Here is a 276851-nt window from a genome sequence, read left to right as displayed (position 1 = left end):
TCTGCAGGATGATTTTATTTTCTCCAACAGACACTCTATCAATAAATCAACCTTACTAATGCTGGGAGCATCAATACTGTTCCTCATGTCACGGGGACCCCAAACATACAATTATTTTGTCGCTACTTCATAACTGTAATTTTACTACTGTTAGGAATCATAAATATCTGAGATGCGGGGTATCCATTATCCATCCAACATGTAACTGCCAAAGGGGTGGAGACCCATGGATCGAGAGCCAGGGCATTGCATAATAACCTCTTACTTCTCCCACCCACTCCACTCCTGTGTCCCTGCCTTTGTCTTCTTCTTCTTCTTCTTCTTCTTCTTCTTCTTCTTCTTCTTCTTCTTCTTCTTCTTCTTCTTCTTCTTCTTCTTCTTCTTCTTCTTCTTCTTCTTCTTCTTCTTCCTCTTCTTCTTCTTCTTCTTCTTCTTCTTCTTCTTCTTCTTCCTTCTTCTTCTTCTTCCTTCTTCTTCTTCTTCCTTCTTCTTCTTCTTCTTCCTCCTCCTCCTCCTCCTCCTCCTCCTTCTCCTCCTCCTCCTCCTCCTCCTTCTTCTTCTTCTTCTTCTTCTTCTTCTTCTTCTTCTTCTTCTAGATTTAATTTATGAGTCCACTGTAGCTGTCTTCAGACACACCAGAAGAGGGCATTAGATCCCATTACAGGTGGTTGTGAGCCACCATGCGCTTGCTGGGAATTGAACTCAGGACCTCTGGAAGAGCAGTCAGTGCTCTTAACCACTGGGCTAGAGAGAAGACTCAGCGGTGTACTCATATATAATAAATAAATAAATCTTAAAAAAAAAAAAAGAACCTCATATAAGTTGAACCACGGTGTTTGCTGTTTGGAGGCCAGCTTGCCTCACTAAGCTTTGTGACCTCGAGGTTCATCTGTGTAGCAGAACTCCTTTGGATGGGGAGAGGGTGAAATAGGTTTTCACGCTGTAGCTCAGGCCAACTTTGAACTTGCAACAATCCTTTTTGCCCAAGCCCCTCAAGGCCTGCATCTTTATGCCCTGACAGAATTTCCCCCCTTTTTATGGGTGAAGACCGTCTCATTGAATGGAGACAGCCCATTTTGCTCATCCATTAATGGATCCAGGGATCCCCTCTAATTCGATTTAACATGGCTGAAGTTTCTTTCTTGAGTCTTGTGTCTTGTTTCTTGAGAGAAATCATTAAAGCACTAGACTAATGTGACAGTTCTGCAACATGACAGCCTTGGATCTTGGCTCTGTGACTTAGATTAGCTCTCGAGGATATGGGCAGTTAATCTCCACAGCCCTTGGAACAAGTGGGCAAACAGAAGGTAGCACTCTATCAGGGAGAGTATCAGGGATTAAAAGCAGGATCAAATGAGGTGATGGGATAAGAAGAGGGGAAATATTCTGTGAGGAGCAGATGACAAAGACACCCAAATTAATGGAAGGGCGACATCGAAGTTCTGAACCATCTGTCTCAGAAGTTTTGTGTTTCGTGGTTGAAACAGGCTAGAAGAATTCTTTGGGGGGGGGGGGTGTTGGGGATTTAGCTCAGTGGTAGAGCGCTTGCCTAGGAAGCGCAAGGCCCTGGGTTCGGTCCCCAGCTCAAAAAAAAAAAAAAAAAAAAAAGAGTTTGTCAGGGGCTCAGGCACCCTCAGCGCTGGCTGTTACCATCCTCTACCTGCTTTAGGAACTCTGGTCCTAGAAGATCCACATCATGCTGCTTCCTTTCTAGATACTGTTTTTGTTTGTTTGTTTCTGTCTTTTGTTTATGTGTTTGGTTGTTTTGTTTTTGAGCCAGTGTCCCATGGTCCCATGTGACCCATACTGGCTTAGAACTTGCTATACAGCTGAAGGTAATTTTGAACTTCTGATCTTCCTGCCTCTGATCTGTATTTGGAGGCGCCACTCTTGGTTTCCATGTGGGGTTAAGGACACCGAACCAAAGGCTTCAGGCTGTCTAGTCAAGCCATCTTCCCCTAGCAGTGATAGCCCAACCTTAGACAATGTTTTTATTATGTATATAGTGTATATAGTTAGGGAAGTGTTTGTTTACTAGAAAGAATAAATAACAAAACAACTTCCTTCCTAAAACCTTCCTTCTAAAACCAGGCAAGATAACACCTCATACTTTAATAACTGATAGTTCTTTGGTATTAGAAAAACTGGGTATGGGGGAGCACACCTTTGATTCCCATACTTGGGAGACAGAGGCAGGTGGATCTCTGAGTACAAGGCCTAGGAGAGGGCCTCATTATGTTGGTCTGTCTGTCTTCTCTTTACTTCTTTGGTTTTATGAGACAAGATCTGATTTTTTTTTTTTTAAGATTTATTTATTTCGGGCTGCAGAGATGGCTCAGCGGTTAAGAGCACTGACTGCTCTTCCAGAGGTCCTGAGTTCAAATCCCAGCAACTACATGGTGGCTCACAACCATCCATAATGGGATCCTATTTCCCCTTCAGGTGTGTCTGAAGACAGCAATAGTGTACTTACATACATGGAATAAATAAATAAAATAAATGTTAAAAAAAAAGATTTATTTATTTCATTTATGTGGGCACACTGTCGCTAACTTCAGACACACCAGAAGAGGGCATCAGATCCCACTACAGATGGTTGTGAGCCACCATGTGGTTGCTGAGAATTGAACTCAGAACCTCTGGAAGAGCAGTCAGTGCTCTTAACCGCTGAACCATCTCTCCAGCCCGAGATCAGACTCTATAGCTCAGGCTGACTTTAAGACCTCCGTCTTCTGGAGTGAGGAGTGAGTGACTAATCCCAGCTGCGAATCACCAAGCCCAGCAGCTCACTAGACTTAAGCTACCCTTCTTCATCAGCTACAGTCCTAGTGAGTGGTAACATTGTTTCCCTGCTCCCCCTCACAAAGCTCGGGATCTCACACATGCCACCCACAGACTCAGTCACCAAGGTCACCTCAGCATGTACACATATGCCATATACAGACTTTATTCAGTGACCTGTTGTACATTTGGTGGTGGATCTATTCTACTACACTGCAAGTGACCTAGTCCTTTCAGGTTAGGTAGGTGTGCTCTGTGGCGTTTGTACAACCAGGACATCTCAAAATAAGTTTTCAGAATGTATCTGTTCATTTTTTTGCCTCTCTCTCTCTCTCTCTCTCTCTCTCTCTCTCTCTCTCTCTCTCTGTGTGTGTGTGTGTGTGTGTGTGTGTGTGTGTGTGTGTGTGTGTTTAATTACTTATTACCAGAAAGGCCCCCACATATCATTGCACATAAGTGGAGAACAGAGAAAAAAAACTCCTGGAAGTTGTTTTTTTCCATCCACCATGAGCCCCAGAGCCATCAGTCTTGGCAGCGAGTGGACCCGTGGCCCATCTTGCCAGCCTGTATCTGGTACTTTTCAACTTTTATCTTATGTGTATAGGTGTATTACCTGCATGCATGTCTGAGAACCATTTGCATGTAGTGCCCACAGAGGCCTGAAGACGCATGGAATTCTCTTGGAACTGAAGTTACAGAAAGATGGGAGCTAACATTGTGGGTGCTGAGAATTGAACCCAGTCCTTTGGAAGAGTAGCCAGCATTCTTACCACGGAGCCACCTCTCCAACCCCTGTATCTGGTTCTTTTTTTTTTTTTTTTAAGTTTAAAGATTTATTTATTTATTATATATAAGTACACTGTAGCTGTTCAGACACACCAGAAGAGGGCATCAGATCTCATTACAGATGGTTGTAAGCCACCATGTGGTTGCTGGGATTTGAACTCAGGACCTTTGGAAGAGCAGTCACTGCTCTTAACCACTGAGCCATCTCTCCAGCCCCCATGTATCTGGTTCTTAATCGACAGCAATCAGATTGTCATACATTTTCTCTCATTATTAACACAAGCATTTGTCTGCTTGTATACATTAACTGTAAGCCTCATGAAGTAAATGCTGCAAACCAGGCTCAATGGTCCCCACCTGGAACTCCAGTACCCAAAAAGCAGGTGTTGGGGTCGGGGGAGAAACTGGGGGTGGTGCACACTTTAATCCCAGCTCTCTGGGGGCAGAGGCAGATGGAGGGGCAAACTCTCTGTGAGTTTGAGGCCAGCCTGGTCTACCTATCGAGTTCCAGAAGAGCCAGGATTACACAGAGAGACTCTGTCTCAAAAAGCAACAACAGAAACAAAACAAAACAAACAGTACAGAGGCAGGAATATGATAATTTCCAGACCAACTTGGGCTGGACTACATAGAGCCTTTTTTTTTTTCTTCCTCTTTTTCTTCTATTGTTGTTGTTGTTTTCCAAGACAGGATTTCTCTGTGTGACAAGGTCTGACTGTCCTGGAATTTACTATGTAGACCAGGCTGACATCAAACTCAGGGATCCACCTGCCTCTGCCTCCAGGGTCCTGTGACTAAAGGCTTCTGTGGGGGAGATGAGGTGGGGGCGTGGAGCACACCATTGTTTTGAGTGTAGTCTCCTGGCTAATCCCTGGGTAATCACAGTGGAACAGCCCATGGGCCCTGAACTCACTTCCTGTGTTTCATCACGTGACCTCATGCACTGTCTCCTCTCCCCCTAGGGAGCCCTCAATGTGCCTCTCATTCTTCGGTTTTCAGCCCCTCACTGTGGCCTCAGTTTATCGCTGGTGAGGGGACACAGCCCTGTGCTGTCACTCTCACCAGCCTGGGTCGTTCCTCTAGAATTTTAGGGACCTCAACTCAGGTCAGCCTGGAATCTGTGGCTTCGATGCTGAAAAGAAATTTCAGGACGGCGGGTGTAGCACAGTTGGGGTCTTTAATAAAGGCGTAAGCATGAGTGATAGAGGGGCTCAGGGGACACACCAGGGGACACACCGTGTGAAGAGAGAGTAGGGGAACATTGTTCTTAAGTGTGGGTCTGGACAATCAGTGATCTTAGCCATAGCCATACTGAGGTTTTGATGACTCTCAAGTTGCATCTCAGAAAGGTGATAAGAAACCTTTTTGTCCTCCTTCTGATGAGACACACAAGATGGACTCTAGACATCCTTGGATGGAGAAAGTGAGACCAGAAGCTACTAGGGCTACGCAAGGAGGTTAGTTCATATCTTTTTCCTGTAAATGGAGTTTGTAGTGAGATTCCTAGAAACTGCAGGTTGATGGCCAGATTGAGGAAAAAACCTTAAACAGTTGCTAATTGTACTGGAAGTCTTGGTCTGCTGAGGTAAGAGGCTCCTTTTCCTCCTGAGGAAAGCTCAGGATCTTCCTGTCTTTCTTTACTGCCTCAAACTGACAGGGTCCAACAGTTGGCACAGCCAAGGTATGCTTCCAAATCTCTGGAAACCCTTCAGGCAAGAGGGCAGTATGTGTGAGGCAAAACAAGTCCTGCTTAATGCTTCCAGGGAGAATGAATGGCTGGACATCGCCGTGGTGCATGCCTGTAATTGCAGTACCCTGGAGGCTGAGGCAGGAAGATTCTAAATTTGAAGCCAGCCTGGTCTGTATATGTATAGTATGACTGTCTCAAAAAGAAAGAAAGAAAAGGGGCTGGGGATTTAGCTCAGTGGTAGAGCACTTACCTAGGAAGCGCAAGGCCCTGGGTTCGGTCCCCAGCTCCGAAAAAAAGAACAAAAAAAAAAAAAAAAAAAAAAAAAAGAAAGAAAGAAAAAATCCAGGTGTGATGCATACATCAGGAATTCTGGAAAAGTCGAAACAGGAGGATCACCATGAGTATGAGGTGAGCCTGTCCCAAAGAACAATAACACAGTAACGACAAAGTGGAAAGAAGAAAAAAGGAGAAAGATTTTCAACTGAGCTCCTAGCTGTCCTTGGCCTTCCTCCCAACTGGCATCCCATACCAACAGCCCTCATCCTTCCTGACTGAGGTACAGTGTACAGATGAGGAAGAGAAGGGAGAAGAGACAGAGTCCTCACAGCCGAGCTCCTAAAGAACACTTGGAACACATTCAGGCCACTGACAAGGTCATGGCCATGTTTGAGCCTTAAGGTTTGTGCTGCCTTGAGTCTCTGCCCTCAAGCCTTGTCAAGCCCTCCCTCTCCAAGCCAGACACCAGCAGCGCATGGTGTCAGAGACAAACTCTTGGTCTTGCTGTCTGCCCTTGGCCTGACATTCTGACCATTGCCTTAAGAGAGTTCTGGGGTGATGGACCGGGTCCTCCAGTTGATGCAGTCTTCCTAGAGACTAGCTCCAATTGGCTCACAGCATAGGCCACTTTGCTCCTGAGTCCACAGAGTTGTGAAAGTGAGATGGGACCTCTGAAGGTGTTACCAGTTGGCCACCAAGCTGTCCTTGGATCCAGGTGTCCCTTGTTCGTTCTTCTGACGTTACCTTGAATGCTGCATTTGAATGCTGTCCACACCCCCAACCCCCAAATATCTCATCCTGATTTTCAGAACCTATCAACGTCACCCGCAGCCAAAGATGGGATTGAGAGAAGGAATGAGGAGGGAGATGGGAGGCCATCTGAAGGCAGGACAGAGGTGTGGCTATGATCAAGGGATAATAATGGAGCCGGCAGCAGCTACAAAGGCAGGAAGGCAACCCCCAGGGCCTGCTAACACACCATCTCAGCCTCTGGTGCTCTGGACCATGGGAACTGACTGTTAGAGCTCTTTGATCTATGGTCATTTGTTACGGTGGCCTCAGAACACTGGAACATCCCTGCAGCTCTGGTGCCCAGTTCCTGTGGCATCTGATGCATCCCGCAGACACCATCTGTTATCCACCTCTTTCTGCTTGGCTACTTCCTCCTTTCTCTGACCCCCAGGGGCTTTCCTGTCCTTTCAGTAAACCTGCTTCTCTTGGACGGGCCTCTAAGCTCATAGTTGAAGAGGAAGTCACCAGACGCTGTGGCCACCTGATGTCACCTTCCTGAGAGCTGGGACGAGCTTTCTCCCATGTTCTTCCTCCTTCCCTTCTCCCTGGAGACTCCTGAGAGCTCACGGTCTGAGCCTCAGAGCTTCCTCCTTCCCCTTCCCTCCAGGGACTTACGTGCTTTGACACTTCAGGCACTTCTTTGTAGAAGGACTCCCATACTCACATGGCCGGCTGTCCACACCCTTCCTGATTTATTTAATTGCTTGCTGCCTTGCCAACCTCTTCACTTCCGATGTGGATCCTATTTGCTTGCTTGCTTGCTTGCTTGCTTGCAGAGACAGGGCTTCTCTGTGTAGTCCTGGCTGTCCTCGAACTTACAGAGATGCACCTGCCTCTGCCTCCCAAGTGCTGGCATTAAAGGCTTGAGCCACCACATCTGGCTTCATTCCTTCTTGTAGCAAAGGTTTCATCTCATGAATAAGACACATTTGCTGCTCTGTCACTTGGTTGGTGCTTGGTGGCTGTTTGGGGCATTCTTCATATATACTAAACATGAGTCTCTCACACACACAACACACATACAGCACACACACACACACAATACACATACAACACAGAGAGAGAGAGAGAGAGAGAGAGAGAGAGAGAGAGAGAGAGAGAACTCTAGTTCCCTCTTCTGACATTGGCACCAGACACATGTGAGACACATACATACATACATACATACATACATACATACATACATACATACAGGCAAAACAGTCATACACATAAAATAAGTATATTAAAAGAAAGGATGAAGTCATGTTATTCATAGGAATGGATGCAACCGGAGATAATCATAAGTGGATTAAGACAGGATCAGAAAGACAAACATTAAAGGTTATCAAATATTTGCAGCTTCCAGATTGTTCTGTCACATAAAATCATGTACACACACATAATATAATGAAGTGACAGTAGAGACAAATAAGATTAAAGGCAGGTGCTAAGGAAAGGCTGAGTGGAAGGCTGAGGGAGGCGTGTCCAGCACACAGGGTAATACCGAGTAATAGCGTCTCAATATGTAGCCCTGGTTAGCCTAGAACTCATGATGTAGAGCAGGCTGGCCAGGAACTCACAGAACTCTACCATCTCTGCTTCTCAAATGCTAGGATTAAAGGCATGCGCCACCACACCCAACCAAAAGAGACTGCCTCTTCCTTTGCTGGTGGGGATGGGAAGAGATTACACTCTCCGTCTTTACCTGCACACCCACAGCGAGGGAGCCCTCTCAGAACCCCCTTTCTCTCAGTGAGGTGAGGGGTCTGATTTGCTGGCTTCTGACTTCATCCCTGTCACCTTGAGCTTTCCCATTTCTCCTTTGGCAGCTCCCCCTACTGTAAAAAGTCAATTTGGGCTGGAGAGATGGCTCAGTGGTTAAAAAATTTGAATTTATTTTTTTAAAGAGATTTCTTTTATTTATTATATATGATTTATTTATTTATTATATACGAGTACACTGCAGCTGTCTTCAGACACACCAGAAGAGGGCATCAGATCTCATTACAGATGGTTGTGAGCCACCATGTGGTTGCTGGGAATTGAACTTAGGACCTCTGGAAGAGCAGTCAGTGCTCTTTTTTTTTTGGAGCTGGGGACCAAACCCAGGGCCTTGCGCTTGCTAGGCAAGCGCTCTACCACTGAGCTAAATCCCCAACTCCTCTTTTTTTTTTTTTTTTTTAAAGATTTTTTTTTTTTATTTATTTTACGTATGTGAGTACACTGTGGAGTGAGTACACTGTAGCTGTCTTCACACACACCAGAAGAAGGTTTCGGATCCCATTACAGATGGTTGTGAGCCACCATGTGGTTGCTGGGAATTGAACTCAGGACCTCTGAAAGAACAGTCGGAACTCTTAACCACTGAGCCATCTCCCCAGCCCGCAGCCAGTGCTCTTAACCGCTGAGCCATCTCTCCAGCCATGTTTTAGTTTTCTGGAAATCAGAGGTGCTTTGGGCCATGCATGAGACAGATTCAGAAGTCGGGGGAAATGGCAGGCCCATGACTTGACTGGGGTTTTACAGGGGTACAGACTCTGGCTTTTGTTGTCTGGAACCTGGTCCTTGGTTGGCTTAGAGCAGGGGGAGTATTTGTTTGGTGTGTTTGGTGTTTGAGAGGAAATGGTTGGGGATGGGGATGGGGTCTGGGATGGATGGTTTGCATGTAATGGCCATGTTCTTGGAGGTGAACTTTACTATCCGCTAGAGTTGACAGTCCCGGGAAGGGTTTTCCCAGACAGCAGCACCATGCGTAGCAAAGCATCTAGAACTCAAAGAGGGAGAAAACGCAGTTCATACAACTGACTGACGCCAACTGGACATGCTCCCAGACTAAGAAAAAGAGCCCCCTCTTCCTTCCCTCTTGGGTCAGTGGTGTCTTCTCTCTCTCCCTCTCTCCCTCTCTCCCTCTTCCTCTCCAGCCTTGTACTTTCAGAAACTTTGAGGGAACAAGGTGTGTATGTCTATAGACATAATCTATAATCTTAGGATGGGGAAACAGGAATGGGGACCAGGAGTTTCCTGTCATCCTCAGCTAGAAAGCAAGTTTGGGACTAGCATGGGCTACAGGAAAACCTGCTTCAAAAAACAAAATGATTAGCTAACCTTCTGTTTCCAGGAAGACAGAATAGGTAGAATTCTCTGTATTTCTTAATAAAAACAAAGTACCTGCACATCGCTATTTAAAACTACACAAGAAGACTCTGATGGACAGGGGATGGGAGAACGCTGAGCAGAAACACTGGAATCCGAGGAGAGCCCTCTACCTTTGCCTTCTCCCTCAGCTATTTCAGGCTCTGAGCTACAGACGTTGGCAACCTGGAACATAACAGGTGGAAACCAAAAAGGCCTGTTTTCTCTAGCCAGAGGACCCCGAAATGGCAGCTTAGAAAAGATAGAAATTTTAGCAAAAATTGCACCATCCCAGCCCAATGATGCAGAAAAGGCTATGGAACCTGGACTTCCCACCCCTGCCAACCCCACCCCCACCCCCTGTGTGCAGAGCCAGCCTCTGCTGCTATGGTTTCAAAGCCAGGACAGTGACTGGCCCTGAGGTAATCTCTCTCTCTCTCTCTCTCTCTCTCTCTCTCTCTCTCTCTCTCTCTCTCTCTATCTCTCTCTCTCTCTCACACACACACACACACACACACACACACACACGGAGACCTGTACAGTATAGTACAGTAAGAGGCTCAGGCACAGTTAGGGAGATGAGGAGCCTTGAGCAGCAACCACTCCTGTCCCAGCAGCAGAGACCCAGCCCTGAGTGGGGAACAGGCCTGGCAGTGCTGGGCTCCCGTCCCCACCTCCTGCTGAACTGGAGCCAAACACCTTAAAAGCAAGGTTTAGGCAAGTTCCAGTCTTCTTTTGCTTCTTAAGTTATTTATGTGAGGGGTTGGGGATTTAGCTCAGTGGTAGAGCGCTTGCCTAGGAAGTGCAAGGCCCTGGGTTCGATCCCCAGCTCCGAAAAAAAGAACCAAAAAAAAAAAAAGTTATTTATGTGTATAAAGTCCTTTCCACATCTCTGCACTGTGGTGTGTGTGTGTGTGTGTGTGTGTGTGTGTGTGTGTGTGTGTGAGTGTGTGAGTGTGTGAGTGTGTGTGTGTGTGGTGTGGTGTGTGTGTGTGGTGTGGTGTGTGGTGTGGTGTGTGGTGTGGTGTGGTGTGTGGTGTGTGGTGTGGTGTGTGGTGTGGTCTGTGTGTGAGTGTGTGTGGTGTGTGGTGTGGTGTGTGAGTGTGGTGTGTGTGTGTGTGTGTGTGTGGTGTGTGTGTGTGGTGTGTGTGTGTGGTGTGTGGTGTGGTGTGTGAGTGTGGTGTGTGTGTGTGGTGTGTGTGTGTGGTGTGTGTGTGTGGTGTGTGTGTGTGTGGTGTGTGTGTGTGGTGTGTGTGTGTGGTGTGTGTGTGTGGTGTGTGTGTGTGGTGTGTGGTGTGGTGTGGGTGTGAGTGTGTGTGTGTGAGTGTGTGTGGTGTGTGGTGTGGTGTGTGAGTGTGTGTGTGAGTGTGTGTGGTGTGTGAGTGTGTGTGTGTGTGGTGTGTGTGTGGTGTGTGTGTGAGTGTGTGTGGTGTGTGGTGTGGTGTGTGAGTGTGTGTGTGAGTGTGTGTGTGTGAGTGTGTGTGTGTACTGCCTCAGGAAGTCAGAGTTGCTATAGATGGTTGTGAGTTGCAATGTGGTCATTGGGAATGGGACTCTGGTCCTCCACAAAGATTGGTCCATGCTCCTAGCCAGCAAGAGATCTCTCCAGCCTCAGAATCCCATTAAACAAAAACATTTAGTTTCCTTCCTTCCTTCCCCTCTCCACCCCACCCCCCTCTGGGACAGGATCTTACTATACAGTCTTAGTGACCTGGAATTCACTATGTAAACCAGGATGGCCTTGAACTCACAAAGATCTGCCTGTCTCTGGTTCATGAACGCTGGGATAAAAACTGTGCTACCTGCCAAGCCTAAAAAAGTCCAGTTTTTATTGTTGTTCTTTGCCCTTCAAGACAGGATTTCTCTGTGTAGCCCTGGCTGTCCTGGAACTTTCTCTGCAGACCAAGCTTGTCTGGAACTCAGAGATCTGCTTGTCTCTGCCCCTCCAAATATCTGTCTGTCTGACCGTCTGTCTGTCTGAGACAGGATTTCTTTGTGTAGCTATGCTATCCTAACACTCACTTTGCAGACCAGGTTGGCCTTGAACTCACAGAAATTCATCTGCTTCTGCCTCCCGGGTCCTGGGATTAGAGGCATTCTCTACCACACCTGGCTAATTTTCAACCAAAGATCATTTATCATACCAAGACTCAGGAAGATCTCAAATTAAATTTGGGAAGATAATTTAATAGATACCACCAACAATGTGACAGTTTTTTTAGAATATCTGAAAAGATTTTTTTTTCTTTTTTTCAGAGCTGGGGACCGAACCCAGGGCCTTGTTACTTTTCTTTTTTCTTTTTTCTATTTTTCAGAGCTGGGGACCAAACCCAGGGCCTTGAGTTTGCTAGGCAAGTGCTCTATCACTGAGCTAAATCCCCAACCCTGCCTTGTGCTTGCTAAGCAAGCGCTCTACCACTGAGCTAAATCCACAACCCCATCTGAGAAGATTTTAAATGGACTTCAACAACGGGGCTGGTGAGATGCTTCAGCAGGTAAGAATGCTCACTGCTCTTCCAGCTGGGTTCACACCAGCACCCATGCCGGGTGGCTCACAACTGCCTGTCAGTTCAGCTCCAGGAAGTGGTGGCTCACACCTTTAGTCCTACCACTTGGGAGGCAGAGACAGGTAGATTTCTGGGTTGAAGGCTAGTCTGGTCTACAGAGTTAGTTCCAGGACAGCCAAGGCTGCACAAAGAAACCCTGTCTGGAAAGAAAGAAAGAAAGAAAGAAAGAAAGAAAGAAAGAAAGAAAGAAAGAAAGAAAGAAAGAAAGAAAGAAAGAGCGAGCGAGCCTTGATATTTAAATAGAAGATCTAGACAGATATGGTGCCAATACCTATAATCCTAACACATGGTTATCCAAAGGGAGGTAGTTCAAGGGTAACACATACACATACACACACTGAGGAGGGGGGAGGAGGAGGGGAGAGGGGGATGGGAGAGGGAGAGGGAGAGGGAAGAGGAGAGAGGGAGAGGGAGAGGGAGAGAAAGGGAGAGGGAGAGGGAGAGGGAAGAGGAGAGAGGGAGAGGGAGAGGGAGAGGAAGGGAGAGGGAGAGGGAGAGGAAGGGAGAGGGAGAGGGAGAGGGAGAGGGAGAGGGAGAGGGAGAGGGAGAGGGCTAGAAGAGCCAAAGAACTAGATCAGACTAGCCTTGAACTTGTGAGACTTTGATAGTAGCATTAAAAACCTTTAGAACCTGATAGCTTTAGAACTAAGAAACAAAGTACCAAAAACCTTAAAACTCATGGACACATTCAAAGGCAGAATGGAAGGAACCTCAGACAGAATCAGGAGGATAGAACATAGAACAGCAGAAATTTCTCAATCTAAAAAGAGAGAAACTATTAGCAACTTCAGCCCGTGGTTGCTGGGTCCATCCTTTCTGGAACTTTGGTGAGGGGATGTGCCAAGGAAGAAGAGCATGACAGAGCAAAGCTAATTCCTGGCCAGGAAACAGGGTCAAGATCCACTGTTCAAAGTCACGCCTGCGGAAACCCCCTGCTTCAAACTAGACCCCACCCTCTCTAGCTCTACCTCTGTCTGAATCTATGATAAAGTCAACCTGTGGTTAGGTCAGAATCTAATCCGCTCTGGAAAAACCCTCTGAGATACCCTCCGAGGTATGCTTCATTAATCTCCTAGGTGTTTCTTAATCCCATCAAGCTGACAGGGAAGACTAGCCCCCGTGGAGTTTTGGAAGAGGAGGAGAAAGAGGGCACTGAGTACAACTCCAGTGAGCATGGAGAGACCAAACCACATCAATGCCAAGAAACCCCACAAGCACACACCTGAAACTAAATATTCAAGCCAGATGTGGGCGTGAGGCCTGCAATCCCAGGGCTCAGGAGGTGGAGGCAGGAGGATTAGGAGCTCAGGGTCATCCTTAGATACTTAGAAAGTTCAAGGCCAGTCCAGAGCATATAAGACCTTGTCTTAAAAACAACAGAACTGAGGGGCTGATGGGAACTCATTCTTCTCATATAGAAGACCCAGGTTCAGTTACTAGCACAAATACCAGAAGCTCACAGCTGCCTGTAACTCCAGCTCCAGATCAGAAACCACAGGCTTGGGTTGGGGATTTAGCTCAGTGGTAGAGCGCTTGCCTAGCAAGCACAAGGCCCTGGGTTCGATCCCCAGATCTGAAAAAAAAGAAAAGAAAGGAAAAAAAAAAAAGAAACCACAGGCTTCTGCAGGTTCCCACTTCCGTGTGCTCACCCACCACACAGACACATAATTAAAAATAGTAAAGGTTGGGGATTTAGCTCAGCGGTAGAGCGCTTGCCTAGCAGGCGCAAGGCCCTGGGTTCGATCCCCAGCTCCGGAAAAAAAATAAATAAAAAAATAAAATAAAATAAAATAAAAATAAATCACCAAAGAATTTAAAAAAAAAATAGTAAAAATACGGGCTGGAGAGATGGCTCAGCGGTTAAGAGCACCGACTGCTCTTCCAGAGGTCCTGAGTTCAATTCCCAGCAACCACATGGTGGCTCACAACCATCTGTAATGGGATTGAATGCCCTCTTCTGGTGTGTCTGAAGACAGCGACAGTGTGTGTGTGTGTGTGTGTGTATTAAAAAATAGCCAGAAGTGGTGGAGCGTGACTTTAATCCCAGCACTCAGGAGGCAGAAGCAGTGCATCTCTATGAGTTCAAAGCCAGCCTGGAGCTCAATATAGAGTTCTACATCCATACACAGCCCTACATCCAGAGCTAAATGGAGAGACCATGTCTAAAAAACAACAACAAAATAATAAAATAAAATAGCTGGTCATGGAGGTTCACTCTTTAATCCCAGCAACAGGGAAGCAGAGGCAGGTAAATCCCGATGAGTTTGAGGCCAGTGTGGTCTTCATAGTGAGTTTCAGGACAACTAGGGCTATGTAGAAAGCTGTGTTTCAAAATAACAAAGAAATGAAACAGGGCTGGAGGGATGACTCAACGGTTGACAGCACCGACTGCTCTTCCAGAGGTCCTGAGTTCAATTCCCAGCAACCACATGGTGGCTCACAACCATCTGTAATGGGATCTGATACATTCTTCTAGTGTGTCTGAAGACTGCAGTGTACTCATATAAATAAAATAAATGTGAAAAAAAGAAATGAAACAAAAAATAAATAGATAAATAAATAAATATAATTTTTACAAAAAACTAAAACTACTGAATGGTCTGGCAAGATGATCTCTGGGTGTCTGAGTTAGGGTTTACTGCTGTGAGCAGATACCATGACCAAGAAAAGTCTTATAAAGATGACATTTAATTGGGGCTGGCTTACAGGTTCAGAGGTTCAGCCCATTATCATTAAGGCGGGAGCATGGCTGCATGCAGGCAAATGTGGGGCCGGAGGAACAGAGATTTCCACCTCTTGTTCCGAAGGTAGTTAGCAGAAGGCTGGCTTCCGGGTATTAATGCCCACACCTACAGTGACACAACTACTCCAACAAGGCCACATCTCCTAATAGTGCCACTCCCTGGGCCAAGCATATACAAACCATCCCAGTGGGTAAAGTCTCTTGCAGGCCCAGTGGCCTGAGGTTTATACACAGGACAAGGGTGGAGGGAGGAGAGAACTGACTCCCGAAATTTTTTTCTTTATTGGATATATTTCTTTATTTACATTTCAACCGAAATTTTATTTTGACCTCCACACACATGCTATGACATGTACACATGTATGTGTGCATAGGCATACACACATGTACACATGTATGTGTGCATAGGCATACACACACAGTAATAAATAAGTTTCTCTTGTGTCACAAAACTAGCCCTTCACACTTTGAGAAGTGCGTAATTTTATTACTGTGTAGTTTTACTGTGTTTGAATACCCATAGCCCCTTGTTCATCGATTTTTGTCTGACCACTGATCACCATTATTTAAATCTTCAGATGTTTGCTGATTTTTTTTTAGATGACCAAAGAGTTGGAGTCATGCATTATGGGTCCTATTCAGATTATTTTTCATTTATTAATATATGTTTAAGGTTTCTAAATCTCATTTTGTGTGGTGTAATGGCTTCTTTTATTTTTTTGTTTTTACCACTGTGAAAATTCTACTGTATAGTTGATCCATTCACCTATGGAAGGTCATTTTTTTTGGGGGGGGGGGCAAGGTTTTGCAAGTATGAGCAAAGCTGCTACAAGCATTATTTTCTCTCTCTCTCTCTCTCTCTTTTTTTTTTTTCTTTTTTCTTTTTTTTTGGAGCTGGGGACCGAACCCAGGGCCTTATGCTTGCTAGGCAAGCGCTCTACCACTGAGCTAAATCCCCAACCCCAAGCATTATTTTCAGGTTACTTTGCGGATGGGGATGTCTTTTGCTCGGCTGGTTTGATTCCTAGGGGGGTGTAACCACTGGAATTAGCATTGCCTGAGAATTTTAGTTTTTATCGGGGGCACATAAGTTCTTGAACCCACAGATCACTAGAGAAACCAGGAATGTTAATTACACAGGGACATCTTTTTTTTTTTTAAAGATTTATTCATTTATTATATATAAGTACACTGTAGCTGTCCTCAGATACACCAGAAGAGGGCATTGGATCTCTTTACAGATGGTTGTGAGCCACCATGTGGTTGCTGGGAATTGAACTCAGGACCTCTGGAAGAGTAATCGGGTGCTCTGAACCGCTGAGCCATCTCTCCAGCCCCGGACATCTTTTTTTTTTTTTTTTTTTTTTTTTTTTTTTGGTTCTTTTTTTTCGGAGCTGGGGACCGAACCCAGGGCCTTGCGCTTCCTAGGCAAGCGCTCTACCACTGAGCTAAATCCCCAACCCCTCGGGACATCTTCTTAAAGGAGGAATTACCCATTTTCTACCCAGAAGACTGGGGGTGGATACTTTTAACGACCTCGTGACCTTTTGCTGTCTGTTCAGGCAGACCTTACCCAAATCCCCCAGAATGTTTATTCCAGACTCTCCTTCCCTATACCTTTCTCGTTAGCTTCCCAGATCATAGAACCTTTGCTGGTGATAACCACCCGGCATCAGACTCTACAAGTTCATCCAACCTGGTAGACTAAGTCAGGCTGAACTGAGTTTCCATTTTCACCTCTTTGAGGTTCATTTTCCTGCTCACCGTGCCTCCTACAGGGACCCGCTCAAGTTTTGAAAGAAAGCATCCTTCTCGTTTCCAAATCGCACGCTCGCTCCATCATCTTGCGTTCCCCTGAGCTGTAGATGAGCTCTTGTTCTACATTCTTGTCCGCATTTGATGACGTCACTATATGGCGTCTGCCCATGCTACTCAGTGTGTAGTGAGATGTCATTGCTGTCAAGCCGCACACTTTCTGAAAAGGATACAGGATCAGTCTTGCTGGTCTCAAAATCTGTCACTGTGACCAAATACTAGAGAAAACAGTTTCAAGGGAGAATTGACGTTGAAGCCTGAGCCCAGGTGTCTGGGTTTATGGTTGTTTGGCTCCTGGGTTCAGGAATTCATGGCTGGCTGCATCCACTGGCGTGGGCCCACAGTGAGGAGAACATGGCAGACAGGAAAGGACTGGGGACCAGAATAACTCTCAATGCAATACTCCAGTTCTCCTACCTTCAGATAGACTCTTCAAACTTTGAATCCATCTGTGGATCAGTCCATTCTTGAGGACCAAGCCCTTATGATGGAGTCACATCTCCCAAGCCCCATCTCTGAACACTGCTTGTACTAGGGACCAAGCTTTCAATACAAGAGCCTTTGGGGGCAAAGGTTCCATATCCAAACCATGGCATCAATCTAATCAATGCGGTGTAGTGTTGGAGAGAGGACAGAGATCAATGGGCAGGATAGTAAACCTAGAAATAGATGCTAACGAATAATGCCCAGCCGATGTAGTTTAGGGGTGTTTGTAGCTCAGGCTGGCCCATAATTCACTATATAGATTAAATTAATCTTGAACTTGTGACAAACCTTGCGTTTCTGCCTTCTGAGTGGTGGAATTACCGGTGTGGACTCACACTCCCGACTCCCCAGTTGATTTTTTTTTTAAACAAACATAAAAAATAAGTTCAAGGGCTTGGGAAATTAGGTCAATGGTTATAGTGTGACTTTCAGGACCCGCCAGCAGCTAAATAATGACACAGAGACCTATTAATATTTATTCTAGCTTAGGCCTTTAGCTGAGCTGACTGTCAGCTAGCTCAATCTGAATCAACCTTGCTATTCTAGCCCATGACCCACTGTGTGACTAGTTCTCTATGCTCCTGGTCACATCGGAACACCTCTGTGTCCCTCTGGTGGGAGGCGTGGGGGGCTGGGGGGAATGGGGTGACGACACCCCTTCTGATTTCTCCCCACAGAGCCCCTTTCTCTGCCCGGAAGTCCCGCCCTCTACTTCCTGTCTGGCTATTGTCCTTCAGATCTTTACTAAAGGCAATCAGCAAGTGAGGAAGGTGAATGTTTACAGAATAGAAAACCCGGTGAGGGGCCACAGCTCTACACTGGTACAGAATTAACAACAGGACACGAAGAGACACACCTTCACACAGTGCGCTTCAACAAGTGGTAGTTGCAAGGTTTTGAATTTGGTTTTCAGTCCCAGGGACAACACAAAACAAGAAACAAATCAATACAGAAGCCTTGGTTTTTGTCAAATGGTACTGGAACTGCTAGACACACGTGGCCAAAAAAAGAACCCTGACCTTAACTCCACTTCTTATACGATTATTCAAGATGAGTCACTGGCAGAATTAGAAACAAAACAAAACAAAACAAAAAGCCAACCACAAGTGTGGGAGGGAACTGGGTCAGTGTCTCAGCTCAGCAGGTAAAGAAGGGACAGTGTGAGCTTGACAACTTGAGCCTTGGAACTGATTCCACAGAGCTGACCTTTGAACTCCACGGGTGTGCCACGGCATGGGTGCCAACATATACATGGCCTGTGCGCACGTACACACACACACACACACACACACACACACACACACACTTATTTTTAAGTAGAGAGGAGCCTACTTGGCGGGGGTTGGGGTTGGACACTGGCAGGAAGTGAGGGGGCACATAAAGAGGGTGGTTGCCTGGTGACGGTAAATGATTGAAAGGCATTGCACACACACACGTGAAAAGAGCTTGAGGGAACTCATTCTTTATACAGGCCCAGTGGTATGGGTCTGCTGTTATAGTTAATGTTGAATGTCAATTGAACAAGATCCAGAATCATCCAGGAGACAACCTTGGGGTATGCCTATTGCTGGAGCTTCCGGCAAATGTACCCTATGTATAAGGAAGACACGAAGGGAGCTGGAGAGATGGCTCAGTGGTTAAGAGCACTGACTGCTCTTCCAGAGGTCCTGAGTTCAAATCCCAGCAACCACATGGTGGCTCACAACCATCTGTAATGAGATCTTCTGGTGCGTCTGAAGACAACTACAGTGTACTTATATAGAATAAATAAATAAATCTTTAAAAAAAAAAAGGAAGACTAATACTGTTTAAAGCCTTAGGCCTTTTGCTGGAGCTGACTCCCAGCTAATGTTTAAACCTAACCTAACTATTTTAGCCTATGACTCTCCACGTCAACAGTTCTATACCTCCCTGCTCAGGTCCAGTTCACGTCTGACTCCTTCCATCTGCATTCTCAATTCTCTTGAGTCTCCCTGCCTCACATCTGCTCGGAAGTTCTGCCCCTGTACCTCCTGCCCCAGCTATTGGCATCAGATCTTTATTACAGCCTATCAGCAGCGAGACAACACCTGATACCTAATACATCACTTAGATTGCCTTTCGGTAGGTGAGGAAGGACAGAAATATACAAAATAGAGAACTTAGAGATGGGCGCAGACATGACAGTACCAGGATCCTGCCAGCACTTAGCTCTCTGCAGATACAGAATCAACAACTGAAAATTCAGAGACATTGGGGTTGGGGATTTAGCTCAGTGGTAGAGCACTTGCCTAGCAAGCGTAAGGCCCTGGGTTCGGTCCTCAGCTCCGAAAAAAAAGAAAGGAAACCCCCCCCCCCAAAAAAAAAAGAAAATTCAGAGACACACCTTCATACATTGTGGGGACAGTCACCCCAACATTTGCCTGTAAGGGAGTTTCTATATTGAGTTGATTCAGGTAGAAAAACAACCCTAAAGCTGGGCTGGGGAGATGGCTCAGTGTTAAAGACTTACCAGGAATTCAGATCCTAAAACTGAGCTAAATCCCCAACCCAAACTTCCCTTCTTTAAGATGTTTTGGGGGGCTGGGGATTTAGCTCAGTGGTAGAGCGCTTACCTAGGAAGCACAAGGCCCTGGGTTCGGTCCCCAGCTCCGCTCCGAAAAAAAAGAACCAAAAAAAAAAAAAAAAAGATGTTTTGGTAACAGTGATGAGAAAAAGGGATGATACCATTACAATCCTAGCTACTCAAAACCTTGGGGTGCACTTAAGACCAGTCCGGAAACTTAGTGCAACTATGTTTCAAAGCTTTAAAAAAAAAAAAAAGGGAAAGTTTTGCTGGGTCTGGTGGCTTTAATCCCAGGACTCCAGAGGCAGAGAAAGGTAGAACCCTGAGTTCCGGGCTAGTCTAGTTTAAGGCCAGCCAGAGTTACAGAGGAAGACCTAGCTTAAAAAAATCAAAACAATAAACAAACAAGAACAACAAACAAACAATAAATTTAAGGGATCTTAAAGAAATGTCAAATATACTTTTTTTGTTTTTCCAAATGTTGTAAAACGTATGTTAACAAGGAATGTATATTCTTTTATTTTTTATTTTTTTGGTTTATTTGAGACAGGGTCTGCCTACTCAGTCCAGCTGTCCTGGAACTCACTGCAGAGACCAGGTTGGCCTCAAATTCACAGAGGTCCAACTGCCTCAGTCCCCACCCCCACCCCCCACCCCCGAGTGCTAGGATTAAAAGTGTTCATCACCATGCCTGGTGCCCGAGCCCCTTGGTACTGGGGTTACAGGTGGTGGTGAACTGATGTAGGGGTCTGGGAATCAAACCCTGGTCCTCTGGAAGAGCAGTCAGTGCTGTTAACTATGGGGCCATCTCTCTAGCCCTAAACTCAAACCTTTTATCTCTCCTACCCAGTAAAACTTTTTTTTTTTTTTTTTTTGGAGCTGAGGACTGAACCCAGGGGCTTGCGCGTGCTAGGCAAGCGCCACTGAGCTAAATCCCCAACCCACCAGTAAAACTTTTATGCAAATATTTTTTTTTTTTTTTTTTTGGTTCTTTTTTTCGGAGCTGGGGATCGAACCCAGGGCCTTGCGCTTCCTAGGTAAGCGCTCTACCACTGAGCTAAATCCCCAGCCCCTTATGCAAATATTTTAATCCAGTAAAACCTGTGCTTATTGCCAACTGTCCAAGAGGAGAGTGAAGAAGAGGAGGTTGATGAAACGGGTGTAGAAGTTAAGGACATAGAATTGGTCATGTCACAAGCAAATGTATCAAGAGCAAAAGCTGTCTGAGCCTGAAAAACAACAGTAACGATATCGTAAATGCTACTATGGAATTAACAATGTAACTATTTGACAGCAAGGTCACCTCCCTCCCCCTTTTCCCCCTTTTAGTGTTTGAAAAGTGAAACTACAACTTGGTTTAAAATTTGTACTGTTTCTATCATTAATAAAGTTGTGGCTTCTTATTGGATGGAAAAAAAACAAAAACAAAACAAAAAACCTGTGTTTATACAAAGGCCCGATGGATTAAAGTGGTTGACCCCACCCCTTCTTCTTCTTCTTTTTTTTTTTTTTTTTGCATGGATTCTTTTAAAACTAGCCAATCTCAAAATACTGTGAGGTTGGATTGTAGCCAATGGGGAAAAGACCTTCACTACCTGAGTAGAAAAGAAAAACTGCACTTCCTGTCTCTGTGTATTTGCTTTTCTCGGCACACACCCTCTTGATCAAGAGCAAAGTTTTGTCTTGTGGAGACACTTTTAAAAAAGTTAGTTGAGCTGGGGAGTCCGAAAGCACTTGGAACAGTTGAGAGTTATATTAACAGTCACAGACTGCCTTACATTTTAAATGGATCTACAGATGCATGATTTTGGGCACTGGCCATCTGTGTATTGCTTTGTTGAGTTACAAAAATCTCCCAATTTTAACACATTTTAAGATGTGATGTTAAAATTTGTAAAGCAGGGCTGGAGAGATGGCTCAGCTCACTGGCTGTTCTTCCAGAGGTCCTGAGTTCAAGTCCCAACAACCACATGGTGGCTCACAATCATTTATAATATGATTTGATGACCTCTTCTGTACACTATGCAAGTGTACATGCAGATAGAGTACTCACATAAAATAAATAAATCTTTATATCTATATATTATCTTTAAATATATTATATATTATATATCTTTAAATATATAATATATATTATCATGAAGCTCATCAATCAAAATTTCCATATTCTTTTTTCCTCATAAAACCTTGAATCTGCATGATAGAAACTCCCAGTTGTTTTCCTTGAAGTAGCCACCTCTACTACTTCATCGTCTTGTTCTTCTTTCTCCTCCTCCTATTCCAGACAGGTGTAGCCCTGGCTGTCATTCTGTAGACTAGGCTGGTTTCCAGCTCAGAAATCCCCCACCTCTGCCTCCCAAGTGCCAGAATTAAAGGCATACACCACCACAGCCAGGCCCATCAGTTCTTTTTAAATGTTTGCTAGACATCTGAGTTTGTAAGTCAGTTGTCTTTTCACATAGAAGTGACTTGGTGTGAACCAGGAACTGCACAAGTATATTTCTTATTTCTCAAAATGACTTGCCTAGACTGGCCCACTTTTTAGACCTAGTCTCCTTAACTGCCAATTTGAAATCTGTCACGGAATCAGCCTAACCTTTTCAGTACAAAGGCGCAGACTGTGGTGGGCTGCACGGACTTCTGGGGTTACCACATTAACACAGACCATATTCATGAGTGGCCAGGAGCATTCTAACAGGCCCAGCCAGTTAGACCCTTTCAGTCTCTGAGGTCGGGGGTCAATAAGGTCAAGTCAGTTTTCAGAACAAGACTTTACTTGTATTTTGTGTGTGAACTATTTGCTGGGAATAGTAGGGCCTTCCCTTGGTTACAGGCCCTAAACGAGAATGGCACATCACAGTGTGGCTCCACGTTTCCTCAGATGGCTTAAACCAGTTAGCACAAACCTCAAAGTTTACTTCAGAATTCCCTTGATAAAGCAACTGAACTTAATTTGTTAAATTTAACCACTTGATGCATGTATGAGAGGGAAAGGGAAACCCAGGTAGCTCAGGCAGGACAATTACTAAAAGAAAAACCCCCAGGCTTCAGCCTTCCTATCCAGGTAATGGAATGTCCCAGCCACCTGGCTTGTGGCAAGGACAATGGGTCAGCAGCAGTTTCCAGACTTCCTCAGCTACTTCCTCAGCAACAGTTTCAAGACCTCCCCAGCAAGTTTCCAGCTCCCACACCCTGGTAACAGAATGTCCATAGAGACGGACCCAACAGATTAATATAGAGGTCACCTACCCTGGAATTCCCTAATGTGCTTTTAAATCAGGCCTGCAGGCTCACTTGGAGTCTCTGTCTTGGTAATGGGAGACCCCAGCATGCTGGATTTCTGCGAAATAAAACACTCTTTGCGCTTATACACTATTTGAGGCCGGGTGTCATTCTTTGGCGAATCATGGACCCTTACAGCATCAGTCTCCTCACCTTCCCAGAACTTGCCAGTCACTATTTCTCCAAGCCTGTCGTTAATGCCTCTCTTATTCCCTCAGGGCCTGTGGGCAAGGCTGACTGAGAGCTCAGCCCTGGCCTGCATCCTTCCTGGCTGCTGTAGTGGAGGGGCCTGACCTGGACATATGGAACAGTAGTCACCTGTTTTCTCTACAGGCCACCTTTGACTGTGTTCCTTTCATCCTGTTAATCTTTATTTTAATATTTACTGACCGTTACAATTTATTTTATAGGTGTGTGTCTTTGTGCCTGAGTTTATGTGTACTGTGTTGTGTGTGCTGTGTTCATGGAAGCCAGAGGGCACGGGGATTCCTGGGGCTGGAGTTACATGAAATTGTGAGGTACCATGTGGATAAACTGAACCCAACCTGGGTCCTCTGCAAGAATACTTAGTATTCTTAACCCCTGAGCCATTTCTTCACCTCCGTTTTGTTCTCTCATGCTGACTGTCCTGGCTTCAATTACCTTTGGTGGTCATGTGTCTAACCACAAACTCCTGCTAATGTCCCGAATTTTCTTATCGCATTGCCTTGATTCCTGTTAACTCCTGGCCCACACTCTTCAGTGGCATTGTTCTCAGTGCTGCCCTCTGCTGCTGGAAACGATGAATGAAAAACTCATTTTATTAGGAGAGCTCGACACCTCCCCCAGGCTGTTCACTGTTCCAAGTCTTACCAATTGCCTGTCCAGCAAGCACAGTCTGTCTGCAGTACACACGCGTGTAGATGTACACATGCACTGTTTCATTTAACTTCACTGTAAGGCTCTCTCTTTTTAAAATAATTACTCAATTATTTATTTTTATTTCATGCACATGTATTTATTTATTTTATATGTATTCCCTGCTTGTATGCCAGTGTAGCATGTGTGTGCAGAATCCAGATCCCCAGGAACTGGAGTTACAGGCAGTTGTGAGCTGCCACGTGGGTGCTAGGAATTGAACCAGGGTCCTCTGGAAGAGCAGCCAGTGCTCTTAACCACTGAGCCATCCCTCCAGCCCCTCCCCCACAAAGGTTCCCAAAGGCAAAGATGGACAAGCAATGTCACCATCTTTCTGAGAAAGGAAGTGTGGTGGTGGGTGAGGAAAACGCAGCAAGACCACTGACAAATACTGATGTGGTCCTAGGTGAGGGTCGTGAAGTAGGAAGATGGGGGACTTCAGGCCACTGTAATAGTTTGAAAATGGCCCATAGGGACTGGCACTATTGAGACATGTGGCCTTGTTGGGGGAAGCCTAGTGTGGCTCACTCTCTTTCTGCTGCCTGTGGCTCCAGAGGTAGAACTCTCTGATACCCCTCAGCATCACCTCGGCCTGCGTGCCGCCATGCTTTCCTCCATGATGATAATGGACTGAACCAGCCCCAGTGAGATAGTTTCCTTTGTAAGAGTCGCTAAGCTCATGATGTCTCTTCACAGTAAGGAAACTAACTCAGATAGCCATCCCTGAGTACAGAGCAAGTTCCACCATCTCCGTGAGGGAGAGAGGGAATTTGGGGAGGTAGAGGCTAACCTCTTTGGTGGTTTGAATGAGAATGGCCCCATAGGCTCACGTACACAAATGTTTAGTCACCAGGGAGTGGCACTATTTGAAAGGATTAAAGGGATTAGGAGGTGTGCCCTGGGGCTGTGCTTTGAGGGTTTTTTTTTTTTAAAGCCCATACCAATTCCAGAGTCTCTCTGTTGCTATTTAAAAATATCTATTTCCCTAAGCAAGAGTTGAATCTAAGTTACATATATGAGAGTTGAATTATGTAGTAAACCTTTAGTTATAAGTTTTTTTTCCACATTTTTTTTCCCCAGGAGCTAAGGACCGAACCCAGGGCCTTGTGCTTGCTAGGCAAGCGCTCTACCACTGAGCTAAATCCCCAACCCCTAGTTATAAGTTTTAAGCCGTTTTGTTACAGATTTTATAAATCATATCTAGTGAACTTAAAAATCCGGAAATAGAGTTTATAGCATAGTATTAAGAGGTTTTTGTTTGTTTGTTTGTTTTTTGTTGTTGTTTTTTTGAGAGCAGAGTGCAGAGACTGATAGCTCAGTGGTTAAGAGCACTGACTGCTCTTCTAGAGGTCCTGAGTTCAATTCCCAGCAACCACATGGTGGCTCACAACCATCTGTAATGAGATCTGACACCCTCTTCTGGTGTGCACAAAGACAGCAACAGTGTACTCATATATAATAAATAAATCTTTAAAAAAAAAAGAGTTGGAAATTGAACCTCAGAGATAAGAGGTTCTGGGATCATTTGCTTGTGGGAGAAGTTGTTACAATCTGCAAGAATTTGGAAATCAAGTGTGCCAATTGTTGGCCATTGATCTGTACTAAGTCCAAGCTGTAGTAATAAAAGCTGAGTCTGTGGAAGAAGAGAGAGGCTGGCAAAGGGAACACCACATGAAGGGGGAGGGGGTCACCACATGAAGGGGGAGGGGAACACCACATGAAGGGGGAGGGGGTCACCACATGAAGGGCGAGGGGAACACCACATGAAGGGGGAGGGAGACACCACATGAAGGGGGAGGGGAACACTACATGAACTGAGAGGGGGCGTTCAAGCTGGGAGACTTCAGGCTGAATGGAGAGACAGCTAGGAGAACACTGGGGAAAGGGAGCCAGTGAGTGTCTTTAGCAGAGAGATGGTGTGGGTGTGGGTCACATGGTGGGTGACCCAAGAGAATAGCAGGCTCCAGGAACCAGAGGGACACTTATGGCACAGACTAGGAGAGGAGACCAGGTCCCAGGAGGACTTAAAAAAGCTGCTTAGCGGGCTGGAGAGATGGCTCAGCGGTTAAGAGCACCCGACTGCTCTTCCAGAGATCCTGAGTTCAATTCCCAGCAACCACATGGTGGCTCACAACCATCTGTAAAGAGATCCAATGCCCTCTTCTGGTGTATCTGAGGACAGCTACAGTGTGCTTATATATAATAAATGAATAAATCTTTTTAAAAAAAAGAAAAAGCTGCTTAGCAGGCAGCTCCTGGTGGGGAAACTCTCAAGGTACAGGCCCAGGAGGGCACAAAGAAAGAAGAGCAGGGTAGGCAAATGGTTAGAAGTAGGTAAAGCAGCTGCTGTAGAATCGGACTTTAGAATTTGGGATCGATTTTTGTGGTTGGCAGAAGCCAGCAGAAACAAATGATGTTGTTATTAAACCCTAACAAACGGTCCATACATACCTCAGGAGAGCCAAAAACCCTAACTTGAAGAAAAAGGGGGGGGGGGATAAAAGGACCTGACTGGACAGGTAGAGGAGTTTATTGTAGATGTGTGAGCGAGCAGAGCCAGAGGCAGCAATATCTGAGAGAGTCCAGGGTGGACATGTCCCTGAGCCAAGTGGAGAGAGAGGAGAGAGAAAGAGAGGGAATAGAGGGGAACCAAGGTGCAGGAGTCTCAAAATAGAGAAGTCAAAAAGGCGAGGTCACCAAAATGGTTGGATTGTATAGGGAAGGGTGGGGTGGAGGGGCAGTTAAGGGGCAGCTGAGGTGCCAGTGAGGAGGGCCCAGTGACAAGTGAGAGAACCTGGAGGCTTCGATATGTTAAATAGCCTTTTGTCCCAGGTTTGAAACCTAACACCTAGGAATCATGACCTAGCTCTCAGCTACTGCCCCAGGCCTGTCTGCTCACTGCCATGGTGATAACGGAGTAAACAGAAACTGTAAGCAAGTTCCCAAAGAAACAGAACTTTCTTTTATAAGAGCTGCCTCGGTCATGGTGTCTCTTCACAGCAAGAGAAGAGTGACTAAGACTCTCTCCAAACAAAACAAGCCATGCATCCTACCACACCCCTAAAGTGGGAACTTAAGGGCTCTTTAGAAATCCAGTTGGATGCTGTTTTGCCGGGGCAAACTCGGGAAGGAACATTTTGTTCAAGTGGACAAGGGAGTGAAAGGCTAAGGCGGACTCATAAAGCAACGTTTCACTGAGGCAGACTCAGGAGAGAGGATGTTCTGCTAAAGCAAGCACACGAAAGAGCACGTGATGAAAGATTCTTCGCTAACAACATGCATGTGTCGGTCCACCTAACATTGCGTAGGTGAGCTGCGTTTGCCGGACTCCATAGAGAGAAATGGAGTCTGCTGGTGTGCTCCAGTTTATTGTCGCTTCTGGAGACTCAGGGCTGATTGGTTGCATGGGATGAGTGAGGCAAGGCATGAGCTGAGGCACAGCCAAGAACTTCTCCCTCCTCTAGCTGCCTGGAGCTGAGGCTGAGGCATGGCTGTTTCTGCTAGGTCGTGTCACAGCTGTTGCTAATCTGACTCTACCAAGCTCTTCTGGTGTGTTCATGAAGTGTCTGTGGATCGGGAGGCTGCTGCCTGCTGTCCTGTGAACTGAACTGCCGATTTCCAGACAACCAGACGGGAGTTGCTCCTAAGAACTTTTCTAAAGAGGTGCAACTCTTTCTTTCCCACTACCTCTGGTGGGTGGTGTGGGCTACAAGGGAGGTTAAAGCGTTTAAGAAACACCATTAAATAAGGTTTGAAAAGACTGAACACCAAACACCAAACAAAAACTAACAATAATAACCCAAACCCTAAGGGGCTGGGGAGATATTCTAATCAGCCTGCAAACATGAGGTTGTGGTCTAGCTCTGGAACCTGGGCTAAAAAGCTGTGATTGACTGTATAGGCGTATAATGTCAGAGCTAGGGAGGTAGCCAGGTAGAGTCCTGGAGCAGCCACCAGGCAAGAGGTTCCACCGAAAAGGAGAAAACCTTTACATTTGAGAGGATTAGTTTCTAGAATATATAATGAACTAAAAAAAATTAAACACTAAGAAAACATACAATTTGAAAATGGGTTACAGAATGAAATATAATGTTCTCAAAAGAAGAGAGAAAAAAGGCTAGGGACATTTTTAAAATGTTCAGTATCCTTAGGCATTTTGGAAATGCAGACTAAAACCACTTTAAAATTCCGTCTGGGGCTGGAGAGATGGCTCGGTTAAGAACACTTGCTGCTCTTTTTTTTTTTTTCTTTCCTTTTTTTTTTTTTTCCGGAGCTGGGGACCGAACCCAGGGCCTTGCGCTTGCTAGGCAAGCACTCTACCACTGAGCTAAATCCCCAACCCCCACTTGCTGCTCTTACACAGAGGACCTGGGTTCGATTCCCACATGGTGGCTCACAACCATCTTTCCTATTCCAGGGGATCCTATACTCCCGACTCCCACAGGCACCAGGCATGGGACACAGACATACAGGCAAAACACTCCTAAACATAAAATCTAATTAGCTGGACCGTGGTGGTGCATGCCTTTAATCCCAGCACTTGAGAGGCAGAGGTTGGAGGATCTCTGAGTTTGAGGCCAGCCTGGTCTACATGATGAGTTCCAGGACAGCCAGGAACACAGAGAAACTCTGACTTAAAAAACAAAATAGAAAACCAAAAAAATCCCATCTGACCCCAGTCTGAATGGTTTTTAATGTCCCTTTTGCTCCCAAGTAACCGCAGAGTGTTTCTACAGCTCCTGGTCAGTTTTAGTTCCCGAGCAATGGCACAGAGACCTTTATTTTTTACTAAAAAGCTGTTGGCACCATTGGCTGTTAGAACTGCTCACTGGGCAAGTTCTGAGCTATTCTTTATATTATTATTATTATTATTATTATTTTATATGAGTATTATTAATTTATATGAGTACACTGTAGCTGTCTTCAGAGACACCAGAATCTCAACACTTCAATCTCATCACAGATGGTTGTGAGCCACCATGTGGTTGCTGGGAATTGAACTCAGGACCTCTGGAAGAACAGTCAGTGCTTTTAACTCTCCAGCCCAGTTCTGGGTTACTCTAACCCTTTAAGGCTGCTAATACCCAGACAAATGCCCCATTACTTGACAATCTGGTCTTGTCCCTGCTTGCTCTAATGCGTGTGTGTCCTCATGGTGACTCCTTTACCTCCTGTTCCTACCACACAGTCTCTCCACATCTTCTCTCCAATTGGGACCCCTGGCTAGGACAGGAAGTCAAGCCTTTCTATCTCCTCTGCTCAGCTAATTGGCTGATCAGCTCTTTATTGACCAATCTGAAGATGATGGAGGAGAATATTTACAAAACACACCAAGGCTGGTGTCACTTCATAAAAATAACAATACCAAAGTCCAGTCCGGCCTGGACTCAATTCTGCTGAAATGCAGAGAACTCGGCATTTGTACAGAGAAAATCCTTACACAGTGCACAAGAAGATAACAGTGTCCATCACCAAACCACCAGTAACAGAAAACCCTGCCATCCTGTGGGGATGGAGAACCCTTCTACATAGTTGATAGGAACATAACAGTATAGTCACTTTGGAAACCAGTTTGGAGGTTTCCCAAAGTTAAAAATAAAAGTACTGGGCCAGCAGTGAAGAACTCTGGTCTTCCAGAGGAACTGAGTTCAATTCCTAGCAACCACATGGTGGCTCACAACCATAAAGGGTCCTCTCTTCTGCCATGTAGATATGCAGATAGAGCACTGTTACACTTAATATATGAACAAACAAACAGATAAATCTGTCATATGCCTCAGACATTCTACTCCTAGGCACATACCCAAAGGACCTTCTACCCTACAACAAGGATACCTGCACGTCCACATTCCTTGCTGCTCTATCTGCAAAGGCTAGGAAGTGGAGGCAGCCTTGATGCCCAACAGTCGGTGAGTGGATAATGGAAAGGTGGCATATATGCGAAGTACAATATTACTGTGTCCTACTTAGCAAACTGTCAATGTGACAGTATAGCATCTCAGGTGCGGAACTGTCATTTTTAGGTTGGTGTGCTGGATACTTGTGTGTCAACTTGACACGAACTAGTCATCTGGGAGGAGGGAACCTCAGTGAAGTAAATACCTCCAAACAGGCAACCTTGCAGGCGTTTCTTAATTACTCATTGATGAAGGCAGGCCCATCACATTGTGGGTGGTACCATCCCTGGGCTGGTGGGCCTGAGTTCTACAAGCAAACAAGCCATGAGAAGCAAGCCAGGGAGCAGCATTTCTCCACGGTTTCTGCATGGAGACTTCCTGCCCTCCAGGTTCCAGCCGTGTTTGAGTTCTTGTCTTGTCTTACTTCGATGATGAATAATGGACAGTAATATGAAAGTATAAGCCAAATAAATCCTTTCCTTCCTAAGCTGCTTTGGTCATGGTGCTTCATCACAGTAACAGAAACCCTAACTAAGACGGTTTGTGTCACGTCTGAAAGGGATTATCTTGATCATTACTTGATATAGGAGGGTCCAGTCCGCTGCAGCCAGCACCTCCTTGGCAGACGGTCTTGGTCTAGCTGCATATGAGCCCAGCCCACCAGTGAGCCAGCAAGCAGCATTCATCCATGGGTTCTGCTTCGATTATTACTTTAAGGGTTTAAGTATACGTGTGCTTTTGTCTGCCTGTCTGCACACCAGAAGAGGTCATTGGATACCACAGCCCTACAATAATGGACAGTTGTGAGCCCCAATTTGGTAGGTGCTAGGAATTGAACTCAAAGGAAGATCAGACAAGGTTCTTAATTGCTGAGCCGTTTCTACAATCTCCAAATTGTTTATCTTTTAATGATTTATACTTATTTTACATGCATTGTTTTGCTTGCATGTGGGCTGTAACTGGCATTACACACAGTTATGAGCTGCCACGTGGGTGACCTCTGGAAGAGCAGCCGGTGCTCTTAACCACTGAGCCATCTCTCCAGCCCAACAGCCAGTGCTCTTAACTGCTGATCCTTCTCTCTGGCCCCCAAATTACGTTTTTTAAAAGATTTATTTTTATGAGTACAAGTGTTGTGCCTGCTTATATGCATGGATACCAAGGCCAAAGGAGGTTAGAAGGTGGTATTGCCTCCTCTGGAACTGGAATTACAGATTGCTGTGAGCCACTGTATGGATGCTGGGAATTGAATCTGGGGCCTCTACAAGGACAACACATGCTCTAAACTGCTAAGCCATTTCTCCAGCCCCCTGCTTCAAATTCTTTTTTTAAAATTAATTTATTCCCTTTACATCCCAACATTGGCCCTTCCTCTCTTCCCAGAACCCTCTCACACAAGTCTTCCCCAATTCCCCTTTCTTCTCTTTTGTTCTGAGGTAACCGAGGCCCCAAAGGGACAAACTGCATGTTCTCTCTCATGTAACTCTTAGGATGGAGTGTCTTAACATGGGGAACCTATGCAAGCTGGGCACCAGGGAAAGGCACTCCTGAAAGGCACTTTCCTGAAAGAAAGTAGGAGACAGGCACAAAGGAAGGAAGGAAGGGGAGAATGCCGTAGGTGGGAAATGTAGTCGGGTGAGATGGAGGAATAACCAGGATAAAAGGAGTACAAAGAAACCAATTGGAACGCAAGATACACGCATGTGTGCAATAGTGTCTTGATTTGTGTGTGGGGGCTTAGGGGCACAGATGCACGTTGAATGGATTCAAGACTCCTCCATGGGGGTGTGGAGGACCAGTGGCTGATTGTAAGCTTGGCTAACAAGCCAGGTCTGTGGAGGTAGACGCCGCTGTGGGATTAACTAAACTGTGCAGTAGCACAGTTGCTCTCTAAATACTGTTCAAATCCTTAGACAAAAGAGGTGCCCAGCTTTCATCAGGAAAGCATCTTCTTACAGTGAATGATGTGAATGAACACGGAAGGCAGATGTTTAGCAGCCCAAGATGCAGAAAATGAGTCACCGATGTGGCCAGCCCCGAACAACGTACTCATGCCACTGTCTGGAAGGCTCAGAACACTGCAGGAGGGGAAGCATGTAATAGCTGCCCTTCCTTGGACATGACACCCCCATTGCCGTTGACCGTAGTTACCTGACCCACACAAGACCAGTCAAGGAAGAGAGAGCCTCCAAGGACCCTGCCCGTCATACAGTTCTACCCTGTTTATTACTAAGTATATGAATAAGAAAAGCCAGTTTGATTCTAGAAAAACAAAACTCTCAAGGGTCTATGGCCACATAAACCTTGCCCCAGAGATCTTGGCCACCTCCCTAGGGGGCATAAATAGCTCCTCCCAACCCCCCACCCCCAAATAAATGCACTAGTTCTCCTGCAGCTGTTCCCAGGTGTACTTACTGCCAGCCCTCTTACTGCTTACGGACAGCCTGTGCTGCACTCACCCACACCTGCCTAAGCTTCTCTCTCTCTAGTCCAGTTCTGTGTGCAAAACATTGGCTGTTCCAAGGGAGAAGGGGACACCAGGTGGCAAACAAGTATACGCTGACCACAGGCAGAAACAACTACTCCTGTCCTCCCACCTCTGAGAGTAAGGGGCACTGTTCCTATCCTAGCACACTCTCTCCTGGTGCTGACTGTAGTTATTAGGCCTGCCTAAAATCAAGATACACAGGGTAGCAGGAGGAATGAGCCATTGAAGGCTCAGGCTTGGGTTGGTACAGCCTAGAAAATGAGGACCTGTGTTGATCAAGGCTCATAGTCAGGCTGGGTGTCCAGGCCTCAGATTTGCAGTCTAAAAGACTGCCATTAAGATAAGCCCACGTAGAATGCAGACTCAACTATCAAATGCACAGGCCAGAGTGCAGAGTACGGTCCAGGCAGAGTTGCTAACCTGCGTCTCATCCAGTACCTACCTACAATGGCTGCTGCCCGTGAGGGAGTACAGCAAACTGTGCGGTACACATCCAGTTGGCAAACGCAGCTAGCAGCCCCACCCCAATGAGGAGTCTGTTCTCAGGCAGGTGGGGGAAGGCGGAGCACAGAATGACAGCAGACAGGCTGGCCATGATAACTTAGTTTATGGGTCAAGCCGATGCAATGCAAAGTTGGTTGTTCTTTTTTTCATTTCCTTTTTTTTTAAACCAAAATAAATAAATCAGGTCTGTCCCTGTGGAGGTCTAAAGAGGGAGGAAGGACAGCTGGCTCCTCGGGACACCTTGCCCTTATCCATTGATCTGCTTCTGACCTGCCTTGGCACAGCAAAGAAAAGGATTCATCAACAGCTTCCGTGTGTTCGAGGGAACAACAGAGAAAATTAAGTGGCTGGGGTTAGGAGAGAAGAGTCAGCAGGACCAAGAGGCAGCCAGTGCCTGGGGTTTGGGACCCAAGGGAGCTTCTGGGCCTTACTCAGAGCCAATCACTCCTGACTCGGTAGTTAGGGCAAATTTCCCACATGTAGCCCGAAATCCAAGAAGGGTAGCAGAGCTGACCTAACACCACTGCTAAAGCCTCTCCAAAAACCCCACGCCATTCTCCACGCACTTAACGTCTAGATGACACCCAAACCCTGCCAGCTACAGCTCCTCCAGGAGCTCTCAGCTTGGCCCTAGCAAGACAAAACTACTCCTAGTCTTGAATCTGTGACTTGATGGGTGACAAGGACTGAGTGCTAGTACTGTGGGAAGCCACATAGGATTTCTGTTCCTACCCTGGAGGATTACACAGTGAGGATGGGGGGGCCAGGTCTGCCTTCCCTAGGATGTCCTGAGAGGGCTCCCTTTCCTCATCCTGCTCCTTATGGTCTTCGTGAAAGGTGTGCAGCCTGAGAGAAGTCAGCCAGGCTGGGCTGTGGCCGGGGAGCAGCTGGGCACTGGAGTGGACAACTTAATTCCTATGAGAACAGGGGCGGTGTGTGGCACAGCGAAGGGCAGACGTGTGGACAGTGCAGAGGCACTATTCTTTAGTTGAGAAGCAAAGAGCGTCATGGACACAGGGGGGCCATGGCCGGATCAACTCCAGGAGCATCTAAGAGAATTTCTTGAAGGCGTCCAGGTCAAAGGCTGTGTCCAGAAAGCGCTGCAGCTCTGTCAGGTGGGTCTTCTTGTTGCCAGTGGCTGGAGCGGCTGCTGGGTCTCGGCCAGCATACCTGAGAGAAACAGAAAGGGAGCAACAAGGATAAAGTCGGAGGTGGCTCCTGCCTCTTCTCTATCTTGCCTTACAGGCCTCCCCATCGGGGACTTGGGTCTTACCAGACAGGCTTAGCACGGTCAATGGTGGTCCGAAGTCTTGGCTTGACATAGTCATAGTAGCCTTGATTCTTGTGCTCTTCCTGGCACCAGGCCAGCTCAGCATTGGGATACTTCTGTGCCTCTTTCAGCAGGAGGTCGAAGGGGAATGGTGACAGCTGGAGAAAGCAGGGTGAGATCAACCAGGGGACACAGAGGACCGGTAGGGTAAGCAAAGGGAGGCTGGGATTCCAGAAGGGAAAGCCTTGCAACTACTGTAGATGGGAAAGGTTAGGAATCCGTTAATGATGTTCTGCCAGAGCACCGTGTGCAAAGACCCCACGGTGGGACTGATACCTGGCTGCTGAGCCACACGGCTCACCTGCTCAATCCTTGTAATAGCCACCTCCTCTGCCATGTCCCTGGCTTTGCGCTCTCGGGTGAGGTCATAGTACACCTTGCCAGTGCAGAAGAGAAGCCTCTTGACTTTGTCTGGGTTCTGAGCTGCAGGTCCATCTTCTGGGATCACACGCTGGAAGTGGGTTCCTGTAAGAAAATTTCCATATCTGGACTGGACTGGTTCTGTCTCCAGGCCTATTCCACAGTGGTTATGAATGATCTGAGGGCTGTCACACAGTGGCTGGAACCTATGGTTTCTGAGGGTTAGAGATAGTTCTCTCTCACAAGCTTCTGCTATCTGTGCCATTTGCTCAGACTAAGAGTGATGCAAAACCAGGCCTGGGGATACACTCCTTTAACCCTAGTACGCAGGAGAAAGAGGCAGGGGGTGGGGGTCAGGTCTCTGGGAGTTTGAGGCTGGCCTCCTACATAGCAATTTCCAGGCCAGCTAGCCAGCTAGGGCTACAGAGACAACAGCACCAAAAAAAAAAAAAAAAAAAAAAAAAAAAAAAAAAAAAAAAAGCAAGACGCTGTACGGATGTGATGTAATGTGAACAGAACAGCCTAGCATGGCATAGCAGGTTCCTTTTAAAAGGCCCACTTATTTACACTTTAAGAACAGATAAATCAAATCATCTGATGGAGGGGACCTGGAGAGGTGCTCAGCAGTTAGGAGTCCTGGCTTGTCTTCATAGGACCCAGGTTCAATTCTCAGCACCTACACGGCAGCACACAGCTGACTAACTCCAAGGAGTTAGGAGTTCCAGGTGATCTGATGCCTCAAATAAATATAAAAACAGGCAAAATACCAATGCACAGAAAAGAAAAAAAATTAAACAAACCACCTCCAGCCGCAAATCTGACAGAGGGCTGAAGAACTGGCTCGGGTTAAGAGTCCTTGCTGCTCTCGCAGAGGACCTGCTCGGACTCCAGCACATGCATGGCAGCTCCCGTGGATGCTCTTCTGACCTCCTCAGGCATCCACACGGTACACATACATATGAACATCCAGGCAAAATATTCATATTCATCTTTGAAAAGATTTATTTATTATATATAAGCACACTGTTGCTGTCTTCAGACACACCAGAAGAGGGCATCAGATCTCGTTACAGATGGTTGTGAGCCACCATGTGGTTGCTGGGAATTGAACTCAAGACCTCTGGAAGAGCAGTCAGTGCTCTTAACCGCTGAGCCACCTCTCCAGCCCAATAAAATATATATTAAAAATAAATAAATAAATAAATAAATAAATAAATAAATAAATAAAAAAAACAGGCCTAACAGCACGTGCCTTTAATCCCAGCACTTGGAAGGTAGAGGCAAGTGGCTCTCTGTGAGTTTAAGGCCAGCCTATTCTATATACCAAGTTTCAAGACAGCCAGCACTATCTATATACTAGAGAGACTGTGTCTTAAACTACCTAATGGCTACTTACACAAATACCGCATAAGTTTACAAATAAAAAAAGTTAGTATGTTCAAGGGGGTGTATCCAAACAACTGTTGCAAGAACTAGTGTTCACAAAACAGAAGACTGTTTTCACAATTAAACATTCAACTCGAGATGACAGAGGGTACAGATGGAAATCCATGGCAGAAATCATATTCAATGGTGAAAGACTACAAACTGTTCTTCTTCTTTTTTTTTTTTTTTTTGGTTCTTTTTTTCGGAGCTGGGGACCGAACCCATGGCCTTGCGCTTCCTAGGTAAGCGCTCTACCACTGAGCTAAATCCCCAGCCCCTACAAACTGTTCTTCTAAGGTGAAGAAAGAAGCTCTCGGGCCCACGCTCACCACTTCTGTCCCACACACTCCTGGAGCCCTAGACAGAACATTGGGCAGCAAAGAAAATACAAGTGACGTCAGTTGCAGAGTGGAGAGTGAGGGCGAGTGAGCTGTTTAGAGAGCAAAGCACTTGTCCTGCAAACCTTGCATGGGTTTGGTCCCTGGAATCTACATAAAAGCAGAAGACCCAAGTCCTGAAAAACATACGCCCTCCTTTCAGACAGACAGACACACACAAATAAATAAAAATAAGATCCAAATGATAACACTGTAGGAGAGAACATTTCTCTCTAAAATTCACATAGCAATTCAAGGAACAACGATTAACCAAATAAAAATTTTAAGACAGAGGGGTTGGGGATTTAGCTCAGCGGAAGAGCGCTTGCTTAGCGAGCGCAAGGCCCTGGGTTCAGTCCCCTGCTCCAAAAGAAAAGAAAAAAGAAAAAAAATTTAAGACAGAAAAAAAAATTTGGAAGAGACAGTTTCTGCTTTGAAAACACTGTAGAAGCTACAGTACACAGTGTGGCACTGTCACTAAGACAGCCCAATAGAGTGAACAGAATAGAGCACAGGAACACGGCCTCACACACGATCAGATACCTTTCACCACAGGTGTCAAGGCCATTCCATAGTAAAGAATAGTCTTGTCTAATGGAGCTCAAAAACTGGAAATCCACAAGCAAAAGAATGTCAGGATCTTTTTTTTTTTTCAGGAGCTGGGGACCGAACCCGGGCCTTGAAGCTTGCTAGGCAAGCGCTCTACCACTGAGCTAAATCCCCAACCCCAGAATGTCAGGATCTTGAAGGGTTATTTGAATCCCCATGTTCAAAACAGTGTTACTCGCAGGAGCTAAAACCTAATGCAGCAGATCTATAAAACAGGTCGTCTCTTGGATAAGATCAAGTGTGCAGAGTGGATACTGTTCATCTTAATGAGACAGGAAATGATGGCATACACTGTGTCACACATGAACCCTGGGGATGTCACACTAACTGAAACAAGTCAGTTATAAAAAGAACTGCATAGACTGAGCACTCCTATTCTTTAGATCCAAAATCTGAAAACGTTCTGAATGCCAACATTACATCTCAAGTGGACTCTTCATTTGCGACGTGACAGGCTACAACCAATTCACGGTGTGCTGGAGACAGGGTGTTGCATGTACACAGGCTACACATAAAGTAAGGACAGTCCGCATTTGGACCAAAATCGAGAAAACTCCCAAGTCCAATCATCTCTGATCCTAAGCATTTTGGAGAAGGGTTGCTCCTGTCCTCTGATTCGAGTAGAACGCGGTTGCCAGAGCGAAAGCAGGGAGGTGTGGGAGTGCTTACTGGGCAGAGTCTCAGTTCTACCTGACGTAAGTTCTAGGACAGATGGTGAGATGGCTGTACAGCACTAGGAATGTTCTCTAGTGACACTCAACACTTAAAAATGGCTGATGGTAGATTCCACATTATGTAATTTTACCACACACAAAAAATAGAAACCAACAAACAAGAGGTTCACTGTATAAGGCTCTTGGGGCTTGGTGGTTGAGAGGAGACAGCCTTCCCGGCTTCATGAGCATTTGGGTGGCTACAGGCTGTATGAATTAGCACCTGCTCCTCACTTTCCATGTAGAAAGCTCAAGCCATAGACTCCCATCTCAGCAGCGCAGCTGACCCGCTCCCTCCCCCCTCCCTCCCTCTCCCATATCTTCTCTTTGCAAAGGACTTACTAAAGCTTGCACTCCTGAGCTGCAGTGAGCTGTCACAGGCGCCTATTTTCTGGCCCTAGACCCTAGACTCACTGACTGTTTTTTTTTGAGACAGGGTCTCACCATGTCATTCTGGCTGACTTGAACTTGCTCTCTAGAGGAGGCTGGCCCGGAATTCAGTCAGAGATGGGCTTGCCTCTGCCTCCATAGTGCTGGGACTAGAGGCATGAGCTACCAAGCCCTGCTATTTTAATGCAGTTCTAGGGGAACTCAGTCAGAGGTCTTTATATCATGACTAAAAATCCAGAAAGTCACAGGAGATCGCTAAGTACAACCCATAAGCCCCACAGGACAGCAAAGCAGCCCCAGCACTAACACCCTCCCAGGAAACACCTATGCCTCACACCTACCTGGCAGCATCTCATCAAAGCTAGTTCTTGCCTCAGGGTGGCGCAGGAGGGATTTGGGAGTGAAGACGATTAACTGAAAGACAAAATATGCTCACAGTAGACTATGTCTTAAAGATTTTAGAATGACGGCCCGAGATAAAGAACATCTCAGCGGAGCCAGGACTCCCTGTCTTCCAGACCTAAATGGGAGACTCACTCGCAAAATGCAGGAAGAAAAAGAATTAATTTCTCTGCTCTTTACCTTCTCTGGTGGTTGTTTACTCTCCAGGGCCATCTTCCTGGCCTGTAGCCTCTCCCAGGTGAGCTGAGCAGCTCACAGGTGGCCTCAGAGCTAACACACCTGGTCTACAGCTGTGACCAGGCCTACCACCGGCCTACCACCAGGGCTGCTCTGTCTTGCGGACCTGCAGGCTACTAGGGACATAGTAGTCCTGAGCCAGCCTTGCACCACCTCCTTGTAGTATCTCGGGGCAGCAAGGCCCTCCCCGTATTCTTTTTTTTTTTTTTGGAGCTGGGGACCGAACCCAGGGCCTTACGCTTGCTAGGCAAGCGCTCTACCACTGAGCTAAATCCCCAACCCCTCTCCCTGTATTCTTTTTTTTTTAAGATTTATTTATTTATTATATATGAGTACCCTGTCACTGTCTTCAAACGCACCAGAAGAGGGCATCGGATCCCATTTACAGATGGTTGTGAGCCACCATGTGGTTGCTGGGAATTGAACTCAGCACCTCTGGAAGAGCAGTCGGGTGCTCTTAACCGCTGAGCCATCTCTCCAGCCCCTCTCCCTGTATTCTTATCCCAGGTACCCTTTCTGATGCTTCAACACTCAGCTCGAGAGCTACTTTCTGGGGCTCCTGGGACTCCTTTGCCACCTCTTTCCCAGCCCTCAGCATAACTACATGACGACCTGTCTTATTTCTCAGTGTACTATGACTATTGTCTTCCTTTTGGACTGAGGATTGTATCTTGTCTGACTCTCTTACGTGCTGTGCTCATAAGCACATGAGGGCTCAGTTGGGCGTGAGAATGTTTCGTTCCCTGGCATTCACAGCAATAGAACCTGGCTTTGGAGACCACACATCATTCATGTGGCATCACTCAACCAACCTAAAGCAAAAGACACCAGAGCAGTCCTTCCTTGTGCTAACACACGAAGGCGCCTGGCACCCTGTCATTCTGGAGACCCCAGCACTGACCGGCTTCCGGAAGGGCAGCAAGATCTGTCGTCGCAGCACGTGGAAGAAGTTGCCAGGGGTGGAGCAGTTGACGACAATCCAGTTGCAGTCGTAGAGCTGACTGATGTCAAAGTTTTCCTCCTGCAGGTTCTAGAGCATGGCAGGAAATGGCCAGAGGTCAACAGCAGTTGTGAGCATTCTGCCTGGGACAAGAGACAGCGTGGGGCGGGGGGTCTCCGGAAGTCTCATGGGGGACTAGAGGACTCACTGGAGATAATGAGGCACAGGTTCTCTGGGTCTGAGCCCCATTTAACCCTTGGCAGCTTCTGAAGGCTACTGTTTAACAGAGGGTGCATGCATGGGACATAGGAGACACGGGTGCTGGCCCAGTCAAGTCTACTTTTCCTTAGAAACTGATGCTCTAGTGGTCCGAGTTCTTTTAAAACTGACCTTAAGCAATGGCCCTGTCACCTAAGAGTTCAGTCTGAGGACTGTTGACTTTCTGTAACAGTAGGATACAAATGAAGTAGCCTATTTCAGTGAGGTCATAGGGCATGGGGCCACTCTGGTCCACCCACTCTAATTCCTAAGGCAGAGAACAGTGAGCTGAGATCTGACCCCTCAGGACTTCCAAATGGAATTCTTTCCTAGATGCCTACGCAGCTGAGTACCCGGGCCCACTCTACTCACAGGCAGGACATCTGGGTCATCATTGCACATCTGCAGAAACCTCTCTGGACGGGCAGAGGAATGCTCGGGACCCTGAAACCAGACACACGAGTTACTTCTCAAGTTTTCACATGCTGACATCTGCTGTCCTTGCCGTTTCTTTTCCTTGATGTCAGGACTCATTTGATTCCCCTTCTTCTCACTAGCAAAGCACAGGGCAGCAGGGATGAGGGAACTGAGTACTTGAAAGACAGCATCAGTACAATTTGTTGTTTGCCCAGAGATGGCCATGCAGGGTGCATCAGACGGGCCATCCTTGCCTTCCAAAGTGTTACCACCCAGTCTTACCATCTAAAATGCCACCCAAGCACCAACAGAACCCTCTGGTCTCCTCAGGGATGGGGTCCTGGACAGGCTGTTCCCAAGATGTGAGTGTTGTGGACAAGGGAAGTTCTCACCATGCCTTCCATGCCGTGAGGTAGCAGGAGCACGATGCCATTCTGCCGCACCCACTTTGCCTGTCCTGGGCAGATGAACTGGTCAATGATGCACTGTGCCATGTTGTTGAAATCACCAAACTGGGCCTCCCAGAGAACCAGAGCATTAGGGCTAGCCATGGCAAAGCCCAGTTCAAAGCCTTTAATGCACAGAAAGGAAGAAAGGCAAGTTCAGGACCACCACGCAAGGAATGCAGAAGACTGAGGTGGGGCTGGGGCTGGCCTTACCCAGGACACCATACTCAGACAACGAGCTGTTGCACACGGTGTAAGGGGCCTGGTTAGGCCAAAGGTGGTTCATGGGGATGCAGGTTCTTTTGTCCACATTCTGGTCATGGAGCACATGGTGGCGATGGCTGGGGCAGAATGACAAGATTAATAAGCAAGAGTACAGATATCTGAGCCAACCATTTGAGCCTTGAAGAACTAACAGACCCATTGTGACAGCCTGGCTTTCTGCCAGGTACTGCAGGGCAGAGTCCTCCCGGCATATAAAAGGAACATCCACAACAAAACAAGGAAGGTGAGGCAGCGTACACATTGAAATGATTCCTCATCCCTGGAATATAGATCCCAAAGCCCTTCCTTCCCTTCCTTTTCCAACTGCAGGATAAACATTTTTGTTTACCTGAAGGTACCCCGCTCCACGTCCTGGCCACTCAGCCGGACATGGATGCCTTCCTTCAGGAGTGATCCGAACGCCATGTACTCTGCCAGGGCCCAGTCCACAGTCCGGTTTGTCACAAGCTCTCTGCGAGTCTTCAAGATCCGGCTCAGCCCTGCAGAAAGTGAGCATTCACAGTACTGTAGCCCAGCTCCTGTGGGCAGCTTACTCCCTGTGCTCCAATGACACAAGCACAGCCTTTGTCCCCAGTGTTAGGAGAGCAGAGTGGTAGCCTCTTAGCTGCTTCTCTGCCTCTTTCCATGTGAAGGAACTCAAGTGGGAGCTGAGTCTATCAACCCACCCATGGGCTCTGGACGGGGCATCTCTAAAGGGCATGGCTGGGGACACTGTCTTCAAGAGGTGCTGATCTAGGCCAGTGTTTCCACATGCAAGTATGGGGTTGGTTACCTCCATGGATGGTAAAGTTCTCCACAGGTACAGAACTGGCCACATTCCCAATGTGGGTCAAGATGTCCTCCTCCAGGCCAGTGGAGGGGCAGGTCATGCTCCTGGGCTGTCCATCCAGGGTGAAAAAGCCTAGGAGAACAAACATATGCTCTAAGGAACATCTATAGAGCAGACCAGGGCAATAGCTCTGCCTTTCTAGAAACTTCAGTACAGAACCACATGGCTTTGGGCAAGTAGAAGGTAGGAGACAATAAAGCCTGGATGGGAGACCACGGAGGCTCTGCTGAAATAGAACAATCACTATGTGTTATCACTAGAGTGGAGCGACAGGGGAGTGAGAGCTTTCTCTGGGAAGGGGGTTTATGGTTACATCCACTTCACAAGGAGTCTGTGTGTTGTGATGATCCCTTGTTTACCAGGCCAGGGGGAATCCAGCCAGTGCTTGATGTGCAAGATCTTCTCATCTTTGGATCTGGTAAATGCTTCCTCACAGATCTTATCGTACTTGGAGATTTCCTCCTGGAAGAGTGGGTACATACAGCTGACTGAGCACGGCATACTCATGTTGTGCAGGCCTATTGAGCCCTAGCCCTCCAGTCTCTCCATACTTTTTTTTTTCTTTCTTTTTTTCAGAGCTGGGGACCGAATCCAGGGCCTTTGAGCTAAATCCCCAACCCCCCCCTCCATACTTCTGCACACCCAACAACATCTGTCTTTATTCAGACTTGCCAGTCTCCAGCACACACAGCCTCTTTAACATCTAAAAGAAGCCTGTAAATTCTGCTCCTCGTTCCGACGTCACTGGCTGGAGACTCTCTTTAGTCTGAGCCCTGAACATTTTTCATAGGAGCTCAGGTTTTATGGCTTTATGTGTTTTTAGAAGCCTGGGCTTTAGAGCTGTACCTTCAGCAGCTGTCCAATCTGGGCCTGGATACCACCCCATGTTTCTAGAACTGCTGCTCATACTGTCTGCATGGGACAGATCTGCTGCTCTGTGCAGATCATATAGGATCTTTATCAAGCTGGATGGATCCTTGTTCATACATCTCTCAACCCAAATGGTGTCAACAGAGAGAACCTATGGAGTAGCCCCTCATCACTAGAATACCTTTCCCCGCCTCTACTAAATCTACCTTCCTTAAAAAGCATTTGATACCCCAGATCCCCACTGAAGTTGGAATGCTAAAATGCTGTGGTTGCTGGGACTTCACATGTTTTCACTTGGGTCCTAATAATAAGACTGGTCTGGAAAAATCTCTAGCTTGCCACACAGCTAAGGACGCACCTCATATTCGGGCTGGTTGACGACCCCCTGGGATACCAGCAATTCTGCATACTTCTGCAGTACCGGCTTCTGCTTACGGATCTGCTTGTACATGAGTGGCTGTGTGAACATAGGTTCATCCATCTCGTTGTGGCCATTTCGTCGATAACACACCTAATCAGAGTGGCAAGAGAGGTCCGTGAGAGAGTGTGACCAGTCTGCGCGCGCGCGTGCGCGTGTGTGTGTGTATGTGTGTGTGTGTGACATGTAGTCTGTGTGATACAACATGTTGTCGCTGCTTTGCCTTAATTTACTTCCTCTATAGCTAAGATTTTTCTCTTTTTCTTTTTTCTTTTTTTTTTTCCGAAGCTGGGGACCGAACCCAGGGCCTTACGCTTGCTAGGCAAGCGCTCTACCACTGAGCTAAATCCCCAACCCTAAGATTTTTCTCTTTTACACAGTGGATTTGCTCTATCAAATGAGACAAGAGAGCGACTTGGGAATACAAATCCTCGATTTGTAAAGCAGTCATAGATAGGACCAGATGGGTTATAGAGCACTCACTGATGGGTATTCAGAGGAGAGCCTGGCTTTGAACATTCTGGTACTAGAAGGACTCTACCTTAAGTATGACATAAAGCCCCTCGTGACTTAGCAAGTGTGAGAGGACAGGCCAGTGTCGCTCTGGCACACTTACCCTGGCATCACTTACCAGATCAACAACAACATCCTTGTGGAAGGTGTTTCTCCACTCAGCTGCCACCTTGCATACATACATGACAGCTTCAGGGTCATCTGAGTTGACATGGAAAATGGGGGCGTTCACCACTCGGGCCACATCAGTGGGGTAGGGAGAAGAGCGGGCCATCCGAGGGTCTGTGGTGAAGCCAATCTGTAATTATGGAACAGAAGGTCTGGCAACAGGGTATGGAGGGTGGTAGGCACTGTTGGGCAGAGCCCGCACTTCCTGCTGCTGTACTACGAGTATGTGCCCTAAGTGGTGTCTTTGCTGAAATTTTGCTTGTTTCCCTACTCTGACGACAAAATTCATATATGTTTCACATAGGGACTAGGTCGTAATATGAGCATTTTTATGTTTTCCAGATTATTTTTTCTGGAGGCATATTTATGGAAATACACCTAAGTGTACATTTAAGATCTCACTTCACTAATGTGTAACTCTTCTATTCCTCTGCTATGGTAGAGTAGGGGAGTGGGAGCATGCTTCCCCAGTGTGCAGAAAGCCAATCTGTAATTATGGAATAGAAGGTCTCGCTAGGGGGCAGAAGCAGTATCCCCGTGAGTTCTATGCCAGTCTGGGCTACAGAGTGAGTTCTTGACCAGCCTGGGCTATATAGTGAGACTGTGCTAGAAAGAAAGAAAGAAAAAAAGAAAGAAAGAAAGAAAGAAAGAAAGAATAAATGAAAAAACAAAAGAAAAACCGCTAATGCTAATTCCACCCCCAGTGTGTGGGTAGCAACCCAGGGATTAAGTTAATGCATGTGAGGTGCCGAATTTAAATCATGGCTGGTCAATCATATCACTCAGTCAGTGGCCGCTTTGCCACGTTGTGTGGTATCTCTTTGTCACTCACCAGTCCTGCCCAAACCTCACAATGCATCTGGACTGCAGCTTTCTTTGTAGATGCATGCATGTGTGCACTGGTATGTGTATATGTGCATGTGGTGGGCAGAGGACAACCTCAGGTATTACGCTCAGGACTGCCGTCCATTTGGTTTGAGAGAGGTCTGCATTGATCTTGAGTTCACTAATTAGGCTAGAGATCCTCTTGTCTCCACCTCTGGAATTATAAGTGTGTGTGATTGTATGTACCTTTTTTATAAATTAATCTGTGTATGAATATTTATCTATCTATATCTATCTATCTATCTATCTATCTATCTATCTATCTATCTATCTATCTATCTATCTATGCATCATGTGTGTGTCCACAGAAGCCAAAAGATTTGAGGCTCACGGAACTAGAGTTACATACAACTGGAGCTGCCAGGTAGACACTGGGAATTGAACTTGGGTCCTCTAGAAGAACAGCCAGTGCTCAGTAATTGTTGAGCCATCTCTCCAGCCCTCAAACACAGCTTCTTGTATGTTAGGTGGGGACTGAGCTTGGGTCTACAGGCAAGTGCTTCGCAGTCTGAGCTATCCATCTCCCTGCAGCTTTCTCTGGGCACTAGCTGATGCAGTTCAGGCTCACTGAACATCTGGGATGAACAGATTCCCTCAAGACATAAAGACTTCCTTCCTCTCTGCCTGTCCCACTGCTGCCATTTGTCTACTCGACCTTTAGGTTTCCACTTAGGCATCAAGTTCTCAGGGACTTCATTGCTAACTCTGGCCTCCTTATCCTTAGGGACACTCTGAGTCTCCGCCCCTCAATAAATTATAAGCTCTGTGTTAGGGGCACAGGAGCCCTTGCTCTGTTTGATGTCTAAATGATATTTATATTGACATACATATATGACACCACATATTCATACGCACACACACACGAACACACATACATACACACACACACACACACGCACATGATACCACATATATATGGTCAGGAAGAGTTACACGTATTGGGTGAGATGTCCCAATGGGTAATAGATAACAAGTGTCAACACTGGGCAGAATTAAAACAGTGAGAACTAGAAGAATACTAGTAATTGAAGCATTACTAGAACAAAAAACCCTAAGATTAGAAGTCTGTTTTATCGGAGGTTAAGAGCACTGACTGCTCTTCCAGAGGTCCTGAGTTCAATTCCCAGCAACCACATGGTGGCTCACAGCCATCTATCAGGTCTGGTGCCCTCTTCTGGTCCGCAGGTGCATACATGCAGGCAGAAAGCTGTATGATGTATACATAATAAATAAATAAATGTTTAAAAAAAAAGTCTGTTTTATCAAACAAGACTTCTGTAATGACAGCTGCAAATAATGTGGTAAATAAAGAGTGGATAGTAAGATGTGTATATAGGATTCCAGTTTCTTTCTTTCTTTCTTTTTTTTTTGGGGGGGGGGGGGGGGCTGAGGACAGAACCCAGAGCCTTGCGCTTGCTAGGCCTGAGCTAAATCCCCAACCCCTAGGATTCCAGTTTCTTAAAGAGAAAACTACCTATAACTGTGGCTCTAGACAGAAAAAACTCTAAAACTGTAATGCCCCTTCCTTAACTAATGTAATTAAAATCTGTCCACTATAAAAAGTGGCTATGTTATTCAAAGAATTTTTTAAAATCATTTGTTTATTTTGTGTGTAGAGGTGTTTTGCATACACACCGAAGAGGGCATCATATTGTAAGGACTATAGTTATAGACGGTTGTAAGCAGGCATGTAGGTACCGGGAATTGAACTCAGACATCTGGAAGAACAACCGATGCTCTCAACTGCTGAGCCAGCTCTGGAATCCCATGTGTTACCCAAATGTAATAAAAACCCATTTCTGTATATAATCATACAGCAGTGAAGGTTTTTTTTTTTTTTTTAAGATTTATTTTATTTATTATATATATAAGTACACTGTAGCTGTCTTCAGATACACCAGAAGGGGGCATCAGATCTCTTTACAGATGGTTGTGAGCCACCATGCGGTTGCTGGGAATTGAACTCATGAACTCTGGAAGAGCAGTCGGGTGCTGTTAACCACTGAGTCATCTCTCCAGCCCAGCAGTGAAGGTTTTAAATGACCAGGAGGACATAGCAGGGGCTCATTGGACATCCGGGCTTACCTGGTTGTTGACAACCACGTGAACGGTGCCGTGGGTTGTATAGGATGGCAGGTCGCTGAGATGGAAGGTCTCATACACGATACCCTGGCCAGCAAAGGCAGCATCCCCATGCAGCAGGATAGACATCACCTGCAGAGACCCCCAAGGTAACACATCTGGACTGTTCAATCCGAAAAACAAACGTTTCCCCCCCAACTTGTTTCCTGTGTGTTTGAATGTAGGATACGGGAAGAAGGGCGCACAGCACACTGCAAGTGTGCAGGTCAGAAGACAGCCTTTCAGAGTTGGGTTCTCCCAAATTTCTGTAGGTTTTGGGGATCAAGGGAGTTCCTTTACCTCCTGAGCTATTCCATGCAATAGTTCATAACTCAGACGGTTCCCATCCTTACTAGCCCCTAACTCGTCACCATATATGCCACCATTTGCCAGCCAGCACTTGCTCTGAATACAGAGAAAGCCACATACCTATTGTGTCACCCCTTCTGCATCCTATAAGAATCCTCCTACACCTTACAAAACCTCTTATCCAAGAAGCAACTCCAGCCGCAGCCACTCAGCTACCCCAGGAAATAGGTTTCTTCATCTGTCATGACTCTGGCTGCTCCAACATCCAGCCTGGTCTGGTTACGTGGCCTGGTCACCGCCTGCCAACTTCCCTTCAAATCATCTTCTTGGCAATGAGTACAGCAGTGATTTCGGAGGGAAGAACTGTATCTTACTCCTTCTCACACCTTCGTCTAGCCTCAGCCTCAGCAACACGGGGACCCACCTCAGCTAGTTCCCTGAGTGGCTAATGGACGATTGTAATGGTTTGTATGTGCTCCGCCCAGGAAGTGGCACCATTAGAAGGTGTGGCCCTGTTGGAGTAGGTGTGTCACCGTGGGTGTGGGCTAGAAGTGAATCTTCCACTAGCAGCCTTCAGATGAAGATGTAGAACTCTCAGCTCTGCCTGCACCATGCCTGCCTGGTTCCTGACTTGATGACAATGGACTGAATCTCTGAACCTGTAAGCCAATCCCAAATGTTGTCCTTATAAGAGCTGCCTTGGTCATGGTGTCTGTTCACAGCAGAAAATCACCAAGACAACGATGATCCTGATTTGTGACTCCTGCATCTCTCAGCTGGCATCCTCTCCCTTCTCCCCAGTTTATGATCATTCCCATCTTGCCCTACAGGTGCACATAAGAAACCCTTAATACCATCTGTTACTCTGATATTTCTATATATTATAAATAAAATATTTATAAAAATAACAGGTTATTTCTGTGTCCTTGTGTACCACACCTCACACCTATCACAATCTCCTCCGGCAGCCCAGTGTTTACCTATTGGCTTAGGCATCCCTAGGAGGAACCATCTTTGGCTACACAGCCCATGCTCTCTCTATCCCTAATACTAGTCAGGGTTCTCCAGAAACACAGAACCAATAAGGCAAAGACCGGTATAGGATTGCTTAACTGATTTTAAGGAAGTGAGCTGGCCTGTTTAAGCATGAAGCAGGGCAGGCCAAAGATATAGGGAAGAGTTGAGGATGCAGTGAGTGTGAAACTATTTAAGAGGCAGAATTACTTCTCCTCTTGGTACCCCAACATTTAAAAGACAGGATTTCATGATCTAAGGCTAGTCTAAAATTTGCTATAGACAAGAATATCCTTGTGTGAATTTTCAGCCAACTAGGGGCTAGCTAACTCCCTTGACTAAGATCCTAAAAAAGACCAATAATGTTGTATACTTCTCTGCCACCTTTCCCATTATTTTATTCCGTGTCATTTAACATTTTTATCTTTATTTTTTATTTCATTTTATTTTTTTTATCTTTATTAACTTGAGTATTTCTTATTTACATTTCGATTGTTATTCCCCTTCCCGGTTTCCAGGCCAACAACCCCCTAGTCCCTCCCCCTCCCCTTCTATATGGGCTTCCCCTCCCCATCCTCCCCCCATTACCACCCTCCCCCCAACAATCATGTTCACTGGGGGTTCAGTCTTGGCAGTACCAAGGGATTCCCCTTCCACTGGTGCTCTTACTAGGCTATTCATTGCTACCTATGAGGTTGGAGCCCAGGGTCAGTCCATGTATAGTCTTTGGGTAGTGGCTTAGTCCCTGGAAGCTCTGGTTGGTTGGCTTTGTTGTTCATATGGGGTCTCGAGCCCCTTCAAGCTCTTCCAGTCTTTTCTCTGATTCCTTCAACGGGGGTCCCATTCTCAGTTCAGTGGTTTGCTGCTGGCATTCGCCTGTGCATTTGCTGTATTCTGGCTGTGTCTCTCAGGAGCGATCTACATCCGGCTCCTGTCGGCCTGTACTTCTTTGCTTCATCCATCTTATCTAGTTTGGTGGCTGTATATGTATGGGCCACATGTGGGGCAGGCTCTGAATGGGTGTTCCTTCTGCCTCTGTTCTAAACATTGCCTCCCTATTCCCTGTCAAGGGTATTCTTGTCCCCCCCCCCCCTTTTTTTTGGTTCTTTTTTTCGGAGCTGGGGACTGAACTCAGGGCCTTGCGCTTCCTAGGCAAGCGATCTACCACTGAGCTAAATCCCCAACCCCATCTTGTTCCCCTTTTAAAGAAGGAGTCCATTCCTCTGTTGAAGGGCATCTGGGTTCTTTCCAGCTTCTGGCTATTATAAATAAGGCTGCGATGAACATAGTGGAGCATGTGTCTTTGTTATATGTTGGAGCATCTTTTGGGTATATGCCCAAGAGAGATATAGCTGGATTCTCAGGTAGTGCAATGTCCAATTTTCTGAGGAACCTCCAGACTGATTTCCAGAATGGTTGTACCAATCTACAATCCCACCAACAATGGAGGAGTGTTCCTCTTTCTCCGCATCCTCGCCAGCATCTGCTGTCACCTGAGTTCTTGATCTTAGCCATTCTCACTGGTGTGAGGTGAAATCTCAGGGTTGTTTTGATTTGCATTTCCCTTATGACTAAAGATGTTGAACATTTCTTTAGGTGTTTCTCAGCCATTCGACATTCCTCAGCTGTGAATTCTTTGTTTAGCTCTGAACCCCATTTTTAATAGGGTTATTTGTCTCCCTGCGGTCTAACTTCTTGAGTTCTTTGTATATTTTGGATATAAGGCTTCTATCTGTTGTAGGATTGGTAAAGATCTTTTCCCAATCTGTTCGTTGTCGTTTTGTCCTAACAACAGTGTCCTTTGCCTTACAGAAGCTTTGCAGTTTTAGGAGGTCCCATTTGTCAATTCTTGATCTTAGAGCATAAGTCATTGATGTTTTGTTCAGGAAACTTTCTCCAGTGCCCATGTGTTTGAGATGCTTCCCCACTTTTTCTTCTATTAGTTTGAGTGTATCTGGTTTGATGTGGAGGTCCTTGATCCACTTGGACTTAAGCTTTGTACAGGGTGATAAGCATGGATCGATCTGCATTCTTCTACATGTTGACCTCCAGTTGAACCAGCACCATTTGCTGAAAATGCTATCTTTTTTCCATTGGATGGTTTTGGCTCCTTTGTCAAAAATCAAGTGACCATAGGTATGTGGGTTCATTTCTGGGTCTTCAATTCTATTCCACTGGTCTATCTGTCTGTCTCTGTACCAATACCATGCAGTTTTTATCACTATTGCTCTGTAATACTGCTTGAGTTCAGGGATAGTGATTCCCCCAGAAGTCCTTTTATTGTTGAGGATAGTTTTAGCTATCCTGGGTTTTTTGTTATTCCAGATGAATTTGCAAATTGTTCTAACTCTCTGAAGAATTGGATTGGTATTTTGATGGGGATTGCATTGAATCTGTAGATTGCTTTTGGTAAAATGGCCATGTTTACTATATTAATCCTGCCAATCCATGAGCATGGGAGATCTTCCCATCTTCTGAGGTCTTCTTCAATTTCTTTCTTCAGAGGCTTGAAGTTCTTATCACACAGATCTTTCACTTGCTTAATTAAAAATCACACCGAGGTATTTTATATTACGGGACTATTATGAAGGGTGTCGTTTCCCTAATTTCTTTCTCGGCTTGTTTCTCTTTTGTGTAGAGAAAGGCTACTGATTTATTTGAGTTCATTTTATGCCCAGCCACTTTGCTGAAGTTGTTTATCAGCTTTAGTAGTTCTCTGGTGGAACTTTTGGGATCACTTAAATATACTATCATATAATCTGCAAATAGTGATATTTTGACTTCTTCTTTTCCGATCTGTATCCCCTTGACCTCCTTTTGTTGTCTGATTGCTCTGGCTAGAACTTCAAGAACTATATTGAATAAGTAGGGAGAGAGTGGGCAGCCTTGTGTAGTCCCTGATTTTAGTGGGATTGCTTCAAGTTTCTCTCCATTTAGTTTAATGTTAGCAACTGGTTTGCTGTATATGGCTTTTACTATGTTTAGGTATGGGCCTTGAATTCCTATTCTTTCCAGGACTTTTATCATGTTGAATTTTGTCAAATGCTTTCTCAGCATCTAATGAAATGATCATGTGGTTCTGTTCTTTCAGTTTGTTTATATAATGGATCACGTTGATGGTTTTTCGTATATTAAACCATCCCTGCATGCCTGGGATGAAGCCTACTTGATCATGGTGGATGATTGTTTTGATGTGCTCTTGGATTCGGTTTGCCAGAATTTTATTGAGTATCTTTGCGTCGATATTCATAAGGGAAATTGGTCTGAAGTTCTCTTTCTTTGTTGGGTCTTTGTGTGGTTTAGGTATAAGAGTAATTGTGGCTTCATAGAAGGAATTCGGTAGTGCTCCATCTGTTTCAATTTTGTGGAATAGTTTGGATAATATTGGTATGAGGTCTTCTATGAAGGTCTGATAGAATTCTGCACTAAACCCGTCTGGACCTGGGCTCTTTTTGGTTGGGAGACCTTTAATGACTGCTTCTATTTCCTTAGTAGTTATGGGGTTGTTTAAATGGTTTATCTGTTCCTGATTTAACTTTAGTACCTGGTATCTGTCTAGGAAATTGTTTGTTTCCTGCAGATTTTCAAGTTTTGGTGAATATAGGCTTCTGTAGTAGGATCTGATGATTTTTTGAATTTCCTCTGATTCTGTAGTTATGTCTCCCTTTTCATTTCTGATTTTGTTAATTTGTACACACTCTCTGTGTCCTCTCCTTAGTCTGGCTAAGGGTTTATCTATCTTGTTGATTTTCTCAAAGAACCAACTTTTGGTTCTGTTGATTCTTTCTATGGTCCTTTTTGTTTCTACTTGGTTGATTTCAGCTCTGAGTTTGATTATTTCCTGCCTTCTACTCCTCCTGGGTGTATTTGCTTCTTTTTGTTCTAGAGCTTTTAGGTGTGCTGTCAAGCTGCTAATATATGCTCTCTGTTTCTTTCTGCAGGCACTCAGAGCTATGAGTTTTCCTCTTAGCACAGCTTTCATTGTGTCCCATAAGTTTGGGTATGTTGTACCTTCATTTTCTTTTCTTTCTTTCTTTTTTTTTTTTTAAAGATTCATTTATTTTATTTATATGAGTACACTGTAGGTATCTTCAGACACACCCAAAGAGGGCATCGGATCCCATTACAGATGGTTGTGAGCCACCATGTGGTTGCTGGGAATTGAACTCTGGACCTCTGGAAGAGCATTTGGTGCTCTTAACCACTGAGCCAGCTCTCCAGCCCTGTACCTTCATTTTCATTAAATTCTTATTTTTTTTTAAAAATAATTTAAGATTCAGATCTGATAATTTTGCTATATCTTTTTTTTAAAATTAATTTATTTATTATGTATACATCATACAGCTTTCTGCCTGCATGTATGCAACTACAGGCCAGAAGAGGGCACCAGACCTGATTATAGGTGGTTGTGAGCCACCGTGTGGTTGCTGGGAATTGAACTCAGGACCTCTGGAAGAGCAGACAGTGCTCTGAACCTCTGAGCCATCTCTCTAGCCCCATTTTCATTAAATTCTAAAAAGTCTTTAATTTCTTTCTTTATTTCTTCCTTGACCAGGTTATCATTGAGTAGAGCATTGTTCAACTCCATGTATATGTGGGCATTCTTCCCTTATTGTTATTGAAGACCAGCTTTAGCCCATGGTGGTCTGATAGGACGCATGGGATTATTTCTACCTTTCTGTATCTGTTGAGGCCTGTTTTATGACCAATTATATGGTCAATTTTGGAGAAAGTACCATGAGGTGGTGAGAAGAAGGTATATCCTTTTCTTTTAGGATAGAATGTTCTATAAATATCTGTTAAGTCCATTTGGTTCATGACTTCTCTTAGTCTGTCTATGTCATCATCTAACTTTCGAAACAATGTCTGCCTGAGTGGCTTGTTGTCCACATTTTCAAATGCAGACATCATCCAAACCTACTTACAACTTCATTTTATTACCCAGGACTAAATATCTGGGCCAGCCCCATCACAAAACCCTAGTGTTCTAAGTGGGTGAGAGGCTACATTTAAGACAAGGAGCCTCACTGTAGACATTCTGTATCTACTTAAAAGATTTTCTGTTCAGGCACCACCCAGCCCCTGAACTGGAACCCAGTAAGTATCCTTTATGTGTCCGTGACAGTGATCATCATAAATGAGAAACTGCTTTCAACTCCCAAAGCTATCCCAGCCCAGCTCTGTCACCTTCCTCTAAGTGGCTAAGCCTGATAATGTGATTTACAGGGCTTTTAAACTTATGTGTAGGTGTTTTACCTCCTATGTACCACACATCTTCAAGAGCAACAAGTGCTCTTAATGGCTACAACATCTCTCCAGCCCCGAATTAGATTATTTTAAGTATAAAAACCAGGTATGGTGGCTCACATATACAATCCTAACTCTCAGGCTGGGCAGACTCTCTTAGATGAGACCAGCCTGTTCTAAACTGAGTCTTTATCTTTAAATTAAAAAAAAAAAAAAAAAAGTATTGCAGACCCCAGTAAGAGGATTGATTCTTCCTACTAAAACTGAGAGGTTTGGCTTGCTGCTATGGTCCAAAACCTCTCTTCTTAATATATCTGTACAGAACATTCATTTCTTCCCATCTCCCTAAATCATATTGTTTCTTCAATTAAATATTTTAATTTTTGTGTGTTTTAATCATGTGTGCGTGCATGTGCACTAGTGAAGGGTGTGCTGAGGCAGAAAGCGTTAGATTCCCTGAAGCTGGAGTTGCAGACAGTCACTGAGAGGTCTGACGTGAGTGTTGGGAATTGAGTGGCAGGAGTATCATGTATTCTTAACCACAAGTCAGTTCTCCAGCCCTGATATATCCGTCTGTCTGCCTTAGTCCTCATCCACTACAACACATCTATGAATGCTTATTCTACAGTGCTATGCCTCACTTTGCAGATCTGCTTCCCTTACACATGTTCCCTGACTTCCTGACATTTGCCTCCTTTCATTTACCCCTATTTCTTCAAACAGAATAAAGTTGCTTGAAAGGTTAACAGTGCCTTTTTAACTTGTCAATCAATGTACCATGTAAACTGAGCTTTTCTCCTTTCACTTCTGTATCACTATTAGTAAGAACTATACAATTTACTATACAGATACAAAATTTGTTACAATTAAGAATTACATCCTGAGGTTAAATAATAATAAGACTACAGTCAGGTAAGGGTTTTTATATTTGAGCAAGCCAGCCAACCATTACCCAGTATTCTGTCACACAAAGGAAACACCATGGCAGTTTGGGGCTGTCTATTACACACTTCTGGCCTCACCAGTGACAAATCTCTCCTGACCATCTGCGCCCCACACCTTTTCTTTGCAGTCCCCTTTTCTGTCCATAACCAAAACTGGCTTCTACATCAGTACTTTGAAGACACAAGGTAAAGCCTTCCGTGGTTTTGGTGATTATAAGTGTAGGAAGCCATGGGACGACACCTGTGCTCATAGACCTCTTAGGGCCTCACCTTTTTCCCTTCAGTGTCTCCACAGTAGAACTGTTCAGCTTTGGTCTTTCCCATCACTACAGGGTCAGCAGCCTCTAAGTGGGAAGGGTTAGCCACCAAGGACAGAGTGATGTTTCTGTCGGTCACACGGTTGATCCTTCGGTGATACATGCCCAGGTGGTACTTCATGTCCCCGGAACCCTGAAGATAAAAATGAGAAGTGATGCCAGGCAGTGGTGCACACGCCTTTAGGCCCAGTGCTTGGGAGGCAGAGACAGATGGATCTTTGAGTTTGAGGTCAGCCTGGTCTACATGTTCCAAGACAGCCAGGACAAACAGAAAATAAAAAGACAAGTGATATTGGTTGGAGAGGTTCATTCTCAATGGCAGTACCCATGGGACTTTGACTCCTAGGACCTAACTGTGGAAGGATGGGGAGGCTCTCCCCAATATTATACCTCCCATGCACAAATATAGAGTTACTTGGGCAGAAGGAATATTGTTGCCCCAGCAGGAGGAATATAAGGCTTCACGGTAGAGGAGGTTGGCCAATTCTGATAAGGAAGGCAAACTGTAAATGGTGTGTAAGAGCAAAGCTTCAATTAAGACATTCTGAGAAACCTGGGAGTCTCAAGCAGGCTGAGACGACTGTAGCGGACATTCCTCCTCACAGAAGCTCACCTCATCAGCTGCCTCCAGCTTCGAGTCAAACTGACAGAATATCTGCTCCAGCTCCTTCCTGATGACATTGGCTAGCACGTTCAGTCGTCCTCTGGGACACAGGGAACACTGAGTAAGTTCCAGGGGAAAGCTGCTCCACCCTGCCCCTACCCAGGACACAGCAGCATCTCCTTGGTTTATAGCCCAAGAATGTTGTGATTCAAAGTTGATGTGGACACCAACTCTCTGGCTGTTGGGCATGCAGAGCCATAGCACACAGACAAGAGAAAGGCAGAAAGTACAGAACTACGAGCCCAGCTCCCCGTCTCTCCCAGATCTCAGAGAGCAGTCATTGTTACAAGTGAGACAGCAGCAATGGCACTGGGTTTACTTATGAGACATACTTTTATTCTGTAGTAAAAGCTAGTTTAGAACTTACTGTAGCCCAACATGGACTTCAAATTTGTGATTTTCCTGCCCTAGCCTCTCAAGAACTGAGATTATAGGCACATACTACCATGCCCACCTGGATTTAATTTTAACAAAACTCCTATAGAATGAAATACAAGTGTAATTATATTTGGCTCTGAGACTGACTTTGTAGTCATCCCGACGTGGGAGTGTAAGGGCCTTGGAAAGCAACACATCCTAATACACTCAGGCATTCTCAGATCTCTAGCTGCCACTCCATGCAGGAGCAACAGGGCCTTCTGTCCCTTCCAGGCTCTAAGGGTCTGAAGTACCTGTGTGGCATCCCCATGATCACATAGTCCACTCCATTTGCACTTGACATGTCAATGATTGTCTTGAGGGCAGGGATCAGCACCTCACAGCCTTCCAGACCAAAACGCTTCTCAGAGGACCACTTTCGCTGCAGGAACTCCTCAAACCTGGATGGAGAATCAGTCAACTTGAAGAGCGATGCCTACAGGCCCAGCCTCAGTATAAGCATTCTCCAATGACAAGAGGGTACAATGGAGGCCAACTTTATTCGCCTGGCCAAACCTATCACATACTTGTCGATACAGCCATTCCCATGCCTGGAGGACAGGCGACCAACACCCCATAAGTGGGCCTGGGAGCCCATGGCCCGACCACATGCTTTACCTGGTGGACCGTACAAGCCTGGCCAGCAGGGTCCGCTTCTCCTCATTGGTGAACTGCATGATCCCAGGGGTCTCAAACTTCTGCCGGATCCACTGGCATTGCTCCAAATCGTTAATGAACATGAACTCCACACCAATGTGCTGGCAGTAGGCCATCTGTCCACATATATACAGGGACACAAGAGTCAATGATGAACATAAACTATTCCAGTGTGTCAGCAATAAGCCATCTACCTGTCCACTGCCCTCCATACTGGCAAGGGTATGTTTAACCCAGCCACACTGTGTGAAGATTACCACTGCCCTTTTATTCAGGCCAGGGAGAAGCAAACTTCCTTTTTCCAGCCAAGGTGCTCTGACAGAAGGCAGAAATCAAGTTGTAATCCTCCTGCCGTGGCCTCCCTCGTGCCAGGATAAGCCACACTTAGCTTCTGAGGTCCTTCTAACATAGCCATAACCTTTTCTTAGGACTGGGAACCTGAGGGGTAAGAGGCCAGGCTAATGAACAACAGGTTCATTATTTTCACAGAGGTAGTGAAGACCATGCCAGCTTTTGGACTGGATCCTTTTCTAAGAAAGGTAGGCTGACTTTACAGTATGTCCACCATCCATGAAAAGAAAAGCTAGTGAGCTTGGTGGTTACTTAAAGACTTAAAACCTTTTAACCTCAACTTTCTAATAACGGACTCCTCTGGAAACTTCAGGTCTGAAGAACGGGACAGCTCAGGGAAAAGGACATGACTTCTTTTCTGAGACTGTATAGCTTGGGCTAGCTTCAAACTCACTACGTAGACCAATTTGGCTTCGAACTCACAGAGACTCACTTATCTCTGCCTACCAAATGCTTGGATTAAAGGTATTCATCCCAATAATTTAATAATAATAATGATAATGATGGTGGTGGCATGTGACACCATGCCTGGGTAAAAGCACAGGTCTTGAATAGACCCAATAAGTCTTGAATCACACCTGAGGAAGGAGGTAGCGGTCAGTTCTGCAAAGGTGGAGACCAGCAATAGAGCTGGCTCTTATGGAAAGGAAGTTAAGAAGAGAAGAGAAATAGCCTATACAACTGGAGGGATCTTGTAAGTTCCCCTCAGGGATGCCTAACTCCGGTATTCTCGCACACTCACGCTCCTTGCTGAGCCTTTACCACTTACACAACTAGATTGGAGGCCCAGACCACAGGTGCGCAAGCCAGGAGCGCACTGAACTAGCAAAGGCAACAGCAGACCCTCCACCCCAGCCGTCTTCAGAGCCAGAATCCGAACACAAGCCCAGGGACTCCATCTGGTTTAGACAATGAGGTCAGCTGGCACTGGTAGTTAAAGGCTTGTTGAATTTATGGTCAGGTGTCTGTCCTTTGAACAATAAAACAGACTTTTCCTGAACTTCTGTTCACAATATACTACAGCTTTTGTAGCCAAAAGAAAAATCAAATTGCTGGAAAGACTTTTGAAATTAAAGGTGTTTTTTTTTAATATTTATTTATTTAATGTACACAAGTACACTATATCTGTCTTCAGACACACCAGAAGAGGGCATTAGATCCCATTACAGATGGTTGTGAGCCATCATGTGGTTGCTGGGAATTGAACTCACGACCTCGGGAAGAGCAGTCAGTGCTCTTAACCACTGAGCCAATTCTCCAGCCCCGAAATTAAAGGTTTTAATCAATCTACATGACATTTCTTTTTCCTTTTAGTTTTTCTGAGACAGGGTCTCACTATGTAGGCTTGGTACTTTGCTATTAGACCAAGCTGGCCTCAAGCAGAGATTGTTCTGCTTCTACCTCCCCAGAACTGATGATGTAGCATCTAAGATAATAAGCCTTAGAACTGCTAAGTCAGATTGAGCTACCCTTAGCTTCACAGCTTCACCAATCTATTGTCATGTCTCAGTTCTGCACATGACCAGCAAAATAAGGTGTGCTTCTGTATAACTCAGCCCCAGAGAGGCTATTAACACCAAGTGTCCCACAGGTTCTTCCTGCTACACCAACAACGGGCTTCTCTGCCTCTCACTGCCATGTGGCCTGCTGCTGGGGTAATGCTGAGGACAGAAGACTTCCCTTGGTCACTACTGAGCTGACCCCTGCACAGTCGTCTGTTGCCCAGAGCCATCCATTATGCCCTTTAAGTCCACTAGGCAGAACTTCCATCACTGAACAACTAAAAGCTCAGAGAAAACTACTGAGTCAAAGCCTCCAAACATCAACATTCTCCCTAATTTGTCAGCATTACTTCAGAAATGCAGTTAGACATCTTGTACCGGCTGGTTTTGTGTGTCAACTTGACACAAGCTGAAGTTATCACAGAGAAACGACCTTCAGTTGAGGAAATGCCTCCATGAGACCCAGTTGTAAGGCATTGTCTCAATTAGTGATCCAGTGGGGAGGACCCAGCCCATTGTGGGTGGTGCTGTCCCTGGGCTGGTGGTCTTGGGTTCTATAAGAGAGCAAGCTGAGCAAGCCAGGGGAAGCAAGCCAGTGAGTAACATCCCTCCACGGCCTCTGCATCAGCTCCTGCTTCCTGCCCCGTGGGAGTTCCAGTCCTGACTTCCTTTGGTGAGGAACAGCAATGTGGAAGTGTAAGCTGAATAAACCCTTTCCTCCCCAACTTCTTGGTCATGATGTTTGTGCAGGAATAGAAACCCTGACTAAGACAGATCTGGACAGTAGATAACGTTTTTGTTCCCTCTGTCCTTGGCTCAGTTCTCAGGAGAACTCAATTTGTTTTGGAAAGTTGTGTAAGTTTTGGGAAGTTATGTGAGTTTTGGGAGCTCTTAGCTTTCTGCTCTAATGAAACTAGTTTAAGGAGGTTGAGAAGTGCTACTTCTAATGTTTTTCAAGAGCTACCAGATGTGACAAACAGAGGGAAAAAGGGGAGGGCCCTTGAGCATGCTATGGGCTGTTTACTCCTTCACACCAGTATCAAGATTATTCAGGACTCATAATCTTGGGAAATGAACAGGAGACATGAGCCACTCTTCCTTTCCCAGTGGAGGAAATGGAGGTGCCAAAGGACCTGGGAAAAAAGGCAATAGATTTTTTGTTTTGCATGAAGTGGTGTGTGCACATCCTCACCAGACTCCTAGAAAGTGACACAGGTTCTTGGTATAAATGGCTCTCATCTGACTGCTGTCCTGACAGCACTAGAATAAATAAGATAAAGGTTGGGACACACAGAAAAGCCAAGTCACTTGGGACATGGCTTCTTGTGGGAGAACCGGCTTATCTGGGCCATTATCTGTGTGGTTTGGATGATAGAGCTTCTATGTCCAAGAGCCAGGAGAAATACACAAGACCCCAGAAAGCCTAAGCCCTAACTGTTGTCCAAGAGCAATCCCAACTCAAAATAAGGAATGCACATAAACCTCTCATTATCATAACATGTAGTGTGTGCATGTGTTGTGATACAATTAAACAGAGCTTAGCAAATATATCTTTAGTAAGCTCAATTTTCCAAGTAGAAACAGGTGAGATTAATTGTCCTATTTTATTTGAGCCAATATATTAAACACATCATTTTGACAGTTAAAAGTTGTCCAGGCATTTTGCCCACTTCAAGTTCTGTGGGCCAGGTTAGCCTCAAACTCAAAGATCTGCCTGCCTCTGCCTCCTGATGGTGTGCACCACCACCATCCAGCCAATAGTTAGCGCTCAATAGTTAATAATGGGCCAGGGCCTCTCAGCAAATCTACTCCCTTCTGAAACAGGCACCACAATTACCCTTATATACAGAACAGAGGCAATAACTTGTCCAAGAGAGATGGGCGGCACATAGCAGCCCAAGGCCAGGCTCTCAGCTGCTGCTTGTAGTACATGTAAGCGGGTCCCCTGAATACTGATAAGTTCAGGAAGGAAGAAAAAACAGAGGGACGGAGAACTGAAAGGAAGGAGTGGTACTCCAGGCCTGTACAAAGGTAGAAGAAATTTCCAGGCTGACAACTTGCACCTGAAAAAAAAATCTAGGGAATCTGAAAACAGGTTTTTAATGTTTTTTAACCAAAAAGTAGGTTTCTAGCTATAAAACAGAAAAACAAAAAAGGTTATCTTTCAGTTTCTAAAAACATAGGACCAAAACCAAACACATAGCCAGGTCTAACATCTGTTAGACTTTTTCCTAATAACTGCTCTTACCTCCAGCCGACGGATGATCTCCCGAAGAGGAAGTGCTGGCTCCTGTCCCCCGATGAAAGTGGTGGTGGGTAAGTGGAAGACCTTGTCAAGGTCAGACTCGTGTAGGCCATAGAACCCTACAGATGATGAGGGATAAGGCATAGCCATGCAGGGGTCACAGTTTATAGGAAGGGATGCCCCAATGAGCAAAAAAAAAAAAAAAAAAAAAGAAAGAAAGAAAAGAAATATCACATACCCCTGATGTATATGAAAACAAACAATATTTACCATCAGAAGCAGAAACCTTAATAACTACACACGAAGATTATTACTCGGTAAACCAGAATAAAGCGATTATGCACATATTAGTCTAGTATTTGGCAATTATTTACAATTTAGAGTTAAATTTATTTCAAAGTCCAAAGATAAAAGCCAATTTGGAGAGGTGGAAGGAGTCAAAGAAATCAATCAAAAAGTAAATAAAAAGTTAAGAGAGTAGAAAATGGGGAACTGATAGAGAATAGCAGACCATATACATGAGTCATTTAACAGTAATGTGAGTACATATTACACAGTGAGTGACCAAGCTGGGTCTCCAATGTGAGGGAGAAATAGTCACTGGGAACCAAGCGGCTGGTGGGAGACCTGTTCTTCAGGATACAACTAGGGCAGCAGAGAAAGGGAAACAGTCTTGGATTAAGGGCAAGCCTCTTCTCCTGGAACATCCAAACTGCTAGACATTCCAGGGATATTCTGCAGTGCTATTACAGAGCTAACCCTCACTTTGACTATCTATGCTCCCTGAAGCAGTCTCTACAGGGGAGAGGCCTCTTCATCTGAAAGCTGTTTCAAACTGGAAAGAACAGTAGGAGGCTCTTTTCTTGAGCATCATGCTTGTTTCATCTTGAAATCATTAAAGGAGCAAACTATCAAATGATACCATTAGTTTGTTTCCAGTTTGGCACTTACTCTGAAATAATGTATCAATTCAAGAAGAGCAAAGAGCACAGTGTAAGTCACTAGCACTTGAATACCTGCTGCCAGCACTTTCTCAGGCTCCAGAATGAAAGCTGAACCAGCAGACAACATGCAGAGCCTGGCATTGGATGGCCTGAGATAAAAGCAGTCTCGTTTCTGCCTGAGTTAAGTGTAACTAAGGCTGCTGTGAGACCTATGAATCAGGGAACCAGAATGATGCCAGAAGCCTGCAAGCATAAGCAGGGACACAAATCTCCAGGTGACTTTGTGGCTCTGCTCCCTGACAGTTGTTATTTAGCTCTCAACTTGCCTTGCTATGTAGACCAGGATGGCTTTGAATGTTCTGTAGTCTTTCTGCCTCTGGAGTGGAATTACAGTGTGCACCACCATGGCTGCTTCTCAGGGGGGATTTATAAAAACTCCTTGTCAGTCTTTAACATCAGTGGCCCAGGAATCAATCTCTTCATGTTTCTTTCAAGCTAGGTTGGGAAATTATGTTCTTTCCCTCTTTTTTTGAGGCAGGGTCTTTGTGCATAGCCCTAGATGTCCTCAAACTCAGAGATAAGCCTATTTCTGTCTCCTGAGTGCTGGGATTAAAGACGCACACCACTATGCAGCTGGGGTAGTATTATATCCTTAAGTCTTCAAAAACAAGGTATATTTTTCCCTAAGCCCCTTTAATTTCATTAAAGCAAAAGACAAAAAACAAACAAACCCCCAAAACAAACAAACAAAACCCCCCAACTCCCCTCCCCACAACACCAAGCCTGAAGGAAGAAGGTGGTGAAAGTGGTTTACTTAGGCTCACTCACTCACTTCCATTATATATCATCAATAAAGGACCAGCAGCTATGGGCATCTGGAAGCACAAAGCTCTTGCCTCTTATAACCCAGCTTGTAAGCCACAACTCCATGGTATTTATGGAGAAAAACTAAGTTTTTTTCTGTAGTTTTGTTTTTTAAGGTGGGCTCATGTTATACAGATTAAACCAGCTTTGATCCAGCAGCAGCAGCCTCCAGCAGCAGCCTCCTAAATGCTTGGTTTATACAATTATTTTGAGAAACATCTTAGGTTTACAAAACTCAGCCCAGGCTGGGCATGGTTACTGTAATCCCAACACTTCAGAGATGAAGGCAAGAGGATCAGGAACTCAAGATCAGTGTTGGTTTCAGGAAGACTGTATTTCAAACAAACCAGCAACAACCACCAAGTAAAACAAGACAAAACACCGGAAATGTCCAGATCAGTGGACGATCAGTGGACCAGAGTGTCAAACAGTACACTATTCAGTGCAGAGTATCCAGGTGTGACTGATGTTAACCAGGCACACATTCACCTGCAGATGACAACTGTGCTGCTGCACCACCAGCATGAAGATCTGATGGAGGAGGCATGAGCTTTTTTTTTTTTTTTTTGGTTCTTTTTTTCGGAGCTGGGGACCGAACCCAGGGCCTTGGGCTTCCTAGGCAAGCGCTCTACCACTGAGCTAAATCCCCAACCCCAAGGGATGAGCTCTTGATGCTCCCTCCTTCAGGTATATGTAAAACCTTCCGTGCTAACTCACAGCTCTTGTGCCTCCCTGATCAGCATCATAAGTGCTGGACCCACTTCTAGATCTTCAGTCATTTGAGAAATGACACCCGTACACCTGCTTTGGGGAGGTGGGAAAAAAAAATCACCTTTCTTTCTGTTTCTTTACTAATTCTTTTTTTTTTTATTTTGGTTCTTTTTTTCGGAGCTGGGGACCGAACCCAGGGCCCCGCGCTTGCCAGGCAAGCGCTCTACCACTGAGCTAAATCCCCAGCCCCCTACTAATTCTAACTACAAACTTTAGACTTTAAAAAAAGAAAAACAAGCTTTGCGCAGTGGCAGTATCGTAGCCAATGAGGTTTATCTGAGGCGCGATTATTGCTAGTGGAAAAAAGGAGAAACAAACAAACAAAGGTAAAGGAGCCCTGTTGAAAGGGCGAAGGAAGGCAAAGACAGCCAGGGACGTCCTGGGGTCTCTTCTGCTCCCACATCCCAGACAGGGAGTAGAGAACGAGTAGCAGAGGAATCTCAGGAAGTACAGACAGCAAAGCCCCACAAATGCTGCTCTATGTGAAGATCAGGGGGGGGGGGCTTCACAGGACCAGAAAACGTGAGGCGATCCCTGCTGCACGCTGTCCCACTGTTTCTCTCTACTTGTTACAACCTGAGCATCCACACTGAGTCTTTAGGGAAGACCCAAGCCTGAGTCTAAAACATCCTCCTCTCCAAGGATAAAACAGGAACAAGGCAGTGCTCCTGACAGAAGCCTGTCCAGAGGGCTGTTATGACAGACCTATATAAGATTCCAAAATCCACAATACCAAAATGTCTTTGTTTCTATTAAAAAAATGTTAAAACACAACAGAGCTGGTAAGATGGCTCAGTGGGTGAAGGTGGTTGCCACCAAGCCATATGAATGAGTTGATCACCTAGTCCCGTGAAGTGGAAGAGGACGGATTCCTTCAAGCTGTCCCCGCATCCCTACACACTACACACTACACTTGGTGACCGACATGGCAGTGTATTCCAGCACTTGGGAGGTGAGGAGGAGGTGAGTAAGGGGTCAAGGTCAGCCTCGGGTACACAACGAATTTGAGGTTAGCCTGGGCTACATGAAAAAGCCGAAAAAATATAAATAGCGATCATCACTATCAAGCCTACTGTATAAAAAATAGAAATGGAGCCCTTAAAAGGTAGGCATAAAACCCCTGCACGACAAGAAGTAAAAGGAAAGAAGGAGAATGAAGTGAAGTGGTGCACACTTTTAATTCCACATCTGGAGGCAAAAGGAGGGCCTGTGAGTCTGACATACAGCCTGGTCTATGTGACAAGATCCTGTCTCAAACAATAAAACAAAACAAAACCCAAACAAAAACTAAAAGCAAAACTAAGCAAGAATATTTCAGAATGAGTGAGACGCAATAGCCAACACTCATCCCAGATACAGATGTTAGAATTACCTAAGAACCAAATAAAGCCAGCACAAAACTATCTCAATGAGTAATTATAAATACAGTGACAAAAAAGCTGACTTACAAATTGAAATTCCTGGCAAAAACTGAAAACATATTAAAACACCAGATGGAGGGGCCAGTGTGATGGCTCAATAGGAAAAAGTGTCCGCCACCAAAACCTTATGATCGGAGACTAGTCCCCAGACGGTGGAGAGAATCGACTTCTGCAAAGGGGCCTCTGACCTCCACAGATGTACTGTAGCATCTCATGTACAGAAATATGACTAAATACATTTTTAAAAAGGCAATAAAAACCCCACAAAAAATTTCACCAGACAGGCTCAATGGCACGGGTAAAGAGACTTACGGGTCTGAAGAAGGAAAGACAGATGCCCACCGACTGGATGAAAGCTAACGTTAAAAAGCACTGAGGACATGTGATAATGTAATTAAAGATTTTCCATTCATGTGGGGCAAATTTCTGAAAGAAAGTACCTGAAAAGGTGCTTAGAAAATGGCTGGAAACTTCCTTAAATATATCAAAAGAGTTAAATTTCCAGATTGAGAAAGCTGGTTGAATCCACAGGATAAGGCACAGATGCCAAAATGTGTAACTTGAGAAAATTAAAAACCAAGGAAAGTCTCCACTTACAGAGAGAAATGATACAAAACAAAACTGAAAGGGATTTAGAGGTTTTCTCAACATAAGTCCTGAAAGTTAGAAAAAAGTAGTACACTGCTCCATAGCTGAAAGATATCACATCTCTCTACTCAGAATCCTACAAACAAAGCAAGGGGAAATGAAAAGATTCTCAGGAAAGAAAAACAAAACAATCCCTCTGCCCCTGAGAATCAGCTAGGAGCACAAAGAATGGCCCTAAAAGAATGGGCAAAGGAAATGAATTCTTCAGACAGAGGAGACAAGAAAAAGAAGCAATCTTACAAAGAAGCAGCACGCAAAGCAGGAGTAACGTAACAGACTCTCCTGATCACTCCTGATCGTGGGTCCGCTAAATAGTGGTGGTTGAGGCGACTGTCTGACACTGTCTACTGTGGCTCCATTTCAAATGTATGTAGAAAAAGTTTCTACGACTGACACTTTATAAATGGAGATGAAAGGAGGTAAGTGTTCTACTCTGGCTGAGTTCTGTCTACATAATGTAATACACAGAGCAGCTAAAGGAGCTACATGACAACCGCTCATAAAGACAGGGTTTAAAATAAGAGTTTAGAAATCCAGGGGCTTGTTCAGTGGGTACTTGCCACACCGGACTGACAACCTGGGTTTACCTCTCGGAAGGCATGGAAAGGTGGGTGGAGAGAAGTAAATCCTAAGTTGTCCTTGGGTCTCCATATCTGTACCATGGCTTGCACATGCCCCTCTCCTGCCTGCCTCTCATAACATTTCTCTAAAGATCTATAGTTGACGAGAAGGTAAAAGCCAGAATTCTTTTAACTGCTTTGCAAGAATAAAGATACTCTGTAATGATACTTATAACCCTCCTTTGGTTATACAAGATAACTGGAATTTCCCAGGAGTTCTTCCTGAGAAAGGAAAAGCTGGAGCCTGGTGCTTGGGCAGTGACTTGTCACCTGGAGACTGACAGCCTGTCAGAGAGCAGGTCTGAGATGATGATGGACACAGCTTGACCAGGCCTCTGAGTTATGCATAGCGCTCACCCTCCTACTTAAACCTAGACTGACTTTATGTTAGGATCCCAGAGATGGTCTCAGGAGGGCCACCGGGCCACCACTTTACTCCTCTTCCCAGTGTGACCACATTGAATAAATCGTTTTCTGTTTTTCACCATTACTTTCTTTAATTGGCCTTTTTGAGGATGAGTTCTGCACCTACCTTGTTATGGCTTCCAGGGCCCTGGCTGACACTAACAATGCCAATAACAAAATGAAAAACACAAAAAACAGGAAAGAATAAAATAGTACACTTCTAGGGGAGGGGGAGGGATTAGGGGGATGTTTGCCCGGAAACCGGGAAAGGGAATATCATTCGAAATGTAAATAAGAAATACTCAAGTTAATAAAAAATAATAATAAAAAATAAAATAAAACAAAACAAAAAGAAAAAAAATAGTATACTTCTACTCTTAATATATCAGTAGCCACACTAAATATAATAACATTAAATAAAAAGAATTGGCAGAGTAGATTTTTAAAAACTAACAAAATAAATGTCCATAGAAAAACTAGGACCTACGCATATGACTGTTTATAAGAAACTTACTTATAATACTGTGACATGAATAGATGGAAAATATCAGAAAAATATATTATGTAACATCAAGCCAGTACAAAGTTGGGAATACAGTGTCAGATAAAGTAGGCTTCAGAGTAAAACATTATTAGAAGCACAGAAAGATATATTATGACAAAAGAGTCAATATATATACTGAGAAGACAACAACTCTAAATGCACAAGCAGCAGATTTTATATACATTTAATATATTAAAAGCTTGGCTTCACAACACTGAGGACAAGGCAGGAGGATTGCTACAAGTTTAGAGGCTAGCCTAAGTTCAAAGCCAACCTGGGCTACACAGTGAAACCATGTCTTGAGGGAAAAAAAAAAAGCTACAAACTATCTAAACTAAAAATGAATAAGAAAGTCAAAGGAGAAATGGACAAATTTAGCTAGGTAAAATTGGAAGATTTCAAAATCCTTCTGTCTCTGGAGTACTTAGAAAAAAAAATCAAAAGATTACTAGCTCTAGGAGAACAAACTTCAAACAAGACCAAACTGATGTTTACAGAACACTCCATTGAATAACAAACAACACTCTTTCCAAATGACCATGGGCCACACGTGAAGACAGGTGACAGACTAGGCCATTAACACTAACAAACGTATGTAGAAGGACTGCGATCCTAACAGAATCAAATTAGAAACCAGTAATACCTAGATACTAAACAATAAATACTTCTAAATAAACTAAAGGTATTCAAAACTACACAAAACACCAAGTGTGGGAGTGGGCACTGAATTTATCAAAGCTTGCGGGAAATATAAAGGGGTACTTAAAGTAGAAAAATATATACATCAGAAAAAACAAAAACAAAAAAGGGCTTTAATCAATAATCTGTTTCTAACCCCGGCCCTAGGACTAAGAGGGAAAAACAAACAGAACCCAACAGACAGGCATAAAAACTAAAAGAACAGAAATTGATAGGGTTGAAGAGCACAAAACAGCGAAAACCCAGGGAAACGAAGGACTGCTTCTCTAAGATCTGTACACAGACAAGGGCAACACAAGTCAGGTTGTGAATGAACCATGCTGTCACTAAAGACCCTCGAGATATCAAACAGATAAAAAGGGAATGTCGTAAATTCTCCAGGTAATTTACAGCTTAGAAGAAATGAACCATGGAGGGACACTTCTCAATTTCCCTGTAACTTTAACCTAATTCCTAACAACATAAGGCTTCATGTAGACAGAAACACTTATTCTAAAAGACTCTAAAATTGTCAGAATAATGGTAAAAATAAAGCGTAATAATCATAATAATCTAAATGTGAAATTGGTGGGAGGATATGAACAACTAAAAAAAAAAATCTGAAGTCTAAAGTAGATCCACACAGATAAGACCGGATGACTTTTAAAATAATTTTTTTTTTTTTGGTTCTTTTTTTCGGAGCTGGGGACAGAACCCAGGGCCTTGTGCTTCCTAGGTAAGCGCTCTACCACTGAGCTAAATCCCCAGCCCCTTAAAATAACTTTATTATGCATAGTCATGTGTGTGTGAGGCACACATGTTCCAAGGCCCGCGTGTGGAGGCAAAGGCTCTCTTCCTCCACCATTTGAGTCCCAAGAATGAAATCGGCTTCGTCAGGCTTGGCTGCAGGTGCCCTAACCCACCAGCCAGAGTCTACTAAATCTCACTCAAGACAGACTTTCCAGCTAACAATGTCAAAACAATTAGCGACTACAGGCAGAGTAAATATTTAAATAAATCTCAATTTAAACGTTGATCTTATATATAAACACATTTGAAATGTATTCTAGACTCATTTAACATAGTGTAATAAAAGAAAAAAAAATTTATAGCCCAGGCTGGTCTCAAACTTAAAGCAACGCTCCTGCCTTGCTCTCCCAGTGGTATGATTATGGGTGCAGTCCACTGAGCCAATCGGAATATATGAGGGAAGAACTCTGGGATCCTAAGGCTAAGGGAAAAGTTAAAATTGACAACAAAAGCACAACAGGATGAAAAGTTTAATAAAGTGTACATCACAAAAATAAAATCTTTGTGCTTTGTAGAAGATCAGAAGTCTTTACCATGTAGATCCTTTAAAATAACTGCATTTCCATACCATGTGATAGCATTCATCATTAAGACACTAACAACTTGGGGTGTCTCTACATAGCCAATCTCAAAATGTGAATACTGAAGTCCCATTTCTATAGCAGTCATAACTGACAACATCACAGAAATGAAGAAGACAAGAGCAGCTCCCAGGCGTCAAGCTTTGTGGCAGGGTGAGGCTTGACCCTGGTGTGATGTGTGCTACAGTCATGATACTGCTGGGAATACTATTAAAGGTTATGAAAGTCATTAATTCTTACAGCTGCACGAGTCTTCATTTGTCTCAAAATGCAAGTTTAATAATTCATAGATATTATGAATAAGACAAAGGGAAAGAAAAATGTCTTAAGAGAAGACTGAAGAGAAAGAAACTGGCCGTGAGAGTGAGGCAAAGGTAGAGAAGATAGCAGGCAGATGGCCCCAGCACCTCAACTCTGGATTCCTCAAGGGCATTCTCCACAGAAACAAGGGTCACAAAGTACCCCTAGAAAGTTTTTACTAATACTCTGGTTTTCTTTTAATCAGAGGACAGTTTAGAAACCTTGTTCAAAAGGCCCGGAAGCTGAATCTGAAGGAATCCAGAGTCTAGCAAACCCACAAACAACAGAGAGGAGAGGACAAGCCACCATGCAGAGCTAATGCGGTCTCAGGCTCCCAGCTGGCTCCTGCAGGAGCTAAGGGTGAATAATGCTGCAGATGGACGTTTACAGCACAGTGGAGGTAAAGCACGTGGATATACGATGGAAATGCTCTTCAGAACACAAAATGAGCAGAAACAAGCCTACACCAGGGCACAGTTCTACTAGGTTAATAACTAAGTGAAAGGGAAAAAAATATTTTAAAACAGAAAACACTGATAGATGTTGTGTCAACTTTCCCAAAATCACATGCTAGGAAAAGTTGCACATACTAATCAAATGAAGTCCTCAACTCCAGAAAGGTCAAAGGCTCATTATTTTCATACCTCCTACTGTTAGCATTCGAAGTCGCTCCTTGAAAACTGCAAGATCTGAGAGGCAGAGTGGGGTAGCATGGGTGAGCGCAGAAGGAAAAAGACAGATGAGAGTTAGTTTCAAACCTCAACACCAAAATTCTATCCCATCACCATAGAGATAGGCAACACAGACACCGTAATACCAATGGAGGGATGATGGACAGATGGGTAGACATGGAGATACACACACACAGACACACAGACACACAGACACACAGACACACACACACACAAAAGGATACAAGGATGAGTTTTGTGATCTGGGGTTCAATTGCGGAGACCTGTTCTGATAAATGTGGACATGTTTACAGAAGAGCTGGCATAAGGGAAACCAAGGGACAGGAAGGCCACTTTCCTGACACTGGAAAGCCACCAGGCAGCATCATTTGATCCTAACCTCTAAGAAGCCACTGTCATTTATGCGCTTCTAGAGCACTATGTGGTTGAAGACGGAGAGAAAGTGAAGAGAGCTGATGTGAAGTGGCGGCCTTTAGAACTGGATTCAGGGAAGTCGGCTGGAAGAGTAAGAGGATCTTTAGTCTCCCTGTGCAAGGTGGCAGAACTGGAACAGAAGAATCCAACACCCTATGATCCTTAACAACACACAGCTATGTACACCTTACACTGCATTCTACCTCTGAGCTTTTAGGTGTTTCTACCCCAACTTTCCTGGCCACTAGGGAAGCTCAAAACATTTACCAGGTATATAAAACTCTCCACCCAGAACGTGGCCAGGGTGTGCCTACGAGGGCAGCCAGGTACTTACTTCCCTTCAAGCAGAGGTTCAAACTGAATAGGTCCCAGTGAGCAGCGGCATGCATCTAAGACCTGAGCACCAAGCTCTTTGCAAAAGCAGCAATGCTCTGCTTAAGGTGAGGGTGACCATTTTAAGTTTAGAATCCAGACAGACCAGGTCAGCAACTTGATCCTGAAGAGCTCAGACACAGGGGAAGGTCTCAAAGGGAACTGAAATTGCCCATCTTGTTAAAAATATCTGAATACCATATGGGATACTGCTTGCTCTCTAGGCACTGGGTACATTGATACTTTTATCTCTTTTGTAATTTGAAAACAAAGACAAAGGACACAGCCAAAGAGTGATGCTGTCATTTATAGAGAGCACAACTGTGTCCCAGTGTACCTGAGTGCTTTCAGGTCTTCTCAGCAATGACGTTTAGTGTAGACCTGTCACTGGAGAAGGTAAGGACACGTATGGGGTGAATGTGATAGATTTACCAGTTCTTAGGCATACACAGGAAATCCCTGTTGAACACTAGCGGCTTTGATGGCCTTTGAATACAGACAGCTTCAGGAGACCTGACTGTAGTCACCTAAGGAAGCTTTCGGCTGCTACTCTCCAGCTACCTGAGGTTACACAGCAGGCAATGCTAAACAAGCTGGTAAAATCCAAAACTGTGATGAGAAAGCAACTGCAGAACCAGGAGGTGTGGCAAACAGGTGTAGTTGCAGCCACCTGAAATGATGGAGGAGGTCGTCTGAGTACATGGTTTTGAGACCAGTCTGAGCGGTAAGAATGACTGCACCACCAAATAAACTCTAGACAAACTGAGGGTTCACACTGAGTTTCCAGCTCATCCTTCTCAAGGCCGCAAGGAAGTCAGGAGGATACAGAAACACTGGTATACTGTGTGCAATGCCACACAGGCAAATGCACATTCATTTAAGTAGCTGAAATTCTGACATAATTTTGAAATTAAAATTGACTTTTAAACTAAATGTAAGCTCATATCTTAATACTATTAAGAATTTACAAACACTAAACGTACAGTATGTTTGAGAATTTTCACATTTTCCTTATATTTGTTGACAAAATGTTCATTTGAATTCTTTAATTATACCTAAGGAAGATTAGGAAAAATAGTCATTATGTCCGTGTGAGAAGTTACCATGGAATACGTAACACAAGTCACATCCGATGGCAGTTTTAAGCAGGAATTTAGTTTGGATACAATACTTGAAAGGAAAAACTGAGGTCGAAAGATAATGAGAACAAGATGTCACCCCCCCACCCCCCCATGGCAAACTGAGCAAGAAAGAAGTGACTAGCACAGAATGCAAAGCCCGAAACAACAGGGCCACAGTGCAGCCAGCCCTGCTGCAGCCAGCCCTGCGGGCTGACGGCTTCTGGCTAAGCTGTCTATCTCCAAAGGACGACAATGATGGAGGCGCACTGTCTAGACCTGTCCACTCATAACAACTCAGTCATTTTGTAATACACACTCGTTTCTACCTTGGTACCTCAACCCATGAGCCTTCTTTAGAGTCATCTAGGGAAAGCCTCAAAGATCTTCCTGCCAGGAGGCCATGGGATGCCTTACCTGCACTACAACAGAAGCAGAAAACACATGGAGCAAACCATGGCTGTGGAGGACAGGAAATGTGTCCTAAAGGGAAGTCCACAACCCTGCACACATGAAAAATGTATCCCTAGTCCAGACACCATGAGTACAACCATGGAATATAACCCAAAATTCTTAATGAAAAGCCCAGTCCTAGTTATTCAGGAGGATGAGGCAGCAGGGCCCTCTGAGCCCAGCCTAGTTGAGGGGTCAGGGGAGAAGTGGAAGGCATGGAGACAGACAGGAAGGAGAGAGGTACCAGGTATGCTGGCTCACAAACAAAAGCCCGGGCGGGATCCCAGAGACAGGAGGATCACCCTGGCTTACACAGAGAGCTCGTGATACAGGCATGCTCCTCTATACACAGCTTAACTCTTAGCCTTAGGTGAGATCGGCACATCTGCCTTAAAGATGAGGAGACTTGAGACACAGAGGTTAAGTATCTAGCTTAAGGTCATCCAGTCAGGGATTACAAAGTTAGTATTTCAAGAAAAAGGAGATGCTGGGATTTGTGTGCTGTCTAAATTTCTATCAGACCTATGTACATCAAAGGTGGTTGTTCAAACTACTTTTCCTACAGTTTCACACATCTAACAACTGACACCTTTTTAACTTACAAATATCTTTATGTCACATTATTTAAAATTCAGAGTATCAGAGATGGGATGTAGCTAAATGGTAGAGTATCTGCCCTGCTTACTAGAGGCCCTGAATTTGATGGATGGACTTTAGGAGGAAGGTGATCATGGTGGCAAAGGGCTGCATTAACCCAACACTTGCAAAACCCAGGCAGGAAAACCGTAAGTTTCAGACCAGCCATGACTATACAGAGAGTGTAAGATCTGCTTAGGGGTTTATAATTTTACTCATTAAAATAAATAAAACTTACAGGATCAGGTGGTACATCTCTGTAATTTCAGAACCTGGGAGATGAAAACAAGAAAACTCAGGAGTTCGATGCCAGCCTGGACTACAGAGCAAGTCCTATGCCTGCTTGGGTGATATGAGACCCTATCTTAAAAACAAACACACCACACAACATCAAATGTCCTTTTCTCACCCCTGAATCTTAGCTTATCCACATGCTCCTGTCACAGGGAGTTGTGAAGAGGATCTCAGAGAGCGCTGAGCTATTTCTATGCACTTGAGCTTTATGATTTATAAAGTCTTCAACTATGATCCTCACAGAAGCACAACAACACTGAGGACATGAAAAAGTGGATATGAAGCTAAGCCCCAAGGAGGGTGTTGGGGTGCGGGGGGAGGGGAGAAAGGCAGGGCAGACTACTAGAATAGAGACTTAGGAGCTGGACTCTATTGGAATTCCTTTAGGTTTTTAACTCTTCAAGGACTGCTAAGCTTGCCTTGACCTAGAAGTCTGAGGGGGGGGTAGCCTGAAGGCCCCCAATTATTTAATGCACAGATAGAGCTACGTTTTAATGCAGGTTCCAAGGGTAGAGAGAAGGGCCAGTTTTTCCTCTGCTTCTCTCTAGTACAATTTTTTATTATCAATGGAAAACTAGCCCTTGTGGTCTCTAGCCTGACTGCTATGGGGGGTGCTCCTCAGAGGAGGCTCCTAGAGTGCTTCTGTTTACAAGTGGGGTAAGAAGTCCACAGTCAGTGGCTCACTCTGAACCAAGCTCATGAAGAGGACCCTACAGGAGAAGGTTCAGAGTAGTCACTGAACTGATAGGATACAAACAGAAGAGTGAAGAGTCTTGGGATTCCCACTTAGTGGAAGGATGACACAGAGGGAGAAGGTACTAAGAACACCTAGAAACCATGCAAAGAGACCAGTCGTATGAGCACAAAATTTTCATCACTGAATCCCAGAGCAAGGGTGAACTCAAACCCAAGTCTACATCCAGAATTTGGCCCTATTTGGTCAGATTCAGAGGAGTTCCTCTACTTTCCTCCCATGATATTTTATATTTATGTTTTTGTCCATGGTTCCTGACTCATAACTTTCTGCCCAAGTTAAGCCACAGATACAGAGTTCCTCTTTCTCAAGGTAGAAGAACATAAAGATCCTTAATCTTCCCCAGTCTTCCTATCACAATTGACCATAACATCTTTGATCTACCCTCTGATCGCAGTTCAGGCCTCATTTCAGAAGGTTCCTGCCCTATGCCTGAGAGGAAGAAATGCCAAGAAAATGTAAGCATTAAGTCCCTGGTATCCAACTGCATTTTAGCATGCCGGTCCTTGCTTTGATCACACCCGTGCAATAAAGTCTACACAGAAACCCACAAGGATAGTGTACTGCAGGCTATGTACTGTGAAACATGTGACAGCTGAACAGAATCTTGTCTACATGCCAAGATGGTGGTGTACTCCAAATCCATGCTACAGAGTACCTGAGACACTTCCAGACTTGCCCTCAGCTTCTCTTCACCTGACTGATTATTTACATTCTTAAAATAGCCTTTATAATAAGGTGGTAAATACATGTAAGTGTTTTGCTGGGTTCTGAAAACTATTTGAACATCCAGAGCACAGTGACATAAACCTTTAATGCCAGCACTTGGAAGGAGACAGACTTTGGAAGTACACCCCGATCCTGAATCTGATTCCAACACTAGGTAGACAGAAGTTAGACTGTCTTTACATTTACTTGTCTGTCTGTCTGTCATCTAAATGCCAGCATGGGTGTCCGTCTGTCTGTCTGTCTGTCTGTGTGTACACACTACGAGGTCAGAGCAGTACTCGAAGTAGTAGTGCTTCTTCCACCACGCGGGCTCCAGAGACCAGACTCAGGCTGTCAGGCTTGGCACAAAGCACCTGCCAAGCCATCTGGCTAGCCTCAAGTAGTTGGTCTTTGTCCATGGTTCCTGGCTCATAATTTCTTCCTTAACGCAAGCCATTGAAGTTAGAATTCCTCTTATCCAATAAGGATAACTTTCTGTTTTGGAGTTTACCATAAACAAGTTCTTCTCATGCTTGTTTGCTGGTGGGAGAGGTCTCTCCACCCCCTCCCTCGTTCACTCAATGTGTGTGTGTGTGTACACAGTAGGTCATTGGGTATCTCTGCCTTATTTCCTCGAGATGGGGTCTTTCACTTAACCTGCAGCTAGGCTAACAACAAAACCCCAGTAATCTCTTTACAGTGCTGGCATCGCATGCTCATGTGGCCTTGCATGTGGCTTTACACAGAGCTGTACTTAGGTCCTCATGCTTGTACTGCAAGCGTTCTTAGTCACTGAGTGACTGGCCCAATACCACCTTATACCTTTTGAGAATACAAGTTTTTTGTGTAGATTACCAAGAAAAAGAAAATGTTTATTTTTCTACATATTTCCCAAGTCTGCTAAAAGGGTATATAATATAGAGGAAATCCTGTAATATCTATGAGTGTTTTTGAAAATGAAAGAACAATTTATAAGCTGTAAATGCCAATTCCAACATCAATAATGTCCACTGTCTAACTGTAGCTGATTAATATCCAAATCCTTGGTTACAACTCACCAATGCCTGGAAGACCACAGGGTGTGCGCAACGCCCCAGAAACTATTCCTCAAAGTGCCTTCAAGGACACTAATTTTACCTTCTTCCCAAGAGTATTAGCAAGTTGGTGATCATCGATTCATTAGCATGCAAGGTGCCTGCTGTGAGCACTCTGGTCATTTCGTAATTAGTCACATCGTTGTTTCTTTAGTACAGGTTAGCAGCATGGTGACATAGCAAATTAACTTGAAGCAGCTTCAGTGAGCACTGCAATGCCGATTCACCTCACAGGGAGGAGCAGGTACAGGGTGGCATATCTTCTGGCAACAGTGACAAAACCCCAATTCTCCACACATGCACCTCCCCAAGGCCCTGGTCTCCTGACGCTGTAGGGAACGTCTCCCAAAGTTTCCTCAGTGTGATCACCAGCTTTTACAAATCAGGAGACCCAGATAGCACACCTTGCTCTGGAACTGGTTCCTTTGGAATATGAACACCCTCTAGCCCCACCAGGCCCCACCAAACTCCAGAACAGGACAGTCTCGACAACAGCAGCCTTGCAAGGCTCATCAGTGGCCTTGTGAAAGGCAGTGTTGTGCAGGATGTGAAAAGCTGGAGTCAGAAGAGCTACTGTCTGAAGCAGTTGGCCAGGTTTTCTCGGTACCACAGAACCTTCCTTTGAAAAAAAATTGTCCAGATTGAGACTTAAAACAATCTGGCTGAAAATTGAGATAAATATTATCTTTAAATATACTAAGACTATATTACTGCTGAATTTCAAGTGATCAGAACAAAGGAAACTTAAGAGTCTTTCCCTCCTGTCTGGATGTCCTGGCTAGCACAGGCTGTGCACAGCGAGAGGAGCTCAAGCAGCGCAGCTGACTGCTCGCAGACCCTCACCAAGTTTGTCTGTGGATGAGATAATGTCAGCGGGCACGGAGGAGTCCAGATCAGCATCCAAAATCCCCAGGGGGTCCAGCTGTGCTACATGGTGCCCTCGTATCTATGAGTGGGCCAACGATGAGAGGGAAGGACACACACAAAAGGACAGGAGAAAAAAAAGAGGGAAGGGGCAAAAAAAAAGTAAAATTACATTAAAATTAGCATTTACATATTAATTCTCACCCACGTTTGAAGAAACAGTTACCGGAGCATCATCAAAATTTACACAACTAATTCCGAGAGGATCAAGTTTTGCAATTTGGTGACCCCTGACCTGGAATAATAACACAAGCAAGTCATTAAGCAGATCCAATGAGCTGTGGGGAGGGGTAAAAGACTTATAATTCATACAAATCTTTCTTAGACAGGAACATAGCTCAATGAACCCATACAACAGAATTATTGACTACATGAGTACACACCAGAAGAGGGCATCAGATCTCATTACAGATGGCTGTGAGCCACCACGTGGTTGCTGGGAATTGAACTCAGGACCTCTGGAAGTGCAGTCAAGATGGCTCTTGACTTCTGAGCCATCTCTCCAGCCCCAGAATTTGTTTTTTTTTAAAACAGTTTAGAACAGTTTATTTTAAAATGCATTACTATGAGTTGGGCCTGGTAGCACAGCCCTATAATCTAACCTACAAACAAGGTTGAGGCAAAGAATCAAAAATTTGAGACCTACCCGGGCAACTTAGTTAGAGTTTGTCTCAGCATAAAGAGAGCTAAGGGTACGTGCAGCTCAAGCTCCATGGAGAGCAAAGCCATTGCTTCAATTCCCAGTATGATACACACACACACACACACACACACACACACACACACACACACACACACGCACACACACACAGCGTATAACTGCTCTTTTATAAGGATAAAAAGATGAACAAATTTCTCAAGTTATAATAAACTTGGATATTTGAAAAGTGATCCTGGGATCCTTACAGGTTTTCTAGATCAATAGAAATGAGATATGCTGGGAGAATTGTTACTCCAGTATGAAGACAATTACTTCCCTGAGGAGGGAAATGAAAGCTTAGGCTATGACTCAAAAGGGTATAAACAAGGCACCATCTTATTAGAAGGTCTGCTTACAATATATTATTATTACATTATCTGTCTATTTTTGTGTGTGAAGGAGTAAGGGTTACAGCCTAATGACTACTGCATGGATTAAAAAGCAATTGATTTGAATTTAGAAACACAGGAGATGGGCCTAGAGAGGTTGCTCAGCACTTAAAGAGTTTCCATACGACCCAGGTTCCATTCCCAGCACCTACATGGGGGCAGACAACCACCTGTACCTCTAGGTCCAGAGGACCCAATGCTCTCTTCTGGTCTCTATGGGCACCAGGCACATGTGGTGCACATATATACATGTACACAAAATATCCAGACGCATAAAATAATACAAAATTAAAAATCAGAGGATGGGAACTAGCTCAGTGGTAGAGTTCCTACAAACCACACCTATATCTATGTGCTGTACACAACCTCCAACACCATCAAAACAGAAATGGACAGGGTGTTAAGCTTATTCTGTTGCTATGTATTATAATATTGAATTCTGCACCCGAAGGTCTAGGCCTATAGGTGAATGCTCACATTTACCAGCTTCTGCTGCACACACCTTGCTCCTTAATTTAAACTGATGAGGTTTGGTCTGTTGCTGTGTATGCCAAACACTGGCCCTGGCTGCCTCAGGGATGAGGAGATCCTTACTTAGACCCAGTGATGCTATGTAAGTTTCCCCCAACTTATCCCTGATGGGTCAATAACAATGCCTACAGCCTGTAGCTGGGCAGAGGAGAGATGGGGAGAGTTGGTTGAGGCAGGGACCATGAAGAGAGGACAAGGTGGAGCGAGGAGAAGACTCCTTGGGGTAAGTGAATGGTGAAAACATGGCCACAGGGCCTGGGCTGCAGTGGCCCAGGCAGAACAGGGCAGATGTAGCTTGGGGCTATTGATAGGGAGGTGGACTACTAGCTTAGAGGGTAGACATCTGCCCAGCTCTAGTGCTTTAAAGTCTTATCATAAATGTAAAGGTTTTATGTTTTTCTTCTGGGAACAGAATGATCAAAGGCAGGGTAGAAACCCCAAATTGGGATTAAATATTTACTACAACAGCAGGATACTGTGGGGAAATCCTATTCATTTTTCAATTTTTTAAATATGTAATTAGTTTTAAGACAGAGTCTACTATTTAGCCTTGGTTGGCCCAGAACTCACTCTGTAGATCAGGCTGACTTGAAACTCAGAGATCCACCCACCTGCCTTTGGTTCTCAAGTGCTGGGATTAAAAGTGTGTGTCAGTCACCATGCTCAGAAAATTCCTTCAGGTGTTTTCCTTTGTTTTTTTTTTTTTTAATTAACTTGAGTATTTCTTGTATACATTTCCAGTACTATTCCCTTTCCCGGTTTCTGGGCAAACATCCCCCTCCCCCCTCCCCTTCTTTATGGGTGCTCCCCTCCCCATCCTCCCCCCATTGCTGCCCTCCCCCCAACAATCTAGTTCACTGGGGGTTCAGTCTTAGCAGGACCCAGGGCTTCCCCTTCCACTGGTGCTCTTACTAGGATATTCATTGCTACCTATGGGGTCAGAGTCCAGGGTCAGTCCATGTATAGTCTTTAGGTAGTGGCTTAGTCCCTGGAAGCTCTGGTTGCTTGGCATTGTTATACATATGGGGTCTCGAGCCCCTGTTTGTTTTTTTTTTTTAAGTTCTAGATATTTCTGTCACAAGTTCTTGCTAGCAATATGAGATCAGCAAGTGCTGAGAAGTCACCGGAGAACCAAATTCAAAATGTTACTGTAGCCAACTGTATGAAGGATGTAGTCAGGACTACAGTATTTACAGCATTCTGTACTTCTTCCCATGTAAGCACACATGTCCCAAGAAGAGTCCTCAAGGGAGAGCATGGCAGGAAGTAGACTGAGGACCCAGGATGGTCCTGAGCAACCACCACAGGGAACTGAAGCATGAGGCAGAAGCAAGAGCTCAAGGCAAGCTCCTGGGCTGCTGCTGCTCCAGCATCCATTCTAGAATAGGCTGTGGGGCCTGAACTCACTCCCACTGGAGCTTCTAGAAGGAAGCTGCTTGGCTTGTTTTTCTGTACTTTTCCTCCTTATGTCTATTTTAATGTCTCAATTCTGGCTTCCCAACAGAAGTGGGCATGAGGAAGATCTTTGCTTATTGTGCTTGGATACAGGAAGGACAAGGAAAAGCCCAGTCAGTCCTGCTGCCCATATGTGTGAGGCTGGCTGCTTACTGGCAGAATTTAGGTATGACCTCCTCATTTCACCCGCATTTTGCAGACTCAGTTCCTCTTCTCCACCCTCTGGCTTCTGTCTCTAAACTGTGTGGATTTACTTTTGCACACTATTCAATTGTTAACTGCGATGGGACATCGATCCACCCACAGCACTGCCCTCTCATCAGCTGTGAGCACCTCACTTTCCATGCCTGCGGATATCCTGCCTTGCCTTGGGCTATGAGACAGACATTAAACCTGAAGATTTGCTCAACTAGGCGTCTTGCTTCTGTTTTCTTGTACTTGATTTAGCCTCACTAAGATCGAAGCAAAGAGGAAACAGCTGGACTCGGAAGAGAAGTAAGACAATGCACACCCAGAGAGGGCCAGGGGACACTGTATTCCATAAGAGGTTCACAACCCTGCTCACCTGATACGCCCTGATGAGAGACTGCACCGCCAAGTGGTCCTCCACGAGCTTGTCGACGTTAGGCTGTGCTTCCACCAGGGACTGTGCATGAGCCATGGTAGCCAGGGAGCTTCGACTCAGGGAAAGGGGGCTCTGGTAGGCAGTGCCCGGTGGGGCTCCAGCATTGGTGTTTCGGAAAAAAATGTCCCATGACTAAAGACAAAAAAAGCACAGTTACCTGAGTCTTCCTTAAATGTCATATACAACTGTCCTCTGCAAGAAGGCAACATTGCCATATCCTTACATTCCTATTTTTATTTAGATTTCAATAATCTATCCTGCATTTTGTATTGAAAATTATATATTATTACTTAATCCACCTTACACAAGATGTAAATTTTAAAATATTTAAAGATATATACATTTTTATATATTTTATAATTATATTTAATATATTATATATTTTATATATTTAAATTTTTGCCTATTTGTATTTCTGTGTATATGTGCATGCTTGCTTACCTGTATGTATACCATGTATGTGCCTGTGGAAGCCAGGAAGGGTACTGAATGTCCTAGAAATGTAGTTCCAGGTAGTTATTCATTGCCCAATGTGGAGTTGGCAACCAAACTAAGGCCTCTGAGTGCTCCTAACTGCTAAGCCATCTCATTAGCCCCTTACAAGTTTAGAGACAGAGATGAAGACTTATTTCATGGAGAAAAAAATAAATTGTTGGGGTTGGGGATTTAGCTCAGTGGTAGAGCGCTTGCCTAGCAAGCGCAAGGCCCTGGGTTCGGTCTCCAGCTCCGAAAAAAAGAAAAAGAAAAAGAAAAAAAAAATTGTTAAAAGACAAGTTTTTTTTTCGGGGTGAGTTTGAGGGAAGTCTCTGACTATGGGAGTTACTATTTGGCTTTGAATTCAAGATCCGCTTGTTTCCGTCTTCCCCGTGCTGGGGTTACAGGCTCATGCTACCATAGCGCACCTCTGAAAGCTCAGACACTGCCTCCTCTGCAATGAGACTATTCTATTGGACTTCTGTGCTGCCTTCCTGCAATCTCTGCAGAGACATTCCCAGATGTTTTCATGGTGTGGGGATGTCTGCCTATCAAAGGGATTCTGTCTGTGCCTGGGGCAACTGGTAAAGATGACTTAATAAAGTAATTGTTTTCTCATGCTAGAAATCAAACCCCAGGCCCTAAACATGCTAGGCAAGTGATCTGCCACTGACCCTCCTACCTACCCCACCCAATTTGGTCATCTGGGTTTTGTAGACTTAGCTCTTTCATAATGATAACCAGGTACATCTGATTTATGAATCTATCTATAAATTCTTGGTATATAAACCAGGAGGCTCTGCAGCTACACAAAAGCCTTACTCTTACTGAGCAGGATAGTCTCTCATTCTAAAATATTTATGAAAGGTTTTCTGAAATGCCACAGTAAGAACATATTCCTTTGGTATTCATTGAAACAATTTTTAAGGGGGCTGGAGAGATGGCTCAGCAGTTAAGAGCACTGACTGCTCTCCCAGAGGTCCTGGGTTCAGCTCTCAGCACCCCCATGGCAGCTCACAATTGTCTGCAACTCCAGTTCCAGGGGATCTGGCATCCTCACAGATGTACATGCACACAAACACCAATGCATATAAAAATAAATACATCTTTAAAAAGGAAAGAAAACAATCAAAACAAAACACCACAGCCATTTGGGCCGGGCGTGGTGGTGCACACCTTTAATTCTTGCACTGCAGAGGCGGAGGCAAGGTGGTCTCTGTGAGTTAGAAGCCAGCCTGGTCTACAGAGTGAGTTTAAGGTAAACTAAGGCTCCACAGTAAAACCTTCTCTCGACACCTAACAAGCAAACATTAAACACTGGGAATATGACTGCACAGCCTTATGAATATGGTAAAGACTGTACTTTAAAATGACATCTGTACTCTATAAACTATACTCCAATGAAAATTTTTATAACAATTATAAGCTTTCTGGTTAATTAATTACTGGGAACTCAATGGGGAAGAGAGGTCTGATGTTATCTTCAGATCCCCACCATGAAACCTTATTACAGAAACATTCACACTAAGCTGATTGTGTGTAACATCATAAGAATTACAACTTTCCTTTCAAAGGAGCTTATCAAGTATTTGCAATTTCAGGATGTAAATTTCTCAAAACCAGGATCTCAATCTTCCTCTATCAATTTGGCTTCCACCAAAATTCACTCTGGCTCTTTCTCTAATGTGAGAGAAAACAAAATTTCTACTGAGGTGGTAGAGGGGAATGGAACAGAGGACTGTTAGCATCCCACTCAGACCCTGTCAGGCTCTACATGAGGCATCTAAAGGGTGACTATACAAGAACTCGATGGAAATCCCCAGGTGCTTCTGACTGCGTGGAGCCTTTCCAGCAGGTCCAACCAAGATCCCTAGTCTTGGAAGCAGAAATGGCCTAGGGGTTGGGGATTTAGCTCAGTGGTAGAGCGCTTGCCTAGTAAGTGCAAGGCCCTGGGTTCTGTCCCTAGCTCCGGAAAAAAAAAAAAAAAAGGAAGCAGAAATGGCCAATGACAGCATACTTTGGCTGTCTATTCTTCTTCCGGAAGCAGACATTAATAAGGACTGCATACCTGGCTATAGGTGCTTGTGCTAGAAGCAGAGGTGACCAGAGAACCTCAATTGTCCATCCTTGTGCTAGAAGCAGAGGTGATCAATGACAGCACATGGGGGTGTCTATCCTCGTTCTAAAAGAAGAGATGACCATGGACCACATGGTTTAGTGGCCCATCCTCATAATACACAGTCCAAGAAATCATTAGATAGCTCTCCCTGGCCTACACAGGCCTTCAGTAAAAGCCTTCCCAATGTAGCAGCAAACTGGGCAGGAGATAATCCAACCCTCTCCCACCCAGCACTGCATGAACTAACAACAAGCAGCTCTTTCTATATAGACCTTCGGGAAGGCTCTATCACTCTAAACAAGCCACAGAAGCTGGCTTACTTAGTCCAACCCTGTCAGCAATTGGCCCGTGAAGAGCAGTACAGCCCAAACCATCTTCTTACCTTCATAGCAGCCTGCAGGGCTGAGGAATCAAACCCAGGGCCTCGCATACAAAGCAGGCTCTCTACTACTAAACTAAATGCCAAGAATGATTTCTTCTTTTATTTTCTGACAAGGTCTCATGTGTCTCAGGTGGTCTTAAACTTGCTACACAGCCAACGATGGCTTTGAAGTTCTTACCCTCTTGCTTCCATTCCTAAGAGTGTTAGAATTCTAATGGTATGCCACCATGCCTGGTTTTGCAGGCTACTCAGAAGACTAAGAGACAGGAAGAAGAGTTTAACACTAGAGCTGCGGATACAGCTCCACTGATACATAATCATGAGAACCTGCGTTTGATCCTCATAATAAAGGAGCCATGTAAGATCCTGTGCACCTGGATTTTTTTTTTTTTAAATTTTAAGCTTTATTCATTATGTAAGTGTTCTGCCTGTATGCCAGAAGAGGGCAACCAGATCTCATTACACCACCATGTGGTTGCTGGGAATTGAACTCAGGACCTCTGGAAGAGCAGTTAAGTGCTCTTAACCACTGAGCCATCTCTCCAGCCCACACCTGTAATTCTTATGCTGGAAAGGTGAAGATTATCCCTGAGGCTTGCTGGCCAACCAGTTTAATCAAAAAGACCCTGTTTAAAAACACAAGGTAAGGGGGTTGGGGATTTAGCTCAGTGGTAGAGCACTTGCCTAGGAAGCGCAAGGCCCTGGGTTCGGTCCCCAGCTCCGAAAAAAAAAAGAACCAAAAAAACCAAACAAACAAACAAAAAAAAAACCACAAGGTAGGGAAGCTAAGGTCTAAGGTCAGGGCTCAGTGCTTCCTGCACAAGCATGAAGACCTGAGTTCAGACCCCAAGCACACAAGTAAAAAGTGGGGGATGGTGGCATCCCATCCAGCTCCCTGTGACTTTCTTTTGTGTTTAGAAAAACTGCAGAGATTTTCAATTAAGATAACAGACACAAACTGCTGATACTAGAGCCAGGTCAGGGAAGCGAACCAACCAACGCAGGTCCATCTCAGTTCTCTTGAGTGTCCTTCGAGGAAAGAAGGGGAGAGCAGCCCCACTGGCTCTTTTGTCGAAGACAAACTGGCACTAACAGAGTGGCTCCTATACTGGGTTGGGACTGCTTCTAAAGATCCCCTTTGCACCATGACTGGTGTCACACTAATAGGTTTTCTGATGTGGGTAATCACCAAGGGCTTCAGTATACAGCAAGCTGACTACGCCTACTTGGCAAAACTCGCACTACATACACCGAGTAAATTTAAACAAGTTAAAGCTTTTAAAGAGAAAGTAAAGGTCATTATTCGGCCCTCATGGATGGTCACAGATAACCCAAACACACACGTCCAAGGCCAGCCCCTGCTGACCACACTTTCTTTCCAGTAGCCTTAAACAACTTCCTTCTTGGGAAGGTCAAAGGCCATCCCCATTTCTCTCTTGCCCCTGCCACCCTTTGTCTTACCCATGGTTCCCATTTCCCCAGCAGCCCTGCCTTCATCTGTTCCACCCTGTTACCACCATCCATGTCGCTGCCAATTAATATCCTACCTCTGGGTTTGGGGTCTCTGTAGTCCTTAGAGACCTGCTGGCCACCTACTTCTAGACACCCCCTCACCTTCCCTACCCTGTTCTGAGATGCCCAGTCATTCACCTCACACAGGGTACTGTTAACACCTGGATTTATCCCTATCTTGAAAAAGGTCTCCTTTATCCTAACATTCCAGCCTTGCTGGTCTCCTACATCTATCTGAACAATGAGTCTATGTATTTATCATTAGTCTGTCCCATGTTACCACTGAGATATCAGTGTCTGGCCAGCACAAGAGGAAACTTTTGTATATGTTCAAAAAACTTCAAGGGAAAAATGTCACACACACACACACACACACACACACACACACACACACACACGCCCAGCCCCCAATCCCTGCTCAGTGTGAACTGGAGGACAGAAGGCCACCCACTAAGAAAAGTAGCAGCACTGGTGGCATCAACAAGAACCTGCCCAACCCCAATCTTCTGGTGAGTGAAGAAGCCTGAGCGACCCACTTCAGTTGTTTCTCTGAACCAGTTCTTCCCTCCTTCACTACCTCTGCTAACACCTGAACAAAGCCCATGGTCAACATTAACAAGGGCAGCAGTTTCTACCTCAGAAATGTCTCCCTGTACCAGGTAGAAGCTAAAAAGGACAGCAGCAGCTGCTTCTCCGGAAAATGTGACCTCACTTCCTACAACAGGAACAGCTTCTTGATCCCAAGACAGAGATGATGTTGGACTCTGGCTTCTGGGTAATGCTGACCTGTGCTCCTGTCCCCAGGTCCACCACACCCATTCCTAAGGTCATTTGCCTCTGGAATCTCTTACTTGGCATGTTTTGCAATTAATAAAATGAGGAAAACATCTGTCTCTTTGCCTAGATTAGTACTAGACCGTACAAAGTTCACAACAATCAAATTTCATGAGAGATGAAGCTGTTTATAAAAAGAAAAAAGTTAAAAGGTCACATGGTAGTTGGGCAAGGTTACAAATGACACAGGTAGCCGTCAGGAAAACTGGTTCTGGACAAGACAGGGGCTACAGGTAGAAGAGGTGCCTACCTCAGATCATCAGTCTCTGCACCGTAAATGGTTTTGGAATTCTAAGTAAGTCTACACAGCTGTTTTCTTTTTCTTGTATATGATACATGTATGCATACAATCATGCATATGCAAATTAGGCCAAGTGTGTGCATGTGGAGGTGGGAGTCAGGGGTATCATCTTCAACAAATATTCTTTACCACAACCTTTTCAGACAGGGTCTCTCACTGTACTCTGGGCTCACTGGTGCGGTTGGCTGGCTTGCTAGGAAGTCCCAGAAATCCTATTGTCTCTACCTCCCCTTCAGGTGCGATGGGACTAAGGTGTGCACTGACCACTGTGCCTCTTTACATGGATGTAAGGGACTCAATTCAGGTCTTTGCTCCACTAACTGATCCACTGCACTAGTCTAAAATACACATTTTTTTTTCATTTAAAAGAATTGTATAGTGTGTGTGTGTGTGTGTGTGTGTGTGTGTGTGTGTGTACACGTACTGTTCTTTGTGGCTACAGGCACTTGCTGCCAGGCCTGGCAATCTGAGAGTGATCCCTGGAACCCACAGTGGAAGGAAAGAACCAACTCCAAAGAGGTGTCCTCTGACTTCCACATGCATACCATGGCACCTACCCCCACGCTCAAAATAAATGTAAAAACAATTTTTAAAAATCAATTTCTGGGGGTTAGGGATTTAGCTCAGTGGTAGAGCGCTGTCCTGGGTTCGGTCCCCAGCTCTGAAAAAAAGAAAAGAAAAAAAAATCCATTTCTGGTCCAATTCAAGAAACATTCATTAAAGGCTAATATCTGCATCATGCTCTAAGGTTTTGGGAACAAGAAGATAAATTGAAATGAGCTTCTCAGTCTCAAGAAAGACAAGAAAAATAACTATGTGAGTTCACAGAATGTACAGTGTATACAAATGCTGAGAGGACAGGGCGCCCATTTAAAGAGCACCTCAGCCCAAGGCTTGCAGAGCAGGTGGGACCTAAGGAAGCTGAAGATAGAATGAAGGTAGCTGAAGACCACTGAATAGCCACAGCAGAAGGTAAGATGCTATTGGAGAACCAGACCAGGAAGCTGTGCTGAAGCCAGTCCCTGGGACACAATACTTGGGGGCACAGTGGTTAACCATTTTGTGGAGAGTCAGCACTGAACACTGGGTAACCTTTGCTACCCAAAGCTAACAGGAGGGAGCCTGCAGAAGAGGAGGGCCTATCTTCCTGCCAACCTCCCATAAGTGGACTTAGGGTTATAACCTTTCTGCTAGGATGACTTAAAACAGAGCAGATTTCAAATGCAAATAGTTTTAATACTATGGTTGAAATAAAATGAAATCTAGCTCCTACTTTATTTATAGAAAATCAAAGGCACTTAGTAATTCTGTACTGGTGCCAGCCAAGGACTAACCAAGAGCATGTGACAATAAACCAGGATAGGGGTGGGACAGGCTCAAAGGCCTACTTACCACTGATAAATTTTAGATAAAGCCCAGCACTATCAAATACAGCCTCAATTATTAAGTTCAAATGCAATTATACTTACTGTTATCAATAAGCTACAGGGAAATGGGTGAAAGCCAGAACAAAGCTTCCTTTTAGCTTTCGGACCAATGAAAAGGCAGATAGATAGATGCTCCCTAAGTGACCCAGTGTCCACCCAATGTCACCTACCTACAGGATAGCTCATACTACATCAAGGGGCAAGCCCTGCTGTCCTAGCCACAGCACACAGACGAGGTTGGCTTCATGCTCTCTACCTACCCCCCTCCAAACCTATGAATCTGTTCCGACTTGTAGGAGCTTGAGTTCTTCCAGAAAATGTCCTGGGAATGATTTCAAGTGTGAATATGTGACTACCTTATATGAACAGGTCTCAGACCAATATGAGAATAGCCAGAGAAAAGGCAGACTACAAATGTTCAAAAGAATTTAAGAGGCAGAGCAGAACTTGGAACACTTCTATCCACTCCGTCAGTCCCTGGGCAGGAAGCCTCTTCCCCAGCCAGGGTAGGACCACTGCCCATTACCACCCCATCTCATGGTATGCTGTGATCCATGCTTACTGATACCCATCCCAACAAGCCAGTGAAAACCAGAGGCCTGATGGAAGTATACCTGTAATCCTACTATTCTTGAGGCTGAAGTATTGTTACACAGCAGGCAAAAAAATCAAAAACCAAACTAACAAAAAACTAGGGCAATCATTAGATGTCAGTAAAAATGCACATTTCATTCCAATAGCGTTGTTTTTACTGTATAGTAGGGTGACAGAAGTTTCTAAACTTCCTGTCTGGGTATGTGAATTAAATTGTGATGGATACCTAAGAGTAACAAAGTAAAGCTGCCTGACCGCTGACCTATAGGATGCACTCTAAGTATAAGGCATGCTGTACTGAACTATAGGGGCCACATTATCAGACCACAGAGAAGCAAGTTGGCAGCTAGCCATTCATTCCTACACAATCTTCAATCCATATACATTTCCTGCCTCTCCATCTCTCAGGAGTACAATCTGTCTCTCAATGTGCTCCAACCAATGTAATGAGCACCACTATGGGACCTGAGCCCAGACCTCAGGGACTTTGCAGCCACTCCTTATAACTGGAATTTCCCTACACTGCAACTGAGGAGCAAGCCAGCAATTAATACCAGCTATGACTGAGGCTTCCACAGACCCTATCTGGAGATGTCTTGGCTACATGGGACTACTATGAGAGACCAGGGACCTTCAGCTGATTCAATCAAGAAATACATCACACTGATACCACTTTAAGATGCAGTTGGGGGCTGGAAAGATGGCTCAGAGGTTAAGAGTACTGGCTGTTTTTCCAGGGGTGCTGAGTTCAATTCCCAGCAACCACATGGTAAAGGGATCCAATGCCCTCTTATGGTATGACAGTGTACTCACATACATAAAATAAAAATAAAATCTTTAAAAAAAAAAAAAAAGATGTAGTCAGGGGAGGGGGCTGAAGAGATGGCTCTGTGGTTAAGAGCACTGGCTGCCCTTCCTGAGGTCCTAAGTTCAATTCCCAGCAACCACATGGTGGCTCACAACGTCTATAATGGAATCTGATGCCCTCCTCTGGTGTGCATGAAAACAGAGCACTCATATGCATAAAATAACTTTTTTTGGGGTTGGGGATTTAGCTCAGTGGTAGAGCGCTTGCCTAGGAAGCGCAAGGCCCTGGGTTCGGTCCCCAGCTCCGAAAAAAAAAAAGAACCAAAAAAAAAAAAAAGTTTTTTTTTTTTTTTGAGCTGGGGACCGAACCCAGGGCCTTGCGCTTCCTAGGCAATCGCTCTACCAATGAGCTAAATCCCCAGCCCAACTTTTTTTTTTAAAGGTAGTTTGGGAATGATTTGTTATACTAATGCTCTTGGAAACCAGGCTTCTCCCATAGGGAAGTATTCTAGGCAACACACCACACTCTTCTCTTAAGCAGACTTGAGACATTCTGTAGGAAAGGGCCCTTATCTGCACATGACATAACTCATGAGGCCACTGAAAAGTGATTATCTGTAGTTACCAGTGCTGATTTGGCTAGGGCCTACCTGGGTAAGTACCAACCAATTTCGTCCTCACAGTACTGACTGGACCTTTTAAGGGGAGCATCGAGGTTTCTTGTAGAATGTTCAAGTCTTCAAGTCACCACCTCCTCACAATCTAAACACCGAGTTAAGCAAGAGTCTCAAGGGCCTAAGACCTGCCTCAAGAAAGCCTTGAATGGGGGGAGGAAGCCAAAGTACAGGAAGCCTTAAGGCTGAACAGGCTGGCTGTACAATGTGATATCTTCTACTTTCTAAACACTGGCATTGGCCCCTTAGGGCCATGTGGGAAAAAAAAAGAGAGCTGTTTCTTGGACTTAAAAAGGTAGCTCTCTGATTTTCTCACAAGGAGAGCATTCTGGCTGCTCAAGATAAACTGCCCTTGAGCAACTCAATTCTCTACACTCTTGGTGCTTACCTTTCCCTTAAGATCTAGTTCAGTTTCTCCCTTTCTATCCTGATTTTTGGTTTTTATTTTTGCTTTAAAGCATGTCCTGAAAGATGTAGTAGTCCTCAGAGTAGCTTCTCCATTCCCCCTGGCCTGAATTCTCCAGCCTGCCCTGGCCAGTCTCACTTTCCTACTGAAGAGGATTCACACACTCATGGTACCTAACAAAACACAAGATAAGCAAGTACCTTTTGACTTAACTATGAAACTTCTTTTAGATTCCACTAGAACATAAATATTATCCTGTGTGAGAGCCTTTCCTCTCAATCTGTCACTTGGAGGACAGCAAGGGCTACACAGAGACTCTGGTCTCAAGCAAAACCAAACCAAACCAAACCAAACCAAACCAAACCAAAAAGAACCTCAAAACCCCCTTTCTGATACTGGAGATTAAAGAATTCTTTTTTTTTTTTATTTTTGTGTCAGTAATTACAGTCAGAACTGTAATTACAGATGGTGGTTAGCCACCATGTGGCTGCTGGGAACTCAACTTAGGTCCTCTGCAAGAGCAACAAGTCTTCTTAAACTGCAGACCCATCTCTCTAGTTCCTTTAAAGACAGTTGTCTCATGTATCCCAACCTGTGCTGTCCTCTAACTCTCTGATTTTCTTGCCTCCCAAGCACACACTTAGATTATCATTTGCCATCACCACGCACAGTTTATAAAGTGCTTCAGGACTGACAGCAGGATTCTGTGTGCCAGGCAAGCACTCTACCAACTGAGCTACACCCGTATTCTTTTGTATATACGTGTATGCATGTTGTTTTCATACACATACATGTGTGCAGAGGCTAGAAGCTCACATAGGGTGTCTTCCTTGACACTTTCTATCTTATTTTTTTTTAAAGTATTATTTATCAATGCAACATTTTTTTAAAGATTTATTTATTGTATATGAATACACTGTAGCTGTCTTCAGACACACCAGAAGAGGGCATCGAATCTCATTACAGATGGTTGTGAGCCACCATGTGGTTGCTGGGATTTGAACTCAGGACCTCAGGAAGAACAGTTGGTGCTCTTAACCACTGAGCCATCTCTCCAGCCCACTATCTTATTTTTTAAGGCAAGGTCTTTTACTAGACTTGGAATTTGCCAGTTAGTTAAGCTAGCTAGCTAGGCAAACTCACAAGGACCCTCTAATCCCACCCCCAGCATTGGAATTATGGGTACATGCTGCTTTTTAGGTTTGTGCTGAGGGCAGCGTTTGTGTGATTAGGTCCTCATGGTTGTATACCAAGCACTTCACCAACTGGATCATTTCCCCAGCCCCAAAGCATTTTCTAATAAAATGAAGTATTTCTAAGGTTGCGGGACATAACATTCTATAGTCATAGGTATCTCTGAAAATGTGACCTAAATTATGGGTCATCACTCAAAAAATGTGCATGCACTGTATGTGTACATAATACGATTTCAAGAGCTGTAAACAAGGCAGGAGAGAGATCAAAGTCCTGTCAGTCTACAACCAGGATCTTTAGTGGGCCCAGCCCTTCAATCAGCCCTCTTGTTCCTTGTTCCACAGGTAGAAGGGACAGAACAATGTCTGAGTTTGTAAGAGTAACTCAAACTCTTAGTAACAGATAAGGGCATAAACTCTGCTCCAAGGACCTTCAACCTGCACACATCTTCAATTAGAGAACAAAATCTCTTACATGTATACTATTCCCCTCCCAACAGTGTTTCCAAGAAATGTTCATACTGACCCCAAGACTCCAACCCCACAACCAACAGTCTCTATGGGGGCCAAGCAGATGGTGGCTGAGTTTTCTTGTCCCACTCTAGGTGTCATGACAGACTTTCTTCAATACCCTCTCACCCAAATTATCACATGCTGCTTTCTCTAATAACCACAACCATGGAGGGAGAAGGGAAAACCAAAACCAAATCCTTTTCAAGGAATACTGTCCACGTGTTTAGAGAACAAAAGCTATCATGCCCCCATAAAATCTCCTCTTTAGTAGGTAGGAGTGCCAGTGTATGCCCTGCCATCTCAGCACCACAGCAGTAAAAGCAAGAGGACTCAGAACTCGAGGACAACCTGGACAACCTAACACATTTTGGATTAGCCTGGACTACGCAGCTCTGAGGCTCCCTGGTTACACTTTCTTCAAAGTCCACAAGGAGAACATGAAGAGTGTTGCTAGGAATTTCAGAGCAGTTACGATTTAAAAAGTTTGGGGGGGAGGTAGTAAAAGTGTGGTCCTCCCTCCTGCATGATAAAGTCCTGAATTTAAAACAAACAAACAAATAAATAAATAAACAAAACTAAAAACCTAGTCACAGGTAAATGGATACAGGCTGCCTTCGGGTGAGATGACTGTTGTTCAATAATGCAGACAGGCCCAGCCCATAGTGAAGACAATATCATGACGGAGCATGGCCTCCATGAAGACAGTATGGTGACTGTGACACTTCCTTCCATTCTCCCAAAGACTCAGAGATGGAGAGCAGGGGGAGAGCTGTGGGACAGAGACTCTTACCATTGCACCACACTGCACCCCTGCATCAAGCTGGCTTCTATATCCAAAAACTAAGAAATGACCATCAAAACCCATAAACAGGCCCTGGCCATGAACAGAACAAAGCAGTTCTGGCACTAAGATGCCTGCACTAGCCCAGGGGAGGTGGATACAACATGGCAGTTTGGGATTCTCCAATTTAAAGCACAGCACATCTCCACATAGTCTGAACTAGTCACCCTCAGAAAGGGTTCAGGCAAATATCGAAGAAAAAGGTCTAAGAAGAAAGTGCCCATGTAGACGATACAGAGAAATCAAAGACAGGAGAAACATAGAAACACAAGGATCTAACAGCTGTTTATATAGAAAATCCATGTGGTGAATTAAAATGTCACAAATACACATGTTCTCTCAGAGCGGTCAGGACGGAAGAGCCTCTCGAGGTCCCACTCTTCCCACAGACTTTCCTTCTTCAGAGAGCTTCATCCCAAAGCAGCTTTCAGGGAGATTCTGGAGGAGGGCCAGTCTTGTGCTTCCTCATGTGTTCGCAGGAGCACACTGGTATTTCCTCTTATCCTTGAAGGGTTACACAGGCTTCACCTTGTGCTTTGAGTGTTGCGCTCATTGCTGGATATCGCTCAGGAGGACTGTGTGGTTTCCACTGAGGCCACCCGGAGTCTGATGCAGTTGCGGTGGTGATGGTGCTGGTTCTAGCCGCCTGCCTGCCCACTGACTCTTGTGGATACACTCACTTACCTGGCAGTCAGTGAGCACCTGACCAACATCCAGAGCAGAGGAACTACTCTGTGAGCCTTACCTTATGTACACTTTTGGGATTCTCCAACCAGGCACAGTACATTTCCTCCACATAGTTCGAACTAGTCCCACTAAGAAATGGTTCAGCAGCTACAGGTGCAGAATAGCACCGAATCTGTTGAAACGTCCTAATTGCTGCTGGTTTGTTTTGTGAAAATGTCTTAACAGTCTGGGAGGCTGTCAATGGCCTTAACTTAGCAGCACAAGTCCTTAAATGAAACATTTTGTCCTGAAGCCTTCCACAAATACCTGTTTAAAAGAAAATAGAAAAGTTTTAAAAGAATGTTAAAGAGATAAAACTTGCTCAGCTGTTCAGGAAAGAGAAACTAGCTTAAAAAGTGTTCACAACAGCCTGTTCAAAGCCTAGCCCACACGCCCAAGAGCAAGACAGAGCATGACAGTCAAACTGGCGTACCCACATCCCCTAAGATGCCTGGACTAGCCCCAGAGATGTAGGCAGAGTTGCAAGCCTTACCATCGGACTAATAAGATATGAATGACTGCAGGAAAGACAATAAGGATTAATGTTAACTGCAAAATGACATTTTCTAACGAATGCAGAAACTATCAAGGGTTCTCTGTGCTCTTCGTATTCTTGCAAGTGGAAGAATTTGACTTTGCTTATCCTCAAGTAAGTTACCCCTGGAGAAATAAATATAAAATGCCAGAGAAAGCTTGGCTCCAACAGAACAAATATCTAGAGAGCTTCAAACCCTCCTTAAAATGACTCATCACAAAGTTTGTCCTTTGGCAAATAGCACAACAGTCTACCTAAAAATGACCAGAATACCTGCTTGTTATTCGCACTGAGATTTACATTACAATTAGCTTAGTATATGCAGCCTGTCCTTCAGCCTTCTCTCTTACATGTATGGTGGACAGGTCTTAAGATACCAGGCGCTTTGCCTAATACATTAAGAACAATATGTTAGGGCTGGAGAGATGATTCAGCAATTAAGAGCACTTGTGGTTTTCATAAAGGACCCAGGTTTGAGTCTTAGTATTGATATGGCTCCTAACATTCTGTGACTCCAGTTCCAGGGGATCTTGTGTCCTCTTCTGACCTCATGGCACTAGGTATGCACACAGTACACATACAGACATGCAGGCCAAATACATACATAAAATTTTTAAAAAACTAAAAAATTAAAACAAAAATACATCAGTGGGGGAGTGCTGGTACAATGCCTTTATTACCAGGAGGAGGGAGAAAGAAGCAGGTGGATAACTGAATTCCAAACCAGGGCTAAATATTGAGACTGTCTCAAAACAAACAAACAAACAAACAAACAAACAAATAAATAAATAATAAAAGGGAAAAAGAAAAAAGATGTGGAACCCTTTACACACAAAATTCAAAACAAATCCAAGTCTTAACTATAAGAAGTAAAACTGGAGCTGGAGAGCTGGCTCAATGATTAAGAGAGCTTCTACTGCTCCTTCAGAAAAATCAGGTTTCATTCCCAACACCCACAGGGCAACTTATAGCCACTCCAGACCCAAGGACTATGACACCTCCTTTTAACCTTACAGGCACCAGGCATATACATGGCATAAACACACAGAGGAGGGGGTTGGGGATTTAGCTCAGTGGTAGAGCGCTTGCCTAGCAAGCGCAAGGCCCTGGGTTCAGTCCCCAGCTCCGAAAAAAAAAAAAAAAAAAGGAAAAAAAAAAAAAAGAAAGAAAACCACACAGAGGAAAAAAAATAAAGAGAAGATTTATTTGGGGGAAAAAAGATGAAATGAAACAGTGGCCTAGGTTCAAAGGTACAGTGCTTGTCTAGCATAGGCAAGGCCTTATATTAGAAATCAGAAACCTACTGCAGTTGGAATGCTAATATATGAGAGAGTAAAAAAGAAAAGGAAAGAACAGAACCAAGAAAAATGTATTTTTAAGTGTTAAATGGTATAACCTTAAGAAAGATAAACTTAAATATTTAAGCAGGTGCCAATAAGCAGATAGACTAGTGAGGGTGGATATGAAGAGGCACTTTTAAGAGGTGTTGCATAGGGGCTGGAGAAATGGCTCAGCGGTTAAGAGCACCGACTGCTCTTCCAGAGGTCCTGAGTTCAATTCCCAGCAACCACATAGTGGCTCACAACCATCTGTAAATGGGATCCGATGCCCTCTTCTGGTGCGTTTGAAGACAGTGAGGTGTTGCATAAAAACCAGCACCTGCAAACCCAGCACTCTGGAAACTGAAGCAGGAACATTTAAATGTTATCATATATATATATATCATATATATGCTATATACACTTATATACTAGATATAATCTATTAAATGGGTATATATTAAATATAAACATGTGTACATATAGGTGCATGCACTGACACACGTGTGTATAGGCCCAAGGTCAATCTCTGATGTTGTTCCTCAAGTACTGTACTCTTTTTTGGAGACCCTGTAGCTTACTCATCTACAACTTGTCAAATGAGCTATGCTTGCTGGCCAGGGAACCCCAGGGATCCACCCTCTTCTGCCTCCCAGCCCTAGGATTACAAGCATGTACTACCACACCCAGGTCCATGCCCAGTAAGCACTTCACTGATAGTGCCACAGGTATCAATGACACCAACTTGCTATGTAAGCATTACATTCGAGGCCTGACCTGTTTTGTCTCTTTGAACCAAAGAGATAGTAAATTACTCTTTTCTCTCTCATTTTTTAAAATTATAATACAAACATTACAGCATTTTGTAAATACCTTCAAGTATTTTTATGACTAAAGAATTATAGCTTACAAGAAGCCAACAGAGATGTCTAAGAAATTTAAGGGTCCAAGATAAGTAAACATCAACTACATTGGTCTGACAATTACTCTAACATCTAAAACATTAGTAGAGTGTCTCCATTACTTAGCATACCAGCATACTTAGCCCATCTACTACATAACTACAGGCTTTCATCCAGGTGCACTTCCAAAGTCAGACCACTGAACAAGCTTCTTTAGCTAAGTCTGAAGACTGCTGTGGTCTTTCTCTAGCAGCATCAGAGGTGACCAAGACTGCAGAGGTCTAAGCAGGTGGACTGGTAAGGGTGGAAGTGGAAAGGCACCATTAAGAGGTGTTGCATAATGCTGCATATTGTAATCCTAGCAGTATGGAGGCTGAGACTGGAACATGTAGATTTCCAGACCAGTCTGAGTTACTTAGACCTATTTCAAAGAGAAACACAATATGTTTTTAAAGAGTGAAAACTATGAAGTCTTTATAGAAAGCATGATGATCTGTCAACATTTTATTAAATGTTGACATACAGAATTTCCTGTTTCTTGCTAAATTCAGCCCCAAACATAAATGTTAAATTTAAAACAAAAGTCTGTGAAAGGGTCAACAGAGGAAGTAAACAGACTTGAACCTTGACTCTTGGAACCTGGAGAAACAGACAGAGCATTCCCCTTGTGTCACACGTCTCAGATTAATTAGTAGAGAAGCTCTAAGATGTGTGAAGAGGAACCACAAAGCCTATGCTCTTAAGCCAAAGGACAGTGACAGGTGAAGCAAGATGGGAAATTAAACAATCGTCCTAGCACCACAGTACCATCCTCAGTGATGTCAAAACACAAATCAGGAACCTCTACTCCAACAACAATCGGCTGAGAGCCTCATTCCAGCAATGAGGGCACACTCCTTTTACTGGGGAACGCATAACTACTGTAGTAACAAGTTCTTAGACATGAGACAGCATTCCTTGACATCTGGCAGTCAGGAAGACCCTGCTCTAATTTGCTTAGAAATCTAAGGGCCATGTGAAGTGATGGGTGCTTTTTTCCTAGCACCTGGAGGCAGAGGCCAGAGGATCACTGAGTTCCACGCCAGCCAGACATACACAGTGAGACCCAACTTCAAAAATAAATAAATCAATCAATAGATAAGATAAATTCTCATAACTTCTTGACTTAATATTATTAGCACCAATATATTATAGCTGTCAGGACTACTGGATAGGGCCAGGTTGGGTAGTAAACGCCTTTAATCCTAGCAGTTGGGTGACAGAAGCAGACAGAAATTTGAGTTTGAGGCCAGCCCAGTCTAAGAAGCAAGTTCCTGGACAGCCAGGGCTACACAGAGAAACCCTGTCTCAAAAAAAACCACAAAAGAACAACAAGAATCCTTAATTTGGTAAAAGACTTAAGCAAACAGATTTAAGAAGATAAGCAGATGCTAAAGCCAAGCACTACAGAAGACATCAACTTATGAAAACCTTGTGAATTGCTACAATAATGCTGGATGCCCACAAAAATAACACTAAAAGGAAAAGGCCTAAGAAGATTGTTTAAGTGGGTGAGCGTGCTTGCTCATGCGAGAACTTGAGTTCAAATCTCTAGAACCTACTCTAAGGGAGGCAGAGAGTGGACAACCACAGGGGTTTGCTGTCAGTCTAGCTCCTGGTTCAGTGTGAGAGATCTTGTCTCAAGGGAATAGAAAAACTTTATCAATATAATTCTCATCAAAAGCTAGAAGAACAAGAAAAACTGACACAGTTTTCAAATACTGAAGGAACAGAACTCTCAATCTGAAATCACCAAACAAAAGCGGCCAAGAAAGCCCAGCACTTTGATAAAGGCACTTGCTCCCAAGTAGGACAACCCAAATGGGATCCCAAGGATCCATGCTGGATCTCTTTAGAAACGAAGTGACGTTCTAAAATTGTCCACACCCACCCACACCCACTCACACACACACCCACTCATACACACATCCACACACACTCACATACACTCACACACCCACCTACACCCACACACACTCACACTCACCCACACACTCACACACCCACCCACACCTACACTCACCCACCCACACCCACATTCACACACCACCCACACACACTCACAGACACACACACACACACACTCGCACCCACCCACACACCCACACTCACACACCCACCCACACTCACAGACACACACACACACTCACAGACACACACACACACACGCACACACACTCGCACCCACCCACACCCACACCCTCACATACTCATACACACCCACACCCACTCACACTCACCCACTCACACACACTCACCCACCCACACCTACCCTCACCCACCCACACCCACCCCCACTCACATACACACCCACTCACACTCTGTCAGGTATGGTGAGGCATGCCTGCAAATCCTAGCATTTAGTAAGCCGAGGCAGGATAACCATGGACTCAAGGCCAGCCTGGGTTGTATATGCTAAAATAAACCAAAGGAAGTTAGCAGAAAGAAAAGAGAGACAGGATATTAGAAGAAAATAAGCAAAATGGAATAATTAACATTTAACATATCACTATAAATCCTAACACCTCGTCAGGAGAAGCCTGATAGGCAGGTATACAGAATGAAGTATATGCTTGTCTACAAGAGTATCATTTCCCAGACAGTTAACGCTGAAAGTAGGGCTGAGAACACACATTTCACGGAAATATTAACCATATTTCCAAGAATAGCCCCATTACTATTTGGTAAAATAAACAGCACAGAAAAGGAAATTACCAGGGACTGAAAGGCACATAAATAATAAAAATATCAGGGTTGGGGATTTAGCTCAGTGATAGAGCGCTTGCCTAGCAAGCGCAAGGCCCTGGGTTGGGTCCTCAGCTCCAAAAAAAAAAATCAATCTACCAAAGAGATAAGCAACATACCAAGAAAGAAAGTAGGGGCCTGCAAGATGGATCGGCGTCACCAAAACTGACCACCTGGGGTCAATCCCCAAAACCCACTGGATGAAAGGAGAGAACCAGAGCTCACAAGTTGCCCCGTGACATCTATACTAGCACTGTCACACATGCACGTCTCCCTACTCACAAATAAACGTAACTTTTTAAATTAAAAGAAAAGGAAGCTGCATAATATGTGATGCAAAGCGCCAAGGGTAGAAAAAGACAATTATAGTGTCACTCATCCTAATGCCGCTTACTAAAGTAATCTACCTGGTTCCACCTTCAAGGGCAAGGCTAGAGGCTCAGACAAATGGGGAAACTCCAACGGCGTCCTCTGCTCAATGTCAGAGTACAGGATGTACAGACACAAGTAGGGCCTCTAAGGGTAATGAAATCCACAGAAAAGCTGGGGAAAAAATTTTACTTCTGTTTTTAGTTACATGCTTCTACTTAAGGTCACGAAGCCCCGTTGCACATTCGCAATAGCTTTACCACATAGATACTTATGTACTTAGAGACCTCAATGGAAAACTGGTTGACCCCACTGGGGCCTATAGAGGTGTTCCTTGAGTGACCTTTTGACGTCAAGGGTCTAAAACTCCACCCTCCAATGATGATTAACGCCGCCATTTTCTGATCTTACAGTCAGGAAGTTGGGTTACGCATGCGCACAGCACCTAGCCCATCGCTTCTCATTACCTTTAATCCCCTTTCTCCACACCTCACCCTGCTCCTTCACCGTGTAGAGACTCCTATGCCCTACCCTCCGCTCTCCTGTCTAACACTTGTGTCCACGTGATGACTCTTCCCGAACTTGTCATTTCAAAGACTGGCACAGTGCTCGGTGGGCAAAAGGAACAAGATCTGGTAACTCATGCGAGGGTACGGTAGCAGGCTTCCCAGTCACTCAGAGGATAACTCACATCTGTCACACACTCTCGCGAGGAAAGCGGTGCGTGGATGGTGTTTCTAGGGAAACCAGTGTCACCTTGGCCGACAGCCTGGTTTACCTCATACCGGCAGGTGGGGCTGCCGCAGGCACCAAGGTCAGCGCCGTGACCGGGCGCGGCGAACACTGGGGACGGCGGCCTGCTGGGGCCAGAGCACGCAGGACAAAAGAACGCGCGCGGGCCGGAGGAAGCGACCGGGCCACGTGACACGCCGCGACCTTGGGGCTCTCCCGGGCCGCCGGGCCACCTACACCCTAACCCGCCGCCTTCGCGGCTCCGTCACCAGAGCCAATAGCGCTCGGCCCCGCGACCCCCGGCGCGCGTCCGCGTCCGCCAATCTCCGCCCGCCTGGCGGACCCTGCCACTCCATTGGCTACGATGCATGTCCATCAGGCCTCGTCCCCCGCCCATCATCGCCGCCCTCCGCCAGCCCGGCTCCGTCCGGCTTCACACCCGTCACTCAGGCACTCGGGCTGCAAGGACGAATTGGCCTCACCCTCGGCCGCGAGCTCCGGGTGTCAAGCGCCGAGCCTCCCAGCACTGGACGGAGCCCGTCTGCCGCACAAGGTTACCTGTCTCCTGTTCAGCTCCACCCGAGTGAGGCGCCGACACCCCACTCCGGGCTCCAAACTCTCGGCCCCGCCCCGGCGTGTGGCGTCAACGCGTAGCCCGGCCCCAGAGGAGCGGCCTGCTGGACAGGCTTGTGGGCGTAACATGACGTCACAGAATTGGGTTTCAGTCGCTCCGGCTTCGCGCCAATGCAGAACTTTGCATCTGGCCAAAGTCAGCCTGTTGCTCACTGCCTTTCGGCTGTCATTAGAAGGCACACGTGAGAAGCTTCCAAAGCTTGTTAGGCACCTAGTAAATCAGGGCGCGTGATGCAGTCCGATAATTGCAGCGTTTGGCGAGCCGAAGCAGGAGCGTTGTGACTTTGAGGCCCACCGACTTTGTATCCAAAACAAGCTGCATTGAATAATAGTTGGGTTGGTAAAATTTATCACTGCACAAAATAATTTCAATAACAAAATCGGCTATTTTGAACACTTGTTTTGCAGGAGTCTTTGTGAAGATTAGAGAGGCCTAACGTATAGTAACATGTGACTTGAGTGTTCTTACCAGTTCCTACCAGTCAGGGAGCGGTGCTGTTGAAAGACTGTTTCAGAGTCACACAGAGAAACTCTGTCTTGAAAAACAAACAAAATTAAAAAAAAAAACAATAACAAAACCAAAAATATTCAGCCAGGTTTCAAGATACACACCTGTAATTTCAGAACCGGGAAAAACTGACCAGTTGGAGGTTAAGATGGATTTCATAGAGTTCTTGCAGGCAGCCCCCGCTACGCTATGTAGTCGGGTTAAGTTTCAAAAAAGAGACTCATTTCATATTCATGTCTTTTGTTGTTGTCCTTTGTTAGAGAGAATGGCATACAGCTCAGCCTGGCTTCAAATTCATAATGTAGGCTGGCTTTGAACCCCTGTTTCTTTTGCCTCCATTTTGCTAAGACTATAGATATAAGTCACCATGCCCAGCTTCATGCTCATGGCCTTTAACTCCCCACTCGTTTCTCTTTTTTTTTTTTTTTGGTTCTTTTTTTCCGGAGCTGGGGACCGAACCCAGGGCCTTGCGCTTCCTAGGTAAGCGCTCTACCACTGAGCTAAATCCCCAGCCCCTCGTTTCTCTTTTTAACAGAGTGCAGATTAGAGGCTCAAGGTTTTTGATGGGCAGTAATACAGACTGTCAAAATACTTTATGATTTGAGGCAGTTTATCCTTGATGTGTGTGGCAGTGGCACCAGCGCTGAGTGAGCTGACAGGGGAGTCCCTTTGCCCTACTGAAATAGAAGTCACGAGTATGCCAGAAGCTCTTCAAGCTTTGGTAGCAGTGACAGGCCGCGGTACAAGGGCAGAAGCACCAGCAATGGTATGCATGAGTTGTCCTTGCATGGACCTTGGGTCTATTGCCCTACAAATGATATCGCTTGTAGGCAGGCCTAAGAAGCCAAGATTCCTCCGCCCTTAGTTAGAACTTGCTATTGCAGCTTCAAGGCAGCCTAGGTATTCAAATTCCTCTATCAGGATTGCATAAAGAGTTATAGGGATGGAGAGATGGCTCGGCAGTTAAATGCACTGCACTGACTGCTCTTCCAGAGGTCCTGAGTTCAAATCCCAGCAACCACATGGTGACTCACAACCATCTGTAATGAGATCTGATGTCCTCTTCTGGTGTGTCTGAAGACAGCTACAGTGTACTCATATAAATGAAATAAATACGTCTTTAAAAAGTTACATAGAGGGGGTTGGGGATTTGGCTCAGTGGTAGAGCGCTTGCCTAGCAAGCGCAAGGCCCTGGGTTCGGTCCCCAGCTCCGAAAAAAAGAAAAAAGAAAAAAAAAAAAGTTACATAGAGGTGTCAAGTCTTTATGGTGGAGGATCTTCTAGCCCACACTGTAATACTGGCTGATATAGAGGGCTAGGGAATCCTGCTCTCCTAGGCCTACACAAAAGGCTTTCTTTGTGTTATAGCCTCAGCCCAGAAGTAGTCAAGAAAGGACCACTCAAGAGAATCCTTTTAAAGTTTGGCCTGACCAAACTGAGTTGGAGGCCAGCCTGATCCATAGATTGAGTCCCAGGACAGCCAAAACAACATGGAGACCTTGTGTCTTATTAATGGTTTCCATTGCTGTGAAGCGATACCATGACCAAAGTAACTTTTATAAAAGACACTATTAGTCGGGGCTAGCTTACAGTTTTAGAGGCTCAGTCCATTATCAGGAAGCATGGCGGCATCCATGGGGGCTGGAACAGCCTGAAGTTCATCCAAAGGTAGCCAAGAGAAGACTGTCCTCTAGGCAGCTAGAAGGAAGGTCTCAAAGTCCATCCTCCACAGTGACACACTTCAACAAGGCTAAAAACAAGGTCATACCTCCTAACAGTGTGGAAGGACCCTAGTTCTTACTGAGGTGTAAGAGCTTTTAAGAAGTTTGGCCTAGGGCTGGGGATTTAGCTCAGTGGTAGAGCGCTTGCCTAGCAAACGCAAGGCCCTGGGTTCGGTCCCCAGCTCCGAAAAATAGAAAAAAGAAAAAAAAAGAAGTTTGGCCTAGTAGAAAGTAGGTAGGTTATGTGGTTCCTGTGAAGGACCCTAGGGGCTTTTGCCAGCCTTATACCCGCCACCTCAGGTCAGGATTAGGCCAAGTACCAGCTTCCCGCCTCAGGTCAAGGCTAGACCAAGTTCCATTCTCCACCCACAGTTCTCAGTAGGAGCAGGGACATTCTTGAAAAACCACAGAATGTACTCATAGTCACCTGACCCTCTGGTCCCAGATAGAGTTTGAATGCATGTCATATGCTTGCTGGCCAATAGAGTCAAAGGTCAATATGCTTAGCTAATAAGTTTAAACTCTAACCTTGCTGATGTAACCTGTACCCCTAAAAGATATAAAAACTGCCTGTTATAGCCATTCGTGGTCTCCTTCTAGTCACTCGACACAAGGGGCTGATTGAAGGTCAACCCCGACATGCCTGGGGATGGGGGGGCGGATAAACCTCTTGCGTTTGCATCGAACTCCGTTCTCATGTCTCACTTGGGGGGAGGGGTCTCCTGGTAGTTGAGAGTCACCTCTTTACAGCTTTACAGTGTCACTCCCTGGGCCAAGCATAGTCAAACCACCACTGTACTCTGTCTCAAAAAACAAACAAACAAACAAAACAAAAAAACCCCAAAATCAAAAAATCAAAACCAACAAACAAATATATAAAATAAAACTGGGCCTGCTGTGACAGCACCAGAGTAAGCAACATGGGACAGCATCTCCCAGTGACCTTGGGAAAGGAAGTTGGGCATCCTGCTTAAGCAATACAGAGGGAGTGTTTGGACCAATCCCAGCCATGCCTCCTAGCACCAACCACTGAACTTGTGTTTTGAACCACTCGTAGCTTTGCCTCCTTAGTACCATCAAGCAGTCCTTCCACCGGACCACCAGGGGAAATGCTCCCCATCTGACCTACTTGAATGTGGTTGTCCGGTCACTTAGGGTTCACTAAGGCTTATGATAGCAAAACATGTGGTGCACGCTGTTTTAAACAGCCCTGGCTGCCTCTGGGCCTTCTCAGGTCAGGGCAATCAGTTAGGATCGTTGTTTAGTTTTCTCAGGGTAGCCAGGGAGTGTTTCAGACGACTGGTACTGATAAACAGTGCTAGGGGAGTAGGGGAGGTGGCCGTGTTGGTAAAGTGCTTAGTGCACAAACCTGAAGGCCTGAGTTCAGATCCTTAGCACCCACATTAAAAAAAAAATGGGGGTTGGGGATTTAGCTCAGTGGTAGAGCACTTGCCTAGGAAGCGCAAGGCCCTGAGTTCGGTCCCCAGCTCCGAGAAAAAAAAAATGGATGTGCTCACTCTTGTCTGCAACATTGATGTTACAAAGGCTAAGACAGAGACCCCAGAGAGCTCCCTGGTCAGTCGGTCTAGCCAGTCAGAAATGAGGAAGATGGCCAACATCAGTCTCTAGCTTCCAGAGTGTCACACAGATGTGACACAGATACACGGACTTCCCTGGAAGCTAGCTTTGTCAAGTACCTTCTCAAGTATTTCTAGGCCCTCCACCCTTTTTTCAATTTGTATATATTCTATTCCAGGCTCTTGTCAGAATTTAAAACTTGTTTAGGAGTTATTTACATGCTTTGGATACTTAAACCCATACATTTAAAATGTGTGTAATATTGCAAATATTCCCCCACCCTCACCCCCGTTCTGTACATTGTCTTTATTTTCTTGATAATGTTCTTTAAGAGCAACACTAGTGGAGTTCTTTTGTTTGTTTATACTTGTTTGTTTCTTCTTTGGGCAGGCCTTAGCTATATAAACAGCCTAGAGTAATCTTGAACTCCTGATCCTCTTATCCCTGACTTTTTAAATTGAGATGGGTCCTACTTTTTAACCTAGGCTGTCCTTCACCTCCTGGATTCAAGCCATCCTCCTACCTGCCAAATAGCTGGCACTACATGCATATGCTACCATACCAGACTAGTTTCTAACCCTTTGTTCTTACAGCTTTCATTTAGTCAGTCTGGGAAAGAGGTGAACCCTGGCTTAATTTGCTTTCTAGTGCTATAATAAACACCGTGACCAAAGAGAAACAGAGAAAGAACAAATTTATTTTATTTTACCGCTATTGAAGGGAAGTCAGAATAAAACCTCACGGCAGATGCGTGGAGGCAGAAACTGAAGCAGAGACCATAAAGAAACACTCCTTACTGGCTTGTTCCCCATGGCTTGCTCAGCCTGCTTTCTTACCCAAGGCCTGCTCAGGAGTGGCACCTCCCACAGTGGACCTTCCTACATCAATCACGACTCAAGAAAATGCCCTGTAGACCAATCTGATGGAGGAATTTTCTCAGTTGAGACTCCCTCTTCTAGAATGATTCTAACGTGTGTCAAGTTGACAAACAAACAAACAAACAAACAAACAAAACAAAAACCAATACAGCCCACACCTAGATGAAGTTTCTGAACTTCTTGGTGAGGAAGCAAAGCTCTCTCGACACTGAAAAACCCATTGGGCAGTTGGAGCTCCACAGAGTGGAACTATTTGACAGTAGTGAGTGGAAGTCTGCTCTGCCTTCAGAGTGGGAACGGGTTATCCTGGCATGTGTCCTTGCAGCAGCTGTGGGGACAAAGCTGTAGGTGCTGTTTCAGAAGGTAGTGTAGCCATCTTGCCTGTCCAGGTTCTACAAAGAGCATTCTTCCACATCTGCTCATAAGGATATAGTTTTCTTCAAAGACTCCACTCTTGACCAAGATACAAAGTTCTAGAGGCCTAAGGACTCACAGGAAAGAACTATGTACAGTTGGAAACGTGTAGGAAGTGCTCAACTCCTTGGACATGATCTTTCCATGTTTATTGCTACCCACAAAAAAAGAGAAGTTAAATATTTATTTATTTACATATAGAAAGGCTTTATTAGTAGGGGAACAGAGATTTAACCCAAAAGCCATCATCCTGTGCCGTCACCTGGCTCTTCAGACTCTTCCTTTCAGTCTTTCTTTCCTGCTGCAAGAGGCCGAAGAAGGGAAGGGAGAAGGGGATGGGGACAGTTGGGGATGGACACATGGACAGGAACACAGACATGGATGGATAGAATCAGCTAGAGGAGTTGTGCAGCTGGAGACAGCAGAGCCAGCCACAGCCTCAGGCATGCTGGTGAGCCTGCCAACTCTCTGGATGATGGCATCTCAACGCCTTTTTCCATTCAGGTCACCAATGAGCGTGTGGCTGGTCAGCATCTCCCTTGATGCCCAGCTGTCTAGGATCTCTGATATCTTTGGTCTTGGGAGAGAAGTTGTCCCCAAGGGCAGCCAGCAGGCAAGAGGCCATGTAGCACGTGTCTTTCCACTGGGGCTGACAGGTCCCACAATTTCTGTGGTGTAGGGAAGCAGAAAAATGATTTTTTTTATGTTGCTCATGTAGTATCTAAGAATTCATTGACAAATCTGAATCACGAAGATTTGTTAAGATTTATTTATTTATTATAAGTACACTGTAGCTGTCTTCAGACACACCAACAGAGGGCATCAGATCCCACTACAGATGGTTGTGAGCCACCATGTGGTTGCTGGGATTTGAACTCAGGACCCCTGGAAGAGCAGTCAGCGCTCTTAACCGCTGAGCCATCTCTCCAGCCCCTTGCTATTGTTTTTTTCTAAGAGTTTTGTGAATTTTTTTTTAGTTCGTATTTAGATTGCCTGTCTGTTCACTTGTTTTGTTTGTTGGTTGAGACAACATTTCAGTCTTTCTCAGACTGGCTCCAAACTGAAAACATCACATTATTTTCCTGCCTTATGCGTAGCTGAGACTACAGGCGCATGCATCCACAACTGGCTTATGTCCATTTTGAGTTAATTATTCTAAAAGGTCCGCCCGAGGATCCAACTTCATTCTTTTTTTTTTTTTTTTTTTTTTTTGGTTCTTTTTTTTCGGAGCTGGGGACTGAACCCAGGGCCTTGCACTTCCCAGGCAAGCGCTCTACCACTGAGCTAAATCCCCAAACCCATCTTCATTCTTTAACATGTGGAACTCAAGCTGTCTCTGTGCCATTTGTTGAGAAGGTGATTCTCTTCCTCACTGAGTGGACTTGGCAGTCTTCATGGCACACAAGGCCTCTTGCAATTCATAGGAATTTGAGGATTGGGCTTCCACTTCTCAGAAGATTGTTAGAGCTCGATGGGAAGGAACTGTGTTGGCTATAGACGACTCTGGGTAGTATTGACATCATAGCACTTATGAATTCTCCAGTCCATGAATTCAGGATATTTCTTCACTTCTCTTTACTAGGACTTGTAAAGTTATTTTTGGCAATGTTTTATAGTTTTTACTTTTACAAGTTCTTTATCTCTTTTGTTAATTTTTTTCCTCATTAATTTCATTCTTGTGACAGAATGCTTGCCCTGCCTAACATGCAGAAAGGGGCAGGCTCAGTTACCACCACCCAATTTTTTGTTTTTGTTTTTGTTTCTTGAGAAAGGGTTTTTCTGTGTAGCCCTGGCTTCTTGGAAATGTATCTGTAGACCAGGCTGGCCTTGAACTCACAGAGATCTGCCTGCCTCTGCCTCCCAAGTACTGAGATTAAAGGCGTGATTCACTTCTTGACCATAGCAAAAAAAAATTTTTTTTAAAATCTCTCCTGTATTAGTCAGGGTTCTTTAGAGTCACAGATCTAATGGGTAGTCTCTATATAGTCAGGGAATTTGTTGATGACTTACACTCTGTAGTCCAACTCCCCAACAATGGTCAGCAGCAACTGTGAATGGAAGTCCAAGGATCTAGCAGTGGCTCAGTCTCACAAGGCAGGCAGGCGAAGGAGGGAGAGAGGGAGAGAGAGGGAGTGGGTGAGGGAGAGGGAGAGAGGGAGAGAGGGAGAGAGGGAGAGAGGGAGAGAGGGAGAGAGGGAGGGAGGGAGAGACTTCCTTCTTTCCAATGTCCTTATGTAGGTCTCCAGCAGAAGGTATGACCCAGATTAAAGGTGTATACCACCAGACCTGGATCTGGGACTTGCTTTGTCCCAGATGACTCTGAACTCAGAGATCTCCTTGGGATTCATAGCCACTATGCCAAGAAACTTGTATCTCCCCGCCTCAAGAACAGGATCAAAGGTGAGCCTTCCAATTCTGGATTGTAGTTCATTCCAGATATAGTCAAGTTGACCACCAGGAATAGCCACTACACCCCCTGACTCTCCTGGAGCAGGGTCTCACTGTGTAGTCCTGGGTGGCCTGGAACTCACTATGTAAAGCGGACCAGCTTTGGACTCATAGAGATTCACCGCCTCTTGCCTGACTCTGCCTCCCAAGGGCTAAACTTAAACGCCTGTGTCACCAGACCCAGATTAGTAAAGGCCTTTACCCCGGGATTGGGGATTTAGCTCAGTGGTAGAGTGCTTGCCTAGCAAGCGCAAGGCCCTGGGTTCAGTCCCCAGCTCCAAAAAAAAAAAAAAAAAAAAAAAAAAAGAAAAGAAAAGCCTTTACCCCGAGATGCTTTACTCTTTCCAGTGGACTTACAGGTGGATGCTCTCTTCATTTCCCTTTGGGTTGGTTTGTATTTGTGTATTGATTTGGGGGTACATACGTGTGCCTTGAAACTGAACTTACTAGTTTTAGCATTTTTTAAAATTACTGAATTTACTATATATAAAATGATACCATCTGTGGATAGAAATAGTTTTCTTTTCCAGTTTGGATGCCTTATGCATTTGCCCCTTACCTAATTGTTCTGACCAGAGCACCCATACAGAAGGAAGGAGCAGTGAATTGGGGTGCTAGCCTTGCTCCTAGTTATAGGAGGAAGATGTTCGTCCTTTCACCTGGAATTTGCTCTCTGTGGGCTCTTTCCCGTGCCTTTTAAGAAAACTTCTGGGTGCCAGGCATGAAGCAGGGTCTAAAGAAAACAAAGCAAGACAGGAAAAACCAAGGAGACACAGAGTGGGGGAATCCCCTCACCTGGAATTCAGTTTACGTTTCCTTCTGGCCAAAAATCAAGAAACTTCAACACAACCGATAAAACCAAAATCGCCTACAGAAAACGTGCCTTTTCCTCACCCCAAACACATACATATCAACTAAGTGTTAAAAACAGTAAGCTGGGGTTGGGGATTTAGCTCAGTGGTAGAGCGCTTGCCTAGCAAACGCAAGGCCCTGGGTTTGGTCCCCAGCTCTGAAAAAAAGAAAAAGAAAAACAAACAAACAAACAAAAAAACAAACAGTAAGCTAGGGGCTAGACAGAGACCTCAACAGTCAGGAGTACCGGGTGCTAGTTGGGAATTGTTTCTAATGCTTTGTCTTAATTTGGATCCCAAACACCACCCTTCCAGACCTAAGGGTCCCTGCCCCAAGCTGGCTTCGTCTGGTAATGAATTGCCATGCAGCCAATGGCTGGGAGGGGACACCGAGGTGGGACTTGTAGATTGCTGAGGCAAAGGACTGAGAGAAAGAGGAGAAGGAGAGGAGACTCGGAGGGAGAGAGAGATCAGATTTAAGAGCTTAAGGAAAGAAGACATCCAACAATGTAGGTGGAAGGGAATGAGGCCCTATGGGTTGCCCAGAAAGTAAGAGGGCAATGACCAAACCAGCTCAGTCAGTCAACAGGGTCTCGAGTGAGGATTAAAGAAAAAAAAGACAATTAGACAACATTATTTATAACATGACTCCAGCCAGTGCTGAAGCTGAAGAGGCTTTATTTTTTTTTTTCCCCAGTCTGCTCTTATACCATTCTAGGCACACGGGAAGAATAGGGTCAGTTCTTAGATCAAAGACGAAGAAGTCAGACAAAGCAATGAACAAAGTCCCATGGTCACTGTGTCTAGGGGCTTATCAGGATAACCAAGGGAATGGATACATTCCTCAGCCATATTTAACCTTAAGCCTACTTTCTTGTCCTTGCCCAATGTCAAATTCTTGCTAAATCCCTAGAAACAGCATTAAGGGCTCTCCACAGGGCGACAAAGATAAAATATAGATTTAGAAGGTGTTAAGCCAGGAATACCACAGGGAAGTGTCTGTTAGCCACCAGGAGATTTAGAAGTGGCCAGCCATTGAACCAGTCAGGGCATATCAATATTAACTGGCGTGTACGTATGTGTCTTTCATTCTCAAATCCAGAGAGCCATGGGACCCGCCGGGAGCCAAAGTGGCTTAACTAATTTACAGATACAGGTGCTCTTGGCAGAGAAACCAGGTTCTGTTCCCACATCCGCGGCTGCCACACGGTCTCACAACCACCTGTAACTCCATCTCCAGAAGACTGCACTCCGTCTTCTGGTCTCCACGTGCACCTCATTCACAGGGTACGTGTACGGACAAGCAAGCAAATGTTTAGAAACATAAATAATAATTCTCTCACCGACGCGACTGCCCAAGCGTGAGCTGAACAAGGGCGCCACCAACGGACAAGCCAACGTGGTGAAGAAAAGCCCACGAGGCCTCAACCCTACACAAAGAGCTGCAGGCAATGGAGAAATGCAGGGGACGAGCACGAGTTACCCAATACCAAATGGTCAGCCCTTAAATCACGGAATACAAATAACATCTGAGCAGGTTTTATTTAGAATACATATATATATATATATATACATATATATATGTATATATATACATATATATATGTATATATATATATACATATATATATGTATATATATATATGAATACACACACACAGTAACAATGAAAAAGAAGCTATCAATTTGAAAGAGAACAAGAAAGGTTATATGGAAGTGTTTAGAAATAGGAAAGGGTAGGGAGAAACTTGTAGTTAATATCAAAAGTTGATGGTGGTGGTAAAGAGATAGCTCAACGGTTAGAGAACTGCCTGCTCTCCCAGAGGTCCTGAGTTCAATTCCCAGCAACCACATAATGACTCACAATCATCCATAATGGGATCCAATGCCCTCTTCTGGTCTGTCTGAGAACAGCTACAGTGTACTCATACATAAAATAAATAAATACATCTTTAAACAAACAAACAAACAAAAAACCAATAAAGATGAGAACATTAAAATAGGGGGCTGGAGAGATGGCTCAGCGGTTAAGAGCACTGACTGCTCTTCCAGACGTCCAGAGTTCAATTCACAGCAACCACATGGTGGCTCACAACCATCTGTATGTAATGGGATCTCATGTCCTCTTCTGGTGTGTCTGAAGCTACAGTGTACTCATATAAGTAAAAATACAAAAATTTTAAAAAAGAACATTAAAATAATGACAAACTGTTTGCTTAGGGCCAAAATATCTGTGGCACTAATCTTTTTTTTTTTTTTTTTTTTGGTTCTTTTTTCCGGAGCTGGGGACCGAACCCAGGGCCTTGCGCTTCCTAGTTAAGCGCTCTACCACTGAGCTAAATCCCCAGCCCTGTGTGGCACTAATCTTAACTGTATTAACTTTCCTCTCTCATCTATGCACTTCATGAAAACACCTTACAGTTTCATTTACAAAATTAAATTATTTTAAGAAAAGTAAGGAGACCAGACCATATTTTTCCTTAATTTTTAAACTTTATATAATCCATAAACTTTATTATAAATGACCTCCTTTGACTAGTGGGACTTGGACAGCCACACAGTCACACATATAACTGTTGGAAGTACACCTAAGCTCTTCCCTCACAAAGTCTGCACCTGCCAGGCATGGTGGGTGGCGCATGTCTTTAATCCCCTCACTTAGAAAGCCGAGAAAGGTGGGTTTCTCTGAGTTCCAAGCTATCCAGGGCTACATAATTAGAATCTGTCTCAAACAAGCAACAGAAAAACAAACAAACAAACAAACCCAAAAGCTTAGTATCTTCCGTGTGTACTGATTTTTTTTTCCTTTTTTTTTTTTTCCGGAGCTGGGGACCAAACCCAGGGCCTTGAGCTTGCTAGGCAAGCGCTCTACCACTGAGCTAAATCCCCAACCCCTACTGATTTTCACATAGTTCTCTCTATAGGTCACATTTAAGTCTAAAGCATGCACTATCTCATCACTCCTTAATAAATTTGCTGACTCGATTTTACTTCTTGACATTCTCTTCTGTGATAGAGTCTAGGATTTGGCTTTACTTAAGGTCTGTGGCCTGCATAGAATACAGACTTCCCTACATTACCCTACTCCGCTTTCTTAGATCCTAGTTACTCCCTGAGGACGAATGCCTCCATCTACCCAAGGAATGCCACAGGCAAGATGGCTCTTCTCCTAAGTTTAGTGCATTCGAGGATATTATGCAAGTAGCCCCCATTTGACTTGAGGCTTTCTGTCCCCTGAGCACATGTGGGACAGAAAGTCTCACTGGTAGTTCAATAGAGAACTACTCTGTGTGTTCACCATTGCTTCTCTGTTCATGCTTTAAACCCTGAGCTAGCTTCAAATAAAAAACTTTGGAGACTCTGCCTTAGTTAATTTTCTGTTGCTGTGTAGAGACGCCATGACCAAGGTGACTTACAGAAGTAACAGTTATCGGGGCTTACAATTTTGGTGAGTTCATGCCCATCCTGGTGAGGAGCATGGTTGCAGCAGGTAGGCACTGGAGCAGTAGCTGAGAGCTTACAACCTGATTCACAAATAGAAGGCAGAGAGAGAGAGAGAGAGAGAGAGAGAGAGAGAGAGAGAGAGAGAGCGCTAACTGGGAGTGGCACATTGCTTTTGAAACCTCAAAGTCACCCCCAGTGATACTCCTCCAACAAGGCCACACCTCCTAATCCTTCCCAAACAATTCCACCAACTGGGGATCAAACATTCAAATTATGAATGTAGGAATGTAGGAGGACCATTCTCATTCAAACCACCACAGAAACCCAGTGAAAGTTTCTTGAACAGCATCGCCAAGAGTCTCCTGGTTCTGTTGAATCTATAATTCAACTTCAGTTCCTCTCCTCTGGTCAATGGTGAGTCAAGACAGCAGTGACCAGGGAGTGCTTTAGGCTACTGGTGGATGTGCTAGGCTGTGTCTCTCTGTCACTGCTAACTAACAGCCATGATGGCAGTTCTAGCATTGGACGATTGAGTCAGGAGGATCACGAATTTTGGGCAGCCAAGGCTACAAGTAACAGCCCAACCTGGGCTGCATAAGACCCTATTGCAGAAGAAGGAAAAGGAAGAGAAAATAAAAATAAAATTATCAAGCCGGCATTGTAGTTCAGTGGTAGAGCACATACCTAGCATATGAAAGGCTCTGAATTCTATTCCTAGGAAGAGGGGAGAATCCCTCTAATCTTAATTAAAATTTTAGAGATTAATTTTTCTTTAATTATGTGTTTATTTGTGTGTGGTTCCTTTAGTTTGGGTTCGGTTTGGTGTGGGAGGGTTTTTTGTTTGTTTGTTTGTTTGTTTGTTTGTTTTTTGACCCCAGCTAGAGTTATCTGGGGAGAAGGAACCTCAATTGAGAGAATGCTTCCATAAGACTGCCCTTTGGACAAGTCTGTGGGGGCATTTTCTTGATTAATTATTGCTGCAGAGGAGCCCAGACCTCTGTGAGTGGTAATGTCCCTGGGAAGGTGGTCCTAAGGAATATAAAAATATAGAGTAGGTAAATCTCTTCTCACCAAGATATAGTCAGGTCTGCACAGCAATACCCTACTCCTGGTACCAATTTCTGTCTTCGTTATGGTCTCTAATGCTGTGACAAAACACTACAACCCAAAGCTACTTGTGAGGGAAAGGTTTTATTTTATCTTACAGCCCTCGGGTCATACTCTATCACTGAGGGAAGTCAGAGCACAAACTCAAAGCAGGAACTCGGAGGCAGGAACTGAAGCAGAAGCCATGGAGAAGTGTTGTTCAATTGTTATTTCCTATTGCTTACTCAGCCCTCCTCTCTCATACAATTCAGAACCACCTCACAGGTTGTCACCACCCACAGTTGACTGGGCCTCCACATCAATCACTGATCAAGAAATACCCAACAGACTGGCTTATAGGAAAATCTTAGTAGAGAGTCTTTCTCAATTAAGTTCTCGTTCCAAATGACTCTGGCTGGTGTCAGGCTGACAAAATGCTAACAAGGACACAGCAAGGCAGACAGAGCAAGCCAGCAAGCAGCATCCCACTCTGGTCTCTGCTTCAGTTGCTGCCTCCAGGTTCTGGCCTGACTTTTCTTCATGATGGCCTGTACACGTCAAGCTGAAGTAAACCCTTTACTCCCAAGTTGCTTTTGGCCATTCCTGTTATCACAGCAATAGAAAGACAGACTAGAACAGTGCGCATGTGTATGTGTGAGTATGTGCGTGTGAGTGCAGTCCCTGCAGAGGGCAAAGGTATTAGATTCCCCTGGAGGTTGAGTTCGAAGCAATTATGAGCTGCCAAATGTGGGTCCTAAAAACTAAACTCGGGTCCCCTGTGTTGGGGTCCAGGAATAGCCTCACAGACCACACAAACACCAATATCAGTCAGAGAGGGAGAGTTTATTGAACATATGTCCCAGAACTGGCCGACCAGGGCCATGGTCCAGATTTGGGAACTGAACCATAACAGTGAGTTAAGATCCTACAGGGTTGGGCTGGAGAGATGGCTCAGTGGTTAAGAGCACTGACTGCTCTTCCAGAGGTCCTGAGTTCAATTTCCAGCAACCACATGGTGGCTCACAACCACCTGTAATGGGATGCTCTCTTCTGAAGTGTCTGAAGAGAACTACAGTGTACTAACATATAAATAAAATAAATAAATCTTTAAAAAAAAAGCCCTACAGGGTTAAACCCAAAGTCCACAAACATGGCAGTGGGAGCATGTGGAGAAAGCCTTTGTTCAGTGTGTGTGTGTATGTGTGTGTGTGTGTGTGTGTGTGTGTGTGTGTGTGTGTGTATACACTTGAGCATGTGCACATGCATGCATGCAAGGGGGCGAAAGGAAGGAAAGGAGGGAGGGGAGGGGAGGGGAGAAAGTATCAGAAGTCAACATTGTTTTGACACAGTCTCTCTACATCATCCTGGCTGTCCTAGAACTCACTATGTAGACCAGGCTGTGCTCAAACTCATAGAGGTCTGCCTACCTCTGCGTCCTGAGTGTGGGGATTAAAGCTAAGCACCACCATGCTCAACTTCACTTTTTTTTTGAGACAATCTGTCACTGAACTTGGAGCTTGCTGGTTTACCTAAACTGGCTGGTCAGCGAGCCCCAAGGATCCTTCCAAGTACTTTACCAACGGAGACATCTCCTCAGCCTAAAGCTGGGCGTCTTAATGGTAGACAGGAGTGAAGACAGATTTAACCTTTGAAGGCACACCCTTAATTACCTACTTACTCAAACTAGGCACACCTCTAAATATTTATACAGCTTCTGAAAACAGAGTCACCTGCTAGGAACCAAGCGTTCAACACACGAACCCCTGGGGGGACTTTTCCTATTCAAACCATGTCAATTGGGAAGAATGAGCGCATTGTGTCCAATGCCGTTTCTCCCTTAGGTGAGACAGACATGCATTGCTCTCCTTTCTGCGAAGATGATATGTCATGTTGGTTTCTGGGCTGGCTAGTCTTATTCCCGCTTGGCACAAGCTAGAGTTTTCTGAAAGGGGAGAAACTCAAATGAGAAAAGGTTTCCATGAGATCCAGCTGTACGGCATTTTCTTCATTGGTGATTGAAGGGGAGCCCATTGTGTGTGGGGCTATCCCTGGGCTGATGGCCCTGTCTAGGAAAGCAGGCTGAGTAAGCCGTGGGAAGCAAGTCAGTAAGCAGGGCCCTCCATGGCCTCTGCATCAGCTCCTGCCTCCAGGTTCCAGCCCTGTTTGAATTCCTGTCCTGGTTTCCTTCAGTGATCGACTACAATGTGGATGTATAAGCCCAATAAACCCTTTCCTCTCCAAGTTGCTTTGGTCATGGTGTTTCATCATAGCAATGGTAACCCTAAGGAAGGCAATTTTCATATGTAAAAATTTAAGGATTGCTCTCCAGGTAACAAACTGGCCCAACACTACCCACCTCCCCACAACTGTAGTTTCCTAAAATTACTGTAGAATGTGTGGAGAATGCAATGTCCTGCTAAGAGGGACCTAACCAGAAACAACCTGTTTGGTTCCAGTCTTTCCTAGAAATAGAGTATCCTTTAGTGTTTAGCCAAGTGTCAAATGGTCCCCAGGACAGGAAATCCTGAGGTGGAATTCTTTCTTGGACTCTCAGCTGCAGTTAAAGCAGGACAACTAGGAATAAGACTCCACCCACTTCAGGAAGTTTACCTGAGCCCAGAAGTAAGTGTACTTGCCCTCAACCCATGCCATCTGTTGTCCTCTGGTGCTTCGCATAGTTTCATTGTGCTAGTGTTTGGTCCTCACTGAGTTTGGACAAATAGCAACTGTGCAGTCCAAAGTGCTCTGGGCTGAGATGTAGCAGGCACAGGATGGACCTTCTTCACACAACCACTCGTACATTCATGGGATGGATCTCATGGGGTCCTCTTCCTGTGCTGTTGGGCCTTGTTTGTTCTCAGTTTGTTGGAGAGTTTGACATGTATGTCCCAAAAGAAATGCTCACCCTTCTTTCTTTGTGATGTCTTTATCTAACTTTAATTCCACAGTAAATTAAATAGAATGTGGTGGTATTCTGTTGGGAGCACAGCACAAAGGTCCTTATGCCCACAGATCTCCAGAGAAACCAGGAGTGTTGAACACACAGGATGGTCCTCTCAGAGGAATGGATGTAAAAACCTGTTCTTCCATCCAGAAAGCCAGGAATTGCAATTAATGACCTGGAGATCTGTGTTATTTCCTGGGCCAGGCCACATCAAGTTCCAATAGCCAGGATCAGAAATACCTTATTTTTTTTCTTTTCTTTTTTTTGGAGCTGGGGACCGAACCCAGGGCCTTGTGCTTGTTAGGCAAGCGCTCTACCACTGAGCTAAATCCCCAACCCCCGGGGATACCTTATAATCTAAATGACTCTTACCTGTACAGCCAGCGGCTCCCCCAAGCTCCCCCAAGCAGGACCAGAGGCAGCCAATAGCCAAAAAAATCTCTAACTCTCTGTATAACCAAGACCAAGCCAGATCCTTCCTTAGACCCGTAAGCCAGCACAGGTAGTCAGTCTGTCTCCAGAACACATCTTCTTGAAAGAAATGACATGTGCTCTGAGTTGAGTTTCAATGTAATTATGCGTTCTTGTGCACTGGGGATTGTATTATACCAGGAAACTTTTTTTTCCCAAATTATACTGTGTTTAAATTTGTTGGGAGTAAACTGCCTAGCATCAGACTATCGGAAAGTTTGATCGAGGTTGAAGTCAATCTTAACAAAGTCTTAATTCTCACCTCTTTGGCATTTGCATCCCTGCCTGCTGTGGCTACCTGCAGGCCCCTGCAGTGTTTTCTCATCTCTTCAAAAAATTTAGAAAAAAGTTGATGCTGTTTCTGTGATAAATGTTTAGTGGAAGTCACTGGGGAAGTGTGTGGTTTGTTTGCCAGTGTTTTGCGTGTTGGGAGCTCGATCTTGCCCCAGTGCAGCTATTGAATAGGACTTTACGATTTGCTCGGTGGGGTGGTACACGTCTGTAATCCAAGCGCTTGGGAGGTGGAGTCAGGAAGATCGTTAGTTCAAAGTCATCCTCTTATTTGTGAGTTTGAGGCTAGCCTACATACATGACAGCCTGCTCCAACAGAACAGTTAGAACTTAATGAGGGATTCATAGACCAATTGAGAGTTCAATCAATCCCCACCCCGTCTTTCTCACTTCCTGATTTATGACATAATCTTTCTTTTTTTTTTTTTCTTTTTTCTTTTTTTCGGAGCTGGGGACCGAACCCAGGGCTTTGCGCTTGCTAGGTAAGCGCTCTACCACTGAGCTAAATCCCCAACCCCATAATCTTTCTTTTACATGTCCTGCCATCCTTGTGAGCCCATCCGTCCTGAGTCCTCAACAGAAGTGAGCAAGTACGACTGCTATGGAGTCAGACCTTCCAGAACTGGGAACCAAACAGACCTTTTCTTTATCAAGTTACCCGCCATGCTCCCAGTGGCAGCACATGTACTAGCACTGGAAGCACACAGAGAAGACTAGCATGGCCCTGCACAAGGGTGACGTGCAAATTCATGAAGTGTTCCATGTTTTTGAACCACCAACCAGAGAGCATGTATGGGACGGACCTAGGCACCCTACACATATGTAACAGACATGCAGCTTGGTCCTCATGCGAGACCCCTAAGAGCAGGAGCAGGGGCTATCTTATCTCTGCTGCCTACCTTTGGATCCCTTTCCCCTGACTGGGATGCCTTGTCTAGCCTCAGTAGAAGATACACATAGTCCTTCTGCAAGGTGACATGCCAAGGTGGGTTGATATTCATGGGAGGACTCCCCTCCTCTGAAGAGAAAGGGAAGGGGACTCAGGAGAGGGGAGATGAGAGGATGGAACTGAGGAGAGAAGGGAGGGGGAAGTTGCTATCAGAATGTAAAGTTAGTTAATTAATTAATTAATAAAAAGAATATTGAAAGCGTTCAGAACCGAACAACAACAAAAATCAATATAAAAATAAAGTTATTTGGGTTGGGGATTTAGCTCAGCAGTAGAGCGCTTGCCTAGTGAGCGCAAGGCCCTGGGTTCGGTCCCCAGCTCCGAAAAAAAAAAGAAAAAAAATAAAGTTATTCATGCTCAGTTACTTCGCTATATCAACGAAACACGGATTATTAGTACAGAAGTCATCTACTTCTTGACTGGTATTTATTGTGACAGCTTAGGTACTATCCTAGTTGGCTTTCCGTTGCCGTGAGAAAAGATTGACTAAGGGTTAGTGAGGTGGCTCAGCAGATAAGCACTTTAAATTCAACCTCTGGGACCAACATGGTGGGAGGAGAGAACCAGCACCTGCAAATTGTCTGCCATCATCCAGTTCTCATGCTGCAATATGCATGTGGTACCCACCCACCCACACACACACACTAACACATACATGTAAAACAATTAAAAGCAAATTGCAAACCGCTGACCAAAAACAACTGGGGGTGAGGGGTAAAGGGTTTATTTTATTTGGCTTACAAGTCAGAGTCTGTTGTAGAGGGAAGCCAGGGAGGAACCTGAAGGTAGAAACTGAAGATACCATGGAGTTTACTGGCTTACTCAGCATCCTTCCTTTCTTTCTTCTTTTTCTTTCTCTCTTTCTCCTTTTGTTTGCTTGTCTTCTGTTTTGTTTAGTTTTTGTTTTTGAAGTGCTGCCCACTGGCTTGATTCCTCTGCCTTGCTCAGCTACGTTTGCTATACAACCCAGGACCATCTGCCCAGGGATGCTACCGCCCACAGTGGGCTAGGCCCTCCATCAACTAACGACCAAGGAAATGCTCCACGGACAAGCTTGTACGCTAGTCCAATGGAGGTCAGTCATCAATTAAGGTTCCCTCTGCCATGTTGTGCCACGTTGACAGCTGATGCTAGGATGTGTACATTGACACTGTATGATGTATAATGTATGACCCGAGGGATTGTAATTAAAGTGGGATAAAAGGCCCTTCCTGTTCCAGCCTAAGTGAAGCAGGCTCATGAGCTAGTGACACCCAGAAAGAGGTTTTTGGAACCTGGGAGGTCGAGGACGGCTGCTCTATGGCTGTCAGCATGCCGCACAATGAATAGATTGAATTTCACTGCAAATGATAGAGATATCATCGTTTGGACTACCATGAGAAAAAGAGAAAGAAAGTTGGGAGGCCCATGATCGGTCAAAGAAGGAAAAAAAAAAAATTGGGCCTGAAGGCTAAGCTCTACCATAAACAGCACATGCCGAGAAAACACAAATGAAAAAGAGCATTAAGATGCATGAAAAGAGAAACACCAAGCAGAAGGATGACGAGAAGACTCTACAGGGAGCTGTCCCTGCCTACCTGCTGGACAGAGAGGGGCAGTTGAGAGCAAAAGTACTTTCCAACGTGATTAAGCAGAAACAAAAAGAAAAGGCAGGAAAATGGGAGGTCCTCCTACCCAAAGTTTGTGCCCAAGGAAAAACAGAAGTATTGAAAGTTATTCAAACAGAAAGAAGAAAAGAGAAGGCACGGAAGAGAATGGTTACAAAAGTCTGCTTTGTTGGTGATGGTTTTACAAGAAAACCACCTAAATATGAAAGGTTCATTAGGCCAATGGGTCTACGTTTCAAAAAAGCCCATGTCACACACCCTGAGCTGAAAGCTACCTTTTGCCTGCCTATGCTCGGTGTGAAAAAGAATCCATCATCCCCATTGTAGACAACCCTGGGTGTGATCACCAAAGGTACAGTCATTGAAGTGAATGTGAGAGAGCTGGGCCTTGTGACACAAGGAGGCAAGGTGATTTGGGGAAAGTGTGCTCAAGTTACCAACAACCCTGAAAACGATGGGTGTATAAATGCAGTCTTGCTGCTTTGACAGTGATGTCATACAAGTCATTCCACTCACCACCGAAGACTGCACACTGCCAGCCAAACACTATCTCCGTGATCTTTCTGAACTACCAAGCCGCCTTACCCCATGTGCAGTCATCAAGAAGTATTTATTAAATTATAAAGGAAAATAAACCACTGGCCAATTAAAAAAGATAAAAAAAAAAAAAAAACAATCGGATACAAGAACCTTTGTGTGAGTTGGTGGTAGCTCGGTTGGGTAGAGTGTTCGGCTACCTGCAGGAAGCTCCCTCCTTAGCATCCAGCAGCACCAGATGTGATAACACACTGCTCAGGAGGCTGCGTAAACTAAAGCTGTGAATTTATTGTTACTCAATAAGTCCTGCTATTTTGAAATGACACAATTCTCTTCTGTAGGGTGCTTAAAAGAAAGGCTCATTTTACTTCAGGTGTTGGGGACCAGAAGAACTCACGCTGTGCGTTATCTATCTCAAGTTGCCTAGCACCCTCCACTGAAAAGTACTCTTGCTTCTCCTCACACAGGTCGCAGGCATAGCAAGGGCATTCAAGCTCAAAGAAAGGGACCGAAGTCCCGGGCAGCTTCACTGAGCAGGCTTTTTCTCTCTGTAAGGCTAGTCTACGCTAGGAGGCGCTCAGGCGCAGAGCTGTGCAAGCCTTGGGGTCCGGTGTCCAGTGGACCGAGCTAGTTAAGGGAGCTGAGGGACTGCAACACTGCGCAGGCGCGCTTTCCGTTGCCAAGCCGGTGCGCAAACGCTGAGCAGTGCGCAAGTGTGCGCGTGCGCAAGGTTGAGGCGCGATGGCAGGTGTCGGGGTCCGACCGCTGCAGGGGATGGTGCGATTTGTGCTGCTGGTGCTTACTGTGTGCGCTGCGGGTGCCCGTGGTCTCTATTTCCACATCGGCGAGACTGAGAAGCGCTGCTTCATCGAGGAAATACCCGACGAGACCATGGTCATCGGTCAGGGGGCTGAGGGTGGAGAGGCCCTTTGTTTTCGCCTGGCCCTCGGAAGCACCCCTCTTTCCCTGTCAACTCGACCCCATCCTGAGTGTGCCTTGAGGGTACCAGGTCCACTGCACAGCGCCCCGGGGCCACTTGCTGGGGGCTAGGTTGTGACTGTGTGTCTACCCTGCAGGCAACTATCGAACTCAGATGTGGGACAAGCAGAAAGAGGTCTTCCTGCCATCGACCCCCGGCCTGGGCATGCATGTGGAGGTGAAGGACCCAGACGGCAAGGTAAGCCCCCACCGCCCCGCTGAAAAGGCTCTAGCTGGCGTCAGTTGTCCGTTAATGTCTTTATGGGGTGTAAAGTACCGCCGTGGTCCTGAGAAAAAGTCTCTAGGTACCAGGTCTTTTGAGAGATTGTTGTAAAGTTGGGGCTTGATGCACATTGCAGGTTGTACTGTCCCGGCAATACGGCTCCGAGGGCCGTTTCACGTTCACTTCCCACACACCCGGTGACCATCAGATTTGTCTGCACTCCAACTCCACCAGGATGGCTCTCTTCGCTGGAGGCAAACTGGTAAGAGGCTCAGCCTTAGAGTTTCGCGCTTGAACCAAAGTTGATTGATTGTCGTCTTTTTTTTTTTTTTTTTTTTTTCATTTAACGTTTCCTTTTTGGGGAATGGTTGGATACAGTTAGAGCTGGAGGCTTGCCGTTCTTCCCCATTCAGCTGGCGACAAGATTCAGTCTCCATAGCAGTAACAGACGTTGGGCGGCACCCCGTCATTCAGTCCTATTTCCTTGTAGCGTGTACACTTGGATATCCAGGTTGGGGAGCATGCCAACAACTACCCTGAGATCGCTGCTAAGGATAAGTTAACAGAGCTACAGCTTCGTGCTCGCCAGTTGCTTGACCAGGTGGAACAGATCCAGAAGGAGCAGGATTATCAGAGGGTAAGGGACTTGCACTTGGAGGCTGCAGTTGACCTTTATACTCACTGTGTGTGCAACGTGTCTGCTGGGCCCTTCTCTACTCAGGAAGATGTGGGAGTTACCAGTCTACACAGGTGAGGTTTGGTTTTGGTTTTCTTTCCTTGCTTTTGGTACATGTCTATAGTGCCAAGGATTGAACCCTCGCCTGAATATTAGGCAAGCTCTCTACCGTTGAGCCTTCAGTCATATGTGTGTGTATTATATACACATATATAAAATTATTATATTTAATATGATGTTATATATAAATATATATAAAACATATAAATTCATATATATGTATATATGTTCTAAAAGCCTACACCACTCAATATTATTATATATAAGTACACTGTAGCTGTCTTCAGACACACCAGAAGAGAGCATTCAATCTCATTACAGATGGTTGTAAGCCACCATGTGGTTGCTGGGATTTGAACTCAGGACCTCTGAAAGAGCAGTCAGTTCTCTTAACCACTGAGCCATCTCTCCAGCCCAAAACTTAACATTTTAACTATTTGTAAGTGTACTGAACTGTGGCATTACATAGATTCCTATTGTGTTGCAACCATCACGGCCATCTATCTACATAACTGTCACAGGGACTCTGACCCCATTAAGCACTCCTCTTCCCTAGCTGAAGTTTTTTTTTTTTTTTTGGTTCTTTTTTTTCGGAGCTGGGGACCGAACCCAGGGCCTTGCGCTTCCCAGGCAAATGCTCTACCACTGAGCTAAATCCTTAACCCTCTAGCTGAAGTTTTGATGTTTTCTCTGTGGCCCTGATTAGCGGTGAACACTGGCTCCCCATTTCCCATGTTCTGCAGTTCTACTTTTTGCCTACGGTCTTGATCACTCACTCAGCTACGTGGAATCCTTTTGTGTCTTAATTCATTTAGCGCAACGTGCCCAGGGTTCTTCTGCCTTGTAGGTCGTCAGAACTCCTGTTTTTTTATATTTATTTATTTTTGCAGTGCTAGAAATTGAACCTCTGTCATCACACACATGCTAAATACGTGTTCTGAACTCCATCATGCCCTACCCTTTTAGATATTATCAATGACGTGTATCTATGTATGGGTTTGTGTGTGTGTGTGTGTGTGTGTGTGTGTGTGTGTGTGCAGGTATCCTGTGAGTTCAGAGGAGGGTTTCAGATCCTTGGGAGCTAGAGTTACACGTGGTTTCCAGCTACCTGATATGGGTGCTGAGAAGTGAACTTGGGAGCTCTGCAAAAGAAGTAGGAGCTCTTCAACACTGGGCTATCTTTTTATCCTATAGAACTATTACTGTCCTTAAACAGGGTTTCTCTGTGTAGCCCTGACTGTCCTGGAACTCGCTCTGTAGTCCAGGCCGGCCTGATATTCAGAGATCCACCTCCCTCTGACTCCCAAGGGCTGGAATTAAAGCCGTGCACCACCACCTCTAGCTATAGAATTCTCCTTTTGAGGTTGAATAATAGTCTGTTGTATGTATAGACCTCATCTTTCTTTTGGATAGTTATTTCTAAATCGTATGAGCTAGTCTAGGGAGAACAGTGTACAGTCTAGTAATACCCATTGCTTGCTTGTTTTCCATAGCCTCTTTCTGGAGAAAGCATGATTTCAGTCCTAACAGAAATGGTTGGGGGGCTGGAGAGATGGCTCAGTGGTTAAGAGCTCTGACTGCTCTTCCAGAGGTCCTGAGTTCAAATCCCAGCAACCGCATGGTGGCTCACAACCATCTGTAATGAGATCTGATGCCCTCTTCTGGTGTGTCTGAAGATAGCTACAGTGTATATATAATAAATAAAGAAGAAGAAGAAGAAGAAGAAATGGTTGGAGAGAACGTTACCCCCCTTCCTAGGGGCAGTCGCAGTGGAAGGACTAGCCTCCAAATAGAATTACAGGTGGTATTCCAGAAGCATTTGGTCTGAAGTTGTGGGTCACACAGACGGAGGGCCTTGTAAAAGCAGGTGGTTTTTCTACCCATTCTAACCCTTTGCTCACTGTCCCATGCAGTATCGTGAAGAACGCTTCCGTCTGACCAGTGAGAGCACCAACCAGAGGGTCCTGTGGTGGTCCATCGCCCAGACCGTCATCCTCATCCTCACTGGCATCTGGCAGATGCGTCATCTCAAGAGCTTCTTTGAGGCCAAGAAGCTGGTGTAGGGATCTTGCTCTGTAACCTTTCCTTTTTACCTCAATCATTTGATAATTTTCCCAGCCAGCCCCTTGTCCACCTGGATCTTGAGGAGGAAAAATGAAAAACCATATGTCATCGGTATCCTGGCATTAAGCCATTCAGATCAGCTACCTTTGACCCTGCTTCTCCAAGAAGCAGACATTGGTCTAAGCTTTCAAAACCTGCCTTGGGGTTTGGGAGAAGTTGGAATTAACCCAAGATCAAGTCATTTCTTTTGCCTCTGGCAATTTCTCCTCTGTTTTCGAAGAGATGACCAAATGCACTTCTGTTTTCTGTGTGTCTGCTTGTTCTTACTGAACAAGCAGCTGGCATGCCCATGGAGGCGACCCTGCCTCTGTGCTCCTGGGTCAGTCCTGAGTTCTCCCAACAGCTTTGTGAATGTAAATGAGGGGCAGTTTGGGGTCCCGAAGGATGGAGATGCCTTTCTATATTTTAGAACTATTTTTGGATAAATTATATATTTTCCTTCCTGATTGAATCATTACTGCCTGAAACTAGCCAAGAACAACCAATCCAGACCTTATCCATTCTACTTATTCACACAGTTTTAATAATGGCTATGCAGTGGCTTCTTTGGCAATCTGCGGCCAGAAAGCAGATCCCTGTCAGAAGGTCCTCAGGTTTCACTCAAGCAGTGGTAAATGTTTTTGAAGGTTCGTTTTTTTTCCTTGCAACTCCGTATGTAGACTTGACCAACCTCAGACCCACGGTGCGTGCATACTTATCAGATGTGATTAAAGAGGCGTGTGCCACCACACCCGACACCAACATTTTCCTCAAGGGAACCACAGTTCGGTTCTTTATGCAGACTTTTTTTTCCCCAATGAAATAAAAAGTAGTTAACTATGTCTGATATGAAATAGTAGGCTGTGGGTAGTGGTTAGACCAAGGAAAGGTGGTGGGGTAAGGGCACAGAAGGTTGCTGCCTGGACTGCTCACCTTTGTAGAGAACCGGGAGTAGACTTCGGTAGGCGTTCACATAAGGATTGGCCTGGGAATGGGTGGGAGGATTGGTTCAGCATTCTGAAAGGTCACCCTGCTAGATAAGATGTCGGCAAAGAACTAACAGCAGCAGCAGCAGCAGCAGCAAAGAGGAGGTGGTTTCTTGGCTCCTGAGTCATAAAGAACTCTGACTGAACTTCACTCACCCGCTTCTGTATGAGCCTCATGCAATTAGTTGCCCATTCTTGGTATTTTTATTTCATAGTTTTATTATATATTTATTTGGAATATTTATTAAATTTCTTTTTCTGACTTATAGAACTAAACTCTCCCTTCGTGTGTGTGCGTAGTGTATTTTACACTTAGAGTATATGCAGTTTTTTAGTTTGTAAAGAGGAAGTCAAAAAAAGTGAAAAGAAATTCTACACATCCCTCCTGTTTCTCTCCTGGATGGCCACTTAACCACCAGAAAACTTGGTCTGGTGCTTAAAATACCTTTGATTTCCTCAGGTTGGAGTCAGTATTGGGAGTCTAATGTCAGAATTATTTTGTTTTTAGGTTTTTGAGACAGGTTATGCATATATAGCTTTGGCATATGCCAGGGTGGCCTTGAACTCACAGAAATCCACCTGCCTCTGCCACTCAAGTGCTGGGATCAAAGGCCTGTGTTACCATGCCAGCAAAGAGAATGTCCTAGTCCCGAGAGAGAGCTTGTGTTGGTCTTTAAGTCAAGATCCTCTTGGCTCTGCCTCCCAAGCGTTGGGGTTTTATTTGTGTGGCAACATGCCCAGAAATAAGGTGTCTTTTGAATTACTTATATGTGTAGATTGATAACATGGGGCTCTTGAGAAGGGACACGTTTCTGCTCCGATATCTCAATTCTAGCCAGCAAAGTAGACTGGACCCGAGAATGCCAGAGGCTACAGAAGGCTAGGCTGGGCATTGATGGGTCTGTCCACAATACCCCCACTGGACTTGTTCTCTGTGAACACGCAATATTTTCTTGCTGATTCCTTTCCACACACCCCCACCTTGGAAACTTAAACAGATTTCTGGCAACACTCAATTATGGCCAGATGCAGGCTTGTATATGAGGGGTACGGTAGGCAGGAAAATGACTGCCCCAAATCTACCTCCATCCTAACCCCTGAAACTTGTGAATGCCATCCAACACGGCAAAGATTGCTGATCAGATAACTTTAAAGTAGGGAGTTAATCTGGATCAGTGGTTCTCAACCTGTGGGCCGTGACCCCTTTAGGGGTCAAATAATTCTTTTACAGGGTCACCTAAGACCAGCAGAAACATTTACATTATGATTCATAACTAGCAAAATTACAGTTGTGAAATAGTAACAAAATAATGTATGGTTGGGGGTCACCTCAACATGAGGAACTGTATTAAAGGGTCACAGCATTGGAAGGTTGAGAAGCACTGACCTAGAGCATCAGGTGCCAGAGTCCAGCCTTTTGGAGTTAGGCCTTTTTTTTTTCCCCTCGGAGCTGGGGACCGAACCCAGGGCCTTGCGCTTGCTAGACAAGCGCTCTACCACTGAGCTAAATCCCCAACCCCTTAGAGTTAGGCTTCTAACCCCACCTTAAGTCTCCCACTTTGCATGGTAGGAAAGCGCTCTGCCTTGAGCCGGTTTAAGACCCTTCATTGGTCTTTCCTTCAACTCAGCCCACTTTCCCTTTCTTAAGAGATGGTCACTAGGGGCTGGAGAGATGGCTCAGCGGTTAAGAGCACTGACTGCTCTTCCAGAGGTCCTGAGTTCAATTCCCAGCAACCACATGGTGGCTCACAACCATCTGTAATGGGATCCGATGCCCTCTTCTGGTGTGTCTGAAGACAGCTATAGTGTACTCACATACATAAAATAAATACATCTTTAAAAATCTAAAAAAAAAAAAAAAATTAGTAAAAAAAAAAAAAAAAGAGAGATGGTCACTATAAATAAGACCCGGTGGGTAAATGTTCGTAGCCCCCACTAATCTCTTTTCTAGTCTTGTCCTAACAATAGTTACCAGAATGGCTTAAGAACAAACTTTTAGCTTTAGGTGACCAGATCAAGTGACCTTTAGGCAAGCTGTTTATTAGAGAGGTAGAGTAGCAAGGTGAAGGGCATCACTCTGCTCCGCTGGGGAGGAAGAAGAGTTCTTTTAAGGACTCTTGTGAAGGGGTTGTGCCCAGAAAAAAATGGGCCCAAGGTCGTCTGACATCACATAACTAGACGTGGAGACACTGTTTCTGGTTTTAGAAGGTGTTTTAAGAGGTCCCAAGGAAGAGTGGTAGCGCATGCCTTTAATCCCAGCACTCGGGAGGCTAAGTCAGGCGAATCTTTTGAGTTCAAAACCAGTCTGGTCTACCTACTAAGTTCCAGGCCAGCCACTTATTTAGTGAGGCCACGTCTCAAAAAATAGCAGGAAAAGTTCCAAGGACATTCCTTGGTAAGGAATTATGGAAGAATGGAATAATGAGAAGAATTAGCGTGCGTTAACACCGTCTGACTGCAGCCCTTCTGGTTTTGGTTTTCTGAGAAAGATGGTCCCAGGAAGGGGTCGGGTCAACTCGGCTCTTCTGCGAGCTGTGAAGGATTGCAGGGTGTGTGGCGGTGGCCCTGCAAAAAATCTTCATAGTAGCTGGAGGCCTGATATAACATTTACCTTAAGTTAGCAACTTTTGCCGCAATTTCTGCCCAGTGAGATTTGCCTCTCTGGTTACCCACAAAACCCGAATTATTCTGCGCATGTGCCTAAGTGGCGGCTGCCTCCCCTTAGCCAAAACGCGATCGGATCCTAACCATAACAAAGCAGGCAGAGTCCTGTCCACGTCACTTTTTGGATCAGGGAAGGCTTTGTGGGGCGCCGGGGAGGAGGAACCCACAATTCGGAGGGGGTTGGAGAGGAAACATTGAAGAACGCGCCTGCGCACAGCCAGAAGCACAAGTTGGTGGAAACGTCGGACCTCCCGGAAGAAAAACTTCCAGGAAGTGACGTATCCTCCAGAGTTGATTGGTTATTGACTTGTCCCGCCCTACGCGTGCGCACTGTCAGCGTGGAAGTCACGCCATGGAGGACCAAGAAGCGCTGGGTTTTGAACACATGGGGCTGGATCCCCGGCTCCTGCAGGTATGGGGAAGGCTGTGGAGCTGGGACCTGGCGTGCTGCTGTCCTCCGCGCCGCTTGAGTCGCATCCTCTTCCTTCTTAGGCTGTCACCGACTTGGGCTGGTCACGACCTACGCTAATCCAGGAAAAAGCCATACCTCTGGCGCTGGAGGGGAAGGACCTCCTGGCCCGCGCCCGCACAGGCTCCGGGAAGACCGCAGCTTATGCTATTCCGATGCTGCAGTTGCTTCTCCACAAGAAGGCGGTGGGTAGCGAGAGGAGCAGTGGGTCTGAGGCAGGAAGCTCCAAAAGACTAGGGAGGGAAGTGCCCATCTGTGCCAAGGTTCCTATCGGTCCTTTATCTGTGTTAGGCGGACCCTAGAGAACCCTGGTCTATTTGCAGTATAATCTCTGAGCTGGAGTTAGGGTTACTTGCCTCTCAACCCAGGCGTTGATGCCACTACCACCAACCCGTTGTAATTTCGAGTAAACTATTTTTATCTAGAGAGGGCTCTAATAATTTCAGGCATGCGGTAGGTTAATTCTAAATTTCAGTGCCTGGGAAAGTTCTGCGTGCTGTGTTGTGAGGTGGGCAGAGTTAAGAGTTTATCAGAACACAGCTAGGTGATTGTGTTGTAGTGCATGGCTCTGAGTGTTTGGAAGAAGTGGAGAAAAACATCGGGCAAACCCAGTACTTTGCACAGTCTTTAATCCATGCTCTTACAGACAGGTCCCGTAATGGAACAAGCTGTGAGGGGCCTTGTCCTTGTTCCTACTAAGGAGCTGGCAAGGCAGGCCCAGTCCATGATCCAGCAGCTGGCCTCCTACTGTGCTCGCGATGTGAGAGTGGCTAATGTCTCAGCCGCTGAAGACTCAGCTTCTCAGAGGTGGGTGAAAGCAGCAGGCCTCTAAAGGAACAACACTATGCAAAGATGTGGCCTTGGCGCTGTGAGTGGCTAGGCAGGGCAGGTAGGTCTGCCAGGGTGAGGTTCTAGCTGCTCAATTCTTGCCACCCAAAACTTGCTACCTGCAGAGCTGTGTTGATGGAGAAGCCCGATGTGGTGGTGGGGACCCCATCCCGGATATTAAACCACTTGCAGCAGAAAAACTTGAAACTCCGGGACTCTCTGGAGCTGCTGGTAGTGGACGAAGCTGACCTTCTTTTTTCCTTTGGCTTTGAGGATGAACTCAAGAGTCTTCTCTGGTAAGGAAGAAACGGAAGTGGCTCTTAACACCCGCAGGGGTCTAGACTTGGGTGGGCTGGAGCCTGATCAGGCCTTGCTCTCCCTTTCAGTCACTTGCCTCGGATTTACCAGGCTTTTCTCATGTCGGCCACTTTCAATGAGGATGTGCAAACCCTGAAGGAGCTAGTGCTACATAACCCGGTAAGAGGTGCCGAGAAGCATCCAGAACTGAGACACTCAGCGACTTGTCCATCCTTCTCAGAGGAAACTGCTGGCGCTTGAGGAGGGACTGTTATTATTGGGCGTGTCATTCCTAATTCTTAGTCACCGAAAGGAAGTCACTTAAAGTCATTATATATTTATAGGTTTCCCGAGTCCAAACTGTGCTTTCCCTGGAAGGTCAGTGTCTTCTAAGACCAGAGTTCTCTTGTGTCCATTTCAGTCTTCAGAACCTTTGTGCAGGACTTCTGTACTGTGTCCTGTCACCTCCCGACGTTTGTCTTTGCGGTGTACACAGATGCTGTACCTGCAGTGTGTCTCTATATGCCAATAGTTAGGGCACATACACCAGAAATCCTTAAAGGCACGTCTGTTCTGCACTAATGCAGGTGCTTTGGTTGGTGGGGCAGGCCATAGGACTGGTTCTCTCTCTTGATCACAGGTCTGTCCTTTTCCTAGGTTACTCTCAAGTTACAGGAGTCCCAGCTGCCGGGGCCAGATCAGCTCCAGCAGTTTCAGGTGGTCTGTGAGACTGAGGAAGACAAGTTCTTGCTGCTGTACGCTCTGCTCAAGCTGTCCCTGATCCGGGGCAAAGCGCTTCTCTTTGTCAACACTCTAGAGAGAGGTTACCGGCTCCGTCTTTTCCTGGAGCAGTTCAGCATTCCCTCCTGCGTGCTCAATGGAGAACTCCCACTGCGCTCCAGGTCTGCTGTGAGCTGTGTCTTTATACAGATAAGCTGAGAAGAAACATGGAAGGAGAACCCAGTTGGTTCTTTCCTTTTTTACCAGATGGGTTTTATGCCGTATTTGTAGTAGCCTAAGGTGGCCTTGAACTTACAGCAGTCCTCCTGCCTCAGCTTCCTAAGTGCTGAGATTAAATTTGTGGGCCGCCTCACACGGCTTGGTCTTCTTTTTTCTCTGCTCCTCTGCCTCTTTGCAGTGTGAGGGATTGAACGCAGAGCCATGTTTGTGCTAGAAAAGCGCACAACCACTGACTTACATACACCTGGCCCCTCTTTCCTGGGGGCCAGACTCTCAGTTTAATGACAACTCTGAAATACTTAACTGCTGCACTGTTAAAAAAGAAAGAAAGAAAATTACATATTATTATGTGTATGGGTGTTTTATTGCTTACATAGTGCATACCAGATGCCTATAGAGGCCATAAAGGGTGTTGGATCCCCTGAAACTGGAGTGACAGACAAGTATTAGGTGCCATGTTGGTGCCGGGATAGAAACTAGGCTGTCTGGAGAGCAGCGGTGCATTTAGTCATTGAGCCATCTCTCCAGCTCATTGCTTTATTTTTCCAGAGGAAGCTGAGGCACAGGTCTGGAGACAATGAAGGAGATAAAGAGGAGGGAATAGGGAGGGATGGTGGTTAGGGTGATTTGGATTGGGAAGAGTCTCGTGCCTGTCACGCTCATCATTGCGCTTGGATTGCAGGTGCCACATCATCTCACAGTTCAACCAAGGCTTGTATGATTGCGTCATAGCCACAGACGCAGAAATCCTGGGACCCCAAGTCAAAGCCAAGCGGCAAGGCCGCGGGTCCAAAGGAGACAAGTGAGTCCGAGGTTCTCTCTTCCCGGCCTTCCCTCCCAAGAGGACTGTTTTACAGCATCCGTAAGACCTAAGCCAAAATGCATAGAGTGAGTGGGGTGCCAGATATTCTTGATGGATATACCTGGCAGCCCCACAGGCCCTTGCTTAGCTTCTTGGACAGACAGAGAAGTAGGGTGGTAGAGGGTGCGATTCCCGCATGTGTAGGCTGGCCATGGGTGAGCCGACGTGTATGGGAGATGGTCCAGGCAGTCCTGGACATGTGGCCACGATGAGCAGAGAATGTGCGTCTGAGGGGAAAGGGGACACTGTTTAGGTGTTGCCTGCTTGAAGAGTCCAGGGTCCTGGAGGTGGTTTAATGGGTCAGTGTGTTCTGCTGTTGCCCAGTGCTGAGGTCAGGGCGTGGGTGTGGCCACATGTCAGAACTCCAGGCGACCCACCAACACCCCAGCTCCCGGAGTGATTCTAATGTCCGATAGTTTGGTGGACTTTCAGCTCTGCTTAGAGGGGATGGTTCAGAGGTAATAGGTGAGAACAACTTCCTAGAGAGAAGTACCTGTCTGATACTAGGTTATTTTCTCAGGGCATCTGATCCTGAGTCAGGTGTGGCCCGGGGCATAGACTTCCACCATGTGTCTGCCGTCCTGAATTTTGACCTTCCTCCCACTGCAGAAGCCTATGTCCACCGAGCTGGCAGGTAGGAGGATGGGGTGTGGGGCAAGCTGGGGAGTGCAGAAGGACAGACCCTGCAGGCTAGCGATACATGCCTGGCCTTCTCCCACTACAGGACAGCTCGAGCCAACAACCCAGGCATAGTTCTGACCTTCGTGCTGCCCACGGAACAGTCTTCTTTGGGAAAGATTGAGGAGCTTCTCAGTGGAGGTAAGAGCCCTTGCCCTATGACTAGGAGTCTAGCAGCCAGGCTTCTCCCTGCACATCTGTCATGGCAGAACCCAGGTGTGAGACAGGATGATTGACAGTTTGAGGCTAGCCTGGGGTCCATAGCAAGAGCCTTTTTTTTTTGCTATTTATAAGTCAAAGAATAGGGCTCAAGAGGTGGATCTGTGGTTAAGAGCACTTGCTACCCTTTCTTTTTTCTTTTTCCTTTTAAAAAATATTTTATGTATGAGTATACTGTGGCTGTCTTCAGACACACCAGAAGAGGGCATCTGATCCCATTACAGATGGGTGTGAGCCACCATGTGGTTGCTGGGATTTGAACTCAGGACTTCTGGAAGAGCAGTTGGTGCTCTTAATCGCTGAGCCATCTCTCCAGCCCCTTAAGAATTTTTTTAAAGGGGTGGTAGATACTCTGCTGTCTGGACTCAGGCGCTTTGAGTGGGTGAAGTGTGCCTTGTCTGTAGGCAGCAGCCATCGTCATGGGGGGTCTCGTGGCCACAGCAGCCATGCGGGCGGTGGGCTGTGAGCCTGAGGCTACGATGGCACGTCGGCAAGCACACACAGCCCTGACCTAGGCATCTCGGGAGCTGCTCTTAGATCCGAGTAGAGTGGTGCTGAGTAGTGTCTCAGGGAACAGCCTTACGCGGGCCCTGCCCTCAGCCCTCACTGCTGTCTTCTCCCCAGAGGGCCAGGCCCCCATCCTGCTTCCCTACCAGTTCCAGATGGAGGAGATTGAAAGCTTTCGCTATCGATGCAGGGTGAGCCTGGCAGGTGGGGAGGAGGGTGATTGAGAAATGGGTTGATGGTGTTGGGGATTTAGCTCAGTGGTAGAGCGCTTGCCTAGCAAGCACAAGGCCCTGGGTTCGGTCCCCAGCTCCAAAAAAAGAAAAAGAAAAAAGGAAGAGAAATGGGTTGATACCCCGTTGCTGAGCACTGGGGTATGAGGCCATCTTACCCCCGCTGTACCCACAGGATGCCATGCGCTCCGTGACGAAGCAGGCCATTCGAGAGGCAAGGCTGAAGGAGATCAAGGAGGAGCTTCTGCACTCAGAGAAGCTCAAGGTGAGGGCAAGCTTGGGGCTGTCACTTTGGGCAGCTGGCTAAGCTCTGAGTGGTAAGAAGCAGAGAGCTGAATGGTGTGCCGGCCTTTGGCAGGGGGAGGCAGGAAGCCAGCTGGAAGGCAACTGTTGTGCGGGGAGGATGGTAGACACAACTTCCCAGTGTGCACTTGGTATTAATTACAGTAAGCATGTAGTGGTGTATGTACAGACAACACTATTAGGACCACCATAAGAATCATTACCACACTATTTGGAAGCCCCGGAGGGTCCGTGCGAGGGTCCTTAGGATGTCCAAGCCATCCCTAGATGTTGCACAGACATGGGAACCATGTCCGCTAGTGTTGATGAGGAGCAGTCTGTAAGGCAATAACTAACCTCAGGCGATTCAGAGTGCCTCTGTTCGTGTCTTAGAGAAGGAGGCAGACATGTCCTTGTACAGGGGATCTCCTTGTATCCACTTTGGAGACTCAGAAGTCTAGCATCAGTGAGTGAATAAAGGTTCTAGCTGCCCCAAGTTGTGAAACTCTGGCGGGTGAGAAGGGACCGCATTCCAAAGCCTCCAGAGTAGAGATTTCCAGAAGGTAGCATCATCTGGCTCTGCCACAGCATGCAGTGCCTTGCTTGCCCAGCAGAGGGCAGATGTGCAAGCCATGAGAAGCCTGTCCTGTTTGTCCTAGGCTGTGGCTATCAAGGATGAAGAACAAAGTGGTAGGCAAACTTCACGGTGACACTTTTTGTGCATCTTAAGCCTCGTGCTCTCTCCCTGTCAGACATACTTTGAAGACAACCCCAGGGACCTCCAGCTGCTACGCCATGATCTGCCCTTGCACCCGGCAGTGGTGAAGCCTCATTTGGGCAATGTCCCCGACTACTTGGGTGAGTGTTGCTGAGGGTCAGGGGACTGGGGGAAATGGCCTAGCCCCACCAGTCCCTGTGCTTGATGCTGGGGAAGCTTGTATGTGAGAGGGCCTAGGGACCCAGGCAGCACAGCAAGTGTGGACAGAAACAACTGCACCGTGTACCTCATGCAGACAGACCCGGCCTGTCCTCCTCCTGGTAGCTCTGCTGAGCTGTGGAGGTGAGGAAACTGGTTATGCAGAGTTGATGGCATATTCCAGGGTTTGGTTGAGTAGGAAAATGAGCCCGTGACTGACTTCCTGTCTTCTCAAGAGATTGAGCACATTTAAGGGAGAGTCCTGGGTTCAGGACCCTTGTTCTGGAGAGTACTCCACATTGGCAGGCACCAAGCTGAAGCCTCCGTGGTTCGTAGATGGGAGCAGATGAGGGAGATACACCGAGCCAAGGGTGGAAGGGTAGCTGTTGGAGTTAGCTGGTCCTTCTCCTCTCAAGAAGGTGCTGAGATCCCTTTGGATGTCTAGTTTGGGATATTTTGGTAATGAGTATCCATGCCTTCTATGCTTACAATAAACGAATAGGAAAAGAGTTGATGAGGAGGTGGCTGGGCAGTTACCGCAGGACTTCCACCATTCCTGGTCTTGCCTGCCTGGAGTGCAGTCAGTTTGCTGATGCCATGTTGCTGCCTTGGGAGTAACAGGCAGGGCTGGGAAATCCCAACACCCAGGGGCAGAGACAGGCCGATCTGTGTGAGTTTGAGGCCAGCCTGGTCTACAGATCAAGTTTCACAGCAGCCAGGGCTATGTAGAGAAAAAAAAAACAAAACAAAAAAGATGACAGGAAGGTAAGGGAGGGACATACTAGGGCAGAAGAGGTGCAAGTGTGAAAGGGCCCAGGAAAGGGCTGGAGGCAGGTGCTGAGGGACAGTGAGCCAGAGAAGATCACCCTTGGTCTGTGTCAGAAATGCTGGGAGGCTCCCTTCGGCCTAAAGCACCTGCTAAGAGCCAAGTCGCTCACTAAGAGCGTGGCCAGGGGAGGCGTGAAGGGTTAGATGTGGCCTGTCCTGATGGGGTTGAAGTGGGTGCTGTGAGGCTGGGATCTCGAGATCTTGAAGTTCTGGTAGATATAGAGGGGAGGGGAGGGGCAGTAACCACCCTCTGAACCCCCCCCCCCCCCCCCCCCGAGCTGGGGACTGTACCCAGGGCCTTGTGCTTGCTAGGCAAGCACTCTACCACTGAGCCAAATCCCCAACCCTTGAATTCTCTCTTTTTTTTTAAAGATTTATTTATTTATTATATATAAGTACACTGTAGCTGTCTTCAGATACACCAGAAGAGGGCATCAGATCTCTTTACAGATGGTTGTGAGCCACCATGTGGTTGCTGGGAATTGAACTCATGACCTCTGGAAGAGCAGTCGGGTGCTCTTAACCGCTGAGCCATCTCTCCAGCCCGAATTCTCTCTTTTTAATGCCTCATCCTTAAAGGTGTCATCCCCCCCACCCCTCTGTGCTATACACATGCTCTGCTGCTGCTGAATATGTCATAGGTTCTCTCTCTATTTCATTTATATGTTGCTGTCTTCAGACGTACCAGAAGAGGGCATCAGATCCCATTACAGATGGCTGTGAGCCACCGAGTGGTTTCTGGGAATTGAACTGGGGACCTCTGGAAGAGCAGCCAGTGCTCTTAACCACTGAGCCATCTCTGCAGCCCCTCTCTTTCCTTGTTTTGTGTCCTTTCACTAAATACTACAGAGATGACTCAGATAGGCAGTGGGAGCCTATGGAGCTAACTTTAATCTTTCATCTGTGCACGTGTAATAAATGAGTACTGGATACTCCTCTGCCTTCTGTCCACGCCCCCCAACTCTTTACTTTCTTTATGGCTTTTTGACACAGGGTTTCTCTGTGTAGCCCTGGCTGTCCTAAAACCCACTCTGTAGACCAGGCTGGCCTTGAACTCAGATCCTCCTGCCTCTGCCTCTGAGTGCTGGGATTAAAGGTGTGCACCACGGCTGCTGGGCTGGATTGGAGTCCGTGCTGTAGGTGTACAGGGTAGGCTGAGAAGGGAGTGGGCCAACACTGGAAGCCAGGCTCCCGGAGTAGACAGAGCTGTGTAGCCGAAGCTACAGCTGAATAGCTGAGGCTATCCCTGAAGTCCAGCCTCTCTTCCAGTTCCTGCCGCTCTTCGTGGCCTTGTACATCCTCGAAAGAAACGGAGAAAGATGCCCTTCTCTAGAAAGGCTAAGGTATGTCTCCTGCCATTCCTGGTAGCAGGGTTCCTTTCCGCCTTGCCCTTCACCCACCTTCAGCAGTCTGAGGGAGGGAAAGGACTCCCAGGAGTGGGTGTGGGGTTGTGGTATTCCCTACAGATGCCTGAAGGCCCTGTTCTGCCATCAGTGGTCTCCCTCACGTTGTCTGCAGCCGCTGGCTGTTTCTGGCTTGTGGCACAGGGATTTGATCAGGTGCCAGCACTGCTCACTCTGCTGGGACCGTCTGACTGATTCCCCAAACTGACTTTCGACTCTGCCCTTGTAGAAGGTGAAGACCCAGAACCCACTGCGTGACTTCAAGCACAGGGGGAAGAAGCCTAAACCCACAGCAAAGCCTTCTTGAGGTTGCCTGAGCCTGGGGACACTGAATTGGGCATCCTGGCCTGTGTGGACTGGGCTGCCCACTCCTTGTGGGCACATTCTGGTGCTTGCTGTTTGGACAGACTACTTTGAGGAAGCAGCTTTGGACACCCCGTCACCTTGGCACTGCTGGGCTGCCATGTTGTCCGTTAGCAGAATAAAGATTCCGTCTGCTCCAGGCTGTGACCCTCTGGACTGTGGGAAGAAACTGCTTTCCCATATCTCCAGAGCTGGCAGACTTCGAAAAGGCGATCCTGTCTGGCTCTGCTGCTGCGTGCAGTGCCGCCGCTGGCACGCAGAGGCCAGGTGTCCTGGTTCTGCTGGTCCAGTGTGGGGCTGGGGCTGACCCAGAGCCCTGTATTGAGTTCTACTGATGCAGACCAGCTGACAGGTGGGCTTCTCTTCTTCTAAGTCAGACCCTAAGCCTGCATCTCACCAGCACATGCATGTTCCCATTCAGAGAAAAGGTGACTAAGCCCTGGGAGACGAGGCGCTCGTGTCCCTTCCTAGGTGAAGGAGCGGGACAGTGTGTTTGTCTCAGAAGCACAAGTGGTAGTATAGGGAGTGCACGCCGTGAGACCCTTCCTCCGTGTCCCAGCCTGAGCCCTGGCTACGGGAGTATTCATTCAGAGCAGGTGATTCTCCGCATCCTCCTACCTGACCCGGGTACCACAGTGTGACCCACGGCTGTCTGCCTGTCAGTTCTTATCAGGCGTGGTAAGGCGAGGCTGGGGTGGGGAGAGACAGTGGAGGGTGGGAGAACTGTCACATCTGGTGAGGCTCTGGTTATAGTTAGGGTGTGTGGCTTAGTGACAGGATCTGAGACTTGGGGTTTCTTTATCTTAACTCCAAGGGTCTTCAGAAAGCTGGAGTCTGTCACCTGGGAAGACAGGGATTGTGAGTGGATAGATAGATTCCAGAGCCTTGATGTCCACAGTGGTATAGACCTGTGCTCAGTTGTACTGAGAAAAGGTCCTGGAGCTGGAGATCAAGAACAACCCTGGGGCTGGGAAATGGTTGTAGATAAAGCGTTTGCTATGCAAGTAGTGAGGGCCAGCATTTGCAGCCGCAGCATCCAAATTAAAGCTGAGTGGCAGCCCGCATCTCCAATTCCATTGTGTGCCTTGTGGGCAGGGAGAGCTAAAGGAACTTGCTAGCTAGGCTGTGTGGCCCAAACAGGAAGCTCTAGGTTCAGGGAAAGACCGCGTCCTAAAAGCTAAGATGGAGAGCAATGGAGGAAGACCCTGGTCTCAGCCTGTGACCTCGCGGGCATGACAGCATGTACCAGCACACGCAAGCAAAGAGCAGTCGCTGGCCTTTTCCGTCCTGCCTTGTGACAGCCCCGGACAGTCGAGTGCCCCGAGGTGAATGTTGCATCCATGCCTGCTGTTCCTGTAGCATTGCCTGTGGTTCTGACACTTTAGTTACCATGGTGAGGACATGTGCCCCAGAACCTTCACCCAATGGAGAGATCGGGTTTCCCTGGTGAGGGTTCCTGTGGGACGATGAAGCTGGTATAAAGTCACCAAGGCGTAGGACCAGAGCTGTGGCGGGGAGTGTGGCAAAGGTCACACGCACTGCACGTTTTCCTTGCAACTTAGAGCAGCCCTTGGGAGGCGGTTCTCGTGCTCTAGCTGGGGTAGCTGAGGCTTAAACCAGCTCAGTGGGACTGGCGTGATGGCTCATCAGGTAAAGGTGCTTGCCTATAAGGTGTATGAACTAAGGTCAGTTTTTAGGACCCCTGTGTTAGAAGGAAAGAACTGATTGCTACAAGTTTTCTGACCTCCGCATATGTGCTATGGCATTTGTGCCCCCATGCCCCATAAATAAATTGAAAATTAAAGCAACTCAGTAAAGATGAGGTCACACAGCGGGTGGGGCTGGGAGGGGGTTGGAGTCTGGCTTGGTCAGCCATACAAGACCAGCTCTGTGGGTTGTCTGCCACAGTAGCTAGTGTTCTGGGGGTTCTGCCCGTACGCCACCCGTTCCTGCAAATGTGACCCGAGGACTTGAGTGATCCATGCCTCTGCTAGCTGCAACAGGTCCTACTCTTTAGATGAAATGACTTAGGCTGTGGAGAAAATGTTATGTTTTCTGTCTAAATAAGGTGAGTATGGGGAATTCATTGTCTTTTTTTTTTTTTTTCAGAGCTGGGGACCGAACCCAGGGCCTTGCGTTTGCTAGGCAAGTGCTCTACCACTGAGCTAAATCCCCAACCCCTCGTCTTTTTTTTTTTTTTTTTGGTTCTTTTTTTCGGAGCTGGAGACCGAACCCAGGGCCTTGCGCTTCCTAGGCAAGTGCTCTACCACTGAGCCAAATCCCCAACCCCCCTCATTGTCTTTTTAAAACTTGTTAGTGGTTCTTCATAAGCTTCCCATCAAGCACCCCAGCCCCACCCTACCCTTGCAGCCTCACCTACAAAATAAAGCATAGAAAACATCAAGGAAGCTGCAGTGTCTCAGTATGTCTGTGACTCCATCAGTACCAGGTCCTCACTGACCCCTCCCAGTTATCCTGTTGTTGCCCTGTGTCACCTGTGTCATGGAGACCCCACAGCTCTGGATCAGCAGGACTGGCCGTCTGATGAGCCCCGTCAGTTCCCAAATGATGGAGGTTTTTGAGGTGGGCCAACTCAGCCCAGATCTGCATGGACCTGAGCTGGTCAGCCTGTCAGCCCATCCCTCTCCACACCATCAGGGGGAGCTCTCCATCCCTGCTCCGGCGAGGCCACCCAGTGCCATCATCTGAGGAGGCAGAGTCAGTTTTCCTGCCCTTGTGCCTCCAGAGCCAGCTCCACTGTGCTGCCCAGTCAAGACTCAGGGCCCTTTCTCAAGTGCAGCCTGTGAGGGTCTAGGCCAGCTCTCCTGGTCTCATGCTCTGGGGCTGGTTCACACCCCAACACCCCCACCCTGCTGGGCAGTGTCAGCTCACCTATTCTCATGACCTAGGAACCAGCTTTCCTGACGGCTGCAGGTGGTGAGAAGCAAGGGGACTGGAGAAGATGGTACACAGCACCTGTGTGGCCTTATAGCAGATGAATGGCAAGGACAGCTCTCCTGTGCTCAAGTCCTCTGGGCCTGCTCACCCATACCCCTGCCACTAGGGCCAGCTTTACCGTGCTGCCCAGGCAAGGCCCAGGGCCTGCTCTCCTGATTGCCATAGCTGGAGAGGGGACAGGGCCAGCTCTCCCAACTGCCACAGGTGGCTGGAGGTGAAGGGTGGGTTTTTTTTTTTTTTTTCTCCTTTTTCTTTTTTTCGGAGCTGGGGACTGAACCCAGGGCCTTGCACTTGCTAGGAAAGCGCTCTACCACTGAGCTAAATCCCCAACCCCGTGAAGGGTGGTTATTACTGCTGTGAGGAAACATCATAACCAAAGCTCACAGTTCCATATAACAGTTCATCAAAAGCAGTGAGGGAGGAACCTGGATGCAGGAACCGATGCAGAGGCCATGGAGGAGTGCTGCTTACCAGCTTGTCCCTATGGCTTGCTCAACCTGCTTTATTAGGCAACCCAGGACTACCAACCCAGGCGCCACCCACAGTGAGCTGGGTCCTCTCATATCTATCGTTAATTAAGAAAACGCCCTATAGTCATGCCCACAGTCTGATTTTATGGAGCCATTTTTCTTAACTGAGGATGCCTCCTCTCAGATGACTTTAGCTTGTGTCAATTTGATGATATTAAACTGTCCAGCATTCATTTTATTACCAAATGGTCTTGTGATGTGCGAAGATTCAGTTGCTTTGGTTGACAGGGTTGCCTTCTAGACTCGGTTTGAAGTCTGTTTCATTAACCTTACAACAACAGCACATCTAAACTTGGTTAGGATGAGCCCGTGGCTAGGTAACTCAGACTCAGGAATGGGCTATCCAGGGCTAGGAGGCACTCGACCATGAGCCTAGTAAAGAAGAGGAAGGGTTTGCCAGAAACTTGAGATGTCACCAAGCCCAGGTCGTCTCCAATCTGGGGACACCCTACAGTATGACATTTTCATTTACACCTGGCTGACCTGCTGTGTCTTGTCCATGACCTCGTCTAGAGTCGGAAGCAGCACAGTCTGCATGCAGGAACCAAAATTGGACCCCTAAGTGACAGCTGACCTCATAGGTTAGGGTTTGTACCATCTTTTATAGCTTGTAGGAGAAAAGGCATTGCGTGTCCCCCAACGGTGGACATGTGGGCAGTACACGAACTGGGAAATAGTTATGGTGGGGGAAGCCAGGCTGCTGGAGGCTTGAGAAGGGCCACACTTGGTTGGAGAGACTGCAGGGGCAAGAAGGGCAGGAGGAAATGGTGGCCCAGGCAAGTGGCATGCACCAATTCCTGGTACATTTGAAGGTTAAGACCAGCGTGGTTGTCACCAAAACATGTGACAGGTTGAAAAGTGCTCGGGTTGGCCTCAGAAATCTGAAGAAGACTTCTGTTAAGAAGAATGGAGTGCTGGGTTTTAGAGGACATCCTGACCCAGTAGATCCTCATTGACCTATGGACTTGGAACATGGAAGGCTCTGTGTTCCACAGTCAATCTCTGCTTGCATCTGCCAGGGTTTAATGACTCAGCTTTGAAGAACTATTGTGGGACTTTGGTCTTTACAGTTGATGTCCCCTGGAGACCATAGTGATAAGATTGAACTCGAGCAGGGAGAGCAGGGAGACGCCTGAGTTCATGTCACCCCACTTTCCCAAGAAAAGAACCACTCTGAGATGCCCCTCTTACAGAAGGCATCAAAACTGCTAAACTGCAAAAACCGTTACTCTCCTTTTTATGGTTGCCCCTTCCTCTCTCCCTCCCTACCCCACCCTCTCTGTTTAACAAAATCGAAGGGAGGAGAAAGTTGGCTCACTGAAGAGGGCCAAGTAGACTTACTGTGTGTTTGGCACACACAGTCGTTGCTTATTCTTGAGAACGGGATAGTTCCAGCTTACTGCCCACACAGATGTCACCTAAGCACAGGGATGGGCACTGAATGCAACAAAGGTGTCAGCAGCTCTGACAGACACAGAGCAAGACACGCCAAGAGGGTCTTTCCTGGTAAAGCAGTACCCATCCACGAGTCCGGTATGCTATGGTCATAGTGACTGGGCCAGATCACCATGGTCACTAACTGGCCATATGGTCTCATGAGGAGACACACTGTCCTTTTTGAATACCCTGTAAGTGGTGACAACATACTGTCAAGGGCTCCTCCAAAGGCTAATGCAGCACAGAGGTGAACAGCTGGTGTGATGGAGTCACCTAGCACCCTTATTGTGGCCCTGTTCTGTGCTTGCACCTGACCCCTCTCAAGTGTTCATGTTTCCTCCCATCCCCAACTCCCATGTATGCTGACCGACTCACAAAGAGATTCTCATAAGATACAGGGGCTTGGGGCTCAGGTTTGGTGGCACTTGCCTAGCATGCCAAAGATTTCAGGTCCTGTTTTCCAGCGACACCAATCGAGTGCTCATTCTGCAGATCTAGGGCAGGGTTTGGGTGTCTGTGGTCCTGACCATTCTCTTTCAAGCTGAGGCCAATCCTCAGCTGCCTAGACCACAATCTGAGGCTTCCTGCTCGAGTGGCTTGTGGGTAGACACACGTGTTCTGATTACAGACACAGCCTAGGCCCACCCTTTGGCTAAGCGATGGTAAGGCAGGCTCCTGTCTGAACACCTCTACCCCAGAAGGTTAAGATTTGCTGGGAGGCTGCTCTTTCGGCCGAGAGCAGTAGAGACATTCATTGCCTTTGAAATCTCAGGAAGCTGAGGAATGTGATCACATAACCATGTCCCATCCAGTATTTGGAATGTAATTACATTATAAAGTTACAGGGGAAGAGCACTTGCCTATGAGGCCCCAAGTTTTAACTCCCAGCAGCACAGAGAGGGGAAAGGGTGCTGTTTTCTGTGAAATTCAACTTTGACTGTGTCCTGTGCATATGTTCTATTTGGCAGGTCTAGAGCATTGTTCCTTTCTCACCCAGCAAGGCTTCCTCCTTCAGGACTCCCGAAGCAATCCTGAACCCAGTTTGTGCTTCTAACAACTGTCTCAACTCAGGAAACCTCAGTTCCCAGTGGCTTGCTCCACTCTCCTGGGGGCCTGCTCTGGAGGCAGGGTCACGCTGTGGTGTTTGTGTGACTCTGGGTACAGTTACTCACCACTCAAAGCTTTGCCCCGACACCATCAACACCTCTCTCCCCATATCCTCCTCCGACCCAAGGATCTTGAAGAAAATATCCAATTAAAAGGGCAGGAGAGGTCATGAAAAGGACTCATGTGGCAGGGTGGAACTCTGCACCCAGGACAGCAGACATGACTCAGGCTCTTACGTCATCCCCATGTCTCAGAGCTTAGACGAGAGGTCCCAACTGCACTCTTCTCAAAGGCAGAGATGTGTCAGAGGCCCATACTTGACAAGACCGATATGGGTGCTCATATGCCCTTAAGTGCCAGCTCTTTGTCCTTCTGAGAGGTCTTGCTTCAGGCCCTTTTCATGCTCCTTTGGGTCCTGACAGTTCACAATGTAAGTATTGGCTTAAGGTTACAACACAGTGCAGTGTTACAGATGACAAGTCTGGAGTCCTTGAGTGAATGCTACCAACCAGCCCTTGGGGCTGCTTCGAGGATTAGATGCTGCACAGAGACTAAGGCTCCCTGGCCTCATTCCAGCTCAGGGTGGACACAGGACACACGGTCTCCATCTTTTCCTGCTTAGCAGTCTGAATCCACCTTCCCATGTTCTGGGGTTCATGTGTTCTTGACCGTGCCCAGGTCGAGACTCACCGCTAGAGCCTATAACTGAGGAAGAGGGTGCTGGGGGTCACTGGCCAAGGTCAATGGACTGAACTGCCCGCTCTCTCCTCCAAACAGCCCTCAAGAAAGTACAAACCTCCTATCCTATGGCCTCATCCCTCTACTTCAGTGCTGCTGGCACAGCAGACTCATGCTATGAGTCCCCAGAGGGTGGGGATAAAGAACCAGACAGCTGTGCCACTGTCTAGATCCAACTATAGCCTCGCTCCTGGAGCAAACAGCTTCATAAGTTCATGGCAATGTGAAGACTGGGCCTCTCCTACAAGATAGGGTCCTTTATGAGGAGCGTGCATGCACCTTCTTAGGAGCCAGGACCCCAGTCTCAGCAACAGAAGGTGATTGATGAGCCGAATGCCCAGGGAGGTGGTCCAGGTCTACTGTGACGCCGAGAACAGGATGAAAGAGACCATTGCAAAACCAGAGCTGACCGGCAAGGTTTGGAAGGAACCCAGAGAGAGTCTCGGCCCCATCCGGTGGAAGAGTTGAGAGGTGGATCAGCAACTTAGTGAAGGTTTTTTTGTGGGGTGGGCATCCTCGAGCGGAGGCCCTTTGTAGCACAGAGTACTTGGAGAAGTGTGGAGACATTTTTAGGTTGTCACGTCTAGGGGTTGGCAGCTCTAGGGGAGAAGCTAGGGTTTGCTGCTGAAGTGAGTGTACACCAGGCACCAGTTGATACCTTCCGATGATTGTCCGTTAAAATGTAGCGGCAAGGAGGTGGATGCGAGAGAAGTGGAGCTAGACTTTGGAGGGAAGAGCAGGGACCCCTTGGACATCAGTAAGGTGTGTTCACAGCTCTAGAGAGGAGGAAACCCATGACAGGTATGGAAGGAAGCTTGTCATTCTTGAAGGCCAAGTGACTCTAATGGTGGGAAAGTATCACCATGTGCCACTGTGGTGGGGCAGTAGGATCTGTCACACCTTCCTGCTCTGCTATGTTTTTACATTGGGGCAAAATATGCATAGAATTAATATTTTAACCATTCTGAGTGTATGATGTAATAATATTAGGACATTCATAGCTGGGTGTGGGGATGCACAGCTCCATTCCCAGCTGCTTATGAGGCTGAGGTAAGAGGGTCATGAGCTTGAGGCCAGCCTCAGCTACAGGGTGAGACCCTGTCTCCCCCGGACCCCAAGAGCAAGAAAACAAAAAACAAACCAAAACAACATGTCACTTGTGCACCGTTATGACACCTGACTTAAGGTTTTAAGCTTTCTTTTGAATGAAAACCAATTATCAGTCTAATGAGATGGCTCAGCAGAGAAAAATGCTTCTCATGTGAGCTTGACCACCCAACTTCAGTCCTTACCCAGAACCCACCGCACGGAACCAGAGAACTGACTCCTCAAAGTTGTTTTCTGGTCTCCACGTGTGCCCTGCTTCCCTACGTGATGATGACGGCATTCAGATTAAGGCAGGAGCAAACAATGATTTAAAAAGGAAAAGAAAAGAAAAGGAAGAAAACCAAATCATGTAGTTTTCCTTTACTTGTCTGTGCCTTCAATGGGCAAGAAGTCACTGTGTTGGTTTTCGTCTAAGTCAGTGGTTCTCAACCTTCCTAATGCTGCAGCTCTCTAATACAGTTGCTCAAGTTCTGGTGATGCCCCAACCATACCATTATTATCATTTTAATTAATTAATTTTATGTGCATTGGTGTTTTGCCTGCATGTATGTCTGTGTGAGGGTGTCAGATCTTGGAGTTACAGACAGTTGTGAGCTGCCATGTCGTTGCTGGGAATTGAACCCAGGTCCTCTGGAAGAGCAGTCAGTGCTCTTAACCACTGTGCCATCGCTCTAGCCCCCCATAAAATAATTTTCATTGCTACTTCATAACTGCAATTTTGCTACTGTTATGAATTGTAAATATCCGATATCTGACGACTTAGGTGCCCCCTGTAAAAGTATCGTTTGACATCCCCCCAGGTCGAGAATCTGACAGCCCCTCGGGGTCTTGACCCACAAGTTGAGAATCTGATCTGAGTGTTTTTTTAGCCTTAGCTCTTGCTCCTCTATTATTATTTTTTCTTTTTTCTTTTTTCTTTTTTTCGGAGCTGGGGACTGAACCCAGGGCCTTGCGCTCACTAGGCAAGCGCTCTACCGCTGAGCTAAATCCCCAACCCCGCTCCTCTATTATTTTAAGCTAACTTTTTTAAACTGTAAAGTAGGGACACACACGTCCTGTGTATGTGCAGCTTTTCTACAGTGGCATGAGTTGAAAAGGCTGCCACAGTTCTGTTGGCAGCCTTCACACCATCCGATAGCAGTGGGATGACCGAGGTTTTATAATACGCGTTGAAATCAGGAAGTATGAGACCTCCCACTTCGTCCTTGTTTGTTGCTTGTTGGGCTATCGAGGGACCCTTGAGATTCCATATGAATTTCATGGTGGTTTTTCTATTTTGAAAAACCACGTTATAGGGATTGTGATAGGAACTATGAGAGATCCCGTTGTCCTCCCACTCACGACGAGCATGGCGCGGCCACTTAGTTACACTTTTTGAAATTTCTTTTTTGGTTCTTTTTTTTTTTTTTTTCCGGAGCTGGGGACCGAACCCAGGGCCTTGCGCTTCCTAGGTAAGCGCTCTACCACTGAGCTAAATCCCCAGCCCCTGAAATTTCTTTTGGCAGTGTTTGTAGTTTTCAGTATATAGATCTTTCATTTTTTTTTTTTTTGTTTACAGATATCATTGTAGGTGTTTTGTTTTGTTTTGTTTTAAGTGCTGGGGGATTGAACCCAGGCCTCCTCAGACAGATTGGAGTTTCTCCCAGATTTCTTTATTATTATTATTTTGTTATATATTTTGTTTTTTTTTTTTTTTTTTTTTTTTTGGTTTGGTTTGGTTTTGGCTTCTTATTAGACAGAGTTTCTCTGTGTAGGCGGTGGCGGCGGCGGCAGCTCATGCCTTTATCCCAGCACTCTAGAGGCAGAGGAGGGAAGATCTCTGAGTTCGAGGCCAGCCTGGTCTAGAGAGCTAGTTCCTGGACAGCCTGGGTTACACAGAGAAACCCTGTCTTGAAAAACTCCCATGTAGGACTTGGGTCCTCTGGAAAAGCAGAGTATGCTCCTGCGTGCCGAGCCACCACCCCAGCCTCAGTATGTGGTTTTTATGTCACTATATAGTGTATTCTAGCAACTGGCTTCAACGTGTTGAACTATGTTTACAATCTAAGAATAAATCCCACCTGGCTCTGTGTAACCCTTTAATAGCTGTCGAGTTTGATTTGCTTGGGGGCATTTTAAAGGAAAGGTGAGCCACAGTTCTCTTTAGTTCTTTTGGGTTTTGTGGTAGCCCACACTCGAACTCGTGACCCTCCTGCTTCAGTCTCCTTACTTGGCTTAGCGATGTGCCCGCTCACACCTGATTTATGGTTTTCTTGTAGTGTCAGAATATCCTAAGAGCAGGATACTGTGAGGGTGGGCTCACAGAATTATGTCTCAGTTTTTCGTTGCAAAACGCACGCTACCCAAGGCAGAGGAAGTTGATATCAAAAGGTTGTTTAGAGGTCGGAGAGACAGCTCCGTAGTTAAAAGCACACACTGCCCTTGCACAGGACCCATCTTTGGTTTCCAGCCCTCACGCTGCTTGGCTCACAACGTCTGTAACTCCAGCTCTGGGAAGACTCTACACCTCTGAGGGTGCGTTCATGTGCACACATGCTACCACCCATTAAAAAAAACTTCTTAAGGGATCTGGGGAGATGACTCAAAGCCTAAGAACACTGATCGATCCTCCACAGGTCCTGAGTTCAATTCCCAGCAACCACATGGTGGCTCACGACCATCTGTAATGGGATCCGATGCCCTCTTCTGGTGTGTCTGAAGACAGCTACAGTGTAGGTATATAAAATAAATAAATAATAAATAAATAAATAAATAAACCTTTAAAAATATTTTTTTGGTTCTTTTTTTTTTTTTTTTTCCGGAGCTGGGGACCGAACCCAGGGCCTTGCGCTTCCTAGGTAAGCGCTCTACCACTGAGCTAAATCCCCAGCCCCAAAAATATTTTTAAAGGGATGTTTGTTTCACGGTTTTGGATGCTTAGTGTCAGTACTGTGGAAGCTTCATGGTGGACTACAGTGTGGAGGGCTTATTCAAAGAGGCAGGGTGATCAAGAGCCAAACCCAGGCTTTTACAACGACTTGCTGTAAAACTCCAATGGTGCCAGGAGATCTGTCTTCTTAAAACAGAACACGACACCCAACTTTTTATTGATTCTTGGTGAATTTCACACCATTCACCCTAATCCCATTCATCTCCCAGCCCCTCATATCCGCTCTCCACCCTGTCATCCCCTCCCTAAACAAAAAACAACAACAAAATAACCCCACCTCGCCATGGAAGCAATTGCATGTCATAGTGTGTCCCACAGTGCACCCTTTCCCCACACACATCTTTACTTGCAAACGTTGATTGCAATGAGTTATTGGTTTGAAGCCTCTGGCTTTTACTACACGATCAATACTGGATCCCCACTGGGACTCCTCTCAGATATTCTGTTGCTGCCCTGTGTCATGGAGCTCCTGCTGCTTTGAATGTGCAAGACCTGTCCCTTCGCTCCAGCTGATCACAGATGAGGTGATGTTGGGGTGGGCCAACACAGAGCCTTGGATCTGGGCCTGGCTGGTAGCTGAGTTGGTCAGTCGGCCAGATCTCCTGCACCCCCACCACCAGGGCGAGATCTCCAACATTGCCCAGGCTAGCTCACCCAACATTGTAGCCGGCAAGTGGCAAAGACAGCTTTCCCACTCTCATGACCAGCTCGCTTGCCCCAGGAGAAGCAGCTCTCCTGTGCTGCCCAGGTTACCTGCGAGGCCCTTCTCTCCCTCCCATTGTCGTGACTGAGGCTCACCTGAGCCTTTGCCACCACGGTCATGTGCTGATCACGTGTTGCTCTGTCGAGGTGCCCGCTAGGAGAGCAGTCTCAATTCTCTCTACAAACAATTCTCTTAAAAACCCCCAGACCTATAACTGAGTCTCATCTCATAAAGGTTCTATATTTCACCACTCTGAGACCTGGTTCCCACTCTAAAAGTTTCGAGCACAGTTCGTATCACCACGCTTCCATTCCTAGGTCCCACCTCTTAAAGGTTCCACTGCTCTATTTCCACTCTGAGAACCAAGCTTCCAATTTGCTCAAATGGTCTTCAAACCACAGTAGATGAATCAGCAAATGCTTGCTCCTTCTCAGCAGTGTGGGAAGCATTTTAGAAGACTCGGTGTTGATTCTTAGGTAAATGTTTGGTAGACTTCGCCAGTGAAGCCTTCTGGGCCTCAGCTTTTCTTTGGGGAGAGTTTTAAAATCACAGACTGGGTTCCTTTATTCTGGATGGTTCGACCCGGTTTTCAGTTCTGTGTCAGTTTGGGCATTAAAAGATTTAGCACTTTACTTGTTTCTTCTATGCCGTTCAATCTGTTGGCATTCAAAGTATTGTGTTAGGGTGTGCGGTGTTCCAACCCTTAGGAAGCAGAGGCAGGTGGATCTCTGTGAGTTCAAAGACATCCTGGTCCACATAGTGAATTGCAGGACAGCCAAGACTATGTACAGAGACCCTGTCTCAAAAAACAAGCAGATAGAAAAAGTGTTGTGCTACTTATTCTTAACATTGTAAAGTTCCTACTTTTGGGTTTTTAATGTTTCGAAGTTAAAATATAATTCTGTTATTTCTCCATTCCCTTTCCTCCCTCCAACCCCTCCCACATACACCTCCTCCATTATTCCCTCGCAAATTCATAGCTGCTTTTTCCTTAATTGATACACACATATATTATATATTAGGAATATATACGCATATATTCCTAAATATATAGATACACCCTGCTTAGTCTGTATAATGTTACTTGTGTGTACACCTTTTTGGTATTGGACATCCAACTGGGAAACTTCTGTTCTCAGCAATCCTTACTTGCTTAGAGCTCTTAGGATTTGGCCCCATGAGACTCTTCCGCACTAGTGGTTTGGTTTTGGATTCCAGAACAGGGGACTGAGGTACATATTTTACATACAGCAGACCTGGCCTCCAGGTTCTTCCAGAATCCCTCAGTCCCTACCTGGCATACCCTGCCTCCAACCCTGAACTTTCTAACCCAGGTTTATTGGAAAGCTAGTCTCAGGGGAGTTCACTGGCCCCAAGGACCAAGGCGAGGGAAGTCACCATGAGGAGAGAGAAGGGGAGGGAGGAGGAAGAGAAAGGGAAAAAGGGTCCGGTCTGTGCACTCAGAGAGATGTAGAGAAGAAAATGAGAGAAGACCCAAATGTCTGGAGTATATAGGGAAGAGCCTATTATTATTATTATTATTATTATTATTATTATTATTATTAATTTTATTTTATGTTTGTGGATGTTTTGCCTGAATGTCTGTACCACGTGTGTGCATCTAGTGCCTGTGGAAGTCAGGAGGGGGTGTCAGATTCCCTGTATCCCCTTAGTTATAGATGGTTATGAGCCTCTGAGTGAGAGCTGGAAATCAAAAACTTGTCCTCTAGAAGAGTAACCTCTGCTCTTAGTTACGTAGCCATCTTTCTAGCCTAGAGAATTTTTTGTTTTTGTTTTTTTCAACACAAGGTTTCGTTGTGCACCTCTGGCTGTCCTGTCTTGCACACACACACACACACGCACGCACGCACGCACGCACGCACGCACGCACACGCACACGCACACACACACGCACACACATCTGCACATCTGCACAATCATCCGTGATGGAGAAGGGGGCCTTAGATGTCAAGCACACACTCTCCCGTTTGAACCATATACCTTTTTAGTTACAAAAAGCCCGAGTCTGGCAACCATTGTGCTGTTGGACACAGTGCCGCACACCTTTGATTCCAGCACTTGGAAATCAGAGTCTGGCTGATCTCTATGAGTTTGCTGCAAACTTGGTCAACATACAGAGTTCCAGGGCTACTCGGTGAGTGTGACCTTGTCTCAAATGCAAACAAAAAGCCCTTACACAGCAAAGTAAAACACAACCACCTTTTATTATTGTTTTGGTGTAAGAGATAGGACCTCACTTTGTAAGAAGCTGCCAGCTGCTCTTCCTAGGCAGCTGCTGAAGATGGAGGAGGGGCAGGTTCTAGTATTGGATGGCCGGGGCCATCTTCTGGGCCGCCTGGCAGCCATTGTGGCCCAGCAGGTACAGCTGGGCTGGAAGGTGGTGGCTGTGCGCTGTGAGCGCATCAACATTTCTGGAAATTTCTACAGAAACAAGTTAAAGTATCTGGCCTCTCTCCGAAAGCGGATAAACACCAGCCTTTCTCGAGGTCCCTACCACTTCCGAGTCCCAAGCCACATTTTTTGGCGCACGGTGGGAGGCATGCTGCCCCACAAGACCAAGAGAGGCCAGGCTGCCCTGGAACGCCTCAAGGTGTTGAATGGGATCCCTCCACCCCATGACAAGGAAAAGCAGATGGTGGTCCCTGCCGCCGTCAAGGCTGTGCGGCTGAAGCCTACCAGAAAGTTTGCTTACCTGGGGCGTCTGGCTCATGAGGTAGGTGGACGTACCAGGCAGTGACAGCCACTCTGGAGGAGAAACGTTAGGAAAAGATCAAGATCCACTATCAGAAGAAGCAGCAGCCCTTGAGGCTATGGAAACAGGCAGAAAACAATGTGGAGAAGAAAATCTGCAAGTTCACAGAGGTCCTCAAGACCAATAGATTGCTAGTGTGAACCCAATAAAGACTGTGCCTCTAGCCTTCTTGGCTTGCCCTTCCTCCACTGCCCACCAGGGAAGTGGGGGCCAAAGGTTCCTTATCACTGCTCCTGTGGGTAGTGGGTACATTTAGACAACTGAGTTTTATATTAAAGTGATAACCATGGAATGACTTCAAAATGAGTAGCAGGGCTGACCCTCCCACGTGTCCCAATACCATATCCCGAAGCTATGAAAATGAGGGCTGCACAGCTGGGCTGGGACTTAGAAGTGCACACTGAAGATGATGACAAGATACAGGTGCTGCCTTTGCTGCTTCCCAACAGACCACAAGGCAATATTTTTCTGGAGGGTCCTATGGCTAATAAATTATTTGACTTAAATAAAGATGGAGGTGGAGGAAGAGGAGGAAGAGGAGGAGGAAGAAGAAGGAGAAGGATGAAGAGGAGGAAGAGGAGGAGGAGGTGGAGGAGGAAGATGAGGAGGAGGAAGAGGAGGAGGAGGTGGAGGAGGAAGAGGAAGAGGAGGAAGAGGAGGAGGAGGTAGAGGAGGAAGAGGAGGAGGAGGTGGAGGAGGAAGAGGAGGAGGAGGAAGAAGAGGAGGAGGAGGAAGAGGAGGAAGAGGAGGAGGAGGAAGAAGAGGAGGAGGAGGTGGAGGAGGAAGAGGAGGAGGAAGAGGAGGAGGAGGTGGAGGAGGAAGAGGAGGAGGAGAAGATGATGATAATGAAGAAGAAGAAGAAGAAAAAGAAGAAGAAGAAGGAGAAGAAGAAGAAGAAGAAGAAGAAGAAGAAGAAGAAGAAGAAGAAGAAGAAGAAGAAGAAGAAGAAGAAGAAGCAGCTGTCAGCTGTTGCCCTGATAATTAAGGTTGAAGTCTACCATTGTCTGGGTAGCCTTCTGTGCTCACTGCAAAGTGGTGGACTCCCTTTGTAAGGCTTTCTCTTCTTAACCTGGGTGGGGGGTGGGTCCCTGTGATGGTTTGTATATGCTAGGCTTTATCTCTTGGAATTAAAGGCATGTACAACCTTGCCTGGACCTAAGCTTTTCATAGCTGCTGTGCCTCAAGATCTCCATGCCAAGATCCAGGTCAGAAACTTGTGTCTTCCAGCTTCAAGACCTGGATCACAGGTGAGCCCTCCAATTCTGGATTGTGGTTCATTCCAGATGTAGTCAAGTTGACAACTAAGAATAGCCATTACACTCTACCCCTTGTCAACCTGACACAAATAATATCTCATGTCCACATGAAACAATAACAAGATCATAAGTGCCCCTAACATGATACAACTATTCCTTGTACTATCGCAAACACACTTGTAAATTAAAATGGGGCAATGTCCTTTGGGAGCATTCTTTTAGTATCTCAACTTGAATACCAATTGATACTAAAGAAATTGGAAAAAAGCACGTTAGCTATACAATTGTGTTAATAATATAAAACAGAAGCAATCATATTACTTTATAGTCTTTATTTTTGCAACTGGTCATGTGGCCTTACATGGTATTTATAACTACCTTCCTCTACTACCCATTCTGTATTTCCTCCATCCTCTGAAAGCACCTCAGCAGGTCTTCTTGGCTCTTTTCCTGGTGAAATGACCCATACCTTCATTTCTTTTTTTTTTTTTTTTTTGGTTCTTTTTTTCGGAGCTGGGGACCGAACCCAGGGCCTTGCGCTTCCTAGGTAAGCGCTCTACCACTGAGCTAAATCCCCAGCCCCCATACCTTCATTTCTGATGGGTCTTTTGTCCTTTGTCATCCTGCTTGGATTAGGCTGTTGTAGTTTAATCATAGGACATGGTAGTACTAAGACACAACCTAAGGGATCTCCTGCACTCCAGACATAATCCTTCTTACCTTCATTGTGAAAAAAAAATCCAATTTCCCCTTGGTAATCTAGACCTGTCATCCCTTCTAACACTGTTATTCCTTTCTTAGCCTGTTGGTTTAAGGGCATTAGAAACCCAAAATGGCCAGGGGGAAGTTTGAACTTCCAATTAATTGAATGTGTGGCTCCTGGTAGGAGCACACCCCACTCCTGGTACCAGTTTGTCTTAGTTAGGATTCTCTAGAATCACAGAACTTATGGAATGTCTCTATATATCAAGGGAATTTATTGTGATGACTTATAGTCTGTAGTCCGAATACCCCAAAAATGGTCAGCTGTGAATGGGAAGTCTAAGAATCTAGCAGTTGCTCAGTCCCATGAAACTAGTTGTTTCAGCTGATCTTCTGTAGAAGTAGATTTCAACAGATGTGCTGGCAAGTAAATACAAGCAGGCAAAGAAGAGCAAATCTTCCTTCTTCCAATGTCTTTATGTAGGTCTCCAGCAGGACATATGGCCCAGATTAAAGATGTGTACCACCATGCCTGGATCTAGGACTTGTTTTGTCCTAAGATGACCTTGAGATTTCCTTGCCTTAGTCTCCTGGGATTAAAGGCAGGTACTACTTTGCTTGGATCTAAGCCTATCATGGCCACTATGCCTCAAGATCTCCATGTCAAGATCCAGATCAGAAACTTGTGTCTTCTAGCTTCAAGACCTGGATCACACGTGAGCCCTCCAATTCTGGATTGTAGTTCATTCCCGATAAAGTCAAGTTGACAACCAGGAATAGCCATTACAATCCCAGACCCCACATCCTACCGTAAACCTGCAAATGGAATGTCATTCCTTGGTTAAGATTACAGGTCCAGCTTCCTTTCTCCCGGTAGAACCCATTCAGCTAGAACCTGAGATTCCTAGAACCCTTCCCTATGATAATGAGACATCTGAGTACATTAAGCCTTCAGCCAATGACCTTTGCTTACCTTGGATATTCCTACCCTCTTAACTCAAAACTACATAACCCTTGAATCACCCCAAGTAAAGTTGATCTGTCTCCCTGAAGCTGGTCCCAGTGTGCCCTTACTATTCACGGAGCTTCTGGACACCTCCCCCCCACCCCATCTATCTGTCATCTCTGCTCCTGGGGGCAGGGGGCGTCACATCTAGTCTTCTTGCTTCAGCTTTTTGAATGCTGCACCACAGTCTGCCTCCCCACACTGATCATTTCTTTTGTGATATATGTAGTTGAACTCAAAATTTCCCTGTTAGTACATCTTTCCTGTACACACATTTGGTTTTCTAGGTTTTTATTTCATTCGACTTCAGTTGTTTTACAGTATATTTTCTATATTTTTATTTCATTCCATAACCTTTTTGTTTAAATGGGATCTGGCTAAGTTGCCCAGACTGGCCTCAAACTCATTCTCATTACAGGTGTGTGCACTATACCTAGCTGAAGATACTTTAGCATTTTCCTTGTGTCTTATTATTTAACCTAGTGGACATTAGGAATGTGTTGAAAATTTCTCCACCTTTGTGATTTTTTTCTCTTTTCTTTTTTTCTTTTTTTTTTTTTTTTTTCAGAGCTGGGGACCGAACCCAGGGCCTTGCGCTTGCTAGGCAAGCGCTCTACCACTGAGCTAAATCCCCAACCCCTCACCTTTGTGATTCTAAAAAATAAAGTTCTTTTTATTTTATGAGTGCTTGCCTACATATGCATAGGCTACCAAGGCAGAAGAACGGTAGGAACTAGGTTCGATGGTAAGGCAGTTTATATTGCTGTTCAAATGGTTCCTGGATTTAGTCCTAGAGAACAAATAAAGACCACATGGCAGCGTGGAGAGAAGCAGCATCCTGAGACAAAGCCCTGTGAAGAAATGTATGCTCTTACTTGACCCCTGGGTCATCTCTCAGCCAGGTTCCTAGGTACAACCTCTCTATCATAAGACCCAGGTTCCCCACCTGGTTTTACTTTCTTTTTTTTTTTTTTTTCTTCTTTTTTTCGGAGCTGGGGACTGAACCCAGGGCCTTGCGCTTGCTAGGCAAGCGCTCTACCACTGAGCTAAATCCCCAACCCCTGGTTTCACTTTCTTAACCTTTGAAGTTATCGATCTAGATGATATTTTTGTTTAAAAAAAAAAGTGGCAGTGCCTAGTGAGGGTCTGAAAGGCTGGGTGTGGTGGCTCACACCTGCAATCCCAACCTTCAGGCTATGACAGGAGGATTGCTATGAGTTCAGAGTCATCTCTGGGATACACAGTGAATTCCAGGCCAATCTGGTCTCCAGAGCAAATCTGGTCTCCAGAGCAGGCAGGTTCCACACAGAGAAAGTCTGTCTCAAAACCAATTTTAACCAAAGGGAGAATGGAAGGAAGGTCAGCCCACAGTTTACTAGCGGGCTTGGGAATCTGGATGCTTTGTGACTGCTGGGTGAGAGGTGATGGTGTATCCTAAAGAGACGGATTTATCATCCTTTCTCCCAGAACACAACCGCTTTTCAACTTTCTACTTGCCTAGCTTCTTTGAGCTGGTTGGTCCTTTGTGGGTCTCTTCTTATAAACTCTACCCCAGGTACAGTTTGGAGTAGTGTCCTATCTTTAAGCTGATCAATGAATGTTTGATCAGCCCTGAACAGAAGGAAGGAATTCCCTCTGTGGTTTGTCTGTGGTTTCTGTTTTTACAAGACGGGGTCTCTCTGTGTGGCCCTGGCTGTCCAGGAACTCACTCTGTAGATCAGGCTGGCCTGGAACTCATACAGCTCTGCCTGCCTCTGCCTCCCAGGCACCTGGATTAAAGGTGTGCACCATCACCCAGCTCCCTCTGTGTTGTAAAGCAGCTGCTCCTGTTGCTTTAAGACAGAGGCAGGCGCTACACTGGGGAAGACAAGCGGCAAAGGTGAGTAAAAGCGTCATAAACCTGCCCTAGAATTTTTCAGGCCAGCTTTTTTTTTTTTTTAATTCTTTGTTTGCCTGGTTGCTATAGACATTAATCTATTTTTTTTCGAGTGCCTACAAAGTTCATCCTGACATCTCAGCTTATTTTATCAATGTTTCTATGGAGAGATGCCATCTTAGAGCTTCCCTGTTTACTGGTTTTCTGATGTCACTCCTGAATGGCCTATTTTAAAAATCATCATTTACTGATCCTTCGGGACCGCAAGATACGCTAGAACTCCAGATATTCAGTCTCTCTGTCTAGAGTACGAAAGGTGGGCAGGACAAGGATGTCACAGCCTCTCTGCAAGTTGCCTTTAATGCAGGTGTCTGCAGCAGATCACAGGGCCACTGCCTGTGACAAAAGAGGCTTCGAGTACAGGGAGTGTACCCTTGTCTGAACTGTGGGCACAGCCCTTCACCAAATACAGTCTGAAGACAAGGAAATGAAGGTGCAGTACCCCAAAGAGCCAAAAGTTGGAGGTACGGCTACTCACGTTCACGGTAACATGGGCCACCTTCCCTGCCTTTTCACATTGGCCCCCCAAACTCGTTTTTTTTTTTTAAGACTTATTTATTTATTATGTATAAGTACACTGTAGCTGTCTTCAGACACACCAGAAGAGGGCATCAGATCCCATTACAGATGGTTGTGAGCCACCATGTGGTTGCTGGGAATTGAACCCAGGACCTCTAGAAGAGCAGCCAGTGCCCTTAACTGCTGAGCCATCTCTCCAGCCTACTGGAGTACAGAGAAGCCAGATTAGTGAACCCTCATCACATCTCCAGGGCCTGCCTAAACAAACAGCTTCCCTTGGAGAACTACCAAGCAAACATCCTGGGTCCAGAGCACTGCCCTACCCCAACTTCAAGCTGCCCTCTGGCACAGTGTGAAATGCTGCTCTGAGTGACGGACTACATTGTAGTCAGAGGTAATTGTATGACTAATAAAAATTAAATTAAAAAGAGATCTCATGGGGTTGGGGATTTAGCTCAGTGGTAGAGCGCTTGCCTAGCAAGTGCGAGGCCCTGGGTTCAGTCCCCAGCTCCAAAAAAAAAGAAAGAAAGAAAGAAAGAAAGAAAGAAAGAAAGAAAGAAAGAAAGAAAGAAAAGAAAAAAAAGAGATCTCATGGCTGGCTGTTCAGTTCAGTGGTGTAGCACATGCTTACCATGTGCAAGTCCGGGGTTCAACCCTTAGTACCAAGCCCTCCCCTCACAAGCCCGGTGGTATCCTTTTATCATACTGAAGTTAGTAAGTTAGTGAAGGCTGGCAAACATAATGCGTGACTATGAAAGTGGGATGAGACACTGATATGATTAGGTGAGTATATGATGAAGCCCTGTGCTTGCTGGCGTCATTGATGTCTGTCCTGTAAGAGTTGGGACTGACCCTTAGCTATATACCAGTAACAGAATCTGATTATCGTCTGATAATCCTCATGTAGCCCAAGGAATGAAATTGCTAACTATGCACTTCAGAGTCATAAATGCACTTAAAATCATAGGTTTCAGCTCTGGGGACACATTTGAAGGAGGCACATTCCAAAAATAAAAAAGAGAAGGAGGAGGAGGCAGAAGAAAAAGAATAAGAGGAAGAGGAAAGAAAGGGGAAGTGGGGGGTTGGGGATTTAGCTCAGTGGTAGAGCGCTTGCCTAGCAACCGCAAGGCCCTGGGTTCAGTCCCCAGCTCCGAAAAAAAGAAAAAGAAAAAGAAAAAAAAAAAGAAAGGGGAAGGGGAAAGGGAAGGGGAGGGAGAAGGAGAAGGAGAAGGAGAAGGAGAAGACATCTTAGACAAAAACGTGTCAATGGACATTTATTTATAAAATTAAAATCTGACATGAGAGTGTGTGACCCCTGCCCCCCTCCAGTGTGACTGTGTGTTTCTCATGCTTTTTGGAGGCTTCAGAAAAGAGCTCAGACCACAGATCTGGACCCCTTCTCTCTGGAGTCTGGTCTCGGGACAGCTGGACAACCCTCATAGGAACTGACACGGAGAAGGCAAGGCTTCAGTGCCCCCCATTTGGGTTCTTGGCATTTTCACGTGACAGCAGTATTGTTTTGTTTTGTTTTATTTTATTTTATTATTTTGAGACAGGGTTTCACTCTGTCACCCTGGCTATTCTGAAACTTGCTCCTGTAGACAAGGCTGGCTTTGAACTGACTGCCCCTTCCTCCTGAGTGCTGGGATTAATTGTATGCACCACCGTGGCCCTATCAGTAATTCTGGGAGTGTCCTCAATCAATGACTTGCAGGTGTAGACAGTACCACACCCTCGTCCTCTGGCGCGGGTCCCCAAGGGCGGTTTCCCCTATGTCCTGGAGGTCTCAGGGATAGGAGCTATTCTTGAATCCATCTTGATCAGTTTCCTCACATCTCATGGTTCTTTGCCTGCTCAGCCCCCTGCAGTCACCTGAAGTCACCTTCCCAATAACCTATTTCTTTTGTCCTAGGATACTTGTCTCAGGCTCTGCATCTGGAGGAATCAAATGAAAACATTCAGGGCAAGAAGATGAGTGAGTGATATCCAGGGAGGAACAAGGGAAGCAGGAGATGTTGTGTGGGGTTAGCCCTGCACAAGAGAAGGCTCTGGGCCCTTCTTCTCAGCCTCTCTTGTTCCCTGCCTAAGCTTTGATGGATCCCCTCGGAGCCCACCAGAGTCATCCCTGAGACTGGCAGAGCTCGACAGGAGCCCCTCCCTGCAGCTGTCTCAACAGGTAGCCTCATGAGTGACCTTGTAGCAATTATCAGCAGCTCAGCTCTGGCAATAGGGGCCAAGGTCCTGGCCTGTCTTGGTGATAGCAAGGGCCCAAGGAAAGACTGGAAGTTTCTTCTTGGAAAGAAGCAGAGGGCAAACCATGTACCTGGGCCCAGGTTGGATGGGACTTGCCTCTCAGAGCTCCTAACCTGGTTTGTTCAGAAGAAAGACACACAGCAGGAGTGAGGAGGAGGGTATAGGGATCCAAGGAATCTGTGGTCCTGTTCCCTGTCAGGACTCTTGTCGTGGAGTCACTCTCCCTTAGTGTGTGTTATCTGGTACTAATATCAACTATTCAGTTGCTAGGATGACTGGTGAGTCTGAGCCTACACCTGATGTTGGTCTCAAGAAGAGATGGGTCAGACTGCAGGTTGGAGGCCAAGTCCAGTACAATGTTGACGTTCTGCAGCTACATTAAGCCCCCAAGACCAAAGCCAGGCCAGTATCTGGTCTATCGGAGGAACAGCACTGCATCTCTTGCCCAGTTGGCTCTCATTAGACTTTGGTTGCATCAAGAGATGATCGGAAACCCCAGCACCTTCACGAGGAAGTTCACCTAAGAAGGCGGAGGCGGAATGGTGCCATCTGATGTGAGGGAAGAGAGAGTGTAAATTATTAACCAGTACCGTATAGTCCTATTGGCCCCAATGTGGCCGATGAGGGTTGTCACTAAGAGGAGAAGGCTGTCTTAATGTGAAAATTGGGGGGGCCAGTCCTCAGCTTTCCCCAACTGTCTCTGAAGCCTGGCCCTGCTTTTCCTTGATCACTTCCTGGGCCTGCGATGGCAGCTGCCTGGCTGGGATGGCTGCTCTGGGCCCTGCTCCTGAGCGCGGTGAGTCTGTTGCTTGTGGCTACTTCCTAGTGTCTCCCATTAGGGCAAGGCAATCTGGGTACCTGATAACAAGGAAGGGTCCCATGGCTATGGGAGGTTTCCCATGCCCAAATATAAGTGCTGGTGGAGGGGTCTCCAGATCAAGGGGTTAAAGGGACGAGGGTCAGAGAGGCAAAGGGATGGGACCTTTGTCTGTGGTGAAATGGGGACCAAGTCAGGTGCTGGAGATAGACCTCAGTGAACAGCACCTTTAACTATTCTGGCGTTGGGAGGAGATCCTGTACCATACTTGTTTACTCTCAGGTGATAGCATTTGCCAATGCAGGATGTAGGATGGGGCAGCGGGGGGTGAGGGAAGAGCCTTGTATAGACCCTGTACAAAGGACCCTGACCTCGGTGTGGTGTCCAGCCTGGATACTCAAGCTGACAGTAATAGAGGTCGCTCTCTCCTCCTCTCCCCTGCAGCATGACCTTTTAAGGCCACAGTCTATCAGATTGCTTCCTTTTCTGAATAACCCCGTCACTGTCCATCGGGAGAGTGCCCCTCTATTGGCACCCTAAGCATAGCATGTGCCCCCCCCATGAGCCTCCCCCTAGCACTCCCAGGCCCTTACTTGCTGTGCTTCATTCCCATAGACTCCCTGGCCTCTCACTCTGCAGACAGTACCTGACTGTGCTAACCAGACTTAGGGCTCATGGATGTTCTTGGTCCTTTCTGCAGGCCCAGGGTGAGCTATACACACCCAAACACGAAGCTGGGGTCTGCACCTTTTACGAAGAGTGCGGGAAAAACCCAGAGCTCTCTGGAGGCCTCACGTCACTATCCAATGTATCCTGCCTGTCTAACACCCCGGCCCGCCACGTCACGGGTGAACACCTGGCTCTTCTCCAGCGCATCTGTCCCCGCCTGTACAACGGCCCCAATACCACTTTTGCCTGTTGCTCTACCAAGCAGCTGCTGTCCTTAGAAAGCAGCATGTCCATCACCAAGGCCCTTCTCACGCGCTGCCCGGCCTGCTCTGACAATTTTGTGAGCTTACACTGCCACAACACCTGCAGCCCTGACCAGAGCCTCTTCATCAACGTCACCCGGGTGGTTGAGCGGGGCGCTGGAGAGCCTCCTGCCGTGGTGGCCTATGAGGCCTTTTATCAGCGCAGCTTTGCTGAGAAGGCCTATGAGTCCTGCAGCCAGGTGCGCATCCCTGCGGCCGCTTCCTTGGCCGTGGGCAGCATGTGTGGAGTGTATGGCTCCGCCCTCTGCAATGCTCAGCGCTGGCTCAACTTCCAAGGAGACACAGGGAATGGCCTGGCTCCGCTGGATATCACCTTCCACCTCTTGGAGCCTGGCCAGGCCCTACCGGATGGGATCCAGCCACTGAATGGGAAGATCGCACCCTGCAACGAGTCTCAGGGTGATGACTCAGCAGTCTGCTCCTGCCAGGACTGTGCGGCGTCCTGCCCTGTCATCCCTCCGCCCGAGGCCTTGCGCCCTTCCTTCTACATGGGTCGCATGCCAGGCTGGCTGGCCCTCATCATCATCTTCACTGCTGTCTTTGTGTTGCTCTCTGCAGTCCTTGTGCGTCTCCGAGTGGTTTCCAACAGGAACAAGAACAAGGCAGAAGGCCCCCAGGAAGCCCCCAAACTCCCTCATAAGCACAAACTCTCACCCCATACCATCCTGGGCCGGTTCTTCCAGAACTGGGGCACAAGGGTGGCCTCGTGGCCACTCACCGTCTTAGCACTGTCCTTCATCGTTGTGATAGCCTTAGCAGCAGGCCTGACCTTTATTGAACTCACCACAGACCCTGTGGAACTGTGGTCGGCCCCCAAGAGCCAGGCCCGGAAAGAGAAGTCTTTCCATGATGAGCATTTCGGCCCCTTCTTTCGAACCAACCAGATTTTCGTGACAGCTCGGAACAGGTCCAGCTACAAGTACGACTCCCTACTGCTAGGGTCCAAGAACTTCAGTGGGATCCTGTCCCTGGACTTCCTGCTGGAGCTGCTGGAGCTTCAGGAGAGGCTTCGACACCTGCAAGTGTGGTCCCCTGAGGCAGAGCGCAACATCTCCCTCCAGGACATCTGCTATGCCCCCCTCAACCCATATAACACCAGCCTCTCCGACTGCTGTGTCAACAGCCTCCTTCAGTACTTCCAGAACAACCGCACCCTCCTGATGCTCACGGCCAACCAGACTCTGAATGGCCAGACCTCCCTGGTGGACTGGAAGGACCATTTCCTCTACTGTGCAAAGTGAGTAGATCCGAGGAGAAATGGTGGGTGCTACTATGCCCCCCCCCCCAGGAACTGGGCCAGAAAATAGTTCCATCCTTCAGAGCCAGGGACAGCTCCTATGTGTATATGTCAGGGCCATCATGTGTCTGAGTCTATTTGGGTCCCTTCTTAGAGCTCACTCCCATCTTATGCCTGTTCTCCGCAGGACTTCTGTCCTAACAGTCTTTCCAGCTTGAATCCATACTATCGTTCCTTCCATGACGCTCCTGTCGTGGCGTCAACCTCGTAATTTTTAGAATTGCTTTAACTTCACACGAATGAATATTTTGCTTGTGCATACATATGTGCACTGCTTATATATGTGCCCGGTGCTGAAAAGGCCGGAAGAAGTTGCTAGGCTTTCAGGGACTGGAGTTGAGGTCAATTATAAGCAGTCAGGTGGGTCCTGGGAACCAAACCCTGGTCCTTTGCAGAAACTCCATGTAACGTCTGAGCCCTCTCTTCTTCCCTTGCTGTTGTGGTCTTAGTTTAAATCCCAAATCGATGACTCAGGTAGTGTTTGTGTTTGCAATGTTTCGTTTTCTGCACTCTGTGCCATGATCTGTAGCCTCATGATTGGCTAGAAATGTGTTCGTCTGGGCTCAGGCAGGACCGTGGTTAGTCTCTGGTCCCAGACATCAGGCTATGGATTCAAGAGCGGCTTTGTCTGCAACCTTATGATGTTGAGGTTCTACTTCTGGCTTTGTCCATGTTGGCTGGCATAAACAGGATGCCAGGGAGCTCAAAAGACCAAGGGAAAGGTGGTGAGAGAGTCAGAGGGTGGAGGGGGCTCCTGGAGAAAAACACGGAGAGCGAGGTGCCCCAAATGGCCTTGCCCCTACTCTAGGTAACCACACCTGAGTGCTCTTATGAAAACAGTTCTGACCCTGTAGGTCCCAGGCTTCGTAGTCTTTAGATCCGCCATATTAGAGCAGAAAGCTTTTGCTGTCTCTCCGTGCTACTTACTGCCTGACTCTCCTCGGCTGAGCCTCAAGTGCAGGCTGCTTCCTAGAGTGTCCGTGCCTCAGATAGGAAAGCAGAGAGGGAGTGTTGAATGGCATCAGGGATCAGCCATGTACAATGCAGTGTGGGTTTTGTGGCCATTGCTTTTATTTTGGTTTTTGACAGAGTCACACTCTTTGAGGTGTCCCTCAGATTCACACCCTTGCCTTGGCCTCCCGAATGCTGTGGCTGCAGGCCTGGGCCATCGCACTTGACTTGTGCTATCTGTTTTGATTTTCGGATGCTCCCAACCCTTGGTGAGTCAGTTATGTTAATTGCATAGGCTGGATACCTGAGGCTCGGAGTGGTATGGTAAGATGCTTAAGGCCACACAACAATCCAGCTCTTTTTTTTTTTTTTTTTTTTGGTTCTTTTTTTCGGAGCTGGGGACTGAACCCAGGGCCTTGTGCTTCCTAGGCAAGTGCTCTACCACTGAGCTAAATCCCCAACCCCAATCCAGCTCTTTCAGATGGCTCTGTCGATCAATCATGGGCTTGGACTTCAGAATGTGTGTAAAGACCTTTGTGTTGCTGTCCTGTTCTGCCTCCACAGAGGTGTGCTCTGTAGAAAGGGGTTCATTGAAGGGCACAGGTCTGTCCAAGGGCACTGGCTGGGTAGCTGCACACATGGCTCTGAGTTCCTAGGGCTCAACTCAACACTTAGGTGGGTTTCAGGCTCTGGGAGGGAGGAAATGAAGAACAGCAGTGCGATCAGGGAAGGAGATGGCCCCAGCTCCGATCTGGGCTCATCACTTGATGGTGACGCTCATGTGGAACTGGGATAATGACAGGTCTGGAAGGTTTGGCAATGTGAGGGGACATGGGAGGCATTACCTGCCCAAGGGGTCTCCAAGGCAACCCCTACCACATTCAGTGGACTAGGGGACTATGTGAGACTACCTTGTGGAAAGATGGCCATTTTGAGCACTCTGGGCCTTGTCACTGCTCCTCCAATAGGGAGCAAAGGGCCTGGGGTGGGGTGGGGCCAAAGGGTCCAGGCAGGGCCAGGAAAGGTTCTTTCTCTTTGTGGTTTCCCTCTAGTGCCCCTCTCACGTTCAAAGATGGCACGTCTCTGGCCCTGAGCTGCATGGCTGACTACGGGGCTCCTGTCTTCCCCTTCCTTGCTGTTGGGGGATACCAAGGTAAGTGAGGTAGGCCCTGGGAGGCTACTGAAGGGACAATTTTAGTGCAGAGATAATAGGTAGGAGGAGGGAGAGGCCGTGGTGATGAGTGTTTCCGGTATCTGGGGGCCTGGCTTAAGGGTGCTGTAGACAGACACCTTCCTACCTCCCCTCGGCCACTTCCCTCATCTCTCAAGGCTACCCAGGAGCTTTGGTTCTGTGCCTTTGTGGGAAAGGGAAACAAAGCATTGGATAAGGCTGTCATTAGAGTGAGGGCACAGTAGAAGAACAGGAAGGGGGAAGGGTACAGCCTGAGTGGGGAAGGGTCAAGGGTTCAATCGGAGGAAGGCTCAGAGTTTCTCTTCCCAGGCACGGACTATTCCGAGGCAGAAGCGCTGATCATAACCTTCTCTCTCAATAACTACCCCGCTGATGATCCCCGCATGGCCCAGGCCAAGCTCTGGGAGGAGGCTTTCTTGAAGGAAATGGAATCCTTCCAGAGGAACACAAGTGACAAGTTCCAGGTTGCGTTCTCAGCTGAGGTACGGGCCCTGCAGGGTCCCTTGGTCCTATACCTGCAATCCCTAACGGTGTGGGTCAAATTCCAGTCAAACCCACATCTAGGCTCTACTTGTTCCTGAACGGCCTCTGGCAGTGAACACCTGTGCCCACCCAGATGTGACGCTTCTGTTAGAGGCTCCCGTAGTTCATCCCCAGTGTGTGCTGCCACTCAACATGGAAACTCAGTGTGGTCAGTGAGCGCTGGTTCTGTGCTTGCAGCGCTCTCTGGAGGATGAGATCAACCGCACCACCATCCAGGACCTGCCTGTCTTTGCCGTCAGCTACATTATCGTCTTCCTGTACATCTCCCTGGCCCTGGGCAGCTACTCCAGATGCAGCCGAGTAGCGGTGAGAGCCAGAGGGACACAGCGAGCCTAGGACATCTCCAGAAGGTTTTCTAAAGCTTCCCGAGAGAGGGCACCTTAAAAGAGCAAGTTGGACACACCCAGGGAGGGATGGGTACCCTCCAAGGGAAGGGTAGCGTTTCTTGCATGCTTTCTGCATTGAAAGGCTCAAGGCTTTCTTCCTGCTCTCCGACATACTCCCGCCGTCTACATGCAAAGCTACCATTTAAAAGGCCATGCAGTGCAATTCTAGGAAGACGCAGCCAGGCACACCTGCACTTTTTGGTGCCATGGGCCTGCTCTGGGAGGATGGTTTAGCATAGAGACTTAAATGTGGGTTCTTCATTGAGGTGGGTGGCGCGTGAGCACCAAGGGTGCCTGCCCGATCCTCCCCCAACCTGAGGAGTAAGGAGGGTCTGGGTGGGTGCCTTGGAAGCCAATGGGCTGAGTCTCATTGAATTGCAGGTGGAGTCCAAGGCTACTCTGGGCCTAGGTGGGGTGATTGTTGTGCTGGGAGCAGTTCTGGCTGCCATGGGCTTCTACTCCTACCTGGGTGTCCCCTCTTCTCTGGTTATCATCCAAGTGGTACCTTTCCTGGTGCTAGCTGTGGGAGCTGACAACATCTTCATCTTTGTTCTTGAGTACCAGGTAAGAAGGGAGGGGTTCTCCATACCTAACATCCTCACTGGACAACGCCCTGTACAGAGTGGCTGGCATTCTTGTAGACTTACACATGTAGGAAATAGCCTGGGTTGGCACAAACTCATTCATACTGATTGAGCCATCTTGACCTTACTTCCGGTGAAACCCACACAACATCCAGTGAGCTTCCTAGTGTATTATAGGTACCTCTCTCCCACCTTTGCACTTCCAGGTTTGGCATCCCATGCTATAAGCACAAACCAGAGTCCATTTAGTCTCTCTCTGCTGCCAAACACTTTGAGGGACACGAACACTCGGTCCTTTTCATGTCTAGAATGCACCACGTGGTTCTTTAGATCACAACACAGAAGCAGAAAAGTGTGGCCATGAGCTGTTAGTGGGCTCCTCTGTCTCCAGAAGGTCTAGAAGTTCCTTAGTTTTGGCCGGGACTCTAAACCTTTAAAACTTGGTGACCTTGGCGCACCCTGTGTGTACTCTGTCTCTTTGCCCATGCAGAGGCTACCTAGGATGCCTGGGGAACAGCGAGAGGCTCACATTGGCCGCACCCTGGGCAGTGTGGCCCCCAGCATGCTGCTGTGCAGCCTCTCTGAGGCCATCTGCTTCTTTCTAGGTGAGCAAGGGCTGTCCTCCACCTAGGATCAGGTCTGCTAGGTTATTCTAAGGTGGAGCACAGGCTTTCGGAAGGCAGTGGGTGTTCCCTTCTTCTGCGCTGGCATCTGGCCCATGATGCCAGATGATCCGACAGACCCTGTGCCCTCAACAGGGGCCCTGACCCCCATGCCAGCTGTGAGGACCTTCGCCTTGACCTCTGGCTTAGCAATTATCCTCGACTTCCTGCTCCAGATGACTGCCTTTGTGGCCCTGCTCTCCCTGGATAGCAAGAGGCAGGAGGTAAAGACAACTGGGCCAGGATCAAGGGCCTTACCCTGCCAGTGTCCCCACATTCTCTGGAAGATGTGGCATTACAGGGTAGTCAGGAGAATTGGGTGGGAGGCAGGGACATTATTCTGACACAGAGTGTTTGGGGCTCTGCGCTCATCAATTTCCCGTAGAAAGAGAATTTCTTTTCAGTTAATTGTGGTAGTAACATCAACCCTCCTAAAAGTATGTAAGTTTACAAAATAAGTTATAAAAAGTTAATAGGATTTTTTTTATTCTCATTTTTTTTGGTTCTTTTTTTTTTTTTTTTTTTCGGAGCTGGGGACCGAACCCAGGGCCTTGCACTTCCTAGGCAAGCGCTCTACCACTGAACTAAATCCCCAACCCCTATTCTCATTTTTTTTTTTTTTTTTTGGTTCTTTTTTTCGGAGCTGGGGACCGAACCCAGGGCCTTGCGCTTCCTAGGTCATTTTTTATTAGATATATTTCTTTACTTATATTTCAAATGTTATTCCCTTTCCCGGTTTCCTGCCCATTCCTCCATCCCCTCCCCCTCCCCCATACAAGTGTTCCCCCCATACACCCCCTTTACCGTGCCCCCACCCCCGACATTTCCCTGCACTAGGGGTCCAATCTTGGCAGGACCAAGGGCTTCCTCTTCCACTGGTGCCCCAACAAGTCTATTCTCTGCTACATAAGCAGTTGGAGCCGTGGGTTAGTCCATGTATAGTCTTTCAGTAGTGGTTTAGTCCCTGGAAGCTCTGGTTGGTTGGCGGAATTTTTTGATGATGTAAAATTCAGTGTTTATTAAGACAGGAAGTAAAACCAACAAAAACTACAGTGGGGACTGGGGAGATGGCTCAGCGGTTAAGAGCACTGGCTGCTCTTCCAGAGGTCCCCAGTTCAGTTCCCAGCAACCACATGGTGGCTCACCATCTATACTGGGATCCGATGCCCCTTCATACAGATAGAGCACTCATACAAAATCTCCAGGACTTTCTTGGACGAGGTGGATCCTGTGGTCTGCCTTGGACCTAGTCTTGAGGGTCTGTCATTCTCTAGGCCTCTCGCCCGGATGTCTTATGCTGCTTTTCAACCCGGAAGCTGCCCCCACCTAAAGAAAAAGAAGGCCTCTTACTCCGCTTCTTCCGCAAGATATACGCTCCCTTCCTGCTGCACAGATTCATCCGCCCTGTTGTGGTACGTCGGCACCTCTTTTGTGCCACTTTGGGAGAGAGACCTGGAGGAGCATGGTGGGAGGCTGCCCAGGCCCAGAGAGGGTACGTGGAGTTAGAGCTTGAGTCTGTCCAACTCTAGGATGTTTCCCGGGATGCCCAACAAAGCCATTCAAGTTTGAGGGAAGATGAAGGTGGTTTGGGGAGGGGTTCTCATGTGCCATTTTCTCCCTCAGATGCTGCTGTTTCTGACCCTGTTTGGAGCAAATCTCTACTTAATGTGCAACATCAACGTGGGGCTAGACCAGGAGCTGGCTCTGCCCAAGGTGAGCCTGGCCTCTTCTCAGCCCTTAGTCCAGAGACCTGGGAGGGGCAGGAGTGCCCAGCAGGTGGAGCAGTGGTGGCCGCTTTGGCGGCAGTGGCAGCGGCGTCAGCGGCCGGCGGCGGTGGTGGTGGTGGAGAAGGTTGCGGTGGGGACATAACATGAGGCTTGGCACCATGTAGAGTTGCTCTAAGTGGACCCTGAGAGAGGGCTGAGTGCTGGCTCAGGCCACAGTAGATGTCCTGTGGTAGAGGCCTATCCATGTGGCCATCCACACAGAGGCGCTGCCACTTCCTTCTATGTGAGTTCCTCATCAGTAGCTGTTTTGGGATTTGTTACTTTATCTGTGTGAGTGTTTTGTCCGCATGTATGTTTGTATATCATGTGGGTGCCTGGTGCCTGCAGAAGTCAAAAAGAGGGCGTCAGATCCCCTGGGACTGGAGTTACAGGTGGCTGTGAGCCACCCTGTGGATGCTGGGATCGAACCTGGGTTCTCTGCTGAGCCAGCTCTCCAGCCTCAGCATTTGTTATTTTTCTGTGTTTTTAATTTTTGGTGTTGGGGGTCAAATCTGAGATCTCCCATTTCTTGGGAAAGTGTTAACTAATCAACCATAAAGTCATACCCCTTATCTCCTATTTTAATAAAAAACACAAGTTACGGTACAGGGTATGAAGTACTATATGTCTGTACTGGTGGGTTCTTTTGTTCTGTTTTGCTTTTGTTGAGACTGGGTCTCATTATGTAGCCCAGGCTGGTCTGGTATGTAGCCCAGGCTGGTCTGATATGTAGCCCAGGCTGGTCTGGTATGTAGCCCAGGCTGGTCCGGAATGTCACTGTCCCCTTGTTTCAATCTCTTGAGAGCCCTAGCAGCACTGCTGCCTGGCTCAGTAGTGGTTTGGATTTGCATTTTCAACAATTAGAATATTTTCATGTACGTATTGATCACTTATATGTCTTATTTAAGTAAAAATGCATTTAAGTCTTTGCTCACTTTTTGAATTGACTTTTGGTTGTGCTGAGCCTAGAGAGTTCCCTGTGGATTCTGGGAGTTGGTGTCCTCTCAGAGACCTGATTATGAAATGTTTTTCTTTTTCTGTGGGCTGATTTTTTTCTTCTAGTGGTAGTGTGCCTTGATCTGTGAAACATTTTAAAATATCCATGGATTCTTTTTTTTATTGTCTGAACTTGGTGTTATATTGAAGAAATAACTGATAAGTCCAAAGTTATTAAGTTCCTCTTGTTTCTATTAAGGGTTTTTATGGTTCTAGAACTTCTGCTTAAGTCTTTGATTCCTTTGAGATTTGTCCATTTGTTTATTGAAACAGAGTTTCTCTGTGTAGCCCTGGCTGCCCTGGAACTCACTCTGTAGACCAGGCTGGCCTTGGACTCAGAGATCTGCCTGCCTCTGCCTCCAATCACTGGGATTAAAGGTGTGCGTCACGGCCCCACTTTGAGTTGATTTTATATAGCGTGTTATGAAAGTGGCCATATTTTGATTGCAGCCAGCTTTCTTGGACCATGCTAAAAAGTATGGCTTTCCTCCATCAAATGGTTTTAATACCAAAAGTCACTCAAGCATGTATATGTGGGACTCTTTATTTTTTTCTCCATTGACCTCCATGCCCGCTCCTGTGTCAGCATGGCCCCGCTTTGATTCAGTAGCCAGATTCCAAACCAGAAAGCGTGGGACTTGCAAACCTGTTCTTTGCCAATTTCTCTTGGGCTATTTGAGTTCTCGTGAGATTATGTTTGAATTTTAGCTTGATATTTTTAGATTTCTTCAAAACCTGTCCTTGGTGATTTATGCAGGGATTGCACTGGATCTGCAGATGGCTTTGCTTTGCTAACACTGATGCTACCTTAATGATATCTGCCATCCAGTCCATGGACACACGGTGTGCTGCTGTTTGGTTTTTTTTTTTTTCTTTAATTTCTTTAAGAAACACATCTCCTCCCCCACCCCACCCCCACATTTTAAATTAATTAATTTTTTGAGACAGGTTCTCGATATGTAGTCCTGCCTTGATATGTACTCACATGTAGATCACACTGGCCTTGAACTCACAGACATCGCCTCGCTCTGCCTCTCAAGTCCTGGGCCAAAGGTGTGTGCCATGGCACTAGGCCTGAGCCACTGGCTTCCCACATGCTAAACATGCACTTTTACCACTGAGCTACACCCCAAGCCCTCCTCTCTGAAGGACAGTTTTGTTGCAAATAAGGTTCTTTCCTCCAGTTAGTACTTTGAATATATAAACCACAGTCCCCAAGGTGGCTGATGGCAGAGGTGGAAGCAGATGTGTCACACCCTTCCTTGTGACAAGTCGCTTCTCTAGTGACGTCCACAGAGCTCTCTTGAGGTTGGCTTTTGACAGCTGTATGATGATGTGCCTTGGGCAAGGCTTGTTTGAGTTTGTCCTTTTAGACCTCCCCAGAGTTCCATTAAGGTTTATATTCATGCCTTTCTCTTTTTTTTTTTTTTTTTTTGGAGCTGGGGACCGAACCCAGGGCCTTGTGCTTGCTAGGCAAGTGCTCTACCACTGAGCTAAATCCCAAACCCCCTATTCATGCCTTTCTTTCATCAGTTTGGGGACCTTTTGGCTATTGTTTCTTCAAATAGCCCATCCAGTTTCTTTCATTTTTCTTCTCTTTCTGAAATTCTTTTTTTTAAAGATTTATTTATTTATTTTATATAAACACACTGTCGCTGTCCTCAAACACACCAGAAGAGAGCATTGGATCCCATTACAGATGGTTGTGAGCCACCATGCGGTTGCTGGGAATTGAACTCAGGACCTCTGGAAGAGCAGTCAGTGCTCTTAACCGCTGAGCCATCTCTCCAGTCCCCTCTTTCTGAAATTCTTAACAATGCATCTGTGGGCTTACTTGATGTCTCCTGGGGCCTCTCTGCGTGTATCTTGGTGTATCCTTTTATGTTCGTATTGGTATGTTCCTTTATACACAATGTGGTGTGTATCTTGTATATATGTACGCATGCGCTGTGTACATTTCTGAGTAAGTTCCTTTACACGTGCTTCTGAGCATGTGTATTTGAGTGTATCCGTGAGTATACCTCCAGGCCTCTACTTCATGTGTGTTCCTCTGAGTGTGTTCCCCTGTACACTTCTCTGTTTACCTCAGTAGGTACCTTTGCATGTGCTTCTGAGCATGTGCTCTGTCCGACCTGGGCCTAGCCCACTATGGCTATTTCCTAGACTCACAGGTCCTCTTCTTTCTCAGGACTCGTACTTGATAGACTACTTCCTCTTTCTGAACCGATACCTTGAAGTGGGGCCTCCAGTGTACTTTGTCACCACCTCGGGCTTCAACTTCTCCAGCGAGGCAGGCATGAACGCCACTTGCTCTAGCGCAGGCTGTAAGAGCTTCTCCCTAACCCAGAAAATCCAGTATGCCAGTGAATTCCCTGACCAGTAAGTGTTTGATCTCCCCGGCACCCTGGCTCGCTTCTTCCCTGCTTTCTCTCTCCTCTCCTGTTCTCTCTTCCTTCATGTTCTGCCTCTTCAGCTAACAAAGGAGGCTCCGGGGCAAGGGTCAGGGAGGAGTCACCCGAAGGCTGATTGGCTGTCCCTCCTCCTCTCTGCTGTCTGGCCTCAGGTCTTACGTGGCTATTGCTGCATCCTCCTGGGTAGATGACTTCATCGACTGGCTGACCCCGTCCTCCTCCTGCTGTCGCCTTTATATACGTGGCCCCCATAAGGATGAGTTCTGTCCCTCAACGGATAGTAAGTTTGGGGCTACAAGGCGCTCACTGCCCATTACGGCTTAGGGAAACCAAGGCAGGAGAAAAGGAAGGCTCTCAGTTTCCCACCAAACCCACAGGGTCCGGACAGTTTAGGGCTTAGGCATCCATACTAACACGTGTCCCCTGAAGTATTATCCCTTTGTTTGCAGAACACGCTGGTTGTGGGCAGCAGGCTGTGGAGTTGGGAGTAGAGCTATGACCATATGGAGGTGCAAGTGTGGGAGATTCCATTTCTTGACCAGCCTTGGGGGCTAAGAGGGACACAACTGGGGATGGCAGTTGTAAACCCCTCAGAACTAGGGACTTTAGATTGAGGCCCAGAACAGGGGCTGTCTTGCCTGATGAGTCACTGCCCAGAGTCTTCCCTCTCTGCAGCTTCCTTCAACTGCTTAAAAAACTGCATGAACCGCACTCTGGGTCCTGTGAGGCCCACAGCGGAACAGTTTCATAAGTACCTGCCCTGGTTCCTGAATGATCCGCCCAATATCAGATGTCCCAAAGGGTAGGTTCCAAGGGTGGTTCCTGCTGGAGTCATGGGAGGCTCATGGGCTCCAGAGAAGGTAGACACAGAGGGGGAGGAGTGCCTAACCAAGCCATTCCTGGGCTACAGTGGGTGGTGGGCTGACAGGACAAGGTCTCATCCCCTCTAAGCCCTTTTACTCCGGCCTTCTCTTCACAGGGGTCTAGCAGCGTATAGAACGTCTGTGAATTTGAGCTCAGATGGCCAGGTTATAGGTAAGTGTGCTATGGTTTGGGGAGGAGATCTCAAGTCTGCCAGCTGTTCTAGAGTCCCCCAAGAGCACGTGTGTGTGTGTGTGTGTGTGTGTGTGTGTGTGTGTGTGTGTGTGTGTTGTGGCTGGGTGTCTGGGGGTAGGTGTATAATTGTCCTAGACCTGTAAGCAAGGGTTCTCCTTCTCAATTCTATGAGCCAAGACTTCACCCATTGTTTCCCCCCAAGTCTATTGCCATTGTGAAATGTGTGGCAACCTTTGTAACAGCTGATGTCATTCTTGAGAGCCACCCACTTCAACACATATTCACTCTTGTGTGTATCATATGGAGAGGTCAGCAGCAGCTGCTGGCTAAGTGAGGTGGGATGCCTCTGTGTAGTGGAATCCCAAGAGCCATCAACGGTAACTAGGGGGATGACATCTGACAGGAAGGGAGAAGCTTACTACAGCAGGCAGCAGAACCAGCCAACCATCTGCCTGGTTGGAGCCAGCTGTAGTTAGAACCCTGTACACCACTGTGAGTACCCTGGATGAGCTGGCATGGAAATGGGCCTGAGTGCTCAATGGGGGAGCTTTGGACGAATTATTATTATTATTATTATTATTATTATTATTATTATTATTATTTTTACTGAAACGGCTCAGAGTTGGAACCACTAGCTTCAGACTGACTGTAGCACACCTAGTCTACCTTCCAAGCGAACTCTTTTATGAAGTTCCTATCTTCCAAGAAGGCACTCACCTTACCTTGGTCCTCGTGTCTAGGCAACAGAGGCATGTAGAACCCACGTGGTCAAAGGGATTAGGGTATGATGGACAGAGGAGTGGATTGTTTCTTCGAGGGAAGAGACAGACCTGCCCCTGCCTGGCCCAGGGCGGATCTGCAGCCATCATGGCCCTAAATAGCCTATAGCAGCACTTTTCAAAAGGAGAGCTCTCTCCTCGTACAACAGCATCAACATCATCAGGAGATGGCTAGACAGGCCCACACCTTGCCTGAGACATGCCGGACCATATCTCTGGATGAGGATGGCCATCCTTCTGGGTGTGAATGACCTTCGGGTGCCCAGAGACCTGGCCTCAGGCCCCACGGGAACCTGTGCACTGGAGAGTGTTTCTCTGTTTTCCCCGTGTGGGCCTGGTCTTCGTTCCTTTTGTGAACACAACACTGCCAAACACGATTCGCAAGCGTTGTTTACTGTACTTACAGGCAGGACCTCAAAGTCACAGCTTTAATACTTCAGTCATTTCTGCTTGCCTGACTTCCTTTCTAGTCTGTTCTTATAGGAATAGGCAAACTGAAAAAAAAATTTTTTTTGAGACAGGGTCTCACGTAGCCCATGCTAGTCTAGAATTTTCTATGTAATATTGAACTCCTGAACCTCCTGCCTCCCCAAGGACAGGGACCATCAATATGAAACACCACAAGCCAACACAAGAACAGGCTAAGTGTTTGTTTAAAAAATCCAGTGTTGAAAGCACACATAGAAGGATTTGGTTTTCACTAGGGAGATATTTTAGTTTTTGCTTTGCCTTTGAGACAGTACCTCACTGTCTGGCCAAAGATGACCTTGAACTTGAAGTAGCTTTCCTACCTCTGTCTGCTGTCTGCTGGGATTACATGGGATACGCAGGAGATGGTCTTAGAAGCTTTATCTATCAGAGTCAGGCCTTGGTCTCAGTGGCAGAAGGAAGTGCAGTCCTTGGTGCTGCAGAGATGGCTCAGAGGTTCAGGGCACTGGCCGCTCTTCCGGAGGACCCAGATCTGATTCTCAGAACCCGTGAGGCAGATCATAACTGTTTTAACTCCAGTTACAGGAGATCCCATTCCCTCTTCTGGTCTCCGTGGGCACCGGGAATGCATGTGGTGCACAGACGCACATTCATACATGTTAAAAATAAATAAGGAAATGCAGGTCTTTTGTAGAGAATTGATCAGGAGTTTTAAGTGCTGCTGGTGGGACCCTGAACCCAATGCGATCACATCTGTGTTACCGTCTCTGGGATACACCAACGGGCACTGACCTTTGACTTTCAGCCTCCCAGTTCATGGCCTACCACAAGCCCTTAAGGAACTCACAGGACTTCACAGAAGCTCTCCGGGCGTCCCGGTTGCTAGCAGCCAACATCACAGCTGACCTACGGAAGGTGCCTGGGACAGATCCAAACTTTGAGGTCTTCCCTTACACGTGAGAACTAGGGAGCTGAACCAGGGATGTGGGAGGAAACAGCCACACAGGAGATGCTGGAGGGCTGAAGGCTTTGAGTGATCTTGAGGGATGAGAACCAGCTTTGTCTCAGCTGTCTCCTGGGGTAGCTAGGGGGGCCTGTCCGTTTCTCACACAGGCCAGCACCCAGCTCAGATCTCTGAGTCTCATGTTTTCCTTCTGAGATGGGAAGCCCTTCCCACTTGAAGGAGGCATTGATGCTTTGACCACGCCCTGATCTCTGGCAGGATCTCCAACGTGTTCTACCAGCAATACCTGACGGTCCTTCCTGAGGGAATCTTCACCCTTGCTCTTTGCTTTGTGCCCACCTTTGTTGTCTGCTACCTCCTACTGGGCCTGGACATGTGCTCAGGGATCCTCAACCTACTCTCCATCATTATGATTCTCGTGGACACCATTGGCCTCATGGCTGTGTGGGGTATCAGCTATAATGCGGTATCCCTCATCAACCTTGTCACGGTAACCTACAGGACGGGCCTTGGCAGTTGGGGATCTGGACTCATAAGCCACCCCCATTCTACGTAGAAGCTAGACATCTGCCTGGCTTGCTTTCTTGTATGTCCCTGCCCCATCTTTTCTCTGGTTGCCTGAAGTTCCTTTCTCTCGCCTGTAGGCAGTGGGCATGTCTGTGGAGTTTGTGTCCCACATCACTCGGTCCTTTGCTGTAAGCACCAAGCCTACCCGGCTGGAGAGGGCTAAAGATGCTACTGTCTTCATGGGCAGTGCGGTGAGTGGGGAGGGATGGATCACCCTGTGCTCCACCTGAGCCTTTATGTCCTCCCTGACCCCTGGCGATGATCCCTGTCAGGTGTTTGCTGGAGTGGCCATGACCAACTTCCCAGGCATCCTCATCTTGGGCTTTGCCCAAGCCCAGCTTATTCAGATCTTCTTCTTCCGCCTCAACCTTCTGATCACCTTGCTGGGTCTGCTGCATGGCCTGGTCTTCCTGCCGGTTGTCCTCAGCTATCTGGGTGAGTACCCATGCTCACCCGGCCGAGATGTCACAACTATGAGTACTGACCAAAATGGTGCCTGCTCCCTTGGAAAACTCAGGGAATTCAGGCCAACATCTTTACCGTGTGTCCCTACTTTGGAAGCTTTTGTTTTATGTTTAATATGCAGCAAGCATCTTTCTCTGTGAGTTGATTGTGTCTTAAACACACATATATACACACACACTCATACAGACACACATGTACACATTCACATACACACAGACATATACACAGACATACAGACACAAACACACACTCACACAAACACAAACACAGACACACACATATACATGCATTCACAACTCACATGCACAGATACACAGACACAGACACACACACTCATACTCATATATAAACACTCACATACAGACACACAGACACTCACACACAAAGACACACACTCATACACACACAGAGATACTATTCACACACAGACATACACTCACAGATACACAGACACATACACAAAGGCATACACAGAGGGACAGACATACACAGAGACACAGACACAGACACAGACACAGACACACACACACTTTTCTGGAAATGGAGGTCAGAACATTTCACATGCTAGGCTAGTGCTGTACCACTGAGTCACATCTCAGCACAGAAATATGTTTTACACTGAGAATTGATGTGTGTAGATATACAAACAGACATATATAACCAGAACAAGTAGCTTACAAAATAGTACTCGCTCTTTTGGTTCTTTTTTTTTTTTTTTTTTTTTTCCGGAGCTGGGGACCGAACCCAGGGCCTTGCGCTTCCTAGGTAAGCGCTCTACCACTGAGCTAAATCCCCAGCCCCAATAGTACTTGCTCTTAACACAGAGTTCTGTCCTTTCGTTGACTGGAAAACCCTGGTGTTGGTCTACAAGTTTCACTTAAAGATCCATCGGTGGGTAAAAACTCGTGGTTTGAAAATATTGCCCTATTGCAAATGCCTGTCTCTGGTGCTTCGTTCCTCGAGGTGTTTGGCAGGTGCATCAGTGGCAGATGGGGACAACAGCAAGTGACATCCTTTAGTACTACAACCCTGTGTAGGTCTTGGGTACAAGAACCCTTCGCCTTGTGAGCCTCCAGTGCTAACCTTCTCTGTCCAGGCTCTTGACAACTTTGGCCCTGAAGACTTGACTCTGTGGGCAGTCTAACCTTACAGCCTCTCTTCTGCAGCTTCTTTTTTTTTTTTTTTTTTTGGTTCTTTTTTTTCGGAGCTGGGGACCGAACCCCGGGCCTTGCGCTTCCTAGGTAAGCGCTCTACCACTGAGCTAAATCCCCAGCCCCTCTTCTGCAGCTTCTTAGAGCCTTAGTTTTCTGCCCCCTCTTGCCATCTCCTTCCATCTATCACCTTCTTCTTGCCCTGGCTGCTCTCAAGCCCGTTGCTTTGTCGCTGTCTCAGCCCGGCCTGCTGACTGCTCGGCTATTGGCACGGCCAGTGCAGTGTTTTCTATCTCTGCTGCCTCCTTAATCCCGTTACCAGCAGCCCACACCCCTGAGAGGAAGGAAGAAAAGATCGCCCCAACGGCTTTAGGCCTCTTAGCATCACTTACAACAGTTCTCCGGTTCACCACCAGGGGGAGCGTTAGGGTTGTCAGGCTGGTGGTTCTTTTCTTCAAGGCAGACAGACTAACAAGGGAGAGTCCCACAGCTGGTACTCAGGAAAGCAGATGGTCCCATCCCACAGCGTCTTTACTTATTATCAGGGACATAAACATCAGAAGGAGGGCTTACAATATAATCTGTAATCTAATCATTGTTAGAACTAATAATGATCTTAGGAGACTTTTTTTTTTTTAAAGATTTATTTATTACATATAAGTACACTGTAGCTGTCTTCAGACACACCAGAAGAGGGCATCAGATCTCATTACAGATGGTTGTGAGCCACCATGTGGTTGCTGGGATTTGAACTCAGGACCTCTGGAAGAGCAGCCAGTGCTCTTAACCGCTGAGCCATCTCTCCAGCCCCAGGAGACTTTTAATAGTGCTGCACAGGGCTTAACTCACCAAGTGCCCCAGGAAGAAGTGTTTCCTTTATCTACATCGCTTCCTCCACTGTCCGTTTAAGCAGCCTACAACTGCTGGTCATTGAGCTGTTTCTGACGCTATCCTACTGTTGCTGGCACTGCAGTGACTGACCTTGTGGCTGAATCTTTGACCTTGTCATCCGATATTTTCTTAGTGTAAACCTGGAGATGTTGGTCATTGATGTCAGTTAATACTCTCCACAAAGTTTGATGGTGATGATGGTGGTGATGGTGGTGATGGTGGTGGTGGTGGTGGTGACATTCGAGCCACCTATAGGAACTCACTGACTGTCTTCGGGGAGAAGAATGTATATGTTGGGGACAGTAAGGGGACAGTACTGGGAGATGCTGTGAGCCCAGAGCCTCAGAGCCACAGGCTGGAAGTTTCTAGACCTATTATGGGGTGGACAGTACCAAGTATCTTGCAAGCCTCCCATCCCCAGTGCTGCAGCTGTAGCCAAGAATACCCTGGGACTAGGGTTATGCAGGCAGAGCCCGAAAGGCACGTGGTGAGTATAGAGCCCTACTCCCTGGTTGCCCTGTACCTTGGGTTTGTAGTTACAATATAAGATATGCTTTTTTAGAAGAGCGTTGCCCGTGGTGTCAGCATGAGATTGCCCTAGGAGCAAAGGGACAGAGTAGGTGTCAGGGACCCTCTTGGGAGAGCATGCCCCCTGAGGCAGGCTGGTGAGGGTGGTGGAAATGCCAGGTGAAATGGCTGTTGGTAGATCGAGGCAAGAGCAAGGAGATACAGCCGAGGGCAGAGCCCAGCTCTAGCTAGATTTGCATTTCTGGCTGTGATGCCCGTACCCTCTGCATGCCTCTCTGACCATAGGTGTATGTTCTTCTTTCTCTTCCACAGGACCAGATGTTAACCAAGCTCTGGTACAGGAGGAGAAACTAGCCAGCGAGGCAGCAGTGGCCCCAGAGCCTTCTTGCCCACAGTACCCCTCCCCTGCTGATGCGGATGCCAATGTTAACTACGGCTTTGCCCCAGAACTTGCCCACGGAGCTAATGCTGCTAGAAGCTCTTTGCCCAAAAGTGACCAAAAGTTCTAATGGAGTAGGAGCTTGTCCATGCTTCTTGCTGATGAGGGATCATGAAGGTCTTCCCTCTGGTTGTCCTCAAGGCCTGGGGGGAGGTTGTTTCAGAGAAAAATGGCTGGCATTCCTGCCACGAGGCAACCGGCAGCATTGGCACTGACCTCCTTGCTCTCATAGGTCCCTAAGGCCTTGGTCAGATTACCTCCTCCATGGAGAGACTATCTTAAGTATCTTAAGTATCGTATGGGATGCATCGCCTGTCAATTAAAAAGGCTATGGCCTATGGCTCAGGCAGGGCCATCCGGAAGAAGAGAGGATTCTGGGATAAAGCCAGGTGGGAGATTCGCCTGGGGAAAATGTGACAATGGTTCCTGAGCATGGGCAATCAGCCATGTGGCAGAATGTAAATTAATATAAATGGGTTGTCTTAAGTTATGATTCTAGCTGGGGAGGAGCCTAGCTGTGTAGCCAAGATATTTGTAAATATATAATGAGTCTGAGTCTTATTTCTGGGAGTGTGGGGCTGGGAGGAAGAACAAGGCCCAACTTTTACAATCCTCTTCTTCACCCGGGGTCCTGGAGTTGCTGAGGACATGTTTGTCTCGGGCTTAGCCACAGTGTGCGTCTCTCTCCCCCCCTTATCAAAACTGTTTCCAGGGGGCTGGAGAGATGGCGCAGCACTTAAGGAGAGCTCTTAGAGAGGACCTGGGTCCGGTACCCAGTAGCCACATAGTGGTTCATAACCATCTACCACTCCAGTTCCAGGAAACTTGACGCCTTCTGATGTTCACAGACACCGGGCATACGCGTGGTGCACATATGTATGTGCAGGCAAGACACTCACCCGCATGGAACAAACACATCTAAAAAATGATTTAAAGAACGTCTTCAGGGCCAGTGGGTAGAAGGTGATTGGCGTCAAGCCTGATGACCTGAGTTTGACCCCTGGAACTCACGTGCTGGAAGGAGAGAACCAACCCTGTGAAGGGCTCCTGTTACCTTCACGTCCAGGCAGTGGCACCTCCTGCCCCCCCCCCAAAATGTAACAAAAAATGAATATAAATCTCAACTCTAGGATAGGACCGTAGCTCAGTGGTAGAGCAGCCAGCATCCCAGCCTGGTGTGCATAAGGCTGTCATGTGCAGTCCTCGGTACTGAAAAGGAGAGAGAGCAAAAGAGAGCCCCAACTTTGTCCCTAGCATGTTAACCACTTCTGCCCGTCTTTGTTTATCAGTGCCCCTGAGTGCACTACAAAAACCAACTCCATTCCATGTCAGCATGTCTTTTAACGTTCACCAGTAGCCCCAGAACAGAGTGTGACCCTCACCCTGGGCTGTGACGTTTTGGGAAAGCAGGGAAGGCAGAAGGCCCCCACTGTTCTTTCTGGCTTGAGGGATGTCTTACAGTGCTCTGGGAGTGGTTGACCTCATCTGGAAAATGGTGTTCAGTTTGGCCTCCAGTTTCTGCAACTACCGAGCCTGTTGTGGCCAGCTCTGTGTCTGTCTGAAGGCAGACAGCGTCTGGGCTGGGCAGGTTTTCTGGCATGGGTCTTGTGTCTGGAGCACAGACGCAGTTGGCTTCAGATCTGCCCAACCTGAATCTGGGGGCATTGGTTGCCACAGAGACAGAGAAGAAGATACCTTATTGACTGCTTAATAAGTAGTTTTTGAATAGTATCTTAGGGTTTTGCTGCTGTGAACAGATACCTTGACCAAGGCAGCTCTTATAAACAACCTTTAATTGGGGCTGGCTTACAGGTTCTGAGATTCAGTCCGGTATCATCAAGGCAGGAGCATGGCAGCACGGTGGATCGGAGAGCCCTTCATCTTCATCTGAAGGCCACAATGAGAAGACTGGCTTCCAGGCAGCTAGAATGAGGATCTTAGGCTCACATCCACGGTGACACACCTACTCTAACAAGGCCATACTTCCTAATAGTGCCACTCCCTGGGCCAAGCATATACAAACCATCACAGATAGAAACACTGTTTCTATCACACATCCTGCCTCTGGGTTCAGGATAACTTTCACACAGGACACAATCACAATGATACAAGTAGCAGGGAAATTTATGGAAGCATTATGTTTTTGTTCTATCCCCCTCTGTTTCCAAGGGAATAGCCTTGTGGCGTGCTCCTTTGCCTACGGGAGCTACGGGAGCCTGTGACGGGCAGGCAGGGGTACTGTCCTTCACTGTGAGGCACAGGGTTAGAATGGGGTGGGGGGTTCCCCTTTCTCAGAGTTGCCTGTGGAGCAGGCACATTGGAGAATCTGCTGGGGAATCTCAGAGTGCATTCCAGACCAAGGCACCCATTCAACAAACTACCAGCTCCCAGAATGCACTCTGCCAGGGTGAGATTGACAAGGAACTTTCCAGATCCCCCTCTGAGCCTTTTTGCTCCCTCTGTCCAGCTCGTGTTTGGCTGAGGAGCAGGTGCAGTTCCTTCTGTGAGAGGAGGAAAGGAGCTAGCATCTCTGGAAACCATGGTGGACTTTCCGCCAACCCCCTGTGTAGCTCACATTACTAGCTGATCTTTACAATGTTACTGGCAGGTCAGGAAGTGAGGGAAATCGGGTTAAAGAAGATCTGCTATGAATAGAGGGTGAATCTCAGACCTCACCTTGTTAAAACGTTACACTTGCAGAACAGATACATGGGTTTGAAGAACAAAACAGGGACTGCTAACAACGGCACTTCAAGTCAGGAAAGAATGGACCAAATTCATGGCATAGGAGCGGCTATTGAACCATTCAGATCAAAATATCTACATGTCATATTATACTAGTAATGAAAACAGAGAAATGAACTGTCCTGTGCCTGTTACTGTGGAAGAACGTGTTTCTCTGTCTTATCCAGCTGTAAACTCAGCCAGCTGTAAACCTGGCCTGGCCAGGTGTGTCCACAGGTGCGAGACTGACACAAATGTATGGGGCCAACCAACCATTTTCTAATTTTTGTAAAAAGGCTTTTTCAGTTGCTTATTTATTTTTTAAAATGTGTATGCATGCTCAACTTGCATGTATGTGTTTCCACTATGTGCATCCTGGGTGTCTGTGAATGCCAGAAAACAGTGTCAGGTCTCTTGGAACTGGAGTTACAGACTGTTGTGACCCACCATGTGAGTTTCTCTGCAAGGAACAGCAATGTTCTTCACTGCTGAACCTTTTCTCCAGCCTCCCACAAACCACATTCTGATTGGATTTAAAGCCAGTTCCACAAGATAGAACCCATTCCTGGTACCTTTTTTTTAAAAGATTTATTCATTTATTATACATAAGTACACTGTAACTGTCTTCAGATACACCAGAAGAAGGCATCGGATCTCTCTCTTTTTTTTTTTTTTCTTTTTTTAGGAGCTGGGAACCAAACCCAGGGCCTTGCGCTTGCTAGGCAAGTGCTCTACCGCTGAGCTAAATCCCCAACCCCGCATCAGATCTCTTTACAGATGGTTGTGAGCAACAATGTGGTTGCTGGGAATTGAACTCAAGACCTCTGGAAGAGTAGTCGGGTGCTCTTAACCGCTGAGCCATCTCTCCAGCCCCGGTTCCTGGTACCATTAACTGGGCTAAAACCTTGGGCTAAACTGGGTTAACTACATTCCAGGCCATGGGGGGAATATAGTCTTAGTATTGTTAAGTTGGACATAGTAGCAGACGTCCTTTCAAGCATCTTCATACTCAGATCCATTCTTTCCTCAACTTTTATCAGAGAAGCTTCTTTTTGAAGTAGATGGTGATTAATACAGCAACCAGTAACTGATCACCATGCAGTGACTGACACTACGGAGTGCTCAGCTAATGGGCTGTCTATGTCACGTGCCTTCCCCACAAGACTCAGAGATCATTGGGGAGGAGAGGGCAGAAAGACTAAGAAACAGAGGGTAGGGCTGGAGAGATGGCTCAGTGGTTAAGAGCACTTACTGCTCTTCCATTGGTCCTGAGTTCAATTCCCAGCAACCACATGGTGGCTCACAACCATCTGTCATAGGATCTGATGCCCTCTTCTGGCATTCAGGTGTACACAGAGCACTCATATACATAAAATAAATAAATCCTAAAACAAAAAGAGAGACTATTTTTGCCAGACATGATAGGGCCATTTCATATGTGAACTCACAGGGCTGGGAAGCATATACAAGACCTGCCTGCCTGAGATCAAGCCAACCGAAATCATAGCAGGATAATCCAGGGGCTCAAGAAGTCTCAACTAATCTAAGAGGCACTACGGTCAACTGAGGGCTACATAAATAAACTCACCCTTCTTCAGGGATGCAAGCAATGGTGGTTTGACTAGGATCAGCTCCCACAGACTCATGCGTTTGAATGCTATGCTCATAAGGAGTGGCACTATTAGGAGGTGTGGCCTTGTGGGTAGGTGTGGCTTTGAGGTCTCCTGTGTTTAAGCTGTACTGGTGTGGTTCACGGTCACTTCTGCTCCTTCCCCAGAACCATGTCTGCCTGCATGCTGTCATGTTTCCTGCACGACAACAAAGGACTAAACTTCTGAAACTGCAAGTTGCCTCCAATTAAATGTTTTCCTTATAAGAGACACTGTGGTTACGGTGTCTCCTTACAGCAATAGAAACCCAAACTGAGTCCCAGGCCCTGAGAAGCTGCCCATGTTCCAGTAGACAGTTCCACACTGAAGGGACTGCATGGAGTCAGTGCGTATCAAATTAGAGAGAGAGAGAGAGTGTGGGCGGAGAGAAAACATTTGCACATGAAGTTGGGAGGGAGAGATTGTGTGGGGCCAGGGAGGATCTGGAGGGGAGAGAATAGAGGGTAGGTTGGATCCGTATATAAATATTAAATAAAATATTTACAAATCCATAAAACTATACAACTACACACGGAGGCCTGTATAATCTTGGGAGGGAAAATTTCCCCAAGCACAGACCCAGAGACCATAAACTTTAAAAGCAAAAGATTTGCCCATTTCAAATGGGAACCCTCTGTAATACAAACCAAAATAAACAAAGCAAAAATCAAAAGAAAGCTGGGAAATGCATAGTAATCTGAAAAAAAATGTTTGCCCTATGTTCAACATCCGAGGATTAAAATCAAGAGTACGAAAGGAGACGAGTCAGTGGAGTGAATGTGTGGATAAGTGTCCCAAGGAAAACAACATCTCTGGCTAAAGTAGGCTGGGGAGGGGGCTCAGTTACTAAAGTGCTTTCTGTACAACCATCAGGACTTGAGTTCAGATCATGCACGTCCATGGAACAAGCCTGTGTGACAGCGTGCACTTATAACCCCAGTGCTCCATATAACGCTAGTGCTCCAGGGGCAGAGAAGGAGGATCCCCAGGGCTCACTGGCCATTCGGTGTATCCAAATCCAAGTTTAGTTGAAAGACCTGCCCTCTACTCCCCAACAGACCAAAACCAAAACCAAATAAAACCCAAGCTGGGCAGTGGAGGCACATACCTTTAATCCCAGCACTTGGGAGGCAGAGGCAGGAGGATCTCTGAGTTTGAGGACATCCTGGTCTACAGAGTGAGTTTCAGAACAACCAGGACTACACAGAGAAACCCTGTCTCAAAAGGAACCAAACCAAACCAACCAACAAACCAACCAACCAACCAACCAACCAACCAAAAGGTGGAGAGAGATTGAGAAAGACATCTGATGTGACTGCTGGCCTCCATCTGTATGTGAGAATGCACAGTCCCACAGATGTATTTATTTACCACATACATACATACATACATACATACATACATACATACATACATACTTATATACTTACAAACACAGAGAGTGGTTAATAATAAAAAAGATAAACTCCCTTTTATTGTCGCTTGATAGCTCATTCCTTCTTTTTTTTTTCCTTTTTTTCTTTTCGGAGCTGGGGACTGAACCCAGGGCCTTACACTTGCTAGGCAAGCGCTCTACCACTGAGCTAAATCCCCAACCCCAGCTCATTCCTTCTTATTGCTGAGTAGTATTTCCCTTCATGAACCATTCACCCATGGAGGGTGAGCAGACTCTTGGCTGCTTCTAATTTTTGGAGTTATGAGTAAGGCAATGAACATTCCTTTGCATGTTTTTGTACGATCACGGTTTTCAAATATCTGGGCAAATATATGGTAGCATGTTTGCTATTCCGTAAAGTTATCTTGAGCCTCCCACTTTCTTTTAGGTCCTTCCTGTAGTGAGAAATAATAAAAAAGGAACACCATCTGACAGTAGCGCTGGCACTGGTGAGCCATATGGCACCATCAGGGTGTTCTCATCTCTGCAGACTCTCTGGCCTGGAGTCCTCGAAATGTTTCTACCCGACTGGATAAGTTCCCTTGGCTGGTCACTGCCACGCCAGCCCTATGCAGCCATCCGGCCCCTGTGGTTATAGTCACAATTCCCAGTAACCCAACAAAATCAAAACTCTAGAGGCTTGTAATTTATTAATCAGATTTATATCAGTAAATTCTCACCCCACAAAAAACATCCACACATTGGGGCTGGGGATTTAGCTCAGTGGTAGAGCGCTTACCTAGGAAGCGCAAGGCCCTGGGTTCGGTCCCCAGCTCCGAAAAAAAAAAGAAACAAACAAACAAAAAAAACATCCACACAATAAACTGAGAGCCAATTGATATTGCTATAAACTGCCCACCTAGATAAGACAAGTTGTCCTGTAACTATCCATCCCTTATAAGATATTCATAGCTACCTGTGGCTATTTAAAGCCACAAGGAATCTGGATCATCTTCCTCTTCCCCCATCATTTGCCTCTTTCCTCCATCTTCCTCTCTCCTCCTCTCTTTCCCCACTCTCACCTGGAAGTCCTGTCTACTCCTTGCCCAGTGAATGGTCCCCTGAGAGCTTTATTCATTAGGGGAAGGTTCTTACCACATTTCACCCTTTCTGTCCAATTAAAAAGGAACTTTCCTCTTAAATGTAAGTGGAGCACAGCTATTACCATTCTGTAATTTACAAAGTACAAAATACACCTAACACCCAGTCCATCATTTTTGTTGATTAAATAGAACACTCTGTTATCTATCCTAACTTAAGAAAGGCTTAAAATCCATTATGTTATGTCCTGGCTAGCTTGTATACTATCTGAAAACTATCCTCTCAAGTGAGTTTTCTCAATGCTAAATAGCCCAGGTAGGCTATGGAACTATAATTAATCTCCAACCCCGTCAGAAACCTGAGAATGACCAATATTATCTGAAAATATAGGAAACTTAACGCAGCTTCTAGAACTGAGACAAGTTGTAGAGACAGCTGCCTATCTCCCCAGCCCCTGTTAACAACAAGTTGGATCAACAGTCTTTAGCCTTCTGGCCCAGCATCATCTGACAGACCTCGTGAAACAGGAATCATTAAGGACTAGCTTATTCTGTCTTGGCAGAACTATGTTGTCCTTACCCTGTAACTTGTGTTCTCTCATGAACAGTACAAGTCTGTAGAAGAAACAGGCAATTTCTGCCCAGTGGCCACCTCGCCACAATGTATAACCTCACCTGGGGGTGGATGTTCAGTGTCTTCTTTGAATCCAAGGGAGGGGAGTTGTTAGGAGCAGATATGTCTCCACAAATAACATTAACTATCACGTTTTGTGGGTTTCTGATGCTTTTGAAAACTATCTATGTATCTTTGTCCATTAACCACTCTTAGCTGTTTCTAAATAAAATATCCAGCAAGCATCCTAGCAATCAACTCAGGGCCAAGAATTTGCTATCTGGCTCTTAACTCGTATTGCTTAAACATTTAAAAACAGTTTGTAATGGCAGTCATAGAAGGACTGTAAATGAGTTGTATAGGCACAATGCCTATCCAAGAGTGACAAGATCTCAAATTTTCTATCAATATAAAAATTTTATATCAACGAAAACCTTAAATCTGTATTATAATAAATTCTGTGATAGTGTAAAAATATTATAACTTTAACTTTATGATTGTATCAATTATAAAGATTTCTACCAATTAAGAGTATGGCTACACAATCAATTCCACCTATTCCTTCCCTGTTCAAAATTATGACCATTCCCAAATTATCCCTTAAATGACAACTTTTCTATAGTTTGTAAAATAACAATTACCAGAACCCCAAACCCAGGGAATTGGGCTGACGACTCTCTATAACTTCTTCAAGCTGTATATGTGCATTGAGATATCTTTGACGGGGTGTAGGGAAAATGGGGGAGTTGTTTGTGCAGCCATAATCTTTTTTTTTTAATTTATTTATTATACATAAGCACACTGTAGCTGCCTTCAGATACACCAGAAGAGGGCATCAGAACTCATTACAGATGGTTGTGAGCCACCATGTAGTTGCTGGGATTTGAACTCAGGACCTCTGGAAGAGCAGTCAGTCAGTGCTCTCAACCACTGAGCCATCTCTCCAGCCCCCGTGCAGCCATAATCTTAATACACCTTCCTTTCTTCTTTTCCTTTCCCCTTCCTTCCTTCCTTCCTTCCTTCCTTCCTTCCTTCCTTCCTTCCTTCCTTCCTTTCTTCCTTCCTTCCTCTCTTCCTTCTGGTGGTAGGTAACTGGGCCTCACTTTGTAGCCCAGGCTGGTCTTGAACTCTTGATATTCTTCCTATCCCAGCTTCCCAAGTGCTGGAAATTTAAGCCACCGTTCCAGCCCATTAACTTCATTTTTTTTTTCCCGGAGCTGGGTACCAAACCCAGGGCCTTGTGCTTGCTAGGCAAGCACTCTACCACTGAGCTAAATCCCCAACCCCAACTTCATTATTTATTGGTTTGTTTAATCATTGCTTTTTCCCCTTTTCTTTTAGACAAAAATCTCACTGTATTTAGCCTTAGTTGGTCTGCCTCTTGCTGTGTAGACCTGGTTGGCCTTGAACTCACAGAGATCAGCCTGTCTCTGCTTCCTGAACACTAGGTTAAACCTGTGTGCCACCATACCCAGCTTCTACTAATTTATTTTAAAATAACTTTATTTACTTTTTGCATTCAAAAGTAGCCCTCCCTTCTCTTTTTTTTCTTTTTTTTCCGGAGCTGGGGACCAAACCCAGGGCCTTGCGCTTGTTAGGCAAGCGCTCTACCACTGAGCCAAATCCCCAACCCCGTAGCCCTCCCTTCTATTTTGTCCTTTCCTTCCTTGATGTCCCTATTCCAGAGGCGCGCTCTCTCTCTCTCTCTCTCTCTCTCTCTGTTTTTTTTTTTTTTCTGGAGAGAGGGTATCATGTGGCTCAGGCTGGCCTTGAACTCTCTATGTAGCTATTGTTGGTATTCAAGTTCTAATCCTTCTGCCTCTGCATACAAATGCTAATATGCCAGGTGTGCACCACTATGACTGAATCCCATTCTCTTCCTTGTGATACATTTTAGATAGTAAAGAATTATTCAAAGTGGCTGAGAAGATGACTCAGTGGTTAAAGCACTTGCCATGCAAGTGCAACGACTAAAACTCCGATCCCCAGAAGCTAAGTAAATGATCAGTGGTTGCCTGCAATTCCAGCCTCAGAAGGCAGAGACAGGAGATCAGCAGAGAAATGTGGCTGGCATGACTAGCCATAGCAGTGAACTCTGTGTTTGACTGAGAGACCCTTCTTCAGTGAATGTCGGAAGAATGGGCAAAGGTGATTCCTGATATTAGCCTGAGCGTGCTACATGTGAGCAAGTGCTCTTAACCAGAAAGCTACTTCTTTTTTTTTTTTTTTTTTTTTTTGGTTCTTTTTTTTTCGGAGCTGGGGACCGAACCCAGGGCCTTGCGCTTCCTAGGTAAGCGCTCTACCACTGAGCTAAATCCCCAGCCCCCAGAAAGCTACTTCTTTACCATCCACGTTATTTCCCTTTAAAAATTTGTTGACAGCAAGCAGCACTGATTCAGTGAATTAAAAAAAAAAAAAAAAAAAAAAAGGTAAGGGCTGGAGAGATGGCTCAGTGGTTAGGAGCACTGACTGCTCTTCCAGAGGTCCTGAGTTCAATTCCCAGCAATCACATGGTGGCTCACAATCATCTGTAATAGAATCAAATGCTCTCTTCTGGTGTGTCTGAAGACAGCTAGTGTACTCCTATATAGACAGTAAATAATTCTTTTCTATTTTAAAAAGATACATTGTATATATGCATTAGGTTGTTGAAAAAATAAAAGATATTCTTTTTAAAAGTATGTTGACTGTTGAGGTCTCCTTTCAAGATAGCTGTAGTCATTCTATATTCGGTCTCCATTCTGCTCATAAGGTGAAATTAAGTTCAGGTTCCCAGACTCTACTTCCAAGAAATAATTATCCATAGCTGACACTAAAGAATGTTACTAATAAGCCAGGAAGTTATGGCTGAATCACTTGTACCCTGTTATCTCACTGCTCTGAAATTCCTCTGTTCACTACCTGCCTGCCAGCCCCCTTACCTCACTCAGGGCCGATCGGCTTGAAGGTTGTCTGATGGTACTCTGTCTAGTTAGTCAAAACTGCTGTACCACTTCACTGCTTGTCTTCGAACTTTTGAACCTGGGCTTCCTTTAAAAAGCTTGCCCTGAGAACCGGCTGGTGCCACAATTAGGTTTTTCCTTATGTGGACCTGGATGCCCAGTTCAATAAACTATTCTTGTTTAACTGAAATTGGGGTACGTGTGGTTTGTGTGGCAATTCTCAGACCCTGACATGGACACGTGATGTGTATAGTTATTTACAAATTAATAAATTTAAGCATTAACTTCCAGTATGGTAAATAATGATGAATAAAACATAAAAACTGTTTGGATTCTCAACAAAAATTTTCTCATCGTGTGTGTGTGTGTGTGTGTGTGTGTGTGTGTGTGTGTGTGTTTTGCCTTCATGCGTGCATGTATGTCATATGTGCATGCAGTGTCCTCTAATGCCAGAAGAGGGAAGATTCCCTGGACTCATAGATGATTGTGAGCCACCATGTGGGTGCTGGGAATCAAATCCAGGTCCTCTGGAAGAGCAGTCAGTGTTCTTTGTTTTTGGTTTTTTCTGAGACAGGGTTTCTCCATGTAGCCCCTGGCTGTCCTGAACTTTCTCCATAGACCAGGCTGGCCTTGAATTCACAGAGGTCTGCCTGCCTCTGCTGGGATCAAAGATGCGTGCCACCATTGACTGTCATAACTGCTGAGCCATGGGTTCTTGAAACAAAATTTAAGATCATAAACAAGTTCTAAGTTGAAAGACTTTTAAATCGTTACTTCACATCACTTTATCTGTATGTTTTTACTTAAAATTTATTAGGGCCCAACACTATTAAGATATTTAAGGCTGGGATGTATCTTAATAGAAAAGCATTTGCCTAGTGTGCTCAAGACTCAGAGTTTGATTCCCAGTACCACAAGAAAACAAAAATAAAATCATATTTTGCTCTGTATGGTGGCATATGCCTTTACTCCTGGCATGTGCAAGGCAGAAACAGGTATATTTCGGTGGGATTTGAGGACAGTTTGGTCTATACAGCAAGTTCCAGGTCAGCCAAGGCTGCACAGAGAGACAATGTCTTTAAAAAAAAGTTAATTCGTAGATGTAAGTCTAGTAGAGATGTAATTCATTAAAATCTTTTTTTTTTTTTTTGGTTGGTTTCGTTTTCTTCTGGTCAGGATCTTATAGAATCCAAGTTAGTCTCAAACTGGCCATGTGGATGAATACATGTTTAATTTCTGTTCCTGTCTCCACCTTCTAGTGTTGGGTTTACAGATGTGGGGCACTATACAGTTTATACAACACTCAGGACACATTAGTCACACACTCCACCAATTTAGCTACATTGAATGAAGAAAGGAAGTAAAAAGGAGGACGTGACTGCTTCTAGCTATGGTGAAGGAGCTTTAATGTAGACAGGAGGGCATGCACAGCCAGAAGCAGAGGCGTCTGGGAGAGTTCAGAGTGGACTTGACTGTGGACTGAGTTGGGCCATGTGAGGAGAAGGGTTTGGGGAGAGGGTAAGAGAGAGCTGGGGTCAAAAGGCCAAAGAAGACCACATAACCAAAATGGCTGGGCTATATAGGAATCAAGAGAAGCTGGGAGAGGAAAAGCCCAGCTCAGACTCTGGACTGGAAAAGTTTAGGATAGAGGGCAGGGTATGCCAACTAGAAGGATCCTGTAACACTTCTGTGGACTGAGGGAGACTGGTGGCCAGAGTCTGCTTTGATATGTTATTAGGTACCTCAGCCATTTGTCTGGGGTTTGTGACCTACCATATGTCCCTAGTCATTAATTAATTGTTTGTTTGTTTGTTTATTTTTGAGATAGGGTTTGACTCTGTAGCCCAGGTTGGCCTAGATTTGGATGCCGGGATTACAAGTATGAACCACAGATTGATTGTGTGTCAATCTTATACAAGCGTTTTGTTAAAATGTCTGTATGCAGAGCCTCAAAATGATCTTTGAATCCGCTTCATGCTACTTTGACAGGCACTTATTACTAATGGCATGTGTATACACACATACTATACATGCAGATACATACACACACATACACACATATCTATTTATCTTTCTATCCATCTATCTATCTATTTACAGTATTTACTTTTTTCCTTCATTGAGCACACTTTTCTTGTCCTCTCAAGTCACCTTGAAATGAAATGTGATGTAACCTTTCACTCACAGCTATTAATTTTTATTTTAATTATTATTAATAAGAATTCTATGAAACCCTACAACATTCCTTTTCCGTTTCCTGGCTCACGAACCAAATGTGGTAGCCCTGGCTTATAAAAGGCGCACCAGATATCTAGGCAGGAATTCAATCCAGAAAGAAGAAAGGCTCCCAGACCACGTGACATCACCAGGGAACACGTCAAGCGGCCGTCACCACAATGCTTCCGCCCTCTTCAAACATGGTTGGCAAGCACTCTCTGCACCGCGACTTTGGTTATTCTTGCTTGTAGGAACCATACTGAGTGCATGCCAATCATTTTTAGGGAGGTGTGGCGGCGGAGGAGATCCAGCAGGGTAGCAAGGAGGACTATCGGTTACTGCCGGTAATAACAAGCGCGGACCGGAAGTTCCGCGTCTTCGCTGTCCGGGGGAGCCGTTAGGCGCGCACGCCGGAAGTGGCCAATCAGCCGGTGTGAGGCGGTGCCCACTGTGTTCGCGTCCCTCGGGCAGTAGAGCCATGGAGCCCGGGGCTGCTGAGCTTTATGACCAGGCCCTGCTGGGCATCCTGCAGCACGTGGGCAATGTCCAGGACTTTCTGCGCGTGCTCTTCGGCTTTCTCTACCGCAAGACCGACTTCTACCGCCTGCTGCGCCATCCTACTGACCGCATGGGCTTCCCGCCCGGGGCCGCACAGGCCCTGGTGTTGCAGGTGAGGTGGGGAGCGGCGGCGGGCCGTTGGGATCCAGCAGGTCCTTATCCCCAGTTCCACCTCCAGGCGCCAGAGGTGCTCCCAGCTCGCGTCCTACGTCTGGGAACAGCGCCTCTCCTCTTACCACTCTTCAGTTTTGTGGTTCTTTCTGGGGTGCCAAAGGTGATTTTGTGTAAATGGCCAGGCGTTATCTGAAGCACGGATCCGTTGTCAGGAAAGTGCTGCTTTGGGCACAAGGCTGGGTTCGTGCGGGGCGTTCTTAGATGTTGGAAGCTACCAGTCTGGCTTTGAGGGCCTCTAGGCACCCTGTGGGTGCACCCAGAACGGTGCAAGGGGTTTGCTAGGCTGTTTTCAAACCGTGCAGACGGGAGGGGGAGGAATTTCACAGCGGGAGAAAATTGAAAATTTCAGAATTCCCGGGCTCTGGGGGTGGCAAGAATGACTGGTATGTATTGATTGGTGGGTGTGGCTTCTTGCCAGTGACTTACTAGGTCGGAGGACATTGAAATGATTACGAAATTTACATTTGTATTAAAATCTGTATGTCCTATGTTAAATTAGCTGGTTTTGAAGCGTTACTAATTACTAGCTGAAGTTGTTTGGATACCTTTTTAAAAATTGTTTCGTTTTGAGACAGGGTCTCGCTATATAGGCCTGGTTGACTTGGAACTTGTCAGGTAGATCAGGATGTCTTCGAATTTATGGTCCTCCGTCCTGACTCTCCAGCGCTGGGAGTGTTGACATTGTTGAGTTAGTAACAAACAAGCAAACATGTAATGAATATATGTAACATCTCAGCAGCAATTTAGGCTCTGATGATATGGATATTTAAATGATGGTCTGTCTACTCTTTTTTTGGTTCTTTTTTTTTTTTTTTTTTTTTTTTTTTTCCGGAGCTGGGTACCGAACCCAGGGCCTTGCCCTTCCTAGGCAAGCGCTCTACCACTGAACTAAATCCCCAACCCCGGGTCTGTCTACTCTTGACACAGCTCAGAGAGTAAAGCACAGAGGGTCATAGCGAGCTCTGCTAGTTCTCTGTGTGGTAGAGCTCTCTGGAAGGGAGGAATGGAAATGGTACTTATGACATCGAGAAAGTTTTGCAAGAGTCTTTTAATGAGATTAAAAGTAGGTTTTGAGGGGACTGTTAAACCTGACTGTTAGAATCTGACTTGTTAGTATCTAAAAAGTGCTTCATGTCACCTCCTTTGTTGTTTGCCATTCCCCGCACCAGCCCCAGACAGGGCTTCCCTGTGTATCCCTGATGGTCCTGGAACTCAGTCTGGCCTCAAATTTAGAGATCTGCCTGGGATTAAAGGCAACCACCACTGCCTGGTTTAATCTCCTGAAGTCTTAATCCAGACTGGGCTCATCAGGTGTTACTCTCCTCAGTTCCTCTCAGTGGAAGAAACCCAAGCTTAGAATATTCTAGTAACTATCAACATAATGACCGTCAGGTGATGGGTGGGATGGTTTGCTGAGTTTCAGTTTCAGAATGGAAACCCATGAGTTCCTGTAGTAGCTCAACCTTATCAGAGGCCCAAGTGCCATTTGACTAATTGGAGAGAGTGAGAAGTGGGCTGAAGTGGAACCTTACGTTACTTTATAATGAAGTCTTGCCATCTGATCTTCATGCTCTCGGAATGTGACGCCCCAGTTCAACAAGGTTAGATGATAGAACAGGAACTTCACTGTTTCTTCATAGCTGCAACTCAGGACTTCAACTTTCTGATTGCAAATCTTGCTGCCCTGTCATTTAAGCACTCCATAGTAGGAATCAAAACTTTTGTTTTGATTGTTGAAAGGTTTGGAGGAGAAGAGAATATATCCCAGTGGCTAGCTGGTATTTGCCTTTCTAGTATATACCATCTTATTTTAGCTTTAGCACAACTTGAGAGGTTGGTTCTTGTTTATCTGATGAACTGATAGAGGGAATGCACTTATCTTGTAACTTTAGAAAACAGCTACCTCTGAAAGGTTAAGATAGCTCTATAGGTTACAGTGTGGTGCCCATGCTATCGGAGGTAGGGAGCTGAGGAAGGGGTAGGGTGAACTAAATATACCAAGGTTTCAAATCTGGGTGACTGGAACAGGGAGGTTCATTAACTGAAGTTTTTGACAAGTTGAGTTTGAGATCGCAGACAAGTTCTGACCTCTGAGCTGTTGGAGTGGTGGAACTGGATCTTGTAGGAGATGGAGGGACTAGTGGAGTCTGAAGAAGAGCCCAGAGTAGAGGACAGCTGGGGAACAGTCACAGTAAAGGGCATTGGGTTCTACTGAAGCCAAGGGTACAGCCTCAAGTACAGGTTTAAGAGTTGTTTATCCTCATCCTTCGTTCCCCACCCCAGGTGGTTCTCAACCATCAGCCTTGACCAAGAGACTTTTATCTTCCTTCCCTTCCTTCCTTCCTTCCTTCCTTCCTTCCTTCCTTCCTTCCTTCCTTCCTTCCTCCTTCCTTCCTCCTTCCTCCTTCCTTCCTTCCTTTCTTTCTTTCTTTCTTTCTTTCTTTCTTTCTTTCTTTCCTTCCTTCCTTCCTTCCTTCCTTCCTTCCTTCCTTCCTTCCTTCCTTCCTTCTTTCTTTCTTTCTTTCTTTCTTTCTTTCTTTCTTTCTTTCTTTCTTTCTTTCTTTCTTTCTTTTTGAGGTGGGGATTTGAAGACAAGGTTTTTCTGTATAGCTTTGGCTATCCTGAAACTTGCTTTTATAGAACAGACTGGCCTCAAACTCACAGAGATCCACTTGTCTCTGCTCCCTGAGCGCCGGCATTAAAGTCATACGCCACCACCTGCCTCAGTTTCTATTTTCTTTTCTTTCTTTCCTTCTTTCTTTCTTTCTTTCTTTCTTTCTCTCTTTCTCTCTTTCTCTCTTTCTCTCTTTCTTTCTCTTTTTTAAAGATTTATTTACCCCAGCTCCGAAAAAAAGAACCAAAAAAAAAAAAGATTTATTTATTTATTTTATGTACAGCATTCTGCCTGCATATGTGACTGCGGGCCAGAAGAGGGTACCAGATCTTATTACAGATGGTTGTGAGCCACCATGTGGTTGCTGGGAATTGAACTCATGACCTCTGGAAGAGCTCTTAACCACTGAGCCATCTCTTCAGCCCCAGTTTCTATTTTCAAACAAGTATTTATTGAGTGCCCACTATACACTGATTTGGGCCCTGGGAAGCAGAGGCATATAAATTGTTGTGGGGTTTTGGATTTTTTTTTTTTTTTTTTTTGAGAAAGGGTCTCTTCACTATGTAGTCTTGACTGGCTTGGAACCCACTATGTAGATCAGGCTGGCCTCATATTCAAAGAGGTCCCCTGCCTCTGCTCCTGAGTGCTGGGGTTAAAGGCGTGTGCCACCACACCTAACCAACCAAGAAACTTTATATATATATATATATATATATGAGAATAATATTTTCATTGGGTAGATCATAATAAGTCCCTGAGGATTTGTGTTTTTTTTGTTTTTTGTTTTTTTTTTTTGCTTTTTTTTTGTTGTTGTTTTGTTTTACTTACAGAAAGCCTTTGGCAAGAGGCTTGTAAGGTAAGGGTTTTGTTGTCCTTTCTACTCATTTGCTTCTTTTTCTGTTGCTGACTCAGTGATCCTGAGGTTCCTTCCTGTGACTTCCTCTCTCAAAGTGAGATCCCCAGCGTCTCTGAGCAGGCAGACGTGGTTTGGGTGTGTTTCTGTGGAGCTCGGGGGCTCCGGAGCTCCCTGCTGATATTTTGGGGAGTGGACTGCTAGTGTGTGTGCTGGCTTTGTTTGTTTGTTTGTTGTCAACTTAATACAAACTAAGACATCTAGAAAGAGGCAATCTCAGTTGTGGAATTGCCGTCATCAGATTGACCTGTAGGCAAGTCTGTGGGGCATTTTCTTGACTAATGATTGGTGTGGGAGGGCTCACCGTGGGCAGTGCCATCCCTGGGCAGGATGGTTTGGGTGTATAAGAAAGCAGGCTGAGTGAGTTAGCTGTCTCCTGGTAGTCTCTGCTTTAGTTCTTGCTTCAAGTTCCTGCCTTGCCTTCACCTGACATGGACTGTAACCTCTAAGTCATGTAAACCCTTTCCTCCCCAGGTCGTTTTTGATCCTGGTGCTTTTTACACAGTGGTAGAAAGCAGACAAGAACTGTGCTGCTGGTGGAGGCTGTCTCACTGTTTTCTTCTCAGGTTTAGAGCATGAATGAAGCTTGTGGAAATTTTGTTCTGCTCATTATTATTAGAAAATGTGAAGAACAAAGGTGGTTCAGTCAGTCAGGACAGTGATAACTCCTGGAGTCAGCGGGAGACACACTGCTTGGTGGAAGTCTTCATTAGGAGGGTCAGGAGCCACCTGTTTCTCACTTCTCTGGTAACTCGTTGGGAAATCTTAGAGAAGCCAGTTCACCTCTTGTCCTCTGAGATGGCTTATTGAAGGCTATGGACATCTACTCCGTCAAGGACTCTGTGACTCTAGGGTGAGTACTGTGAACATAAGGCAGCTGGAGCTCCGCAGTGGTGTGAGAGCCAGGTGGTGTAGATGGGTAGTTAAGTTGAAGATTTGAGGCATTAGAGATAGAGTGCTTTTGAGCACAGAGGACTCAGACACTGTTAGCATGGGTGCTGGAGAGAAGCTAGTCAGACTGTCTGGTTACAAGCAAATTAGAAATGGTTCTGGGCTTGTCTGTTGGTGTTTTGTTTTGTCTTTTTTTTTTGAAACAGGGTCTGGCTGTGTACCTGGCTGGGCTGGGCTGGAACTCACTGTTCAATCACTATTTATACCAGGCCAGCCTAGAACTCTCAGAGATCCACCTGCCTCTGCCTCCTGGGTGCTGGATTAAAGGTATGTGCTATCATACCTGACCTTCGTCTCCAGTTTTACATCTTTTAGGATTCTTTCTATCTATCGATCGATTGATCAATCTACTGTCTATCCATCCATCCATCTATCCATCCATCTATCCATCCATTTATCCATCCATCCATCCATCCATCCATCCATCCATCCATCCATCCATCCATCCTGGCTAGACTGTTTGTTGTGTCCTGTGTAATTTTACTGTTTCCTTTGACTGCCAGACTGTGATAAGTTACTTAACATCACTGAATCTGATTTTTCTTCATTTTAGGATGTTGGTGGTCTTCTTCACAGGGTTTTTGTGAGCCTTGAGGCCGTAGAAGCACATAGCATAGTTAGCACTGTCTTTTGTCTTATAACTAGTGTTCAGACATGTTAGTGAATGTTCAGTGTCTCAGCCCTTTGGTGTTGGGCTCCACCCTTGTCCCAACTGCTTTCTTAGCTTTTACTACCTCTGCCTAGTGCAGTGTGTCTTGTTCTTTCTTGGTGATGTTGCTTCTTGAAACTCTGGTGGTTCCTCCTGTGGTGCTTATGGAAGACACACTCTTTAAGGACCAGTTGAGAACCTGATCCTTCTTTCTTTGTCGATTTCTTTCTCTAGAAATGTTCTCACCACAGTCTGACAGGGGATCTGGGTTCCACGATGCCCCTCCTACAGAGTTCTATCAGTGTGAGCCTGTACTTGTGCAGATAGAACCCATTGCCTTGTCAGGACTAACCAAGCTGCCCTGCACTCCGGCCCTTTAGCTGTATGGACCATCCATGATGGCCCCAGCACCTTCATGGGTGTGACTGTGTCTGAGAAAATGTTAAGGGTATGTCTGTATACTGAAAGGAGGCCCTGATCTTGGAATCCTGTGTTAGAAGTCCCAGGGTTTTTGTATCCTTTTGCTTTTTGGAGTTTTTATTCCTTGCACAGTTGTAGGCCCGGAGTGGGTGTTTATGTAGTCAAGTACTCACTCCTACATCCCCTGAGTTGTCAGTCGGGATGGTGTGGAAGGAGTCTGGTAAGCCTGAGTGCATCTTGTAGATTTTCATCTTTCTCTTTTTAAACCTGAGTTGCTGGCAGTTTCAAGAATCCACACTCTGAGTGTGTTCTTCACATTGGCAGAAAGGTTGGCAAAAGTAATGACAACTATGGTGTCTGCCTTTATCTTGGCACTGCGGAGGCCAAGGCCAAGCTTGATGAGTTCAAGGCCAGCCTGGTTTACAGAGCAGATTCCAGGGCTACTAGAGAAACCCTATCTTGCAACAGCCCCCACCTCAGTCCCCCAAAAGTAAAGACAATTAAAGCTGTCTAGAGTCCTCGAGGTTTGTATGTGGTGAGATCTGACTTAGTTTGCATTTGTTCATTTTGGAAATGAGGAAGAGTGATTCCTACCAGGTTTTGGTGAAATTGTAGAGTGTGTCCATTTTGTTTTGGTTTCCTGTTATTTAATTTTGTACTTAGAAGATAGTTATATTTCTGTGGTGGTGTGGTCTGACAGGGTGCAGATAAACTTATTGTTGGATTATGTTTCATTTTTAGGTCTTTAAAACATTTGATCACATGGCCCGCCAGGATGATGAGAAAAGGAAGAAGGAACTGGAAGAGAAAATCAGAAAAAAGGAGGAAGAGGCCAAGGCAGTGGCAGCTGCCACAGCTGAGAAGGAAGCTGTGCCAGTCCCAGTGCAGGAGGTGGAGATTGATGCTACCACAGCGTTGAGTGGACCTCGGGAAGTAGAAAAGGAGGAGCTCCCAGGCCCACAGGGCCCCGAGCGCAAAGTGACCCATGGCTCGGAGGAGGCAGAAGCTCCAGGAACAGCTAGCAGTGCTGCTGAAGGCCCTAAGGACCCTCCTGTGCTCCCCAGGTAGGAGCCTCTCCTCTTCAGTGTCCTCCTTTCTCTACTGAGGTTAAGTTTGCCTAGGAGTGGATTTTGTTTTGTGTGGTATATAAAATATCAGTTCTGTTTTGGTGGGTGGTGGTTAACTACAGAAATTTATTTTCTAATTGTTCTGGAGACTGGAAACCCCAAATTAAAGTATTGCCTGGGCTCTTTATTTGAAGGCTTCTATCAGTGGCTTGCAGACAGCCATCTTGCTGTCTCCAAATGGCCTTCACATTCCTTTGTTCTTGCTGGTGTCTTAGTCTCCTAGTCTCAAGCAGCACTCAGACACATTAATTAGTGAGCAGACTGCCTTCCATCCAGGCGCTTCCGGGCCTCCTTTAGGAAGGGCTCAGCTTTGAGTCTGTTACCTCAGAGGTTTACTTTGTTTGTTTGTTTGTTTGTTTGTTTATTTTCAAGACTGTGTAGCTCTGGCTATTCTGGAACTTGCTTTGTAGACCAGGCTGGCCCCGAACTCAGATCTGACTGACTAGGGCTAGTTGATTTTGGGGGTGGGGTAGAGGTTCTTCTCGGTGCTGGAGAATTCAGGTATTCAGAAAAGTTTTCCCATGTGCATGTACCTACAATCCCAACACTTAGAGGTAGAGTCAGGAAGATCACTTAGGTTTGAGGCCAGCATAGTCTATATAAAGAGTAAGAGGCCAACCTGGGCTATAGAGTGAGACCTGTCTCAAAAACAAAAAATAGCAAGTGCAAGAAAACATGAATTGCCTGTCTGTTTATAAAGTGATCTTGAAGATTGCCAAGGTGAGAGTCAGTTTTTTTCTGTCATGTAGGCAGGGCTGTAGTTTCTCGTCACTCAAATACTTGTCCAGTATTACTGTGAAGAATATGTAGCTATGTGTAGGGTCTGTAGTAGTGGACCTGATCAGTTTCAACTTCCCTGAGGTAGAAGAAGTTCTGTGCTTGGAATCTGCACTCAGTAAAGTTCTGTGGATGGGACCTGTACTCAGTTTTGGGGAGCTTACAGTGGCCTATGTGGATTTTGGACTGGCTTAGACATCCCCCATAGTTATATTCATTCATCTGTCTGTCCATCCATCCTTATATCTGTTTGAAACAGGGTCTCTCTACATAGCTTTGACTGTCCTGGACCTCTCTATGTAGACCAGGCTAGCCTTTGCTTTCCCAGTGCTGGGACTAAAGGTGCACGCAAACATGCCTGCTCTGTGTTTGCTTTTTCACTGTGTGTATGGGTGGGCTTGTGCCAGGGTGCATGTGTGGAGGCCACGGGACATGTTAGAATACTGGTTCCGACTCTCTCTCATCTCGGCTGCAGGGATTGAACTCAGTTTGTCAGACCATGCTATCTTGCCAGCCTTCACAGAAATCCTTTTCAGTATTTGCTGCTAGTTCTGTTTCTCTTAACTCTTGACAGATACAGATGTTTCATGGCATAATTAATGTTAAGTGAGAGTAACGGTATATACCTTACTGTTGGATGCCAAATCTGAAAACCCTAGAGGAGCAATGCATTATTAATGGTGACTTTCACAGAGCCATGCAGTAAGGAGTATTTTAGCTGTCTGTGTGTATAAGTGCATATGGCGGTCAGAAGACAGCCTTGGAGGCTGTTCCTCAGGTGCCTTTTTTTAAAAATTTTGATAGAGTCTCATTACCCTGGAACTTCCACAAGTTGATCAGGTTAAATGGACAGTGACGTTGCAGTCCCCCTTGTCTGCCTCTCCTGGACTAGGATTATTACTATTTTAAATTTTTTTTTAAGAATTATTTATTTTATATATATTTTATTTTATGTAGCTGTCTTCAGACACACCAGAAGAGGACATCAGGTTCCATTACAGATGATTATGAGCCACCATGAGGTTGTTGGGAATTGAACTCAGGACCTCTAGAAGAGCAGTCAGTGCTCTTAACCACTGAGCCACCTTTCCAGCCTGTGGACTAGGATTATTAACCTCCACTGTACCTGACTATTTTGCTTTGTTTTGACTTGGGTTTTGGAGGTTAAATTCAGATCTTTTCACTTTTAATTTTATTTTAAAGAATAGGGTCTCACTATGTAGCTCTGGCTGACATGGAATTCACTCTGTAGACTAGGCTGGCCTCAAATTGACAGATCTCTACCAGCCTCTGCCTCCCAAGTGGTGGGATCAAAGTGTTCTAGCATAGGTTTTAAAGGCAAGCACTTTACTGCACAGATGGAGACATTCCTGCAACCTCTCATTTTTATATTTACCTTTTTTAAAAAGACAAATGAAGGGTTGGGGATTTAGCTCAGTGGTAGTAGAGCACTTGCCTAGGAAGCGCAAGGCCCTGGGTTCGGTCCCCAGCTCCGAAAAAAAGAACCAAAAAAAAAAAAAAAAAAGACAAATGAAGAATTTTGGTTTACTTTTTTAAAGATGCATTTTCTTTTTTTTTTTTTTTCTTTTTTCTTTTTTTTCAGAGCTGGGGACCGAACTCAGGGCCTTGCGCTTGCTAGGCAAGCACTCTACCACTGAGCTAAATCCCCAACCCCAAAAAATGCATTTTCTAAAATAAAAAGAAATTTGTATTTAGCTTGAGTAATGGACTAGAAGAATAACTACCTTATGGTGGGGCTCTCTTTTAAGTTCTTAAACAGCAAGCTGCATTCTGGCTATGGTGCCAGTCCGAGTGCTACCATAGCAGTGAGTTTAAAGGGAAGATTTGTATGTGTTTCCGAAACCCACGTTTTTACTTCTCTAGTTGCTGTTCAGGTTAGACCTCTGATGTCCTGACCTTTCTTTCTGTGCTTAGATATGTAGTGTCTCACCTTTCAGTAGTTTAATGGTGAGTCAGTTCCTAGCTGAAGCATCAGTCTACAGCTGCGGCTGAGGTGCGGTTTCTGTGCGTCTGAAAATGGAATGTCAAACGCGCTTCTTTTCTTAGTTCCACTTGGAGCTGGATCCCCGGAGTTCCTCCACCAATTAGCTCTCCATGGTAGATGTGAAGCTGTGTCATTCTGTCAGTTGAATAATTGAAGAAGAATCTTAAGGCGACTATCTATGCTCAAGCACCTCTCCCTTTCAGTATCCTCTTCATAGTCCGTTACCTAGGATCTGAGACTTTGAACACTGATTTCTTTTCTTTTTCCTTTTTTCCTCCTTTGGTTTCTAGACAGATCTATAGCCCAGGATGACCTTGAACTCCTGATTCTTTTTCTACCTCTCAAGTGCTGGGATCACAGGTGTGTGCCACCATGCTTAGCTCTGATTCCACTTTCTTTCTGCACCCCCTGTGTGACTGCTGTTTCTGATGCCTTTGTTAGAGAATCATTTGCTGCCATTCTTATACAGCATTGACAGATGGTCTTCGATAAAGTCACTTGACATGCTCAACAAAATTTTGCATAAATGCTTGGGGAAAGAAAGACAAGGTAATAATGTGTTTATACTTTGTATATCCAGTCTTATTATAAGTTATTTATTAGTATATATAGTATACTTTTTTTTTGGAGTTTTTGTTGTTTCTGGTTTTGTTTTTTTGATACAGGTTCTCACTGTGTAATCCTGGCTGGCTTGGAACTTGCTGTGTAGACCAGCCTGGTCTCAACTACAAATCTGTCTGCCTTTGCCTCTCCTTGCTGGGAGTGCCTGGCCATCAAACTTGGTGCATTTGTGTGTGTTTAACACTTCATCACAGCCAAAATGCCGAGAAGCAATCGTTTTGTATCTTTGGAACATAATTTGCCTAACAGTGCAATGAACTCTTCTGGAATATAGTTACGCCTTCTCTCAAATAGTTCTGTAATCCTCACAGCCACGATAGAGACACTTGTGTTAGCCAGGCTGCACTGTGCTGCTTTTCGTCCTCAGGTCCTGCCTCATTGCCAGTGCTCTGCCTTAAAGTTTTATGGTAATAGCTTTAAAAATTACATGTGTGTGTGTGTGTGTGTGTGTGTGTGTGTGTGTGTGTGAGAGAGAGAGAGAGAGAGAGAGAGAGAGAGAGAGAGAGAGAGAGAGAGAGCTCTTTCCTTACATTATATCTGTGCTGGGACTGAGCTCAGGTCATCAGGTTTAGTGACATGTGCACCACCCAACTGAGTCATTTTGTGGGCTAATTTCTTTCTTAAGAATTATTTTAGCATTTTTCTTATTTTACTTTTGCTTTGGAGACAGGATTGTTTTTAACCTTGTGTGATCCTACTACCTCCACCTTCCCGATATGGAATTGTAGGTGTGTACCACCATGGCTGGCTGCAGCGTACATTTTACCTGTGTGTAATGATGTAGAGTTTTTACACAAAGCTACAGGCACAGTACTGTGGGTGATTAAGGGGTCTATGTGAAGGATATTGCTGTCACTCTGATACGGTCTCCCTTACTAACAGGCCGCCGTTGCTCTGCTCTGAGTCTCGCTCTTTCAGCCTGCTGTCAGGAGACTCCCAGTCTGAGCCTGGCATGTGGTGGACATGCCTTTAGTTGCAACTCCAGGGTAGGCTAGCAAGTTTAAGACCAATCAGTCAGACTGGGCAACACAGTAAAAGTCCACTTAAGGAATGAGGAAAAGAAGAAACTGAAGGAACAGAAGTACCAGGGTGCTTGAAACACCTACTTAATATCCATTTATTTGGAGACAAAAAAAATTTCTTGGTTATGTAAGACTGTGAAGTACATCATAGTTTTATAGGTTTGGGAGTTGTTCATAGTAGATATTGTGGGTTGTTTTTTTGTCTCAGTGTGTGTTGCAGTTGATCAGTGACCAGTGCCTGTGAGCATGACTAGTACTGTGGAACACACAGCTTTCACTATCTCCCGCCAGGCATCAGCTCTTTCTCTGTGGCCTGCTTGGTTCACCTCTTGGCCTCACCGCAGTACTCACCGCCAAGCTATCAGAGCACCTGCAGTTCAGGCTCTCCACCTGCAGGTGTCGCTGCAGGCAGCGAAAAAAAGCTCTGTAGAGGAAAGGCTCTCGACAGCATGTGGCAGTTCTGTTTTTCTTATATAAATCATGAGTAGAACCCTTTCTAAAGGAAGGAAGTGGGAAAAGGTCGTAATAAGAATACCAGTTATCGGGGTTGGGGATTTAGCTCAGTGGTAGGGCGCTTGCCTGGGAAGCGCAAGGCCCTGGGTTCGGTCCCCAGCTCTGAAAAAAAGAACCAAAAAAAAAAAAAAAAAAAAAAGAGAGAGAGAGAGAGAATACCAGTTATCACCCAGCCATGGTGAGTTTGGGGCTGGTTTGGGCTCCATAGTGAAACCCTCTTCTCCAAAAAGACAAAGACTAAAGAAAAAACCATAACCAGGTAGACAAAACCAAGATCACCCCACCCAAAACCCACACAAAACAGACAAAGGGAGCATGCGTTACCACCTGGAAACAGTTACCAGAGTGCTGGGGTCAGGTGCCTTTTCTCCCATGCATGAGTGAGCCCATGCTGTTGTGTTGCTTTCTCCTGCCTATGCCGGTGAGTAGAGTGGGCAGTGTGAGGAGAGGGCTTCCTGGAGCCACACGGTGGTGTATGAGCTGCTCCGCCTATGTGAGCATGGCACTAAATGAAGCCATCGGTATCAGTATGATTTCATAGCTTTGCCAGTGTGTCCTTTGTGCCTAGGCATTACAGGGACCCAGGCATTTCCTGGTGGGAGAATTGCATCATGTGGAAGAGGTTTCCTGACAGTCTGGTGCATGCCTTGTGCGGGGCTGGGATATGCTACAGCAGTGTCCCGCTAGGCTCTGTCCCCAGTGCTTTTTATTGTTGTTGTCTTCCCCACCCTCTTTCTCCTTTTTCTTTTTTCTTTAAAAACACGGTCTGACTTCAGACTGGCCTCAAACCCACTATTTAGCCAAGTATGGTTTGAATTCTTCTCGTCTTCTTGCTTTTACCTCCTCGTGGTATAGCCATGTACACTGGCTGGTTGATCTGTCCTCTTTCTGAATTGTCATGTCGATGAGCTTCTTGGCTCCTTGCTTATGTTTGTTAAGCCTTATTAGTGACTGCTCAGCCCCTATGACCTGATCATCTCCCAGAGATCCCAGCTGCAGGTAGCCTCACCTTGAGGGGTAGGGCTTCAACATAAAAGTTTCAGGAGAACGTTGACATTGATTCTGTAGCGCTGACACCTTTGGTGGCATTCGTGTCATTGATGCCCCTTAGGCAGGCTGTGTCAGGGCCTGTGTCAGAGGCTTTCTGGGCGCAGTCACACTACCTGGGAAACCTGGCCCTTCGGTTTAGCTTTATAATAGTTCTCCATTGGCTGGTCTGGGTTTCTCAGGTGCCATCATAGGCAGTCCCTGGAAAAGTCATGGTGGCACGGTCAGAAGTCACTCCATGGAGGTTGTTGTGAGGGTTGAAGAAATGAATACTGAAGACCCACTTAGCATGGTTCCTGATAGGGTGTCGCTCAGTCAGCCGCTAGCTATTGTTTTTACTGCGTTTGTCCTAAAAAAGAGAAACTTGTTTTTCTTTTGAATGATACTCATGCAGTATTTGGAAAACAGGTAAGTATGTAAAAGAAGAAAAGCTTACTACCCCTCACTAAATTTTGGGGATATTTTCTTCCCTATGTATGCAAACATCTTCATATATTTAAATGTGTATCTGTAAACTTTTACGACCTGTCTTTCTATTTTATTGAACAGTATGTGGAGAATGTCCAGCATTCTGTTTTGCACTTTGAGTTCTTCCCGCACTCCGGGTATGATATGCCTGAAGTTACTCTGGCCTTGCACAAGGGTGGGTGCCGCACAGCGTGTGCTCAGATGTTACAGGGAGAAATGAGAGCAAGTGGAACGCCAGGAGCCAGGAGCAGAGGGTTGTTTGCTTGCCACCTTAGTCTGCACTCTGTGGCGCTGTCCTGCTGTTCATCTTGCAGCACTTACCTTGAAATTGCTGGTTTTTAAAGGAGGTTCAGACATCAGTCATGAGGGCCTGGTTGAATCACCGGCTAGGAAGACTTGATTTCTAGAAGGTACTTGCTAATTTACTCTTTTTTTTTTTCTTTTTCTTTTTTTTCGGAGCTGAGGACCGAACACAGGGTCTTGCGTTTGCTAGGCAAGCGCTCTACCACTGAGCTAAATCCCCAACCCCTAATTTACTCTTGTGCTAGGAACCCGGGTGGCCTAAAGCGATGCCTAGCTAACTAGGATGTTAGGCTTGTTTTTTGTTTGTTTTGTTTTTTAAGTTTGGCAGTTCATTTGATTCCTCCCCCCCCCCCCCCGGGGGAGGGGGGGCTGGGGATCAAACCCAGGGCCTTGCTCTTGCTAGGCAAGCGCTCTACCACTGTAAATCCCCAACCTCGATTTTTTTTTTTTTTTTTTTTTAAATCACAGTGAGACTTAACAGGCTTTGTTTTTAGGAAACAGTAGTTTGTGGTTTTTTGATATTGAAACTGTATCAGAAGTTGATCTGCTGTTCTGGTTTGTCAGAATTACAGAGGATCTGGGGGTGGAGGTAGAAGCATGGTGCAGTAACCTGAAAAAAATGTGTTCTTCAAAATAGTGATAATCACTGATCTGCTTCCTTTATTCAGAAGAAAATTACTGTCAGATGTACCATGGCCAAGGGCTTTACCTAACATCTTACAGTTAGAAGGAAGGACTAGCATTGTTGGATGGAAGTGACTCTGTTTGATCAGGCCGAGCAGGAATTCATTTGCTTTGCTTTGTGAAGAAGCAGCTGTAACTAGACTATCTGAAAGATGCTTTTAAAGCTGAGGTATTGGGCTAGAGATGTGGCTCAGTCGGTTGCCTGGCATGACAAGGCTCTGGGTTCAATCCTCAGCACTACATAAACCAGGCAGTGGCACAGCCACCAAATCCGAGCCCTGGGGGAGAGGCAGGAGGACCAGAGTTCAGCCACGTACAGAGCTCAAGGCTAGTCCTGGCTACCTGTGCCCCTGTCTAGAAGTACCGTGACGACCAGCTTGTATCTCAGTTGTTCCATAATTATTCATGCTAACTTTCTGCACTAAACACACACACACACACACACACACACACACACACACACACACACACACTTTTTTCATAAAGTGATAACTTGTTTGTTAGGTAGAATTTGAAGTAGAAGTCACAGTGAGCACAAGAGTACAGGACTCGGCAGCCTCACTGTCTGAACTTCTTGCCTCTCTTCCCTACTGTGACGCAGTCTGCTTGATAATGTTTCATCTTAATGTTTTCAGCAGGTCTTAAAACTTTTTTTCCTTATGATGTTGTATGGCTTGTTTGACTCTGTAAATAACCCTGCAAACACCAGTGGCTCATAATTGACAATTTTCACCCCGTCCCAGAACATCCTTGTTAAAGAAGTCAGTGTGTAAGGTCCTGGGTTCATTCCACAGAAACATTGAGAGGGAGAGAGGTGGGGAGGGAGGGAGGGAGAGAGGGGGGGGGGAGGGAATCAGGCTGTTTGTTGGGCTTGCTACTGTGAATTTTACTGATTGTTAACTGTGAGCTGGTTCAGCATGTCCTCTGTCCTATTTCTTGTAAGTCACCGTTGGATTAAGGGTAACATTTTTAAAGTTACAAGGCTATGTAATGGAAATAAATTGTTCTTCCTGGAGACAATTTGTCCATAGCGTCTTTTGTAAAATCTATTCGTGTGTGCAATATACTTTGCTTATAATACACTGTACATGTGTATACACAGCACATCTGTGACTGTTGACTTTGCCACATCCCCTAAATGTGCTGTGATCACTCAGGCTTCATAAACGGCTGGCACTGACTTGGTGCTTTCTGTTGCCAGGTACCCTCTCCTTAGCACACATGTGAGCTTTTATAGTCCTTAAAATTACATGGGGCAGGACTGTCGAGCTTTATTTTGCAGTTCGGAGAAGTGGCTTGTGCTCATGTTGCGGAGGAGTGGCATCTGGGCTTTTCTGTCCCTTGATTGGTTGGCCCCGAGGTTCTTCACTACTGTTGAACTTGATGCAGAGCGGAAATTGCTGGGCCCCTTCACTAGAGGTCTATCTGATAGGTCTGGGTGTGGTTTGTGTATCTTGTGGATTTTCAGAAGCTTTCCAGTAACTGACCCGTAGCCAGGGTTTTTCTTGACTGCCATAGAGTATATCATACCGTATGGATCTTAGAGTCATTATCTAATGGTCCCTGGGGGGGGGGTGCATTTAAGCTGTTTACAGTATGCTGGTGTCACAAATGATACCGCAGTGAGCATGCGTGCATTGTTTCTTGGAACATGTGTACACCTATCAGTTGGAAGAATTCCCAGAACAGGAATTACTGGGTCAGAAGGTTTTTTTAATTTTGATGGATGTTGCTAAATTGGCCCCTGAGAGAGTCTACCCATTTGCTCTCTCACTGCCAGCTTGCATGAGGGGAGGGAACCTGACCCCTTTCCAGCTTTTAGGAGTGGCTTAGACTCAAGTCTGTGCTGCTCTTACCCTCTTACCCGCTCTTAAGTACAGTTCACTGCTGGCCTGCCTGCCTGCCTGCCTGCCTTAGGTTTTGATTTGTCCTCGTGGATGATTTTCTGTTAGTTACAAACACTATACTGTATGTTTCTTTTGTTTGCCATTACCGAGCTATTTACCTTACTGTGGATCTTTAATACATTTGACATTAGTAAGATTCATGTTTAATCATTTCCCCCAGACTTTTCTTTATAGAAATTAGTTTTTCTATATGGAAATTTGATTGAAAGCTTTACCTTCAGTTCATGTTTCGGAACAGGATGGGTTGATATCTTTATATTTTTCTTTCAACCTAAGAATAGGGTGTGTCTTTAAGGTTTATGTGGAATTTTAATGTTTTTTTTCCAGTAGAGAAACTGGAAATGAGACTCGTATCTCTTCTTGGCTTCTAATAGTCTTTTACTTAATTTTGTTTGGTTTTGTAGGTATATAGATTGTTTAGTATTTATTATGTTTAGTAGTAAATTATATTTTATTACTATATAATGACTGTCTTTAGTAGTAAATTATATGTATTTTTTTTTTTGCACTTAGAATTTTAAATGTAAGTGTATTTTTCTCCCTGTCAAGCTTGTTGCCAGGCAACTGAAAGGATGGAGCTGACAATCACTAAAGCACAGGAAGGAGGCTTCTGTGGGAGATGGGGGTGGGGGAGCTGTGTGTGGCTTTATTAACTTAAGGAATTGAGACATGACCAGAGGTCAAGGTGGCATTTCAAAATGAGCTGTGGACAGACCTGGGTTGGGAGTTTTGTGACAAGCAGGGACGATTGCATTTAAAGCATTCACATTTAGGTGCAATGGAGGCTGACTGTGGCTTAGATGAATGTCACTGAGGTAGTTTGAAAATGAGAGGTCTCAGGACTCTCCTAGGAAGGGCCTTTGTCTACCCATTTGCAGGGGTTCCTAGTACTTGGCACATAGGTGGCACTTGGTGAACCTGGATTTGGTGATCTGAAGAGACTTCCATAAGGGAGTAGGAAGAGGACTTCAGTGAGGAGAATGAGCCTCTCTGAGCTGGTGTGTTCAAGTCAGGCCTGGAAGCGTAGGTGACCCGTATGGTAGCCATGTGGTCAGTTTTGCTGCTGGAGTTAGTTCTCTTTGGTGTTTCCCTAGAGTCTCCACGAGCACCTAAGATCCTAGCCTTTGGTGGTTATTGTTGTCCCTTCTCCCTGAGGTGCTCACTGAGGATCCCATGCTGTCTGCTCTGTGGTAGCCCCGGAGCATCCCTAGGTAAGCTGTTTCCTGTCTTGCGGGTGGTAGATGGATACACTCGCAGCTCTCCACATACCTGTTCCTTTATGTGCTGGCCTTGATGTCTTCCCCTTTGGCCCCCTTGTGCCCAACCTATTATTTTCCTGGTAGAGTATTGAGGCAGGAAGTCAGCTGATAGATGTGCAGAGTTAGGGCTGGCCCCGCCACTTCTCCTGTGTCTGTGTCCGTGAACTTTTGTCTTCCTGTTGGCACCTGACTTTCCCACTAAAGGAGAGTGTGTTTTGTCTACCTAGCCACTGCTGACTGGCACCTGGCACAAACTTGGCACTGGGTAAACAGTTGAATGAATGGTGATGGACATTAAAGTTTATAAGTTTTAGCACATCTCATGAATGTAACCGTCTAGTAACAATTATTTCTTTTTCCTCCATTTTTGCATTTCTTCATAATATATACTCCGTTGTCTTCCTAGGGCAATTCTGTTTTGAGCCTTGGGGTGCGAGCTCCTCTAGTTTCACCTTGGTATGATCTTGCCCTGTTCCTGTCCCTTGCGATTCACAACACTTGTCAACACTTGTGTGACAGCTTAGAATTGTGCAGACCACATTAGAGGGTTGGGGCTCTGAGCCCCGCTGTGAGAGGCTTGGAGTTAGTCACCTCAATTGCCCCTCCTCGCAGATAGAGACTCAGTATGTAGACCAGGCTGACCTGGAATTCATAGATATCCTCCTGTCTCTGCCTCCCAAGTGCTGGGATTAAAGGCATGCGCCACTGTACCTGGTTGAGTGGCGTGATCTTCAATATCTCTTAGGATGAAGAAACTGTTGTGGAAACAGTGCTCTAACGATAGCATGAGTGGAAGAAGTCCCCTGAGAGTTCCAGGAAGACTCATCTCAGATAAATGGGCCAAAAGTTCTGTCAACTGTGGTACAAGATGAGATTTGGAGCTCATGGAGATCTGATCCCTTAGACAGTAGCACGGGGTTCTGTAGAGTAAGGGTGATGTGTGTGGCATGTGATTGGTGTACTTACGGCCTTTGAATAGTACCAGTTTGTTCTTGGCGAACCAGGGACTAGTATATTATTACCACTATTTTTTGGTTTAAATAAGACCCTTGACTTTTAGATAATTCAGTCCTTTAAAAGAATTGTAAAAGTCATACCAAGAATCCCCATATTTCTTGGTATTGGCTCATTCATAGATATTCAGTTTTTCTCCGTGTTTCAATAATGCCCTTTTTTGGTGTGTGTGTGGGTATGGTTTACTCTGCTATTGTCATTGTATTATGACTATGTTCCCCCAGCCTCCCTTTCTTAGGACAGTTTTCAAATTGGTGTTTTTCATGATCTTTAAAGACAACGTATTTTTGCTCCCTTTCCTCCCCTCCTTCCTTTTTCCCCTCTTAGCTTCTCCTCCCTCCCCCTTTCTCTCTCGTATGGATCTACCTGTTCTGGTGAAATGTTCCTCATAGTTTCTTCTGATGCTTACTTTTGACTATATTCATGTTGCATATTCTGGGCAAGAGCACTTTAGAAAACGTTGTATTTTGAGCACCTCATATTAGGAAGCTTACAATGTCCGTCCTATTCCTTTTGACCATAACCGTGATTGTAGGCTGAGGTCAGTGCCATCACTTTTTCCTCCTGTTTAGTTATGCCTTTTTTTATTGTAATTGCTAAGTATCTTGTGGGGAGATACTTTGGACTAGGTAAATGTTTCTCAAATACTTGAGTTCAGTTATCTTAGCTCGATTATTTTTGCCTAAATCAGTCATTACCATAATGCTTGGTAAGTTTACACTGTCTGTGTTCCATCATTCTACATTAGAAAAGACTTATTTATGTGTATGTTTTTCTTTCATGCATGTCTGAGCACTGTGCACATGCCTGGTACCTATGGAGGTCAGAAGAGGGTGTTGGATCCTTTGGACTGCAGTTAGAGATAGTTGTGAACCACCATATTGGTGCTGGGGATTTGAACCAGGCTCCTCTGCAAGAACAAGTGCTCTTAACCATTAAGTCATCTCGTCATCCCCATTCTACATTTATTAATACACTTGTCAAAAGACAAAATTAAAATAAACATAAAGATCTAATTGGCTTATTTGCATTTTATTTTTTATTTATTTTATATATAAGTACACTGTAGTTCAGACACACCAGAAGCTGTGTGAGCCATTACATCCCATTACAGATGGTTGTGAGCCACCATGTGGTTGCTGGGATTTGAACTCAAGACCTCTGGAAGATCAATCAGTGCTCTTAACCACTGAGCCATCTCTTCAGCCCTTACTTGCCATTTTAGAATCAACAATATGTCATAAAAGACCAATGTTTTCTTGAGCTGAGAAGGAAATTGGTTTATATACAGAATGATGAAGGTAAGTAGAACCCAGGGAAAAGTGGATTGGCTATATCAGAGCAGCCTTTCTACATGGTTAAAATAAGAGGGACTGACTTATTATTTTGATTCTGGTTGACTGGAATCATCTTTTTTTTTTTTTTTTTTAATGGCCAATTCTAAAATTCTGTTTTGAGGTAGTAGTTACCATTAGTTACTCTATTTTGTCTGGCCTGCTGGTGGCTAGTGTGGGGCTTAGTTCAAATCAATTAGCTGTCAATTTTATGTAACACTGTAAGAACAAGATTTTCTCTTTGTTTTTTGTTTTTCAAGATAGGGTTTCTCTATGTAGCCCTGGCTGTCCTGGAACTTGCTTTGTAGACCAGGCTGGCCTCCAAACTCAGAGATCTGGCTGCTTCTGCCTCCTGAATGCTGGGGTTAAAGCCATGACCATCCCCAGCTCATTTATTAAAAATTTTAAACATTTATATTTGGTAATGTTTGTTTACTAATATTTGCTCAAGTAGCTTCTTGACTTGTTCTGATGATAGACATGTTCAAACAGCTTTTTTCCCCAGAACCAGAAGGGTGGGGTGTTTTTTTTTTTTTTTTTTTTTTTTGGACATAGTATCTTTTTTTATTATATGCTAATTTCTGTATTAATTCTAAATAGTGGGTTTCTTTGTGGCTTCCCACAAGTGTAGAGTGCACATTGGTCATGGTTGCCTCCCACTACCCTGCTTGTCTACCCTTTCTGCTGGTTCCGTCTTCCTCACTAGCCCTCTATCTTCACATCTTTTATTTGTAATTCCATTTATTGTTTAATTTGGGCTTTTGCTCTGTTAGCCCTAGCTGTCCTAGAACCCACTCAGAAGGCCAGGCTGGCCTCGAACAAGCGGAGAGATCCGCTTGCCTCTGCCTTGTGAGTGTGTGGTTTAAAGGCGTGTGCTATCACTACCTGGCTAATTTTATCTTTTTAATTATTTATGGATGTTGGGGTTAGAGGATAATTTATGGGGGTTGGCGCTCTTCTTCCACTGTGGATCCTAGGAATTAAATTGAGATTGTCAGACTTATACAAGTGCTTTTAACTGCATAATTTGCAGGACATATATATATGTATATATATGTATATATGTATATATATGTATATGTGTGTGTATATATATGTGTATATATATATGTATATATATATACACTTGTGTAAATCTTCAAGGGTAGGTAGGACCTCATGACCTTTCCTCCTCCATGGTGGATGCTATTGGGATCAGTCTTGTGCAGGTAGCCACAGCTGCCTGTGCATTCAGGTATGCAGTGGCCACGCTATGCCTGGAAGTCAGCATTCCACATTATTGGGCCCATTGCTTCACCTCTGACTTTTTTTTTTTTTTTTTTTCCTTTTCTTTTTTTTTGGAGCTGGGGACCTTGCGCTTCCTAGGCAAGCGCTCTACCACTGAGCTAAATCCCCAACCCCCTGACTTTTTTTTTTAACTCCCTTAATATTCCCTGAGGGGTGTAGAAATGTCCCGTTTGTGGCTGAGGACTCAACTCCCCCCCCCCCCCCCCCCCAGCTGAGGACTGCTAGGCTACCACTGAGCTAAATCCCCAACCCTGGACTCAACTCTTATTCTCACCACTTTGACCAGTGATGGGCTTCTTTCTTGAGGTAAAAAAAGAGTTCTGTATGTGAATTTCGTCAGAGTGTGTGTATATGTGTGCACCACATATGTGCCTGGTGCCTATGGAGGCCAGAGATAGGCTTTTTGTATCCCCTGGGACTGGAATTACAGATGGTTGTGAGCCATCGTTGGGCACTGGGATTGGACCTGGGTCCTCTGGAAGAGTAGCTCTTAAGAGTAGTGCTCTTAAGCCTCCCAGCCATCTCTTCAGCCCCATGGCTTTGCTTCCTTACACTCAGAAGCCATCGAGTTCTTTTCTCCCCTCTTGGCTCCACCATCCGTCCCCTTAGATTATTTTATGGATTGAGAGAGTCTGAAGGCCCTGTCTGCAGTTCTAGCTCTCTGGCTTTCAGAGATTGCTGCGTCTCGGGGGGCCTCCGTTCTTTGTTCGTTATATGTGTGTTTATACACGTGGATGTACAATATGTAGAAGTCAGAGGTCAGCTTTCAGCAATCAGCTCCCTCCTACTACTACACGGATTCTAGGGATTAAATTGAGAACCTAGAGTAACAACACTAGAGGGTTTAAGGATTTTAAATGAAATGGTTTGAGTAAAACTGGAGTACAGTCGCACATTACTTAGTGTGGTAAATTCTGAGAAATGCACTCAGGTGATGTCGCTGTGGTATACACATCATGGAGTGGGCTTGCACGAAGACAAGGGCAGCCATAAGTGTACCCGTCATGTTACTGTACTGATTCTGCAGGCAGTTGTAACATAATGGTGAATATTTATGTGTTTAGAAATAGAAGGACAGCAAAAAATAGGGTGTAAAAAATAAAGTGATACACCTCTTCTAGGCACTTGCCATGAGGAGATTGCGGATTGGAAGTTCTTGTGAGCCAGTGAGTGAGTGGGTGTGAGCTCGGACGCCTGGCTAAACAGGACACTACTCTCGAGGTCAGCATTGCCTGAGCTATACTCTTTATAAAAAGGTTTTCTTTCTTCTATAATAAAGGTTAATACATATTTTTGATTTCATAAATTTATTAATGTTTTAAGCTCTGATTCATATAAGAACACTTGGCTGAGAACATGAACACATTGTACTTAACCATCACTGTGCTTTGTTCTTCTATGACCTTTCTTTTCAGACTTAATTCACTTTATTTTTCTTTTTTTTTTTTTTTTTTTTTTGTTCTTTTTTTTTTGGAGCTGGGGACCGAACCCAGGGCCTTGCGCTTCCTAGGTAAGCGCTCTACCACTGAGCTAAATCCCCAGCCCACTTTATTTTTCTTAAATAGACTCTCTTATGTGGTAGCCAGAGCTGGAGCCTGGGTCCTCTGAACAGAGACTCTGGTGTGGGTTTCCGCAAGATGGTCAGTGAATTCCTGATAAGAAGACTTGATCAACATGGGCTCTTTCCAGAGGCTGGGGGTCAGGTATCTGCAGGTCTAGGAGATCCCATAACAGGTGGCCTTGGCAAAGTTGCCCAGGGTGGCAGTGCTGCTCCTGGGTGATATGGAGCGGTCATCAGTACCAGTACCTCTTTGGGCACCACCATAGTGCTCTACTACCTTGCACAGACCAGTGTGGGCCTTGCCGCTCTTGTTCCCTCAGCAGCATCTCCACACAGGGACGATGAAAAGCTTGGCCAAGATGATGGCCCTTCCAATGTCAGTGGCCACCTCCTTGGAGCACTTAACACCAAGACTAGTGTGACCATTGTAGTCCCCAACAGAGACAAAAGCCTTGAGCCTGGTCTGCTGGCCAGCCTGAGTCTGCTTCTGCACTGTCAGGATCTGCAGAACCGCATTCTTTAGGAGTGTACCCAGGAAAAAGTCACTAATCTCAGATCTTATAATGGGCAGGGAGGACAGGTAGGTCTCCTCTAGGGACTTGATCTTCTTGTCCTTAACCAGGTGGCCCAGCTTGATGACGGGTGTCAGCTCCTTGTCTTCAGTTTTACCTCCATGAGCCTCACAGCCATGACCCAGCCTCAACCATAACTGAAGCTCCTAAAACCACTGCCAAATCCACTGGAAGCTGAGGCAGCTTCTTCCTAAACCAGGGCCTGGGGTCCTCTGGGCCCTCCTGACTCGCAGCATCTGGCATCTTCTGGTTGCTGTTTCTTGAGGAAGAGGAAGGAAGGACACTGTTGTCTTTCTTTGTATCATTATTTGTAAGCTTTTTTCTTTTGGTATATATATTTTAAAATTTGTGTGTGTGTGTGTGTGTGAAGCTAACATCCACCCACACACAGGATTAGGATATCAATGTTGCTGTCCCCGCCTTCCTATCTTGCTTTCCTTGGGGTAGTGACATGCATGCTCTCACCTCCTTTCAAGACAGTGCCTTTTTGGGGATCTTCCTGAGAACCTGCCACAGGTTGAGGAGCTGCTTCTTCTTTTGGAGGTTGTTGTCCATGGAGGTTGCTGGCTTTCTTTCCCTTTTCATAGTAGCTATGCTCTAGCATATGGTGTGCCGTGAACATTCCTCTCAATTAGGGGAGAAGCTGGGTGCTAGGCCATGTTTTCAGACATTTTGGGAAGCTGTTGAGGCCTGTAGCAGTCTCTCTCTCCTACACCTCACACTGAGTTTTATCGATGTTTCCTTTGTATCTTCCTCAGCCGTGTGAGTTCAGTTATAACCTTATGGTATATATGTGTTCAATTTCAGAGCCGTGTTGGGTTTGTTTATTGGATTCACGAAATGTGGAATGAATAAACATTTGTTTCAGAGTCTTGAAGCAATGAGTCAGCGAGTGTCAGCCCACCCCCTAATCCCTCCCCACCCCCACCCCCCTCACCCCACCCCCACCCCAAGTCCAGTCTCTGCTGCCTCTGCTTAGGGTGTTCAGGAGCTTCTCACTTCTTGGCTCTTTGTTCCCTTGAGTTCTCATGCAGTTCAAGTCAGGACGAGAAAAAGGAAGGGTTCTTCCTGGCCACCCACGAGTAGGAGTTTTAGAGTGGGTGTTGTGCTGTCCCAGAGTTAAATGAGCAGTTCTGATTGTGTCTGGGCACATTCTGCCTCTGAAAGCAAACCGCACTGATGTGCGGGTGGATCTGCTGTGCTGTGAGTTAGAAAGGACTCTGCCTCCTCCCATCCTCTGCTGCCCAGTGTTTGTTTTTAATTGACCCACTCTTCACCAGGGTTCTGCTGGTCTCCTAGTGGCAGTACTGTCTGCTGTTTGGGATCTAGGGAAGACCTCAAGCAATTTTCTTCATTGCTGGTCTGTTGAATGCAGGGAAGGAAACATAACTCGGGCCCTTCAGCCTTCGGTAGGCGGCCAAGCCAAGCACAGACTAGGTCTTCGCCTCGGGAGGCCAGTGCTCTCTTCCTGTGACCTGCAGGGGTCTGGAACACAGGTGTGGGCTGGCCATGTGCTCTCCTCTTCGGGACTTTGTAACCTGGTGGTCCTGGGTAGCAGCAGTTCCATGTGTTCTCCCCACCGCACCCCCTGCTTGGCTCATCCAGAGCTTCCAGTTCACTGCTGCCAGAGCTCCACAGAGCTACAGGACTCTACCCTGCCGCTCCTTTGTCTCTTGTAGTTGAATTTTTCTCTTTTCTACAGTTGTTAGCCAGTGTCAGTTCCTGCTGCTGCTCCTCCTCCTCACTATGCTCAGTGGGTATTTATTGGCTGCATTTTCTAGAATGACTGCATAGTGTTCTGCTTCCTCAGGCTGGGCCTGTGGGTGGGAATAGTTTTGCTGGATGATCTTGCTCCAGCTGTCTTGATCTCTAGTCTTGCAACTTTTTTTCCAATGGAGTCAGGGCGGACTGGTGGCTGAGAATTTGAGCATTTCTTTAGAAATAAGGTTAATAAAATTAGAACAATGAGAGTTTAAAATGTTTCCTGGAAATGGGGTGTCTGTGATGTGGACTTCTGTTTGCCCTGCCTTGGCCTGAGTGGATCCTTGTACCTGCTTGTCTCCAGATACTTCTGTCCATATGAGGTCTCCGATACCCTCACAATCCCACCCCCAACACAGATATTTGCAGTTATAATTGAATTTCCAAAATAATGACAAGTGTTTGAAATGACCATTGTGGCATGACGCTGGTACACGCTGTGAGGTTTCAAGCGCCTCAGCTTCCCTTATGGGCTCCAATGTGTACGCTGTCAAAGCTGCCCACAGGTCCTGACAGGAGCGTGCTGACAGGGTGCTGGCTACCTTGTGTTTCAGTGTGAGGTGCTGTGAGGAGGAAGTGCTACAGATGCTTGGTAAGTTTGGCTCTGTGTTAGGACGAGGTTTGCATGTTTTTTCATTCGGGACTGTGTTAACCCAGCTTCTAAGGAGACCAACCGTTTACTTGGAGAGCCAGGAGCTAAGCTAGCGCTTCACAGCTGGACAGGCCACAGGCAATGGGAGCTTGAGGGAAATGGAGTATGCCAGCTAAGTTGAGCATACTGAACATCTGTTGTCCATCTATGACAGCGTCTTATTATCGATTTCACATGCTGTCAGGTTCATTTCTACCATTGTCACCAATTTTGGTTTAATTTTTTTTGTTCTTTTTGAATATATAAACCACTTTTGGAGTTCACAGTAAAAACATTTCGAAGTGTGAGTTCACATTTGTCACTCTACATTCTTTCTGCCTCTTCTTCTCTAGAGAACATTTTTTTTAAATTAAATTTTATTTTTGTACTTATTCACTTTACATCCCGCTCACTGCCTCCCTCCCAGTCATTCCCTCCCACAATCCTTCCCCTATCCCTCCATCCCCTTCTCTGAGCTGGTAGGGCCTCCCTGGGTATCTCCTCACCCTGGCACTTCAAGTTAGAGAACACCTTTTGAGTTTTAGTGAATTCTGATGAACTGCTGTCTTTTTACCCCTTCAGAGGTAAGTAATAACAGCATTTATATATGCATAAGCTTCTTATTTTTGCTTCTTATAAAAAAAAAAACATGTACCCTCTCTGTTTTCAACATTTGACTTTTCAGCTGACCACAGGCTCTGGCACTCCTCCCTCACTGGAGGTCTGTGCCTGTCTGCAGCATTGGCCTCTGTAATAATGTGTGCAGTGCACGGCATAGTGACCAGCCAGCTTTCCGCGCAGGGCTGCTTACATGCTGTTCCAGAGTTTTGCTGGGACGTGTGTTATAACAGTGATAGCTTCATACTATGTTGTTTTAATTTTGGGGGAATGTATTCTTAAGATGAATTCCCAGGAGTGTGGTGCTAATGGCAAGTTAGTGCTGTCCAAATTCCTTCTGACAGTTGTACCATTTATATCCTTGCCATAATGTATGAGAGGCCCAGTTTCCAGAGTTGACCAGTCACTGGGTGGGTAGTTAAGATTTGGATTGGATTCATTTGGGAGGTAGTGCATACTGATGTTTTAATATTTATTTTAGTAGCCAGCTGTAGTACTATACACTGTAATTCCTGAGAGGACAGAGACAGGAGGGTTAGAAATTCAAGACCAGCCTTGGCTACATAGTAATTGCTGTGCCTACTTGGGCAGTGGGATACACTGTCTCAAAAATGAAACAAGTGGGGAGTTTCATTTTGGGAATGAGCATTTGGGAAGCAGAGGCTGGTGGATCTCTGAGTTCAAGGCCAGTCTTGTCTTCATAGTTCAGGAGAGTCAGGAAAGAAAACAGAACAACAGAAAACGAAACCTAGGTAAGTAGATGGTTCTTTACTTTGTGTGAAGGTGCACGCATATCATCTCACGTTCAGGAGTCACTCGTCTGTCTTTTCATTTCTTTTCTTATATTGGGCTTCTACTTTTCCACTTTATTTAAGAGTTTACAGTGTATGAGAGAGGATTAGAACTTGGTCTTTAATAGTTACTTTAATGTCTCCCCCATTTTATCTTTTTCCTTTGCTTTTGCTCTTTTTCCTTGCTAAGTAAGTACTTTTTATTTTTTTAATGTTTAAAATGTTTATTATAAAACTGAATCTTTTTGTTGTCTGAAAATTTCAAAGGATTATCATTCATTTTTCCTATAATGCTTGCACTTTATAAAATTCTGTAAAAATGACCTTTGTATAGTTTGAGTTTTTGTATTTGTATAACTGACCCACTTGGACTTTTATTCTCTAATTGTGGAGTATAAGTTAAGTTTATCCTTCTACAGATAAATGACTGTAAACTATAGGAACTGCATTTAAAAGGAGACTCCGTGGCAGTGCCTAGGGAGAAGTGTTGCCTGAGATTTTAAACTGCCTGAATATGGGGGTGTGGCTAAGGTGCTGTGAGAGCATGAGTCCACTCACCCAGTTCTCAGGTTCCCCTGTGTGAGTGCAGACAGAGGGCTCATTCCCTCTTGGTGCTGGGATGCTGCGTCTCTGCATTTACTGTGTAGCACTAGAGGCAGCCCGTGAGCCTACTTGGGGCAAGTCCCTAAGACTTGCTGTTTTAGAGAGAGTTTTCTTCTAGAACATCAGTTCTTAGCCTGTGGATTGAGACCTCGTGTGTGCGTGTGTGTGTGTGTGTGTGTGTGTGTGTGTGTGTGTTGTCTGTGTTGCATTTTAGATAATCCTGAATATCAGGTATTTACATTATGATTCATAACAATAGCAAAATTACAGTCCTGAACTAGCACAAAATAATTTTAAGGTTGGGGTCACCAGAGCATGAGAAACTGTATTAAAGGGTCACAGCGTTAGGAAGGTTGAGAAGCGCTCGCTGTTGTAGAAAGGGCTCGTCTATGATTGCTAAAGTCCTTTGTTAATTCTGTTAGAGTGGCACTTGTTTAGAACATTTGTGCTTCAGAGTGCTGGAGTTCTGACCTTTGAACTTTCTCTACAGTCTGGGTCTGGATGATGTCTTCTACCCGTTCCTCAGGGCTCTCTGTTATTGCCATAGCCCTTTACCTTACCAAGAACTCAAGGTTTTAGAGGCATTGGCAGAACTTGTGAGTAAATGGGCTGGGTGCAGTGGAATTCCCAGAGGAAAACTGGGGAGAAGCCATGTTGACCTGCTAGAGTATCCATCCTTTCTGACCTTAATGTCCCATTTTGAGTTTCAGACTTCTAACAGTTTATCTCCAGAGAGGTGAAGAGCTCCAAGCTTCCAGGTACATAAAATGTATACGTTTGTACTGTATACAGCTCTCTAGGTGCTCTTTGGTACTCTCTTAGGGCACTCTCTAGCCCCTAGCAAGGTGCTTTCTCTTCCTCTTTGCTACTCCCATGGTGGGGATTGAGCCCAGGACTTGTCCATTTTAGGTAGAGTACTCTATAGACTCATCTTCTTGATTTCTTTAAGGCGCTTTTTATTCTGACACAGTGAAGTTGTATATTACGCTCTTAGAAGTTAATTGAGAATAAGTTAAGACAGCTCATTAACTTGAAACACACGTTTAGTGTTACTCATTAAATAGTCCTATTAAAAGCAATAGCTGCTGCTGGTGGCTTCTGTTCAGTCAGTTACAGAAAGTTACCCTGCTGGATCTCGTACAGCTCTCAGTACAGAACTCCCATTAAAGCCAGATAGTTACTCTCCAGTTGTCTTCAAGAATGTTATACCTGGACGATACCATACAAATAATAAGAGCAGGTTTTAGAAAATATGGAAAATCGAAAAAATTAGTTGTTTCATTGGTATTAGTATCTTGTAAGTTTTCTCTAATTAAAACTATACTTTTTAAAAAAATTTATGTATTTAAATTTTGTGCATGTCTGCAGTGTAGAGTGGGGAGGTCAGGTGTCAGGTGCCCTGGGACTGGAATTAACAGAAGACGGTGAGCGCCATGTAGATTCTCTGCAAGGGCAGCAAGTATTTCTGACTGCACAGTCATCTCTCCAGTCCCTTTGTTGCTTCTTTATTATAGAATTCCAACATTAGAAAACACTTGGCTTGGGCTGGAGAGATGGCTCAGCGGTTAAGAGCACTGACTGGGGTTGGGGATTTAGCTCAGTGGTAGAGTGCTTGCCTAGCAAGCACAAGGCCCTGGGTTCGGTCCCCAGCTCCAAAAAAAAGAAAAAAGAAAAAAAAGAAAAAAAAAAAAAAAAGCACTGACTGCTGTTTCAGAGGACCTGAGTTCAAGTCCCAGCAACCACATGGTGGCTCACAACCATCTGTAATGGGATCTGATGTCCTCTTCTGGTGTGTCTGAGGACAGCTACAGTGTAAAAGAAAATACTTGGTTGGGGATTTAGCTCAGTGGTAGAGCGCTTGCTAGGCAAGCGCAAGGCCCTGGGTTCGGTCCCCAGCTCTGGAAAAAAAAGAAAGAAAAGGAAAAAAAAAAAAAGAAAAGAAAATACTTGGGTATTGTGACAAACGAATTACAGATATGTGAAAAAGAAGCCTTAGTTGGCCCTAACAATCCTGTAGTGAACCGTGCACACCATGGGGGTTCGTCTTCATGTATAGGTTCACACATGTATACACCCCTTACCATAGGTGCTATATATGGTCAGTATTCAGAATTAGAGATATAATTCATTTATTGCTAATTGCAGAACACTTTGGCTTTTCCAGAAACACACACACACACACACACACACACACACACACACACACACACACACACAAACACAGATATTCTCCCTGTCTCTCATCCCTCAGATCTAGACACTCAGTAGATCTCATGGTTCAGGGGGATGGAACATGGAACACTTGTTATTGTTATTTTAAACTTTGTATGTGCGTGGCATGTGTCATGTCAAATATGTTGAGGTCAGAGGACAACCTAGGCCAGTCAGTTCACTCCTACCGTGTGGGGTGGAGGGATCAAAGGTGGCTGATCAGGTGTTGGCTGAAAGGGCCTTTACCTGCTCAGCCATCTCCCTGGCCTCATGAATGGAGTCTTTAATTTTTTCCCCTCTTAGTACGTATTTTTGTGTATGTGTCTGTATGAGTGGATACCACATGGGTATGGGTGCCTGTGAAGGTTAGAAGAGAGCATTAGATCTGATCTTCTGGAACTAAAGGTATAGATGGTTGTGAGCATGCGCGCATACATGCATGTGGAAGTCAAGAGGACAGCTTGTGGGACTTGGTTCTCCTACCTTTCTGGGGCCTATTGGGCCCAGGCTGTCCTTAAACACCTTACCTCCTCACACATAGGATCCAACACCTTTTCTGACTTCTGAGGTCATCAGGCATAGGTGTGTTGCACATAACATACATACAGGCAAAAAAGCATGTAAAGTAAAAATCTTTAACATAACATCAGGTTTACTATTTGAATTCACTTAAATGAACTGTTCAGTGATGTTAAACTCACATCATGTTTCTAGAATTCATTCATTTCTCCATGTATCTACTAAAACATAGCTCCCCATCTCTCTTCCTGTAGCCCTAGAAAACCCCCATCCCACTGTGTGTTTTTATGAATTTGACCTTTTGGGATACATGTAAGTAGGGTCATGGAGTATTCATCTTTCTGTGACTAGATTACTTCACTTAGTACACTTAAGATTCATTTAGATACCAGAATTTTCTTTCCTCTAGGCCAAATCAGATTCTGTTGTATGGGTAGACCACATTTATGCTTTCATCCTCAGCCGTTATAAGTAGTACAGTTAAATTTATTTATTTAGATTTGGAGACAATGTCTCTAGTATTCCAGGCTGGTCTCAAACTCAGCTAGCCAAGAATGACTTTGAACTTGCTGATCCACCTACTTCCACTTCCTAAATGCTGGGATCATAGTGGTGTCACACCCAGGTTTATGTGGTGTTGGGGAATCAAATTCCAGACTTTAGGCTTTCTGGGTAAGCCCTCTTATCAGCTGAGCTGACAACCTTGTGTCTGATTTCTTTCAACATAATTTTGACAGTCAACTCTCTCTCTCTCTCTCTCTCTCTCTCTCTCTCTCTCTCTCCGTGTGTGTGTGTGTGTGTGTGTGTGTGTGTGTGTGTGTGTGTGTGTGAATATGAATATACACACGTAGGTACGTAGGTCACCAGAAAGTCCACCAAGTTCCCTAAGAAACCAGCTGAGGCCCTAGGCAAGAGCAGGCCCTTTTCTTGTGATGGCTGATCTTGTTCTTGCCAGCTTGATCGGATTGAAAGGCACCTAGAAAAGTAGTGAAGCAGACTAGTGGGTATGTCTGCCAGTATGATTCCATGAGGTTTTTGACCAAAATCTACTGATGGGCTGAAGTTCGCATAGTCTGTGGTAGGTGGTGAAACTGGAAGATGAGGCCTCACTGGAGGAAGTAGATCTCTGGGAGTGCTTTTGGGGATATCAGAGTTCCTTTCTGACACACTTGCTTCTTGGCTGCCATGAGGTGAATAGCTCTGTCTTACCATGCCTTTCAACCATAATTTTCTACCTCACCACATGCCAGAAACAATACAGGTCGCTAAGTATGAACTGTATGCATACTCTGCAATCAGAAGCCAAAATAAATGTCTCCTCCTTTTAAATTGTCTCAGACACTGTCTAAAGTGGTGGAAGCTTGACTAACAGTGCTGTTGGCGTGGCTGTCACAGGTGAGGCTGCTAGGGAACATTTGTGTCTCAGTGCCAACGGGGACACACTACAATCTAGGAGTAAAGGGTTTGTCTGTAGCAGTTGCCATTGTGCTGTGTGTCACTGTCCGGTGTGTGTCAGGGTTTCCGTGGCTTCTCGTCCTGATCGGCATTTGATGTTCTTTTTTTAAATGTTAGACATTGTCAGAGGTGCGTGCTGGCACGTCATTGTGGTTTGAATTGCATTTCCCTAAGAAGCAATGATGGTGCAGTTCTTTATGCCTTCTTTGGTGAAGTGTCACTTCAGATCATTTGCCTATTTTTAAAGATTGACTTGTTCATTTTCTTAGTGAGTTTTGAGAGTTCCTGTATACTTTATTAGATATGTAATTTGCAGATAATTTTTCAGACTTTGAATTGTCTTTTTGATCTCTTAAAGTTGCCTTTTGTATTTAAGGTTAGGAGAGGTGGGGACCAAACCCAAGATCTTGCACATGTGAAACATGCTATATCTCCAGTCACCACATTACCTTTAGAAAATAGAAGGTTTTTTTTGCGTTCATGTATGTCCGTGCAGCAAGTGCATGCTTGGTGCCATGATGGCCAGAAGAGGGTGTCGGATCCCCTGCAACTCGCCCTACAGATGGTTGTGAGCGGCCATGTGGGTGCTTTAAATCACACCTGGGTCCTCTGGAAGAGCAGCCCCTGGTACCCTCTAAGCCAGATTCTGACCCCAACAGAAGTTCTTGTGATAGTGTGTAGAATGGCAGTTTCTTCTTTTATTGATCACATATTTTGTTGCCATATCTAATCTTTACCTAGCACAAATACTTTAAAAATTGTATAGTTTGATCTCTAATTAGGTCTATGATACATTTTGAGTTAATTTGGAATGTGATTCAGCATGTCTCTAGGAGGACATCACTTTCTGTATGTGGGTGTCCAGGTGCGGCAGCACTGTTGTTAAGGAAGACTCCTTAACAAACCTAGGGATCATACTCAGCTAAGCACAAATGACTTAAACCCATAGCACCCATTTTTCTGACTTTTTTTTTTTCTTTTTTCTTTTTTTCGGAGCTGGGGACCGAACCCAGGGCCTTGCACTTGCTAGGCAAGCGCTCTACCACTGAGCTAAATCCCCAACCCCTTTTCTGACTTTTTAAATGTCCTCTTTCCCATCTCCTTGTTTTTAGTGTGTTTGTATGGTCGGTCTCCCATATCCCATGCTTTCTCCTGTCCCTGTTCCGGTCATGGTTATTAATCACTTTTACTTCCCGTGTCTTCCTTCTGTGTCTTCAGTTGTGCTCAAACCTTACCTCCTACTCTTGTGTGAGTGTCAGCTGTTTCTCTTTTGGTTTCTGTTTGTTTTTACTTTAAGTGATTCATTCTCTCATAAGCTATGCTTATGTTTTTTTTTGATGTGAGAGTATGCTCTTTAAAAAAAACTTTTCAAATTATTTTACGAGAGAGAGAGAGAGAGAGAGAGAGAGAGAGAGAGAGAGAGAGAGAGAAAGAACGAGAACACATGTGCATATTGAGGCCTCAGATTAATATCAGGTATTCCTTTCACTTTCCTGTTTGAGACAGGACTTGTCAGTCATTGACCATTGAACTCACCAGTTTGGCTAGACTGGTCTGCCAGTACACTCGAGAAATTTGAGCTCCTGTTTGTATGGCTAGCACTTTATGAACTAAGCTGTCTCCTCAGTCCTCAGTGGCTTTTCTCAGTTCTTCCACATTTGATGCTGTCAGCTCTCATTAACATGTGTGCTTGGCTTCTGTGCAGTCAGCTATCTTCCTACCAGCAATGACTTTTCAGCCTTCCTTAGCCTTGTCTTCTTCCCACCCTTGAACGTGGGTGTTGTGGAGTTATGTGTATAATCAGTCTTCCTCTTCCTTCTTGCTGTACTCTTCTGGGAGAGCACATCCACTCTTAGAGACTGAAGCCACACATTTTTGCTACGGTCTGATTCTTCTCCTTGGTTTTAGTCCTTCAGGTTAATTGTCCTTATGCCATGAGGGTTTTCAGGTGATTGTGTCATCCTTTGACCTCTCTCCTCTGTGAGGGTTTTACCATTCCCCCTTGCCCAAAGCTCAAATCCCAGCCAGACTTCATTGTGATTTCTTGACATTCTGGAAAGAGTGGACATTTTTTTTTTTTTTTTAAAGAGAAAGACCTACAGATGACTTTTCTGTCTGTTATTCTGGCATGAGCTTGGCAGAATAGAGTGCCAGTGCCTCTAGTTTATCTACTTAATCAGAAGCAGGGCCTCAGATGTGTGCTGTGGGTCATAGAGAGCAGTAGGTCTGTATGGCTGGGCTGATATAGAGTGTAGACTCAGGATATGTCAACCTTCGACTATAACTTAACTGCGACAACAGTTCTCACTGTCGGTAGGATTTACTTTTTCCCTGATGGCAATGTCTACTGTGGTCTGACTGTGTTTCTAGCAGCAAGGAAGTCAAGGTGTTGGGCTAGTGCCAGCAGCGTTGGGAAATGGCCTTGACACCTATGAATTGAAGGCACTCTTCTCCAGTGCCTTTGGAGGTATTCTGGACCCTGTGGAGAGCCTCTAGTTGGGTTAACATTTGTTCTCCATTTCTCTCTGGGGTTAGGCAAGGTCACCAGTCCTAGGGAGTGACTATATAGATTGCTGGAAAGAGGCTCCAGGCCCTGAGAGGTCTTATTGCTGCTCACATCCACTGTGCTGCACTAGGAATTAACCCAGTGTGTGGTGAGTGTTAGGAAGTCAAGTGCATCTCAGGGGAGGCCTGTCTTTGTGTCTCGTGGATGCAGACAAGGACCTGATAGTCTCATTGTGACCTTGGGGAACAGGGATAGGGTAGGCTTTGGCTCAGATCTTGAAATCTATCTTTCCTTCTTTCATTTTTAAATTATGAACATGTGTCTGCATTTGAGTATAGGCACATGAGTGCAGGTGCTCCTGGAGGCCAGAGGGAATTGGATCACTTTGAGCTGGGGTTAAAGGCAGTTGTGTGCCGTCCAGTGTGCGTGCCGGGAACTGAACTCAGGTCCTCTCCATAAGAGAGTACTCTTAGTTGCTGAAACCATCTCTCCTGCCCTTAGGGTGTTTCTTTTAGCTCTGGGAGCCTTTGTTTTGTGACAGATGATATTTGGCAGTGGATTAGGGTTCAGTGAATCTCATGGGTCTTGTGGGCCAAGACCAAGGTGTCCTATACTGAAGGATTGTCCTACCTTTGTTAGTCACATCGATGTCATCTATCAGCAGTTTTCTCTGTGACCTTAGTAGTATCTAAGATCCATGGCTTCTGTGGTTACCAGAGAGAGGGTGATTTATAGAAGACATGTTTTGTTTCTTATGTTTTGAAAGCTACACGATCAAGACACTGCTAAGGTAGGTATTTGGTGAGGGCTACTTCCTGCATTCAACATGTCACCTCACCAATGCCTCTTTGGAGAGGAAAAGCCATGCTACCACACAGTGGAAAGGACAGAAGGGCAGTTGGGTTGCACCCTGAGACAAGTGTGTTTCATCAGGGCCTTGATGTTTTTTATTAGTGAGGAGCCTTAATGGCTTAAATCACCTTTTATAGCATCATATCAATTATTAAATGACACTCTCTGAGTTTTAGAGGGGATATTAAAACCATAGCAGATGCAAATGTGCAGAGGCTCTAGAGAAACCTCTTACTATAGTCTCTTCTGTATTAGGGAGGGCCATTCAGTCTGCCAGTTAAGGAGCCTGTTAAAGGTTTCTAGAGGTTTTGCTTTGGCTCTGGTAGTTAAGGTCGTGGCTGTTGAACTGGCTGGGACTATCATCCCACTTGGGGCATTGACAGATGGACTTTCAGATTCACTCACAACAGGTCTGTTCTCAGGGGATGAAATAGCCCTACAGCAAACTGTCTCCTTGTTAAACACTCTTTCTAAGCCAAGAACTAATTGCTTTTTGTCAGCAGCATAAATGTAAACACTCTTGTCAAAGCTGACTTTCTGACATTTGTTTCATTACTGGCTGTTTATTGAAAGATTCCATGTAATTCACTACATAGAACTCTCAAAAAACATCATAAATATTGCCAGACGCCAGGCCGGTTTCTGAAACATTGCTTTTTTTACTTAATTGATTTATTTTGGTTAAATTGTATAATTTGTTCGTTTGGTTGGTTGGTGTGGTTTTTTGAGACAGGGTTTTTCTGTTTAGTCCTGATTGTCCTGTAGATCAGGCTGGCCTCAAACTTAGAGATCACTTGTCTCTGCCTCCTGGTGCTGGGATCAAAGGTGTGCATGCCCACAGCTTTGCTTTATATAACCATGTTTGATGGACTCATTGAAAAGGTAGTAACTGTACTAATTTGTATATTTATCAGCAATCTACATTGATCAATGATTCTCCTCCTCTGAAGTTCTGTTTTAGGGATGTGATCACAGTTGACTGTTAAGTTCACAGTGAGTTAAGACAATCTGTCTGTCCAGTAGCTTATAACGTCAGATGTAAACCAGCAAGGCAAGCCTCGCCAGGGCCCAGGTGTTTGAAGAACCCTGTGGTCTGGGTTTTGGGCTTTCCCACCAGCATTCCAATCCTGTGGGTACAGGCTGCTGGAGGATCTTATCCCATTTATATGCAAAAGACAACCAAATTGGCTAACTTGGGGCTTTATAAATAGTAGGACTGTTTCTCCAGCCTGTCTTCATTCTGTTCAGTGCTAAAATTTCCTGGCAGCATGTAAGTAATGAATGGAAAAGTACAGTTTGCAGAGCTTTAAACTAGCTGACTTGAATGCTCCTGTGTGCCTTGTCACCAGGCCGTGTGTTGGTTGCACTTGAGGTGGCCAGTTAAAATAGTTACAGGAAAGCCCATTTGTCACCATGAGGCTATGACATATTGCTAAGAACAGTAGAGGTCAGGGCATCTGCTTAGATTCGAGTAGTGGTTGGACTGGTTTAGACCCCAGGAAAGTGTGCAGAATGTTAGATGCATGTGAGCCCTGCACTGCTTCTGCAGTGAAAATGTTTGCTGTTTTCTCCTATTTTACTGATGAACACACCTAGGCCTAGAGAACCAGATAAACAGTACAAGGTCAAACTGTCGGCCAGTGGCAGGACTGGGGTTTTGGCCCAAGTTTGTGTTTATAAGCACTAGATGGTATTGTTATCCCTTTTATCTGAAATTACTGTGCCTTCTCAACCTCCACTGGTATCTCTCCACTAAAGTCCCAGCAGCTTTTTGTAGAGAAATAGAAGACTCTCAGAAGGGGCGAGAGGCCACTGCACTCATGCCAACAGGTGGCACTGTGGAGTGCAGCTGAGCAGATCAACACAGCACAGACAGGACACACAGCCTGCAGACTGTGCAGAGTGCCTTTGCAGAGTAGCTTGCCACGGGCAGGTTGGTGGCCAGCAGGATCCAGTGTCTTCTCTTTCATGTTGCTGTGGATATGAGCCCTTATTTCCTGGATCTTGTGTGGTGGCCTGGGGCCACTTGCTCACTGTGCTCTTCGTTGCTCTAGGACTTTGGCTTACTGTTTGTAGTTGCCGTTCATCTATCCACTGACCAGGAGATGATCTCTGGTGTGTGCTTTACCCTACACACTGCCATGGTGTCTCAGGAACTGCAGTTCCGTGTGGTAGGTTATTGTACTTTCCTGCTATGTTGGTGATCTGCAGTTAACAGTGAGGAATGCGTGTTTCAGAGACCCCGATACACCCATACGTGCAGTGGCAGTGACGTCTGTGGTGTGTCTTCATACCTCCACTTCATTCTGCTCTGTTCTAGAGTATGTATTCTCCAGTAGTGTCTGAAGACTGTGGTCTTCTTGCCATAACTCTTACACTGAGGCTGAGATCTGGGTTAGGACTGGGCGGGGAATAGTGCAGAATTAGTGAAACCCAAAAGGTTATGGTTTGCGGGGGAGAATTCACAGCTGTGGGAGGGTGCTACCCACTGTAGTGTTGGTGGCTCTGGAAAACTGTGTGTTGTCTGGGGTGGAGATTTTGAGAACAGGCCATGTTCTTGTGTGGGAAGAATGCTGTGATGAAATTAGGGGGTGGCGGTGAAGGTAGTTGGGTTCGATTGTAGTTTCCTTCTCATGTTGAAGGAGTAGAACAGATACCTGAACCTCTTGGGTCTTCTGCTGTTAATGACATTTTAAAAGTTTAAAGACACTTTATTTGTGTTTGCTTGCTTGTGTGACTGCACATTGCCTGTGTGCATGCCACAGTGTGGCAGGAATTGCAGCTCTGGGTGATTGGTTTTCACACTTCCTAACTCTAGCCATGACTTGAAGTCACAGTGAGAAATGTGACATGGAGGGCAGAAGAGGGCGTTGGATCCCTTGGGACTGGCGTTACAGACAGTGTCATGTGGGTGCTGGGAATCAAACCCAGGGTATCTGCAAGAACAGCCAGTGTTCCTAACCATCTGCTGAGACCCATCTCCAGTCCCACTTCTGAACACCTTCAGAGTATAGTCATTATTATTGTGTGTGTTTCCTGCGGGAGATTGACAGGTCATCAGGCTCATAAGGCAAACACCTATCCTGACTGAACCATTGTGCTAGCCCACATCTGAGGCTATTTCTGAGAAACGACATGGGGTACTCATAGGCTTGACTCATGATGGGAGTTTGGCTTAATCATTTCTCATTTGGGACTTTTTTTTTTTTTTTTTTTTGAGGGAACTGAAGTAGAAAAGTAGACTGAATGTTTCTGATTTTGCATGCATAGGGGAAAAAAGTTGTATCAGACTGATGTGCTCATATAATTTAGAGTGAGTATTTAGGGGGAATTGACTGTCTAATACTTAAAAATATGTTTATATGCACTTTAAAAATTGAAGAGCCTCTTCCCTTGGTAAAATAAGAACAGCTGTCACTATGTAGTTCTTATTTTTAATTAAAATAGTTTTGTACTATATTAATTTTGTTGATATTGACTGATCAACTGATGTATGTTATGAAATATATTCTCCAGATTTGCATGTCTTACTGAAGTATTTGTGGGTATATCATGAGTGATTACACACATGTTGCTTGATTTATTTTAGGTAAGTATAGGGTCATGTAGTTTTGTTTGTTTGATTGTTTTTAACTCTAGCTATAAAATGAGCTTAGCTAGGCTAAAGATAGAACCACACAGGTCAACAAAGGCAGAGTTGGTTTTTAAACAATGTGTATGTGATGTGTATTTACACACATGCATGTTCTTGTGTGTATGTGAATGCAGGTGCACATGTATGATGGCATTAAATGATTTTATTAAAATTATATAATAATGTATTATTATATTAAATTAAAACTAATTTGATTATATTAAAATGAAGAGTTGTATTCACACATTTTGTAATATGAATGCAACTTACAAACTAGGAAAAGGTGTTTATAAAGTTTGAAGCTGTCAGTGAATCTTTATCAAAGTATAGAGAGATATATAAAGCAAGGAAATGACAAAACAGCAAAGATAACCAGGATTTTATAGAAGGTTAATCAGTCAGGAAGCATATGATGAACTGTTCTGCAGGCAAGTATGAATTAGGATTATGTTGGGAAGCTGCTTTTGCTTATTGTAATCTGTAAGATTTTTATAGTCTAGTGTATGAGATGGATGCTGTGGATTTTGTAGCATTGCTCTGTATTGCTAGTGAGGGTGAAGTAGGGCAGTCACCTGAGAGACGTAGCATTCTCTCTTAAGGTTGGACTTGACAGTGTTGACACACTAGTTCTCTCCCCCCCAAATTCTTCAGAGCTGCAGTTGTACAGAAAGGAAGAGATAGCGTAATAAACACTCATGAAACCTGTACCTAACTTCATCGCTTCAGCAGTGTGTCACAGGCCCTGTGGCATCTTTCTCCCTTCACCTGCCACTCCACGTATATTTGTTCATTTGTTTTGGATAGAATGGTTCCCAGACACCATTCAATTTCAACAATTAAGTAATTAAGTATTTTGGTAAAAATCAGAATTTGTATTTATCATAGCTTTTTAATATTTTGTGTATTAATAATTTCTTAGAAATAGATACCCAGCTGTTAATGATTGTCTCAAAAATGTAGTTTTGTTTTAGTTTTTCACACTAGCATTATCCATTAAGTTTTATTCATAGGTCTCCTAAGCTTCACAATTTCCTGTCCCTATTTTTATCCCATCTACTTATTTGTCAGAGGATCACGGAGCATTGCTCAGTTTAGTTCCCAGGCCCTGGAATGGCTGGCTGTGCTGCTGGTACTAGTGACCATGCCTCTGCTCCTCTCATTCTTCCTGCTTCCGTATTTCCTGAGACATGCAGGTTGCCATTAACTTAACACTTTGTATTTGGAAACGGGAGTGCCTACCGGGTGAGGCTCTCTCAGGCAACAGTGGCATCCAGTCAACTCACAGACACTGGGCAGGTGTTCTGGGCTGGCCGGTGCCTTCTGCCCATGCGTAACTGTGCAGACTGTCTGTCATCACTGACCACAAGGTAATGGTTTTCTTGCTTTACCTTCTTTATTATCTAGACTTTATTAATTACAGTTCCTACAGAACATTTGTTAGTGGATTTTAGAATGAGTTATATTCTGTCATTAAGATTACTAGTGGCTTTCAGCAAATCTAACCTACATTATATTGGAAATTGTCATGTGTTGTTTGAGCATCCATGAAACTGGTTTTAGAAATGGTGTTGCTACCCTCTGATTCAGACCCAATATTTTTATGTATGGTATCCTCCAAGAAGAGTCTTACTGACTGGCTCCCCTAACTTTGAGACAGAGAGAGAAAAATTAGCAAAACAGCCCAGGAGTAGAAACATTGCCATCTCATGAATATATAGAAGGTGAAGTGTTGCTGACAAATGTTTCTGTTCTTTATTCCATGACACAAAAGTGCCTCCTGTGGAAGGGAGAAACTAGACAGTCAGTCGTGAGAGAAAAGTCAGTTAGGAACTCCATCTGACTGTGCCTCAGCTTCCTCATCAGTTTCTATCAGCGTTGTGTGAGCCCAACCTTGATGTCTGTTCTTTTACTTGGAAACCTCACCCAACAGGACACTCTGCTCTGCCTGCTCTTCCTGATGGGGAGCTCTATCAGGCTGCTTTGATTGGCTTCCTCGGTGACTGCTGGATGTTTGCAAGCCTCTGACTTGATGACAGTATTTTCCTGTTATTATTTGGTCTTTTATTTGGAAGCCTCATTCTGTTTTGCCCAAGTCTCTATTGTGAGCTCCAGGTAGCTGCCTTTAATAGGAGTTCCCAGTTAATTTCTGCTGGGTGTTTGAGGGTCTGATTTGATGCTGTTTTTCTGTTTGTCTATCAATCTGTCCATCTATTTCTTTTATTTTTCCCTTTACTTTGAGTTGCTATAAATTTAATAAACTCACTTATTCGAAACCTAAACTACTCCTATTGTAGATCATCTTCTGGATTGCTCAGAATAGTCCATTTTTCTGAAACGTCTGAAAAGGAGTCCAGCACGCTCTTTTCTTCTTTTTTAAAACCTGTTTTTATTTTACATGTATGGGGGTTTTACCACATATGTCTGTGCAATACTTGTATGCCTGATGCCTGTGGAGGCTAGAGGAGGTTATCAGATTCCCTGAAACTAGAGTTATAGACAATTTGTGGGTGTTGGGAATTGAACACAGATCCTCTAGAAGGGAAGGGCTTTCACACAGGATTAGAGCCTGGCAGGTCAAGAGTGTCAGGGCTCTGGAGCAGGACAGTGAGCCATTTTCCTAACTGTGTCTGTTTTATAAAGTGTCAGCAATAAAGAACCCAGAAGGAAAGTTACTGGATCTCCACCAGTTGGAAAGGACTTAGGCAAATCCTAGGTTGAAAGTGAGCACTGCCAGGGAGGAGTTGACAAGAGAAGGAAGAATCCTTTATAGGAGGAGAATAGGCTATGAGGATTTAATGACAAACTGAATATCTTGAATACCTTGCTAAGTCACAGCCCAGAAAGTTGTTGAGGTCCACATGGTCACACTGGCTTGATGGGGCGGTGGGGGTGGGGTAGGGGAGGGGGGAGGAGGGAGGGAGAGACAGACAGACAGACAGACAGACTACCTTCTGCTTACTGCCTCATACAATTGGCATGTCCACCCGCAGATGTGCCCCACATATGTACATATACACATACCACATCGGCACTGTGCGTGGGTGTGCACATCCGCTTGTCTCAGCCTATTTGGGCTGCCATAGACTGGGTGCCTTATAACAGCAAGAGTCTTTCTGAGTTTCAGATGCTGGAAGTTTACTATCCAGTCATTGGCAGGTTCAGTGTTTGGTGTGCATGCTCCTCACATTCAATGTTTTCTATGTCTTCACATGGTGAAGGAACAAGGGGTCTCTTTAAAGGCCTTTTAATAAGGACATTAATCATCACATTCATGGGGCTGCATTCCTTTCACCAGCTTTTCTAAGCCCCACTTTCTGAAGCTGTCATGGCGACTGGACACATGAATTTTGGAAGGTTTTCAGACCATAACACATACATATGGTCCCTCTTCTCACGACCAAATGGGTACACAGAGGTACGATTCACTGGTGTCTGGGTTGACTGGGGTTGGCAAGGATGGTGGGCATTGCCACCCAAGTGTAGTGTCAATGACCCTTCCTCACATTACGCAAGATCATGGTAAATGTTTATAGGGTGGACAGTATTGATTTCAAGAGGAGCAAAGGAATGGCTCTGCTCACTTGAGGAGAGGGAATCCTAGCATCTCTGAGCTCCACCTACGCTCTGGTGTGACCTTGGGAAGCCAGTCCACCAGCTCCCTCCCAGCATGTAGCAAATGCCTACCGTATTCATCCTTTCTTGGGAAAGAAATGAGGGCAGTGGGTATAACTCGTTGAGTTTGGAATTCTGTCTTGTACAAATCCTTTAGGTTAAGGATTTAGTTTCCTTACCTTTTATCATATGTTCTACTAACTATTCGAGACCCCAAATTGTCTCTGAACCTTTGGTTTTTTAGAAACAAACTTGAGGTTAGTTCAGTGAGGGTTCAGCCCCTATCATTGACAAACAGCAAACGGAGAGAGGTCCTTTTGGTTTGAGTGACAAAGTAGGTTGGGTTCCTGCCCAGGCATGAGTCTTGTTCCTATTCCCCGAGGCAGGGATGGTTCCTCGGGACAATACCAGCCACATTCACTTACTGCAGGTGATTCTGGTTTCCTGGCTTGCCCCACTTTGTAGTGCCTAGGCCTGCTGGGAATTGTTCAGCAGTCAAAATTGTTGTGTCTTCAAGGAGACTTAGAGCTTGTGGCCTGAAGTGCCCAGCAGGATGTGGAGTTGTGTTCCCTTTTACTTTGTCAAGAGTCTTCTTGTCCCGTGCTCATCAGGAACAGAGTGGGAGCTGCAGTGAGACTTGGTTGCTGACTCACTGTCTCACTCCCACCCTGCTGCTGAAGCTCTGCTGCTCAGCCCTCCTCCCCCGCCTCCTGCTGCAGGCCCACAGCTGCAGGGGTGGCCTTGGATTTGCTGGGTGGGGCTCAGAGCCACCTGCACTTGACAGGACACATTTTTACATACTGTTGGCTAGAAATAATCAACTTTATTTAAAGAGAATGTGGATTCAGAGTGCTATAAAAAGCAACCAGCAACCTGCTAGGGCTGTTTTAGGAGCAATTTTCCTGCCTGCTCTGAGGCCCATGCTAGGGGACCTGGGGTCTGTGCTGGAAGGACATGGTAGGAGGATAGACCAGCAGGTCCCAGGCAACAAATAGAGAGCCCCTAATGGGGATGCAGGGCTTGGGGACCTGATAGGGGGTCAGGCAGAGACTGGCAGCCTTCTCCCCGAAGAGTCGAGTTCGTAAGCCATGCCGATGTTTGTGTGAGGACTGATATGTGTGCTAGAGTAGCTGTCCAAGGCCTTCTCCTGGGTCCAGGCTTCTCTTCCTTGTACTAGTCGCTGATCTCTGTCAAGTGCTAGGGCCATTTTGGTTTTAATTTCTCTCTCTCTCTCTTTGTTTTTAAGATTTATTAATTAATTAATTAATTATATATAAATACACTATAGTTGTCTTCAGACACACCAGAAGAGGTCATGGGCTCCTATTGCAGATGGTTGTGAGCCACCATGTGGTTGCTGGGATTTGAACTCAGGACCTCTGGAAGAACAGCCAGTGCTTTAACCACTGAGCCTTCTCTCTAGTCCTTGGTTTTAATTTCATGGGGAAAGGTAAATTTATTTATATTTTCATATTGTTTTAAAAATATTTTATGTGTATTAGTATTTTGCCTTTGTGTATGTAAATGCACCATGTATTTGCAGAAACCAGAAGAGCAAGTTGGATGCCATAGAACTGGGGTCACAGGTGGTTATGAACCACCATATGGCACCAGTTCCTCTGCAAGAGCGAGAAGTCCTCTTAACCATTGACCCATCCCTCTCTAGCCCATGTTTTCATAGTTTTGTCTATTTTAACCTGGTAATATTGGTAGGGCTGTCAGTGGAGAGGGATCTCTTTCTCCTTACTTCCCAGCTGTAAGGGTAGCCACTGTTATGCTGTTTTAATTTTCATAGATACCACTCCATATTCATGTATGCCCATGTCACGTGTGAGCCTAGCACTATCAATGGGGTTCATGTGGGAGGACCTGGTGGAAGCTTGGTGACTGGCTGGCCAGCACTGTTTGCTGTGCTTGTTTCCTTGTACTCCATTCCAGAGGACTTTAGGGGTTGGGCTGAGGCTACTGCATTGGACCCAGGGGGCACAGGTACATCGTTGCTCCTGCCTGTGCTCGTATAAGTAGTTGCTATTCTCTTGGCTAAAATGTTTGCATATTATAGGGAATTTGGATATTACCTAAGGAAGCAAAGAGCAAAGACCTCCCCCCCTTATCACGAAAATCAAACCTGCTTATGCATGTATGCTCATATCTCTTCCTAAAAGCAGAAGCAATACAATACATAGAAGTTGTGTGTTCTTTTTAACCCCTTACATTTGGTTGTTGTGTTGAAAGGCTTTCCCATACCATAGTCTAAATGAAATGCTAGATATGTTCTATGTTTTCCTTGTTTTGGTGCCTCCATCTTGCTCTGTTTTGTCAAGTCATCAAGCCAGGTGTCCTTTGTGGCTCTCAGTTCCTGTCTGTTTCCTGTGCTGCACAGTGCCTCTCCTCAGTCTCGAGTTTATGTCCGTGCTGATTGGTCAGTACCTGATCTTCACAATATTGAGTGCTGAAGTTGTTTGTTTGTTTGGTTTTTTTTTTTTTAAAGATTTATTTATTTCATGTATTTAAGTACATTGTCGCTGTCTTCAGGCACACCAGAAGGGGGCATCAGATCTCATTAGAGATGGTTGTGAGCCACCATGTGGTTGCTGGGATTTGAACTCAGGACCTCTGGAAGAGCAGTCAGTGCTCTTAACCGCTGAGCCATCTCTCCAGCCTGAGTGCTGACCTCTGACAGAAGCAAATTTCCTTAGCCACCTTGCCTGTGCAGCCACATCAAAGCTAAACAAGGGAGATCTGAGATCATGTGTGGGCCGGCTCTCACTCCTGAAGCTGTAGGGGAGAAGGATCCTCCAGCCCCTTCTAACCTTGGACAAAAGCCCACAGATCTTGTTTCATCCTTCTAGTCTCTGCCTGTTCTTCATGGCTGCCTTTACATCGTTTCTTGTCTGTGTCTAAACTCTCCACTTGAAGAACAATGGTCATTGTGGGTGAGGGCCCACCTTAATTGATCTGATTATAACTGAATCACTTTTTAGACTTCAGGAGTTAAGACTCAAGGATATCATTTGGTAGGACACAAGTTACCCTCAGCAGCATTCTCTTATCCAGCCCTGAGATTTCAAACTGTTTTGGAGACCCTGTCTCTCATATATACACAGACACAAAAGTATGCATACCATGGGTAAAATTATTTTTTTTAATGATTTCTTTATTTTTATTCTATGTGCATTGGTGTTTTCCTGCATATATATCTGTGTGAGGCTGTTAAATCCCCTGGAACTGTTGTTATAGGCAGTTGTGAGCTGCCATGTTGGTGCTGGTAATTGAACCCAGGTCCTCTGGGAGAGCAGCCATTGCCCTTTAACCACTGAGCCATCTTTCCAGCTCCAAGATATTCTTCAAACTTAAGTGAGAAAACCATGTCCTCTTTAGTCACTCTTTCTCCAATCCCGGTCTTGTTTCTGTGTCAAGACAAATGTAGTCACTTGCAACTTTGTGCTTTCTGGAATGAGCAGACGCACAAGCACACCTTACAGTGTGTGGGGCTCCCTGCCGTCCTCAGGTAGTCTGCTGCTGTTGGAGCAGACTCTGAAGAGGACGGCCAAGCCACCCCTTCTTGAGAATATTCTGCTTGTTCCTCTAGACAGAAGTTTTTATCTGTGAATTAGATCCTCAATTTACTTAGTGGACTTGTAAGTTTGGACTCATCTTTATGAGGCATTTATTTGATTTAACATAGCTAAATTTTGTGACAGGCTTTGTATCTTATCTTCAACATCTGCTTTCTGGCTAGGTCTTTTTGTACCTGTGCTAGGTTTGTAATGCAGGTATGTAATAGGATTTGGTTGACTAGGTTCTGTTTTTCCTTTAAGGCCATCTCATTAGATGAATTGCTTACCTCTTACTAATGATGTGCAGTTTTAACACAGTCCTTGTGGCTTTGATTTACTTACTAGCAGGAAAGAGAGGCTTAGTGTTGGGTTAGGAGTGAAGTCAAACAGCTGCAGGATAGGGTGTTTTGCCTATTTTGAAAGGATAAGTTTCTCTTAGCAGTTCATCAGGTTCACCCAGTGCTCATGAGCCAGGCATTTTCTTAACCAAGGTGTTTGTCTGCTTAACAGGACTGGTTCTGAACTGACAAGCAGAACTGTGATTTCCTGGGAGACCACATGAGTGTCACAAAGAAAATTGCCCCAAAAGAGACTTTAATAGATGTAGAAAACAAGTGTGTGTGTGTGTGTGTGTGTGTGTGTGTATGTGTGTACATGCATGCATGGTGGACACACACATGTGCAATTTCCTCAGTACATAGGACTAACACGTGTAAAGCTGCTCCGGGAGTTGTCTGGTGCATCTCAATTTTCTTGTTCTTTCTCAGGATCCAGGAGCAGTTCCAGAAAAATCCTGACAGTTACAATGGTGCCATTCGTGAGAACTATACCTGGTCGCAAGACTACACTGACCTGGAGGTCAGGGTGCCAGTGCCCAAGCATGTGGTGAAGGGGAAGCAGGTAACAGTTTGTGGGCAGGGGCCTTACTGCAGCCATTTTGCCAGTCTCTCTCCAGGCAGAGCTGGTAGACTCCTTACAAGAGAGTTAGGATTGGCTTTCTGGATCTTGTCCCCAGCGAGTGATTGCCTTTGCTGTGCTTGGCCTTTGCTTCTGCCTGTGAGCCTTTTCACCTGGTCTTCAAGTGTCCCTGGGGACAGTGAGTCCTAGTCTTAGTCAGCACAGCCATAATCTGGAGGAAAGCTCACGTTTGATGTCCCCGCCTCATAGTTAGGGCTCAGGCATTCTTTTTTTTTTTTTATAAATCAATTTTTTTTTTTTTTTTTTTTTTAGATTTTATTCATTTATTATATGTAAGTACACTGTAGCTGTCTTCAGACACACCAGAGGAGGGCATCAGATCTCATTACAGATGGTTGTGAGCCACCATGTGGTTGCTGGGACTTGAACTCAGGACCTCTGGAAGAGCAGTCGGTGCTCTTAACCACTGAGCCATTTCTCCAGCCCCGGGCTCAGGCATTCTTTTGGCCTTACTGTAGTCAGCTAGTCTCTTGGTTTTCAAGAGCAGATCCAGGCACAATCTTAGCAAAGTCTACCTTCAGCATCCCTAAGAAAGCTCCAGTTAGCTGACTTTACAGTGAGGGCTAAGGTGCCTTGCATGATGACTGTCATGTCTGTTTACTGGTATGAGGCCCAGTGCTCAGTACGGAATGGGGCAGCAGAGCCCTTTTGTGGACTTTGGAGGTAAATGAATACTGAAGTTTAATCTTGGGTCAGGGGATAGAGAAGAACAGTATGGATTTGTATGAGTGTTCTTAGATGCAGAAACTTTCCAAAGACAGTGAGATGACAACACAGGAAAACAGGACAGGCATTCCTTACTGTTCCTGTCTATGTGGTTGCTGAGCTCACACAGATATGTGTTAAGCAGGCTTTCCTGTCCACAGGCCTTGTTGCTGCTGTTGGCTAGAGGTCACCAGAGAGCATCCCATTTCTGTGAGGTCCAGATTTGGCATTTCCTAATGTACCTACCTCTCAGTGCTCAGACTCATTGGCCAGACCTGACCCTTCAGCGTGCTCATGGAAGGATAGCTCACTTTCTTAGGCACAGATTCTATGACGTATACATTTTCTCCACCTGTTGGCACAACAGAGCTTATTCTCTTCTTCAGATATAAATCCTCCCTATAATCACCTGCCCCCAGCCTCCCAAGCTGTGCCAGGTATGAGATTAGTGAGAGGTCCTGCTCCTAAGGAATAAGGCGAAGAGTGGTACGGTGGGACACGGGGCCTTTTCCTGACCTCCATGCGCATGGATGGCCATTACCACACGCATATAAATCTAGGCTACAGTGACCAAGGTACTGTCTTGCCTGTGTCCTGTGGCTCCTCCACAGGGCAGGAGCTGTGTCAGCTATGTAGAGCTGTGACATTACCAACTTGGGCTGATTTCTGAAACTTCTATTTAGGACCTAATTTTTTGTAGGGATACAGAGGTTTACTTAGGAAACTTTGGTAGAAATAACATCATAGATTGTTATAAATAAGCAGGATTCGCTTAACATAATCTCAAGGAACAGATTCAAATAGGATATAATGGAAGTTGAATCCACATTATAATGAAGTTTGACGTGTCAGAATCCTTCCTTATTTTAAATTTCAAGAGAACCTTAAATATACAAAACAATCCTGTGTTTCATAGATGAGAAATTAAGGCTGACAGAGATGACTAAATTACCCAGAGTTGACTCCCCTGTTAGACCCAAACAGGCTTTTAGATACCTAATGAGGGCGCTGGAGAGATGGTTCAGTGATTAAAAGTACTGCTTTCCAGTGGTCCTGAGTTCAATTCCCAACACTCACGTGGCACTCACCACGTCTAATGCTGTCTTGTGGTGGGCAGATGTACATGCAGACAAAGTACCCATACATAAAATGCAGAAGCAAATACTTAGATACCTATTGAGTAGAAGAGTGCTGGATAACTAAAAGGGCAAAGCCGTGCTTTGGTTTAGATGTATCTAGGCTTAGACCTCTTTAAATTCCTGACTTAATGGAAGGCGGGGTTGTGTGGAACATGTAACATGGAAGCTGAGTTATACTTGTTTTTTAGGGGACGGTTTGCTCTGACATCGGGACAAATTAGCTGTCTCCCTCCACCCACATAGCGACCTTCTACAAAGCTCAGTTCACCTTTGTCTGATTTGGTGGTTGGGGCAGGTGCTGATCGCCTTTCCCGAGTTGCCTGCTTAGCATCTTCCTCGGTGCTAGTGGGTCAGGTTTTGTCTTCCAACTCATTTTGTGGTAAGAGCACCAATAAATTATAAACAAATTTAAGGGCTGGCGGAGATCTCTCAGTTGATAAAGTGTTTGCTCCCTGAGCATGAGGACCTGAGTTCAGATCCCTAGTACATACATACAAAGACTTAAGCCAGATTGTTTGCTTGTAGTTCCAGAGCTAGGGTGGCAGAACCAGAAGGATCCTGAGGATTTACCAGTTAGCCAGCATAGTTGTATCAACGCTCCAGCTTCAATAAGAGGCCATGTCACAAAACAAGTGAGCAAGATAGAGGAAGATACCCAGCATCAATCTCTGGAAAACATACACACACACACACACACACACACACACACACACACACACACACACACACACACACACACACACAGAGTCACTCACATGCATATACATGAATATATATCCTGTGATACAAAATAAATTTGATAAACTATTTAAATTTTAAAATTTTATTTCAAATTATATATTATCTTTGTGTTTATGTGTGTGTATTGTCATAGTTAAGGCTTAGTTGCTGTGAAGAGACATCATGACCAAGGCAAGTCTTACAAAGACAACATTTAGTTGGGGCTGGCTTACAGGTTCAGAGGCTCAGTCCATTATCATCATGGCACTAAGCATGGTAGCATGCAGGCAGCCGTGGTGATGGAGAAGAAGCTGAGAGCTCTACATCTTGGTCCGTAGCCAGGAGGAGTGACTGCGAGCCACACTGAGCATAGTTTGAGCATAAGAGATCTCTAAGCCCTCCCCCACAGTGACACACTTTCTCTACAAGACCACCCACTCCAGCAAGGCCACACCTCCCAACAGTGCCCTTCCCTATGGCACCCCTCCCACAGGTGGGAGAGTAGATGCTTACAGAGGCCAGAAGGAAGGCATTGTATCAGGGTTTGTATCCCTTGGAGCTGGAGTTTAAGGTAGTTGTAAGTTACCTAACATGGATGCTGGGAATTGAACTTAGATGCTCAAGGGAAGAACCTCATCTCTTAAGGTTTCTCTGAAAGGCTTCATAGTAGGCTCAGTTTAAAATTACTTGTTTTTCCCCTTTCCTGTGCTCAGAAGACTGTGCTGGTTCACTCTTGGGAGTGGGAGGCGTGCCCTGCACCCTGGGCACCTGGTTTGGGGCTGCCACACCGTGTAGTTTACACTCGTGTAGTTTACACTCGTGTCTCGTGTATTTGCTCTGATCTCAATGGTGGTGCAGACCTGCTTTTACTAACCAACCCTGGATCTGGTTCATTCTTCTGTGGACATTGTCATACACATGGCCCAAGTGGTGTCACCAAGTTAGACTGCTAGCATCGAACATTTGTCCCTTTTATTGCATAGACAGTAATGGTTAGCAGAGTGGTGGTTTGTGTGTGCCCAGCACAGATGGAGTGAGTGCCCATCTCAGTGGCTTAGCTTTTTACCCCAGCATGCAGAGACCACTGCACACTCACAGGAGCCCGATAAGAATCAAAGCTGTCCCCACCCAAAGTCGGCTTAGCTTGTTTCTTTAGAGCACTGTGGTGGGGCGAGGAGCTTTCCAGATCTGCTGCCAATCTTAATGTTGGCATTTTGAGACACCTACTGATATTGCTTTACCTGTGACTATTCTTATCTCATACACGGTAAGAAATTTTCTTTTTTTCCTTAATAAAATTTCTCCATGGTATGCTTAACAATATCACAAACTTGTTTTACAAATCCCTGGTATGAAGCTATGAAACTGTTAGAGGAAAAAGTAGGAAAAATACTTCAAGAAATAGGCACAGGCAAGAACTTTCTGAGTGGAGCTCCCTTCACTTGGAAGTAATAAGACCAACATTAGCAAGCAGGATCTCATGTATAGCTTTCTACACAGCAAAGGAAGCCGCTAATTTGGTGAAGAGACAGCCTACAGAATGGGAGGCAATTGCCAGCCATGCTACGGACAGTAGACTAATATCTGGAATATACAAAGAATTAAAAAAAAAACCTAAAACAATAAGAAGTTAAACAGTTCTCTCAGTAGATGGACTAATGAAACAGGCTGAGTCACTGACAGTCACTTAGACTAGCACTAAACATGGATTGCTAATAATCATAAAAAACGTTCTCCAGGGCTGGAGAGATGGCTCAGCGGTTAGGAGCACTGACTGCTCTTCCAGAGGTCCCAAGTTCAATTCCCAGCAACCACATGGTGGCTCACAACCATCTGTAATGGGATCTGATGCCCTCTTCTAGTGTGTCTGAAGACAGCTACAGTGTACTCATATAAATAAAAATAAACAAATGTTTAAAAAAATATTTTCCGGGTTGGGGATTTAGCTCAGTGGTAGAGCGCTTGCTTGCCTAGGAAGCGCAAGGCCCTGGGTTCGGTCCCCAGCTCCGAAAAAAAGAAAAAAGAAAAAAAAATATTTTCCACCAGCCTTCATACAAATGCAAATCGAAACTGCATTGAGCCAGGGTGGCGGCCACACCTTTAATCCCAGTATTGCAGAGGCAGAGGTGGATGCATCTGTGAACTCCGAGATAACCATAGCTTCATAGTGAGAGCTTGTCTGAAGAAAGCCAAGAGCAGGCCATTGAGATTCTATTTCATTACAGCCAGAAGGACAGTTATTAAGAGAGTAACAAATGCTGGTGAGCACGTTGAGTGAAAGGGAGCTCTTACACACTGCTGGTGGGAGTCCCAGCTCGTCTAAACCCTGTGAAGTCAGGATGGAGGGTTCTCAAAATAAAAACAGCAGCAGCAGCAGCAGAGCATACCAGACAGACCTGAGAAGTAAGTCTTGCCGTGACTCACCTGGAGCACTCCTGCGCTCACCTGAAGGCCCCGTATCCGCAGATAACCGTGCGTGCACCAGGGCTTGGGCAGCACTGTCACATAACTAAGGAGGAGGCACAGAAGCAGAGAAAGTGGAGGAAGAAAACCACAAGGAAAGTCTTAGAGCCATAAAGTACAGTTGTGTGCTTGCCGGGAACGTATCAGAGCAAGAAGGTTAAGGCAGTCCTGGGGAGGCAGATACATGTTTTTTCTTTGTAATCTTATATTTTATGTACATACATAAAGTCACACACACACGTGACATGATGCTGAAAGTGATGCTGTTAGAACAGAGACTCATGGGAGGGAGGATGGGACATACAGGAACAGCGTGTGCCTAACTGCAGTATGTTTACTTAAGACTGTAAAATGTCCTGCTCTGGCAGTTTCTTAGGATTTGTAAGTTTTTGGCGAGTCTCTCTTAAAACTATGAAATAAGTTTCTTTGGTGTCTCTTGGGTTCCACTGGCCTAAGGGCTTTTCCTCAGAGTTGCACTTCTTCTTGACTGTTTCCCTAAATGTACCTGTCACAGTTGCCTGTCAGCAGTATTTTATTTTTGGTTTGTCTCTGGCACCCATCAGATATAATCATGGTGGCTATGACTGCAGCAGCTCTGATAGATTGAGCCAGGGTTGGTTCTGGTTGGGGATGAAGAGGCCCTGGGTTGGCAGCTGTTTGTTTGGTGCTCTGTGGGTGTGAGACAGGGCTAAAGAAGGGAGCCTTGCAGCAGAGCCTAGGCCTGGTGCCCCTCCCCAGCGTACTCAGCTTTGAGTTGCCTCCTAAGCTGTTTTCACTCATCTCCTTTCTGTGCAGAGTGTGAGGACAGCATACTGGCCTTTCAAGGGTAGTGGAGAATGAATGGAGTGTGTACCAAGTACATTATGTTCTTCAGGGTAAAGTGGGAAGTTTCTTATTTTGCGTACAAGATTTTAAACCGTGGTTCTTCCGGCTAATCTGAGAGATTCCTGTGTGAAGCTTCTCGTCTGCCTCAGTAGGCTTTTCTTCACCAGAGTCTTTGCTCACCTGTTCTCTGCTGCACAGAAGAGCAGCATACTGTCTTCCTTTCCTGTGCAAACCTCAGAGGTGAGGAGTGGCAACTCCACGGTTGCTCACATTTTATGGCACCGTAGACTGCAGTACCCTGAAGACTTAGAGGTGCAGGGTTTTGTTTTTCACCTGAGAAAACTCTGCTGAGATGGCACTGGAGTGGGGACCAGAAACCAGGCTCATGGTCACCTTGTTTTGACTTCTGTTGAATGGAAAATGCTAGCATTTTATCACGAAGTCATTTTTGAATATTGCTGAGTAACCAGTGAACCTGTCTCCTGACTTTGTTTTCACTCAGAGGCCGTGGGTGTTTAGGTCCGGTTGCATCCTGAGTTGGCTCTGACCTCACACCAAGAGGCTCTTGGAATAGCTGTTTGGCCCCAGACATGATTGTATGGCGCTTGCCCTCCTGGGCTTTGACTTGTGGTTGCGTTCTCCTGAGGTTGATGCTGTGGAAAGCTTTACCCAGCGTCCCTTATTGCAATTGCTCTGTAGAAAAAGTAGGAGGATAGTGAAGCGGGGCACGATGGCTCCCAGCCCTTGAGGGGCAGAGGCAGGTTGATGTCTGAATTTTAGGACAGCAGGGCTAAATAGAGAAACCCTGTCTCAAAATTAACAAAAAACAAACATAAAAAGTAGAAAGACTTTATTGTAAGAAATTTTCATAATAGAAAAGCTGTCGGGCTGCATTTAAATTTACCTAATTTTTGAATGTACAGCATACTTAAATAGTCACAGTGTAGTGTAACCATTGGAGAGTCCCTGACCTGGCTTTGTGCTTCTTGTGCTGTGAGATCTTATAACTGCTTTGGTGTCTACTTTAGCAGAGGCATGTGTAATCATTCGTGTGTGTGTGTGTGTGTGTGTGTGTGTGTGTGTGTGTGTGTGTGTGTGTGTGTGTGTAATTCTGCATTCCCAACTTTAGCACAGATGATAAGTTCTGCTTGATGCCCCTACTACTTCTACCTGTTTTTCATCTGGCACCATCAGGGCAGCTCTGGTCACTTGTTTATCTCTGTGTCCTCAAGGGCCCCTTCATGGTGCACTTCACTTCACTGTCCTTAGTCTTCTGGCTCAGGTGGCTACCCCTGGCACCAAGAGTTCTCATCCTCAGCTTTTGCCCACTTCGAGCAGCAGGCTGATGATTAAACTGTACTGAAGTCATTGTGGCTCCTGTAGTAAAGCTATGTTCCATAACATTTTGTTTTGCATCTGTGCATTTCCATTTGATTAAATTTCATAAAGTGCATTAGTTGTAAGATGAAGGCATGTTTGTGATTACCACAAAAGTACCTTTGTAGTACTGTACTAACCCTAGATGCCAGTGCCTGTTAGGATGCCCAAGAGCTTCTTCTTCTTCTTTTTTTTTTTTCTGGTTCTTTTTTTTTCGGAGCTGGGGACCGAACCCAGGGCCTTGCGCTTCCTAGGCAAGCGCTCTACCACTGAGCTAAATCCCCAACCCCAAGAGCTTCTTCTTAACGAACTTGTTGACAGTGCTCTTCCTCAGCCTGCTGGGCCTTGTGAAGGTTAGATGAAAAATACCATCATAGTATCTAGTGGGTGTGAAAAGTGCATGCTTGTAAAACCAACACTCTGGATGTAGACAGCTGGACTATCTAGGAAGACTGTTTCAAGCAACAATATTTAAAACGTAATGTTTAGATTCAGTGTGAAATTACATTTCTATGAGTTTGTTCTCTCTCAGCTTCCCCATTTTCTAAGTTGTTCTTTTTCAGGAGTTCCCTATGGAGAGAGAGGATCTTTGTGGTGTGGTGTGTCTCTGTGTCTCTGTGTGTTTCTGTATGTCAGGATGTACCCCTTAAGGAATGTTTCAAAGCAGAGATGACACCAAACTCTATATATCTTACATTTTCTTTATGTACCATTCATATGATAGTTTAATGTATAAAGTAGGTAAATTAGAGATTAACAGTATATAGTAATAAGATATGATCATTTAACAAGTACACTGCAGTAGTTATGACTATGATCTCTTAAACTATCATGATATACTGTAATCACCTACAGTGTCTGTGTGGTGAGATTAATGTGCCACGGTATGTCTGAGGCCTTGACAAATGAAATAACGCCCTTCTCAAGGGGCTGATATGTTAAGGTTGTGTTTGGAGCAAACATGTAGCTTCTATACTAACATTTTCAGAGCAGGTAGAATGACGAGATGGATTTGTCTATCATTAATGGGACTTTAAATTCCAACTTTTCTTTTTACAAGGATTTTTCTCCACGCCTGGGATGAAACACTAGTGAAAACATTCTACTGAACAATATGGCTATTGCCCACTTTCTGATTAGGTCGCCTGATTATCTGCCAGTGTTCTGTTTTTTTGTTGTTGTTATTTTTTTTGTTTTTGTTTTTGAGATCCCATACAGTTTCCTCTCTGTACTCTGTGCCTGACTTTATTGTGTGACCTCAGATATTACCGCACAGTACCCAGGCAAATCTGCCCGTCGATGCCCTGTTGGTGAGTGAGGCTCTTTGGGCGTCTTCTTCTTGCCCAGGTTCAGTGCGGTTTAGACCTAACCAGTCTCTTTGACTTTGTTGGAAGTGTGGCGGCAGCTTCCTTGACAGATCAGGTTTCCCCGTAATTGTTATAGTTTCTGTCTAACCATTCCTGAATCTATGTATTTTTCCCTCTTTTTAGGTGGTTTCCTGATGAGATCTATATAGTTTCAGTGTTTTCTAGTGTAACACAGTGCTATTATTCATAACACCAACACATTTAATTAGGCCTTTTCAATATTAACCAAACACTTAACACACACATCGCATCCTGTGACCATTGCTTTTTATTGGTTGAAGCATCCAGTTGTCCATACAAATAACACTAAACAGACTTGTGTGTGTGTACACAGATATGTGGGTGGGGTTGAAAGAAAAGGGAAATTATATAGTTATATTGTAATTAAAAAACAAACAAAAAAAAAATTGGCTGGCTGCCATGGCACAGACCTCTAATCCCAGCACTCTGGGAGGCAGAGAAAGGAGGATCTCTGTGAGTTCAAGGTCAGCCTGGTCTACAGAGTAAATTCTAGGACAGCCAGGGCTACATAGAGAAACCTGTCTTGAGAAACCAAGAGGGGAAAAAAAATCAATCAAAATTAATGTTAAAATTAAGTAACAAATATATTTTTAAAATTGACATTTATTTAGTTTTCTTTAAAATTTTATGGCTAATAATCTATCTTTGCAACCTTGTCATGTAGTATTAAGAACTGTTTGTTTGAGGCCCTGCTGGCAATGAACACACAGAGATCCACCTGCCTCTATCCCCTGAGTACTGAGAATAAATGTGTGTGCTGTACTTAGACCATAGATTGCATTTTTGTATTATTGCTGGTTTGCCAGTTACAGTTTTCTTCTAATCTTCTTTGATACATTGAGTTGAGTTTTTGAAAAGATTTATTATTTGGGGCTGGAGAGATGGCTCATTAGTAATGAACACATATTGCTGTTCCAGAGAATCCTAGTTCAGTTCTTAGTACCCCGATGAGGGGCTCACGACCACCTGTAGTTCCAGGACGTCTGCAATCTCTGGCTTCCATTAGCATGAGTGCACACACACAGATACATGATTTAAGCATTTTAAATATATTTGTTATTTGCTGTGCATGTCTGTGTGCATATATGTGCATATGTGTATGGGTGGCCTTGTTGGATTCCCTGGAGATGGATTTTCAGAACTAAGTACGATTTACCAAAGCCCAGCTTAGTGAGACCAAGGAATTTATTGAGCTTTCTTACAAAGCATAGGATAGAGGTTCCTTACTGGACCATGGGTGACCCTTAGTCAGCTGTATCATAGTAAATCCCATCTCATCATGGATGGAAACCTCATGGAAGCTGCCACCTGAAATCCTTCTAATAGTCTAACATTTTCTGAGGTCAGTTGGAGCTGGGGGAGGGAGTAATTGCTAGAATTACTCCTAGGGAGCGCCTCTTTACCTTATACCCAGCTGTCACTGGATTGTTCTGCTGTAGTTGCCATGGCTGAGTAGTGGGCAGAGTCCAAGAATGGCATCTTTTTGTGACTAGAATGTGGGGAGCTGTCAAACAGTACCTCTTGACGCAGGGTGCTGGGAACTGAACTCTTCCTCTGAAAGAGCAGCTACTGCCCTTAGCTTTGTCTGGCTTGTGATAGTACCACACCGTTTTGATTACCATGGCTTTGTAGTAGGTTTTGAAATGTTTATTGTTTTCTTTTTCTCCTACTGTTCCTTCATTATCACTTTCCTTTGTGTTAAATGAGCAGTTTCTAGAGTAGTAAGGCAGTGGAAAGACACAGAAGACAGACCGTGGTCACACAGCCAGGGGCAGCCCCTCTCCCTCAGGAAATCAGGGATCTGCCTGGTGAAGAAGCTGTCAGCCTTTAGAGGGGAGGACTTTAGGGCCTTGGGGATTGTAATTGTTTTACACAAAGGGTGGCAGGCTGACCCATTGGGATTCCTTTCTTGTGCTGATGGAGAGGGCTGAGCAAGGTCACCTGCCATCTCTTCAGAATACTGTCTTACTGTATTGTAGCTGTGTCTGCTTGTTTTTTTTAATTTCTTAGGACTGCCCCAAGAGTATAATTACATTGGGCTTTATAGCCATCTCTTTAGGTTAATGTCACCTTCCTTAACTTTAATAGTGTACATTCATATGTCCTTCCTCTGCTACTTAGAGCTGTCACTTACATTTTATGCAGTTGTGACTCTTTTTCTCTCATATTCTGTTCAAAAGACAGTGCATGGATACACATTGCCTTCTGTTTCCCTGTTGAGCTTCTCTTTTTCTGTGTGTGAATTAATCTACCACCTACCTGTGTCCTTTTGTTTCAGCCAGGACTCTCTTTAGTTTTGGTTTTAGGACTTGGCAGGTTAAGACAGTCTGTCAGGAATGATTCTCTTGGGTCTAGGTATGGCTCTCTTAGATTTCTACTTGGAATCCACTGAGCCGCTACGATGTTCAGATTCATCTTGTCAGAGTTGGAAAGTTTCAGCCGTTATTGCTTCAAGTAGCTTCTGGCATTTCTCTCCTAAATCTGTCTGTGAGTCCTATTTTGAAAATGTTGGTGTCTCTTGGGCTCTGAGGTCCTGTTCATTTATTTTCCTTCTGTTCCTCAGACTAAACCTAACTTTAAGTTTTCCTGATTCTGTTTCTAAATGCTGAGATCTGCTTTTGAAAATCTCCTCTGAATTCATCACTTGTAATTGGTGTGTTTGCATGTGGGTATTTGCACTTAAGTGTCAGCAGCTGAGGAGGCCACTGTACTCTAGTGTACATCTCCAGAGCCGTCAGGTCTGCAGCTAGTTATAGGCAGTTGTGAGCCACCCTGTCTGGGTGCCAGCACTGAACTCCAGTCCTGGAAGAACAGTACACCACTCACTCACTCCCTTCTCCAGGTACTTTAAACTCCATCATTCATATTTGGCTTACAGATTCTAATGTCCATGTCGTTATTGATATTCCACTGTGGAGACTTTGTCCTCATACTTTCCTCTAGTGCTTTGGTTTTCTTTAGTTTTTGAGTGAATTTTAAAATAATTGATTTGTTGTCTTATTTTTTTTTTAAGTTCTTGTCTGTATTTACATTTTTTTTAAGTTCTTGTCTGTATTTACATAAGGATAGATTTTGTTCATTGCTTTCTTTCACCCATGTATAGGTTCCTGGTTTGGTTTGGTTTTGCTTTGTTTTTTCATGCATTTTGTGGGAACTAGAACGTCCGTTCAGTGGTCACATATCTGTTCTTGGGTTGGATTCCTGGCATCACGTGGTGGTTCACAAGTATCCATAACTCCAGTTCTGGAATGCTCAAGATACAGATATTCCTGCAAACAAAACACTCATGTACATAAATAAATATTTTAAAAATTAAAAGAATAAATTTTATAATCTTAGTATTGAAAGGTAGTCAGTATTGGCCAGGCAGTAGTGACACATGTCTTTACTTCCAGTACTCAGGAGGCAGAGGCAGGTGAATCTCTGTAAGTTCAAGGCCAGCTTGGGTCTCCCACGAATTCCAGGTTAGCCAGGGGAAGCACCCCCTCCCCCAAAAAAAGAACAAGAAAGAGAAATGTGTGTAGTGAAAGTTAGCATATGGCCGTGTTGGAGATCAGGTTCCTCCTCCTCTGTGGTTTCTGTTAGTGTTTTCTGTACTGTTGGTGTAGTCGTTTCATGACTTCCTGAAATAATTGTATCAAGTTTTGAATTCTTTGTCATGTAGAACTCTCTACTTGGTGAACTTAGTGGTCAGAGAGTGATTTGCCAAAGATTTCCTCAAGTACCTGGAGCTACTAAGTCTTCCTGGGCTTCCCTCTGCATAGTGAGGTCAGGATCCTGTGCAGGTACCAGAGCCTTGTAAAGCCCTTTGAACATGTCATTCCCTAGCCTTTTCTTTAGTTTTCTCAGTTGTTAGTCATTGCCTCAGAGTTAAAATAGTTGCCTATAATTATTTTTAACAGACTTCCCTGGGAAAAGACTTTTTGAAAGAACCGTATATCCAGGTGTACATGTACTCTCCCCCGCCCCGGCACACATCCTTTTCCTTGGAAGGGTCTTCTAAGCACTCTTTGATAGGTTAGAATACGGTAGTGCTTTAAAATGGAGCTCTGAGAGTTCTCTGTCTTGTTTCTTGTGATGGTGACTAGTACAGTGGGATTGGTTCTGCTCAGGGCAAAGAAGGAGGTCACCTAGCTTTCTGGGTCTCTTCTACAGCTTTCCCTGTTAGGTTCCAAAGCTCATAGTGGAATGCTGACAGATTGTGTCATGCTTTTGGAGCACATATGGAACCCTTCACCATTTCTATTGACATACTTTTGAGTTAGGAATTTCATATAATTTTGTTTTTAAGGATTTCTTACTGCTTTTCTTTTTTATATTGTCAAAAACAACATACTTTCCTCGTGACCTTCAAGTCACTGAGATTCAGTCATATTCTGTGTTGTCCAGAGATAACTTCCTTCTTGACTTTCTCACCAGTGACTATGGTATGAGTGATTGTTTCCAGTTGTGCCTTGCACTCTGCAATGAACACATTACTGTGTTTGCATCCTAGTTGAATATAGTACTTCTTCTAGTTTTCTCAGTTAGGTTTCCCCCCTGACGTGATATGTGTGTGAGAGAGCTTGCATGTCTTAAAATGTATTTATTTTTAACCTTTACTTATTTCACAGTTTGAATGAGTGCCAAAGCCATTTTAAATTTTAAATTATATTGTCTGTATCCTCTGTATGCCATGGTGTGTGGAAGTCAGAGGACAGCTAGCAGGAATTGGTTCTCTCTTCTCACCTTGTGGGCCTCTGTGATAGAACTCACATCCTCAGACTCAGCAGCAGATCCATTACCAGCTGAGCATCCAAGTGAGTAAACTTACCACGTCTCTGGTAGGACTAATAGGACCTTCCGAAAAACCACTCAACGTTCTCAAATACACGAGTCTGTCATCCTGTGTTCATTCTGCTCAGCTCTCAGGGATTCTTTTCAACATAAAGGAATAGTTTCTTACATTTCTAGAGAATTAGATTATTAGAATCTCTGGACTACTCATTTTTTTACCAAATTGATCTCTTTGTCTTCTAGCCTTTCTATTGACTTTTTTTTTTGTTTTTTGCAATTATATTTTTAATTCTTTTTAAATTTTCTTGGTCCTATAATTTTTTTTATATCTGCTTAGATCTCTGCAAAGTTATAAAATGGAACTATTTAAATACATTTTTTCCTGATTAAGTCTGCCATCTTTGGTTTTGCTTTTTAGCATTTTTCCTTCATGTTGCAGTTTTCATAAGATAGAACTCTCAATTCCCTACACGATTTATTTTTCTTGTTGATATTTAGTATCTTCCCACATTGTCTTGAATGTTGTTTTGTAAAATTATAGAAAGACTGTCTTTTACTCCCTCTAGATCTGGCACCACAGTGCCCCAAGATATCTGCTAGATATCTTGCCAGAAGCACACATCCTAACTTTGTGGCAGCCCAGACATTTTTTTTTTTTTTTTTTTTTTACAACAACAGAGTGTGGTGCTTTATGGATGGTTTTCTCTGTTGCATTTCAAAGGTCTGTCAACTGAGTGAACTGACAGGTTTGCCTGACAAGGTTTGGAGCCTTGGTGGTTTCTATGTTTGAGGAATTAGTATTTTACCTAGAACATTGCCATCCATTCTTTTCTTCACTGTCTCTTTCTGTCCTGGTTCCTCCTTTGGGGATTTATTTCATTACACTGGTGAGTTCCTATTAGAATCATGCCCAGATTTGGAAATGAACATGTTGTATAAAACTACTGGGAGTTTGTTAAGGTGAGTTCGTACCTGGGAAGTACCAAGACCTGTATTAGGTCTTGTTTGCAAGTAGAAATTCATGTTAGATTAACCATGGCCAACGTTTCATTGGCCAACGTTTGTCATGGTTATCAGGAATGAGCCTAGATTATCAGCAGCACCATCCAGGAGACGGCTTTAGCAGTGCGTATGGAGAGGAGTGACAGTGCAGGTCCACCTGAAGTCCCACGAGAGGATGCCTCCCAAGTCTGTTCTTGAACCTGGCAATGTGGCTGTGCCAAGTACCGTGTAAGAGCTGGTCTAATGAGGCCATGTGTCCTCTGGGCAGATACTCTAAGAAAGAATGAATGCAGGGCTAGACAGGTCACTTGGTGTTTAGGAATGCTTACTACTCGTGTAGAGCACCTGGGTGCATTTCTCTGCATCCACATCAGGTAGCTCACAGCCACTGTGGCACCACTGTGGGAGCTCCAGTGCCTTCTGGCATCCACAGGCGCCTGTGTGCATACAGTACACATGCACGCACCCATACACATAAACTAATAAGTCCTTTTTCCTTCCTTCCTTCCTTCCTTCCTTCCTTCCTTCCTTCCTTCCTTCCTTTTTTTTTTTTTTTTTTTTTGTGGGAGTTGATTTTGAGACAGAGTTTCTCTGTGTAGTCTTAGCTGTAGACCAGACTGGCCTCAAACTCAGAGATCCACCTGCCTCTGCCTCCCAAGTGCTGGGATTAAAGGCATGCGACACTGCTTCCTAATAATAAGTCTTTAAAATAAGAAAAGTGAAACAAATACAAACTATATTTTTTCTAATTATTGAGCTTACAATTAAGGTTAGGGTTGTTAGAGTTCGCCTTTTTCTAGCACTTCCCAGTGCACTGTGGACCCATGCATTCAGGGCAGGCGTACCCATGATAGCAGCATGGACACATAGACAGGCCCTACCAGAGCAGGCCCTGAGAGAAAAAGGTGGCTGAGGCTCGGTTTTATGAAGAATCGAGTAAAAGGCCAAGCACAGTGGCACATGCCACTCAGGGGAGAGCCAGGAGGATCTTAGTGAGTTCAAGACAAGCCTAATTCCTGTAGTGAGTTCCAGACCAGTTAGAGCTACATGGTCAGACAGACAGACAGACAGACAGACAGGCAGACAGAAAAAACAAAACTGAAGGAATTGGTTTTACTGTCCTGGACAAAAGACCAAGCACCCTTTGTAGCAGCTCAGGAAAAGAAGAGGCCAGCCACATTTGTCTTTTGCCAGAAAGTTTTGGGTGAACAGCTCAGTTATTCTAGGCACAGTGGTCCAGGGCCTTAAGAGGTCAGAGAGAGGGCTCTTGTCTGTGTGGCCGTTCAAGAGGAGAATGAAGAGGAGATCCTCCTGGAGAGGAAGCTCACCATAAGAGCAACATTGAGGATTCCCTCCAGAACCTTGAGCTGAGGCAGTCTAGGTAGTCATGGGGGAGATGGAAGGAAGCACCCAACCAGCCCTGTATCTTCTGCTTCGCTCAATGTGAGAACCAGTCTCACTGCACACGGACAAGGTGTGGGTAGAAAGTCAGCTGTGGTGGAAGTGCTTGGACTGTGGACTGGGTTGGAATGGCTTCCTTCACAGAGCTGCTTGGGGAGCCCAAGTGTGCCCGGCTGGAAGGTAGTAGCTGCTACCATCATAGAGCTGCAAGATGACTTTCTCCTGGTGTGTTCTCAGGTCTCTGTGGCCCTTAGCAGTGGCTCCATCCGCGTGGCCATGTTGGAAGAAAATGGAGAGCGGGTCCTCATGGAAGGGAAGCTCACTCACAAGATCAACACCGAGAGTTCCCTCTGGAGCCTTGAGCCGGGCAAGTGTGTTTTGGTAAGTGTGGTTACTTGTGTACAGAGCTCCGTCTGGGTTTCGAGCCTGCCGTGATGACACTTTGTCCAGGTCTTTCCAATAAGCAGAGAGGTCTTTAATTACAGTAATTGGAGCAGACTTAATTAATCCCTTGAGTATTTAGCACCCACCCCTGCTTGGACTCTATCTTCATGAGCTTTTCCCTTTGTATTCTCTACCCCTCAGTGTTCCCATCATTGCCAAGAGCCCACTTTTCTATGTATAAAGGCAACACCAAGTAAATAAAATGAAAATGCGGAATTTTCTTAGGTGCTAGTCTGAGTTTAAGTTCACCAAGTAGATCTCATTGAGCATCTGGCAGGACAAGGGTTAAATAAAATTCATGACTATGCCAGTAAGTTGTGACTCCAGATGAATAAATGAATAGCAGTCCACAGCCCCTCCACAGTTGGGCTGTGTGACTTGTTAGATGTGTCTGTATCACTCTACTGTGACAGCTCTGACCCCTGTAGTGATATCTGGACTAACTTGTTTCCTCTTTTTATCTACAGAGGGAACAAGTTAGGTAAGAGAGATAAAGGTGAAAAGAAAACCAGTAAGTCTTTGGATGAAAAAATCCTTCAGGCATTCTTCATATATGTAACGCATCAAATAAAGGAAGCATTTGTTAGATTCTACAACAGGTGCTCAGTGGTGGCCGGCTTCTCTGGGATACCCTAGTTGGAACTGGCAGATAAAGAGAGCTCTCTAGCCCACAGTGGCTCTGTCTTGGCTACACTGGTGTTTCAGAGGGAGGCATAGGCAAGGGACTGAGTGAACTGAACTCAGTGCTTGTGAGAATTGGGAGCATCTTCTGCCTCATCTTGCTATCAGATCCAAAAGCAGACCGTAACTTGCTCATGTGGAAATGTCCCCCTTATGTAGGCATGTGCCTAAGTGTTGCCAGGTCCCCGCCCTGCCACAATTTCTCCTATGGTCTCCTAAGGCCCATGTGGAGTTTTCAGAGGTGGGGCTGGATCTGGTCTGTCCTGTGTTCTGAGTCTCCCAATACCCAGCACCAATGGTGTCCACAGGGACGGGGCCCAGGACTCCCCCAGGCTGTACGTGTCTGATCGTTCGCTTGCTCACTGGTGCACATCCCTTGGCAGAGCAGCATTTCCCAGCCAGAGAAACGAGAAGCACTTTTCTGCCTAAGGGGTGCCTCTTGCCTCTGAAGGTGGGCTTTGGGTGTCAGTATGATTGGATGGAATGAACTGGCAAATCCTGGCTGTGTCTGCAAGGATGTTTCCGAGAAGAATTGCATGTGTGCCAGTGACCTGAATGGGAAAACCTACCCTAAGTGTGGGTAGCACAGAACCATTCAGTAGGCTGGGCCCAGATTGAACAGGGTGTGGAGGAAGAGAGACATTTTGCCTGTTTCTGTCTCTCCCCTCCCAAGCAAGCATGCCTTTGCCTTGCATATCAGACTCCAGGTTCTTTATCCTTTCAATGCTATGGTTTTTATGAAGGCCTTTGTACCTTCGATATCTAACTGATGCTTTACACCATAGATCGCTCTCGTTCTGAATGTCTGACTTCCCTAGCTTTGTTCCTTGAAGATGACCTTTGTAGTCATGTGAGCCAATTTAATATGTATTGTATATCCTTGCCCGTAATATATATATATATATATGTATACATGTATACATATACACATACATACATATATGTATACATACACATGTATGTGTGTATGTGTGTGTGTGTGTATGTATGTATGTATGTATGTATGTATGTATGTATGTTCCTTCTTGCTCAGTTTCTTTGGACAGCCCTAATGTAGCCTTCTTAAATTTGGCAGCTCAGTCCGTTTTCCCTCACCCTTGACTATGAAGCCTATACACTAACAGTGCCGTATTGAACTTTTTCTTGAACACCCCAGCTCCTTTACCTGTCATACTACTTGAAGTTGCAGGTGCCCTCTCAGCTCTCTTGAGCTTTGCATAGTCAGGCAGTTCCGGACATGAGTAACACAGTGGCAGTACTGGACTAATAGCCTGGCTCTTGGAAGACACTTCCTGTGGCTGCTTTGGCCACCATGCTAGGGTTCTCTGATTCTAGGGCTGCTGTCTTCAAGTACTTAGAGTTCTAGGACAGCCATGTCTTCTGCCTTGGCTAGTTGACAAGAGTATGGGATTGAGTTAGGATCCCAACTCTGCACAGCACTTCCCAAGTGGTTTGTGTCACTCAAAAGTTACCAGTGTTTGCCATTGGAATGGTCTTCTCACACTGCATTTGTATTCAGAATCTACTGGGATTAGAATCTCTATACTAGTAATTCCTTATACTTTATGTCTATAAAATGTGATTGTTACTAAATTAACCTTCTAAGAGCTTTTGTTGCTCTGACTTGATAAGTATTCTAGAGCCATGTTACCTTTGGGGGGTAGGGGTATCCATTCAAGTGGGACAGGATGGAGTCAGACGTAGTCAGACTCATACCTATACCTTTGTACTTGAGAGATAGGGCAGAAGGGTTGCCATGAGTGTTATGCCAGCCTGAGCTGTAGAGTCAGAAAGTATCTCCAGAAAAGAGGTGCTGGCCACCAAGACTGACGCCCTGAGTTTGGTCTTTAGCACCCACATGGTGAAGGGGGAAAACCAACTCCCACAGGTTGTCCTCTGATAGCTCTCTGTATGTGTGCCATGATGCCTGCACATGCGTATGTACACACACACACACACACACACACACACACACACACACACACACACGGCTAATAGCTAACACACTAACTTCTTACATTAAATGCCAGCATATATTGAACATGTGCGTGCTCTATGAAATACTTCGTTGCAGAGTCTGAGAAGTCAGGCAGGACTTTCAGGCTTTGAGATGAGCCTCCAAAGCCCCAAGTGCTTAGCTGGAGTTTTCTTTCTTGAAAAGGTTCGCCCCTTTAATGGGGGTTGGGAAAGGTAAACAAATAAAAATAGGTGAAAGGGGAAGGTAGATGATCAGAGTAGTTTTGAGTAGTTCTTGTGTCATGTAGATATGGGTGATACTACCCCCAAGCTGGAGACGTTCTTGTACTGTTCTGTACCCTCACGAGGATGGCTGGAGAGAGCCAGACAGCTGTAGTGATAACCAGATGTAAGATCTTTGTCCCTGCTATCCATGCACACATCCCCCTCCTGCAGACTCCGCGAGGACTCCATCCATGTTCTACTATGGCCTGGGTTTACCTGTGCACCAGTTACTGGTAAGGTTTTAGTTTGACTTTGCCAGGTACCTGTTGTCTGCGAGTTATGAGAGAAGCAGAACTAGTTACATCCAGTTGTTACCATAACCATGGCAAACTGGGGTATTTTGCCATCTCTTGTAGAACCAAAGAGAACCCCTTGGGACTGAGACAGCACACTATCAGTTCCTACAGTCCCTCAGAGTTGGATGTTTTTGTTTGTTTTATATAGTTTTGTTTTTCAGGGAGCATCACTGGTGGACAGTGAGCAATCTGACAGAGAGGAGCCATGGACAGACAGTCCGCCACTCCTGGCTCTCTCATCAGCCTGAGCCCTTGGCTGTACTTAGAGTCCCTTCTTGATGAGAGGCTCAGGACTGGTCTCCCACCACGCGAGAAAGTGCTGTGTATTATGGAATACATCAAGTGTTATAAGTCCAGGGTGTTTTACTCTATTTGCTGGTGACATACCATGGCCAGTTTTTACTTTTGAGTACATATATGAGACAAACCTATAAATTATTAAGGAGATTGTTTTTACTTATGAAAGGCTTAATTTTGACCCTCTCATCACATTGCATTGGCTGTGTGGACTCAGCATAAGGACTAAGAAAGGGTTACCTGACTGAGGGGGTGGCCGTGCCTCTGGGTCATCATTGTAGCCACGTTTGACTTCTTTATGATCCTTGAGATGAACACCTGGCTCCTTAATCTCTTCTTTCCTTCTTGCCGCTTCTCGTTAGGCCAAGAGGTTGGCCTGTGGATATAGCCTTTTTTGGGCGAGAGGACAGTGGGGGAGGACTTTATAAATAGGAATTTTAGTACAAGATCCTTCTGGATTTTCTGGATGACCTCCGAATTCAGTGAAAGACACCCTTAAAAGAGACAGAAGAAGAGACATAGACACAGGAAGTTGTTATGAAGACCAAAGACTAGAATGATGTGGGCATAAACCAAGGGATGCCAGCAGCCACCAGAAGCTGAAAGAAGTAGAAGGATTCTTCCTTGAAGCCTACAGGGGGTCAGTCATGCCAACTCCTTGATTTCGGACATCTGGTCTCCAGAACCTCAAGAAACAAATGGGTGATGTTTTAAATACCCTCTGCTTTGGCCCATTCTGGTTTTTGTCTTAACATCCCTGGGACACTCACATAGGGTCCTTGCAGCATCTGTGAAGAGGAGTGGCGTTCTCAGCTCTCATTGGTATCCCTAGAGTCTGCAATAAGAGCTTCTGACCTTCTCACCTCCAAGCAGGGGAGTGCCACTTGCTTCTCAGCCCTTCCACGTGTCCTGCTGCTTCTCCCTTTGTGGTGGATCCCACCCCAGACAGTCAGGGCAGGCAGGGGTGGCAGCTAAAACCGTGTGACAGTTCTTGCCTTCCTCCCTCCCTCCCTCCCTCCCTCCCACACTTGAGAATGTTAAATGAGACTTCTTGACTCAGGCAAGCTCCTTGCCTGGTTACAGAGATGTAAAATCAGCCGTGGCAACGGCACCAGCTACTTTACTGACTCTCCATTTGGTTTCAGAAGCCAGGCACAGAGCTTGTGTACTGTCCTCGTTTCTCCCTCCCTATGGAGGGCTGGCAAGCTGGCTGCCCTCTGCAGTGCGTGGGCAGCTGTAGGCAGGCAGCAGGCTCTGCTTCAGGGACTCTTGGCCATGGCTGTGGTGCAGAGGTAGTAGGATCTTCCTGAGCAGTGAATGCCATTGCGCGCGCACACACACACACACACACACACACACACACACACACACACACACACACACACACACCCCTTCATGTACTGACATCTCACACACACACTACTTAGCACGCTTGGAGAGCGCTAGAATATTTTCTGAAGAAATAGTAGATGTTGGCGCTCAGGCTTTAAAGCTTACTGCACTATGTTTATTTATGACTTTTTTTTTAGCCCTGTGAGTATTTTTATATATGCTGCACCTCCCTGACTGTATTGAGATGATTTCCTGAAGTTATTATTTCTCAAAGAGTGGAACCCTAGGATAATTGCTCTGTGGGTCTCCCTGAAGGGTGCAGCATTTCTAAGTGGCACCAGTGCTGTGTCAGCACCGACACCCCTCGTCTCCTGGCCACGGACTACTTGATGTTCCTTGCCATTTGTCTGGGCATCTCCAGTTTTCATGTAAGGATGAAAGAATCCATTGTTGGCCTTCCCTGAGTTGTAAGCCCCCTTTCCTGCTGTAATAACATTTCCTGGCCTGTGAAGAGGCCCATGCAGGTCATTTACCCATCGTGTTCATTAATCTAGAATGGAAGCTACAGATTACGTTATTTTAGTGTTTTGGCACGTGCCTCCAATCTCATCTGTATCCGTACTGGATGTGAGCCCTTGTACCTGTAGTGCAGTGCTATCTCCAGGTCGAGTCCTGTTTCCAGTTTTTGTCATGGTTCTTAACGTTACTTCTGACCCCTGATGCCAGTAGGGCAGAGCTGAGGCTTGGAGATCACACAGAGGACAGTGACCTGACTTGTTGCTCCAAATGAAAGTGGGACTGTGCTGAACAGTGTGGACAGGCCCTCAGCACCTCCTCCTGTGGAGTAGGAAGAAAGCGGTACACAGCTTTGTAGCATTGTGTTGTCCCCGCTCTTCCAAGTGTAGGTGTATTCTGCCTCCCTGGGTGAGATCCATGGCCATGTCCTTTCTGACCTGTGCAGTCTTAGTTTTTACTTTAATTTCTTTAGCTCAAAAAGGCAGTTGATGACATTGAAAATCAGGGACTGCTTGTATAGTGCTGGCTTGCAGCATATCCACAGGAGTCAGGCTGCCCACATCTCCTCACAGTGGGTGTCGAGCTGAGCAGGTGCTCCCGCCATGCTGTCATCTCACCCCATTATCTGCCCTTGTTCCAAGGTGCCTTCCTGGAAGGAACGTCCCACAACATTCCCGTTGGCCCAAACTCAATCACACGGGCAGCTGCGAGGAGTAAAGCCATCCTCACTGGGCACAGTGCTTCCCTGAATAGAAATGAGGTTCCGTTACTAAGGAAGGAAAGGGATATAAATGCTGGTGAGTCATCGGCACAGATCGGGGGATGCTGAGGTAAGTTTATTCACACTGAGGGTGAAGTTTTTCTGTGAGGACATTTTGGGAGCACTGTTCAGTCAGTGACAGTCTGGGGTCCCTCTGGGAAATTATTATGTTCTGGGACCAGGCAGATAAAAGAGGACCTGGAAAATGAAAGTGTATCCAGGAAATGATGAGGTCACAGTGACCTTGTAGAGGGCACCTAATTCTGACCCAATGAATGGTTCAGAGTGACTTTCTAAACCACTGAGAAAAGAGGCCAGGAGGCAGGTGCTCACTTTAGCAGTGCTTATGCCCTGTCAGTAAGTAGAAACTGGCTGCAAGGTCAGGTGTCCCAACCTGTCGGGAGGTGGGACCTCATAGGAACCTAAGATCTTGACATTTGGTATGTTGGTGACAATGTGGGAAGCCCTGGGATGAGAGGGAACATCCTTGCAGGACGCCTGCAGGTGGACCACAGACACACCTGGGTACCTCAGGAGACACTAGACACGGTCCTTAGCAAAGTAGAGAGGACGACCATGGTCCTGTGCTGCTGGGGGGCTGAGGCCAGGCTGCTACTTCAGAGGACTTGCCTAGTCTTAGAAAGTAACTCAGGGTAAAGGGCCGGTACAATGTTCTTTACTCTCAAATGGTTCATAAACAAACATTATTATGTTGTATGCCAACACATAGAGTGCAAGAGCTGCTAAATGCCTGTGTGGCTCTCTGTACTTTGAGCAATGTGTAAATTTGAAGTTATTTGTAAATAAATGAGTGGTATTGCAAGCATACAAGGAAACTCAGCATCATTAGGGGGGAAAAGTCAAAATTACAGTGAGAGGCCTTATATACCTGTGAGAGTGGCTAAGAAGCCCACAGTGCTCAATTTGAAGGAGCTGTGGTACCCTGAACTCACTGCTGCCGTGAGCGCCAGGCGGTGGGCATAGCCAGTGTGCTCACATTGCATAACAACCTACTCTATGCTCCCAAGAGGTGGAAACACACAGATCCTCACGATAGCTTCCTGCCCAACTGCCAAACCTTAGGAACATCTCCATGGCCATGGACAGATAGTGTTCACCTACGTCATGGAATAGTCTTGCCAAGCGTCATAGTCCACAGGATCCAGAAAGGACGTGTGTGACAAGCTCACAAGCTGTGGGTTTCATGGGGAAGACACCCTGGACCTGGACAAGCTGGATGGCAAGATGAGCAATGCAGAATGGAGTGGAGGGAGGGGCCTGGCTGTGGGTGGGCTGCAGTGGAGGAGATGAAACTGCAGCAGGGCGAGTTTTGCTGTGTGCAAACTACACCTCCACAAGTCCAACTTGTTACAGAGTAACAAAATGTTAAAACAAACACAGCTAATTTAAGCAAGCCATGGGAGTCCTTTTGCCTGGGTGTGGTCTTTAGCCAGGAACCCTTGAGGCCTGTTACATGAACATTTTTTCTTTGTTCTCACACAACTCTGATTCTGTCTTCAGTATCAATAACACCCTACCCCACCTTCTCAGAACTGAGTGTATTCTAACCACTTTAAGTAGTTTATTTGGAAGATTAAATGCCCAAAGTGTCTTACCTGGGTTCCATAGAAGTATCACTCCAAGGAAGTCAGTGATGCTTAGAACTTGTCAGCTAACTTGTCAACTTCTGGGACATGAAGCTATTTAAAAAATAAAGGATAGGTCCTAGGTGTGAGGATAAGGAGCCAGACAGAACAGCACATGAAATGCTTTGTGGAAAAGGAGGCCAGGCCAGTGAAGGGTGAGGAGAATCACACTAGCACTGCAGCCTTACTTAATCTTTGACTGCCCACTCAGAGCATTCACAAAATTTTTAGAAATACCGTCTTGGATTTTCCAAGCATCTTTGGTGTGGTCTGCTGCCCCAGATTCAAGAGCATCCTGGACCTTAGGAGAGAGGTCACTGAGGAAAATACTGGCCCGTGTATGCTTGTATGTAGCCAGGCAAAGGAATAACGATTAAGCTGCTGCATCCCTGAAAATAGCTATAACAACAACCAAAAATCCCAAATGTCCACGAGGGAGCAGATGGAGCCTTTCCTTGTGCAGCACCAGGATGTCCAGCTCCAATGGAAAACAATGAGGTGGATTCTTGAAACCTGCAGTAGAGGTGCCAAGTGAGCCAGCAGTTCCATTCGTAGGTAAATGCCAAAGGAGCCGAAAGGGGGAGAATGGATGGTTAGGTTGTGGTAAGTTTATCCTGTGGAATGCTTTCAGCACGGAGAGGAATGAAGTTCTGCTACAAGCCACAGTACGATGTCCTTCAGAAACTCTATAATAAGTGAAATAAGTCAACACAGCAATATAAGGTTTCATTTGTGTGACATCTGATGAGACCAGTAATTGTGCCAGAGGTGTCGGAGAAGATATTTAAGAGACTTTATTATGGTAAAATGAAGAGCGACTACAACTGGCTGTAGGCTTCTTTCTGGAGTGATGTTTGAGGGTATAGACATGACGGCTGGTTGCATACCATCGTGGATGTGCCAAATGCCATTCGACTGTTCACCTTTGGGGAAAAAAAGTGTTATGTAATTTCACAATAAAAAAATTGTTTTTAAAACAAGGTGGCTGACATCTTTTACCAGCATAAATCAGTGATGCATTTTGGTGATTCTTGGTGATGCAATGTTGGTGAAACCACGCTCTCTGGTACGGTAGACCTGGATGCTAGTAACATCCAGTTAGATAGCTGACACGCACACCTGACTGAGGAATGTTTGTGTTTCATTATAGACATTTTAAAGCTGGTTGTTGTGTCTGTACATACTTTTAATCCTAGTTCTCAGGGACAGGATAATCATGAAATCATGAACTCAAGGACAGCCTTAACTAGATACAGACCTGGTCTCAAAAGGGGGATGAAGGTGGGGTGGGGTGGGGTGGGGGGTTGAGGGACTTGGGAGATGGCTTCGTGGGCAAGAACATTTGCTGTGCAAGCATGAAGACTGAGGTTGAATCTCCAGTATGCATGTTGTGTGATTTTGTTTGTTTGTGTGTTTTAGCAAACAATAGCCAAAACCATGCATTAGTTGTTTGTCTTAAATGGGGAGTGGAGCCAGATCCCAGGAGCTCACTGGCCAGCAACCCTAGCTTCATAGGGTGAAGAGCAATAGAGGAAAATGCCCAACATCCTCCTCTGCTCTCCACTTATACACAGCGGGCGGGCATACACACTTGTACTTGTGCAGAACACTCATATACACAAAGAACCTAAAATGTAGTGCGTCGTATATTACTTGTCTGGTATGCACAATTCCCTTAGTTTTATCCTTACTGCTACAATAAATTTTTTTGAGATTTGTTTTAGAAGAATTTGAGCATGTTCCTATAATTAGAAGTTTTGTGAAAATAAATATAGATAAAATATTTCTAATGATCAAAAATGATAGGATTTATCATGAATTCTGTTAATTTGCTAAGTATACGGGTAGACCTGGAATGGGATGAACCCTACCCATCTTCCCACTGTAGACTTGTAAGGGAATCTTTCCCTGGCAGGTGGCTGTAATCTACTCTCTCCTTTGGGGCAGACCAGAGACTTGTCCTGTGTTCCATTTCTCATCATGTCTGTGGATCTGTGGGGTTGAGCATCTGTGTAGACTTGGTGATAGTTTAGAGTCTGGTCCTTGTGGTGTATAAAGGTCCACTAGCAATAGCTGATCTGCAGACAGTGTTGGATCTTTCCCTGGAGTGCTGTTGGTGGGCTCGGAGCCGAAGGAGGCTCTACCTCCCACAGCCCTGACTTAGAGGATTTGTCTTTATCATAAATAGTCACGATAATGTGTATGTTACAGAGCCTGGGGGGTATCTAATAATTTACTACTGTAGATCTCAGTAATGACCCTTATTGATAAAGATAAAAGGCTCTCTTCTTTCCAGCAGTTCTTCTGTAAGCACCTGAGAATGTTTTCTGGAATAGAGTAAGCATATTTCCTACTTGAAGGTTCTTCACCCCTCGAGCTTTGTAAAGACAGGGCAGAATTCTCGGCATTAGGGTTTCTCTGGGGCTTATTTGAGGTCCCTACCTCATAAGCTGCACATCATTTTAGGGCCTATGGATTGGAATATCTAGAATAGTTTTGTTTATAAGTTGGGGCTGAACAGCAGAAGTCATTTACTGGTGGAGCCCACAGTAGGCAGGTACTTTCACCTATTTAAAAAAAAATGTGTTTTTTTCCCTCCTCGTTTATTTTATGTATATGGTTGTTTTGCTTGCAAACCGCATGTGCACAATGCTCAGAAAGGCCAGAAGAGGGTGTTAGGTCCTATGGGACTGGCATTGTGGGCAGTTAGAAACCATCATTCGGGTACTAGGAATCAAACCCAGGTCCCCCGGAAGAGCAGCCAGTGATGTGAACTGGTGCATCATCTCTTTGGCCCCTCTTCTCCATGTTCATTACCTGGTACTTTGGGCGTAAGGAGTAGTAATTATAAGGTACTGGTGTCATATCATGATTACAGGTTTGTGGCTTGTTTTTTCCCATCACAGTCATCATACCTTGCTCTACTCCAGTAAAGGTTTCTTGATGAGCCATCCAGCCAGTGACCACGAAGGCTACTGCCAGTGCTTCTAGTTTCTTTTGTGTGCCCATTTGACTTGGGGAATGATGTGTCTTTTACTGCATCCTTGTGACAAAAGCAGCCGTGTCCTTGAACACCAGTTTTGTAAGGTGCTGCTGTTCTTTGTTCCTCTCTTGCTAAAATTCCACTTGGCTTCTGAGTTTCTGTGGTCATAAGTTTTACAGATTCCAATACTAAGGGCACTGCGTGGTATTGGGTAGATGCTGCTTTGCTTGACCACATTGATCTAGACGATCCTGCAGCTTGAGTTCAGCTCCTCTTGGGCACCTCTCTGAACCATTGGAAGCTAAGAGCTGGGACTGGAGGGTTACTCCAGGTATCAAGGATCCTTGGAAAATTTGGTTATGTGTTAGGCTGCACGCTTCCTCTCAGAGGTTCCACCTCCCATAAAGGCAGCAGAAGACTAAGTGTGGCTTTTGGAAGGAAGAAAGATCATCGCCAAGAGAGGCACTTGGTTGAGCTGGCCAGGGACAAGGCCTTACCAAGCAGTGTGTAACAGTGTGGGAAGGAAGGCTCAGGGCCAAGTTTTAGAAAACAGTGTCTGCCTAGGAAGTGTGGACACTTGTGGTAACAGTGTTCTGACTCTGAGGACTAAGACCTGTAAGATACAGGTCTCCTTAAGTGCCTTCAACATGACCTGTGGCTCAGAGGTTCCTGTGTGTGACCTCATATACCTGCTCATTCAGTCACCTTCCCTTTGTGCAGGTCCTAAGCTCAGCCTAGACTGCCTGCCCTCACACACTGTGCTGTCCCCAGCACAGTAAACCTTTCCTCTGCTAGGTTCTGTCCACAGTTCTATGTATTCTTTCCCCAGAGGCTTGGGTTGTCTCCTGCCATACTTGATACAGGTTTTTCTCCCTGCTTCTCCCAGGTGAATCTGAGCAAAGTTGGCGAGTACTGGTGGAGTGCCATCCTGGAGGGAGAAGAACCCATCGACATCGACAAGATCAACAAGGAGCGCTCCATGGCCACTGTGGATGAGGAGGAACAGGCAGTCCTGGACAGACTCACTTTTGACTACCACCAGAAACTGCAGGGCAAGCCCCAGAGCCACGAGCTGGTATGAGCACCATGGCCCTTCTTGTACCTTCAGCAGGTGGGCGGTCATGCTGGTAGGGAAGAGGGCATGAGAATAGGCTACTCCTGGCTGCCTGCTTCAGCTCTGTAATGTCCTGCCTACCTAGGGAAGCCCAACTGCTCATGTCACCTATTCCTCACCTGAGGACAGATTAACATTGCTATTCAGTTATATCTCGTACCTGAGCTGTAAGCTCTGGTGGCACAGTCTTGAGGGTGTCTCTTTATTTACCCTGAACACACCATAGCTTAGAGTTGTCGAGTGCTGATGACTCCTTATGCCCTATCTCCAGGCAGCTTCCTGGAGCTCTGAGAGTCCCATTGGTGGAAGAAGGGAGGGCCAGGCTTCAGGGCCAACTTAGGTTCTGACTGCAAAAGCTAATGCACAGCAGAAGTAGGTGAGTCAAGTGTAGTGCCAGGGCTGTGACAAGGGAGTGTGAGGTCAGCAGCTTCTCAGAGAGCAGAACGCTGTGCCTGGCCTGTATAGTGCCCAGGGACAGGCTGCTGGTGGCAAAGAATGATTGCTTAGATAAACACATTTGTTCTCCCTCTTAATAACCCTGAGAGTAGCTATTAGGGAAGAAAAGGCTGTTGCTTTGGGTTCTCATCACTGTCAAATGCCCAGCCAAACAGCCCATGAGCTTGTGTGCATGTAGACCAAGCATGGCTCAGAGAAGGATTGGCAACTTGGGTATAGGCTATCAATAGAAAGGCAGCCCTCAGGGCTCCAGAGAAGTTAATGTGTGTGCCCTGTTGTCTCTGAAGGAGCCTCTCTTCGTGGTTTGTTTGGATTGTCCTGACTTTCCCTTCAGAGTAGCACAGTACATGGGGCAAGGTCTTTAGTATGCTCTGTTGTTGCATTGGCCACTCTAGTCTGTTTCCATGGACATGTTTCCTATGAGTGAGGTCAGGAAGCCCTTAGAGGCAGCACCGGTGTCCTTAGCTTTTCCCCCAGGCCACACCAGCATGTCATGAGCATGAAGTGTGCTAGTCAGGGTGGGTTGACAGACTGTAGGCTCTGCACAAGGGTTCTTGTTAGATCATCTGCTTCAAAATGAAGAGATTGAGGTTTGAGGTCTCAGGGTGTATTATGCTTCATAGCAACTCTAGCAGAGGGCTGGGGTTTACTTCTCTGTCCTGGCTCAGTGTGTGGTGAGGGGAAGGGCGTCTGTGAGGGGAAGGTCCATGTAATACAGAGGTTCTTAGGCAGAAGCTTGGAACTTTGGAACCTCACCTTAGCAGAGGTAGCCAGACCTGCTTGGTCACAGTGTAATGCAGTCATGTTGGCCTGTGTCTGCTGAACAGAAGGTCTATCTGTGACACGCTGCCTCTCTGTTGGGACCTTATAGATTTGCTCACTCCTATGCCCAGGGTCAGGACTTTGTCCACAGAAGGACTTAGATGTGTATAAAAGGTGACGGCCAGAGAGGAGTCTGCCTTCACCAGAGAAGTGAATGCAGGTGCTGTCTATCATCCTGGGTAGATTGGAAGGAGAGGAGCTACCAAGTACCACTGATAAATTTTGCCACAGAATGCAGACTGCGGATGAGTGGCTCTCCATGCCTTCCCCAGGTGCTGGACTGAGTCTCTGTTGAAGAGAATCATTGAAATAGATACTGATTATGGCTTGAATTGCCTTTGTGCATGTATCAGACTTCAGTGGAGTCTTGTGCAGATTTGAACTGCGAGATGAAAGAGAAGCTAGGAGGGCCTACAGCTTTCTGCCCCTGTGAGTCTCAAGGTCTGGGATTGCGTCCCTTGTAGGACACATGTCAAAACAACCTTAGTGCCACTTGCCTGGGCGTTGTCAGCAGTGTGGGATTTGCATGACAGGTCAGCCCTGTGCACCCTGTGTCCCTTTTCCCTCCCAGCCTCTTGCCCCTTGACCTTGCACTTACTGTTCCTCTTGTCCAGCCCTCTTTTTTTCCTTTGGTGCTGATGCCCTCTGGCATGGCTTAGTGTCACCTTCCTCAAGGACAAATGGAAAACAGTCTGCGTCAATGAGAGCAAGCACACAGCTGCCTTCAAGAAATTAAGAGGCCAGCCTCTCTAATGTGACCTTATTCAAAGAATAGTTCAGCCTTATTCTGCAGTCTCAGTAATGGTCCTCTGAGGAACTGGCTGCTTTGTTCCCATCCTTGGAAGTCTTAGATCACCTAGTTGTGATGGCTACTTCCCAGCCTACTGTCCCAGGCTTGGAATAGGGTAGTATGCTTGTCTCCAGTAAACCAAGGCAGCTCTCAGGAAGTTCCTCACTGCCAGTCTGAAAACAGGCTAGCAAAAGGACCAAATGGTTACAGGGCTAATCCTCATACGTATGCACTGTGCACAAGCATACTGAATACAGTAGCCTGTGTGTGGGCTGCTCCTGGAAAGCTGGCTCACTCCAAAGGCAAGGCTTGGGGGAGCCCTATTTTTGCTTTCCATGAAGACTGCCCTCTTTGCCCACAAGACATTGCAGAAACCTGAGTGCGGAGCAGAAGGTCCTTAGACCTGTGCATAGAAGACTTAGACCTGTGCATAGAAGACTTAGACCTGTGCATAGAAGACTTAGACCTGTGCATAGAAGACTTGCCGTGGCTGGTATGCAGCGTCCACACAGCTTCTTATGATCGATCCAGCACTTGGAGACTGAGGAGACTGAACAGCAGCAACCCAGCTAAGGACCATAAGGAGGACCTCGAAGATGCTGTGCTCTAGTGGAAAGTCTTGAGTCTAAATTGATTTTGCTGTGGACTTGTCATGGATCTGGCAAGGGCCATTGAGGGAATGCGTGTGCTCGCCCAGATGAGGTCCCAGGAAGGCCTTCAAGGAGCCTAAGGCTTGGGTGGAACCCAATGTGATTCCCTCCCCAGAGCTGAAAGAATCAGGGTGGCCAAGGAAGCCTCTGGCTGTGGGTAGTCAGGAGCATAGCTCTTAGGGCTTTGTTAGATTTTCACTTGGCCCACTACCTGCCTAGTATCCGTGCTGAAGTGTGAGCTCCTTTCCAGGCTTGAAATGCCGTGGAGACACATCTTCAGCGCACAGCACCCTGCGGTTCCATGTAAAGTATCTTTAGTGCTTACTTTTATTGAACAAAGAAATAGAACTAGAAGGCAGGTCCAGGGCTGTGTGCTTCCTGATACAGCAGGTTAGCTCATAGTCAGTACTCACATGCAGGGGTTCGTGGGTAGTTGGGGTCACTTCTCTAGGATTGCCACTCCTAACTAGCAAAGAATGGAAATGGGGCCAGGTTCCTCTGCCAGCCTCCATCTGCTGTGCACGTTGGCAGTCAGTTACCAACGGGCTCTGTATTGATGCCCATTTATGGTGTAAACTTGAAGTTTTCTAAATCTGCCAGAATTTTAATTGTGCTTCTAATGCCACCAGTGCTTTGTATTTTAAAGCATTTTAATTTTGAAGTGGTGATATACGTCTTTTGTCATTTTTTAGTTCTCTAATGTCACCATAAGGTCACTTCTTTCCCACATCAACAAACAGCACCCTTTTCTCCGGCTGGATCTCAGGGTGGGTGGGCGCTCATCTCGAAGGGTTGTGTGGAACTGCACAGGTGCCGTTGCTCTGTCCGTGCCTCCATGTCTCCCTAGGACTCCTCCAGCCTGGGGCACTTAGCCCTGAACAAACAGTCACTGACATTGCATAGACAAGTGCCACTGTGTCCTAGGAATGAATCTGGTGATACACAGGATGGTTTGACCTCTACTTTGGCACTGGAGAAAGGGCCATGCACTCACCTTGGCATCCTGGGCTCCCTCGATTGTAAAAACAAACCAGGCAGCCTGCCTTTTGCTTAGTGGGTCCCCACAAGCCCCTGGGTTCTTGTTCACCCTGCACTGGCCAAGGCTCAGCAGCCTCCGGCTAGGTTATCTGGCTGGTCCCCTCTTGTCTTCTTCTGAGATTATACAGCGTCACACTTCTCATGGACAAAGATGAAGGCCTACTGTGTACTAAGTAACTAAGATATGCTTGTTGCTACTTCACTTAGGTTTAAAAACAAGCCAAGACTCACCTGGCAGGAAGCTTGGATTTTGTTTAACAATCCATAGTTCCGAGAATCCAGTAACTTTGCTGACATTCAAAATTTTCCACTTTGCTTTCAGTCTGTCATCCTCGTGATAAGGGCAGCAGCACCTGTCCTCTGCACCTGTTCTGCAGGGCTGTCTGCAACAGGTGCTCCATCGGGACAGTCTCTGGCCATGTGTCTTCTTGTTAGTCTTTTTGGTTTCCTATGGTTGGAAGGAAGGAAAGATCTCCTTATCTTTGGGTATGTCTATGGTGGAACTGAGGAAGGATTACCCATTAGCATAGGGACAGGTACTGTCACCAGGGACACAGCCTAGAACCACACAGCTCCAGTCTGCCTCTGTTTTTCAAAGGCTAGACAGTTCAGTAGTGGCCGTAGACTGAGAGGAGCTAAGCCTACCAGCTCTTACTGTGTCCTAAAAGGCAGTGGGGCTTTTCTGACTGCCTGCCAGGTCTACAGTGAACATTTGGAGGTCTCTCCTCTCCTCTGTATCATCATTCTTGGTCAATCCCAGTATTGTCTGATGCATTTCTCAATGGCAAGAACTTCCTTCCTTGGGAAAAAGATGCTAGAACACCTCTGCATACCTTAGTCATGTGCCTGAGGGGCTGGGCACCACCCCTCATATCTGAATCATCTCCCTGGGGTTACTGTAGGCTCTGTGGGTTGTGTGGAACCTGGACAGACCTAATGAACTATAAAGAGCAGTCAGGGCTTCCCTGGAGACCAAAGCTGGAAAGCTAGAAGTTCAGTCTTGGGAGAGCAAAGACTCGTTCAGAGGAATGGCAGTCAGTAGGTGCCTCCCTTGGGCACAAACTACTTACTGCAGGGCCTGCTGTCCTCTGGCCATTTGGCCCTAGCAGGCAAATCCTCAAGCCCTGAAGAAGCAGGATGTCTCTTTGCCTGCAGGCAGTCTGTTCTAGGAGAAAGCATGCAGTGCCTTGTGATCTCCTTTAATCTCTCTATTTTCTGTTTGTAGAAAGTCCATGAGATGCTGAAGAAGGGGTGGGATGCTGAAGGCTCTCCCTTCCGAGGCCAGCGATTCGACCCGGCCATGTTCAACATCTCCCCAGGGGCTGTGCAGTTTTAATGACCGGAAGTAAAGGAAACCCTCGCCATCGGGGAGATGGAGAGTTGTCCTCCTCGCTCCCTGCATGCCAGGGACTCACCCCTCCTGATCAGTCCTAGCCATTTTTTCTTTCATGATGAACCAGGCCTTCCCTGCTGACCTTCCACCTTCAGACTATTCTAGAGAAGGTGCAGGGCCAGCTGCTTGGCAGTGTCTATGGCCAACACTAAATGAAGGTGTTTGACATGCAGGAGGGACATGGCCCAGCCTACTGGTAGCACATGTTCTGTCTCCACAGCAACCAGGCACTGCAGGCAGCATTTCCTTTCTCCCCTGTTCTCTCTGCTTGCTGTTGTTTTGACGCTATTCTGCTTGCTTGTCTTCTGATTGGGGATAAGGAGTGGCTGGGCTCAGACAAAGCTAAGTTGAATTGTGTGGGGCCAGGCACATGCATGAGGGCTAATGGGGCATGGCTCTGGGGCTCCTTCTGGGGCTGCTGTGGGGTTCCCTCACTTGTTGACCTGTCTGTCTGTCTGTCTGTCTGTCTGTCTGTCTGTCTCTCTCTCTCTCTCTCTCTCATATGTGTTTGTGTGCTGTGTGTGTATGTTTTCCATCTTGTTCATTTCTTTGTGAAAACACTTGGCCTGCCTCAGTTTTATGGGTAGAGCAGCAGAAACTAGGGTCTGTTTGAGATGTTGGGAGAAAGTTTGAGGTTCTGGCCTCTGGCCCAGGTGTGGCAAGGATCCTGTCTGTCCTCTGACTGCAGCTGCCTGCTTTGATCCTTGTTGAAGTGAACTAAGACTAGCCACCACTACTTGCTTCCCCCCATTAGACCTCCTCTTTGGGTATGCTGCATTGAAGCCTGGGTACCTTCAAGAAGAGATCACAGCATATTGGTAGTTCATTGGCAGATCGTGTCAACTACACTCCCTAAGGAGCTTTGACCCTGAAGGATGCCTCAGGAAGAAATGTGTATCCACTAGCTTGAAGGCAACTACAGTTGAGTCCAAGAAAATGAAGATTTCCCTGTGCCAATCACCAGACTGCTTCCTAGAGCTCAGAGCCTGTGTGGCCAGTCCAGCCAAGGGGTAAGAATCTGAGCAAGGGACCAGGACCCAGGTGTCCCAACCCTTTAAGGACTCTCTCTGTGGCTGTTGGTGCCTTGGCATCTCCATTTGCCTGGTTCTCAGTCTTGGTGTGCACAGCACTGGTTTCTGTACTCTGGTAACCAACCATACAAACTGCAAGAATTAAGACCCATTGAAGCCAAACAGCCTGCTCTCTGGAAATAGCCCTGCACCGAATTCCATGTCCACGTGCTTGGAAGGAGCCCTTGGAAGAGCAGATTGTAGAACTTACTCAACTGTTTAGACAGGAGCTGGCTCGTTGCTATCATTTGAGGGATTTCTGGTTTATTTCTTAAAAGTCCATACTGGGATTTAATCTGTGGGCCCAGGTAGACCATGGTGGTAGGCAAGGGGTAGCATCGGAACCTAAATACCAACTCCAGCGTCTGAGCTTGTGATTGGACATTGGTTACCAGGTTGATGACATCTCTCTAAAGAGGTCATCATTTGGGAGTAGACTCTGTCACATTCACAAGATCCCCAGGACACTTCGCTTTTAGTTCTTGAAGTTTCCATCAAGGTCCTAGGATGTGCATGTCCCTGTCCCATGCAAGCTCTCCCACCTAGTGAAGGAAGTCTCGTGGTGTGTATGTATCTGCAGCCCTCTCTCTCAGCTGGCTGCCTCCCTCTCAGCTCTCATCCTGTGGGTAGTCTTGCAGAAGGAGTAATGATGTGGAAGAGCCCTGCATCTTTCTATTTAGGACAATGCTTCACTCTGTAGCGACTCATCTTCATCATTTTAGCATGGTTTTATTTTCCGTGTTATGTTTTTTTCTTTGTCGATGCCCCATTTGAGCAAACAAGGCTGTATAGAGAAAACAGCCTGAGGGATATAGTATTTGTGTAGAGGCCATGTGGCAGGAACCTGTGCTCTGTGACTGATCCCTGTGGCATGTGCATGGTGTGGTGGTGGCTACTGTGTCTACATGTCTGCATTACAGGGAGACTCAATCCCAACCAGCCGAGTAGATAGTTCTATGCCCTGTTCTTTGCCCTGAGGCCCTACCCTGGTTTCCAAGCCACTGAAGCTGGCACATTGCCTGTTTTCTCTTTTTAGACACGACAGCCACAGTTTGGCCTTTAAGTCCCACCAGCTGAGGTCTGAGGAAAGCAGGGTGACTCTGTCCCCTTTGTCCAAAGACCCAAAGAGTGGGGTGTCCAGCCTGCAAAGTCGCTCTGGCTCCTCGGTGTTGGTTTGCAATAAATCTGTATTTAAGCAGTTCTGGGTCTGTCTGTGACGTTCACTGTTAGGACACTGCCGTGAGTGGTCATTACCCTTGACTTCTGGCCATGAGTCCTGAGTCCCTGTACGTGGTTAACACTAAAACCAAATTCTCTGGGTTGTTCCTCATGACCTGTCACTACTTTTAGAAATTCTATAAGCTATTAATTTTTATTATTACTATAAAGACCCATTCAGAATCCTGAACCACCCTGCTGGGGATTCCTTTTCTTGGGGTTACTATTGCCTTGATTAAACTCCATGACCAAAAGGAACTTGGGGAGGAAAGGGTTTGTATATCTGGCTTATACTTCTATGCTATAATCGGTCATTGAAGAAAGTCGGGGCATGAACTCAAGTGGGGCAGGAATCTAGAGGCAGGGGCTAATGGGGCCATGGAGGAATGCCCACTTCTCCTGGCTTGCTCAGCCTGCCTTCTTACAGAACCCAAGACCAGCAGCCCAGGGATAACAACACCCACATGGGCTGGGTATTCCCCTAGCAGTCACTAGTTAAGAAAATGCCTAGTTTTAGATCAGGCTTGTCTATGGCCAGATCTTATAGAAGCACTTTTCCAGTGGAGATTCCCTCCTCTCAGATGACTAAGGCTGTGTCAAGTTGACATAAAACTGGCCTACACCCATCCCTCCTCATTGTTTAACAGGCTTCCAAGCCCTTAGAACGCAGGCTTTCATCAGTATACAATGCTGTGTCTCTCAAAATCCACTTAGATCTCAGACTTCTCCTTTCTGTGGTCCTCCCTATTCCAGAGAATCCATCACTGACCCTACTTACTCTCGGTAGGCAGGACCTGTGGGTTCGAAAGTTAGCTCCTCAAATGAATGAAAAACATTGGAATAGCCCATCTCATTCTTGGACCCAGAAATAACTTTAACATCCCCCCCCCCCCAAAAAAAAATCTTCAGTGATTGGCCCTGGGAGTACAGGAGTGAGCCTAGTCGAGCAGTTTGTGTGGAAATGTGTCCAGGAGGCGTCAGCTGCTGTGCAGAGAACTCACTGGCCAGAACACTGTGCTTGGGGAACAGACCCTCACCCCACCTCAAATCTGCTTCTCTAGCGGGCCAGCTGGCAGTCAGCTCAGCCAGGAACTGGATGGCCTGCTTCTGTGAGTAGAAAGCATGGAGTCAGTACAGAGGCTGGCTAGCTCTTGATAGGCTTCCCTGTTTGGTGAGAGGCCCAGTAGCCTGCACTGGTGCCCTGGTCCAAAGCTGGGTATCCTACAGAATGAGGACAGACTTTGGCCACCCGAGGTTGCTCTCTACCTGCCTGAAGGTCTGGGGCGTCAGATGTCTCAAAAAGCCTCCTGCCCAGGAACATTTCCCAGATGTGGGCTGAAAGCCGTGGGTGCCTCCTCCTAGTTTTGTGTACCAGTCACTGTCTTGGGTGAGAAAATAAATACACTTTTCAGATTGACCAGTTAACTTAGGGTATCAAAATGCTTTATTTGGTTTTGGTTCTGTAGGGTTTTGTTTTGTTTTCAAGACAGTTTCTCTTTGTGTAGCTCTGGCTGGCTGTCCTAGAACTTGCTCTGTAGACCATGCTGGCCTCAAACTCAGAAACTGGTCTGTCTACCTCCTGAGTGGTAGTACTAGAGGGGCGTGCCATCACCATTCAGCCATTATTGGTTTAGTTTGGTTTGTTTTCTTTCTTAAGGCCTGGCATTACTATGTAGCTGTGGCTGCCCCTGAAGTCACTCCAAATTCAAAGAGATCAGCCTGCCCCTGCCTCCTGAGTGCTGGGATTAAAGGCTGTGCCACCATTGCCTGGCTTTTGGGTTTATTTCTTAAGATTCAAAATTGACAACTTTTGTCTTCAAATTGGGAACAGAGTCCCAGCACGCTCAGTGTTGGTTCTGCTGTCTGTTCTCCACAGTCAAGAGCCTAAGACCTGCACTGCCTATCCAGAAGGCCTTGTTCCAGGGAAAGCCTGCTGCCACCTGAAGCTTGGTGGCCCCTGCTGCTCCTGAGGTGAGGGAGCAGAGTCGTCACAGGGCCAGCTCACCTTGTGGCTATGGGGAAGGTCTGCATAATGGGAGCAGCCACACCCCAGCCCAGGCCGTGGACATCGCTGCAAGGCTAGCCATCTGGATTTCTGCCTGGGACGTTAGCATTTGCCAGTTGGTCAAGATTAAAGATACCCAGAGGTAGCCCTGCCTCACTTCCTGCCGTACCTCCATACTAGGTGTTGTAAAGAGCTAGACAAGGCCTCATAGACTTCCTGGCACAACCCTCCATGCTAGTTATAGGAGTGAGTAGCTCTCCCAAAGGTATGTGGCCTGTGGCTACCTTATCAGTCTTCAGCCATCCAACCGAAGACTGGCACAAGGTATCTTCTCCCCTTTGACAACAGTTGTCCCTGAACCCTCAACAACCCAGACGTGGGTGCCTCAGTGTCTCCCCAACCCTTTGCTGAGGCATTGTATAAGGTCAGGGTGGGATAGAGCCAGAGAAAGAGACATTCAAACCCCCCCCACCACCACCACCACCACCAGCGGCAAGGATGCCTGGCCACTTTGTTCTGGTAGGTACTAAGTGGAGATACTATGTTGCCTGCCTGCCAGCATTTTGCGTTCTATGTGCACCAGCTTCCTCCAGCACAACAGGCAGGAGTTAACCTCACACCTCTGCAGACCTCAGGATTTCCCACCCTTAACTCCATGTAAGATCCCACCCACCCCCACAAATCACATGTGTCCCCTTATCCCTTAGGGCACAGACTGGTGTGTGCTAGCTAGCCTCTGATCTTCCCAACACCTTTGAGAAGTTCAAAGCCAGCTCTGGCCTGTCCCCCTGGCTGAGTTTCCATGGCAGTGAGTGCTCAACCCCTCTGTAAATGCTTTCCGAGGATGTCTGCTGTGTGGAGGCAGGAATCACCTCAGGCTAGCGAGCCCCTTGCTGCTGTCTTCAGAAGGCAGCAAGTGTTCAGTTACAGAGCCGCCTTTGTCTCTTGA

The 276851-nt window shown here is 45.7% G+C and overlaps 5 protein-coding genes, 1 long non-coding RNA gene, 2 other non-coding genes and 3 pseudogenes across 26 annotated transcripts; 8 read left to right on the top strand and 3 right to left on the bottom strand.

The window, feature by feature from the left end:
• Window positions 1–32747: 32747 nt before the first annotated feature.
• Ogdh (oxoglutarate dehydrogenase) lies at window positions 32748–100204 on the bottom strand. 15 transcript variants are annotated; one of them, XM_039092222.2, is made up of 24 exons: window positions 100071–100204; window positions 92891–93138; window positions 80009–80200; window positions 76513–76603; window positions 69554–69598; window positions 60327–60442; window positions 56187–56341; window positions 55823–55969; window positions 55101–55191; window positions 54441–54620; window positions 46621–46749; window positions 43601–43780; window positions 42910–43062; window positions 42041–42143; window positions 41625–41753; window positions 41181–41331; window positions 40781–40908; window positions 40514–40692; window positions 40077–40148; window positions 39408–39536; window positions 38209–38281; window positions 34295–34458; window positions 33937–34091; window positions 32748–33833 (listed from the first exon to the last, which is right to left on the bottom strand). In XM_039092222.2, the coding sequence occupies exons 2-24, from the start codon at window positions 93110–93112 to the stop codon at window positions 33713–33715; spliced, it is 3105 nt and encodes a 1034-aa protein (XP_038948150.1). In that variant the 5' UTR covers window positions 93113–93138; window positions 100071–100204; the 3' UTR covers window positions 32748–33712. The 15 variants fall into 15 exon arrangements, with proteins under 15 accessions (XP_038948150.1, XP_038948146.1, XP_063129466.1 ...); XM_039092218.2 differs by lacking the exon at window positions 76513–76603 and adding an exon at window positions 76288–76390; XM_063273396.1 differs by having other exon boundaries at window positions 99248–100187.
• Window positions 63139–63208, top strand: LOC120096860 (U4 spliceosomal RNA; annotated as a pseudogene).
• Window positions 100205–116279: 16075 nt separating the features above from the next.
• On the bottom strand, window positions 116280–116352 carry Trnav-aac26 (transfer RNA valine (anticodon AAC) 26). Its single transcript has one exon. It is a non-coding gene; the product is annotated as a tRNA-Val (tRNA).
• Window positions 116353–117441: 1089 nt separating this feature from the next.
• Window positions 117442–117547, top strand: LOC120096751 (U6 spliceosomal RNA). Its single transcript, XR_005493592.1, has one exon. It is a non-coding gene; the product is annotated as a U6 spliceosomal RNA (small nuclear RNA).
• Window positions 117548–119038: 1491 nt separating this feature from the next.
• LOC108352790 (ribosome biogenesis protein NSA2 homolog pseudogene) lies at window positions 119039–119835 on the top strand (annotated as a pseudogene).
• Window positions 119836–120575: 740 nt separating this feature from the next.
• On the top strand, window positions 120576–125173 carry Tmed4 (transmembrane p24 trafficking protein 4). Of its 2 annotated transcripts, none has more exons than NM_001399064.1 (5): window positions 120576–120772; window positions 120948–121048; window positions 121209–121334; window positions 121563–121709; window positions 123722–125173. In NM_001399064.1, exons 1-5 carry the CDS (start codon window positions 120613–120615, stop codon window positions 123869–123871), a joined length of 684 nt encoding a protein of 227 aa, NP_001385993.1. In that variant the 5' UTR covers window positions 120576–120612; the 3' UTR covers window positions 123872–125173. The 2 variants fall into 2 exon arrangements, with proteins under 2 accessions (NP_001385993.1, NP_001385994.1); NM_001399065.1 differs by having other exon boundaries at window positions 121563–121822.
• A 2717-nt stretch (window positions 125174–127890) lies between these two features.
• On the top strand, window positions 127891–138211 carry Ddx56 (DEAD-box helicase 56). 2 transcript variants are annotated; one of them, NM_001414989.1, is made up of 14 exons: window positions 127891–127973; window positions 128054–128215; window positions 128677–128837; window positions 128984–129154; window positions 129245–129335; window positions 129813–130057; window positions 130798–130917; window positions 131498–131611; window positions 131702–131796; window positions 132499–132572; window positions 132787–132876; window positions 133646–133751; window positions 135907–135980; window positions 136270–138211. In NM_001414989.1, exons 1-14 carry the CDS (start codon window positions 127914–127916, stop codon window positions 136345–136347), a joined length of 1641 nt encoding a protein of 546 aa, NP_001401918.1. In that variant the 5' UTR covers window positions 127891–127913; the 3' UTR covers window positions 136348–138211. The 2 variants fall into 2 exon arrangements, with proteins under 2 accessions (NP_001401918.1, NP_001004211.1); NM_001004211.1 differs by having other exon boundaries at window positions 127892–128215; window positions 136270–136543.
• An 11613-nt stretch (window positions 138212–149824) lies between these two features.
• Window positions 149825–150825, top strand: Rpl13a-ps10 (ribosomal protein L13A, pseudogene 10; annotated as a pseudogene).
• Window positions 150826–159102: 8277 nt separating this feature from the next.
• On the top strand, window positions 159103–178766 carry Npc1l1 (NPC1 like intracellular cholesterol transporter 1). Its single transcript, NM_001002025.1, is given in 19 exon segments — window positions 159103–159153; window positions 159875–161403; window positions 163467–163567; window positions 163916–164088; window positions 164327–164455; window positions 164917–165099; window positions 165610–165724; window positions 165878–166005; window positions 167056–167193; window positions 167405–167494; window positions 170732–170922; window positions 171107–171234; window positions 171630–171756; window positions 171934–171989; window positions 174024–174174; window positions 174441–174672; window positions 174827–174940; window positions 175022–175184; window positions 178097–178766. Coding segments are annotated over 19 exon segments (3996 nt in total). The 3' UTR covers window positions 178294–178766.
• Window positions 178767–190497: 11731 nt separating this feature from the next.
• Window positions 190498–273877, top strand: Nudcd3 (NudC domain containing 3). Of its 3 annotated transcripts, none has more exons than XR_005492870.2 (6): window positions 190498–191513; window positions 197864–198186; window positions 238144–238276; window positions 254388–254531; window positions 260599–260787; window positions 266233–266371. XR_005492870.2 is itself a non-coding variant. In NM_001419338.1 (6 exons), exons 1-6 carry the CDS (start codon window positions 191322–191324, stop codon window positions 271550–271552), a joined length of 1092 nt encoding a protein of 363 aa, NP_001406267.1. In that variant the 5' UTR covers window positions 191270–191321; the 3' UTR covers window positions 271553–273877. The 3 variants fall into 3 exon arrangements, 2 of the variants coding, with proteins under 2 accessions (NP_001406267.1, NP_001096832.1); NM_001419338.1 differs by lacking the exon at window positions 260599–260787 and adding an exon at window positions 271442–273877 and having other exon boundaries at window positions 191270–191513; window positions 266233–266421; NM_001103362.2 differs by lacking the exon at window positions 266233–266371 and having other exon boundaries at window positions 191270–191513; window positions 260599–263343.
• LOC134481870 (uncharacterized) lies at window positions 266232–269905 on the bottom strand. Its single transcript, XR_010057740.1, has 2 exons — window positions 268995–269905; window positions 266232–268952 (listed from the first exon to the last, which is right to left on the bottom strand). It is a non-coding gene; the product is annotated as an uncharacterized LOC134481870 (long non-coding RNA).
• Window positions 273878–276851: the final 2974 nt, after the last annotated feature.

The sequence above is a fragment of the Rattus norvegicus genome, chromosome 14 (assembly GCF_036323735.1).
Source record: "Rattus norvegicus strain BN/NHsdMcwi chromosome 14, GRCr8, whole genome shotgun sequence".
NCBI classification, from domain to species: domain Eukaryota; kingdom Metazoa; phylum Chordata; class Mammalia; order Rodentia; family Muridae; genus Rattus; species Rattus norvegicus.
Note: the sequence above shows the minus strand (reverse complement) of the source record. Positions and strands in the feature narration are given on the sequence as shown.

Bases quoted from the DNA above. Each gene is read 5' to 3' on its own strand.
- Ddx56 (NM_001414989.1), top strand. From the start codon at position 127,914: ATGGAGGACCAAGAAGCGCTGGGTTTTGAACACATGGGGCTGGATCCC. The intron at 130,058-130,797 runs GTCTGCTGTGAG...CTTGGATTGCAG, and splicing joins GAACTCCCACTGCGCTCCAG to GTGCCACATCATCTCACAGT. The intron at 130,918-131,497 runs GTGAGTCCGAGG...TTATTTTCTCAG, and splicing joins CGCGGGTCCAAAGGAGACAA to GGCATCTGATCCTGAGTCAG.
- Ogdh (XM_039092218.2), bottom strand. From the start codon at position 93,112: ATGTTTCATTTAAGGACTTGTGCTGCTAAGTTAAGGCCATTGACAGCC. The intron at 42,144-42,909 runs GTGCGTCCTTAG...CCACTCTTCCAG, and splicing joins TCAACCAGCCCGAATATGAG to GAGGAAATCTCCAAGTACGA. The intron at 34,092-34,294 runs GTGAGCCGTGTG...TGCTTTCTCCAG, and splicing joins CTATTACAAGGATTGAGCAG to CTGTCACCATTCCCCTTCGA.
- Tmed4 (NM_001399064.1), top strand. From the start codon at position 120,613: ATGGCAGGTGTCGGGGTCCGACCGCTGCAGGGGATGGTGCGATTTGTG. The intron at 120,773-120,947 runs GTCAGGGGGCTG...TCTACCCTGCAG, and splicing joins CGACGAGACCATGGTCATCG to GCAACTATCGAACTCAGATG. The intron at 121,710-123,721 runs GTAAGGGACTTG...TGTCCCATGCAG, and splicing joins AGGAGCAGGATTATCAGAGG to TATCGTGAAGAACGCTTCCG.
- Nudcd3 (NM_001419338.1), top strand. From the start codon at position 191,322: ATGGAGCCCGGGGCTGCTGAGCTTTATGACCAGGCCCTGCTGGGCATC. The intron at 191,514-197,863 runs GTGAGGTGGGGA...TTTCATTTTTAG, and splicing joins CACAGGCCCTGGTGTTGCAG to GTCTTTAAAACATTTGATCA. The intron at 238,277-254,387 runs GTAACAGTTTGT...GTGTGTTCTCAG, and splicing joins ATGTGGTGAAGGGGAAGCAG to GTCTCTGTGGCCCTTAGCAG.